This window comes from Leptomonas pyrrhocoris, assembly GCF_001293395.1.
Source record: "Leptomonas pyrrhocoris isolate H10 chromosome Unknown, whole genome shotgun sequence".
Taxonomy (NCBI): domain Eukaryota; phylum Euglenozoa; class Kinetoplastea; order Trypanosomatida; family Trypanosomatidae; genus Leptomonas; species Leptomonas pyrrhocoris.
Genome location: NW_015438368.1, coordinates 563,530 through 817,777, shown reverse-complemented (window position 1 = coordinate 817,777; position 254,248 = coordinate 563,530). Strand labels below are relative to the sequence as shown.

The 254,248-nt window shown below is 57.2% G+C and overlaps 76 protein-coding genes and 2 non-coding genes across 78 annotated transcripts; 1 reads left to right on the top strand and 77 right to left on the bottom strand.

Annotated features, from left to right (window-relative positions):
- Window positions 1–1,174: 1,174 nt before the first annotated feature.
- On the bottom strand, window positions 1,175–2,155 carry ABB37_06050 (lipase precursor-like protein; the record flags this gene model as incomplete). The annotated part of the gene is made up of 1 exon (XM_015804291.1): window positions 1,175–2,155. One exon carries the CDS (start codon window positions 2,153–2,155, stop codon window positions 1,175–1,177), a length of 981 nt encoding a protein of 326 aa, XP_015657425.1.
- A 1,455-nt stretch (window positions 2,156–3,610) lies between these two features.
- ABB37_06049 (lipase precursor-like protein) lies at window positions 3,611–4,591 on the bottom strand (the record flags this gene model as incomplete). Its single annotated transcript, XM_015804290.1, has 1 exon — window positions 3,611–4,591. The coding sequence occupies one exon, from the start codon at window positions 4,589–4,591 to the stop codon at window positions 3,611–3,613; it is 981 nt and encodes a 326-aa protein (XP_015657424.1).
- A 1,455-nt stretch (window positions 4,592–6,046) lies between these two features.
- Window positions 6,047–7,027, bottom strand: ABB37_06048 (lipase precursor-like protein; the record flags this gene model as incomplete). The annotated part of the gene is made up of 1 exon (XM_015804289.1): window positions 6,047–7,027. One exon carries the CDS (start codon window positions 7,025–7,027, stop codon window positions 6,047–6,049), a length of 981 nt encoding a protein of 326 aa, XP_015657423.1.
- A 1,455-nt stretch (window positions 7,028–8,482) lies between these two features.
- ABB37_06047 (lipase precursor-like protein) lies at window positions 8,483–9,466 on the bottom strand (the record flags this gene model as incomplete). Its single annotated transcript, XM_015804288.1, has 1 exon — window positions 8,483–9,466. The coding sequence occupies one exon, from the start codon at window positions 9,464–9,466 to the stop codon at window positions 8,483–8,485; it is 984 nt and encodes a 327-aa protein (XP_015657422.1).
- A 3,027-nt stretch (window positions 9,467–12,493) lies between these two features.
- Window positions 12,494–13,030, bottom strand: ABB37_06046 (hypothetical protein; the record flags this gene model as incomplete). Its single annotated transcript, XM_015804287.1, has 1 exon — window positions 12,494–13,030. One exon carries the CDS (start codon window positions 13,028–13,030, stop codon window positions 12,494–12,496), a length of 537 nt encoding a protein of 178 aa, XP_015657421.1.
- Window positions 13,031–13,898: 868 nt separating this feature from the next.
- ABB37_06045 (hypothetical protein) lies at window positions 13,899–14,498 on the bottom strand (the record flags this gene model as incomplete). The annotated part of the gene is made up of 1 exon (XM_015804286.1): window positions 13,899–14,498. The coding sequence occupies one exon, from the start codon at window positions 14,496–14,498 to the stop codon at window positions 13,899–13,901; it is 600 nt and encodes a 199-aa protein (XP_015657420.1).
- A 614-nt stretch (window positions 14,499–15,112) lies between these two features.
- ABB37_06044 (hypothetical protein) lies at window positions 15,113–15,535 on the bottom strand (the record flags this gene model as incomplete). The annotated part of the gene is made up of 1 exon (XM_015804285.1): window positions 15,113–15,535. The coding sequence occupies one exon, from the start codon at window positions 15,533–15,535 to the stop codon at window positions 15,113–15,115; it is 423 nt and encodes a 140-aa protein (XP_015657419.1).
- A 731-nt stretch (window positions 15,536–16,266) lies between these two features.
- Window positions 16,267–16,641, bottom strand: ABB37_06043 (hypothetical protein; the record flags this gene model as incomplete). Its single annotated transcript, XM_015804284.1, has 1 exon — window positions 16,267–16,641. One exon carries the CDS (start codon window positions 16,639–16,641, stop codon window positions 16,267–16,269), a length of 375 nt encoding a protein of 124 aa, XP_015657418.1.
- Window positions 16,642–17,445: 804 nt separating this feature from the next.
- ABB37_06042 (putative ras-like small GTPase) lies at window positions 17,446–19,215 on the bottom strand (the record flags this gene model as incomplete). Its single annotated transcript, XM_015804283.1, has 1 exon — window positions 17,446–19,215. One exon carries the CDS (start codon window positions 19,213–19,215, stop codon window positions 17,446–17,448), a length of 1,770 nt encoding a protein of 589 aa, XP_015657417.1.
- Window positions 19,216–19,909: 694 nt separating this feature from the next.
- On the bottom strand, window positions 19,910–20,755 carry ABB37_06041 (putative NAD dependent deacetylasemidazole (cobb) protein; the record flags this gene model as incomplete). The annotated part of the gene is made up of 1 exon (XM_015804282.1): window positions 19,910–20,755. One exon carries the CDS (start codon window positions 20,753–20,755, stop codon window positions 19,910–19,912), a length of 846 nt encoding a protein of 281 aa, XP_015657416.1.
- A 1,428-nt stretch (window positions 20,756–22,183) lies between these two features.
- Window positions 22,184–23,626, bottom strand: ABB37_06040 (amino acid permease 3 (AAP3); the record flags this gene model as incomplete). The annotated part of the gene is made up of 1 exon (XM_015804281.1): window positions 22,184–23,626. The coding sequence occupies one exon, from the start codon at window positions 23,624–23,626 to the stop codon at window positions 22,184–22,186; it is 1,443 nt and encodes a 480-aa protein (XP_015657415.1).
- A 2,213-nt stretch (window positions 23,627–25,839) lies between these two features.
- Window positions 25,840–27,336, bottom strand: ABB37_06039 (amino acid permease 3 (AAP3); the record flags this gene model as incomplete). The annotated part of the gene is made up of 1 exon (XM_015804280.1): window positions 25,840–27,336. The coding sequence occupies one exon, from the start codon at window positions 27,334–27,336 to the stop codon at window positions 25,840–25,842; it is 1,497 nt and encodes a 498-aa protein (XP_015657414.1).
- A 2,616-nt stretch (window positions 27,337–29,952) lies between these two features.
- ABB37_06038 (amino acid permease 3 (AAP3)) lies at window positions 29,953–31,395 on the bottom strand (the record flags this gene model as incomplete). The annotated part of the gene is made up of 1 exon (XM_015804279.1): window positions 29,953–31,395. One exon carries the CDS (start codon window positions 31,393–31,395, stop codon window positions 29,953–29,955), a length of 1,443 nt encoding a protein of 480 aa, XP_015657413.1.
- Window positions 31,396–33,608: 2,213 nt separating this feature from the next.
- ABB37_06037 (amino acid permease 3 (AAP3)) lies at window positions 33,609–35,105 on the bottom strand (the record flags this gene model as incomplete). Its single annotated transcript, XM_015804278.1, has 1 exon — window positions 33,609–35,105. The coding sequence occupies one exon, from the start codon at window positions 35,103–35,105 to the stop codon at window positions 33,609–33,611; it is 1,497 nt and encodes a 498-aa protein (XP_015657412.1).
- A 2,616-nt stretch (window positions 35,106–37,721) lies between these two features.
- ABB37_06036 (amino acid permease 3 (AAP3)) lies at window positions 37,722–39,224 on the bottom strand (the record flags this gene model as incomplete). The annotated part of the gene is made up of 1 exon (XM_015804277.1): window positions 37,722–39,224. One exon carries the CDS (start codon window positions 39,222–39,224, stop codon window positions 37,722–37,724), a length of 1,503 nt encoding a protein of 500 aa, XP_015657411.1.
- An 848-nt stretch (window positions 39,225–40,072) lies between these two features.
- Window positions 40,073–40,549, bottom strand: ABB37_06035 (hypothetical protein; the record flags this gene model as incomplete). The annotated part of the gene is made up of 1 exon (XM_015804276.1): window positions 40,073–40,549. The coding sequence occupies one exon, from the start codon at window positions 40,547–40,549 to the stop codon at window positions 40,073–40,075; it is 477 nt and encodes a 158-aa protein (XP_015657410.1).
- A 1,224-nt stretch (window positions 40,550–41,773) lies between these two features.
- Window positions 41,774–43,486, bottom strand: ABB37_06034 (putative sodium stibogluconate resistance protein; the record flags this gene model as incomplete). The annotated part of the gene is made up of 1 exon (XM_015804275.1): window positions 41,774–43,486. The coding sequence occupies one exon, from the start codon at window positions 43,484–43,486 to the stop codon at window positions 41,774–41,776; it is 1,713 nt and encodes a 570-aa protein (XP_015657409.1).
- Window positions 43,487–45,356: 1,870 nt separating this feature from the next.
- On the bottom strand, window positions 45,357–45,833 carry ABB37_06033 (hypothetical protein; the record flags this gene model as incomplete). The annotated part of the gene is made up of 1 exon (XM_015804274.1): window positions 45,357–45,833. One exon carries the CDS (start codon window positions 45,831–45,833, stop codon window positions 45,357–45,359), a length of 477 nt encoding a protein of 158 aa, XP_015657408.1.
- A 1,223-nt stretch (window positions 45,834–47,056) lies between these two features.
- On the bottom strand, window positions 47,057–48,769 carry ABB37_06032 (unspecified product; the record flags this gene model as incomplete). Its single annotated transcript, XM_015804273.1, has 1 exon — window positions 47,057–48,769. One exon carries the CDS (start codon window positions 48,767–48,769, stop codon window positions 47,057–47,059), a length of 1,713 nt encoding a protein of 570 aa, XP_015657407.1.
- A 1,870-nt stretch (window positions 48,770–50,639) lies between these two features.
- Window positions 50,640–51,116, bottom strand: ABB37_06031 (hypothetical protein; the record flags this gene model as incomplete). Its single annotated transcript, XM_015804272.1, has 1 exon — window positions 50,640–51,116. One exon carries the CDS (start codon window positions 51,114–51,116, stop codon window positions 50,640–50,642), a length of 477 nt encoding a protein of 158 aa, XP_015657406.1.
- Window positions 51,117–52,827: 1,711 nt separating this feature from the next.
- On the bottom strand, window positions 52,828–54,540 carry ABB37_06030 (unspecified product; the record flags this gene model as incomplete). Its single annotated transcript, XM_015804271.1, has 1 exon — window positions 52,828–54,540. One exon carries the CDS (start codon window positions 54,538–54,540, stop codon window positions 52,828–52,830), a length of 1,713 nt encoding a protein of 570 aa, XP_015657405.1.
- Window positions 54,541–56,410: 1,870 nt separating this feature from the next.
- ABB37_06029 (hypothetical protein) lies at window positions 56,411–56,887 on the bottom strand (the record flags this gene model as incomplete). Its single annotated transcript, XM_015804270.1, has 1 exon — window positions 56,411–56,887. One exon carries the CDS (start codon window positions 56,885–56,887, stop codon window positions 56,411–56,413), a length of 477 nt encoding a protein of 158 aa, XP_015657404.1.
- A 1,223-nt stretch (window positions 56,888–58,110) lies between these two features.
- Window positions 58,111–59,823, bottom strand: ABB37_06028 (unspecified product; the record flags this gene model as incomplete). The annotated part of the gene is made up of 1 exon (XM_015804269.1): window positions 58,111–59,823. The coding sequence occupies one exon, from the start codon at window positions 59,821–59,823 to the stop codon at window positions 58,111–58,113; it is 1,713 nt and encodes a 570-aa protein (XP_015657403.1).
- A 1,870-nt stretch (window positions 59,824–61,693) lies between these two features.
- ABB37_06027 (hypothetical protein) lies at window positions 61,694–62,170 on the bottom strand (the record flags this gene model as incomplete). Its single annotated transcript, XM_015804268.1, has 1 exon — window positions 61,694–62,170. One exon carries the CDS (start codon window positions 62,168–62,170, stop codon window positions 61,694–61,696), a length of 477 nt encoding a protein of 158 aa, XP_015657402.1.
- Window positions 62,171–63,881: 1,711 nt separating this feature from the next.
- Window positions 63,882–65,594, bottom strand: ABB37_06026 (unspecified product; the record flags this gene model as incomplete). Its single annotated transcript, XM_015804267.1, has 1 exon — window positions 63,882–65,594. One exon carries the CDS (start codon window positions 65,592–65,594, stop codon window positions 63,882–63,884), a length of 1,713 nt encoding a protein of 570 aa, XP_015657401.1.
- A 1,870-nt stretch (window positions 65,595–67,464) lies between these two features.
- ABB37_06025 (hypothetical protein) lies at window positions 67,465–67,941 on the bottom strand (the record flags this gene model as incomplete). Its single annotated transcript, XM_015804266.1, has 1 exon — window positions 67,465–67,941. One exon carries the CDS (start codon window positions 67,939–67,941, stop codon window positions 67,465–67,467), a length of 477 nt encoding a protein of 158 aa, XP_015657400.1.
- A 1,311-nt stretch (window positions 67,942–69,252) lies between these two features.
- Window positions 69,253–70,965, bottom strand: ABB37_06024 (unspecified product; the record flags this gene model as incomplete). Its single annotated transcript, XM_015804265.1, has 1 exon — window positions 69,253–70,965. One exon carries the CDS (start codon window positions 70,963–70,965, stop codon window positions 69,253–69,255), a length of 1,713 nt encoding a protein of 570 aa, XP_015657399.1.
- Window positions 70,966–72,333: 1,368 nt separating this feature from the next.
- On the bottom strand, window positions 72,334–72,570 carry ABB37_06023 (hypothetical protein; the record flags this gene model as incomplete). Its single annotated transcript, XM_015804264.1, has 1 exon — window positions 72,334–72,570. One exon carries the CDS (start codon window positions 72,568–72,570, stop codon window positions 72,334–72,336), a length of 237 nt encoding a protein of 78 aa, XP_015657398.1.
- A 1,586-nt stretch (window positions 72,571–74,156) lies between these two features.
- Window positions 74,157–74,393, bottom strand: ABB37_06022 (hypothetical protein; the record flags this gene model as incomplete). Its single annotated transcript, XM_015804263.1, has 1 exon — window positions 74,157–74,393. One exon carries the CDS (start codon window positions 74,391–74,393, stop codon window positions 74,157–74,159), a length of 237 nt encoding a protein of 78 aa, XP_015657397.1.
- A 621-nt stretch (window positions 74,394–75,014) lies between these two features.
- Window positions 75,015–76,946, bottom strand: ABB37_06021 (hypothetical protein; the record flags this gene model as incomplete). The annotated part of the gene is made up of 1 exon (XM_015804262.1): window positions 75,015–76,946. The coding sequence occupies one exon, from the start codon at window positions 76,944–76,946 to the stop codon at window positions 75,015–75,017; it is 1,932 nt and encodes a 643-aa protein (XP_015657396.1).
- A 1,177-nt stretch (window positions 76,947–78,123) lies between these two features.
- ABB37_06020 (putative mitochondrial hypothetical protein) lies at window positions 78,124–80,646 on the bottom strand (the record flags this gene model as incomplete). The annotated part of the gene is made up of 1 exon (XM_015804261.1): window positions 78,124–80,646. One exon carries the CDS (start codon window positions 80,644–80,646, stop codon window positions 78,124–78,126), a length of 2,523 nt encoding a protein of 840 aa, XP_015657395.1.
- A 726-nt stretch (window positions 80,647–81,372) lies between these two features.
- Window positions 81,373–82,608, bottom strand: ABB37_06019 (hypothetical protein; the record flags this gene model as incomplete). The annotated part of the gene is made up of 1 exon (XM_015804260.1): window positions 81,373–82,608. One exon carries the CDS (start codon window positions 82,606–82,608, stop codon window positions 81,373–81,375), a length of 1,236 nt encoding a protein of 411 aa, XP_015657394.1.
- Window positions 82,609–83,565: 957 nt separating this feature from the next.
- Window positions 83,566–86,904, bottom strand: ABB37_06018 (putative mitochondrial hypothetical protein; the record flags this gene model as incomplete). The annotated part of the gene is made up of 1 exon (XM_015804259.1): window positions 83,566–86,904. The coding sequence occupies one exon, from the start codon at window positions 86,902–86,904 to the stop codon at window positions 83,566–83,568; it is 3,339 nt and encodes a 1,112-aa protein (XP_015657393.1).
- Window positions 86,905–87,776: 872 nt separating this feature from the next.
- Window positions 87,777–89,996, bottom strand: ABB37_06017 (hypothetical protein; the record flags this gene model as incomplete). Its single annotated transcript, XM_015804258.1, has 1 exon — window positions 87,777–89,996. One exon carries the CDS (start codon window positions 89,994–89,996, stop codon window positions 87,777–87,779), a length of 2,220 nt encoding a protein of 739 aa, XP_015657392.1.
- A 2,770-nt stretch (window positions 89,997–92,766) lies between these two features.
- On the bottom strand, window positions 92,767–95,754 carry ABB37_06016 (hypothetical protein; the record flags this gene model as incomplete). Its single annotated transcript, XM_015804257.1, has 1 exon — window positions 92,767–95,754. The coding sequence occupies one exon, from the start codon at window positions 95,752–95,754 to the stop codon at window positions 92,767–92,769; it is 2,988 nt and encodes a 995-aa protein (XP_015657391.1).
- A 1,627-nt stretch (window positions 95,755–97,381) lies between these two features.
- Window positions 97,382–98,662, bottom strand: ABB37_06015 (hypothetical protein; the record flags this gene model as incomplete). Its single annotated transcript, XM_015804256.1, has 1 exon — window positions 97,382–98,662. One exon carries the CDS (start codon window positions 98,660–98,662, stop codon window positions 97,382–97,384), a length of 1,281 nt encoding a protein of 426 aa, XP_015657390.1.
- Window positions 98,663–103,021: 4,359 nt separating this feature from the next.
- On the bottom strand, window positions 103,022–105,823 carry ABB37_06014 (hypothetical protein; the record flags this gene model as incomplete). Its single annotated transcript, XM_015804255.1, has 1 exon — window positions 103,022–105,823. One exon carries the CDS (start codon window positions 105,821–105,823, stop codon window positions 103,022–103,024), a length of 2,802 nt encoding a protein of 933 aa, XP_015657389.1.
- A 4,307-nt stretch (window positions 105,824–110,130) lies between these two features.
- Window positions 110,131–112,437, bottom strand: ABB37_06013 (hypothetical protein; the record flags this gene model as incomplete). The annotated part of the gene is made up of 1 exon (XM_015804254.1): window positions 110,131–112,437. One exon carries the CDS (start codon window positions 112,435–112,437, stop codon window positions 110,131–110,133), a length of 2,307 nt encoding a protein of 768 aa, XP_015657388.1.
- A 3,245-nt stretch (window positions 112,438–115,682) lies between these two features.
- ABB37_06012 (hypothetical protein) lies at window positions 115,683–116,948 on the bottom strand (the record flags this gene model as incomplete). The annotated part of the gene is made up of 1 exon (XM_015804253.1): window positions 115,683–116,948. One exon carries the CDS (start codon window positions 116,946–116,948, stop codon window positions 115,683–115,685), a length of 1,266 nt encoding a protein of 421 aa, XP_015657387.1.
- A 977-nt stretch (window positions 116,949–117,925) lies between these two features.
- On the bottom strand, window positions 117,926–120,184 carry ABB37_06011 (putative mitochondrial hypothetical protein; the record flags this gene model as incomplete). Its single annotated transcript, XM_015804252.1, has 1 exon — window positions 117,926–120,184. The coding sequence occupies one exon, from the start codon at window positions 120,182–120,184 to the stop codon at window positions 117,926–117,928; it is 2,259 nt and encodes a 752-aa protein (XP_015657386.1).
- Window positions 120,185–121,222: 1,038 nt separating this feature from the next.
- Window positions 121,223–122,014, bottom strand: ABB37_06010 (biotin/lipoate protein ligase-like protein; the record flags this gene model as incomplete). The annotated part of the gene is made up of 1 exon (XM_015804251.1): window positions 121,223–122,014. One exon carries the CDS (start codon window positions 122,012–122,014, stop codon window positions 121,223–121,225), a length of 792 nt encoding a protein of 263 aa, XP_015657385.1.
- A 951-nt stretch (window positions 122,015–122,965) lies between these two features.
- Window positions 122,966–125,617, bottom strand: ABB37_06009 (hypothetical protein; the record flags this gene model as incomplete). Its single annotated transcript, XM_015804250.1, has 1 exon — window positions 122,966–125,617. One exon carries the CDS (start codon window positions 125,615–125,617, stop codon window positions 122,966–122,968), a length of 2,652 nt encoding a protein of 883 aa, XP_015657384.1.
- A 2,810-nt stretch (window positions 125,618–128,427) lies between these two features.
- ABB37_06008 (hypothetical protein) lies at window positions 128,428–130,302 on the bottom strand (the record flags this gene model as incomplete). The annotated part of the gene is made up of 1 exon (XM_015804249.1): window positions 128,428–130,302. The coding sequence occupies one exon, from the start codon at window positions 130,300–130,302 to the stop codon at window positions 128,428–128,430; it is 1,875 nt and encodes a 624-aa protein (XP_015657383.1).
- A 2,444-nt stretch (window positions 130,303–132,746) lies between these two features.
- ABB37_06007 (putative arrestin domain-containing protein) lies at window positions 132,747–134,348 on the bottom strand (the record flags this gene model as incomplete). Its single annotated transcript, XM_015804248.1, has 1 exon — window positions 132,747–134,348. One exon carries the CDS (start codon window positions 134,346–134,348, stop codon window positions 132,747–132,749), a length of 1,602 nt encoding a protein of 533 aa, XP_015657382.1.
- Window positions 134,349–135,055: 707 nt separating this feature from the next.
- ABB37_06006 (hypothetical protein) lies at window positions 135,056–136,264 on the bottom strand (the record flags this gene model as incomplete). Its single annotated transcript, XM_015804247.1, has 1 exon — window positions 135,056–136,264. The coding sequence occupies one exon, from the start codon at window positions 136,262–136,264 to the stop codon at window positions 135,056–135,058; it is 1,209 nt and encodes a 402-aa protein (XP_015657381.1).
- Window positions 136,265–137,031: 767 nt separating this feature from the next.
- On the bottom strand, window positions 137,032–137,691 carry ABB37_06005 (hypothetical protein; the record flags this gene model as incomplete). Its single annotated transcript, XM_015804246.1, has 1 exon — window positions 137,032–137,691. One exon carries the CDS (start codon window positions 137,689–137,691, stop codon window positions 137,032–137,034), a length of 660 nt encoding a protein of 219 aa, XP_015657380.1.
- A 493-nt stretch (window positions 137,692–138,184) lies between these two features.
- ABB37_06004 (hypothetical protein) lies at window positions 138,185–138,760 on the bottom strand (the record flags this gene model as incomplete). The annotated part of the gene is made up of 1 exon (XM_015804245.1): window positions 138,185–138,760. The coding sequence occupies one exon, from the start codon at window positions 138,758–138,760 to the stop codon at window positions 138,185–138,187; it is 576 nt and encodes a 191-aa protein (XP_015657379.1).
- Window positions 138,761–139,584: 824 nt separating this feature from the next.
- ABB37_06003 (hypothetical protein) lies at window positions 139,585–140,196 on the bottom strand (the record flags this gene model as incomplete). Its single annotated transcript, XM_015804244.1, has 1 exon — window positions 139,585–140,196. One exon carries the CDS (start codon window positions 140,194–140,196, stop codon window positions 139,585–139,587), a length of 612 nt encoding a protein of 203 aa, XP_015657378.1.
- A 1,206-nt stretch (window positions 140,197–141,402) lies between these two features.
- Window positions 141,403–142,620, bottom strand: ABB37_06002 (putative N-acyl-L-amino acid amidohydrolase; the record flags this gene model as incomplete). The annotated part of the gene is made up of 1 exon (XM_015804243.1): window positions 141,403–142,620. One exon carries the CDS (start codon window positions 142,618–142,620, stop codon window positions 141,403–141,405), a length of 1,218 nt encoding a protein of 405 aa, XP_015657377.1.
- A 1,020-nt stretch (window positions 142,621–143,640) lies between these two features.
- ABB37_06001 (putative N-acyl-L-amino acid amidohydrolase) lies at window positions 143,641–144,855 on the bottom strand (the record flags this gene model as incomplete). The annotated part of the gene is made up of 1 exon (XM_015804242.1): window positions 143,641–144,855. The coding sequence occupies one exon, from the start codon at window positions 144,853–144,855 to the stop codon at window positions 143,641–143,643; it is 1,215 nt and encodes a 404-aa protein (XP_015657376.1).
- Window positions 144,856–145,970: 1,115 nt separating this feature from the next.
- Window positions 145,971–146,909, bottom strand: ABB37_06000 (putative monoglyceride lipase; the record flags this gene model as incomplete). Its single annotated transcript, XM_015804241.1, has 1 exon — window positions 145,971–146,909. The coding sequence occupies one exon, from the start codon at window positions 146,907–146,909 to the stop codon at window positions 145,971–145,973; it is 939 nt and encodes a 312-aa protein (XP_015657375.1).
- Window positions 146,910–147,461: 552 nt separating this feature from the next.
- ABB37_05999 (hypothetical protein) lies at window positions 147,462–150,950 on the bottom strand (the record flags this gene model as incomplete). The annotated part of the gene is made up of 1 exon (XM_015804240.1): window positions 147,462–150,950. One exon carries the CDS (start codon window positions 150,948–150,950, stop codon window positions 147,462–147,464), a length of 3,489 nt encoding a protein of 1,162 aa, XP_015657374.1.
- Window positions 150,951–152,459: 1,509 nt separating this feature from the next.
- Window positions 152,460–154,238, bottom strand: ABB37_05998 (hypothetical protein; the record flags this gene model as incomplete). Its single annotated transcript, XM_015804239.1, has 1 exon — window positions 152,460–154,238. The coding sequence occupies one exon, from the start codon at window positions 154,236–154,238 to the stop codon at window positions 152,460–152,462; it is 1,779 nt and encodes a 592-aa protein (XP_015657373.1).
- A 1,433-nt stretch (window positions 154,239–155,671) lies between these two features.
- ABB37_05997 (hypothetical protein) lies at window positions 155,672–156,103 on the bottom strand (the record flags this gene model as incomplete). Its single annotated transcript, XM_015804238.1, has 1 exon — window positions 155,672–156,103. The coding sequence occupies one exon, from the start codon at window positions 156,101–156,103 to the stop codon at window positions 155,672–155,674; it is 432 nt and encodes a 143-aa protein (XP_015657372.1).
- Window positions 156,104–156,944: 841 nt separating this feature from the next.
- ABB37_05996 (putative mitochondrial 2-hydroxy-3-oxopropionate reductase) lies at window positions 156,945–157,907 on the bottom strand (the record flags this gene model as incomplete). The annotated part of the gene is made up of 1 exon (XM_015804237.1): window positions 156,945–157,907. The coding sequence occupies one exon, from the start codon at window positions 157,905–157,907 to the stop codon at window positions 156,945–156,947; it is 963 nt and encodes a 320-aa protein (XP_015657371.1).
- Window positions 157,908–159,030: 1,123 nt separating this feature from the next.
- ABB37_05995 (hypothetical protein) lies at window positions 159,031–159,369 on the bottom strand (the record flags this gene model as incomplete). The annotated part of the gene is made up of 1 exon (XM_015804236.1): window positions 159,031–159,369. The coding sequence occupies one exon, from the start codon at window positions 159,367–159,369 to the stop codon at window positions 159,031–159,033; it is 339 nt and encodes a 112-aa protein (XP_015657370.1).
- A 1,001-nt stretch (window positions 159,370–160,370) lies between these two features.
- Window positions 160,371–160,883, bottom strand: ABB37_05994 (hypothetical protein; the record flags this gene model as incomplete). Its single annotated transcript, XM_015804235.1, has 1 exon — window positions 160,371–160,883. One exon carries the CDS (start codon window positions 160,881–160,883, stop codon window positions 160,371–160,373), a length of 513 nt encoding a protein of 170 aa, XP_015657369.1.
- A 1,050-nt stretch (window positions 160,884–161,933) lies between these two features.
- ABB37_05993 (hypothetical protein) lies at window positions 161,934–162,314 on the bottom strand (the record flags this gene model as incomplete). Its single annotated transcript, XM_015804234.1, has 1 exon — window positions 161,934–162,314. One exon carries the CDS (start codon window positions 162,312–162,314, stop codon window positions 161,934–161,936), a length of 381 nt encoding a protein of 126 aa, XP_015657368.1.
- An 850-nt stretch (window positions 162,315–163,164) lies between these two features.
- On the bottom strand, window positions 163,165–163,566 carry ABB37_05992 (hypothetical protein; the record flags this gene model as incomplete). The annotated part of the gene is made up of 1 exon (XM_015804233.1): window positions 163,165–163,566. One exon carries the CDS (start codon window positions 163,564–163,566, stop codon window positions 163,165–163,167), a length of 402 nt encoding a protein of 133 aa, XP_015657367.1.
- A 1,009-nt stretch (window positions 163,567–164,575) lies between these two features.
- On the bottom strand, window positions 164,576–164,977 carry ABB37_05991 (hypothetical protein; the record flags this gene model as incomplete). The annotated part of the gene is made up of 1 exon (XM_015804232.1): window positions 164,576–164,977. One exon carries the CDS (start codon window positions 164,975–164,977, stop codon window positions 164,576–164,578), a length of 402 nt encoding a protein of 133 aa, XP_015657366.1.
- An 881-nt stretch (window positions 164,978–165,858) lies between these two features.
- On the bottom strand, window positions 165,859–180,942 carry ABB37_05990 (hypothetical protein; the record flags this gene model as incomplete). Its single annotated transcript, XM_015804231.1, has 1 exon — window positions 165,859–180,942. One exon carries the CDS (start codon window positions 180,940–180,942, stop codon window positions 165,859–165,861), a length of 15,084 nt encoding a protein of 5,027 aa, XP_015657365.1.
- A 2,265-nt stretch (window positions 180,943–183,207) lies between these two features.
- On the bottom strand, window positions 183,208–185,610 carry ABB37_05989 (putative mitochondrial vacuolar-type proton translocating pyrophosphatase 1; the record flags this gene model as incomplete). Its single annotated transcript, XM_015804230.1, has 1 exon — window positions 183,208–185,610. One exon carries the CDS (start codon window positions 185,608–185,610, stop codon window positions 183,208–183,210), a length of 2,403 nt encoding a protein of 800 aa, XP_015657364.1.
- A 621-nt stretch (window positions 185,611–186,231) lies between these two features.
- Window positions 186,232–188,907, bottom strand: ABB37_05988 (hypothetical protein; the record flags this gene model as incomplete). The annotated part of the gene is made up of 1 exon (XM_015804229.1): window positions 186,232–188,907. One exon carries the CDS (start codon window positions 188,905–188,907, stop codon window positions 186,232–186,234), a length of 2,676 nt encoding a protein of 891 aa, XP_015657363.1.
- Window positions 188,908–189,503: 596 nt separating this feature from the next.
- ABB37_06053 lies at window positions 189,504–189,574 on the top strand. The gene has a single exon. It is a non-coding gene; the product is annotated as a tRNA-Gly (tRNA).
- Window positions 189,575–189,623: 49 nt separating this feature from the next.
- Window positions 189,624–189,695, bottom strand: ABB37_06051. Its single transcript has one exon. It is a non-coding gene; the product is annotated as a tRNA-Glu (tRNA).
- Window positions 189,696–192,047: 2,352 nt separating this feature from the next.
- On the bottom strand, window positions 192,048–195,917 carry ABB37_05987 (hypothetical protein; the record flags this gene model as incomplete). The annotated part of the gene is made up of 1 exon (XM_015804228.1): window positions 192,048–195,917. One exon carries the CDS (start codon window positions 195,915–195,917, stop codon window positions 192,048–192,050), a length of 3,870 nt encoding a protein of 1,289 aa, XP_015657362.1.
- Window positions 195,918–197,135: 1,218 nt separating this feature from the next.
- ABB37_05986 (hypothetical protein) lies at window positions 197,136–200,345 on the bottom strand (the record flags this gene model as incomplete). The annotated part of the gene is made up of 1 exon (XM_015804227.1): window positions 197,136–200,345. One exon carries the CDS (start codon window positions 200,343–200,345, stop codon window positions 197,136–197,138), a length of 3,210 nt encoding a protein of 1,069 aa, XP_015657361.1.
- A 1,380-nt stretch (window positions 200,346–201,725) lies between these two features.
- Window positions 201,726–203,588, bottom strand: ABB37_05985 (hypothetical protein; the record flags this gene model as incomplete). The annotated part of the gene is made up of 1 exon (XM_015804226.1): window positions 201,726–203,588. One exon carries the CDS (start codon window positions 203,586–203,588, stop codon window positions 201,726–201,728), a length of 1,863 nt encoding a protein of 620 aa, XP_015657360.1.
- An 890-nt stretch (window positions 203,589–204,478) lies between these two features.
- ABB37_05984 (putative mitochondrial p-glycoprotein e) lies at window positions 204,479–209,392 on the bottom strand (the record flags this gene model as incomplete). The annotated part of the gene is made up of 1 exon (XM_015804225.1): window positions 204,479–209,392. One exon carries the CDS (start codon window positions 209,390–209,392, stop codon window positions 204,479–204,481), a length of 4,914 nt encoding a protein of 1,637 aa, XP_015657359.1.
- Window positions 209,393–210,798: 1,406 nt separating this feature from the next.
- Window positions 210,799–211,353, bottom strand: ABB37_05983 (putative Multidrug resistance protein; the record flags this gene model as incomplete). Its single annotated transcript, XM_015804224.1, has 1 exon — window positions 210,799–211,353. One exon carries the CDS (start codon window positions 211,351–211,353, stop codon window positions 210,799–210,801), a length of 555 nt encoding a protein of 184 aa, XP_015657358.1.
- Window positions 211,354–211,372: 19 nt separating this feature from the next.
- Window positions 211,373–215,701, bottom strand: ABB37_05982 (putative mitochondrial multidrug resistance protein E; the record flags this gene model as incomplete). The annotated part of the gene is made up of 1 exon (XM_015804223.1): window positions 211,373–215,701. The coding sequence occupies one exon, from the start codon at window positions 215,699–215,701 to the stop codon at window positions 211,373–211,375; it is 4,329 nt and encodes a 1,442-aa protein (XP_015657357.1).
- A 2,237-nt stretch (window positions 215,702–217,938) lies between these two features.
- ABB37_05981 (putative mitochondrial p-glycoprotein e) lies at window positions 217,939–222,774 on the bottom strand (the record flags this gene model as incomplete). Its single annotated transcript, XM_015804222.1, has 1 exon — window positions 217,939–222,774. One exon carries the CDS (start codon window positions 222,772–222,774, stop codon window positions 217,939–217,941), a length of 4,836 nt encoding a protein of 1,611 aa, XP_015657356.1.
- A 1,202-nt stretch (window positions 222,775–223,976) lies between these two features.
- ABB37_05980 (putative mitochondrial ATP-binding cassette protein subfamily C, member 5, putative (ABCC5)) lies at window positions 223,977–228,809 on the bottom strand (the record flags this gene model as incomplete). The annotated part of the gene is made up of 1 exon (XM_015804221.1): window positions 223,977–228,809. The coding sequence occupies one exon, from the start codon at window positions 228,807–228,809 to the stop codon at window positions 223,977–223,979; it is 4,833 nt and encodes a 1,610-aa protein (XP_015657355.1).
- A 1,134-nt stretch (window positions 228,810–229,943) lies between these two features.
- On the bottom strand, window positions 229,944–234,647 carry ABB37_05979 (putative mitochondrial ATP-binding cassette protein subfamily C, member 5, putative (ABCC5); the record flags this gene model as incomplete). The annotated part of the gene is made up of 1 exon (XM_015804220.1): window positions 229,944–234,647. One exon carries the CDS (start codon window positions 234,645–234,647, stop codon window positions 229,944–229,946), a length of 4,704 nt encoding a protein of 1,567 aa, XP_015657354.1.
- A 2,015-nt stretch (window positions 234,648–236,662) lies between these two features.
- Window positions 236,663–239,704, bottom strand: ABB37_05978 (ATP-binding cassette protein subfamily C member 5 putative (ABCC5); the record flags this gene model as incomplete). Its single annotated transcript, XM_015804219.1, has 1 exon — window positions 236,663–239,704. The coding sequence occupies one exon, from the start codon at window positions 239,702–239,704 to the stop codon at window positions 236,663–236,665; it is 3,042 nt and encodes a 1,013-aa protein (XP_015657353.1).
- A 691-nt stretch (window positions 239,705–240,395) lies between these two features.
- Window positions 240,396–241,331, bottom strand: ABB37_05977 (putative ATP-binding cassette protein subfamily C member 5; the record flags this gene model as incomplete). The annotated part of the gene is made up of 1 exon (XM_015804218.1): window positions 240,396–241,331. The coding sequence occupies one exon, from the start codon at window positions 241,329–241,331 to the stop codon at window positions 240,396–240,398; it is 936 nt and encodes a 311-aa protein (XP_015657352.1).
- Window positions 241,332–242,399: 1,068 nt separating this feature from the next.
- ABB37_05976 (hypothetical protein) lies at window positions 242,400–245,090 on the bottom strand (the record flags this gene model as incomplete). The annotated part of the gene is made up of 1 exon (XM_015804217.1): window positions 242,400–245,090. One exon carries the CDS (start codon window positions 245,088–245,090, stop codon window positions 242,400–242,402), a length of 2,691 nt encoding a protein of 896 aa, XP_015657351.1.
- Window positions 245,091–246,273: 1,183 nt separating this feature from the next.
- ABB37_05975 (hypothetical protein) lies at window positions 246,274–251,829 on the bottom strand (the record flags this gene model as incomplete). Its single annotated transcript, XM_015804216.1, has 1 exon — window positions 246,274–251,829. One exon carries the CDS (start codon window positions 251,827–251,829, stop codon window positions 246,274–246,276), a length of 5,556 nt encoding a protein of 1,851 aa, XP_015657350.1.
- Between the last annotated feature and the right edge of the window lie 2,419 nt (window positions 251,830–254,248).

The window sequence follows — 254,248 nt, the reverse complement described above, 5'->3', positions numbered from 1 at the left end:
CACACACACACACGGGCCACCGCACACCGTCGCAGCGGTGGCCGAGGGCAGCACCGCGTGGCGCCACGCACTCACGACCGCACGGCGCACACACGCACGCCGGCGCCACCCAGGCGGGCTCCACACCGCGGTTCACTTGGTCAGGTTTGCCTCACAAAGCCATCAAAGGTAAACCTCCGCAAGGTGCGAGGAAACAAAAATGGAAAAGGCTTGGCAGTAGAGGCTCTCGGGAGAGAACGCGTAACGCTCACAAGAAAAGAAAGTAGTCAATTTACCTGTAGTCAGGAGGGAAGGAAACAAAGGAAAGAAAACAACCGAAGCGTGAACACATATCAATAACCCCGTTTATCATTTTCTACTTTTCCATTACGGATCAACATCGTCTATACACTGTGTTAACACATCAAAGACTCTACGAAAGGGAGGTTAGTGCGGTCGCCGAGCGTTCGAATTCGCACCTCGTGGAACGGGGAAAGAAGCGTGACGGCGAGCACACACTACATAGCCTTTGCTGAGCGGCCGACGAGAGGCAAGGTAAGAGAACGGGAGAGGATACACCATTTAGCGTTCGATGCATATCCCGGTGTTTTGATGCCTGTCGCAAGCTTTCAGGGAAACGAGATGAACAAAGAAGAAAAAAAGAGAGACGAAAAGTTCAGAAGGTAGCAGAAACGCTCTCGGCTTCACTCCTCGTCGAGGAAAATAGGCCACGTTCGCGTGGGGACATTACCAAAAAATACACATACAGAGAAGAGCTGCGCGTCGTGGCGTCGGGACAGGCACGCTGGACATACGAAGGCTGGTGCCGTCGTGTTCGTTGCGAGAGCTACGCGGCAGCTGCGAGAAAAACAATAGAAGTCATAATAAAAAAGGAAGAAAGGAGAAGAGATTGGACGGTGGCCCTGCACCGCATCATTCGCGGGCGCCACATCAACGCTGCCCACGCAGGCACGAGGGGGTGTGGCCGCCACACGAAAAGCAATAGAGAGCACACCGCCAAGCACAGCACATTTTACGTCGAAAGAAAGGAACATACATGGATTGAAAAACAAATGCGCTGCAACCGTTTAATGAGTCGTGTAACAACTCTCTCTACAACGGCGCGCAGGACACAACGCTGAGAGAACAGCGAAGGTCGAGAAACAAAACAAAATACATGGAAAATCATCGCCACTTAAAATATGTACTTGACGTACTCCCACAAGATGAGCAAGTACAGCCTCTTGGGGAGAGCGGGCACAGGCGCCCTGGCTTGAAGGGAATCGCTGTCACACCCCGTGTACTCGCCCATGTAGTTCAGGTGGTCCGAAACAATAACAGAGAACATGCCGATGCTGCACTTCTTGTCCGGCTGGGTCACCGTGTCGACGCACATCACGCGGCTGCTGACTGCATCGTGTCTGTAGAAGACCTCGCCGGGGAGGTGGGCGTAGCCCCAGCTGATGGGGGGCAGGCGCACCACAGGGTCGCGCTCGTGCGTGACGCGGTAGCTCGCGCCGTTGGACAGCAGGTCCGTCACCCACTGCACAAAGGCCGCGTTGCCCACGCGAGGCGAGCCGTAGGTGTACAGCGTGACGGGCTGCGGAGCCGGCGTGAAGTTGCCCTCGTTCAGCACCTCCTGCAGGCCCGCAGCAGCCAGCGTCGCCATCGCACCTCCCAGCGAGTGACCCGTGACGACGATGCCGTAGTTCGGGTAGGTGCCCAGCAGCGTCTGCACCGCGTGGTGCATTTCGGAGCAGACAGAGAGGTAGCTCAGCATGAAGCCCGTGTGGACTTCACACGCGCTTCCGCAGCTGGTGGGTTTGTACGCAATCGACTTTGCCAGCAGGTCCATCAGCCAGTTCGCCAGGTCGCTGCTGCCGCGGAAGGCGACAACGATTTGCGAGTTGTTGTGGTCGACGCCGACGAAGCCTTGCGTGCCAAAGTCGTCGTTGTCCAGCACCGCAAAGGTTTGGAAGCCCGGGACATGCGAGCAAACACGCCCACACGTCCACGCTTCCACCGCGGAGGCGCCGCAGTAGGAAGCAGCCTCGTAGTAGTGGTACCGCATCGCGTCCGCCTCGCTGAACTCCCTCCTCGCCGCGCAGCCGCAAAGGCAGCAGGCGAGGAGGACAGCAGCACACAGCAGCAGCCGCGTGGCGCAGCGGCGGCCCATCCTGGCGTGCAGCGTGTACATCACGCGGGGTCGCGACAAGCTGGTGAAGGAGGTGAGGGAGGTGGGTAACACGAGTATGGAACGAAGAGGAGAAAGAGCTGTGGGTGCGGGTGCTGGCTTCTCGAGGACGTGCGGTGGCGGGGTGCTTAGCGGTTGTTAGTGGTCTGTCGGGGGAAAGTGGAGAGGCGGGAGAGAAGAGAGGAGGTGGAGAGACGAGGAGCGCGAGGGGAGCACTTGCCGGCTTCCCGCCGGGGTAGGGAACACTCCTCCTCGTTGTGGTCCACACACACACACGGGCCACCGCACACCGTCGCAGCGGTGGCCGAGGGCAGCACCGCGTGGCGCCACGCACTCACGACCGCACGGCGCACACACGCACGCCGGCGCCACCCAGGCGGGCTCCACACCGCGGTTCACTTGGTCAGGTTTGCCTCACAAAGCCATCAAAGGTAAACCTCCGCAAGGTGCGAGGAAACAAAAATGGAAAAGGCTTGGCAGTAGAGGCTCTCGGGAGAGAACGCGTAACGCTCACAAGAAAAGAAAGTAGTCAATTTACCTGTAGTCAGGAGGGAAGGAAACAAAGGAAAGAAAACAACCGAAGCGTGAACACATATCAATAACCCCGTTTATCATTTTCTACTTTTCCATTACGGATCAACATCGTCTATACACTGTGTTAACACATCAAAGACTCTACGAAAGGGAGGTTAGTGCGGTCGCCGAGCGTTCGAATTCGCACCTCGTGGAACGGGGAAAGAAGCGTGACGGCGAGCACACACTACATAGCCTTTGCTGAGCGGCCGACGAGAGGCAAGGTAAGAGAACGGGAGAGGATACACCATTTAGCGTTCGATGCATATCCCGGTGTTTTGATGCCTGTCGCAAGCTTTCAGGGAAACGAGATGAACAAAGAAGAAAAAAAGAGAGACGAAAAGTTCAGAAGGTAGCAGAAACGCTCTCGGCTTCACTCCTCGTCGAGGAAAATAGGCCACGTTCGCGTGGGGACATTACCAAAAAATACACATACAGAGAAGAGCTGCGCGTCGTGGCGTCGGGACAGGCACGCTGGACATACGAAGGCTGGTGCCGTCGTGTTCGTTGCGAGAGCTACGCGGCAGCTGCGAGAAAAACAATAGAAGTCATAATAAAAAAGGAAGAAAGGAGAAGAGATTGGACGGTGGCCCTGCACCGCATCATTCGCGGGCGCCACATCAACGCTGCCCACGCAGGCACGAGGGGGTGTGGCCGCCACACGAAAAGCAATAGAGAGCACACCGCCAAGCACAGCACATTTTACGTCGAAAGAAAGGAACATACATGGATTGAAAAACAAATGCGCTGCAACCGTTTAATGAGTCGTGTAACAACTCTCTCTACAACGGCGCGCAGGACACAACGCTGAGAGAACAGCGAAGGTCGAGAAACAAAACAAAATACATGGAAAATCATCGCCACTTAAAATATGTACTTGACGTACTCCCACAAGATGAGCAAGTACAGCCTCTTGGGGAGAGCGGGCACAGGCGCCCTGGCTTGAAGGGAATCGCTGTCACACCCCGTGTACTCGCCCATGTAGTTCAGGTGGTCCGAAACAATAACAGAGAACATGCCGATGCTGCACTTCTTGTCCGGCTGGGTCACCGTGTCGACGCACATCACGCGGCTGCTGACTGCATCGTGTCTGTAGAAGACCTCGCCGGGGAGGTGGGCGTAGCCCCAGCTGATGGGGGGCAGGCGCACCACAGGGTCGCGCTCGTGCGTGACGCGGTAGCTCGCGCCGTTGGACAGCAGGTCCGTCACCCACTGCACAAAGGCCGCGTTGCCCACGCGAGGCGAGCCGTAGGTGTACAGCGTGACGGGCTGCGGAGCCGGCGTGAAGTTGCCCTCGTTCAGCACCTCCTGCAGGCCCGCAGCAGCCAGCGTCGCCATCGCACCTCCCAGCGAGTGACCCGTGACGACGATGCCGTAGTTCGGGTAGGTGCCCAGCAGCGTCTGCACCGCGTGGTGCATTTCGGAGCAGACAGAGAGGTAGCTCAGCATGAAGCCCGTGTGGACTTCACACGCGCTTCCGCAGCTGGTGGGTTTGTACGCAATCGACTTTGCCAGCAGGTCCATCAGCCAGTTCGCCAGGTCGCTGCTGCCGCGGAAGGCGACAACGATTTGCGAGTTGTTGTGGTCGACGCCGACGAAGCCTTGCGTGCCAAAGTCGTCGTTGTCCAGCACCGCAAAGGTTTGGAAGCCCGGGACATGCGAGCAAACACGCCCACACGTCCACGCTTCCACCGCGGAGGCGCCGCAGTAGGAAGCAGCCTCGTAGTAGTGGTACCGCATCGCGTCCGCCTCGCTGAACTCCCTCCTCGCCGCGCAGCCGCAAAGGCAGCAGGCGAGGAGGACAGCAGCACACAGCAGCAGCCGCGTGGCGCAGCGGCGGCCCATCCTGGCGTGCAGCGTGTACATCACGCGGGGTCGCGACAAGCTGGTGAAGGAGGTGAGGGAGGTGGGTAACACGAGTATGGAACGAAGAGGAGAAAGAGCTGTGGGTGCGGGTGCTGGCTTCTCGAGGACGTGCGGTGGCGGGGTGCTTAGCGGTTGTTAGTGGTCTGTCGGGGGAAAGTGGAGAGGCGGGAGAGAAGAGAGGAGGTGGAGAGACGAGGAGCGCGAGGGGAGCACTTGCCGGCTTCCCGCCGGGGTAGGGAACACTCCTCCTCGTTGTGGTCCACACACACACACGGGCCACCGCACACCGTCGCAGCGGTGGCCGAGGGCAGCACCGCGTGGCGCCACGCACTCACGACCGCACGGCGCACACACGCACGCCGGCGCCACCCAGGCGGGCTCCACACCGCGGTTCACTTGGTCAGGTTTGCCTCACAAAGCCATCAAAGGTAAACCTCCGCAAGGTGCGAGGAAACAAAAATGGAAAAGGCTTGGCAGTAGAGGCTCTCGGGAGAGAACGCGTAACGCTCACAAGAAAAGAAAGTAGTCAATTTACCTGTAGTCAGGAGGGAAGGAAACAAAGGAAAGAAAACAACCGAAGCGTGAACACATATCAATAACCCCGTTTATCATTTTCTACTTTTCCATTACGGATCAACATCGTCTATACACTGTGTTAACACATCAAAGACTCTACGAAAGGGAGGTTAGTGCGGTCGCCGAGCGTTCGAATTCGCACCTCGTGGAACGGGGAAAGAAGCGTGACGGCGAGCACACACTACATAGCCTTTGCTGAGCGGCCGACGAGAGGCAAGGTAAGAGAACGGGAGAGGATACACCATTTAGCGTTCGATGCATATCCCGGTGTTTTGATGCCTGTCGCAAGCTTTCAGGGAAACGAGATGAACAAAGAAGAAAAAAAGAGAGACGAAAAGTTCAGAAGGTAGCAGAAACGCTCTCGGCTTCACTCCTCGTCGAGGAAAATAGGCCACGTTCGCGTGGGGACATTACCAAAAAATACACATACAGAGAAGAGCTGCGCGTCGTGGCGTCGGGACAGGCACGCTGGACATACGAAGGCTGGTGCCGTCGTGTTCGTTGCGAGAGCTACGCGGCAGCTGCGAGAAAAACAATAGAAGTCATAATAAAAAAGGAAGAAAGGAGAAGAGATTGGACGGTGGCCCTGCACCGCATCATTCGCGGGCGCCACATCAACGCTGCCCACGCAGGCACGAGGGGGTGTGGCCGCCACACGAAAAGCAATAGAGAGCACACCGCCAAGCACAGCACATTTTACGTCGAAAGAAAGGAACATACATGGATTGAAAAACAAATGCGCTGCAACCGTTTAATGAGTCGTGTAACAACTCTCTCTACAACGGCGCGCAGGACACAACGCTGAGAGAACAGCGAAGGTCGAGAAACAAAACAAAATACATGGAAAATCATCGCCACTTAAAATATGTACTTGACGTACTCCCACAAGATGAGCAAGTACAGCCTCTTGGGGAGAGCGGGCACAGGCGCCCTGGCTTGAAGGGAATCGCTGTCACACCCCGTGTACTCGCCCATGTAGTTCAGGTGGTCCGAAACAATAACAGAGAACATGCCGATGCTGCACTTCTTGTCCGGCTGGGTCACCGTGTCGACGCACATCACGCGGCTGCTGACTGCATCGTGTCTGTAGAAGACCTCGCCGGGGAGGTGGGCGTAGCCCCAGCTGATGGGGGGCAGGCGCACCACAGGGTCGCGCTCGTGCGTGACGCGGTAGCTCGCGCCGTTGGACAGCAGGTCCGTCACCCACTGCACAAAGGCCGCGTTGCCCACGCGAGGCGAGCCGTAGGTGTACAGCGTGACGGGCTGCGGAGCCGGCGTGAAGTTGCCCTCGTTCAGCACCTCCTGCAGGCCCGCAGCAGCCAGCGTCGCCATCGCACCTCCCAGCGAGTGACCCGTGACGACGATGCCGTAGTTCGGGTAGGTGCCCAGCAGCGTCTGCACCGCGTGGTGCATTTCGGAGCAGACAGAGAGGTAGCTCAGCATGAAGCCCGTGTGGACTTCACACGCGCTTCCGCAGCTGGTGGGTTTGTACGCAATCGACTTTGCCAGCAGGTCCATCAGCCAGTTCGCCAGGTCGCTGCTGCCGCGGAAGGCGACAACGATTTGCGAGTTGTTGTGGTCGACGCCGACGAAGCCTTGCGTGCCAAAGTCGTCGTTGTCCAGCACCGCAAAGGTTTGGAAGCCCGGGACATGCGAGCAAACACGCCCACACGTCCACGCTTCCACCGCGGAGGCGCCGCAGTAGGAAGCAGCCTCGTAGTAGTGGTACCGCATCGCGTCCGCCTCGCTGAACTCCCTCCTCGCCGCGCAGCCGCAAAGGCAGCAGGCGAGGAGGACAGCAGCACACAGCAGCAGCCGCGTGGCGCAGCGGCGGCCCATCCTGGCGTGCAGCGTGTACATCACGCGGGGTCGCGACAAGCTGGTGAAGGAGGTGAGGGAGGTGGGTAACACGAGTATGGAACGAAGAGGAGAAAGAGCTGTGGGTGCGGGTGCTGGCTTCTCGAGGACGTGCGGTGGCGGGGTGCTTAGCGGTTGTTAGTGGTCTGTCGGGGGAAAGTGGAGAGGCGGGAGAGAAGAGAGGAGGTGGAGAGACGAGGAGCGCGAGGGGAGCACTTGCCGGCTTCCCGCCGGGGTAGGGAACACTCCTCCTCGTTGTGGTCCACACACACACACGGGCCACCGCACACCGTCGCAGCGGTGGCCGAGGGCAGCACCGCGTGGCGCCACGCACTCACGACCGCACGGCGCACACACGCACGCCGGCGCCACCCAGGCGGGCTCCACACCGCGGTTCACTTGGTCAGGTTTGCCTCACAAAGCCATCAAAGGTAAACCTCCGCAAGGTGCGAGGAAACAAAAATGGAAAAGGCTTGGCAGTAGAGGCTCTCGGGAGAGAACGCGTAACGCTCACAAGAAAAGAAAGTAGTCAATTTACCTGTAGTCAGGAGGGAAGGAAACAAAGGAAAGAAAACAACCGAAGCGTGAACACATATCAATAACCCCGTTTATCATTTTCTACTTTTCCATTACGGATCAACATCGTCTATACACTGTGTTAACACATCAAAGACTCTACGAAAGGGAGGTTAGTGCGGTCGCCGAGCGTTCGAATTCGCACCTCGTGGAACGGGGAAAGAAGCGTGACGGCGAGCACACACTACATAGCCTTTGCTGAGCGGCCGACGAGAGGCAAGGTAAGAGAACGGGAGAGGATACACCATTTAGCGTTCGATGCATATCCCGGTGTTTTGATGCCTGTCGCAAGCTTTCAGGGAAACGAGATGAACAAAGAAGAAAAAAAGAGAGACGAAAAGTTCAGAAGGTAGCAGAAACGCTCTCGGCTTCACTCCTCGTCGAGGAAAATAGGCCACGTTCGCGTGGGGACATTACCAAAAAATACACATACAGAGAAGAGCTGCGCGTCGTGGCGTCGGGACAGGCACGCTGGACATACGAAGGCTGGTGCCGTCGTGTTCGTTGCGAGAGCTACGCGGCAGCTGCGAGAAAAACAATAGAAGTCATAATAAAAAAGGAAGAAAGGAGAAGAGATTGGACGGTGGCCCTGCACCGCATCATTCGCGGGCGCCACATCAACGCTGCCCACGCAGGCACGAGGGGGTGTGGCCGCCACACGAAAAGCAATAGAGAGCACACCGCCAAGCACAGCACATTTTACGTCGAAAGAAAGGAACATACATGGATTGAAAAACAAATGCGCTGCAACCGTTTAATGAGTCGTGTAACAACTCTCTCTACAACGGCGCGCAGGACACAACGCTGAGAGAACAGCGAAGGTCGAGAAACAAAACAAAATACATGGAAAATCATCGCCACTTAAAATATGTACTTGACGTACTCCCACAAGATGAGCAAGTACAGCCTCTTGGGGAGAGCGGGCACAGGCGCCCTGGCTTGAAGGGAATCGCTGTCACACCCCGTGTACTCGCCCATGTAGTTCAGGTGGTCCGAAACAATAACAGAGAACATGCCGATGCTGCACTTCTTGTCCGGCTGGGTCACCGTGTCGACGCACATCACGCGGCTGCTGACTGCATCGTGTCTGTAGAAGACCTCGCCGGGGAGGTGGGCGTAGCCCCAGCTGATGGGGGGCAGGCGCACCACAGGGTCGCGCTCGTGCGTGACGCGGTAGCTCGCGCCGTTGGACAGCAGGTCCGTCACCCACTGCACAAAGGCCGCGTTGCCCACGCGAGGCGAGCCGTAGGTGTACAGCGTGACGGGCTGCGGAGCCGGCGTGAAGTTGCCCTCGTTCAGCACCTCCTGCAGGCCCGCAGCAGCCAGCGTCGCCATCGCACCTCCCAGCGAGTGACCCGTGACGACGATGCCGTAGTTCGGGTAGGTGCCCAGCAGCGTCTGCACCGCGTGGTGCATTTCGGTGCGTAGGGAGTCGTAGCTCCGCATGAAGCCCATGTGCACCTCGCACGCGTCTCCGCAGCTCCATTCGTTGTCGTACGGTGTAGGTAGCGCCAGCAGGTCCATCAGCCAGTTTTCCAGGTCGCTGCTGCCGCGGTAGGCGACAACGATTTGCGAGTTGTTGTGGTCGACGCCGACGAACCCTTGCGTACCATAGTCATCGTTGTCCAGCACCGCATAGGTTTCGAAGCCGGGAACATTAGAGCAGACACGCGCGCATGTCCAGCGGTTTACCTCGGAGGCGCCGCAGTAGGAAGCAGCCTCGTAGTAGTGGTACCGCATCGCTTCGACCTCGCTGAACTCCCTCCTCGCCGCGCAGCCGCAAAGGCAGCAGGCGAGGAGGACAGCAGTACACAGCAGCAGCCGCGTGGCGGAGCGGCGGCCCATCCTGGAGTCGTATTTATACATGGGGAGAAAAAGGAGGCAGTCCTCAATGGGAGCACAAACTATCAGGAATAAAATAGAAGATTAAAGAAAGTGTTTAACGCGTACTCAGAAGGGAACGGTGAGAAAGTGTGTCTGTAGAGGGCTGAAATGGCGGAGCACGGAGGAGGTATTACTGTGGAGTGCGGTGGCGAAGTTGACGGGAGAGTGAGACGTACGAGAGTGTTGAGGTGCAAAGAGTAGGGCGGAGGAAAGAGAGCCGCTTCACTACTGGTTCTGAATGCGACAGCCTGCAGACTGACGGCTGTGCGAAAGTCTGGGGTGTGCGCGGCCACGTGACGTGGCATGCTCCACTGCTGCTAAGCAGAACAGTGTAAATACCCAAGAAATTTGCATCACCGTCTGTACGCAGGAAGGCGGAGAGAGCAACACTCTCGTTTAGACAGTAGGACGCACTCGTAGTGGCGTGCAGGTGGTGTCGTCACGTGTAGCCTTGGACTCAGAGAGACGGCGATCGAAAACCTCAACATCAAAAAAGTGTTTAACGAAAAAAGAGATGTGTATGAAAAGTAAAGTAGATTTGTTGAAGCGAGGTAAAAGCAATAAGAGCTGCCGTTTTGATGGCACGCAAGAGAGCGAGCGCCGCAAGATGCACAAGAAAGAGGAAGCCGGAACACGCTCACACCACTGAGACGAAAACAAGAAAGCGGTCCGAACAACATCGTGACGTCCCTCCCTCCGCGACCGTGAGGCGATGGCGCGTTTACGTTTTGTGGCCCTCGCCTTCTGCTTGCCGCCGTGCGGACACACACGAGAGGCGCCGCGGCACGCGCGTCCCCCTTCCGTAAAGCCATCGTCGGTGAAGCAACAAGAAACGGGACACAACCACGCCGTTGCAACAGCAGCCAAACCGTGCGAGGTATCGACACCCCCTCGTCCTTCTCGTTCTTCGCAATTACCTTCGAGGGATCACCGCGGAGAATCACAACACGACTTGGAGCTGGGGAAAAAAGGTTACCGCAAGCCAGTGAAGCTACGTGCTTTTCAAAGCGCACGTCGCATCCCATAGGAGAAGAGGGAGTGAGGGAGCCGTACACAACGCGTCGTCGCACGCACTGGACTCGCCCGTGGTGCCGGCGTGGGGACGCCCTCCGCTTGTGGCGCGCAGCAGACGTGCGTGCTCATCGCTGCGGCGGCTGCTGGATAGGGTGCTGTGGAGCACCGCGGTGGTCATGCGGGGGCTGCTTTGTGACCGGCGGTGGCGGCACTCCCTTGTGCTCATTTACGCGGGGGGACTTGGGCGGCATCGCCGTTGTGGGGGCTGCTGGTGGTGGAATAATAGATACGTTTTATGTGGATCGGGGTGAGGCTTTCCTCGGGTCGGAGGAGAAGGGGGGGGGAGGCTGAATCGTTTTCTTTTTTTTTCCAGAAACTGAAGAGCAAGGATTTCTGGCAGAGGGAACTGCTTTGTGGGAAGGGGACGGGTATGCAGTTTTAGGGTGATGATCCGGACACAAACGCGGCGATGGCAGCGGGGGACATCATCGGTCGACACGCGCGAAAGGGAGAAGCGGACGGGACCAAAAGGGGATATGAAGAGAGAGAAGAGCGTTGAAAGGGTGGATTGAGGGAAGCTCGGAGCGCATCTCGTACGCCTCGTGAAGACGGTTGCAGTCTGCGCTCCTGTGACCGGCGTCACCACTCCGGCGGCTTGACGCTCTACCGCCTCCGCCCAGCAGCGGTGTAGGAGGTCTTCAAAAGAACGCACTATCCTGGCAGGAAGAAGCGATGCAGGTGAAAAGTCTGAAAACGAGGAACAACCCGTTGTCTCACAGAAGTCTGGGCGAATGACACAAAAATGCACACATACTTCTCGGGACGAAGAAGACATCATACAACACGCTACTTCACTCAAGCATTCAAGCCGCGCAGTTGTTGGGAGGGATAGAGAGAGTACTGCGCAGTGCCTTCACTAGCCAGCGAGGGAAGGAGTCAATGGAGAGGAAACCCGCCAGAGGAATCGAAAGACACAACGAAGAGAGAGGGAGGGGGGAACGAGGAAACACTTTCAGCGGTAGCAAGCAACCGGCCAACCACGAGCGAATAACAGACTCATCGGTGCGAGTTTTTACCCTTCAAGAGTAGCGACACCAAGTGGTAGGCGATGCTACAATTCTTTTCCTGCTGGTAAGTGCGTAGAGCAGCGTTCGTCATGGACACACTTTCTACTGCGATGACTTCACACACCCCTCAAAAGAAAAGGAAAAAGACAAACGGAAGCAATGAAGCTACACTCGCACTTTCATCGACGCGGTCTTCGTCTGTGAGGGACTGCCTTTGGCGGCCGGATCATAGCCTCCTGGATGTGCCGTGGAGGGGCGGCAGACTCGATGGTGGCGTGTTCCTCCAAGTTGTGGTACAACCGCGGGTCAACGAGATGTTGAAGAGTGGAAAGGCACCTTGATCTTCACGGCGCAGAGGAAGGCAGCGTATCCCTTCCTCTGCAAACACTGGTAAAGAGATGCGACAACAAACATGACACACCGTAGTAGATCCAGGTAAAGTTCAAAAACAAAAAGCCAAGCTAAAAAGCGGAGAGAGAGAGAGAGACAGACAGTAACGTGTCGAAAGCAGAAAGCCACGGTCATTAAAAGAAGAAAGAACAACAAAACAATAACAGTGCGCGGCGAGAAGGGATTGTTTCAGAAGCACCGAAATTGACGTTTAACGGGTGACAGATGAGTTCCTACTAGGAATTGTGTCCTCTTGATAGAAAACGTATGTCAAAGTACTTCTCTTGTTCCTATTCGTGTTCCTCGACGACGCGGAACAGAAGAAGCTCGGTGCGAGGCAAGTCGCTATTTCTATTGTCACAAAAAGATGCGTGCGTTGCGCATTCCACGCCACAAACCGTACAGTGTTGACTTGAGTCACGTGACGTGAGCATGTGAAGTGGCGCACCGCCTCAACTCAAAGCGCACATGTCATGGGTGAACAGAAGAACCAACAAGAAAACAGAGCACGAGTACGCTAAGCGCGTAAGCCCCTGCGAGAGGTGTGCGGACGTGTATGAAGATAAAGAAGAAGACAAAGGGTAAAAATAGAAAAAAAACGTTTCGCATCAGATAAAAAGCAGAAAAACGAAATTTGGACGCCTAGAAGGAGCGTGGCATCGTCCACTATCTCAGTCACGGTGCTTTTCCTCGATGGTCGGGATGGATAGCGTGTGGTGGAGGTGGAGCAATCTCTGTTACCTCGTGCAGCTCCGCGGATTGTTGGGCGGTGATACCGTGCTCGTGATGGGGGTGGTGCGCACGGCGCTCGTATTCCTGGAGTGGGTGCGGTGACTTGGGCGGCATTGTGCAGTACGTGTGGAGGAGTTTTGATCCACGAACACGTATATATGCGTATGTGTGTGTGTGTGTGTATGTGAGGGTGTTTAAGCGGAGTGCGCGAAGGGTAAGAGTTTAACCAACTATAGTTGCCGTACTTCGACGAGACACAGCTAAGGCGGTAGAACCGTGTTGAGTTGCTCGGCCTGTTTTGATAGTCGCGAGATGGAGACATACAAACGAAGAGAAATCGATGATATGCAGCGACGGCGAGACCACAGTAAATTACCTTTCGCGTCGGGGGAGTTTGTGGGACACCAGTTTGCTGTTCACGTACGAAAATAACAGTGACAAACACCGTAGCCGGTAAATAGACCACGAACAGGATACACAACGCCAGGCTCTGCTAAGAAACACGAAGGCTTAACGAGCACCTGTTGCTGCAACTAAAAGACAATTTACGAAAAGACACATTAGCTTCGCAGCAGATCCATCAACGACATGATACAGAGCCGATCAGCGTCTTGGCCGCATTTCCAACTATCGTTTCTTTTCGAATGCTTTCTTTTTCGTTTGCTTGGTGTAGATCTTGACTCGTGCGGATCTTCTGCGGCACGCCGTGGCGGAGTTGACAAGAATACACGCTAGTTTCTCTTGTATCCACGAAAGAGAGAAACAAAAATAGCAAGACGAGGCAGAGAGGTCGTTGAAAGCTGAGGTGTACACAAATCACCGCCACGACGGTGGTACGTGAGGAGCTGAAGACCACAGCCACCAACAGCAGCGGTGGGTGCGAACGCAGCGCTGAACAACAGCCACAAAAGAAATCGCATAGGAGCGAGTTGCTCCTCGCAAGCAGAGAGAAGCAGCGGGAATGGAAAAAAGGAGACGCCGCTAAAGAGTGCTACGACAAGCCATCATCGTCAGCAGAAGCAGAGGGAATTACAGCATCCATTGATTATTTGCCGTGTGGCTGGAAAAGCCCTCGCTGTTTCACTGCGGTGGAGCTGGAAGCAGGTGGTGCGGTGGAGTAGCGGCAGCGTACGGGCATACAATTAGAGACCGTACTGCCCCCAGGGTACAAACTGCGGCTACGAGGTCGCTTAAGACCGTCCGCGCGGCGTAGCCGAATCAGCACCATTGCTGAACGAATACACAGGTGCACCTGGCGCCGTTGCAGCGCCGTAAAACACAGGTGGTGGGGCAGCCGGCGGACCCGCATACTGAATAATCCCCACCACCGGCGCTGCCGGCGTGGTCGGCGGGGGTCGGTAGTGATGTTGCATGTACGAGGCTGGATTGTCAGAGCTGGCGTGGCCGTAGTGGACCACCTGGGCCGGTCTCTTCTGTTGGGGGAGAGGGAGGGCGGTACTTGGCGCGGCGGGTGCGGGGCGGGGCGGCTTCACGCTTTCGTCGCACCCTGAAGATGGGGGGAAGGTGGAGACGTTTGTGGGGTCTGGTCCCTCGACATGGCCGTACTCTGCTCCCTCTCCGTAGACTTCACTGGGTGGCCTTTGCGTGTCTTGCTGCAGCACGTGGCCAGGCACCCCGTTCAGAGGGTTTGAAGGAGCGCCGTTGCCGTTGTACGGGATGGCTGCTGCGGTGGCAACAGCTCCCGATCGCGGTGGGGACCGCGGTCGTTGCCGCTGTGCTGGCTGTGGCTGTGAAGCGTCGCAGCTGGGGGTGCAGTCGTCGGACCACATAGAGGAGACCAGCTGGAGAGAAAGGCGTATTTTTGTATACGTTGCGGACCTGTTTCTATTGCCAATAATAATAATAATAATAATAATAATAATAATAATAATAATAATAAATCATGAGAAGTAGAGGCAAAGAAAGGAGATATGAGCTCACCCTCAGTGGTGGGGCTTGCGCGTTAAATGACGCTCGCCACACATACACGCATAGACACAAAAAGGGACGCCATGACGAGGAGCATGCATCATCACCATACGAATACGTACACCATATAACACGGGTAGGGTTGGCAGCTCATCCGCTCAGACGCGAGCGCCATACACACGCATACACACATCTACACAAAAGGATACGCCAGTTAGGAGCTTTCCCGAAACAGAAAGACAGCAACAGGAAGAATTAATTAAATGACGAATGAATAAGCCAAAAGTCGGACTCCATTTCATACGAGCCGCCGAAATAGGAAAACCGTTTTGCGATAAACAAAAGAAAGAAGATGAAAAACGCACTGCTTTTAGACAACAATGGAGACACTTTAGTACGCCGCGTACGCTACTAGCGTGGTTTAATAATAATAATAATAATAAAGCACCAACACAAAGAATCCATCGGTCAATCACTACTGCGCACCGCAGCCGCTATTCGCGTACGGGCAATACCGCTCCCGATGGTACGCCCGGCAGCGTCGACAGTAGTAGCGGCTAGAATCGCAACCGCCTTGGACGATGATAGTAGGATTCGACGGCTGGACTGCCGGTGCGGGTTGCTGGACGTAGATCACCTGTGGTTGCGGTGGTGGGGGTGCGGGGCCACCGTATGGACCGCCATAGGGACCGCCGTACGGGCCGCCGTACGGACCCCCGTACGCGCCGGGAGGCGCACCGCCGAAGGGACTGCCGTAGCCGGGTTGCGGCGGCATTCCGTATGCCGGCCCCGGCGGCCGCGGTGGGCCGTACCCTGCGAACTGCGGGTTTGGGTACGACGCTGGAGGGTAAGGGTCATAGCCTCCAACCCCACACGCAGACGCTGCAGGAAATGCCATGACTAACTGTGAAACGGAAAGAAATAGGAAGGCGGTGACAGTGACGTAATATCGATAGTTCGGTAGTAGCCGAGTGATAAGGATACTTAGAAATCGTTCCTGCGCATTTACGAAAAGGAGAGAACATAGAAGAAGACATGAGCAGCAACATATACAAGAAAAAGCTGAGGTTTTTAACCACCACGCATCGCAGGCGCGACAAGGATGCGCTGGAAAGCACGCACGATTACAGTAGAAAGAATAGAAGGTGAAATGTGCAGAGACGGAAGTCTCAACACGCAGCAGATACAAACAGGCCGTCATCTTCATTTTGTTGTTGCTGCATACGTCAATGACACACGGCACACAACAGATCCAGCGTTAAAGAGTGATCCGGGTGCGATAAAGCAGCGTTTTTCGGGTTGTTGTTTTAAGCCTTCAACACTCGGTGATGAGCAGTGAAGAACGCTTCCGTGAGCGGTGCATCAAAACCACAACCAAAAGAGGGAAAGAGAGATGAGCACCCGCGCACGCACACCAGCGGATCCAGTTTCGCAACAATTGCGTCTTGAGGAACAGAAAGTACCGGGGAGTCATTAGTGTGGAAAGAAAAGTGAAACAAGAACAAAACAAAACAGTTATATATAGCACATATGATGTAAAGGCGTGTGGTTGAGCTCGCGCACACAACGTGGCGCACTACAGCATACCCTCAGTTACCGTTATCTACAAGGGATTCTTTTCTTCTTTGCTTACCACCGACCGCCTGGACCTCCTTGGGGACCGCCCCATCCCGCCGGACCGCCTGGAGGACCGCCGTGGTGCTGTGGATGGGGTCCTGATCCACCGGAAGAACCAAGCAAGACACCCATGAGTCCCGGGCGTGACGGCGGCGGCGGGGGCTGAGGGTAACCGTAGCCGTAGCCGGGGCCCCCGCCACCTCCTATCATAGCGGAGGCGCTCTGCGAAGGCAGCGCAGGGCCCTGCGGATACATCGCCGAGGTGGCCGACGGTGCAGCGTAGCCGCCGTAGCCGGGGTAGCCGCCGTAGGTTCCAGTGGGGACGCTAGGTTGCGACGGGTAGCCGCCGTAGTTGGCGTTCTGGCTCGGGTAGGGGTAGCCGGCCATGATGGGTGAAGAAAGAAAGATGGGCTTAAATATATATATATACAGAAAAGGAAGGGAAACGAGGAGCAATGGCGATAGACGGCGCGACTGGGAAAACGCGGTTCTATCGGATAGGAAAGAAGAGGAACGCAAAGCAGAAGACGCAAGAAATACTCAAGAAGAAACACCGGTGAACTGTTTGGCAATACTGAATGAGCAAAAAGAAACGTCACGCATTTTTCTTTCTCATGGCAAAATGACCCTTTTACGTATTGGCGCGAAGAGCAGTCGCTCTCTCTCCCCATTACGGCTGTTAGCGACGCCGGTGCAGCAGCGTAGCTTCTCTCCATTAGCCGTATCACAGTAAAAGAGCCTGAACCGAAGTGAAGGGATCTTTATTCGTCATTCCCAGCTATGAGTACAACTTTTCCTTACATTTTTGATATATATCTGGAGGCGGCGAGGAGGTCGCCGAGTGCAACTTCAGTCGTGGTTCCAGGCGTCTGAAAAGTGTTTCGTCATGAGAAAATACGCAAGCGGAAAGATAGAGAGGTGTGTTAACGAAGAAAGGAACGTGTCATCTAACGATCACAACGAAGCCAAGGGGAAAAAGAAAATGCAAAGAAACACGCAGAGACACAGGACTCATAAGTCCACGGGAAACAACACAGAACAAAACCCACTACACCGGTGACGCGACCCGCGCCACGAAAAGGTATCGATATTGCGTACGTGTAGCCTTGAGCAGTGGAATTTCTTCTTGACGAAAGAAAGAACAAGGAGCAGACCAAACCACAAAACTGGAGAGAACTTTAAAGCTCCGTTTTACATGAGAACACACTTGCACTTCCCCTTTGTCTTTTTCTCCTTCTTGGCCCGTTCCTTTGCCACGGCGTTGTCTTGTCGAATGTCATGCTCAATCTGCGCAAAGCGATCGTTCAAGCGCGCATGCATCTGCCCTCCATCTTCATCGTCATCGTCGTCGGCGCCAGCAGCGGCGCGGCCCCCTGCCTTGTTCTTGTCGTCCTGCATGCCTAACGAGTCCAGGATAGACGGTGCGGATTGACGCGCCGCGTTGTCGTTGACCCGCTCACGCCCCGACGCCACGTCATCTTCCATTTTGTCCGCATCGTTCCGCAGCGCATCCGACGCCACCGTCGTCACCGCTGCGGCCCCACTCGGCTGCCCGCCCTTCCGCTGACCGGCACGGCCCAACAACGCGTTCATCTCCGCCTGCTCGCGCGCTTTTCGAGCTTGCGGGGTTTCGTTCGGGTCCGGCGGGGCGGCCCGCGCCGTCTTCCTCCTCGCGCTCACCTCCACCTGCACCTCGTCCAACCTCAGCGCGGAGATGGAAGAGTTTGATACGGATGGCGGGGCTGCCACTGTGGCCGCACCCGGCGAGGGGATATCCGGCGAGCGAATAGAATTGCGTAGGCTGCCGCCGCTGCGGGCGTGTGGCTCGTCTGGCCCTTCAATCGGAGTGAAGACGGCGGTGGAGGCCAGCTGCGAGGCGGCCATGTCAAACTGAAAAGCCCCGGTAGTACGCCAGCTGGCGGCCGGTTGCATTGGTGGTGGCGGTGGTGGTGGTGGAGGTGCTAGTGCGGGTGGTGGTAGGCCGGCAGCGGTGATCGGTGCATCCGCCGTGAGTGGTGCACCCTTGCGGGTGGGCGAGCTCCCAGGTCTCTGCATCGGCAGCACCGTGCGCGCAAAGACGTCGTAGGTGGAGGGCATCACCGGGACGTCCGCCCTCTCGCTCGCCTCTGGCGTGTTGCGCAGCAGGGCGAAGGCGAGCGTCTGCAGCATCGACCGCACATTCTGCCGCGTCTTGGCGCTCACCTCCGCGTAGTGCACCTCGCTGAAGAGGTCAAACACCTCCGCCTGCACCTTCTTGGCCGTCACAATCGCGTCCCTGTCGATGCCGTCGACCGCCGTGTAAAACTCCGTGTTCGTGGCCGTGTCATCGTCCTCGCTGCCCGCGGCGAAGGCCATCTCGGGGGATCGGGCCCGCTTTCGCGCGTCCCGCAGCGCCGCCGTGTTGTCCTCCATGTCGTGCAGCACGTCGATTTTGTTTGCCACGACCATGATGTTGCTCTGGTCCAGCTCCGGGATGTGCTCCGCTGCGATCGACAGGTGCCGGTCCACCACGTCGTGCAGGCTGCTCGCACTCGTGACGTCAAAGACGCACACGACGAAGGAGGCGTTGCGGAAGGTGTTCTCGTACTTCGCGGCGTACTTTGTCAGACCCGCAGTGTCCCACAGCTGCAGTCGGAGGGAGATGCCGGGGAGCACATGGGGGAGGGCGAGGGAGTAGAAGTCCGTCCCCACGGTGGGGGTGACGGCACCGAGGTGGTCATCGTCATCGCTGCTCTCCGCGTACTCGGAATCCTCGTACGGCGGCGTAGACGGTGCTAGCGAGTGCACGGCCAGCATGCGTTTGATGAGGCAGGTCTTGCCGACGCTGTAGTCCCCCAACACCACCACCTTGAAGACGAATTCTTTTTCCACCGCGACTTTCGTCTGCGCCCCCGACGCGTCCTCGGTGTAGGTGAAGTCGTCGTCGTCGTCCGCCGTGCCCTCAACACCACCGACCTGCATGGTGGAGTCCTTCCAATGAGACGAGGGGGAAAAGAAGAGGAAAAGGGAAAAAAGAGCAGCGGAGCGAAACGTGGGTGCGACTACTCTATGAAGAAGCTAAGCGAAACTCACCTCGTCAACGATAACTTCTTACCGTGCTTTTTTGCGAAGGCAGTTTAAGAAGAAGAAAAGAGGTAGAGAGCAACAGAATACGCGAAGAAAAGGTGTGGCGCAAAGTGGGAGGAGGAGGTTTCGAGGGGCCGCTCTGGTGCCATGTGCAGCAAGGCAGCCAGGCTGCTCCTATCGCATACAGAGAACCCGTCGACGTTCCTCTCGCCAGTGGAGTTGAAGACACTGTCAGAAAATTATAAAACCTCAAGGAGAACGCTGCGCTGTTATCATCAATTTCTTTTTGGAACTCGCTCTTCTTCACAAGAATAGCTTATGCGAGCTAGGAACGTGATTGTAGATCGCGGGGGAGAAGAGGGAGCGCGTCCATCACGAGACGAGAACACAACAGAGGTGCGACGTACACATGCATATATATCGAACACGATAGTGAAAAGCAGGAGCTTTGTAAAACAAAACGGAAGCAGCCAGAAAGAGGAAGAAAAGAAAATAACGTAAGACTAAAGCACAGAGGGAAAGGCATGAAGCTAAGAAACGGCATAGCTTGTCACATACGCAGAAAAGCACCGTACAACGACTCGCTTAACTAGGTTGGGTCCCGCCCTTCTTTGGCTAGCTGCAGCAACAGCGGGAGAGCTATCGAACTAGACTGGCGAATACACACGTTCATCCCCTTGCTGTGAGCCGTGTGCTCGATGTTGACCTCAATCTTCACCACTCCAGGAGCGCACAGCTCCGGAAGTGACGCACCGGGCTGCACCACGCCGCTGGTGCCCACGACCAACAGCACGTCTCCGGCGCGAAGACCGCAGACTGCCACTTCCGATTTCAGCCACGCGTCCTCCGGCAAGCTTTCGGTGAAGAGGACCACATCGGGACGAGCTGGACTACCGCAAATCGCACACCGCGGCTGTGCTTCCGGGAGCTTTCCCTCCACGAGAAGGTCCATTGGGTGGCCATTCTTTATGCAGCGGTGCCGCCAGACAGAACCGTGCACCTCATACACAAACTCTGTTGGGGAGCCGGCACGTTGGTGCAGGGCATCGACATTCTGCGTGATCACCTGCACCGCATCCGCGTCGGCTAAGTGAAGCTCATCACGCAGCCGAGCAACGGTACGGTGGCCTTCGTTTGGCTGTGCAGCGGCGATGGGAGTGTGGAACTTCTTGTATCCCCACCACGCCATGGTCGGCATCCAACGCCAGCCAAACGGAACTGCAAAGAGGGCCAGGGCAATCTTGTTTTTCCACACACCCACTTCGGGATCGCGAAAGGTGTTAATACCGCTCTCGGCGCATATCCCGGCTCCGCTGAACACGACGATGCGTCTCGCGTGCGCGAGGGCCGCTTCGGCCAACTGCGCCGCGTGCGTGGAAGACGACGAACGCTCCGCCGACGCGATCAATACAGACACTTCAGCACCCGAGTCCATTAGGGAAGGGGAGGGTGGACGACGGACGTGCAGCAAACATCGCCTCGGAACGTCTCCCACGATTACTTTCATGAGAGCGACGGATAAAAGAAAAACTTCTTGTGTTTCGCTTCGGCTCCGCAGACAAGAAAGTACGAAAGAAAGGTCCGTACATTCGTGGTGCCACCGTCGCAAGGGACAGTCCGCAAATGAGGTACCACCAAAGGGGAAGTAGAAAAACAGCAGAAGCTCGGAAAGAGAAGGGGGAGAGAAAAGAAGAAATGACTCTGCAAGTGATGCCCACGTTTTGCATCCAAGATTGACAACACAGCAAAGCACGCAAATAGCAAACATAAACTCTGCGCTCCCTCCCCCCCCCCCCACCCACCACACACAACAAGCGCAAGGGCAGATATCGTTTCAAAAGCAATCAATGCAAGCAAAGATGCAGTACGTGGCTCTATTGGCAACCACTCGAGTCGCAAGGAGGCAGACGAGCAAAGACTACGTACTTGCGCATTGTATGTAGTCCTGCTTCTATCTTCGAGAACTTCTCATCCCCATAAAACATCTCATGAAAGAATATATAGTCAAGGAAAGAAACAAGAGGGCTCCAAGAAGGAGCCACCGAGTTTCAACGCCAACAAACAATATATATGTGAGAAAAACCGTCAATCGGCACGGTAGCGAGAACACCCCAGCATACACACTCAACAAGACGAAATGAGAGCTAGGACACAGTAAAAGAAGAGGATATATGTTAGATGTGTATGCAAAGGTGTGCGTGAGGAACTGCCACTACACTACTCCAGCACCTGTTTAGCGCAGCGCAATCGAAAGCCTGACATTAAAGGAGCCGAATACGGCTATTTGTTTTTCAAGTCCTCCACGACGCAACTCCGCTAGAGCAGCGTCACAATGAGAAGCCCTTCATCTGAAAGAAAAAACCTCAACGCATAAATCAGAGAGAACGGCCATGGTGACAAACAGAGCCGTCTCAGGAAGAAAGAGATAAAAGAAAGCAAAAAAAGTAAGACAGAGAAAAGCAATCATAGAGAAGAGAAAAATGAGAAGCGTCCCGCCCAGAGTCCCCACAGAGGACGTGTCGAGGACCTTCGAAACCTGAAACTGTTAAGGTAGCGAGAAAGAAACAAATTTGTGTTTACCGAAGGAGATAAAACAAGAAAGAGATGTATTGGAGAAACAGAACTCGAAAAAGAATCCGTCGTAAAGGAAACAACCCGCAAGACAGACCGAATTGAAAAAGCAACGAAGCAAACAAAAGGGGAGGGGATACAATTTCACCCTGGCGAAAAATAGGGCGTACAAAAGCGTAAACAACGAAATCAAACAGCAAACATATCCGACCGAAGAGAGAGAAAGAGAACACACGCAATTCACGGTGAAGACAACAACGAGGATACCAAAAAGAGAGGTTGGTCGCTTCCGTTAGACCACAAAGCTGAAGTACACCGTCGCAATCGCGCCGAACACAATCGCAATCACGCCGCACACGACCAGGAAGTACGTGGCCAGCCAGTGCCAGATGCCCACAGACTTGATGCTCCAGTCACCGCAGTACATCCAGTAGTACGCAGGGAACAGAAACCCAATGAAGCCGCCACACAGCGAACCCACAAGCCCGAGGGCAGTGTTGATGCTCGGAATGAACAGTCCGCAGATCAGGATCACCACGGACATCGCCAGCACCACGAGGATGTGCTTCCAGTAGGGGAGTGTCTCAATGTTCCAGCTCAGGCAGTGGTAGATGAAGTTGCGGCACGGCACCATGTTCATGGCGTACGCAGCGCACAGCTTCACCAGCATGCCGATGTACGCCACCATCATGTAGGGCTGGTGCACCGGGTCGAAGTTGAACAGGATCGAGTCCTGCGTGTCGTCCGCGAAGTCGAAGTAGCCGAAGACACCGGCAAGGATGTAGAACATCATGCACACCGTCATCGCGATGGCGCTCGCCACCGTCAGTTGCTTCACCGAGGGACGCGGCCTCTGCTCATGGTACACATTGCCGGCCACCACTTGACACAGATACGCAAAGATGAAGATGGACAGGCCGTAGATGGCCTTGTTGCCGACGGTGAAGCACTGCATGTCGCCGCGCATGCCATCCTTCATGCCGTTCGTGCTGGAGTGCACCACAATCGTGACCACGAAGTACAGCACCATCACCACGCCAAACGCGGAGACGTAGCGGATGCTGTTCACGTGCTTGGGGATGATCACGGGCATCATCAGCACCAGCCACACCAGCGACGTCACGAGGCGGTTGCCGCTCGTCGTCAACAGATACGCCGGTGTGCCGGGGGACTTCCGCAGAATGGGATCGATCAGACTGCTCACTGCGCTGATGTACGCCACTGCAGTGCCGAAGCACGACAGCCACAGCACAAAGCCCGCGAAGTAGTCCCAGCCGCGGCCAAACAGCACATGAGCCAGTTCCTCGTAGGTGTACACGCCCGTCTTCTCCATCGCGTAGCCCATCAGCGTCATCGAGTACACAGTCACGGCCGTGATCACCACCAGGTAGATGATGGACATTACGATGCCGGACATGGCGAAGGAGGAGGGCATGGAGATGATGCCGCCGCCAAGCGTCACGGAGCCCAGGCTGAAGCAGTTCGACACGAGGCCGCCGTATGGAATCAGCCACTCCGAGAAGCGCTTGAACACGTTTTTCGTCCGCCGGGGACGCTCCTCCGCTGCGTTGCCCGCTTCATCATACATCAAATTACTCGCAACGTTGGCGTCGATGTGGGGATCACGCTTCCGGTCAAGCTGCACCTCCGGCGACGTTGGCGACTCCCTGTCGAGGTGGTCGAGCAGTGTGCCGGAGAGCTCATCGTGGTGGATCGGTTCGCCTTTGCCACGCATCGTGTCGTGTGCCGGGTAGGAGTCTCGAAGGGGGGAAAGAAAGCGCGGTGGCGATACGTGCTGCACGTGCGGTGGAGAAACCTCAGCTGAGACAAGGAGGCGGAAGTGGTGTAGGGCACCTTAAACTTAAATTATTCACTGGGGTATAGGCACCAGAGAGCAAAAGATGAAATAGCAGAGCACAGCGGGGGAGGGGGAAGGGAGGAGGTGTGCATTAGGGGAGTGCAGAGGTGGAGGTGTAAAGCGCACCCTTTGTCTCCGCGTTGGGTCCAAAGAGAACCCGGTGCACCGCTGTCACCGCCAATGAACACACTACAGAGAGCTGCAAGAGATACCGAAAGAGTTGCAAACCGCTCTCCTCACTGCGATCAAGCCGCCTATCGTGCCGAGCGGCGAAACCCTGAAGAGAGGACCTTCCCGGGAATTATCCTTGTGCGTCGTGGCGGCTCAAAGCTGAGAACCCGAAAGTGTTATCTTTCTCTTTTTGCTGTCGAACCGCAGCACCGTTCGTAGCGCCAAAAGAAAGGAAAAGTAAAGCAATTATCTTCAACAATGTCAAGGCGCAAACGAACGATCGAATTGGAAGTATTGACGAGAGCTAAGCCCAATGCAAGTACATCATTGTCTGGCCACGCCGCACATATGAGGACAACGTTGAGCAGAAAAAAGGCAGCGTTTCAGCTAGTTTTCGTTGTTTTAGTGTAGAACGAGAGAGAGGGACGGGATGAAAAGCGGCAGCGTAAACGGCGGTGAGGTCGCTGTCTCAGCACTCAAAAACAATATATTTTGAATCTCATATAATGAAAAGAAAGCAAAATGGGAGAAGAGAGGAGAGCGAGCCACCTAGGAGCCCCTCGTACTGATCGCTTCGGGAGAGGGAAAAAGAAAACGTAGTGGCTCGCTTCTGTGGGGAGACAGCGTGTCTCGCCCACAATACTTCAAAGTCGAGACGGCGCGTCCCGCGCTCCATGCATCGGTGAGACGGGTAAACGATGCGCAGCGGGACACCTCGACGCACAACCACAATCGAACAGCACTCTTTCCTTCAAAAAAAGATAGTAAAATAAGAAAACAAGAAACAACGGTCAGTAGCAAAATTAAGAAAAACGCATAGGTGTTTTCGGGGAGATAATCTACCGCTCATACATATATATATGGGTGGTTGCCTAAATGAATGCCTGTAAATGTTCAGCACGTGGGACTCTGCACGAGCACAGCGGAGGCACACGAAGGAACAGAGCGCAACCCCGAAACACTTTCGTTGGCGCTACTAAGAAAAACATCTTTAAAAAAAGACCAACTTACTCTGCACACGATGGACGCTCAGCAGCTCTTTCACAGGAGGCATAATACTTGGCAGTTGCGGGAAGGAAAAGAAACAGAGGAGTAAAAGCAGAAATAAGAGCTGATACCACACACACACAAAAAGCTTCCAACGTGCAGACCGGGAGGGTTGTATTTTCAAAAGCGGACAGCACTGGCTCGTCGTTCAAAAAATAATACGAGGACCACGTTCAAGCACAGTTTGCACCGAATCACTCTGCGGTTGTGACAGGAAAGGGCAGCGGTTAGCGCGTGCTTAAATACCCCGTAACTTCAAGGTAGTGATTAGAAAAAGGTAAAAAAAAGTGGTGAATTACAACAGAACGGAGAAGTAACGGGACTGAGAGAGAAGGAGAAAAAAAGAGTTTAAAGGAATGCATCGCTAGCATGCCGTCTGTAATAGAGATCACGAATCGGCGAAAAACAGAATGTACGGCTATAATCTATAAAAGCCACATAAACGATGGTGCGGATTTCTCTTGTCCAGGACCCAACTACTTGTGATGGATCCAGACGAAGCGACGACACCTAACGAAGCGGGAAGAGCGTTCAGCCGGTAGCAAAAAAGGAAACGCTATCAGCGCAATCTAAAAGAAAAGAGAGAAACAAATCAAAAGAGAACGTTCCAGTAAAGCACTTTCCATGCCGCGAGAGGTGAACGAAGAAGAGAAATACGCAATTCACGGTAAAGAAAACATCGAGGGAGGCAGCGGATGCGTTTGTGCCACCGCCGTCAACGAACACTATAAGCGTAGCACGCACCAAATACACGGTAGCACGGCCCACTATACCAGTAGCGCCCGCACATACACACAAAAAGAAGCGAAGAGCACAACACGATGTCATTGATAAGGACACCAGATACACCCTCGAAACCAAAAATGGAAAAGTCATTGCAAAAGAGGGAAAGAACAGCCTACGGTGGCACTCTCGTTGCACAATGAACTATACCACAAAGCTGAAGTACACCGTCGCAATCGTGCCAACACAATCGCAATCACGCCGCACACGACCAGGAAGTACGTGGCCAGCCAGTGCCAGATGCCCACAGACTTGATGCTCCAGTCACCGCAGTACATCCAGTAGTACGCAGGGAACAGAAACCCAATGAAGCCGCCACACAGCGAACCCACAAGCCCGAGGGCAGTGTTGATGCTCGGAATGAACAGTCCGCAGATCAGGATCACCACGGACATCGCCAGCACCACGAGGATGTGCTTCCAGTAGGGGAGTGTCTCAATGTTCCAGCTCAGGCAGTGGTAGATGAAGTTGCGGCACGGCACCATGTTCATGGCGTACGCAGCGCACAGCTTCACCAGCATGCCGATGTACGCCACCATCATGTAGGGCTGGTGCACCGGGTCGAAGTTGAACAGGATCGAGTCCTGCGTGTCGTCCGCGAAGTCGAAGTAGCCGAAGACACCGGCAAGGATGTAGAACATCATGCACACCGTCATCGCGATGGCGCTCGCCACCGTCAGTTGCTTCACCGAGGGACGCGGCCTCTGCTCATGGTACACATTGCCGGCCACCACTTGACACAGATACGCAAAGATGAAGATGGACAGGCCGTAGATGGCCTTGTTGCCGACGGTGAAGCACTGCATGTCGCCGCGCATGCCATCCTTCATGCCGTTCGTGCTGGAGTGCACCACAATCGTGACCACGAAGTACAGCACCATCACCACGCCAAACGCGGAGACGTAGCGGATGCTGTTCACGTGCTTGGGGATGATCACGGGCATCATCAGCACCAGCCACACCAGCGACGTCACGAGGCGGTTGCCGCTCGTCGTCAACAGATACGCCGGTGTGCCGGGGGACTTCCGCAGAATGGGATCGATCAGACTGCTCACTGCGCTGATGTACGCCACTGCAGTGCCGAAGCACGACAGCCACAGCACAAAGCCCGCGAAGTAGTCCCAGCCGCGGCCAAACAGCACATGAGCCAGTTCCTCGTAGGTGTACACGCCCGTCTTCTCCATCGCGTAGCCCATCAGCGTCATCGAGTACACAGTCACGGCCGTGATCACCACCAGGTAGATGATGGACATTACGATGCCGGACATGGCGAAGGAGGAGGGCATGGAGATGATGCCGCCGCCAAGCGTCACGGAGCCCAGGCTGAAGCAGTTCGACACGAGGCCGCCGTATGGAATCAGCCACTCCGAGAAGCGCTTGAACACGTTTTTCGTCCGCCGGGGACGCTCCTCCGCTGCGTTGCCCGCTTCATCATACATCAAATTACTCGCAACGTTGGCGTCGATGTGGGGATCACGCTTCCGGTCAAGCTGCACCTCCGGCGACGTTGGCGACTCCCTGTCGAGGTGGTCGAGCAGTGTGCCGGAGAGCTCATCGTGGTGGATCGGTTCGCCTTTGCCACGCATCGTGTCGTGTGCCGGGTAGGAGTCTCGAAGGGGGGAAAGAAAGCGCGGTGGCGATACGTGCTGCACGTGCGGTGGAGAAACCTCAGCTGAGACAAGGAGGCGGAAGTGGTGTAGGGCACCTTAAACTTAAATTATTCACTGGGGTATAGGCACCAGAGAGCAAAAGATGAAATAGCAGAGCACAGCGGGGGAGGGGGAAGGGAGGAGGTGTGCATTAGGGGAGTGCAGAGGTGGAGGTGTAAAGCGCACCCTTTGTCTCCGCGTTGGGTCCAAAGAGAACCCGGTGCACCGCTGTCACCGCCAATGAACACACTACAGAGAGCTGCAAGAGATACCGAAAGAGTTGCAAACCGCTCTCCTCACTGCGATCAAGCCGCCTATCGTGCCGAGCGGCGAAACCCTGAAGAGAGGACCGCCCGGGAGTTGTCCTGGTGCGGCGCGGCGTGAGTGGTGCAGCACAAAGCTGCATACTCGAAAATGAGATGTTTCTCTTTTTGCTGTCGAATCACAGCATCGTTGGTAGCGCGAAAGGAAAGTAGAAGTACAGAGGGGGTCATCTGCCGTTGGAGTGGTTAAGGAGTGCGATAAGGTAAAAAAATAACATTTAAAAAAAGCCATGTACGGAGAGGATAATAAGCGTAGGCGACGGAGGAGGGTCCCTACCGGTGAAGGCATTGCAAGAAAGGGGGAGTGAACAGTGGCCGCACGAGGCCGAGACCGCAGCGTAGTGGCTCACCATGTTCACTTCAGCCGCGATTGAGGTGCGCTTTACGGGGGACAACGAAAGATCGAGTCACGTGTGTGGGTAGCGAAGCGTATCGCACCCGAACCGCAGATGCCTGGAGCTCTCTCTCGCTCGCTCGCTCTACACTCCTACAAGGCGGCCCCGTGCCCTCATCGTCATCTATCAGAGGTACGCGCCGGCAAATAATGAAAAGGCGGCATCCAGCTTTCTATCATCGTGACTTGACACGAACGTGCAGAGCCGCCGCAGTAGATGTTCCACGAAAGCAGCATACAAAACAAATAAAAGAAAAGGCTCACACGCCTTGCGGGTAAGAGTTATTGTTGGTCTTCTACCTTCTCAAACGGCACATAAGGTATATATCGGGGCGGAGATGAGTATGAAATGCGGTCTGCCCGCAAAGACGAAAAACAAAAAGGATACACCCGTGAAAACGCGCAAACTCGTTGGTGTTGTTAAGCGAGAGAGCAACTAATCCACAGCGGAGCACCGCCGCCACACACACGTACGCGTGCACACGAAATCACCAAAAAAAAACTCCAGCCGGCTATCAACGATTAAAAACAAAGCAAACTCGCCACACCAAAATAAACACAGCAAACGTGTGTGTTTGCGTGTGTGTGTGTGTGTGTGTGTGTTCGTCAACGGCTGAAGCTACTCCAAAGCAGCAAATGAGATGACGATCGCGCTGACAATGAAAAGGACAAAGAAGGGCCATCATAGCGCCTCCTGCGAGAGGAGTCACCTACGTGCATACGTGCCACATCTTCGCTGCTTCATGCGGAAGATGACGAGCGAAAGAGAAAGCAAGAAAACACTCTGATGGAGGTGAGCCACAGGGGAGAAAGAAATGAACGTACGGATGTTTGCGTCGCGCGCAGAGAGAGAGAGAGAGAACCAGATACAAAGAAGAAGAAACGGAGCAAACAAAGTTGATGACGGCAGCTCATAAAGCAGAAGACCGTCTCTGCGCTGTGCGCAGTAAAGACAGGAGACGATGCAGGAAACCGAGGAAGCGGAAACCGACAAAACAAACAACAGAAACAGGAAAAACAGGAAAGAAGGTAAACCGGATCGAAGAGTTAAACAAATTGTCGCGTCTCGTCTCCATCCTCGGTCTCACCACGTGTCCTCGTAACAGTAGCGGCAAATGGTCAAAAACACTAGAACTAGAGAACTCTGAAAAATACATTTCCCCGATGTTTATATATTGTGCTACTTGCGAAAGCCCGGAGGTGAACTCCTTCAGGAGAAAAGAGCGCCATTGAAACCATCAGAGTCATTGTTAGAGAAAGAAAATAAAAACACAAAAGAAGATGTACGCACATCAAACGGAGGCGCGCAGAAGAGAAAAAGGCAGCCTCTTTTGGTAAACAACAACCGACTAGAAAACATTTCTCTGGATTCAAAAACAAACCGCGACGACGGACAACTTCAATTTAAAAGAAAAACAGGAACGAAACGAGGGGATCAAAAACGATAGTAGAAAAAAACATTTGTATTGCAACCGCAGTCGCAGCTCCACCAAGTCCAGTTGCGCTATAGGGCAACCGCACAGATACAAAGCGCCCGTGTGTGGTGAGAGTCACATTGCCTAGACGACACAACATAGTTGTGAACCAATCACAGCATCTTTACCCACAAAAACCACAAAACGCAGGCGCAGAGCAGAACGTGACCATGAGAAAACCAGCGAGCCGCGTGCAAGACAATTGGCGTCCTCTCTATCTATCGTTCATCCACTGATTGGCGGATCTCACTTTCGAGCCAGTCATCGCGCCATTCGCCCTCACGGAACGAAAACCGAAGCACACACATAAGCAAGTTAAACGTCAGCCTATGAACACCGCCACCGCATCTCCTCCCTTCCGTTAGACCACAAAGCTGAAGTACACCGTCGCAATCGCGCCGAACACAATCGCAATCACGCCGCACACGACCAGGAAGTACGTGGCCAGCCAGTGCCAGATGCCCACAGACTTGATGCTCCAGTCACCGCAGTACATCCAGTAGTACGCAGGGAACAGAAACCCAATGAAGCCGCCACACAGCGAACCCACAAGCCCGAGGGCAGTGTTGATGCTCGGAATGAACAGTCCGCAGATCAGGATCACCACGGACATCGCCAGCACCACGAGGATGTGCTTCCAGTAGGGGAGTGTCTCAATGTTCCAGCTCAGGCAGTGGTAGATGAAGTTGCGGCACGGCACCATGTTCATGGCGTACGCAGCGCACAGCTTCACCAGCATGCCGATGTACGCCACCATCATGTAGGGCTGGTGCACCGGGTCGAAGTTGAACAGGATCGAGTCCTGCGTGTCGTCCGCGAAGTCGAAGTAGCCGAAGACACCGGCAAGGATGTAGAACATCATGCACACCGTCATCGCGATGGCGCTCGCCACCGTCAGTTGCTTCACCGAGGGACGCGGCCTCTGCTCATGGTACACATTGCCGGCCACCACTTGACACAGATACGCAAAGATGAAGATGGACAGGCCGTAGATGGCCTTGTTGCCGACGGTGAAGCACTGCATGTCGCCGCGCATGCCATCCTTCATGCCGTTCGTGCTGGAGTGCACCACAATCGTGACCACGAAGTACAGCACCATCACCACGCCAAACGCGGAGACGTAGCGGATGCTGTTCACGTGCTTGGGGATGATCACGGGCATCATCAGCACCAGCCACACCAGCGACGTCACGAGGCGGTTGCCGCTCGTCGTCAACAGATACGCCGGTGTGCCGGGGGACTTCCGCAGAATGGGATCGATCAGACTGCTCACTGCGCTGATGTACGCCACTGCAGTGCCGAAGCACGACAGCCACAGCACAAAGCCCGCGAAGTAGTCCCAGCCGCGGCCAAACAGCACATGAGCCAGTTCCTCGTAGGTGTACACGCCCGTCTTCTCCATCGCGTAGCCCATCAGCGTCATCGAGTACACAGTCACGGCCGTGATCACCACCAGGTAGATGATGGACATTACGATGCCGGACATGGCGAAGGAGGAGGGCATGGAGATGATGCCGCCGCCAAGCGTCACGGAGCCCAGGCTGAAGCAGTTCGACACGAGGCCGCCGTATGGAATCAGCCACTCCGAGAAGCGCTTGAACACGTTTTTCGTCCGCCGGGGACGCTCCTCCGCTGCGTTGCCCGCTTCATCATACATCAAATTACTCGCAACGTTGGCGTCGATGTGGGGATCACGCTTCCGGTCAAGCTGCACCTCCGGCGACGTTGGCGACTCCCTGTCGAGGTGGTCGAGCAGTGTGCCGGAGAGCTCATCGTGGTGGATCGGTTCGCCTTTGCCACGCATCGTGTCGTGTGCCGGGTAGGAGTCTCGAAGGGGGGAAAGAAAGCGCGGTGGCGATACGTGCTGCACGTGCGGTGGAGAAACCTCAGCTGAGACAAGGAGGCGGAAGTGGTGTAGGGCACCTTAAACTTAAATTATTCACTGGGGTATAGGCACCAGAGAGCAAAAGATGAAATAGCAGAGCACAGCGGGGGAGGGGGAAGGGAGGAGGTGTGCATTAGGGGAGTGCAGAGGTGGAGGTGTAAAGCGCACCCTTTGTCTCCGCGTTGGGTCCAAAGAGAACCCGGTGCACCGCTGTCACCGCCAATGAACACACTACAGAGAGCTGCAAGAGATACCGAAAGAGTTGCAAACCGCTCTCCTCACTGCGATCAAGCCGCCTATCGTGCCGAGCGGCGAAACCCTGAAGAGAGGACCTTCCCGGGAATTATCCTTGTGCGTCGTGGCGGCTCAAAGCTGAGAACCCGAAAGTGTTATCTTTCTCTTTTTGCTGTCGAACCGCAGCACCGTTCGTAGCGCCAAAAGAAAGGAAAAGTAAAGCAATTATCTTCAACAATGTCAAGGCGCAAACGAACGATCGAATTGGAAGTATTGACGAGAGCTAAGCCCAATGCAAGTACATCATTGTCTGGCCACGCCGCACATATGAGGACAACGTTGAGCAGAAAAAAGGCAGCGTTTCAGCTAGTTTTCGTTGTTTTAGTGTAGAACGAGAGAGAGGGACGGGATGAAAAGCGGCAGCGTAAACGGCGGTGAGGTCGCTGTCTCAGCACTCAAAAACAATATATTTTGAATCTCATATAATGAAAAGAAAGCAAAATGGGAGAAGAGAGGAGAGCGAGCCACCTAGGAGCCCCTCGTACTGATCGCTTCGGGAGAGGGAAAAAGAAAACGTAGTGGCTCGCTTCTGTGGGGAGACAGCGTGTCTCGCCCACAATACTTCAAAGTCGAGACGGCGCGTCCCGCGCTCCATGCATCGGTGAGACGGGTAAACGATGCGCAGCGGGACACCTCGACGCACAACCACAATCGAACAGCACTCTTTCCTTCAAAAAAAGATAGTAAAATAAGAAAACAAGAAACAACGGTCAGTAGCAAAATTAAGAAAAACGCATAGGTGTTTTCGGGGAGATAATCTACCGCTCATACATATATATATGGGTGGTTGCCTAAATGAATGCCTGTAAATGTTCAGCACGTGGGACTCTGCACGAGCACAGCGGAGGCACACGAAGGAACAGAGCGCAACCCCGAAACACTTTCGTTGGCGCTACTAAGAAAAACATCTTTAAAAAAAGACCAACTTACTCTGCACACGATGGACGCTCAGCAGCTCTTTCACAGGAGGCATAATACTTGGCAGTTGCGGGAAGGAAAAGAAACAGAGGAGTAAAAGCAGAAATAAGAGCTGATACCACACACACACAAAAAGCTTCCAACGTGCAGACCGGGAGGGTTGTATTTTCAAAAGCGGACAGCACTGGCTCGTCGTTCAAAAAATAATACGAGGACCACGTTCAAGCACAGTTTGCACCGAATCACTCTGCGGTTGTGACAGGAAAGGGCAGCGGTTAGCGCGTGCTTAAATACCCCGTAACTTCAAGGTAGTGATTAGAAAAAGGTAAAAAAAAGTGGTGAATTACAACAGAACGGAGAAGTAACGGGACTGAGAGAGAAGGAGAAAAAAAGAGTTTAAAGGAATGCATCGCTAGCATGCCGTCTGTAATAGAGATCACGAATCGGCGAAAAACAGAATGTACGGCTATAATCTATAAAAGCCACATAAACGATGGTGCGGATTTCTCTTGTCCAGGACCCAACTACTTGTGATGGATCCAGACGAAGCGACGACACCTAACGAAGCGGGAAGAGCGTTCAGCCGGTAGCAAAAAAGGAAACGCTATCAGCGCAATCTAAAAGAAAAGAGAGAAACAAATCAAAAGAGAACGTTCCAGTAAAGCACTTTCCATGCCGCGAGAGGTGAACGAAGAAGAGAAATACGCAATTCACGGTAAAGAAAACATCGAGGGAGGCAGCGGATGCGTTTGTGCCACCGCCGTCAACGAACACTATAAGCGTAGCACGCACCAAATACACGGTAGCACGGCCCACTATACCAGTAGCGCCCGCACATACACACAAAAAGAAGCGAAGAGCACAACACGATGTCATTGATAAGGACACCAGATACACCCTCGAAACCAAAAATGGAAAAGTCATTGCAAAAGAGGGAAAGAACAGCCTACGGTGGCACTCTCGTTGCACAATGAACTATACCACAAAGCTGAAGTACACCGTCGCAATCGTGCCAACACAATCGCAATCACGCCGCACACGACCAGGAAGTACGTGGCCAGCCAGTGCCAGATGCCCACAGACTTGATGCTCCAGTCACCGCAGTACATCCAGTAGTACGCAGGGAACAGAAACCCAATGAAGCCGCCACACAGCGAACCCACAAGCCCGAGGGCAGTGTTGATGCTCGGAATGAACAGTCCGCAGATCAGGATCACCACGGACATCGCCAGCACCACGAGGATGTGCTTCCAGTAGGGGAGTGTCTCAATGTTCCAGCTCAGGCAGTGGTAGATGAAGTTGCGGCACGGCACCATGTTCATGGCGTACGCAGCGCACAGCTTCACCAGCATGCCGATGTACGCCACCATCATGTAGGGCTGGTGCACCGGGTCGAAGTTGAACAGGATCGAGTCCTGCGTGTCGTCCGCGAAGTCGAAGTAGCCGAAGACACCGGCAAGGATGTAGAACATCATGCACACCGTCATCGCGATGGCGCTCGCCACCGTCAGTTGCTTCACCGAGGGACGCGGCCTCTGCTCATGGTACACATTGCCGGCCACCACTTGACACAGATACGCAAAGATGAAGATGGACAGGCCGTAGATGGCCTTGTTGCCGACGGTGAAGCACTGCATGTCGCCGCGCATGCCATCCTTCATGCCGTTCGTGCTGGAGTGCACCACAATCGTGACCACGAAGTACAGCACCATCACCACGCCAAACGCGGAGACGTAGCGGATGCTGTTCACGTGCTTGGGGATGATCACGGGCATCATCAGCACCAGCCACACCAGCGACGTCACGAGGCGGTTGCCGCTCGTCGTCAACAGATACGCCGGTGTGCCGGGGGACTTCCGCAGAATGGGATCGATCAGACTGCTCACTGCGCTGATGTACGCCACTGCAGTGCCGAAGCACGACAGCCACAGCACAAAGCCCGCGAAGTAGTCCCAGCCGCGGCCAAACAGCACATGAGCCAGTTCCTCGTAGGTGTACACGCCCGTCTTCTCCATCGCGTAGCCCATCAGCGTCATCGAGTACACAGTCACGGCCGTGATCACCACCAGGTAGATGATGGACATTACGATGCCGGACATGGCGAAGGAGGAGGGCATGGAGATGATGCCGCCGCCAAGCGTCACGGAGCCCAGGCTGAAGCAGTTCGACACGAGGCCGCCGTATGGAATCAGCCACTCCGAGAAGCGCTTGAACACGTTTTTCGTCCGCCGGGGACGCTCCTCCGCTGCGTTGCCCGCTTCATCATACATCAAATTACTCGCAACGTTGGCGTCGATGTGGGGATCACGCTTCCGGTCAAGCTGCACCTCCGGCGACGTTGGCGACTCCCTGTCGAGGTGGTCGAGCAGTGTGCCGGAGAGCTCATCGTGGTGGATCGGTTCGCCTTTGCCACGCATCGTGTCGTGTGCCGGGTAGGAGTCTCGAAGGGGGGAAAGAAAGCGCGGTGGCGATACGTGCTGCACGTGCGGTGGAGAAACCTCAGCTGAGACAAGGAGGCGGAAGTGGTGTAGGGCACCTTAAACTTAAATTATTCACTGGGGTATAGGCACCAGAGAGCAAAAGATGAAATAGCAGAGCACAGCGGGGGAGGGGGAAGGGAGGAGGTGTGCATTAGGGGAGTGCAGAGGTGGAGGTGTAAAGCGCACCCTTTGTCTCCGCGTTGGGTCCAAAGAGAACCCGGTGCACCGCTGTCACCGCCAATGAACACACTACAGAGAGCTGCAAGAGATACCGAAAGAGTTGCAAACCGCTCTCCTCACTGCGATCAAGCCGCCTATCGTGCCGAGCGGCGAAACCCTGAAGAGAGGACCGCCCGGGAGTTGTCCTGGTGCGGCGCGGCGTGAGTGGTGCAGCACAAAGCTGCATACTCGAAAATGAGATGTTTCTCTTTTTGCTGTCGAATCACAGCATCGTTGGTAGCGCGAAAGGAAAGTAGAAGTACAGAGGGGGTCATCTGCCGTTGGAGTGGTTAAGGAGTGCGATAAGGTAAAAAAATAACATTTAAAAAAAGCCATGTACGGAGAGGATAATAAGCGTAGGCGACGGAGGAGGGTCCCTACCGGTGAAGGCATTGCAAGAAAGGGGGAGTGAACAGTGGCCGCACGAGGCCGAGACCGCAGCGTAGTGGCTCACCATGTTCACTTCAGCCGCGATTGAGGTGCGCTTTACGGGGGACAACGAAAGATCGAGTCACGTGTGTGGGTAGCGAAGCGTATCGCACCCGAACCGCAGATGCCTGGAGCTCTCTCTCGCTCGCTCGCTCTACACTCCTACAAGGCGGCCCCGTGCCCTCATCGTCATCTATCAGAGGTACGCGCCGGCAAATAATGAAAAGGCGGCATCCAGCTTTCTATCATCGTGACTTGACACGAACGTGCAGAGCCGCCGCAGTAGATGTTCCACGAAAGCAGCATACAAAACAAATAAAAGAAAAGGCTCACACGCCTTGCGGGTAAGAGTTATTGTTGGTCTTCTACCTTCTCAAACGGCACATAAGGTATATATCGGGGCGGAGATGAGTATGAAATGCGGTCTGCCCGCAAAGACGAAAAACAAAAAGGATACACCCGTGAAAACGCGCAAACTCGTTGGTGTTGTTAAGCGAGAGAGCAACTAATCCACAGCGGAGCACCGCCGCCACACACACGTACGCGTGCACACGAAATCACCAAAAAAAAACTCCAGCCGGCTATCAACGATTAAAAACAAAGCAAACTCGCCACACCAAAATAAACACAGCAAACGTGTGTGTTTGCGTGTGTGTGTGTGTGTGTGTGTGTTCGTCAACGGCTGAAGCTACTCCAAAGCAGCAAATGAGATGACGATCGCGCTGACAATGAAAAGGACAAAGAAGGGCCATCATAGCGCCTCCTGCGAGAGGAGTCACCTACGTGCATACGTGCCACATCTTCGCTGCTTCATGCGGAAGATGACGAGCGAAAGAGAAAGCAAGAAAACACTCTGATGGAGGTGAGCCACAGGGGAGAAAGAAATGAACGTACGGATGTTTGCGTCGCGCGCAGAGAGAGAGAGAGAGAACCAGATACAAAGAAGAAGAAACGGAGCAAACAAAGTTGATGACGGCAGCTCATAAAGCAGAAGACCGTCTCTGCGCTGTGCGCAGTAAAGACAGGAGACGATGCAGGAAACCGAGGAAGCGGAAACCGACAAAACAAACAACAGAAACAGGAAAAACAGGAAAGAAGGTAAACCGGATCGAAGAGTTAAACAAATTGTCGCGTCTCGTCTCCATCCTCGGTCTCACCACGTGTCCTCGTAACAGTAGCGGCAAATGGTCAAAAACACTAGAACTAGAGAACTCTGAAAAATACATTTCCCCGATGTTTATATATTGTGCTACTTGCGAAAGCCCGGAGGTGAACTCCTTCAGGAGAAAAGAGCGCCATTGAAACCATCAGAGTCATTGTTAGAGAAAGAAAATAAAAACACAAAAGAAGATGTACGCACATCAAACGGAGGCGCGCAGAAGAGAAAAAGGCAGCCTCTTTTGGTAAACAACAACCGACTAGAAAACATTTCTCTGGATTCAAAAACAAACCGCGACGACGGACAACTTCAATTTAAAAGAAAAACAGGAACGAAACGAGGGGATCAAAAACGATAGTAGAAAAAAACATTTGTATTGCAACCGCAGTCGCAGCTCCACCAAGTCCAGTTGCGCTATAGGGCAACCGCACAGATACAAAGCGCCCGTGTGTGGTGAGAGTCACATTGCCTAGACGACACAACATAGTTGTGAACCAATCACAGCATCTTTACCCACAAAAACCACAAAACGCAGGCGCAGAGCAGAACGTGACCATGAGAAAACCAGCGAGCCGCGTGCAAGACAATTGGCGTCCTCTCTATCTATCGTTCATCCACTGATTGGCGGATCTCACTTTCGAGCCAGTCATCGCGCCATTCGCCCTCACGGAACGAAAACCGAAGCACACACATAAGCAAGTTAAACGTCAGCCTATGAACACCGCCACCGCATCTCCTCCCTTCCGTTAGACCACAAAGCTGAAGTACACCGTCGCAATCGCGCCGAACACAATCGCAATCACGCCGCACACGACCAGGAAGTACGTGGCCAGCCAGTGCCAGATGCCCACAGACTTGATGCTCCAGTCACCGCAGTACATCCAGTAGTACGCAGGGAACAGAAACCCAATGAAGCCGCCACACAGCGAACCCACAAGCCCGAGGGCAGTGTTGATGCTCGGAATGAACAGTCCGCAGATCAGGATCACCACGGACATCGCCAGCACCACGAGGATGTGCTTCCAGTAGGGGAGTGTCTCAATGTTCCAGCTCAGGCAGTGGTAGATGAAGTTGCGGCACGGCACCATGTTCATGGCGTACGCAGCGCACAGCTTCACCAGCATGCCGATGTACGCCACCATCATGTAGGGCTGGTGCACCGGGTCGAAGTTGAACAGGATCGAGTCCTGCGTGTCGTCCGCGAAGTCGAAGTAGCCGAAGACACCGGCAAGGATGTAGAACATCATGCACACCGTCATCGCGATGGCGCTCGCCACCGTCAGTTGCTTCACCGAGGGACGCGGCCTCTGCTCATGGTACACATTGCCGGCCACCACTTGACACAGATACGCAAAGATGAAGATGGACAGGCCGTAGATGGCCTTGTTGCCGACGGTGAAGCACTGCATGTCGCCGCGCATGCCATCCTTCATGCCGTTCGTGCTGGAGTGCACCACAATCGTGACCACGAAGTACAGCACCATCACCACGCCAAACGCGGAGACGTAGCGGATGCTGTTCACGTGCTTGGGGATGATCACGGGCATCATCAGCACCAGCCACACCAGCGACGTCACGAGGCGGTTGCCGCTCGTCGTCAACAGATACGCCGGTGTGCCGGGGGACTTCCGCAGAATGGGATCGATCAGACTGCTCACTGCGCTGATGTACGCCACTGCAGTGCCGAAGCACGACAGCCACAGCACAAAGCCCGCGAAGTAGTCCCAGCCGCGGCCAAACAGCACATGAGCCAGTTCCTCGTAGGTGTACACGCCCGTCTTCTCCATCGCGTAGCCCATCAGCGTCATCGAGTACACAGTCACGGCCGTGATCACCACCAGGTAGATGATGGACATTACGATGCCGGACATGGCGAAGGAGGAGGGCATGGAGATGATGCCGCCGCCAAGCGCCACGGAGCCCAGGCTGAAGCAGTTCGACACGAGGCCGCCGTAGGGGAGCAGCCGCTGGGCAAACACCCCAAAGCCGCTCCGCGCCGGGGACCGCCCCACCGCACGCTCCGTACCGTCCCTTGAGACAGCATCGTCGCACACAGCAACGGCGCACAACGCCTCTCGGGGCGACAGGGGGGCTTGCGGAGGGGTGAGTCGCCGTCGATGCTGTCCGCACCAAACACACCACGCACGTCGCAGTCCCCGCACTCGCCGCTCACGCACGCGCACCTTCCGCTCGTGTTGCTGGCAGTGGGGAGCGGGGGGCGGTGCAGGAGAGCAGGCGGCAAAACCCATTCGGAAGGCGCAGGCGCGGCAGCGGAGAGAGGGAGAGGCGGACGGAAACGGGGTACGCGGGGAGCACCGAGGAAGGAGCGGAACGGCTGTGAAACGCAGGCGGAGCGCGGACCGCGGAAAAACACAGCAGCCAGGAGGAGCGCCTGCAGAGGGGAGAAGTAAGACGGAGTGGAGAAGCAGCGTGGGACACCGAGAGCCAGCGAGCGCAAAGGAAAGGACGCTCAGCACGTGCGCAGCAGCGGCGCTTCACGGCTCACGAGCAGAGGAGGGCAAAGGGAGGAGGAGCAGAGCGGCGTTGAAGTGCAGTGGTGGAGCACACAAGGAGAGGGGGCGAGCAGCTTCATCGCACAGAGGGGCGGCGCTCGCAGGCACACACGCCGCGCCGACCACGGCCCACGCACCGGTGCAGCAGCGATGGACGGCGCGTGGGGCGGCACCGAGCAGCGCACCCCAGCGCCGCCAGAGAGGGAGAGAGAAAGAGAGGCGCGCCCGGCGGAGACGCGTGAGGAGGCACGGTCGAGACATCATCTCCGTCGCCGGCGGCCGTGCACGTCGCGCATGCAGCCGGGGAAAGGGGGTCGACGCACAACGGGAGAAATCAGCACAGACGCAGTCAGGCGGCGCCAACTCACACAAACGGATATCCATACTGTACATCACGCACACACCACAGCGATGCCGGGAAGCGGCACTTCGGCAGCGCAGCCACAGCAGGCGGCCCTCGGAGCCAAGCGCGCAACGGGGAGGGCACAGCACGACGCGCCAACAGCTGCAGGCGGGCAGCGACAACACGCAGCGTCGGCACCACCGGCTCTCCGCGCAGAGGCACAGCGCGCACCGCCCGCCCGCTAGGAGCCCGCCTTGTCCATCGGACGGTACGGGTACCGGCTCGCACGCGCAGCGAACTCCTCGTTGCGGCGACGATCGGCCGCAAACTTGTCCGCGCGGTACGTCGGCGCCGCCCTCTCCAGTCGCTCCAGCATCCTCGCGTTCTCCTCCGCAACAACAGCCTGCCGCTGCTGCCGCGTGCGCTGCGAGTTCACCGCACGGTTGTGGTCACGCCACGGCTCACTCGTGTCCACGCCGCCCTTCGTGTTCATTATGTGCACCATCTTCTCCACAAGCTTCGCGTTGTCGCGGTCGATCTGCGCGGCGCGGGCAGGGTTCGTGCGCACAGCGCCGGGCTTGCGTGCGTAGGCGCAGCTCGCCGGCGTGTCGTTGTCGATGCGGCGGCGCTGGCTGGCCACGCGCTCCCGGTGCTGCACGTACGCCCGCTCGCGGTCGCGCTCCACACCCACCATCGTGCCGTTCATCTTGGGCTGCATCGGCGGCGACGGGGCTCGCGGTGGCGGCAAAAGGGCAGTGTGTCTCGGGGGAGAGAGGGAGAGCTGCGGGTCGGCTTTGGGGACTGTGTTAGGGGAATGGGCCAGCTGCTGGCGTCGTACGCGCCGCGACGTCATCCGGCGGCGGCAGAACAAAAAGAGAGAGGAAGAAGAAGGCGTGAGAGGAGGAGCGGCAGGTGGCGGAGAAGGGCAGGCAGCGCAGACGGCGAGGAGCAGCAGGCTCGGGAGCACACATCAGCACCACGGTCGCACAGCAAGAGAAGAGCACCAAACAAATGCGCCTGGTTCTGGTCGCATCGCAGCGCCGTCGTTAAGCAGCGACTCGTCTAGCCAACGCTCACCGTTCGGGGAACGCAGCCGTCAAGGTGGCGTAGCGACCTTCCTCTCGCAAGAGAAGTACGAGTGGCACGGTGCTACAGAGAAAGTATCGAGTAGGGTTCTGAAGCCTCGTGGGCACATTGACCTGAGATATAAAACAAACCAGCAAATGAAAATGAAAAGAAGAGGCTCTAGCTCTTTGACTCTCTATGATAAGCTACAAGTGGGTAAAGGAGGAAATGAAATAACAATAATAATAAGTTAACCAAAAAGAAGACACCTCTGGACAGAAGAATAAAACAAACGATTCGAAACACGGGCTTACTCGACCAGCATAGACACGAGAAAGCAGCATGCTTGGCGGGTGCCTCCACAACAAGGGTCTCCTCATGTTACATCGGATATAAACAAGCAAAAGAGAACAAGAAATACAAAGCGCAGAACAGAGGAAATGGCCACTGTGGATGTCGCAGCTCGAGGAAAATCCAAAATAAGAAGAGAACAAATTATCACGGACGCTAGCTCAGGAAATTTTGATGGAAAAAGCGATTTTACATACAACGGGAATAAAGCATCGAGCTTCCGGTCCAGCGGGTTTTACGAGACAGTTCAAGCAGAAAAAGCTGCTCAAGTCACTCTACCTAACAAGGCTGCCTCAAACTCCATCTCCGCTAGTAATTAAAAGAAAAACAATACACGGGGTTAAAAGATTACAAAGCGAGCTAAAAACTGCGTCACACGCATCGCTTTACTACGCATCCGTTGGAGACAAGAATCACTAACATGCAATGCCTCAGCGTAGCGGAAGAATTAATATACAAAAAAAATAGAACCAGAGAAAACGATTAGTCAGAAGGCAGTTATCAAACAAAGAGCCATTCCATGGCCTTACACAGACGCCTCATCTGTCATCTGCTGAAACTGTGCGTCCAAGAGATCAGAAATAGATGTGCGGCACCCGTACATGTTCAACGCAAATTGAACGGAGGTGGTGCGGAGCTCCTGCCACTCTTTCGTCTTGCCTCGTGCGTGCAGAAGGGCGCCAGTGATCACCGCCATGCGAAACAGTCCAATGCTCATCTCCTCCAGTCCGGCGGCAGTGAACAGATGCCAGTCCCGCATCGTGGCATCGTCAGGCACACCGCACATCTTCAAGAGGTACGCGCTGCAGCCAGGGAAGGCAGTGCCCGGTTCAAAGTGGCGGCTAGCGTCGACTCCCAAGTACCAGGGGAAGCTCCGCTCCATGGGCGTCATCAGTTTGATTGAACGTCTACCGCGACGGTCACACTGAATGCCCATTTCGGCTGAGACAAACCTTGACAAGTCAAGAAGCGGGACAGACAGCGCCGTGAAGTACTCGGCCTGGCGGAAGAAGTTCGCTTGATCGTCCGCGAAGCTCGGCGACGAGCCCAGACGGAGATACGCCGCCTTCCCTTCTCGGGGTGCGCGCGACTTTGGATGCACGGCGGCGTTTTGAGCAGCCGAGGCGGCCGGACCGGCGTCAGCCGCAGCACATTCCTTGATGCTGTTCCCCAAGAACGCAATGAATCCACCCATCAGGTTGCCAAGGTAGATGTGCGAGTTCGCCTCCGCAACAGGCGCCAGCTGAGCTCGCACAGCCTCTAAGCACTGGTACGCTAAGTCGAACATCGTCCTGAGGGTGTCAAGCGGCACGTTCCTGCCGGACGAGCGCACCATCCGAAGCGTCGACGTAAGGCACGACAGCACATTCGACATCCACAGGAACTGCACCGACTCCCAAAACACGCAGAGAGCGTCGTCCTGTCCAACGGATCCAGTCGTGTAGTTGCTCAGGCTCCCGTTCATTGCACTTCGGTTGATGCTGGAGTTCGCCTTCGACCGGCAAAACGACGATTGGGGCTGTGCGGCGATCCTCCCGTAAAGACCGAACATGTCCTCGCCCTGCACGTCGCCCGTCGCGTTGTGCTCGGCAAAGTGCGTCTGCAGGAGGTGCAGCATCGCCTGCAGGCGCACAGCGGTGTAGGAGTTGTACATCATGCTCAGCTTCAGGGCCATATCGCAGCTGTCACCTCCGGAAGCATCGACCTTACGGCGGTATATGCGAGCGATGTCGCTCAGCATGCGCACGTAGTCCTGCAAGTCCACAAGGCGCCGGTCCACCGGGAAAATCAGCGCCGGGACTCGCGCAGCAGCCTCGGCAGCCACCGAGTCCGCATCCTCGTCGTCGGCGAGACTGGGGATCGTCTGCGCAGCCTGCCGCGGCGAGTCCGCCGAGACGCCGTCGGTACGGCGGCTGCTCTCGTTGCCGTCGTGCAGGGAGAGGCCCAGCGGGGGCGAGGAGGTTGAATTCCGTGGCGCGGCAACGAATGCACCATCGACGTCGCGCCGCTCGCCGCCGTGGTCGAAGGGGTCCTCCGCATCGCTGCCCCGGTCGCCCTTCGGCACCGTCACCTCCATCACGTCCGTCCAGAACGCGTGGCCGGGGTGGTTTCGGATGGCCTGGTTGAAGTAGATCTCGGCCACCGTGTAGCAGCCCTCCTGCACCTTCGCGCAGCCGTCGTAGAAGCGCGCAGGGTGGTTGTCGCCAACGTTCTCGATCTTGGTTTGCTTGGCACCCATCGTGGCGAGGGCAGGGAAGAAAGCGGGTGCTGAGCTCAACAGGCGGGTCGGGGTGACGGAGTACGCACACTCGCTCGCAGAGGAAAGCGGTGAAGCTGTGTCTTCGTTTGGTTAAGGCGGACCACTGCGCAGTCGGTGGAGCGTCGGTGGATGGGGAGCGGGGAGGAGAGGGCAGACACCAGGGGAGAGAGAGAGGAAAGTGAGCAGCCGTCGGGACACATTCCGTCATCGCGAGACAACCAGCGCAGGTTGCGCCGCGGCGGGCGTCGGCCGCTTCAAGGGAAAGAGGTCCGCCAGCGTCCGCCTACAAAGCGGCTCGCCTCAGCACAGCACCACGCAACACGACACGCACAGCACGCCGTCACGAATTCGGCGCGACACCGCATCGGTGCAGCAGCGCTCAATTCATGCGTTGGGGCACAGCTCGTACAGCACCGGCACCAGCTGCAGCGGGCGGCGCAGTACACGGAGCAGAGGGACGCCGCTCCCGCCCAGCGTGGAGTGCACAGGCACCAAGAAGAAAAACAAAGACGGCCCGCATGTCTTTCGCTGGGGGGCGTGGACAGGCAGGGAGACGCGTCGTGTGTGCGCACCCGAGCAACGCGCTCCTCCGTCGCACAGCAGCAACGCGGCTCGGAAGCGGCAGTACCAGACATCACCGCGGGCCGCCGCGTCGCACAGCATCCACAACGAGCACCAACCCGCGGCGGCACAGGGCAGCTTCGAAAAGAGAGAAAACAAGCACTTACGCGTGAGGCCGCAGCACACAGCTTTAAGGCGGCCACCGCAGCGGAGAAGGGGGGGGGGAGCAGAGCAGAGGAGGGCCACCACTACCGCGTCCCACCGCTAGGCAAGTGCACAACGCTCTCTCTACACCAACAGCACCACGCGCGCCGGGAACGCAGAGCAGCAACCAGAAGGCAGCAGTCCCGCAGCTCGCCGCTCACGCACACGCCCCTTCCGCTCCTGTTCCCGGCACGGGGAGCGGGGGGCGGTGCAGGAGAGCAGGCGGCAAAACCCATTCGGAAGGCGCAGGCGCGGCAGCGGAGAGAGGGAGAGGCGGACGGAAACGGGGTACGCGGGGAGCACCGAGGAAGGAGCGGAACGGCTGTGAAACGCAGGCGGAGCGCGGACCGCGGAAAAACACAGCAGCCAGGAGGAGCGCCTGCAGAGGGGAGAAGTAAGACGGAGTGGAGAAGCAGCGTGGGACACCGAGAGCCAGCGAGCGCAAAGGAAAGGACGCTCAGCACGTGCGCAGCAGCGGCGCTTCACGGCTCACGAGCAGAGGAGGGCAAAGGGAGGAGGAGCAGAGCGGCGTTGAAGTGCAGTGGTGGAGCACACAAGGAGAGGGGGCGAGCAGCTTCATCGCACAGAGGGGCGGCGCTCGCAGGCACACACGCCGCGCCGACCACGGCCCACGCACCGGTGCAGCAGCGATGGACGGCGCGTGGGGCGGCACCGAGCAGCGCACCCCAGCGCCGCCAGAGAGGGAGAGAGAAAGAGAGGCGCGCCCGGCGGAGACGCGTGAGGAGGCACGGTCGAGACATCATCTCCGTCGCCGGCGGCCGTGCACGTCGCGCATGCAGCCGGGGAAAGGGGGTCGACGCACAACGGGAGAAATCAGCACAGACGCAGTCAGGCGGCGCCAACTCACACAAACGGATATCCATACTGTACATCACGCACACACCACAGCGATGCCGGGAAGCGGCACTTCGGCAGCGCAGCCACAGCAGGCGGCCCTCGGAGCCAAGCGCGCAACGGGGAGGGCACAGCACGACGCGCCAACAGCTGCAGGCGGGCAGCGACAACACGCAGCGTCGGCACCACCGGCTCTCCGCGCAGAGGCACAGCGCGCACCGCCCGCCCGCTAGGAGCCCGCCTTGTCCATCGGACGGTACGGGTACCGGCTCGCACGCGCAGCGAACTCCTCGTTGCGGCGACGATCGGCCGCAAACTTGTCCGCGCGGTACGTCGGCGCCGCCCTCTCCAGTCGCTCCAGCATCCTCGCGTTCTCCTCCGCAACAACAGCCTGCCGCTGCTGCCGCGTGCGCTGCGAGTTCACCGCACGGTTGTGGTCACGCCACGGCTCACTCGTGTCCACGCCGCCCTTCGTGTTCATTATGTGCACCATCTTCTCCACAAGCTTCGCGTTGTCGCGGTCGATCTGCGCGGCGCGGGCAGGGTTCGTGCGCACAGCGCCGGGCTTGCGTGCGTAGGCGCAGCTCGCCGGCGTGTCGTTGTCGATGCGGCGGCGCTGGCTGGCCACGCGCTCCCGGTGCTGCACGTACGCCCGCTCGCGGTCGCGCTCCACACCCACCATCGTGCCGTTCATCTTGGGCTGCATCGGCGGCGACGGGGCTCGCGGTGGCGGCAAAAGGGCAGTGTGTCTCGGGGGAGAGAGGGAGAGCTGCGGGTCGGCTTTGGGGACTGTGTTAGGGGAATGGGCCAGCTGCTGGCGTCGTACGCGCCGCGACGTCATCCGGCGGCGGCAGAACAAAAAGAGAGAGGAAGAAGAAGGCGTGAGAGGAGGAGCGGCAGGTGGCGGAGAAGGGCAGGCAGCGCAGACGGCGAGGAGCAGCAGGCTCGGGAGCACACATCAGCACCACGGTCGCACAGCAAGAGAAGAGCACCAAACAAATGCGCCTGGTTCTGGTCGCATCGCAGCGCCGTCGTTAAGCAGCGACTCGTCTAGCCAACGCTCACCGTTCGGGGAACGCAGCCGTCAAGGTGGCGTAGCGACCTTCCTCTCGCAAGAGAAGTACGAGTGGCACGGTGCTACAGAGAAGGTATTGAGTAGGGTTCTGAAGCCTCGTGGGCACATTTTCCTGAGATATAAAACCTCAAACAAAGGCTGAGGTCGTGGTTTTTACATGGCCGAAAAAAGTAAAAAAAAGAAAAACAATTGAAAGCATTAAAATTAAGACAGGGTTTACAAAATGAAGAATAAACGAAGAAAAAGGTTTCCATACAAGTTAATTCGACCGGCTCACAGCAGCAAAATGAGTAGTGTTTTGTTGGATCCAGAAACTGGGTCCGTGTGTCTATAAATAAACTACTCGAAGGGGAAGGTGTCTCTGGGAGCTTTGTATAGGTCAATACTAATAATAGTAATAATAATAATAATAATAATAATAAATGACGCCTCGCACAACGTAGGTACTTTGGAGTTTTGATGCAGTTAAGGATACTTAAAATAAATGCAATAGTATCATGGATACAAGACACACGCTTTTCATCCGCAAGCTTCAGTTTAACGCTGAAGTTGATGAGGATGACCAAGACCGCTCTATTAAACAGCAGTGGATCTGTGTTAGTACTTTTGAACTGGTACACGAAAGAACTCAATGAACACGAATGGAGAAAACAAAAACCAATAGTGATTACAAGCTTCGTAGATAAAATAAATATCGGATGTACCCTTTAGAGAACTGCAAAATCATTTAAATGTCCAGGCCGAGAAGTGAAAGAAAACAAATTACTGGAGTTAACGCAAAAAAGGAAAGGAAAAACCAGCGAGGTGACAAGCGCCTCCATGCGAGACAAGAAAAGAAAAAACTGCAGTTTTCCTTACACCGAAGCTTCGCTTGTGACCTGCTGAAACTGCGCTTCAACGAGATCCGAGATGGGCGTACGGCACCCGTACATGTTCAACGCAAATTGAACCGTGGCGTTGCAGAGCTCCTGCGACTGACTCGTCTTGCCTCGTGCGTGCAAAACAAACCCGGTCATCGAGGCCATGCGAAACAGTCCAATGCTCATTTCCTCCAGTCCAACAGCAGCGAAGAGACGCCAGTCCCGCATCGTGGCATCGTCAGGCACACCGCACATCTTCAAGAGGTACGCGCTGCAGCCAGGGGTGCCAGCACGCCGTTCAAACCCTCCGCTAACGTCCACCCCCATGTACCACCCAAAACTCCTCTCCATTGGCGTCATCAGTTTGATTGAGCGCTTACTGTAACTGTCTCGCTGCATCATCAACTTCACTGAAGCAAACAGCTGCACGTCTAGGAGAGGAAGCGACAGCGCATCCCACTGCTTGGCCTCTCGAAAGAAGTTCAGCTGGTCATCCGAGAAGCTTCGTGACGTGCCCAAACGCAGGAACGTGGTCTTCGCTTTCCTCGGTGTGCGAGAACTCTGATCCGCTAGGGTGCTCCGATGAGCCCAGGTAGCCGGATCCTCGTCAAGCGCGCAGCACTCGCTGATGCTGTTCCCCAAGAACGCAATGAATCCACCCATCAGGTTGCCAAGGTAGATGTGCGAGTTCGCCTCCGCAACACGCGCCAGCTGAGCTCGCACAGCCTCCAAGCACGTGAGCGACAGGTCGAACATGTCTTTGAAGGCCGACGGCCGCACCTTGCTGTGCGAGCAGTGTATCAGCCGCAGCACCCTGGTCACGTACGACAGCACATTCGATATCCACAGGAACTGCACCGACTCCCAAAACACGCAGAGAGCGTCGTCCTGTCCATCCTGCGAGGAAGTGTCGTTGCTCACGCTCCCGTTCAGAACCCCTCTTCTACGATTCACGTTCGCCCTCAATCGAGAGAACGATGACGGGGATTGCGCGCAGCTCTTGCCGTAAAGACCGAACATGTCCTCGCCCTGCACGTCGCCCGTCGCGTTGTGCTCGGCAAAGTGCGTCTGCAGGAGGTGCAGCATCGCCTGCAGGCGCACAGCGGTGTAGGAGTTGTACATCATGCTCAGCTTCAGGGCCATATCGCAGCTGTCACCTCCGGAAGCGTCGGCCTTGCGGCGGTACATGCGAGCGATGTCGCTCAGCATGCGCACGTAGTCCTGCAAGTCCACAAGGCGCCGGTCCACCGGGAAAATCAGCGCCGGGACTCGCGCAGCAGCCTCGGGAGCCACCGAGTCCGCATCCTCGTCGTCGGCGAGACTGGGGATCGTCTGCGCAGCCTGCCGCGGCGAGTCCGCCGAGACGGCCCTCTCCCTGCACGACGGCAACGAGAGCAGCCGCCGTACCGACCCCTTGGTATCGTCGCACGACGCACTCGGGGAGACCGGACAGAAGCACCATTCGACGTCGCGCCGCTCGCCGCCGTGGTCGAAGGGGTCCTCCGCATCGCTGCCCCGGTCGCCCTTCGGCACCGTCACCTCCATCACGTCCGTCCAGAACGCGTGGCCGGGGTGGTTTCGGATGGCCTGGTTGAAGTAGATCTCGGCCACCGTGTAGCAGCCCTCCTGCACCTTCGCGCAGCCGTCGTAGAAGCGCGCAGGGTGGTTGTCGCCAACGTTCTCGATCTTGGTTTGCTTGGCACCCATCGTGGCGAGGGCAGGGAAGAAAGCGGGTGCTGAGCTCAACAGGCGGGTCGGGGTGACGGAGTACGCACACTCGCTCGCAGAGGAAAGCGGTGAAGCTGTGTCTTCGTTTGGTTAAGGCGGACCACTGCGCAGTCGGTGGAGCGTCGGTGGATGGGGAGCGGGGAGGAGAGGGCAGACACCAGGGGAGAGAGAGAGGAAAGTGAGCAGCCGTCGGGACACATTCCGTCATCGCGAGACAACCAGCGCAGGTTGCGCCGCGGCGGGCGTCGGCCGCTTCAAGGGAAAGAGGTCCGCCAGCGTCCGCCTACAAAGCGGCTCGCCTCAGCACAGCACCACGCAACACGACACGCACAGCACGCCGTCACGAATTCGGCGCGACACCGCATCGGTGCAGCAGCGCTCAATTCATGCGTTGGGGCACAGCTCGTACAGCACCGGCACCAGCTGCAGCGGGCGGCGCAGTACACGGAGCAGAGGGACGCCGCTCCCGCCCAGCGTGGAGTGCACAGGCACCAAGAAGAAAAACAAAGACGGCCCGCATGTCTTTCGCTGGGGGGCGTGGACAGGCAGGGAGACGCGTCGTGTGTGCGCACCCGAGCAACGCGCTCCTCCGTCGCACAGCAGCAACGCGGCTCGGAAGCGGCAGTACCAGACATCACCGCGGGCCGCCGCGTCGCACAGCATCCACAACGAGCACCAACCCGCGGCGGCACAGGGCAGCTTCGAAAAGAGAGAAAACAAGCACTTACGCGTGAGGCCGCAGCACACAGCTTTAAGGCGGCCACCGCAGCGGAGAAGGGGGGGGGGAGCAGAGCAGAGGAGGGCCACCACTACCGCGTCCCACCGCTAGGCAAGTGCACAACGCTCTCTCTACACCAACAGCACCACGCGCGCCGGGAACGCAGAGCAGCAACCAGAAGGCAGCAGTCCCGCAGCTCGCCGCTCACGCACACGCCCCTTCCGCTCCTGTTCCCGGCACGGGGAGCGGGGGGCGGTGCAGGAGAGCAGGCGGCAAAACCCATTCGGAAGGCGCAGGCGCGGCAGCGGAGAGAGGGAGAGGCGGACGGAAACGGGGTACGCGGGGAGCACCGAGGAAGGAGCGGAACGGCTGTGAAACGCAGGCGGAGCGCGGACCGCGGAAAAACACAGCAGCCAGGAGGAGCGCCTGCAGAGGGGAGAAGTAAGACGGAGTGGAGAAGCAGCGTGGGACACCGAGAGCCAGCGAGCGCAAAGGAAAGGACGCTCAGCACGTGCGCAGCAGCGGCGCTTCACGGCTCACGAGCAGAGGAGGGCAAAGGGAGGAGGAGCAGAGCGGCGTTGAAGTGCAGTGGTGGAGCACACAAGGAGAGGGGGCGAGCAGCTTCATCGCACAGAGGGGCGGCGCTCGCAGGCACACACGCCGCGCCGACCACGGCCCACGCACCGGTGCAGCAGCGATGGACGGCGCGTGGGGCGGCACCGAGCAGCGCACCCCAGCGCCGCCAGAGAGGGAGAGAGAAAGAGAGGCGCGCCCGGCGGAGACGCGTGAGGAGGCACGGTCGAGACATCATCTCCGTCGCCGGCGGCCGTGCACGTCGCGCATGCAGCCGGGGAAAGGGGGTCGACGCACAACGGGAGAAATCAGCACAGACGCAGTCAGGCGGCGCCAACTCACACAAACGGATATCCATACTGTACATCACGCACACACCACAGCGATGCCGGGAAGCGGCACTTCGGCAGCGCAGCCACAGCAGGCGGCCCTCGGAGCCAAGCGCGCAACGGGGAGGGCACAGCACGACGCGCCAACAGCTGCAGGCGGGCAGCGACAACACGCAGCGTCGGCACCACCGGCTCTCCGCGCAGAGGCACAGCGCGCACCGCCCGCCCGCTAGGAGCCCGCCTTGTCCATCGGACGGTACGGGTACCGGCTCGCACGCGCAGCGAACTCCTCGTTGCGGCGACGATCGGCCGCAAACTTGTCCGCGCGGTACGTCGGCGCCGCCCTCTCCAGTCGCTCCAGCATCCTCGCGTTCTCCTCCGCAACAACAGCCTGCCGCTGCTGCCGCGTGCGCTGCGAGTTCACCGCACGGTTGTGGTCACGCCACGGCTCACTCGTGTCCACGCCGCCCTTCGTGTTCATTATGTGCACCATCTTCTCCACAAGCTTCGCGTTGTCGCGGTCGATCTGCGCGGCGCGGGCAGGGTTCGTGCGCACAGCGCCGGGCTTGCGTGCGTAGGCGCAGCTCGCCGGCGTGTCGTTGTCGATGCGGCGGCGCTGGCTGGCCACGCGCTCCCGGTGCTGCACGTACGCCCGCTCGCGGTCGCGCTCCACACCCACCATCGTGCCGTTCATCTTGGGCTGCATCGGCGGCGACGGGGCTCGCGGTGGCGGCAAAAGGGCAGTGTGTCTCGGGGGAGAGAGGGAGAGCTGCGGGTCGGCTTTGGGGACTGTGTTAGGGGAATGGGCCAGCTGCTGGCGTCGTACGCGCCGCGACGTCATCCGGCGGCGGCAGAACAAAAAGAGAGAGGAAGAAGAAGGCGTGAGAGGAGGAGCGGCAGGTGGCGGAGAAGGGCAGGCAGCGCAGACGGCGAGGAGCAGCAGGCTCGGGAGCACACATCAGCACCACGGTCGCACAGCAAGAGAAGAGCACCAAACAAATGCGCCTGGTTCTGGTCGCATCGCAGCGCCGTCGTTAAGCAGCGACTCGTCTAGCCAACGCTCACCGTTCGGGGAACGCAGCCGTCAAGGTGGCGTAGCGACCTTCCTCTCGCAAGAGAATACGAGTGGCACGCGACTTACAGAGAAAGTATCGATTAGGGTCCTGAAGCCTCGTGAGAACAATTTTTGACTCCGTAAAAAAGCTAAAGAACAAATGCGGTTTTACTCCTTAATGGCGGAGTAATAGAAAAAGGATAGGAAAAAGAAAAGCGTTTACAGTGAGAGAGAGAGAGGCTTCTTTTGAGGCGCGTAAGTCAAAACCGACGTTGTCGAGTAGAATCGTAAAAGCTTACGGAGGTACCAAATATGTTATGTTGGTGACTCCACAAACGGGATCCGAATAGATAAGTGTATAAGTGTATAGGAAGAGAAAGCAGCGGAGATGATCATGGAGGACGTGTCCATTCTTAGATTTGGAAAATAGTAATAATAATAGATGTTCTTATTATCTTTTAGAAGGAAAAAAAGCACTAGACGTTACAGTTAATCAACTGAGGTTTTTTAAATGAAAGGAAGAGAAAAGGGAAACAGTTCATGCATATGAGAGCATCTCGCGCGTTTCCCCGGCTGCTTATTTTAACGAGTTCAAGTTGAACAGTAGCGCTTACGGAGCTCGAGAAACAAGAAAGCAGTACAAGTCTCTCCGGTGGTGAAACAAAAGAGAGCCAATTAAGACCGAGTCCGACGCGTTGAAGAAGACAAACAAAAAAGAGGAAGAAATGAAGTGAAACAGGAAACACAACAAAACAGAAGAACATCATCAAAAAAGAGAAAGGGTAGAAGATGAGCCGCCTTGCAGCTGCATCGGAAGCTCTAGCCTGGTACAGCAAATCACCAGCCTCTTAAATACTGGCGAGTACACGTGGACGATGATCACCACTGTGTTTTACTACAGTTTTCACGGTTTCGCAAAAAAACTTAAAAAGTGGAAGACATCTTTTCGAACGCGCCTCTCACGCTGAGCGAGGCGGGCTGAGGCAGCTGGGATCGGAAAAGAGGAGAGGTTAGAACACGAAAAAGCTATCGAAAGAAAACAACAGAAATCTACGGAAACTGAGAAAAACACAATCATGGTTAAGCCCAGCCAGCTGAGCCATGCCACCACCCAATCATTTTGCGCCCCCACTCTAAACAAAACGATCGAGAAGAAGAAAAAAACTTGTACCGAAAAACGCCGAAGACTGATTGCAAGCCTCTCGGCTCCAACCTCCCTCGCATCTGCACCTTAGAGAGGTGACAAAATAACTGGTGAGCAGTGCAAGTAATAAACACTAAACAAGATGAGAAGCCAACAAAACAAAACCGCGAAAAACCAAGAGTGTCAGCAAAGAAAAGCAAACTAATTTCACCGTCTTCCTCACACCGACGCTTCGCTCATGACCTGCTGAAACTGCGCTTCAACGAGATCCGAGATGGGCGTACGGCACCCGTACATGTTCAACGCAAATTGAACCGTGGCGTTGCAGAGCTCCTGCGATTGACCCGTCTTGCCTCGTGCGTGCAAAATGAAACACGTCATCATTGCCACTCGCAAGATTCCCACGCTCATTTCCTCCAGTCCAACAGCAGCGAAGAGACGCCAGTCCCGCATCGTGGCATCGTCAGGCACACCGCACATCTTCAAGAGGTACGCGCTGCAGCCAGGGGTGCCAGCACGCCGTTCAAACCCTCCGCTAACGTCCACCCCCATGTACCACCCAAAACTCCTCTCCATTGGCGTCATCAGTTTGATTGAGCGCTTACTGTAACTGTCTCGCTGCATCATCAACTTCACTGAAGCAAACAGCTGCACGTCTAGGAGAGGAAGCGACAGCGCATCCCACTGCTTGGCCTCTCGAAAGAAGTTCAGCTGGTCATCCGAGAAGCTTCGTGACGTGCCCAAACGCAGGAACGTGGTCTTCGCTTTCCTCGGTGTGCGAGAACTCTGATCCGCTAGGGTGCTCCGATGAGCCCAGGTAGCCGGATCCTCGTCAAGCGCGCAGCACTCGCTGATGCTGTTCCCCAAGAACGCAATGAATCCACCCATCAGGTTGCCAAGGTAGATGTGCGAGTTCGCCTCCGCAACACGCGCCAGCTGAGCTCGCACAGCCTCCAAGCACGTGAGCGACAGGTCGAACATGTCTTTGAAGGCCGACGGCCGCACCTTGCTGTGCGAGCAGTGTATCAGCCGCAGCACCCTGGTCACGTACGACAGCACATTCGATATCCACAGGAACTGCACCGACTCCCAAAACACGCAGAGAGCGTCGTCCTGTCCATCCTGCGAGGAAGTGTCGTTGCTCACGCTCCCGTTCAGAACCCCTCTTCTACGATTCACGTTCGCCCTCAATCGAGAGAACGATGACGGGGATTGCGCGCAGCTCTTGCCGTAAAGACCGAACATGTCCTCGCCCTGCACGTCGCCCGTCGCGTTGTGCTCGGCAAAGTGCGTCTGCAGGAGGTGCAGCATCGCCTGCAGGCGCACAGCGGTGTAGGAGTTGTACATCATGCTCAGCTTCAGGGCCATATCGCAGCTGTCACCTCCGGAAGCGTCGGCCTTGCGGCGGTACATGCGAGCGATGTCGCTCAGCATGCGCACGTAGTCCTGCAAGTCCACAAGGCGCCGGTCCACCGGGAAAATCAGCGCCGGGACTCGCGCAGCAGCCTCGGGAGCCACCGAGTCCGCATCCTCGTCGTCGGCGAGACTGGGGATCGTCTGCGCAGCCTGCCGCGGCGAGTCCGCCGAGACGGCCCTCTCCCTGCACGACGGCAACGAGAGCAGCCGCCGTACCGACCCCAGCGGGGGCGAGGAGGTTGAATTCCGTGGCGCGGCAACGAATGCACCATCGACGTCGCGCCGCTCGCCGCCGTGGTCGAAGGGGTCCTCCGCATCGCTGCCCCGGTCGCCCTTCGGCACCGTCACCTCCATCACGTCCGTCCAGAACGCGTGGCCGGGGTGGTTTCGGATGGCCTGGTTGAAGTAGATCTCGGCCACCGTGTAGCAGCCCTCCTGCACCTTCGCGCAGCCGTCGTAGAAGCGCGCAGGGTGGTTGTCGCCAACGTTCTCGATCTTGGTTTGCTTGGCACCCATCGTGGCGAGGGCAGGGAAGAAAGCGGGTGCTGAGCTCAACAGGCGGGTCGGGGTGACGGAGTACGCACACTCGCTCGCAGAGGAAAGCGGTGAAGCTGTGTCTTCGTTTGGTTAAGGCGGACCACTGCGCAGTCGGTGGAGCGTCGGTGGATGGGGAGCGGGGAGGAGAGGGCAGACACCAGGGGAGAGAGAGAGGAAAGTGAGCAGCCGTCGGGACACATTCCGTCATCGCGAGACAACCAGCGCAGGTTGCGCCGCGGCGGGCGTCGGCCGCTTCAAGGGAAAGAGGTCCGCCAGCGTCCGCCTACAAAGCGGCTCGCCTCAGCACAGCACCACGCAACACGACACGCACAGCACGCCGTCACGAATTCGGCGCGACACCGCATCGGTGCAGCAGCGCTCAATTCATGCGTTGGGGCACAGCTCGTACAGCACCGGCACCAGCTGCAGCGGGCGGCGCAGTACACGGAGCAGAGGGACGCCGCTCCCGCCCAGCGTGGAGTGCACAGGCACCAAGAAGAAAAACAAAGACGGCCCGCATGTCTTTCGCTGGGGGGCGTGGACAGGCAGGGAGACGCGTCGTGTGTGCGCACCCGAGCAACGCGCTCCTCCGTCGCACAGCAGCAACGCGGCTCGGAAGCGGCAGTACCAGACATCACCGCGGGCCGCCGCGTCGCACAGCATCCACAACGAGCACCAACCCGCGGCGGCACAGGGCAGCTTCGAAAAGAGAGAAAACAAGCACTTACGCGTGAGGCCGCAGCACACAGCTTTAAGGCGGCCACCGCAGCGGAGAAGGGGGGGGGGAGCAGAGCAGAGGAGGGCCACCACTACCGCGTCCCACCGCTAGGCAAGTGCACAACGCTCTCTCTACACCAACAGCACCACGCGCGCCGGGAACGCAGAGCAGCAACCAGAAGGCAGCAGTCCCGCAGCTCGCCGCTCACGCACACGCCCCTTCCGCTCCTGTTCCCGGCACGGGGAGCGGGGGGCGGTGCAGGAGAGCAGGCGGCAAAACCCATTCGGAAGGCGCAGGCGCGGCAGCGGAGAGAGGGAGAGGCGGACGGAAACGGGGTACGCGGGGAGCACCGAGGAAGGAGCGGAACGGCTGTGAAACGCAGGCGGAGCGCGGACCGCGGAAAAACACAGCAGCCAGGAGGAGCGCCTGCAGAGGGGAGAAGTAAGACGGAGTGGAGAAGCAGCGTGGGACACCGAGAGCCAGCGAGCGCAAAGGAAAGGACGCTCAGCACGTGCGCAGCAGCGGCGCTTCACGGCTCACGAGCAGAGGAGGGCAAAGGGAGGAGGAGCAGAGCGGCGTTGAAGTGCAGTGGTGGAGCACACAAGGAGAGGGGGCGAGCAGCTTCATCGCACAGAGGGGCGGCGCTCGCAGGCACACACGCCGCGCCGACCACGGCCCACGCACCGGTGCAGCAGCGATGGACGGCGCGTGGGGCGGCACCGAGCAGCGCACCCCAGCGCCGCCAGAGAGGGAGAGAGAAAGAGAGGCGCGCCCGGCGGAGACGCGTGAGGAGGCACGGTCGAGACATCATCTCCGTCGCCGGCGGCCGTGCACGTCGCGCATGCAGCCGGGGAAAGGGGGTCGACGCACAACGGGAGAAATCAGCACAGACGCAGTCAGGCGGCGCCAACTCACACAAACGGATATCCATACTGTACATCACGCACACACCACAGCGATGCCGGGAAGCGGCACTTCGGCAGCGCAGCCACAGCAGGCGGCCCTCGGAGCCAAGCGCGCAACGGGGAGGGCACAGCACGACGCGCCAACAGCTGCAGGCGGGCAGCGACAACACGCAGCGTCGGCACCACCGGCTCTCCGCGCAGAGGCACAGCGCGCACCGCCCGCCCGCTAGGAGCCCGCCTTGTCCATCGGACGGTACGGGTACCGGCTCGCACGCGCAGCGAACTCCTCGTTGCGGCGACGATCGGCCGCAAACTTGTCCGCGCGGTACGTCGGCGCCGCCCTCTCCAGTCGCTCCAGCATCCTCGCGTTCTCCTCCGCAACAACAGCCTGCCGCTGCTGCCGCGTGCGCTGCGAGTTCACCGCACGGTTGTGGTCACGCCACGGCTCACTCGTGTCCACGCCGCCCTTCGTGTTCATTATGTGCACCATCTTCTCCACAAGCTTCGCGTTGTCGCGGTCGATCTGCGCGGCGCGGGCAGGGTTCGTGCGCACAGCGCCGGGCTTGCGTGCGTAGGCGCAGCTCGCCGGCGTGTCGTTGTCGATGCGGCGGCGCTGGCTGGCCACGCGCTCCCGGTGCTGCACGTACGCCCGCTCGCGGTCGCGCTCCACACCCACCATCGTGCCGTTCATCTTGGGCTGCATCGGCGGCGACGGGGCTCGCGGTGGCGGCAAAAGGGCAGTGTGTCTCGGGGGAGAGAGGGAGAGCTGCGGGTCGGCTTTGGGGACTGTGTTAGGGGAATGGGCCAGCTGCTGGCGTCGTACGCGCCGCGACGTCATCCGGCGGCGGCAGAACAAAAAGAGAGAGGAAGAAGAAGGCGTGAGAGGAGGAGCGGCAGGTGGCGGAGAAGGGCAGGCAGCGCAGACGGCGAGGAGCAGCAGGCTCGGGAGCACACATCAGCACCACGGTCGCACAGCAAGAGAAGAGCACCAAACAAATGCGCCTGGTTCTGGTCGCATCGCAGCGCCGTCGTTAAGCAGCGACTCGTCTAGCCAACGCTCACCGTTCGGGGAACGCAGCCGTCAAGGTGGCGTAGCGACCTTCCTCTCGCAAGAGAAGTACGAGTGGCACGGTGCTACAGAGAAGGTATTGAGTAGGGTTCTGAAGCCTCGTGGGCACATTTTCCTGAGATATAAAACCTCAAACAAAGGCTGAGGTCGTGGTTTTTACATGGCCGAAAAAAGTAAAAAAAAGAAAAACAATTGAAAGCATTAAAATTAAGACAGGGTTTACAAAATGAAGAATAAACGAAGAAAAAGGTTTCCATACAAGTTAATTCGACCGGCTCACAGCAGCAAAATGAGTAGTGTTTTGTTGGATCCAGAAACTGGGTCCGTGTGTCTATAAATAAACTACTCGAAGGGGAAGGTGTCTCTGGGAGCTTTGTATAGGTCAATACTAATAATAGTAATAATAATAATAATAATAATAATAAATGACGCCTCGCACAACGTAGGTACTTTGGAGTTTTGATGCAGTTAAGGATACTTAAAATAAATGCAATAGTATCATGGATACAAGACACACGCTTTTCATCCGCAAGCTTCAGTTTAACGCTGAAGTTGATGAGGATGACCAAGACCGCTCTATTAAACAGCAGTGGATCTGTGTTAGTACTTTTGAACTGGTACACGAAAGAACTCAATGAACACGAATGGAGAAAACAAAAACCAATAGTGATTACAAGCTTCGTAGATAAAATAAATATCGGATGTACCCTTTAGAGAACTGCAAAATCATTTAAATGTCCAGGCCGAGAAGTGAAAGAAAACAAATTACTGGAGTTAACGCAAAAAAGGAAAGGAAAAACCAGCGAGGTGACAAGCGCCTCCATGCGAGACAAGAAAAGAAAAAACTGCAGTTTTCCTTACACCGAAGCTTCGCTTGTGACCTGCTGAAACTGCGCTTCAACGAGATCCGAGATGGGCGTACGGCACCCGTACATGTTCAACGCAAATTGAACCGTGGCGTTGCAGAGCTCCTGCGACTGACTCGTCTTGCCTCGTGCGTGCAAAACAAACCCGGTCATCGAGGCCATGCGAAACAGTCCAATGCTCATTTCCTCCAGTCCAACAGCAGCGAAGAGACGCCAGTCCCGCATCGTGGCATCGTCAGGCACACCGCACATCTTCAAGAGGTACGCGCTGCAGCCAGGGGTGCCAGCACGCCGTTCAAACCCTCCGCTAACGTCCACCCCCATGTACCACCCAAAACTCCTCTCCATTGGCGTCATCAGTTTGATTGAGCGCTTACTGTAACTGTCTCGCTGCATCATCAACTTCACTGAAGCAAACAGCTGCACGTCTAGGAGAGGAAGCGACAGCGCATCCCACTGCTTGGCCTCTCGAAAGAAGTTCAGCTGGTCATCCGAGAAGCTTCGTGACGTGCCCAAACGCAGGAACGTGGTCTTCGCTTTCCTCGGTGTGCGAGAACTCTGATCCGCTAGGGTGCTCCGATGAGCCCAGGTAGCCGGATCCTCGTCAAGCGCGCAGCACTCGCTGATGCTGTTCCCCAAGAACGCAATGAATCCACCCATCAGGTTGCCAAGGTAGATGTGCGAGTTCGCCTCCGCAACACGCGCCAGCTGAGCTCGCACAGCCTCCAAGCACGTGAGCGACAGGTCGAACATGTCTTTGAAGGCCGACGGCCGCACCTTGCTGTGCGAGCAGTGTATCAGCCGCAGCACCCTGGTCACGTACGACAGCACATTCGATATCCACAGGAACTGCACCGACTCCCAAAACACGCAGAGAGCGTCGTCCTGTCCATCCTGCGAGGAAGTGTCGTTGCTCACGCTCCCGTTCAGAACCCCTCTTCTACGATTCACGTTCGCCCTCAATCGAGAGAACGATGACGGGGATTGCGCGCAGCTCTTGCCGTAAAGACCGAACATGTCCTCGCCCTGCACGTCGCCCGTCGCGTTGTGCTCGGCAAAGTGCGTCTGCAGGAGGTGCAGCATCGCCTGCAGGCGCACAGCGGTGTAGGAGTTGTACATCATGCTCAGCTTCAGGGCCATATCGCAGCTGTCACCTCCGGAAGCGTCGGCCTTGCGGCGGTACATGCGAGCGATGTCGCTCAGCATGCGCACGTAGTCCTGCAAGTCCACAAGGCGCCGGTCCACCGGGAAAATCAGCGCCGGGACTCGCGCAGCAGCCTCGGGAGCCACCGAGTCCGCATCCTCGTCGTCGGCGAGACTGGGGATCGTCTGCGCAGCCTGCCGCGGCGAGTCCGCCGAGACGGCCCTCTCCCTGCACGACGGCAACGAGAGCAGCCGCCGTACCGACCCCTTGGTATCGTCGCACGACGCACTCGGGGAGACCGGACAGAAGCACCATTCGACGTCGCGCCGCTCGCCGCCGTGGTCGAAGGGGTCCTCCGCATCGCTGCCCCGGTCGCCCTTCGGCACCGTCACCTCCATCACGTCCGTCCAGAACGCGTGGCCGGGGTGGTTTCGGATGGCCTGGTTGAAGTAGATCTCGGCCACCGTGTAGCAGCCCTCCTGCACCTTCGCGCAGCCGTCGTAGAAGCGCGCAGGGTGGTTGTCGCCAACGTTCTCGATCTTGGTTTGCTTGGCACCCATCGTGGCGAGGGCAGGGAAGAAAGCGGGTGCTGAGCTCAACAGGCGGGTCGGGGTGACGGAGTACGCACACTCGCTCGCAGAGGAAAGCGGTGAAGCTGTGTCTTCGTTTGGTTAAGGCGGACCACTGCGCAGTCGGTGGAGCGTCGGTGGATGGGGAGCGGGGAGGAGAGGGCAGACACCAGGGGAGAGAGAGAGGAAAGTGAGCAGCCGTCGGGACACATTCCGTCATCGCGAGACAACCAGCGCAGGTTGCGCCGCGGCGGGCGTCGGCCGCTTCAAGGGAAAGAGGTCCGCCAGCGTCCGCCTACAAAGCGGCTCGCCTCAGCACAGCACCACGCAACACGACACGCACAGCACGCCGTCACGAATTCGGCGCGACACCGCATCGGTGCAGCAGCGCTCAATTCATGCGTTGGGGCACAGCTCGTACAGCACCGGCACCAGCTGCAGCGGGCGGCGCAGTACACGGAGCAGAGGGACGCCGCTCCCGCCCAGCGTGGAGTGCACAGGCACCAAGAAGAAAAACAAAGACGGCCCGCATGTCTTTCGCTGGGGGGCGTGGACAGGCAGGGAGACGCGTCGTGTGTGCGCACCCGAGCAACGCGCTCCTCCGTCGCACAGCAGCAACGCGGCTCGGAAGCGGCAGTACCAGACATCACCGCGGGCCGCCGCGTCGCACAGCATCCACAACGAGCACCAACCCGCGGCGGCACAGGGCAGCTTCGAAAAGAGAGAAAACAAGCACTTACGCGTGAGGCCGCAGCACACAGCTTTAAGGCGGCCACCGCAGCGGAGAAGGGGGGGGGGAGCAGAGCAGAGGAGGGCCACCACTACCGCGTCCCACCGCTAGGCAAGTGCACAACGCTCTCTCTACACCAACAGCACCACGCGCGCCGGGAACGCAGAGCAGCAACCAGAAGGCAGCAGTCCCGCAGCTCGCCGCTCACGCACACGCCCCTTCCGCTCCTGTTCCCGGCACGGGGAGCGGGGGGCGGTGCAGGAGAGCAGGCGGCAAAACCCATTCGGAAGGCGCAGGCGCGGCAGCGGAGAGAGGGAGAGGCGGACGGAAACGGGGTACGCGGGGAGCACCGAGGAAGGAGCGGAACGGCTGTGAAACGCAGGCGGAGCGCGGACCGCGGAAAAACACAGCAGCCAGGAGGAGCGCCTGCAGAGGGGAGAAGTAAGACGGAGTGGAGAAGCAGCGTGGGACACCGAGAGCCAGCGAGCGCAAAGGAAAGGACGCTCAGCACGTGCGCAGCAGCGGCGCTTCACGGCTCACGAGCAGAGGAGGGCAAAGGGAGGAGGAGCAGAGCGGCGTTGAAGTGCAGTGGTGGAGCACACAAGGAGAGGGGGCGAGCAGCTTCATCGCACAGAGGGGCGGCGCTCGCAGGCACACACGCCGCGCCGACCACGGCCCACGCACCGGTGCAGCAGCGATGGACGGCGCGTGGGGCGGCACCGAGCAGCGCACCCCAGCGCCGCCAGAGAGGGAGAGAGAAAGAGAGGCGCGCCCGGCGGAGACGCGTGAGGAGGCACGGTCGAGACATCATCTCCGTCGCCGGCGGCCGTGCACGTCGCGCATGCAGCCGGGGAAAGGGGGTCGACGCACAACGGGAGAAATCAGCACAGACGCAGTCAGGCGGCGCCAACTCACACAAACGGATATCCATACTGTACATCACGCACACACCACAGCGATGCCGGGAAGCGGCACTTCGGCAGCGCAGCCACAGCAGGCGGCCCTCGGAGCCAAGCGCGCAACGGGGAGGGCACAGCACGACGCGCCAACAGCTGCAGGCGGGCAGCGACAACACGCAGCGTCGGCACCACCGGCTCTCCGCGCAGAGGCACAGCGCGCACCGCCCGCCCGCTAGGAGCCCGCCTTGTCCATCGGACGGTACGGGTACCGGCTCGCACGCGCAGCGAACTCCTCGTTGCGGCGACGATCGGCCGCAAACTTGTCCGCGCGGTACGTCGGCGCCGCCCTCTCCAGTCGCTCCAGCATCCTCGCGTTCTCCTCCGCAACAACAGCCTGCCGCTGCTGCCGCGTGCGCTGCGAGTTCACCGCACGGTTGTGGTCACGCCACGGCTCACTCGTGTCCACGCCGCCCTTCGTGTTCATTATGTGCACCATCTTCTCCACAAGCTTCGCGTTGTCGCGGTCGATCTGCGCGGCGCGGGCAGGGTTCGTGCGCACAGCGCCGGGCTTGCGTGCGTAGGCGCAGCTCGCCGGCGTGTCGTTGTCGATGCGGCGGCGCTGGCTGGCCACGCGCTCCCGGTGCTGCACGTACGCCCGCTCGCGGTCGCGCTCCACACCCACCATCGTGCCGTTCATCTTGGGCTGCATCGGCGGCGACGGGGCTCGCGGTGGCGGCAAAAGGGCAGTGTGTCTCGGGGGAGAGAGGGAGAGCTGCGGGTCGGCTTTGGGGACTGTGTTAGGGGAATGGGCCAGCTGCTGGCGTCGTACGCGCCGCGACGTCATCCGGCGGCGGCAGAACAAAAAGAGAGAGGAAGAAGAAGGCGTGAGAGGAGGAGCGGCAGGTGGCGGAGAAGGGCAGGCAGCGCAGACGGCGAGGAGCAGCAGGCTCGGGAGCACACATCAGCACCACGGTCGCACAGCAAGAGAAGAGCACCAAACAAATGCGCCTGGTTCTGGTCGCATCGCAGCGCCGTCGTTAAGCAGCGACTCGTCTAGCCAACGCTCACCGTTCGGGGAACGCAGCCGTCAAGGTGGCGTAGCGACCTTCCTCTCGCAAGAGAATACGAGTGGCACGCGACTTACAGAGAAAGTATCGATTAGGGTCCTGAAGCCTCGTGAGAACAATTTTTGACTCCGTAAAAAAGCTAAAGAACAAATGCGGTTTTACTCCTTAATGGCGGAGTAATAGAAAAAGGATAGGAAAAAGAAAAGCGTTTACAGTGAGAGAGAGAGAGGCTTCTTTTGAGGCGCGTAAGTCAAAACCGACGTTGTCGAGTAGAATCGTAAAAGCTTACGGAGGTACCAAATATGTTATGTTGGTGACTCCACAAACGGGATCCGAATAGATAAGTGTATAAGTGTATAGGAAGAGAAAGCAGCGGAGATGATCATGGAGGACGTGTCCATTCTTAGATTTGGAAAATAGTAATAATAATAGATGTTCTTATTATCTTTTAGAAGGAAAAAAAGCACTAGACGTTACAGTTAATCAACTGAGGTTTTTTAAATGAAAGGAAGAGAAAAGGGAAACAGTTCATGCATATGAGAGCATCTCGCGCGTTTCCCCGGCTGCTTATTTTAACGAGTTCAAGTTGAACAGTAGCGCTTACGGAGCTCGAGAAACAAGAAAGCAGTACAAGTCTCTCCGGTGGTGAAACAAAAGAGAGCCAATTAAGACCGAGTCCGACGCGTTGAAGAAGACAAACAAAAAAGAGGAAGAAATGAAGTGAAACAGGAAACACAACAAAACAGAAGAACATCATCAAAAAAGAGAAAGGGTAGAAGATGAGCCGCCTTGCAGCTGCATCGGAAGCTCTAGCCTGGTACAGCAAATCACCAGCCTCTTAAATACTGGCGAGTACACGTGGACGATGATCACCACTGTGTTTTACTACAGTTTTCACGGTTTCGCAAAAAAACTTAAAAAGTGGAAGACATCTTTTCGAACGCGCCTCTCACGCTGAGCGAGGCGGGCTGAGGCAGCTGGGATCGGAAAAGAGGAGAGGTTAGAACACGAAAAAGCTATCGAAAGAAAACAACAGAAATCTACGGAAACTGAGAAAAACACAATCATGGTTAAGCCCAGCCAGCTGAGCCATGCCACCACCCAATCATTTTGCGCCCCCACTCTAAACAAAACGATCGAGAAGAAGAAAAAAACTTGTACCGAAAAACGCCGAAGACTGATTGCAAGCCTCTCGGCTCCAACCTCCCTCGCATCTGCACCTTAGAGAGGTGACAAAATAACTGGTGAGCAGTGCAAGTAATAAACACTAAACAAGATGAGAAGCCAACAAAACAAAACCGCGAAAAACCAAGAGTGTCAGCAAAGAAAAGCAAACTAATTTCACCGTCTTCCTCACACCGACGCTTCGCTCATGACCTGCTGAAACTGCGCTTCAACGAGATCCGAGATGGGCGTACGGCACCCGTACATGTTCAACGCAAATTGAACCGTGGCGTTGCAGAGCTCCTGCGATTGACCCGTCTTGCCTCGTGCGTGCAAAATGAAACACGTCATCATTGCCACTCGCAAGATTCCCACGCTCATTTCCTCCAGTCCAACAGCAGCGAAGAGACGCCAGTCCCGCATCGTGGCATCGTCAGGCACACCGCACATCTTCAAGAGGTACGCGCTGCAGCCAGGGGTGCCAGCACGCCGTTCAAACCCTCCGCTAACGTCCACCCCCATGTACCACCCAAAACTCCTCTCCATTGGCGTCATCAGTTTGATTGAGCGCTTACTGTAACTGTCTCGCTGCATCATCAACTTCACTGAAGCAAACAGCTGCACGTCTAGGAGAGGAAGCGACAGCGCATCCCACTGCTTGGCCTCTCGAAAGAAGTTCAGCTGGTCATCCGAGAAGCTTCGTGACGTGCCCAAACGCAGGAACGTGGTCTTCGCTTTCCTCGGTGTGCGAGAACTCTGATCCGCTAGGGTGCTCCGATGAGCCCAGGTAGCCGGATCCTCGTCAAGCGCGCAGCACTCGCTGATGCTGTTCCCCAAGAACGCAATGAATCCACCCATCAGGTTGCCAAGGTAGATGTGCGAGTTCGCCTCCGCAACACGCGCCAGCTGAGCTCGCACAGCCTCCAAGCACGTGAGCGACAGGTCGAACATGTCTTTGAAGGCCGACGGCCGCACCTTGCTGTGCGAGCAGTGTATCAGCCGCAGCACCCTGGTCACGTACGACAGCACATTCGATATCCACAGGAACTGCACCGACTCCCAAAACACGCAGAGAGCGTCGTCCTGTCCATCCTGCGAGGAAGTGTCGTTGCTCACGCTCCCGTTCAGAACCCCTCTTCTACGATTCACGTTCGCCCTCAATCGAGAGAACGATGACGGGGATTGCGCGCAGCTCTTGCCGTAAAGACCGAACATGTCCTCGCCCTGCACGTCGCCCGTCGCGTTGTGCTCGGCAAAGTGCGTCTGCAGGAGGTGCAGCATCGCCTGCAGGCGCACAGCGGTGTAGGAGTTGTACATCATGCTCAGCTTCAGGGCCATATCGCAGCTGTCACCTCCGGAAGCGTCGGCCTTGCGGCGGTACATGCGAGCGATGTCGCTCAGCATGCGCACGTAGTCCTGCAAGTCCACAAGGCGCCGGTCCACCGGGAAAATCAGCGCCGGGACTCGCGCAGCAGCCTCGGGAGCCACCGAGTCCGCATCCTCGTCGTCGGCGAGACTGGGGATCGTCTGCGCAGCCTGCCGCGGCGAGTCCGCCGAGACGGCCCTCTCCCTGCACGACGGCAACGAGAGCAGCCGCCGTACCGACCCCAGCGGGGGCGAGGAGGTTGAATTCCGTGGCGCGGCAACGAATGCACCATCGACGTCGCGCCGCTCGCCGCCGTGGTCGAAGGGGTCCTCCGCATCGCTGCCCCGGTCGCCCTTCGGCACCGTCACCTCCATCACGTCCGTCCAGAACGCGTGGCCGGGGTGGTTTCGGATGGCCTGGTTGAAGTAGATCTCGGCCACCGTGTAGCAGCCCTCCTGCACCTTCGCGCAGCCGTCGTAGAAGCGCGCAGGGTGGTTGTCGCCAACGTTCTCGATCTTGGTTTGCTTGGCACCCATCGTGGCGAGGGCAGGGAAGAAAGCGGGTGCTGAGCTCAACAGGCGGGTCGGGGTGACGGAGTACGCACACTCGCTCGCAGAGGAAAGCGGTGAAGCTGTGTCTTCGTTTGGTTAAGGCGGACCACTGCGCAGTCGGTGGAGCGTCGGTGGATGGGGAGCGGGGAGGAGAGGGCAGACACCAGGGGAGAGAGAGAGGAAAGTGAGCAGCCGTCGGGACACATTCCGTCATCGCGAGACAACCAGCGCAGGTTGCGCCGCGGCGGGCGTCGGCCGCTTCAAGGGAAAGAGGTCCGCCAGCGTCCGCCTACAAAGCGGCTCGCCTCAGCACAGCACCACGCAACACGACACGCACAGCACGCCGTCACGAATTCGGCGCGACACCGCATCGGTGCAGCAGCGCTCAATTCATGCGTTGGGGCACAGCTCGTACAGCACCGGCACCAGCTGCAGCGGGCGGCGCAGTACACGGAGCAGAGGGACGCCGCTCCCGCCCAGCGTGGAGTGCACAGGCACCAAGAAGAAAAACAAAGACGGCCCGCATGTCTTTCGCTGGGGGGCGTGGACAGGCAGGGAGACGCGTCGTGTGTGCGCACCCGAGCAACGCGCTCCTCCGTCGCACAGCAGCAACGCGGCTCGGAAGCGGCAGTACCAGACATCACCGCGGGCCGCCGCGTCGCACAGCATCCACAACGAGCACCAACCCGCGGCGGCACAGGGCAGCTTCGAAAAGAGAGAAAACAAGCACTTACGCGTGAGGCCGCAGCACACAGCTTTAAGGCGGCCACCGCAGCGGAGAAGGGGGGGGGGAGCAGAGCAGAGGAGGGCCACCACTACCGCGTCCCACCGCTAGGCAAGTGCACAACGCTCTCTCTACACCAACAGCACCACGCGCGCCGGGAACGCAGAGCAGCAACCAGAAGGCAGCAGTCCCGCAGCTCGCCGCTCACGCACACGCCCCTTCCGCTCCTGTTCCCGGCACGGGGAGCGGGGGGCGGTGCAGGAGAGCAGGCGGCAAAACCCATTCGGAAGGCGCAGGCGCGGCAGCGGAGAGAGGGAGAGGCGGACGGAAACGGGGTACGCGGGGAGCACCGAGGAAGGAGCGGAACGGCTGTGAAACGCAGGCGGAGCGCGGACCGCGGAAAAACACAGCAGCCAGGAGGAGCGCCTGCAGAGGGGAGAAGTAAGACGGAGTGGAGAAGCAGCGTGGGACACCGAGAGCCAGCGAGCGCAAAGGAAAGGACGCTCAGCACGTGCGCAGCAGCGGCGCTTCACGGCTCACGAGCAGAGGAGGGCAAAGGGAGGAGGAGCAGAGCGGCGTTGAAGTGCAGTGGTGGAGCACACAAGGAGAGGGGGCGAGCAGCTTCATCGCACAGAGGGGCGGCGCTCGCAGGCACACACGCCGCGCCGACCACGGCCCACGCACCGGTGCAGCAGCGATGGACGGCGCGTGGGGCGGCACCGAGCAGCGCACCCCAGCGCCGCCAGAGAGGGAGAGAGAAAGAGAGGCGCGCCCGGCGGAGACGCGTGAGGAGGCACGGTCGAGACATCATCTCCGTCGCCGGCGGCCGTGCACGTCGCGCATGCAGCCGGGGAAAGGGGGTCGACGCACAACGGGAGAAATCAGCACAGACGCAGTCAGGCGGCGCCAACTCACACAAACGGATATCCATACTGTACATCACGCACACACCACAGCGATGCCGGGAAGCGGCACTTCGGCAGCGCAGCCACAGCAGGCGGCCCTCGGAGCCAAGCGCGCAACGGGGAGGGCACAGCACGACGCGCCAACAGCTGCAGGCGGGCAGCGACAACACGCAGCGTCGGCACCACCGGCTCTCCGCGCAGAGGCACAGCGCGCACCGCCCGCCCGCTAGGAGCCCGCCTTGTCCATCGGACGGTACGGGTACCGGCTCGCACGCGCAGCGAACTCCTCGTTGCGGCGACGATCGGCCGCAAACTTGTCCGCGCGGTACGTCGGCGCCGCCCTCTCCAGTCGCTCCAGCATCCTCGCGTTCTCCTCCGCAACAACAGCCTGCCGCTGCTGCCGCGTGCGCTGCGAGTTCACCGCACGGTTGTGGTCACGCCACGGCTCACTCGTGTCCACGCCGCCCTTCGTGTTCATTATGTGCACCATCTTCTCCACAAGCTTCGCGTTGTCGCGGTCGATCTGCGCGGCGCGGGCAGGGTTCGTGCGCACAGCGCCGGGCTTGCGTGCGTAGGCGCAGCTCGCCGGCGTGTCGTTGTCGATGCGGCGGCGCTGGCTGGCCACGCGCTCCCGGTGCTGCACGTACGCCCGCTCGCGGTCGCGCTCCACACCCACCATCGTGCCGTTCATCTTGGGCTGCATCGGCGGCGACGGGGCTCGCGGTGGCGGCAAAAGGGCAGTGTGTCTCGGGGGAGAGAGGGAGAGCTGCGGGTCGGCTTTGGGGACTGTGTTAGGGGAATGGGCCAGCTGCTGGCGTCGTACGCGCCGCGACGTCATCCGGCGGCGGCAGAACAAAAAGAGAGAGGAAGAAGAAGGCGTGAGAGGAGGAGCGGCAGGTGGCGGAGAAGGGCAGGCAGCGCAGACGGCGAGGAGCAGCAGGCTCGGGAGCACACATCAGCACCACGGTCGCACAGCAAGAGAAGAGCACCAAACAAATTCGCCTGGCTCCGGTGGTCGCGCAGCGTCATCATGGTAACGCCTCAACGCGTGGAGTCAACGCTCACCGTTCGGGGAACGCAGCCGTCAAGATTGCGTAGTGACCTTCCTCTCGCAAGAGAGTACGAGTGGCACGCGGAGAAAAAAGCGGTAGCAACGGGGGAACATGAAGCCTCGTGGGCACCGGTTCCGACTTGACTCAATTCCAGGTTTTGGATTTGTCTCGAAAGAACAACACGAAGTTTATGAAATGAACTAAAAATTTTAAAGAACGAAAAAGACTGCTTAAAGAGGAAGCGCAAGTTTAAAGCTGCGTAAAACACGAGCAGTCCAAAATCTTACGCAAAGCGATCCCGTGCCGTCTGCTGTGTGTTTCTTTGCGTGTGTGTGGATCGCACAGGCACCGGGCTTCAAGATACATCACGGAACGAAGAACGAACGAAAAAAAGGTAATGAATGAAAGGAACAGAGAGGAACAGAGAGGAGTTGACCTCTCTTTTTTGGTTTTCCAAAAAAGAAAAACCTAAGAAACAACAATTCATAACTTGTTTTGGAGTATTACCTTCGTCGCTTTTGATGCGCGAATCGCAAATGAAAAGGGCAATTGGCAGAATAATTCGAAAGGAGGAGAACATCGAGTTTACGGTTCAGCAGCTGCATCAACACAAATTGAAGATGAAGAAGCATGCGCACATCACGCTACCTGACAGAACACTATGGCATGCTTCTCACGCGGGGAAAACAAGGGAAAGGACCGAATGAACGCGGTCAAGAAGGAGAAAGCAAAAATTGGAACTGTTAGTTTCACGAATAGAAAGGTCTCTCAGATATATAGCGTTTCCAGGAAAAAGTAGATTTAAAAAGAAGAGATGATACATCGAAGAGGAGCGAGGATAAACATCAGATTTATAATAATAGTGAAGAAAAACAAAGAAGACAAAAAAACAGCACAATACTCAGAAATCGCGGGCGTCGAGTCACCTGTATGTATACATTATGTATTGAGCCCCCCGGTCATCACATGGTGGCATTATCTGTAAGCTGCTTAAACTGTGCGTCCACGAGATCCGAAATGGGCGTGCGGCAGCCGTACATGTTCAACGCGAACGGCGTGCTTGCATTGAACAGCGCCTGCGACTGTGCGAATTTGCCTCGTAAGTGTAATATGAGACCAGTGATCACCGCCATACGGAACAAGATGATACACATCTCCTCCAGTCCAGTGGCAGCGAACAGACGCCAGTCCCGCATTGTGGCATCGTCAGGCACACCGCACATCTTCAAGAGGTACGCGCTACAGCCAGGGAAGGCGGCGTGCCTTTCAAAGTAGTTCCTTACATCCACATTCATGTACCACGGGAAACACCGATCCATCGGCGTCATCAGCACTATCGCCCGTTTGCTGTGCGTGTCGAACTCCATCGCCAGCTCCACGGTCGTAAGATTCCCCACATCGAGAAGAGGAATCGACGGTGCCGCGAAGTGCTTGGCACGTCGGAAGAAGTTCACTTGATCATCCGCGAAGCTCGGCGACGAGCCCAGACGGAGATACGCGGCTTTCGCGTCTCGTGGTGCGCGCGTGTTAGCGTGGCCGCGGCCGTTCCGCTGAGCCCAGGAAGCCGGACCTTCGTCAGATTCAGTGCATTCCTTGATACTGTTCCCCAAGAACGTAATGAATCCACTCATCAGGTTTCCAATGTAGATGTGCGAGTTCGCCTCCGCGGTTGACGCCAGCTGAGTTCGCACAGCCTCCAAGCACGTGAGCGACAGGTCGAACACCGCCTTGAAGGTAGCAGATGGCGCCGATGTGCCCGATGAGCGCATGAGGCGAAGGGCCGTCGTCACGTACGATACCACGTTGGACATCCAGAAGAACTGCACCGACTCCCAGAACAAACAAACCGCGTCGTCCTGTCCATCCTGCGAGGCCACGTCGTTGTTGACGGTCCCGTTCACAGCAGTTTTTTTAATGTTCATGTTCATCTTGTTTCTGGGAGGTAGTGACTGGGGCTGAGCACCGCTCTTGCCGTAGAGACCGAACATGTCCTCGCCCTGCGCGTCGCCCGCCGTGTTGTGTGCAGCAAAGTGTGTCTGCAGGAGGTGCAGCATCGTTTGCAGGCGCACAGCGGTGTAGGAGTTGTACATCATGCTCAGCTTCAGGGCCATATCGCAGCTGGCACCCTCCGAAGCGTCAGCCTTGTGGCTGTACATGCGAGCGATGTCGCTCAACATGCGCACGTAGTCCTGCAAGTCCACAAGGCGCCGGTCCACCGGGAACACCAGCGCCGGGGCTCGCGCAGCTTCCTCGGGCGTCACCGAGTCTGTTTCCTCGTCACCGGCGAGACTGGGGATCCTCTGCGCAGCCTGCCGCGGCGAGTCCGCGGAGACGCCGTCGATACGGCGGCTTCCCTCGTTCCCCTCCTGTACGGACGTACCGCGGGTGCGAGCGGCTGCTCTAGTTTGTGCCGAGGCACCGAAGGCCCTGTCGAACTCGCGCCGCTCACCGTCGTTATTAGGGGATTCCTCCTGATCGCTGCTTCGGTCGCCCTTCGGCACCGTCACCTCCATCAAGTCCGTCCAGAACGCGTGGCCGGGGTGGTTTTCGATGGCCTGGTTGAAGTAGATCTCGGCCACCGTGTAGCAGCCCTCCTGCACCTTCGCGCAGCCGTCGTAGAAGCGCGCAGGGTGGTTGTCGCCCGCGTCCTCAATTTTGCTTTGTGTGGAGCCCATTGGAAAGGGAGCAGAAGAAGAAAAAAGTGGGTGGTTAGCTGAAGAGGCGTGTTGGTGATACGGAGCACACGTGTACACTTACTCGCAAAGGAAAGCACTGAATCCGTTGCAGCGTCTTCGTTTAGTTACAAGGGATGACTGTACAGTCTGTGGAGCGTCATCAGGAGGAAGAGCGAGAAGGCGAGGACGGACAGCGGGAGAGAAGGATAGACGAAAGAGAGACAGGTCGCTGCAGGCACACACAGTTACAAGACGCGCAGGCAATAGGGAGTTAAAAGTCCACCAGCACTACGAAGAGTAAGGGTGAGCTCCGAAACTATCCAGTACAAACCGCTTTCGCAGCGAGCGGGAGCCCATTGAAAGCGCATTGAGTCAGAACGCTTCCGGCGTACTCTCTAGTTCGAAAAAAAAAAAAGAGAACAGCGGGACCCAAAGGGAATCCCCCGTCCCCTTGGACCGGGAAGCTACCGTCTCTGCCCAACAAGCCACGCTGAGCACATAGTTGAAGAAACGTTCCCGAGTCTTACCTTCTGCTCATGGCAACGGCATTTGTGCTGTTAGGCTTTCTTTTCTGGTGGCTGAAGAGCTTGCCCTGAATAGTTATATACGCTGTCAATGAAAGAAGGGAGAAAAGGAAGCGGGTATTGCGCTCGTGTCACGACTTGGAGGAGGGGTAGGTCAACGCGCTTTGTTAGAACGAAAGAAAGATAGATCTTCGGATTTAAGCACTCTGGTTTTTTTTCGTTACAACATAATTGATGCTTCCTTTGACGGAGAAGATGGCACCGGTGTATCTTGAAGATTTAAAAAACTACCAGAACAATTTAAAAAAAAAAACAATATTAACAGATCAACAAGCCTTCTTTGACTTCCACGTGACTCTTCCACGTATATTCTGTGTTCTTGTTGCGGCTTTCTGGGTACACACCGCAAGCGGCGGCGCAATCCGGATCGATGGCGGCTTCTGTACATTCTATTCTTGGTGTGCTTTGATCGTCCACACCATCCCGGCAGCACGTACGCCACTTGCACTCTCACGCGCACACACAGAAGAGGCCGTTCACGCTTCACACGACAGCTTTCAGAACAAAGAAGGTTTTTCGAAGCATATATAATACGAGCAATAGAGTACGAAAGAAAAATAACGCATCGCATCCATACGATTTATCCAGACAACGAAAAGAGAAAGCATTTTTTGTTTGTTTACAAACTCCTTCTGGCAACTATATATGCTGTGGTGGGAACGGGAAAAGGAGCGGCCGCGCACGGAGCACATCATTTCTTCTTCAGCGTCACTCACACAAATAATTTTATTCGCTGTTGAGGGACGTTAGCGACTCTCAGAGGGCTTCATATTCAAGTCGCTGCTCAGATGGGCTCCTCAGTAAACTTGCCGCCAGCAGGCTCGCTCTCCACCGCCGTCATCACAACGGAGCCGGGCAGGTGCAGCTCAGCGGGGCGCTTGTACGCCACAAACAGAGCCACGATCACGCCGGCAACGGTGATGCCCAGGCACACCCACACGAGCGGGAACTCCTCCTTGCTGGCAGAGACGAGCGACAGGCACGCCGCGAGGGCGACAAGCAGCAGCTGGTAGGCGGACATGATGGTGATAGGGACGGTGAGGGTGAAGTTAAACCGGTGAGAGGTTTGTGACGGAGACGACGCTAGAGGAAGCTGAAGGTAGTTAGAAGGCGGTTATAGATCTTTGTCGAGCGCACAAAACAGAACCTGAATGGGATGGGGCCACGACGGCAAGTGCAGAGAGAGATGAAGTTGAAGTGCAGGAGGAAGCCATGAAAGCGTTGACTGCAGTTGATGAAGGTGAAACATGGGGAAGCATACGAGAAAAGCGGCTGCATTTCTACAGCGAAACGAAATAAAGCAGCTCCCCAGACATGGAGAGTTGCACCACCAGATCGTCCTCCTCCAACACTCCTAGATGTTCTCTAGAACCGGGAATGAAAAGCGTTCTGGCATGACGAGGAACGACGGCATTTCTCCCGTTCATCACCCAACACTTAGACAGCGTAGAGGCGCATTCGAAGGCGCGTATCTCCTTTTTGTTGCTGTTGCCACAGATACCGTGTTCTTCGTTCATTACTCTTGCTTCTTGGAGTGTATATATATATATATATGAAAGAAACGAATTGGACTGCTTATGAGCTCAAACAGAAATAATTAAAAAGGAGAAAGGTATACAACAGAAGTTAGTCTTGAAGGTACTATTGAATCACCGTCACAGCAGGCCGTTATAACTGGAAAGAAGTACATCGCACAAACACACACGGACAAACATAGAACACACAAAAAAAGCCGTTCGATTCTTGCGAAACATGAAGCGCGTATTTGAAGGGATAAAAACAAAAAATCGAGCGATGTCATTGCTGGCTTGTGGCGCCTTACAACGCAGAACTACAGCAGCCACTCCTCTATTTTGTGGCCCAGACGAAACGAATGACAGAGCACAACGCATTTCTTTGCTATTTTTGTCTTCAAAATTTGAAAGAAAGAGACAGGAGAGGTGGAGTTTACGCGCGTCTGTGTGCGTGGGGGGAACCCAGCAGCGGTGAGGTCCTTTAAAAGATAGTACCAAGATGAACGAAAAGGTAGGAGTTCATCTGAATCAACTTACGAAAAAAAACTGAAAAAGAAATACTTCAGGTAAGAGAACGAGAAAGCTCAAGGTTGCAGCGTAGTCACCCTCTAAAGAGCCACAGACGCTTGACTTGGATCCGCATTGAGGCTTCTCTGCCGAGAAGCTTCCGGGGCGTTGTACAGAAATCCTCCAATGATCCGATGTGTGCTCACCGCACGCGAACAGATACATCGCATTCATTCGCGACCTCTCCCCGGCCGCCATACAAGACGAGGACCTCAACGAGAACCCTCAGTTGTTCTACTTGGGGTGGACGCTTCTTCATCAGGAAAAAAAACAGCAAAGAGAGAGACCATCAGGGCTGTCTGAAAAAGGAAGAAAAACAAAGAAGGCACGGAATACGACGATTGTGGGCATCGTACTGGAAGAGCGCAGGCCCGCGAGAAGACTAACCTGGTGTGTGCTATTTATCATCTACCCTCTTTACCATTCCCCTCTACTCTTCTCTCGTTTACAAAGAGCAGCAGAATAGCGAAAGATGAAGACAGCAGCGGCTACGTCTCCTTCCACATATATATATAGATATATACGCTTAGATGGGCTCCTCAGTAAACTTGCCGCCAGCAGGCTCGCTCTCCACCGCCGTCATCACAACGGAGCCGGGCAGGTGCAGCTCAGCGGGGCGCTTGTACGCCACAAACAGAGCCACGATCACGCCGGCAACGGTGATGCCCAGGCACACCCACACGAGCGGGAACTCCTCCTTGCTGGCAGAGACGAGCGACAGGCACGCCGCGAGGGCGACAAGCAGCAGCTGGTAGGCGGACATGATGGTGATAGGGACGGTGAGGGTGAAGAAGCGTGGAAAATATGGAAAGAGAAAAGAGTCGCTTTCAACTAATAAATAAACAATACGCGGTGTGGAAAGATGACGACGAGTCGTTTGGTGCTTTGAGAAGGCAAGGAGAAGCAGGTAAAGCTGGAAGTGCGCTCTTGGTTCTGGTGGCATCGATAACAAAAAGCGGGCAGGGAAGAGAGGCGATCGACGACAGCCGGGAGAGACAAGAGAGAGAAGCGGGAAAAGTAAAAAGAGGTGCACAAGTGATTCAAATGAAAGCGATGAACAACCACATTCAGCAGACCGTAAAGAGACACATATGCCGCCGGATGCTCACCGGAACGGAGCACTTGCGGTACGTCGATGCTGCCTCAACCGATGGAACAACAAAGAAAGAAACGAAGCAACACAGAGCCGCCAAAGCCACCTCCCTTTCTTTTCTGAATTGTCTACCGTGTCTCGGACCTGTTGAACTTTCATTTCTGGCGCTTTCATCAAAAATGTGAAAAGCAGAGTCCTTCAAGAGCTGCGACATACACGTACTAATAATAATAATATGAAGACAGTGCACAGAACATAGAACACTTTAGGGAGACGCAACGTACCCTCAAACTATCTCGTTTTTCGCTCCGGCGTCTTGTGCCTCCACTGTGAAGACCCCCGATTCTTGGCGGCGTGGCGAGTCTCACTTGGTAGCGAAGAAACAACCGCTTGCAGAAAAGCCTCGTCATCGGCAGAAAGGTGCGTTGTTTTGCCCGTGCTGTTCGCTCGTTGATCTACGCTTTTGCGGGGATTCACGCGAGTCGCGTGCAACCCTCCCCCCTGCAACTCACCACTGCCAATGTCCGGCGCTTTCTTTTCTGCCGTCTCAACCTGCGCAGGAGCGCCGCCCTTCTCCGGCAAGGTGTGTCGTGGATCGCCCTCCAGTGCTCGAATAAAGGCGGTAAAGAGCCCTTGCACGGTTGAAAAGCAACGTGCTTCTTCCTGTAGGCGCGAACCAGAAGTCGATGCACCGTTGCTCGCCACATCGTCCTCCCCAAACGTGGCAGGACTGCCGTTGCTGTCCTCTGCCGCCTCCGAAGCGGCATATTGTATTTTGTGCTTCGACAGAAACCGTAGGCTGTGATGACGGCGCTGCAGCTGCATGTGGAGCTGTATTTCAAGGAAGTGGAAGACTTCGCCAACGTAGCGGGCGTCGTGCGCCGCCTGTGCATCAGCGGTGGAGAGGCCTTGGCGCGTCACGCCCTTTCCATCCGATGCCGTGTGCTCACCCGGGGACACTTCAGCGGCACAGCGCATCTTGTAGAGGAACGCTTCCAGATGCAGAAGGTACCCCACCAAGATGCGCAGGCGCGACATCTCACTGAGCAGCAACCACAGCTGATCTTGCGTGGTGCGAGTCTTGTGCATTGGCGCGCCTTGGTTGGCCATTTTTGTCACCTCTGTGAAGGCTTTGGATGGCATGAAGATGTCCGTGTGGGGTCGCTCCGAGAAAATGCGCATCACGTCGCGGTCGGAGGAGCTAAAGTGAAACCAATGCGACGATCGCAGAGGCTGCACAACGACTTTGCCTTTATTTCCCGCCGCTCCTGCGAAGACGTCCGCAGACGGCACCACCGAGAAGTGAATGTGGGCTGGGAAGGCGAACAGCTGCCGCTTCACCTCCTCCAGAGGAACCTGGAACGCCGTGGAAGCAGCTCGCGAGTCGTCCACTGCAATAAAAGATTTCCTTCCCCCTTCTTGGCGAGTTCCGCGTGCAAGGGAGTCGAGGTCCTGAAGTATGTCACGGTGATAGCACTGCGCAGCCGTCCACAGCCGCTGTCGCAGGTCCTGCTGAATGCACGAGTGCTGGAGGACGGAAATGAGAAAGTGCGCCGCCTCCGCACGGTCCCACTGCTGACTCGTCACGTCCTCCAGCGTCAGTCGCGGACAGCCAGAGAAGGCGAAGGCTGAGTTGCGCTCTGGAACACGACGCTTCGGGTAGAGGTGCGGGCCGCCGCGCCACGCGTGCCGAACCGCGTGCTCTGCGATGCGGGAAAGCACAGAAACGGTGTAGAAGGCGAGCAGCGACGGTGTAGCGGCGTACGCATCGGACGTGGTGAACAGCGAATTCGATGATGCCGTCGCGGTCTTCTTTACCGGGGAGATCTCCCACAGGTACGTCCGAGTCATGGTGTGGCGCTCGATTTCGCGGGTGAGCTGCAGGAGCGAAGGCCAGCGAGGCGGCTTTGCCTGCATCGGCAGGGAAACAGAAGAGGCGGAAGACTGTGCGTCTGGTGCCCTCACCGCAGCAGTCCTGTGCGCCGTCATGGGTGGCTGCTTTGCGTCCTTGCCACGCAGCTCGTGTGTTCCTCCTTCCCTGGCCTCGGTTGCCAGTACAAAGTCGCCATTTGAAAGTCCACGAAGCCTCCACTCGTCCGCGGGTGTCGTTTGCCGGCCCAAGACGCGTGCGTAAGAAAATGGATAAGCGCCAAGACCCTTCACGATGGCGCGTCGAGCCGCTTCATACTCCTCCTGCAGAACGGCAGCTGCCGTCGGTGACATAACGCGAGAGGTGTCCTCGACATCTTCGCTCAGTAGCCTCGTTGCTTGGGTGTCGCCTTTCGATGCAGGAAGGGGAAATGGTGAAGGAGCCGCTCCTGCTCTGTCAAGGTAGTCCGCCACCCACGACTGCACGGGAGCGAAGCAGCGATGCAGTCTGCCCCGTCGCATGCAGTGAGCTGCCGATGAAACAAGCAAAGAAAGAGAGGTGTGGAGAAGTGTGCTTCCGGTTGTTCTTTTACTGTTTCTTGAAGCTTCGAATACGCAGTGAAAACGATCGATGGATCCTTCTCACACACCTCGGGCTTTCTTCACGCAGTAGCTAGCTGGAGTCCTCAACACCACCACTTCAACTGTGAGTGTAGTGCCTCAAAAGGAAAGAAAGATAAGTGAAGAAAACAACGAGACGACACAAGACGCTAGCGTGGTGCAGAGAGAAGGATACGCATGGCGCTTGCTACGTAACCGCTAGCACAGCACTCTCGCTTCCCGTGGACGCTGTATGCAACCACATTGCCTTCCAATACATCAAGCATGACAGTGTATCATCCTCCAACACTTGACGCTAGGCGGACGTCGGACAGCTTCCATCAACGCTCCCGTAGAGATCTCGACCTAGATAGCAGACAAGCTATAAAAAAAAAAAGGGCGAAAGCGAGGGTATTGAATTCCCTGGGAAGGCCTTCCTTTGATGTGTTCCATATACTCGATAGACCGCCTCCTGAAACGGCACTTCATAAAACAAAAAGAAAACGCAGTACTCTATGATACGTCAACACATCGCCGTTTTGTCGCCACACATTTTCGTTCCTCTTCAATGTCACAGACGCAGAGAGGGCAGACCTGCGATTCGCAATAACACGCCGCAAATATATATGAAGAAAATGGCGAACTCTATGTACAGACAATCCAGACTACCGAAAGAATCCTCTCTCAAGTTGAAGACAAACGACGTACAGCGGTGTTTCTTGCACCCGGTTAAGCACACAACAAACAGCAAAATGAAGCTTACCTTCGCCGCCGTGAGGAGGGGGGGGGGAGGGGAGAAGAAAGAGCTGTTTGTTGCCTTCGGAGAATGATGAGCGTTCGGACCATCTCTATCGTCACCGAATCACCTTCAACGGAGCTCTCTCTCTCTATGTGTATACGTTTGTTGTACTCTGTACGCTACAATAAAATCTTACTTACGAAGAAATCGCAGCGTCATGCGGGTGAGCTTCGCGACGGACTTCAACGTCGCCTCTGCGTTGGCGGCCGGTTTGCCGTTCACCTCCGCAATGAACCAGGTCGTCGGGTCCTTCTTGAACTGCGTCACAAAAGGATGTGTCCTGGCCGCGGCGGACTTGGCTGGTGGCAGACTCATCAGCCGCAGCGGCAGCTGTTGGGGTGCCTCCGCTGCGTCCGCAATGCGTCCAATCGGCAGCCCCCACGGCATATCGACGGAGGGGCGCTCCAGCACCATCTCCTCGTCCGTCAAGCGCAGCAGCCGTACCGTGTTGTCGAACACACACGCTGCCTCTTCCCCCTTCTTCCCATCTGTCGTCATCAGCGCGTCTTCACTCGGAAGGTTCGCTTTCGCTTTGCGTGGTCTTACAGGGACATCGTCATCGGCGAAGGTGGCAAGAATCTTCTGCACCGCCGTGTCGTTTACATCGATGGAGCCGCGGCGGGGAGCGGCGGCAGTCACCGCTGCAATCTCAGCGCCTGTCCCATCCATCAAGGTGTTCTTGCAGGGCCGCCCCCTCCGCGGCTTGGCCTTAACCTCCTCCCCTTCCGCGTTTGTCGAGCTCGGCAACTCGTTCGGGTCGGCGATGTCTTCAGCAGCAGGAGCAGTGTCTAGGTCGGCAGCCACCACCTTCTTACTGCTCACGTCTTGTTCATCCGCCACCACCACCGTCTTGCACGGACGTCCACGCTTGCGCTTCGTCTCTTCTTTCTCTGCCGCAGCAGCAGCCGCAGCCGCCACCGTAGGCGAGGGACGCGCCATCACCGCATCCACCAACGGCGTCTCCATGGCGACCGCCGCCTCGCCCCCGGTGCTGACGGTGGCAGCGGTGCGACGCTGCAGAAACTTTGCCACCGTCGCCTCCATCTGGGCATCGTCTTCCGCACGGCCGGCGCCGACGTGCCGCGTCCCCTTCGACACCTTCGGCCCTTCCTTGTCCTTCACCTTTCCGCCTTCGCCCTCAAACACTTCCACTGCTGCCTCTCCTTCCGTTGCGGGTGTCAGCGCGGCTGCTGGCCCACGCGACGCGGCCCGTCGATCCCTCTCAAACGTCGGCATCACCAGCAGCTCCAGCACCACCGTCTCGGCCGAACGCAGGAGCAGCTCCACCTGCGTCGTGTGCAGCGCCTCTACCCCGTTCACAGCGAGCAGGCGGAGATGTCTGCCGTAGTCCTTCACGAAATTCTTGGCGGCGTCGGAGAGGGTGCGAGTGGGCGGTGGGTGCCAGTAGAGCCGCTCGTCTACCGTGAAGCCCCAGTCCGCCGCCGTGCTCTGCCGTCGCAGCACAAGGGTGACGCGCTGCCCGGACGTACCCTCGCCGCCCTGCGGAGGCGCGACAAAGGCCACCTCCATCGGCAACGTCCGCGCCGCAGCTTTAAAGGCGGTGGACTGCAGGGAGAGCTGCACGTTTTTGCGCGCCGCCGTGGCAGCCTGCAGCGTCTCCACGACCTTCTGCGCGTAGGCCGCGTGGTTGCCCTGTCGCACCGGTGGAATCGGCTGCTCGTTAATTTTGGTGATGAGCGCACCTTGCGGGGCGGCCTGCAGGAGGTGGTGCAGCTGCTTTGCCTTTTCAAACACACGCAGGCTGACATCGATGTCGACGAGGCAGCCCTGCTCGTTCAACAGCAGCCCCCACGCGGTCTGCGGCGTAGGGCGGTGGAGGTCCACGACGACGGTGCCCCGCTGCTCATCCACGGAGAGCCGCTTCACCTGGGTGTAGGACATCACCGGTCCTTTCATGGTGGACTCCAGCACAAGCACCCAATCGCACAGTTGATAGAAGTACTGCAGAAACACAGGCACCAGACGCTCCGCCGCGGCGGTCGCAGCAGCCCCGTCGCCCTCGCTGCCGCCGGCTGCCGTCGCCTTCGTTATCGGCAGCGTCAGCACGATGTTGTTGTAGATCGCCATGAAGTCTTCTAAAAGAGTCTCCGTCACGACGAGGGCCGCCACGCTGCCTTCGGAGGCCTGCGTGTCTTTCTTCGTCAACTCTTCGCGGATGCGTCGGTGCAGCTGGAGAGCCACTAACTCCACCCGCAGCTTCACGCTGACGTAGGAGACAGCGTAGAGGCCTTCTGCGGCGGCCCCCAGCGGCACCTGCCGGGTCGACGCGTACGTATTGAACAGCCGCACGACACCAGCTTTATCCGTCGGCGGCACATCTTGCTGCATCGACGGAGGCAGCGATGCGTACAGGGCCTGGCGTACGACATCCATCAGCTCGCACAGGACCATGCGAGGCGTTAAGACGACTTGCGAGGCAGGGCTAGCGAGGTCGTTAAGGCGCGCCACCATCGTCCCGATGCGGCGGGCTACGATAACGGAGAACTCATCGCGACTGGCAGCAGCAGCGGCAGTGTTGGGAAGCGATGAGGTGTTCGACAGTGTCTGCGCAGCGTCCTTTCCGTAGATTATGTCAGCCGCCTCATGGCAGCTGTTGAGCCGGCTGAGTGCTGCCGCGAGCGAGTCTCCACTCATTGCTGTCTGTGGAAAAAAAAAGAGGAAGCTGGTGAAGAGATGTGCTTGTGTGTGCGCGTGTTTGGAGTGGAACCGAAGATGGATTTCCGACAGGATTCGTGAAGGTCCCGCTTCAGCTTCTATGTCGCAGAGTCAGACGTCACCTTGAAGCTGAGGCACGAAGGCGAATTTAGACGAGTAGAGAATAGAAGAGATACGTCTTCTAACGTTGAGAAGAAACGCATACATGAGGCATCAGGTACAACTAAAAAAAGAGAGCATCCCGATGCGCCTTCTTGCGCACTGCTCTGATTCGGTCCTTGGGATCGTATAGCAAAAAGAAACCCATAATAATAATAATCTCGGACACTAGCCTTCCATTATGTTCAACGCTATGGTTTGCGGCAGCAAACGCTGCTCCGCAGAGCACATCGATTTATGAGGAAACTTAAATGGGAGCAAAAATTGTATTGGATGTGCTTTCCACTCGACGACGGAGGATGCCGCACGTAGACGTCCGTGTACTGAAAGAAAGAAGCGGAAAAGTGAAAGAATACAGAAGAGAAAACACTATCGATTTCCTCTGTGAGGAAGACCGCAGAGATCGTAGCGCCGGTGAGGTGGCGTAGATTGAACAGGAGAGACGGGGGGAAATGATCGATTACGTGCACTTCTATAGCACAGCAACAAAGCACAAGGCTCCTTTGACAAAAGCAGCGACCGCACAAACTGTATACACGCGTTGGATTAGAAATCCATCTCTTCCGCGTCGACATCCTCCTCCTCGACCGCTTCTCCGGCGTTCGGCATCTCTGCTGCCTTCACATCCGCCTCCTCCGGCTCTCCGACGTCAGTCGACGTCGTTGCCTTTCGCGACCGGCGAGGTTTCGTCGCCTTCTTGGCGGCCTTTGGCGTCCTTCCCTGTCTCTTCTTCTTCATCGGTGCAGCTGTCTGCGTACTGTCGGCTTCCGCCTCGGCAACTGCTTTCTTGCCGCTCCGACGGCCGCGTCGCCGTGGCGCAGTCGGGGGCTCCTGCGCCGCTTCGCTGTCCGCCCTCTGCTCACGTCGAAACCAAATCTCATCGACGTCCTCTCGCCTGTCGCCAACCTCTACGCCCTCAGGCTTCACTGCAGCCGTCTCCTTTACGGCTGCCATTTGAAGGCGTGCGGCGGCCATCTCCGCCTTGGTGCGGCGGTGTCGCTTCGGCTTCGAGGGCGGCGGGGGTGCTCCACTCTGCATGGACTGCAGTGCCTCCATCACCTCCTCCGTCACGTGAGCAGCCTTGGCAGAGGCGAGATCGCCCACCGCACCCGCCGCCGCCTCTTCCTCAAACTCTGTTCCCTCCACTGCGTCTACCACCGCCTCCATCTCTTCATCCTCGTTGTGTGGCATGGTAGCACGACTGCCCTTGTTTTGAGCGTGCTTCAACACTCGGCGAATCCCAGCCCGTATGGGAGGACGATGCGTACGCCGCCGCCGCTTCTGCGTACGTACGATTTCCGCCTCACTTTTCGCCTTCTTCTCCTCCCCCTTGCCACCAGCCTGGTCCGCGTCAGCCGCCGCATCTGCCCCGCCCTCCACAGGTGCTGCCACCGCACACTGGAACACCACATCCCGCCCTCTTTCCATCAGCTCCTTCAGCCGCTCCTCCGTTGGGCTCACTTCACCGTTGACGCTCAGCACGCGGAGGGCCTCCTCGCTCACCGCCTTGCCTCCGCGACGCAGCACCCCCGACAGCACGGATGAGCCAGCGACAAGCGCAGGCGTAATGGACCGCACAAAGCACACATCGTTGAAGTCACCCAACACACCAAAGGCGCAGGCAATGCCATACGACTCTGCGGCGTTGGATCGGTGCAGGTGGAAGACGAGCGTCGCGCGGTATGCCAACGCACCCTTGTTTGCTGCGTTGAGGGGCAGCGACTCCATCAACGCCGCAGAGAGCACCTTTACTACATAGCGCGCCCGGCAGCAGGAAAACATTGGTGACGGCTTTACTGAAAAGTTCTTTATCTATCTATATATATATATATATATATGTTTGTTTGTTAATGCGCTGTTTGGGCATCGACTTAATGGTGCTGAAACCAATTCACATGCGCAAACGCATCGAATATAATGCTTCGGTATTACGGTATGGATCTAGGTGGACCGTGCGTAGCGTTGGAGTGTATTACTGTCTATGAGCTGTAGGGCCTCGAAAGCGGCGTGTTGATTCCGCTGCGGTGCCCACCCGAGCAACTTCCCTCGATAGCAAAAGAGATTTGACATTGAAGACGAGGACTCAGGAGAGGGGAAGAGAAGTGGGTTGGGGAGGAGGACGCTCTTCTGGTTCATCCAGCCCTCCGAGACATTGGGGGGAGGGGGAAGAGGGAGGGGAACCCGTCGACACGTACTCGGAGTGGAAACCGACATACAGCAAATAACGATGTGAGAGCGCATCACGACCCTTCATCCGCGATTTCGCGACTAGAAATGCTGCTGCTCCTCGTATTGTTTTTCACATTAGCCAACGAAGCATGCCTCGGTGGATAAGTGGAGCTAGCTTGTTTGGTCGCTGTTTGCTTAGTAATGGTAGTCGTAGTAGTAACTCGCATGCAAACCCCCATGTCGATAAATCGCACCCGCCCATCAATAAAAGCCGCCACAGAGAAGAAGAGAGCCACAAGCCGGCGGGAAGGGCAAAAGCACCCCTCATCGGGACACAGCAGCGCCGGCACCAACGGTTCGATGAAAGCGAAAAACACCAACAACTTGTGCGATGGTTTCCTTTACGTCTAACACAGCAATGGAGTAAGGGGCGAAGAAAACAGAGCTCATCAATTCTCCCTCATCGCCATTCTCCTTCAAAATAACAACAACGAAAAAACCCTGTTCCATTCAAGTGAAACGGTACCTCTATACGTGTAGCCTTCGCTCCAGCACTTCAAGCGCCGCGAGCTACTTCCGCAGCGCCTTCAAGACAAAGGTAAGTTTCGTAGAACCCTTGATGGCATCCAGCGCCTTGGTCTTGAGGGTCTTGCTCATCATCGAGAGGTCCTGGCCATTCAGTCCCTCCACGACCCACTTCACCTCGCCCTGTGCGCCGGCGCCGAGAGAGCGCAAAAACGGATGCTGCCGCTGCGCCGCAGGGATGGGCGGCAGTTTCGTCATGATAATGTCGTCGCCTGCAAACGCCACCTTGATGTTCCACGGGCTCGCCACGCTGGTCCGCTCCAACTCCAAGGTGGAACCGTCAAACTTGTCCAGCTTCACGTTGTTCTCGAAGGTAAGAGGGGCGGCGTGGACTAATTCGTTGAGGGACACACGCGTAGACGACGGCGAGACGTCGTCCTCTGGAATAGCAGTAGCGTCTGCCTTGCTGTCCAGTGAAGACGCAGGTATTTCTTGGGCAGTTTCTGCGCTTTCTTCGTTCTCGGCCTCCTCTTCTCCCTCCTTCGCTTTCGACTTACCACCTCGCTTATTCCTCTCCGCGTTCTTCTTGCCCACCTCCATCGCGACCTCCGCCGCCGTGGGAGGCAAATCGACGAGGGGGACATCCCCAGCCGTCTGTGCCACCGCCGCCGCTGCTGCCGTGTCATCGGCTCCGTCCTCGCCAGGGGCAGCGTCTTCTGAGTCCGTCACCTCCGCCGCGTCTGTCGCATCTTCTGCCTCCACAGAGGCGTCTTCCGCCGCTGCATCCTTCGGCTTTTCCGCGGTAGAGGTTTTCTTCTTGCGGCCCCGCGTCTTCTTTTCCTTTCCGCCTTGCTTCTTCTTCTCAGGCTCCGCCTTCTCCCCCTTCGCCTTCCTGCCCTTGCGTGGTTTCTTCGCCGGGGCATCTTCCTCGAGTGCCTTCAACGCCGCCTCCTCCTCGACCACCTTCGTTTCATCATCTGTCACACCGTCTTCTGCCAGCGCAGCATCGGCACTCTCCCCCATCACCGCATCGTCGCCCGTCTCGGCGTGGCCCTCGTCGCCGGACTCGCCCTCCTGCAGTAGATGATGCTCTTTCAACAGTGCGCGCTCCGCGGCGTGCTCGTCAGCCCCCGCCGCACCGGGCTCCTCCCCTTCCTCTTCCGTGTCGCCGAGCTCCCTCGTTGCGTCCGCCTCGTCGCCGCCGCCGTCGTCGAGGTCCTCCTCGCCTGAGGCACCAAACGTCGTCGTCGGCTTTGCCCAATCGAGTTCCTCGAAAGCCTCCCCGCCGTTGACGGCGCCCTTCTTTTCTTTCTTTGATAACTTCGCCGCCGGCTCCGTCGCGTTGGGGCTCGCTGCGTCGTCGGCGACGTCGTGCTGGAGGAGAAACTCGTCCGCGATCGCGGCGGCAACGTCATCGAGCTCCGCCTGCGCCGCCGATGGCACTGTGGTGGCGGCCGCCGCCTCCAGCGCCTCCTCCTCCGCCATGGGCTCAACTTCGGTGCTCTTTTCATCGGCCTTCACCTGTATTTCGTCGTCCGCAGCCGTGGCGGCTGCCTGCACCCCTACATCTTCGGCCTCGTCCAACTCCGCTATCGTCTCAGGCGGCCTCTCCTCCGCTCCGTCCTCCGCCGCCGCTGTCGCGTCCGCCGCTCCTTCCGGGACTTCGCCATCCGCGTCCGTCACCTGCAAGTTCAAGGTGAGAACCAACGCCCCGGACACCAGCGTCTTCATCTCCGCTGCCGTCAGCTTCGACAGATCCTTGCTGTTCATTCGCAGCACACGGACACGGCCGCGGGTGTCGAACAAAAAGTTCTTCGCCGCTGCCGAGAAGCGAATATTTGGGGAGAAGTCGGACAAGACGGCCGGGGTGCCTTTGGCGTACTTCAACTTCAAGCCCCACGGAATGGAGGCAGACGCGCGCTCGAGCATGAGCAGGCAGCGCTGTCCGACGCTGTTCTCGCCGCCCTGGTAGGACACCTCATAGAGCACCTCGTGGGGCGAGGTCAGGTCTGCCTGCTTCCGCTTCTCAATCGACAGGTGGAGGAGTTTCGTTGGCTGCGAGAGGCTCTTCCGCAGTTTCTGCAGCATGTCCGCCTGGCTCGCTGTCAGCTCATCATCGGTCAGGTGCACTGGCCGAATGCGGCGACGGTTCACTTCGTAGATGGCGAGCCCACCCGCCTCCTTCGACTGCTGCTGCACCGCGTCGTACAGACGCTCGCCCGCCTCGCTCGAGTTACGCAGTTCATTTTCGAGCCCCACGAGTAGACCCTTCGCGTTGAGCAGCAGTCCCCACCGCTGCCCTTCCGCAGCCCGCTCGAGGGTGGCCTGGCCGGTGAAGGGGTCGTAGTCCACCACCTTTGCAAAGCCCTGCGTGCTGGCAGCAGCCACGGCGGCCGGTGCAGAGATCGCGGCGTCACTGGCCGACACCGCCGATGCCACTGCTGCTGCAACGGCAGAGACCTCCTTCCACCGTTGCCGCTGCTGCTGTGTCTGCCCACCAGCGCCCCCGCCGTGTCCACTGGCCATCGATGCGGCGGCCTTCAACGCACGACGATCGGTGTCCACGGCCATCACCCACCGCAGCACCTTGTAGAAGGCCTCGTCAAGCATCCGCGCCGGGACCGCGTTCGCAGCGGGGCTGCGGGCGACATCGACCTGGGTGGGGTCGCTCTGCGGCTGGCGTCGCTGCATCTGCGACGGCGTGTCGATGCTGTGGTAGGTCGTCGCCACGTCCCGCAGGAGCTGGGCGATGTCGTGGATGTTGTTCTTGGTGGCCCGCAGCGCCTTGTGCTCGTCCTCGGTGCGCTTGCGGTCGATGGCCGGGTCGAGACTCCCCTCCACGCGCTGCTGCACCATTGAGATAAAGGATGTGAGGACCTCGTGGGAGGTGCCTTCGGTGAGGCAGTAGGCGAGGGCCACGGTGGTTTTCGCCGGCGCGCTGTGGTGCGCCAGGAAGGACTCCAGCTGCGGCATCACCGCATCGGCTTCGGCGTCGCTCGTCAAATACTTCAGTCCGTCCGCGTTCGAGGTGACAGCGGCCGAGGCGCAGATGTAGAAGAGGGCCGCCTCGAGTTCGTAGAGGAGCTCTTTCGGGGTGTAGGACGCATTCGCCTGCATCGGGGCACGCAGCTTTGTGAGGGTGATGCTCTGCAGACGACGCACCTCCCTCAGCAACGTGCGGTTGTACGCCGGGTTCGGCACGATGCGGCGGGCCTGCGCGTCGTAAATCATAAAGGGGGCGGTGAGGGCCTCCTTCATGGTAACGGCGTCGTGTTGGGGAGCTGCATCGGGAGCAGTGACAGAAACAGCTGTGGGTGCGGCGTCATTCTGCATGGAAGAACTGTCGGCCGCCGCCTGTTGGGAGCGACCTTTGCCACGTGCCATTCTATGAACACGTAAAGGAAACCGGAAAGTGCCTCAAAATTTTATTGAATACCTTTGGTGTGAAAAGATCTCTTTTGTGAAAATAAAAAGGAAGAAGTTTTATGTGGTTCGCTGAAAGGCGGAAAGCGGTGTCTTTTCTCGTTTCAATTTACACCAGAGAAAATCAGTGGGGAGCTCTATGGTTGGTACGTTCTATGTACGGTGAAGAAATCTTCTAGCTCTCTTGCTCTGCTTACAGAGTAAAAGGCGCAAATGAACGGAAACGAGATAAATACAAATGACTGTGAAGTGGCGATGCAAAGGCGCCAGCATCAATGAAGCCCTTCCATCAAGGGCCGACAACTCAGCCGCGTGCATACTTATGATTTCAGGCAAAGAACGACGGTATTCCCGTAATGAGCACGAGCGGTTTAAAAAAAAAAATAACACTGCTGATCATGCTCGACAGACAGGGGTAGAAGGTGCAGCGGCGGCGTTGCCTCCGCGGGTGCTCTTGATGGCCGAAACTCACATCACCGCACGCTCTATCCTTTCCTCTTCGCTTTACTCACCTCCGAAAGAAAAAACAACACAGGCAAATTATGAAAACGGAGCACCTCGCACGCGCAACACACAAGGGACGCTGCGGTCCACCACAGCACCTTCGAATACAGCTGCGTGTGCATGATACTCAACCACAACCCGAAGAATACCAATAATTACCTGTTTAATCGATCCGACTTAGAAGCGCGGTCTTCCACTGTCGCATTCATGCCACGTTAACATTTAAGCTGTTACTTACAACCTTGGGAAAAAAAGGAGAACAAAAAACACAAATCAACGGCATCAAATCACACACACATACACACACCTGCGTCGCTTCCTTTCTTCCTCTACTCCGCATCGGCAACGTGCGGCTCTGGCTCCTCGCCAATAATGTTGTCCTGCGCGAACCTCTTGTACACACGCCGTTCCGCCTCCTGCTTCTGGCGGGCGGCCCTGAAGTAATCCTCCTTGGGCCGGAACACCGTGTCCTTCAGTCGAAGATCCAGCAGAGGCAGCTCAGTGTACCCGAACTCCTCCGCCACCTTCTCCAGCGCCACCTTGGTCTCGTCGTACACGTCACGGGGGCCGATGGTGCTGTAGACGCGCATCGTCGCCTTATAGGCGCCGTAGGCGGCGTTCTGAATCGCGAAAAGCTTCTTATTGAGCGACTTGAGCTTCTCGCCAATGAAGAGGTAGCGGCCACCGGTTTTGTTCGGCAGCTCGTGGTAGTCCAGTCGATAGCGGACGGCTGCGTCGTTGCGGAGGCGTCCAAGAGCCCCACGCACCTCATTCGGGCGGAGGAGAAGAAGGATGTGCGTGTAGTTCACCGGAGTGGCGGCGGTGGTGGAGGACGTCTTCTCCGCGGCCGCCGCGCCTTTTTGCGTGGGGGTGTCTGCGGCGGTGCTTCCTGTAAAGTCGGCCACCGGCGGCGGTGAGACACTGCGCTTGCGCTGCCGCGTTGTCTTTTCTCGATGTACGTCCAGCGTACCGGCTTTTCCCCCAGCAGCAGCAGCGGTCGAGGAAGCGGATAGCGCCGCCGCGGGTGTCAGCACCTCGGCCACGAACTGTGGGTAGTTCACCAGATCGGGAATGATATCGTACTGCAGAAACACGCATCCCTTACGCGGGACAAGACCGTGGCAGGAGATGAGCACCGCCGCCGTCTTGCCTCCTTGGCCACCCGCCTGCACCACCGTGTCGAAGACGGCACACATCCGCTGACGGTCGGCGCTGGTGTGCATGCTTGTGAACGAACTCGCCCCCTCGTAGTCACTGAAGATCTGCACATACGATGGCAGCTCATCCAGGAAAGAGTAGAGGGTGTCGTAGAGGAAGGTCGCACACTCACGCGTGGCGACGTGCACGACAAGACCGCGGTGCGGCACCAAAGCCTTTAACAGGCTGAAGAGGAACTGGAAGCGCTGCGTGCCCTCGGCGACGGTGTAGTGCACCGTGACAGGACGGCGAGAGGAGGCCACAACGTTTGCCGCGGCGGAAACAGATTGGTCACCGTCTTCAGCACCAGCAGCAGCATCAGCAGCAGCCGAGACGAGGTCGCCGCCCGTGACACTTAATGTGGTGAGGAGATCCACTGCAGGGGCGGAGAGCCACGCCTGCTCTTGTGCCATCACCGCAATGTTCGACACGTGTCCGAGGCAGGCCCAGCGCTGCGCGTTGAGGGCTTGTGGAGTGGCAGACGAAGTCGGCTCCGATCCCGCCAGGACAGAAAGCAGAGAGCCGGATTGAGTAGCGGGGAGACACAACAGGACGGCGAAGCCACCGATCAGCTTCCAAATGGCGCTGCGACGGTTCACGGCGAGAAACCCAGCAGGAGAGGCAACAACGACCACCACGGATGCAGCAGTGCTGGCCGCAGAAGCCTCCGTCGACATGGCCACCGCTTTCGCCTTCTTCGCCCTCGCCGCAGCAGACTTCGACGTCTTGGAGCCACCGCCTTTGGGAGAAGGAAATGTTGGGTAGCGTGGCGCCTCTGAGTCGTCAAGACGGAGCACTGTCAGACCGTACCGGCCCTCCAGCTGCTGAGCGACTTCCGCGACCTTCGCGGCGTCCTCCGTCAGCACGAAGAGTGACGACATCTCAAAGGGGGGAGTAGGAAGAGACGCGTTAACGCTGAGGGAGGCGCTTTGTGCGCTGGCTGTACGTGCCGCCAGTTCCAGTGCAGACAGGGCAACTGTGTCCACCATCTCTGACAAAATCGACGCTCTCCCGCGAGTGACCGAGAGAGGCGCTGTTGTGCTGGCTTGGGAGCCGCTTTTCACTCCCTTTGGAGCCGCGAGGGCCTCCACCAGGAGCATCTGCGTGCGGGAGAGCTTGTACGTGGCGCCAGCGGAGAGACGGCTCTCTAAATACTCCATGACCGAAGGAGAGAGGGGAGGCGATGCGGTGGTATTTGCGAGGCCCTTGTCAGACCTCGAAGCCGTAGCTGAGGACGCCGACCGACGAGCCGCCAGCACGGGCACGACGTCCACCGCCCGCTTCGCCCTCGCCTTCTTGGCGCTGTCATCGCCGAGGTACGCCTTCAGGTGACGCAGACCGCGGGTGTCCATGTTTGTGTGTATTATCTTCCTCCAAGACGTAAGCTGGGACAGCACTCCTTCCAAATAAGAGCCCTCCGTGCGTCCAGATGTGAAGAGAAGCGGCGTGTTGCTACTGCGATTTGCTCCCTTGAGAATTGTGTTCCAGCGAAGAGCAACGGAAGAAGAATACACGTCGCCACCGATTATGCGCGGCATTCGATGAAGAAAGATTGCAGGAAACGAAAGCGGAAAGACGGAGAAGCGATATGGAAAGAAAAGAAAAACCGAAGCATAATACGTCCTTGCCTGAGTACAGCGTGGAGGCCGCGAATGCGGTGCAGTCACATAGCTCGGTGCGGCTAAGATGACCCGCTATAAGAGCAACAGATGGCAGAAGCTGCTGACACGCAACCGTCGCTCGTCAAACACTCACGACAAAGCGAGAAACAAAAAAAAAACAGGACGTGCACGCAGCAAGAGATGCCAACGTGCCAGAGGATAAGGGTCTCAAAAGACAACTCCCAGAAATGCAAAGCAACGCTGTAGGAAAGAGGAGGGCCTGACGTTGCGCCTACGAGTTCTTTTTGTTATTGTCTTTTCTCCTCCATTAAGTATCCCGAAAAGAACGAAACATAAAGCCGGCACGTGCAGCCCACAGTCGAAAAGTAATTAAGTGAGCACACCGTAAGAGTGGACTGGGTAGATTAAAAAATAAGATTTCCTAAGTTTTTATCTTTTCTCCCTATTGTATATAAGAAAAAGAGAAAACGAAAAGAAAAGGGTTGACTACTTAAGTAGCTGTAATGATGGAGAGCGGCTGTGGCTCGTCCCTTTAGAGCACAACAGACAGTGCGTGTCGATGACGAAGAAATCTGATCTTTTTAGGCCAAATAGACCTCCGCTTCCACTTCCCTTTATTGCTCCTTTTAGGGAGTACAGCGGCAAACAAACAAACAACCACATCAACGAAACTAATTCGAAAAACAAGACCTTCGATGCTCTGCTCGCTAGTAATTAGCATGGACGCACACACTAAGAAAAGCAGCAGCAGCAGCAGCAGCAAGACGAGCAGGCAAAGCAAAAGAGCGCGAAAGAGCGCAAAAGAGCCAGAGAACAGCAGACCAGAAATACAAAGACCCTTTCCATTCTGCGAGTACGGCCACATCGCCACTTGCGTTACCATCACGATCGTACATACTCTGTGTTGAGATGAGTAAAGAGAGAAAGAGAGCGGTATAATAATAAACAATAAACAATAAATTCGCTTTGTCGGCGTCACACAACTGCTCTTCGGGTGCACGATGGAAGAAAAAACAACAGAGGAGCTGCGCGTTGATTTGGTATCGCAATTTATTCCTCTTTCACCGCGTACACACATCAGCACGTCGCTGCTTAACTCAACCAAAAAAAAAGGAAAGGAAAGGAAAGAAATAAAACATCAGCAGCAGCGGCAGCGCACAAAAACACCCGGAAAGAGAAAGGAAGGAAATACTCGCGTTTTGATGGATCAGAGAAAAAAAAATTGCACACGGTTGTGAGAAACACGTAGGTGTAAAAAGGCAAAGAAAAGACCAAGAGAAGAAGAGAGAGACAAACAAACAACAGGCGAACGAAAGCTCGCTCACACGTAGGTGCGGCGGACATGCGTGCCATCCATTCACACTCACAACTCAGATAAACAGAGAAAGAAAACAAACCTTCGGTCAAACTCATGGGAAACGGTTGAAAACAAAGATGTTAACAAAACAAAAGGGAAAAGAAAAGCATTGCAAATAAACAAGCGGGAATAAAACGTTGGCAGCACAGCATTCTTTCCGCTTCCTTTGTACACGACGAGCCGTTACATGGCATCTATCACGCGCAACACGGAGAAGGAACCGTAAAGAACCAGACCAAAAAACAACAACAAAAAAGAACAATATGCGAACCGCCTTTACGGCATGTTTTGACAATGAACAGCAGAGCAGCAAGACTGTTTCTACTTTAAAAAAAGAAATGGCATAGTTCGCCTTTTTGTCCTTTCAACTTCTATGGCTGTGCGCGGCTGACGCCAACGTCGCTGCACAAAAAAAAAACCAAAAGGATAAAGTATCACCACAGATAACTACCGTTTATTAGTTTCCTCCGAGAAAGGAGAACGAGAAAAGAAACAGAAAAGAAAAGAAAAGAAAGAAGAAGACAGACTGCAGGGGAGGAAACCGTCGTAAGTGAGGAAATCGCGGAGACCGCCTTCGTTCAGTACAAACAGAAAACAGAGAAGAAAACAAAAACGCAAATACTCGTTAGAACCGCAGAGGTTTTCCGTCCTCGGTTTTAGGGCATTCGAAGGCGGCCCGCTGTTCCCTTTCGGGGTTGCTCTCGTGTAGCGCTACAGCACCAAGAACAAGGTGATACAAGTTAAACGCAGAACGAGAAGGCGAGCAAGAGAAAGAAGAAACATAAAAACGGGACTTACGAAACAACAACGCGGAACAACGGGAAAACAGCGAACGATCGAAGAAGAAAAGAAATATGTGAGACTCGCTTCCTGTACATTTCTAAAAGAAAAAACACTCAGCACTGGCGCAGAAGATGAAGAAATGTAAGTTTTACTAGGACTTAAAATAAACACACGAACAAAGCAACAAAATAGTTTACGGAAACGAGAGAGAAGTAATAATAATAACTTACAAAGCGGAGAAATAGAAAATACCCGAACAAAACTGGAGAGGGCACACCGGCCCCCAACGCACTGTCTCTCAGCAGCGTAACGTACATGGGCTGAGGTGCGTGACTTAAAAACAAAAACGAAGAATTATACCTAGAAAATAAATGAAGAAAAACGATCGAAGGAGGAAAAGAAGGACCAGCCAAAGCACCCCGCATTCACCGTCTGGTAGGAGTCGAGGTTAACGCTGTCCTCCTCTTCGAAGTCGTCGACGCTCATCACGATGAACCCATTTTTTTCGTGCTCGGCGAATCCGTCCGGACTCGCAAATATGGGGCTGACTTGGACGACGCGCAGCTGTGACGCTTCCACCTCCTCTGCAAAGAGACGCGGGAGAGAGGATGCGACGTGCGGCGGCTCCACCTCCGCACACCGGAGAACACAAACGTCATCAACCGCCTCGACGCACGACTCCGCCTCTGCCGTGAAGGAGTTCGACGCCGACTCGGCCCTGCTAGTAAACGTGCTCTCTGTCTTTTCTGGCTCCGCAATGCTGCTGCTGTCGCCCTGCACTGCAAGAGTGGCAGCTGCGTCGGATGTGGCCGCTGTCTTTGGGGGTTCAACTGGTGTGTTCGCCGCAGCCCGCGACTGAACTTCGCGCATGGCCTTGTCCAGCACCTCCAGCTTCAACGCCCGACGGTAGCCCAGTACCTCCTCCCGCCTCGCCGTCTCACAGGCGCGGCTCCACACCATCGGCAGGTACTCCCGCTCCAGCGGGTGCGGCGGCACGGGTGCCGAAGCGGGGGTGGGAAGGAGGCTGAGCACCAGCGCACTTCGCGCCCCCGGCATTGTCGCTGCCCGCACCTGCGGCGTGAAGTAGTAGTAGTACCACGCCAGCCAGTCCTCTGCGTCGCGGATGGCCATCTGGGTGTGCCGCTGCCGCTCATAGAGCTCCATGGAGTGCAGGATGGTGGCCGCCACGCACACGGTGCCTTTGCCCGACGCCGCGTTGTCGGCCGCGTCGCTGAAGGAGTACGTCGAGAGGGTTGCCACGCTCACATCCTCGCGCGCCTGCATCCCCAGGAAGGCTTTGATCTCGTGGAAGAGCTCCCGCCACGGGTTCTCAAACCGGTACTGCGCCACCTGGTAATCGACCGGTTGCGCCTGGGTGAGGTTCGTAGGGACAAAGGTGCCGTGCATGTAGTCGTACATGCTCGATACCTGCACCATCTTGCAGAAGTCAGCGTGAAAGACACGCAGGGAGCCGCTACCGCATTGCAAAAGCGAATCCACGAGCCCCTCCACCTCCGCCGGGGCCTGGTACTGCGCGAGGATGGGGAGGATGTAGTAGTAGTACACCTGTGAGAGACGGAGGTGGGCGGCGCGGGCCTGGCGATGCGCCTCCGTCAAGAGGGTAAAGAGCGCGCACTCCTGCTGACGGCGCTGTGCGAAGATCACGTGCTCCACATAGCCACGCGAGCCGAGGGCGTACTTGCCCTGTGGAACGCGCTGTAGGCTGTCCGCGTCCGTCTGCGAGTCCATCGAAGAGGTGTCCTTTTGCAATGCCCGGTTGCTGTTGTGACAGATCCGCGCCGCAGCAGCAGCTGCAGACGAGCCCTTTTCCTCAGCTTCGCTGCATCGCAGCATCGTCCCGCATATCGCCGGCAGCGGCGTTTCCATGTGACGGCCCTCGTCATCGAGAACCAAGACGCTGGTACTGTTGTTGTCGCTACTACTGATGCTATGGCGGTCGCCGTCGGAGCTGGTTTGCTCCCCGGCCTCTGCGGTTTCGCCGCGGCAATTCTTCTCCTTCATCTTCTCTGCTTTGGACGTGGAGTCGTTGAAGCGGCCGATGCGGACGAGGAGGTCAGCGGGCAGTTCGTACGACGGGGCCTCGACGTGCTCGCGATGGGACTCGAGAGCTTCGACGGTGAGGGGCACCGCCACCACTGCCACATCCTCTGCCTTCTCTGCTCCCGCGTTGGACACTGAAGTATCCGTGCCGTCAGTCTTCCTGGAAAGCGTGGCGTCTCCCTGAGCAGCAGCCGCTGCAGCCGAACAACCGGAATCGCGGCCTTTCTGCGAAGCCACCAGGTCTGCCCAGGCCGCCTTGTACTCCCGCAGCCGCAGCCCCGCCTCCTTCATTTGCTGCCGACGCTGGCTGCGCCGGATGGCGAGTTCCTCTCGCGAGATCAGCCGCTCCGCCGTTCGGGACGAGCGGCTTGTTGTCGTTTCGACGCCGCCGCTGCTGCTGTCAGGCAGGCAGGACGTGGCGAAGCTCGTGTTCGCCGTGGAGGTCGAATCGGCAAGCATGACCGCACGGGAAAAAGGGCAGCGGGACTTGCGGGTGTCGGTAACACGGAAGGCGCGGCGCGGCTTCGTGGCCGGCACGTCGTCCGTCGTGAATGCCGACAGCGCCGGTGGTGCGTCGTCGAGGGGCTCCTCCTCGCCGACCTCCTCCACCGCGATCGGGAAGTCGTCCACGGGGTTCACCGGCGAGCTCGGGTCCTGCGAGAGGGAGTCCGATGAAGACGACGACGACGACGCTTCGGAATCGTTCCCGCAGGTCGCATCGTCCACCACAGCGGGTGCTGCGGCAGCCTTCAACCCCACCGGCTCGATCTGCAGCTCCGACGCGGCGAGGGTCGGCAGCACAACGAGAACATCGTCGTCATCGCCCTCCTGTCCTCCTTCACCGTTGGCACATGCGTGAGAAGAAATCGCACGACTCCGCTGCTCGGCCAGCGGCGACGAGAAGACGGCGGTCGGGGCGTGCACCTCCCGCAGGTACGCCATCGGCGACGCCTCCACGTGCGGGTCGAACACCTCCGGCTGGCACATCAGCCGGCTCCAGAGAGAGAGGCGGTCACGGCGCGGTGCCTGGGAGCGGCTGCGACGGCGCGGGCGGTGACCACCGCTGCTGTTACCGCTGCCGCAGCGGTCGAGGTGCACTACGGGCACCTGGCCGATTGGCGTGTCGGCGGTCACGAGGGAGCCGGTGTCGCCGGCCGACTCGTCTGCGAACTGGGTCGAGGGGGCTGCGGTGTCGCCCTTCGCGCCGTCAAGCCGATTTTGCCGGTCACGCCGGCGCCGGTCGGTCAGCCGCGGTTCATTGCCGAGGAGAAGACCGAAAAGGTACATGAAAAGAGAGAGTTCCCTCGAGCTGTCGTTCTCTGGTTGAGGGGAGAGGGACGAGATGCGAGACGAAGCGCAACTGAAAGAAACGAAAACAGATTCCTTAGCAAGGCAGAAGTCAAACGAGAATTAAAACAATATATATATATATATATATATTAAAAACCCACCTCGAAGGGCACCCAGCGAGCAATGAAACAGATATAAGAAATAAATATATATATGGAAAAATAGCGTTTTGAGAGACAAAAAAGGCTCCTCTATTTTGGCGTCACACACAACGCAAAAGAAAGAAAAAAAACCCTTACGTCCGTCTCACCTGTGCCGAAAGACGACGAGCAAAGAGGGGCCTTAAAAGAACAAAAAGAACCTGTGGGGTGACGCAGGACGAAAAGGGGGAGAACCTTTTGAAAGCAACACAATTGCTAAAGAATTACGTGGAAACACAAGAAATAATATTACGAGAAGAAAAAAAAAAGAAGAGTTCCTCAGAAGAAGCAAGCAAGCCAAGAAAGGAAAACAAAAATACCAAGTTAAGCTGGAAACTACAGCGTAAGTTCAACGTCCCGCACACAGGTGTATAGCAGCGTGCGCAGCGTAAGCAAACAAACAAAGCCAGTGTATATGAATGAAGGCGAACCTTACAAGAGTGAATTTTGCTGGTTGAAGGAGGTTAAGTGCTGTCGTGTTCCGTTGATTAGTTTAGATGCACAGGAGCCGAGCAACTTTTTGATAGCTACTGTTGCGACGCATGCAGGTAGGGACACACGATTGAGAAAGGAGGAGGAGGTGAAAAAAGCGCTGACACTTCGCTGTATCGTCGCGTCAGCGCCAGTGGAGCCCCGGAGAAATAAACCCGCAAAAAGGAGCACGACACTCGAGTTGATAAGAGTCACTAACGATTAATAGCAATTAATCTGCAAGTGTGTGTGTGTGTGTGAGAGAGTCGTTGATGATGAGAGAAAAGAGTGGCGTGAGAGGAGAAACCAAAGAAAAAGAAAGAAAGGTTGATACTTGTGCTTCTTGTAGCCTTCCGGAAATGTGGTGCAGGGGGTGGCGTTGCGCACGGTTGACGCTGAAGGTGCACCGGGCTTTGACACCGTTCGCTAGAGGGTACAACTGTGCTTGAGCAGATGCATCGACCATTTGCGCAACAGCCAATCAAACATGTAGCGTTAACAGAAGACGTGACTTCCTTGGAGAAAACCGGCGGTACCGCGAGTGGGTGCTTCTTGGAGACTCCATCTTCGCTTTAAGATATTTTGTAGTAGTTGTTGTTGTTACTATTAGCATTGAATTCTTCACTTTGGCGTACCTTCATGTGAACAGCACAGACAGCCTGTAAACGGATCGTTGGTTTTTTTTAAAGCGCATCGACGAGTTCTCCATGCAACGTATTCGCGAGGCATTTTGAACTCCACACATACATACACACGTACACATACACGTACAGACGGCACGCATCCCAACCACGAAAATCACTTGTTCACTCCGTGCCCCACCGCACCGCAGCAGCCACTCTTCCATTCCCTTTGCAATTCGAGTGTGACCCGTCTCACGTACACCATTCTTGCAACATAAGAAAGCAGAAGGGGTGGGGCAACATGGACTGGGCGCTCACATTGCTGCTCACCTACTGGTGTTTTTTCAGATGACCACTGTTGGACGGAGGACGGTCCGTTGCGTGTGGACCCGCTTTTACTGCCCTCAGAGAAGGGCGAGGCCGATGGCAGAGGAACACCGCCGCCAGCACCACCAGCAGCACGGCCGCTAGGCAGACAGAATACACCACCACAAAGGGCACGTAGGCCTGCACGTGAAAGCGCACATCGGAATCTGCCATCAGTGATAGCCCACGCAACCAGAACCCGACCGAGAGCACCTCCGTGGTGTTGAGGGAGTTCTTCAGCTGACGCCATGTCTCTCGCTGAAACACGCGGTGCAGCGTGGCCATTAGCGATTCGTCCTCACCACTTGGTCCCTCGTTGCTCGTCGACTTCTTTGGTGGTGCTTCCTTTTGGTTAGGTGGGTTGCGCTGAGCGGCTTTCGGGCCCGTCGTGCTCTTCTTCTGTTTCCCAGAGTTGTCCCGCGTGGTGGGGGGTGGGTCGCTGGCATCCAGCCTAATGGAAGCGGCTTCTTGCGCCTCCCGCGCCCGACGGCGCACATCCGCATCGGAGGTGATGTGGTAGTGCACGTACGGAGAGCACAGGCCAACCTCCTCGCAGAAGGTGCCCGCCGCAGGGAGCCGATACGCAGGCGGCGTCGATCCCGGCTTCTTAGAGGATACGTCATGCGCTTTCTCTTGTTCTTTGGTATTGGAAGAGGGAGCGTGTTTTCCTTCCCCGGGAAGTAAGTGCTTAAAGGCGGTGTCAGTCAGGGCCTCGTTCATCTCCTCCAGTGCCATGGGGCAGGCAATGATCACGCCGTCATGCAGATCCTTCGAGGAGACGAGCGGGTTCAGCAGCTGTTGGGCCGCCGCATCGTTTGCGGCCACCGTTGCTGCCGCCGCCACGCTCTGGCGCTGGATACTCTTTTCGAGTGCGTCACACAACGCGTCAATGGCGTCGTGCACCTCCACGATCATCTGCTCACGCTGCCGATGGCTCGCCTTCGGTGCCGCACGCGGCGGTGCAGAAGAAGGGGGAGACGACGACGAGGAACCACCTGAAGTTGCGACGGTGCTGAGTCGGTAGCGATCGGCGAGAGGGGGGAGCACCTCGTCAAAAAAGACCTCACCGAGACCGACACACGCGCGGCACAGGAAGTCCTCCTTGACACTTTCATACTCGCGGCTCCCCTTCACCTCTACGCGTGACGCCGCAGGAGACGGAACGACAAGAAGGAAGCTGCAAACGAGAAGAGCGACAAGTAGCGCGGCCCCAGCTAAACGAGGTGGTGAAGTCGGTGGAGGCATCGCAAAGGACTTCAACCTGTAGTGAATGCGGAACCAATGATACTTGTGCGCAAAAGGAAAAAAAGAACGTTGCGGCGGAAACAAGAAGGACATACATGAAAAGGTGATGTGTGTGTGTGAACGAAATGGAGTGAGAAAAGGAGAAGCGATAAGAAGATCCAACGGTGCAGTTTTCGTTGCTTCCTGCGGCACTTTTTGGTGGATCCGCTTCCCATAGCACTCAACGCTGCAGGAAGCCTACAGCGAGGAGGAGACCGCCCAAAAGAATATATCTGCTCGTCTGGTCGACCTCCCGACACACCATGTGGGCAGAAATCATCCTTTTGGAAAAGGAAGCGATCCGTTCTGTGGTGCCGAAGACACGTCCATCACGCACCGAAGCACACTCTTGGGTCGATCGTTGAGCGTCCCTGCCTCCCTGCGCTGGTCGTCCCTCCCGCATGAATAGGTTTGCGTCGCCTGCGGTAGCATAAATGGAGCCGAATGCAGTGAAGGGCCATCCAGTGTCTCCCACACACTCTGCTCTACGCATTTTCTTTCTCTTTTCGTTTCATTTCCTCACAGTTTATTAACTCCACCTCAATAATAATAATAGCCAAAGGGCATACGGGAATGCCCACAAAACCAAACAAAAACGGCCACCGAAAAAATAATACTGAGAATAAATAGACGTTAAACCATACAGCGATGAACGTTTCTCACACACACACACACACACTCACACACACGCGCGCATCGCTACGCAGCGCCAACTTCCTTCATTTCATTTTCTTTTACGTGGTTGTTGCTCGCCACGTCACGCAGCCATCAACTCGCGGCTGCTAAGACACGTTCTTCCCCTCCACCTTCGAAACGGTAGCGATACAACAACGAAAGAAAGCACAGCGTAGCGCACGCACTGTGTATAATGAGTTGAATAATACTAATAATAATAAAGAAGAGAGTCAAACAGAAAACAAAGAGAGGCAACTTGAACCAGTAACTTAGACGGCGAACCGCCAAATGATTATTTTTTTTTAGAAACTTCTGCTTGCTATCACTTAGCAACAAAAACCTCTTGTTTTTCCCAATAATTAGGCGACGGAAAGATCACTCCTGTAGAGATATCCTGTACTGTTTCGTGAGAAGAAATAGGAATCTTATTATTTCCTGACTTCTTCAAAAACAAAAACTGTCTGTCTCGTACCTTTTTAATGTTGTTTCTGTTATATTTCTTTTTTAAGTTGCCTTGCCTCGCCGCTCGCGAAGGTGTCCTCCGTTTCCTTTGTGTGTTTGACCTCCTCGCTAGTTGTCGGTAGAGTTGTTTTTAGTAGACAGTTGGGAAAGTAAAAGAGAAAGAAGAAAAAAAAGCGACGGAAAAAAGTAGCAACAGAAGTGCTCAGGGACGTAAGTCCACAAAACAAATGGACCACAAGAGAAGCTCAAGCGTTCAGAATAGAAAGGGTTCCGGAAAAAAATGAAAGGGAAAGGGGGTTGCTGTATGCGACTGTCACACACACACACATTCACACACCCACAAATTCACACCGAAGAAGACGCAGTAGTAAACAAATAAAATAGTGGTGCGAACTAACATCCCGGATTTTCAATACCAGTCATGGACAATGTGGCATTGAACAGGGAGGACGCTCCTTCTTCACATACACACACACACACCAACGGCTTCTACACCAGGACAGCACATACGAAGTACGCAAAACAGTCTTGCGGGCATCAACTCCAGAAATAGCGATGAGACACTTTATTGAGGGGGGTGAAACAGCCACCATTCATTATTTGCTAGTAAAAACACAAGAAGAGTATATTATCTAAAACTATTGTGATAATGTGTGTTATAGGCCCACACATACAAAAACGGGAAGACGCTCCTCCAACAACAAAAGCAGCAGGTGAATGAAGGAGAAACGAACTGCTCCGTCTGGAGGGCACGACGAGAGAGACAAAAAAAAACGGTGCCGTCAGCATTCGAAGGCTTTAAAGTGGAAATAAATTTAGTGAGTACACGACGGCTTCACGTGCTCTCTTCCTTTCTATTTCTTCTTCTTTCTCTTTAAAGGGGGGTTCAGCCTCCGTTGTGCACATCCCCGAGGACACGTTAAAGAGAAAGGAAAACAAAAGAGAAAGGAACAACACGGAAGGACCGCTGAATTCTTTTTTTTTTTAAATGAGAGGTGTGGGAGTGCATCACAAACAGGAGAGCATTGTGAAGATATTAGAAAGCCAAAGAGAGCGAGAAAAAAAAGTGGACTACATTTACGCAGAAAAACAAAAAATATGGCTAACAATGTTCTCCTACACGTTCATGCACTCTAAAGCAAAACGGAAATTATAAAAACTGTTAACGTATAATTAACTCCCTTTTCTCTTCCTTTTCCTATTGTATTGAAATGAATAGGTGCGCATTCCTCTCTCTCTTTCTCTCTCCCTCCGCTTCATGATGCCGCAGCAAATACCAACACAAAGAAAAAGGCGATTGAGCGCTTTTTTTCTTCTTCTTGTCTCGGCACCTGAGGCGTTTAAAGCGTAGCGATGAGCAACGGAGACAGACGAGAAAGAGAACTTCGCAGCAGCTGAGCACATCTCATAAAATCATAATAATAAGCATTTTACGCCTCCGACGATTTCGCCGTTGGATGTGCTATCGATCACGCCAAAAAATGACCAACAGACGCGACGACGACGAAAGCAGCGCTGAGTTTTTGTGTTGTTGCACAGGTGATTAAACAGGAGCACATAACATACGTCTTATTCTGTGATTGGGTGCTTGTACGTGTGTGTTGTGATCACCACGTGCACATTCGTTACGCCCAAATATATATTTTTTTGAAAGTGAGAAGGGGGAGAATAAAGAAGGGCGTGATGAGAGAGCCGTACCCGGTGAACTCATCACGACCGCAACAATGGAAGGACCGAAAACAAAACGAAGCGAAACTGAAATGAGAGAGAGAAGTGAAAAAATAAATAACGGTGGAAGACGTAGAAGAAAAACTAAAAAAAAAAAAGATACAGAAAACGAAAAGCACTTAAAAGCAAAAATATACGAAGAGAAAAGTTAGCTTAAATCCCGTCGAGGTATAAGCAGTACAGCGCTGTCCAGAGAAGTACGGTAATGAACTACGAATGCTGTCTGCATTTTAGTGAGTTACAGGAAGGTGAGGTTATTTTTTGGGGAGTTTTTTTTTGATGTCAAGGTGCTGTGCCAGTGTTAGTGGACGCATATATGCAGGTACTAATAATAACCTACAGTTGTGGGGTATATACATTACACTGTTTTAAATGATATCCTTACAGTACACAACCACGCTCACCACACGCTGTGCAGCAGACTTCCCCGACGGCGACGACAACAACGCTGCTTCACGCCTACATCCCATTTGCAAGATGAAAGCAGCATCTGCAACCAATCCGAGTCATTATTGGAATACACACGCACGAAGCTCTCTATGTTCTCGTGGTGCTTCCGGTTTCATACGATACTACGACACCCCGCCTACTACTACACCGCACGCGTGTTGCCCCTTCCCTTCTACATGGGCGATACTATGAAGAAGATGCAACCGCAGCTACGTGCTCCTAAAAAAGAAGAGAATAAAAAGGTCACAAACAACGAAGAACAGAAGAAGTTGAATGCGCCGCATCGGTCGAGGGCCTACCAAAACACAACAAACGAAACAATAAAGAAAAAAGAGAAACATGTCCAGACAGAGAGAACAAACGACAACGATGATACATTCACCGATGAAAAGCAAAGGTGTGTTTCTCTAGAAAGAGAGAGATGATGATGATGATGATGATGATGATGATGGTGGTGGTGGTGGTGGTGGTGATGGTGGTGCGTGGTGGTGCGTGGTGGTGCGTGAAGTTTCACTTTAGTAAACCTTAAGTTTAACAGAAAAGCCCAAATAGAGAAACAAAAAGGCACATCCGTGACACGTCATGTCTTTTATCGATCACCGAGGAGTACCGCAAAAGGAAAGAGAAAAGAGTGGCACTCTGATTTTTCTTATTAATATTTTACAAGTAAGCCGCGTGACCGTTACACTAAATGGAAAGGTCGCAACGGAGCAAAGCAATGACAACAAAATAAAAACGAGATCCAAAGAGAGAGACTAAGCAACATATAAAACCTGCGCACACCTTAGCACGCCTTTGCCTCTTGCCACCTGGCTGCCTTTTGTTTTCCATCTGAGTACTTTGGGTGGGTGTGTGTGTGTGTGTGTGTCTCATCCGAAACGCGTTCCTCTGCGTCCGTTTAGAAAAGGGCGGCGGCTGAAAATAAAGAAAGAAAAAGCCAAGAGATGGTTCAGCTGCTCGCCAGCAACACCGATTTGTCCGGCATAAACCAAGAATAGGCTTTCTTTACTCCACGTAGCACTGCACACACTGCTGCGGCGGCAGGGCGTGCCAGAACAGCTCCTTGTCCGCCGTGAACACCACCTTCTGCCGCACCGACTCCGCCGAAGAAAAGAAGAGACGAGGGAAGAAGGTGATGTCGCGCTTGCTGGTTGCGGTCAGCGGCGGGCCGTAGAGGTGATCACTCAGTCGTGGGTTCGCCTCCGCGGGCTGCAGGCATTCGTCCAGGTCCTCGCAGGACACGTTCAACACATCCCGCGCACGACCCGCGGCGAGGGTGTAGGTGCTGCGTGTGATGGCCGGCTGCACCTCCTCCATGGACAGGCCGATCGCCACCAGCACGTTCAGCACGTAGCGATGGAAGGCCTGGTCACGGCGGAGCAACGCCTGCATCTCGGACGACGATGTGCTGACGGTGTCGCCGTTGACGCTGTTCGGACCCGTCGCGCTCTTCCGTCCGTTCTCGTTCGACACCGCCGCCGCCTTCTCCGCCACGCCTTCCTCCTCGTCGCGGAGACTCTCCAGCACGGCCTCAAGGAAGTCCGCCGGGGCACTGAAGCAGTCGTAGCCCTCCGCGTTGTCGGCCGTCTCGTGGAAGGAGTCCCCCACCGCCAGTCCCTGCCATTGCTGCGCCAGCGGTGGGGCGGACGGGGTCGAGTTCTCGCCTCCGCTGCTGCTGCGGCTGCCACTCTTCTGCTGCGGCCGTTGTGGGGAGGCCGACGCCGCCTTCCACAGGCACACCACCGGGATTTCGTTGCAGCTCATCACCACGGCGTGGATGTACGGCAGGGCGTCGCTGAGGTTGCGCCGCATCATGTAAAGCAGCGCCATCATCAAATTGGCAAGTAGGCGGAGCTGCGTGGCTCGCTGCGGGAGGTCGGCGGTGTGATCGCCTGCCCCGGTCGCCGAGGCACCGCCGGTCACCGCCGCGTGGCAGTCCAGCAGCTCAATCAACGAGCGCAGGGTGCCCATCGCGTCGTAGAAGCCCTGCTGCGAGTTGAGGAAGTCGTGGGCCTGCCCAATAGCACGCAGCGCCAGTTCCTGCCCCCGCTCCAGCACCTCCTCGCCATCCGTAGCGGCGCGGCTCAGCATCATGTTCTGCAAGGCAAGGGACAGCTCGCTGCCGGCCACCTCGGACGGCGTCGAGGCACCACCGTGCGCAGCAGCCGCGTTGTGCCGCGACGGCGGCAGCAGCAAGTCTGTCGCTACGCCGCTCGCGCCGCTGTGGACCGAGACAGGTGCGCCGGCACTCAGCGCATCAGGCGAGAGCACGCGATCGCTCTGCGCAGAGGCAAAGCGAGGTGGTGCCAGCGTCGACGCCTTCCCCGCACCAGTACCAGCACCAGCAGCGGCCATCACCAACCCGTCCAACGCCGCGTAGCCCTGCGGAGGGGTGAAGGTGGACGGCGGCGTCGTACCGGAGGAGGACGCGGGAGCAGGACCGTAGTGACGCACCACCGTCGTCGGCTCGACACCGCCAGCGGAGTCGCTGCTGCTGCCGCTGCCGCCGGCATCCGAGTCGGACTTCTGCAGTGCCGCAGCCCGCGACAGCGAAGACGGCGTCCACTGGGAAGACGCATTCGGCGTGCTGATGGTGGCCGCCACCGAGCTTGCGTTGTGCACACCGGGCAGCATCTCCGCCCCAAGCATCGCCGTCGCGGCGGGCTGGAAGGCACGCGCGTGTGGGCTGAGTCGCATCGGCGGCCGCGCTGCCGCTGGAACGACGGTCGGGGAGAGACCGATGGGCGTGGGGGTGTCGCTCAGGTCGGACATCTGGTTCGCCTCCTTCTCCTTCAGGTTGTAGTAGCTCTCCAGGGCGTCGCCGAGGGAGCGCTTGGCGAAGTTGCCGAGGCCGAAGATGCACGGGTTGCCCGTCGCGGGGTCGGCGTCGTGGAAGACGCGATCGACGATCGGCTGCTTCGCGCAGTTGCACTTCAGACGCAGCGGCGGGCGGCCGGGGCCGTTCTTCAGCTCCATCCCGCTGCGCCGCATCAACGCCTCCGCCCCCGCCGTCGTCGCGAACTCGACGAAGCCGTAGATCCAGTTTTGGTTATTCGTCGCGTTGCCGCAGATGCGCACGCGGAGGTACTCCCCACACTCGCTGCAGATCTCCGCCAACTCGCTCTGCCGCATCGTCAGCGGGAGGAAGCGGAGGTGCACCGTGCGGGCCAGCAAGTCCGACGTGGCCGCCTCGCGCTCCACCAGCCGCTGGCGCTCCTCCTTCGGGAGGGCCTTGAAGTCCTGATGGAGACGGTTCTGCTTGCGGCTGCCGTAGTCCGCGTTGGGGCCGCGGTAGGTGTAGGGGTTGCTGCCGGTGCTACTCGGTGTGGTGCTGCTGATGGCGTGGTAGGGATGTGGCTTGAGGCGGCCGTCCATGCCGCTGCTGTGGGTCGGCGGTAGTGGCGGTGGCGGTGGCGGCGGTGTGCGGTGGTACATCGGTGCCCGCTCGTAGCTGTCGTAGCTCGGGGCGTCGGAGACCGGGGAGTGGCCGTAGACGTGGAAGCGGTCGAGCGCCGCCGCGCTGGTTGGGTCCAGCGTCGGGGTCAGCCACTCCTCGCTCTGATGGAACGAAACACGCTGTAAGGCGGCCGCGGCGGCGGCGGTGGAGGAGGCGGAGGAGAAGCGCTTGGAGGTGTACGGGACGCGCGGGTAGTTGCCGTCGCCGGTGCTGCTCATGTCCGTGTTCGGCATGTAGTCGCCGGCGACCACCTCGAAGCCGTTGAAGGCGTCGGTGTTGTTTGGCGTGTTGTCGACGCTCGTCGGCACCTCTGCCTTGGAGTTGGGAGACGTCGTGAAAATCGATGCCATGGCGCAGGTGAGGATGCTCTTCAAAGGTGTCTGCTATTTTAAACAGATGCGCCTTCAACTAAAGGAGTAAAAACAGGAAAGGTGAATCAACGGGGAGTACCGACGTTGCAGAGCGGCACTTGGGAACGGCAGAAATACGGCGGGATGAAAACGAAGCAAGAAAAGAGTTGAGCAGCGAAGATCAAAAGTATATGTCGTGAACAAAAGAAAACGCTGTAAAACAGTTCTTATCAACTCGCTGAGCCAGTCTGTGCAAACGTGAAAAAGAAAAGCAAGAGTTTTCGCTTTCAGGCAGAAGAAAAAGCCAACGGCACAAGAGGCGTACAAGGATGGCGTGAGCGGGTATTGACCTACACGATGCAACCTGGCCGCACAAGTAAGAAAAATATCTGAATTGAGAAAGACAAACAAAGAAACAGCTTCGTGACGCGTGTATAAGAGGATCTGCCGGCACAGAAGAAAATGAATCAAAGAGAGAAGAGAAGAGTTTCGAATGCCGCGGGGCAATGAAACGGAAGAAAGAGCAGGAACGAAACACGGCTTTAGTCGAAGGTCTTTCGCGTGTATAACGAGCGCCGACTGATTGCACTCAAAATAGAAAAAGCGAAACAGAATGAACGGTTACGAAGGCGAACGAACGGGAAGCAAAACACTTTGAGGGAGAATCAAAGAACAGAAAGAGTTTAACCCAACCGCGACAACAATAAAAGACAGATGTCGAATGTAAATGGAAAAAACCTGGCAATCGGGAAGCAAAGAAAGAAAAATGGGGGAATACCTACACCTTGCCCTATCACATAAAGAAAACGCACGGACTTACGTCTACGGAAGAGTCTTTTTTTTTAAGTTGTTAACCTTTTTTTTTGATATCCGAACAACAGGATCTAGTAAAATAGGTGCGAACGGAAAAAAACCTACTACAATAATCATAACAATACTACTTAGGTCAATGCTAACTACAGAAGTTCACACTTTGGCAACGTTGACAGGCGCAAAAAGGAAAAGAGAAAGAGAGCAAGAGAAAGAGAGAGGAAGCAACACTGAATGCGAATCGAAAACCAAGAGAGAGAAAAACAAAACAATCAAAAACGGAGGCAATATGTAATAGTAGAAATGGGAAATGGGAGAAATAGGAATCTCTTCTCGCTCTCTGTGAGATAAAAAAGGAGACACTTGCGGAATTCTCTTCGGTTGTTTGTTTGTTTGTGTTTGGGTTGGCAAATATAAATGGCCGGAGCTTCTCAAAATATTGCTGTGGAGAAGAACAAAGAGAAAAGTTACACGAGGTGGCAAATTGTGAACAGAAGAAAAATGTGAAGAAGACAACAAACACCAAAGGTTAGGAAGAACAAAACCGACACACAACGGAGTAACGCCTGCTGCTTCTCTGATCAGGCTTTTTTATAGTACTTTTTCCTTTCTTATACTATTTATTGAGGAAGCAAAGAGGTTTTTTTCTTTGGTGTGTGTGTGTGTGTGATTCCTTCCGCTTGTAAAAGATATGTGAGAAAAACTGGTTGTTGTGGAAATCGTCGGGGGAAGGAAAATATATAGGGAGAGTCCTTGATATGAAATAGAAACCAGAAACCAATAATAATAATAATAATAATAGAGGAAATCACACAAAGAAGAAAGAAAGAGAGGAGAATTAACTGATAAAAAAGGAGGGTGTGGAACAACGGAAACAAAAACAAAGTGCGCTCTTGTCTGCTAACCAGCTTCGCGTTTCTCGTCTGTGCAGCCGTGGGCTTGACTAATAGCAAAAATATTTGCTTTCTATGTAGCACGGAAAGAGCGTTGTATGTTTAGATAGTAAAAAGAAAAAACGGCGAGAAGCGAAGAATGAGAGGCGCAGGACAAAAAAAAACACAGAAAAAAAAACAGAAGAAGAAGAGAAACAGTTGATCGACGGGAAAAGAAAAAAGAAGAAGATAAATCTCCAGCTCGATGAACTTTACACACACGCGTGTGCGCCAAGGTGCGACGATTCCTTTGTGATTTAAGAACGTGAAATTAAAACACACACAAACAGTTGGAAAGGAGAATAATAATAATAATAAAAGAAGAAGTTAGAAGTAGTACTGACTCGACAAGAGAACGCGAAAACAAAAAAAATTCGCCTCTTCTGTTCGTTTCAGAGTTGGGGCTCCTCGAGTTTCACTTGATGGACGTCGCTAGTTGGTACGCGGTGCAAATTAGGGAAGCACGAATGCACGGTGTAGAATTTCCTGTCAGTTTGATTCCCTACCGATTCTTGCAACTGGCGGCCTAGATGGAAACGCGAGGAGCTAACGTAGTACAAATCGATGAACTCGAAGGATAAAGATATAAAAGATATCCGGAAAAGTAATTGTAATAATAATAATAGAACAAGTTAAACGGAAAAAAAACTTGTAAAGTAACGCACAGATCTGGAAAAAGGAAACAAGAGAGAAGTCAATGAATAATACAACAGCACTCGGATTTCGTTTGCAGGTGTGTGTGTGTGTGTGTGTGTCTCACGGCTTGCTGACGGGACAGTCTAGTCTTACTTCTTCTTTCTTTCCACTTGTGATGACTCCAAACAAGTGTCTTCTACGATGGGCTTGCCTCTCTTTTGCTTTCTTTTAGTGATTCTTTGTTGTGCTTGCTTGGCTGGCAATTTACCTGCAAACGTGCGCAGAGGAAATGCGAAGACCGAGACTGGACAACAACAAAGAAACACAAAAAAAAAACTCTAGCGGTTTTCTTCGCCAATGGCGCCTTCGTGACGTTCACCACAAACAACAGCCACCCGAATACAGGGGAATATACTAGAGGGGGGGAGGGAAGATAATAGCTAGGTCAATAGGATGGATTGCGTATATACCGTACACGGAATGCGTTAGCAAGTGTTAGATGTGTATAGATATAAGCGTGTATGCTGTTGTGTGTGAAGCAAGCGAACCGGCAGCGTGAAGTCGAAAAAGTCAGAACTGAAAAACGAAGAAAGAGCGCGAGAGAAAAAAGCCGTTTCCGATCGTTTGTATCGAAAAGAACGTGTGAAATAAAGAAAAGGGGAGAAACGTCCTGTATTCTCTCTTGTCTATCTCCCATACGCACCCGTCCAGGGCTGTACTAAGAATCCGACGGTAGCAAACGTGTGGACCGATCAGACGACGTTGAAGTAACACGAATGCTGCTCTGAGGTCGACGAGAAGCCCTCACGAAGTCAGCAGAAGCACACCGTGAGAAAAAAAAAGAGGAGCAGAGGAGGGGGAGTAAATGGAAAGGAGAGGCGCTGCACCCAGTAAACGAATTGTGATGTACGGAAAATACGCAATTGACGAGTACAAGAATGAGCGGACGTGCGTGACACAGCGGGTGTGTTGTGTGTGGACTGACGTTCCTTCAAGAACAACGCGGGCTTTAATGGAGACTGTTTTTGTAAAGAGAAAACACAAAAGTGGTTAGAATCTATGTGGCACAGTATTAAACAGACACACGGGTGGGAGATAACGTCGAGTACAGGACGGTGAGGATTGATTGTGGAGGCAGAACAATGTGTAACCATTAAATGAAAAGGGGAAACACAATAGTTGAAAACCCCAGAAACAAACGAAGAAGAGGGAATGCAACAAAGAGTAATGCTGAGGAGACAGAAAAACAGAACACAACAGAACGTCAATAATCATCTTTAACTCCAGCACCATGAAAGATGCCGCATAACAGAGTAGCCAGCTTGCTTTTCAGTTACAAACTGCCGCACTCAAACCATTAAAACCACCTGACAATGTAGTCAAGGAAGCAATGGTCCACAGCCCCACAAAAAAAAAGGTCACTACGCATCATCACGCAGCGATCCACTGGCTCGCTTTTTACGCAGAGCAGCAGCTTGCTCTTGCACATGACTGCCGCTCTCTCCGCGTCACACCCGGTCGACATCTCAGCTTTTTCAATTATTTTCTTTCCGTAACAGCTATTTCGAGATTAAATCTTATTGAAAAAAGAAAACAGAACGCGACAACTTGAATATGAACTGGAGTAGTAATAGTAGTAGTAAAAATGATAATGAGTGAGATCATTAGAGAAGTGAAAGTGCTCCTGTCCTTTCCGAATTTACTGGATCACACGAAAAGTGCAGGAAGCTGAATAAAGAGTGAGAGGAGGAGGAGCGCCTCTTTTTGTTCGTTGAGCGCCGCTCCTCCGTCGCCAGGCAAATCAGCGAGGGCGGAAACTATCTCGGAAAAGAGAGACAATCTGAATGGAGGGGAAACACAGAAAACGGGTAGTGTCATCGAATTAATACTTGTAGTAGTATTAGGCGAGAAAAGGGAGAAATACACTTTTCAAAAGTTAAACAACGGCGCGACGTGATTCGGGGGCAGCTGTCGCCAGAAGCACTCCGTGCCTCTCGTCTCGCGCACTCGCTGTCGGGTCGCGTTCACGCTCTCAAAGAAGCGGTGCGGGAAGAAGGTAATGTCGCGCAGCTTGCCCGTCGCGGCGGCGTCATGAAACAACATCTCGCACAGGCGCGGTGCGGTCGGGGAGGCGGCGAGGCAGGCGGCCACCATCGCACTCGGCTCGCCGAGGACCTCCACCGCACGCGCGTTGGCCAGCGTGTAGGCACTGCGCGCGATCATCGGCTGCACGCTCTCCATCGCAATACCAACCGACACGACCGCGTTCAGCACGTACCGCGTGAAGGTCTCATCGCGGCGGCACAGGTCTGCCATGTCGGCCGAGTTCAGAAAGGCAGTGCTTTCATCGCTGCAGGACGAGAGGGAGCGGCTGCCGTTCAGCAAGAACTGCTCCTCTTCGTCGGTCGACGCCGCCTTGCCGTCGGAGGAGTGCGCCGCCGCCGCGTCCACGTTGCCGCTGCCCGCAGCGGTGCATTGCTTCTCCACGCCATCCTGCTCGTCATCCTCGTCGATGAGGTTCAACACCTCCTCTGCGAAGCCTTCATCCACAGACTCGTTCGGCGGAAGGGACGGCACGTTATGCAACGGCCTTCCACCCGCGCCGTTGTGCCTCGGCGCCGCCACGTTCAAAACAGGACCGGCTGCTGCGTCTGCGGCTGCGGCGGGTGCGCCCCTCGCCGCCCCGACGCCTTTTTCGTGCTGCCGTGCCCGCAGCAGCAGCGACGAGGGCGGGATCTGCGCAAAGGTCACCAGCACCGCCTCAACGTACGGCACCGCATCCGCCACACTGCGGCGCAGCAGGCAGAGCAGCGCCCCGACCAGGTTCGCCAGCAGCCGCAGCTGCGTCACGCGTTGCGGCAGCGTTGCCGTGCAGTCGCCCGAAGCCGTCTGCGCCGCCCCGCCCGTCACGGCGGCGTTCGCGTCGAGAAACGCCAGCAGCTGCGTGAGGTCGTAGCGGATGTCCTGCAGGCGCGTGTCGGAGGAGAGGTGACTCGCGCGGGACAGCGCGTCCAGCGCCATCGTCTCCGCCTTGCGCACGATGCCGGGACCGTCCAGCGGCCCTTCCGCAGAGGTCGCGGTGGCCCGCAGTCCCTGGAAGGCTGCCGCCAGCTGCTGCAGTACGTCCAGCTCCGCCGCGTTGACTGTAGACGGGAGTTTGGACAGCTCCGCGAAGATGTCAGACGTGGGAGCGGGAGCTGCGGTGTGGCTCTGGGTGTCGCCGTCGCCCCCGGCCACGTTGGACGTCGCCGTGGTGAGTCCGGCGTCATCGGATTTGTCTCTTGTGGTCGCCGTCGCCTGCGTGTGGGCGATGCCGCCGCTGCCGCCGCCGTCACAGTCGCAGCACCCCCCGCCCGCGCCACCACTGTCCTTCACCGGCGTCCCACCGCTGTCCGCCTTCTGCGTCTTCTCGCCCTTCCAGCACTGACAGCAACCGCAACAATTCACGCCAGCACACCCGCACCCGCAGCCCGTCGCCGCCACCTTCCGTATCGACGACACCGTCAGCGCCGTCAACGCGCGGTTGGCGGCTGATGTGCGGCCCCGACCGTCACCCGCCGGCGCGCCGTTGTTCACGCTGCCACTCAGACTTGCACCTCCTCCCCCTGCAGCAGCGCCGCCACTGCCCACCACGAGCAGCGCGTCGTTAAGCGAGCACTCCGCGAGATACCCGCGGCCAAACCCGCACGGCGTCCCGGTGATCACGTCCGCGTCGTACGCCATGCAGTCCAAAATCGGCTGCTTCGACGGGCTGCACTTCAGCCGCAGCGGCGGTTTGCCCGCCCCGTTGGCCAGCTCCATCCCGCTGTGCGTCAGCATCGCCGCCGCCGCCTCCTTCGTTGTGAACTCCACAAAGCCGTACACCCACTTCTGATGTGTGGCGGAGTTGCCGCAGATGCGCACCCGCAAATACTCTCCGCACTCATCAAACACGTCGGCGAGATCCTTCTGCTTCATGAAGGGCGGCAGGCAGCGCAGGTGCACCGTGCGGGCCACCACCTCGGCGCGCGACTGCTGCTTCACCGACGCGTGCGAGGAGGCCCCAGACATGGTGCTTACGGTGTGGAAGGGTGAGTAGCTCGTCGTGAAGGGCGACGCGAAGAGCGGGGCGGTGAACCCCGACGAGGGAGCGAAGGGTCCGTTGGGCCCGTTCGGACTTGCGGTGTCGTCGGACGAGGCTTTGGTTCCACTTCCGGGCGGAGATGGCAGCCGTGTCGGCTTGTCGGTGGAGGCCATTGGAAACGGCGGGTGGTGTACGAGTTGCCGAGACACACAACGACTGTCAACCGTTTTTTAGTTTCTGGAACTGCAAAAAAAAAAAAGAGCAACGAAGTAAAAGGCCCGCGTTGCGGGGTAGTACAGGCAGCACAAAACAAAAATAGATAGGTAGAAATACCGAGCTCAGCAGCACGCCACCAACAAACACGTAAAAAAAAACACAAAATGATGAAGTTGAAAGAAGTTCAAAAACGCTGTCACCAGAAAAAAAAAGACTTAGGTTGACGCAGTAGAGTCCCTTCGTGTGCAGTCGCTTGATGCGGCTCGACGGGAGGGAGTCCAAAGGCAACAGTAAAATGCGTGACCCCAAGCAACGAAGCAGTGAATAACAACAACAATAATAATAATAATAGTAGTAGTAATAATTAGAGTGAAAAAGTGGTTGATGGATGTCGGTGGTAAAGCACAAGTAGCTCACAACAACAGGAAGATCAGAAAGTAGTCTGCGCAACAGAGAGCACAACTGCCTCAACAAACCGGTTTGGGAGTGAGAGTGATTGTGAAAGACAGCCGCCAATGAAGAGAAGAAGAAAAAATGAAGAAGATGTTAAAGAAGAAAGCGACGGCAAACAATACTGTGCAGTGGACGTAGTTCACTTCCACCTGAAGGATGAGGAGACGATGCGCAGATCCGAATGGAAAGGCCAAGACAAATCCAAGGGCACCAGAGTCCAACGAGCTAGTCCGAAAACACACTAAAAGAAAATAAAAGAATGTAGTCGAACACGCGTAATGTGATAGGTTGAGCAAAGCGTACTGAACGTGAGAGAAGATCAACAGGAGCCGCGTAACGCTCGTCAACGTTAAATCAATTGCAGGTGCGAAATCAATAAAGATGCAGAAATTGTCTTCTCTATATATCTTCTTTCAACCCAAAAGTAATAGAAGGTAAAGAAGGTAAGAAGCAATGGGTTTGCGAGTTAACGAGTAGAGACACACTGCGTGTTACAGCGGCGATGCTATGCACCGGAAAGGGAAAGGAAAAACAAAAACAGTGAGTGGATGTGATGGTGAAACGGGGTACCTTCGTTAGCGTTGGGGAGAAGTGACGCTTTTGAGGCTCTTTGTTGGAGAAGCAGGTGGGAATCACAGGGGAGGAAGAGTGGAGGAAACGGTGTTGTGAAAAGAGAGACGTCCCACAGCCGTTGCTGTGATGTTGTCAGCATCACGGATCAATAAAACTCATCTACCGCTTTGATTGCGCGTCGCTTGCCCAGGAGGAATAGAAAGCATGTGCGCGCCGTCGCTTCCTCCCAGTACTCAGCACTTTGGCTGTACAGAAGATATACCTTTTTCCCTTACCTGATGGAGCAGCCAGCTGCTGCTCTTCTGCGACGCACATAACGCCCTGTCCTGTCAATATGAGAGATGTATTGTGTCCCCTTTACCTGCTTGTCAACTTAAGAGAGGAGCAAGCTAACACACCGCCTGCACATGCAAAGGTCGGAGCCGTGCCACACACAGAGAAACCCAGCAAAAAGCAAAAGAATACGTAATAAACGAACTGCAGACAAAGCAAGAAAGCGATGGAATACAGAAGCACCAGCTGCGGCGTTTGGCGCCACGATCTTCTTTTGAGGAGTATCGTCTTTTTCCAAAGCACAACAACAGACTGCCCGGTAGAACCTGCCGACGCGTAAAAGGAAAAGGATGGGGGTGGGCAGCTCCTTTGCGGTCCGTACTGTTCTCCTCGAGCCGTATTTCCCTCAAGCGCGGATTTCCACTGCATTGCGTGGGCGACGCATTCAGCAACGCCTATGTCTCGTACAGCCAGAAACTCCCCCTTGCCTACACATGTGCGCCACTGTGAGCAGAGACTCTATTGTCAGTGGCGGCCGCACCGCTCCCATCACCAATCCAGGTAAATACCAAAAGACACACACGCAGTGCGTTTCCGGTGAAGCACGTGTCGTTACAGCAAAACAAAGTCGTCCGGGCTGCGCTATACCAAGGGTGCTCACGCAACTGTCACTGGCACAGTGCCACCAACAGCGCTGTCCGTGGAGCGTTTAGTCCTCAAGGCTCGGTGGAGTCCGACACAGAACAGGGAGAAAGCAGGAGGAGAAATAAGATGCGCGAAAGCACGACAGTTACTACCGGTGCATCGTCGATGGGTCGCTACAGCCCATTTTCATGTCGTTTGAACGTGTTACATTTTTTTGTGAAGAAGCGCAAAGGTCTCATGGTCGCTGGGATACGCAAACGAAAGAAAAAGCGAAGCGCTGCAACGAAAGGAGCGCAGAAAGAAGAAGGAGATGCGGTGATAATAAGAGGTAAAGACGGATCCCATACGGAGTGAGAGGAAGGGAGGGAGGCGGGGGAGGCAACGACACCAAAACTCTTTCCGCAGAGCGCACAGGTGCAACGTGGCATTGTTGTGCTGTCAACAACAAAACCAGGCAAGACAACCATCTTCTTCTGTATTACCTGAGAGCCTTTGCAACCACCTCGCTGCCACGGTGTTCGCCCTACGCATCTGCGCCAAGGTGGTCCATCAAAAAGAAAAAACCCACTGCATTTCATTACCAGCAATGCACTGGCAAGCGAGCCTACCGAAATGCCATTTACGAGTATTTTTTACTTATCCTTTTTTAGACATTTTCCATCACCACACCGCGCTATTTACTAAGAAGAATAAAACTTCAAACAGAACAAAAATTCAGAACACACGACTCCCGGGACACGCCAGCACAGAAACAACAAACCTTTATGAAATCACCACCTTACAGTTGGGAAAGGACAAAAAAACAAAAAGGAACGAGAGACAGCGTCGTGCCGCGCTCCCTCACCGTCACCCGCACTGTCAGTAAATGCGCCATACCATCAGATTTGTTTCATTGAGCGCAAAACAAATATACCGGCAGATGTCAACGGGGGAGAGAAGAGCACTGGAGGCCTTTTCCAGTTTCACAACTCAAAAACAACGATACAAACAAAAACCAAACAAGCTTTTTCCCCCTTCTACTGCCACACCGCTTCGATAAACGCACTTTCATGCGTTCCTCCCACCGCAGCTGCGATCGCACACGTTAAAAGAGAAGAAGAAGAAATCAAAAATACAGTTTTGAAGGAAAAGGATACTTACAAAAGAAAATAACAGAAAAAGACAAAATCACTACAGGATTGGGTTCGCTTGTCTCCATCACCCTCTGAGTTGCCGGCACCGTACCGCGGCTCCTGTTTTTGGCAGCTGCTTACTCGATTCAGAGCTCCGCCTCGGCTTGTTTCTTCGCGCCTTCCGGCGTCGCATCCGCAGGGGAGTCCACCACGTCAACATCCTCTTCAGCGGTGTTGGAAGGCTCGGGAGGGAGGTCGGTGCCAAGGCGGCGTGCATCGCTCTCGCGTTCCTTCTCCTCCTCCTCTTTATTCACTTCTGCCGCAGCCGCTGCCGGGGCCGCCTCCGCCTCAGGATGGACGTCACGCGGGACGGGCTCCTCCGTATCTCCCTCCGGCGCGGGCGTGTCCGCCACCACCACCACGACGGGCTCCGCCTCCGCCGGGGCCTCGGGGGCCTTCTTGGGAGCCTTCTTCACTTTCTTCTTCGCTGCCTTCTTCGCTGCATCGCCCTCCGCGGCAACCGGGGCCTCCTTCGGCTTCGTGGCGAGGTGCCTCCTCTTCGGGGTCGGCTTCGCCTTCACGGCTTCCGGCGACGCAGCAGCGCCAGCATCCGCGGCTTCCGCCTCCGTCGCCTTCTTGCTGGCCTTCTTCTTGAGGATCTTCTTCTTCTTCTCGGCCGGGGCAGCACCCTCCGCCTCTTCATGATGGCCCTTGACGACCTTCTTCACCTTCTTCTTGGGGGCCGCCTCCGCCGCGCCTTCCTCCTTGGGCTGCGGGTCCTCGTGCTTGACTTTCTTCACCGTCACCTTCTTCTTCCGTTCCTTTGCCGGCGCCTCAGCAGCGGCAGCAGCACCATTGGTGTTCTCCCCAGAGTCCTTTGGCTCCGCCGCCGCCGTCGCGGCCTCCTTGCTGTGTGCAGGGGCACTCCTCTTCGCCTTCTTCTTGCTGGTGCGCTTCATGCGTACGACGTCGTCGCCCTCGTAGGGGACCGCGTGCGATTTGGCGGTGGGGGCGGCGCCGTTGTGGTGATGGTCGCCCTTCGGCGGTGTCTGCGTGTTCGGCGAAGGACGACTCGCCACCTGCGTGTGTCGCGCCAGCACCGGCGCACGGAGGACCACCTCCGGCTTCGCGGGCGTCTCCCCGTCGCCTTCGCTGTCGTCGTCCTCACGCGGGATGTCCACACCGCCCTCCGCGTCCGGTGGGTTTTGCGACCCGTCTTCCGGGTGGTCCACCGGCTCGTCTGCGCCGTCACGGTGCGGCGCAGCGGCCACCTCGACTTCGGCGGCGCCGTTGGCGGCCGGATGGGCCTCACGGGAGGCCTCTGCGTCGGGTCCATTCGACGCCGGCACTGCGAGGCGCTCCTCCTCGGCCACCGCCAGGCGGTCTTCGTGGGTCGACTCCACAGCCGTCATGTTGAAGAAGAAAATTTAGCGTTGAAGCGTGTGAAGGAAACGCGAAAAGACCGAAGAAGGGGTGCTCCACGAAAGAAATACAACGCCGAAATAAAAGAGAAGTAAGGTAAGGAGAATAACAGAGACCAACGGCAATTCGACGACTTGCGTACGTACAAGGAAGAGATAACCGGAGAAACGACGAAAGAAAAAGAAAAGAAAAAAGATGCGGTACAGAAACGATACAGAACAGTATATATATATATAGATGTTAGATCCTTTAAAAATAAAAATAAATTGCTTCTGCGGTGAGCGATATGAAGGGGATGCACCACCCTAAATAAATGTATCGGGAGTTTGCTGGGAAATGAATTGCGAAGGTGTGACGGAGATGGCGTATTTTAAAAATTCTTTTTGATAGAACGAATCAAAGGAGCTCTTGATACTTTTATCGATGCTTAATGGCCACTATTGAAGTAGAAGAGAATATCGGTAGTACGAAAAAAAGACTGAAGTGTGGGGAAAAAACTGAAGGAGTTTGAGCTGCACGAGAGAGAGAGAGAAAGAGAGGATAGAGCAGCGAAGGAAAAGGGTTGAGCGCATCACCATAAAAGAAAGTGCACCGTTGCAGCTGAAAAAAACTCTAGCAGGATTACGTTGGACGGCAGGAGTTTGTCGCCGATTTCGCTTTCAATTCTGTGTCCAATATTTGCTGTGGTGGATGTCCATCAGATGCCTGTCCATGTGTCGGAAGAAATCAAAGCAGCGAGCGCCGCTTAACACAACCACCGACTCTTTGTTGCAGCAATTCCAAATCATGTTCGAGATGCTTCCCTTTATGAGGGGGACTGTGACTATGCGGTAACCGGCACGAAACTTAAAATGGAAAAAATCATTGTTGCCTGCCGGATACGGGCGTGTCTTCTCTACCAGCTCTGTTTGTGTCTCACGTGCTCAAACCAGACCAAAACAAAAATAATAACGCCACAAGTTCTCCGTTATCTGCTGATCAACGAAGCCCACCACTTTTGGGTCAGCGGCGCCGCTGTCGCCCTCAAAGCACGTCGCGTTGGCTGGAGCCTCCCATCCATTCCATTCGCCATCAGCAGCGCCGCTGTGTCGTCTTCTCGGCGGCTGAGCGGCAGAAATCCGTAGCGGTACAACGTGTACGCCACACTGTAGCACTTTGTATAGGCCACCGTGAGCTCCTCATCCTCGTCAATGTTCTCCGCAGCTCGTACAACTACTTGAAAAGTTCGACAAGGATGGCTGTCGTCATCCACTGCCGCTGTGCTTGAGGTCGCCTTGTCGAATGCCCCATCGTTGCGAGTACCGCCTTCTTTAACGGGCTGCCGCTGCACTTCTTCTACGCTGTACCGCACGTTCCCCACGCCACTCGGGGGGTGACTCAGCATGTCCAGCAGCGGCACCACCGTCGGAATGGACGACGGATCCACCTCATTTACGTGTAGTCGATCGGCATCCACCGCACGCAGCACGTGCTGATAGAGCGCGTACTTGCACTTCATGAGTGCTCTGCCAAAGCCGTCCAGCTCGTCGCCCTCTGCACTCTCCTGCTGAACACGCTCAAAGGCTTGTCGGTCGACCCGTAAGTGAGGCAGCATTTTTTGCCGGGACAGCACCACGCGAAAGGCCCACTCCACGTCCTCCAACGAAGGCGGCGGCAACAACGAAGGCAACGACGTGTTTGGTATCACGTCCACCGCCGTACGGTGCTCTGGGATGTCGGTGGGTCGGGTCGACACGTCAGCCGCCGTGACAGCCGCCGTCCGTTCAGCACCGACGATGACGACCTTGCTCGAGGTGAGGGGCAGCGTTGCGTTGTAGCCCAAAGACGACGCTGCGCTTGTAGGACTCGTTGCGGCACCCTCGGACACCTGCTGCGTCTGTCCCTGCAGCGCCGTCACGGCGTTCTCGTACGACTTCCACCACGCCTTATGCAGCTCACGCAGATAGTGCTGAAAGCGACTGCGGTGCTCCGTGTACTCCATGTGCGTCGGTGGATCCAGCACACCCAGGTGCAGCTCCTTGATTCGCTCATCATCAAAAAGCTCCTCAGCCGGCAGGAGCTGGATGTAGGGGTGCAGCGGACTCGACGGCCCATCCGCCTTCTCGCAGGCCAGCAGTAGCGCCGCGTGTACCTGATCGATAAACATGGGGTGTGGAATCGGGTCGAAGGAGGAGCGACGCACCGAGAGCACCTGCTTGATCGCCTCATAATCCGGCAGGCCAGGTCGTCTGCGTGCGCCGGTGGAATGGGCAGCAAGCACTTCGCTGTTCAGCGTCAACCACGGGGTGTTCCACGAGGTTTGCCCAAGAGCAGTGGCAGCGGCGGCAGAAGTAGGGGCACTGGATGCCGTGCTCACCGGAATAGTCAGCACCACCTCGCCCTTGGAAAACGTCCTCCTCGCGTACACCCCACGCGCCGTCGCCCTCCGCAGGTCCAGCAGAACGCTCGTGTTCAGCTGCTCCCGCAGCGCAGCACCCGCCGGCAGCACGGTGTCCGTCAGCCACGCCACGAATTTTGCGGTGGTCACCGCGTCGATCGTGCCGCGGGCGTCCTGCGAGGTCCATGTCTCCGGCACCAACCGCACCTTCCCCAGCGACGGCGCCGTCAGGCTGGAGGCCCACATGGGCAGCCTCGCCTTGGGCGTGTTGTTGGGCACCTCGTGGCCGTAGAAGTCACGGCTCGCCCGCTCGCTCGGGTCGGACACGAATGAGAACTTACCCACCCGCTTCTCGGTCAGTCGCCCTTGCGGCAGCGGTGGGAGCTCCGCACCGGGGTGCACCATCGGGAGATTTGTGGTGGCGGTGCTGCTGCGGTTGTCTGCCGCTGAGGCCCCTGCGCCGGTGTCGTCGGCGAAGGTGGTAGCACGCCGCTTGGATGATTGCGTCTGTCGTACACGCTGGCGTGGACTTCTGTGCGGTCCGCCATCTGTGGTGGTGGAGGCAGCCGCCGTGCGCCGCCACTTTGACTGATAGGCGGTGTTGAGGTGCGGGGAGCGTCCTGCCGCCACGCGGTTCGCAATGTCGTCGTTTTCGGCGTGGACGGGGTGCAGCGGCGCCTTTTGGAAGGTGGCGGCATCGGTAGTTTTAGAACTAGACGGTGAAGGGTGGGGGGCAGTGGAAGAGGACGCTGTTGTGCCACTGCGGCTGCTGCTCTTCTCGCTGCTGCTGCAATGGCGCATCTGCGCAGCGACCCATCCCGGTCGTGTCTTCGACGTCAGCTTCCGCATGGCTCTTGTGAACGAAAAAAAAAAATGGAGAGTAGAAGATGGGAGCGGATACAAAGAGCGTACACGCATGGGTGAATAGAGAAAGAATTCCAAAGAGTACACGAAAAGCCCTTTAAAGTCACGCACCGGCAGGAGATTTCTCACCGCCTTATCTTTCAAAGCCCTCGTAAGGAGACTAACAGGAGCACCAGCTTTAAAAAAGAAGGGAGCTTGGCTGCAACAACAAAAAAAACTATCGCACAACACCTGTCGAGGTCGCCGTCGACGAGCAACAAATCGATTCTTTTGCTTTTTCATTGCCATTGCTGCATCTTGAAATACGTGGCATTTCGTTGTTTGTTGTTTTGCGCCACGACGGGCAACGCAGCCCAGAACGAAAAAGAGATGCCGCCCAGAAAGAGGGGGGATGCCGGTCTTCATGAACGCCGTCTCTCCGCTGGCGCTTCACGGAGGCTCTCGATCAACATGGACCTCTTTTGTGTTGTGCGTACCCTGAAAAGGAAGAGCTAAGAACCTCTATGAAAGCCAGCAAACGCAAGCCTCCAGCTGCATTTTACGTAGAGGAACCCCCACACAAGCACCTCAGCTGCATTGGAACGCTCGACACGTTTTGGGGGGACTGCTGTACTGTTTCTAATTAAAATATAATTACTGGAATTTTCTTCTTAGGTGTGAGTGGTATTTTTGTTCTGAGTGTGTATGTGAATACATAAAGCCTGTTAGTGACAAGAGGTAAAATTTGAAGAAAAAGAAGCAAAAACAAGACGTGATGTTACTTGCTCCGCTGCTCGTCGGCGAAGGAGTCGATAGGAAGAGTGGGAGAGGAACGAAAAGCAGCGTAGAACATAAAACGGCGGATACTGAAAAAAAAAACAGAAGGAAAAGACCAGAAAATAAAACAAAAAACGAAGAAGGAAATACAGCGCCCAATAAAGTTTACGTACCTGGTTCCTTCGGCAGTAAAAGGAAGAAATGAAAAAGAAGGAAAAGATCGTTTCCACCGATGAGAGAAAATCCTTGTGTTAGGTTCCATTGAACTTAGAACAGGTACTCCGCAGCGAGGTCCTCGGTGCTTCCGTCAGCGTGGCGCACCGTCAGGTGTCCCCAGCTGTTCAGCGACACCGCCGTCAGCTCCTCCGGATCGCGGCCATCCGGGAGGCGCTTGTGCAGCTTCAGCGATTTGTCGATCACCTTATCAAAGTCGGCCACGATGGACGCACGCGTTACGCCGTCTGCGTTGCAGATATCGAAGAAGTGCACCCAAATGGCGTTGGCCAGGTCCTTCGGGTCCACGTGCTTCACGCCGAACTCATCCGCGATTTCGTTGATGGTTGTCGCCTCACGCCCCGCATCTGTCACCTTCGGCCCGACCGCCACGTTCATGCCCATACCAATCAAGAGATAGCCATCCTCGTTTTCAATCAGGGTGCCGCCGATCTTTTTGTGGCGGAAGATGAGGTCGTTCGGCCACTTGGTGGACACGGCCTTCGCCGCCTCCGCCGCGACGCTCGCGCTGGCCGACGCGGCGTCCAGGTGCAGCACCTCCAGCACCGCACGGCGGCAGGCGAGTCCGCAGACGAGCGGCATCACCGGCACTAACTCCTCCTTAAAGCACGCCGCCTTCTCGTTGTGGGGAACGCAGAGGGTGAAGTACATGTTGCCTTTTGGGGAGGTCCAGGTGCGGCCGCCAGTCCCACGCCCCGCCGTCTGCATCCCAGCCACTACACCGAAGGGTTTGCCGGCGGCGGCAGCGATCATCTCACGCCCTACCTCCATGGTGGAGCCGACCTCCTCGAGGAAGCGGATGTTTACCGGAAAGAGAGAGGGCATTGTTCTTCTTTTTGTCGTTATTGTTGTTGTTTTATGGAAAAGGAGAAGTTGAGGGGAAATACAAGCAGTTTGTATGACTTCGAGAATCTGATTTTGAAGGGAAAAAGAAAGGCGTGTATAGCGGCAAGGTTCTGCAGCAGAGAGAAGGCGAACGCACGTCCGTGAGGACAATCCATGCAAGGCAGCAAAAGGGGCGAGAAAAAAGGGGAAGCCGTTTACGGGATTGCATGTCGGGAAGCAGAAATATGGAAAGGCCTCATCGAATCGCTTCGTTGGTGGGAGCCGATCGTCTTGTGTGCCAGACTAAAAGAATCAAAAACAAGTGCAGGCAAAGCCACCAGCGCCGAGCAGGACACCTGCATTAGGACGACAGCCGCATGCACACCTGCTGTTTCGTCGGCCTTACACTTTCGAACGTCACGAAGCGCATGCGAAAGAGTGCAAAACAGCCAAGATACGTAAACGCAGCACTTCGTTGCATCACGGCTGTTTGTCATTCACTCGTAGTTATCCTATATATATATATTCCTTTCTATACAGTAATTCCACCCGTCAAAGAACGGAAACACCACCAACAAGCTCAAGTGAATGCTCTCATCGCCAACAGCGTGAAGAACTTCATAAACAGAAGCAATGGAACACCACTTACGGGCTCCCTTTCCCTTTCCTCCGAAACATCCATCATTCGACACACACACACAAAGGCTTATGAACCAACAGTCAACTCTACTATGGTTTGCCGCCGCGATGCTCGCTTCTCTCCTTCGACGGAGCGCTTTCCCAAGCAACCTGACCGGCGTACATGTATATACCTCACACTTCGGCATCAACAAAGTCAAAACAGAGCACTATCCCTTACTTTGCGCCGAGGCCGTCTCAACGCTTCAACAGCAATCAAATAACAATAACAAAAAGAAAAAAGAGATCCGCACACAGGAATATACTCAAACCTTAGTAGCGACGTGTCTGCTTGCGTCGAGTAGAGCCGAGCACGTTCGTATGCACCGGCGCACCACCAGCACCTCCTCCGGCCATCACATTACCTCCCATAGCACCCGCAGCACCGTTGCCGAAGCCGGCAGAGGAGCCGGTGGGCTGCGCAAACGCCGGTGGGGCAGCACCGAAGCCACCACCACCACCGCCAGCAGCGGAACCCCCGGAGGTGCCGCCAACGCTGCTGTTGCCACCAAACATCGGCGCTGGACCATTCATCGGTGTCGCACCAAAGGCCGTACCCGCAGCGCCTCCAAAGCCGTTACTATTATTATTACTGCTGCCATTCACACCGAAAGCGCCACCACCGTTGTTGCTGCCTCCGCTCCCTGCTGCGGTACTCGTCGTGCCCCCAAACGGAGAAGCCGCGCTCGTACTCACTCCTGCTGCTGCTCCACCACCTGTCGCAGATGGAAAAGGAAAGCTCGTACCACCGCTGCCCACCATCGAACTCAGCGGTGCGCCAAACGTAGTCGAAGGGGCACTCGCGGGGACTTGTGCGGCGCCAAACTGGCTAGGGGCAGCTGCATTACCGCCAAAGACAGGAGCCGTGCCGGTGGCGTTGCCGGTGGCACTTCCACCACCGTTGCTCGCGACCCCGCTAGGGCTGTTGGTGGCAGCACCGAAAGAAAAAGGGCTCGACGCGGAGGGGCCGGTAGGGGCAGCACTGGAGAAGGCACCGCCACCAATCGGCGCAGGGGCCGACGCGCCAGCGCTGCCGAAAGCGTTGCTGCCACTACCAAACGGCGATGCATTGCTACTGTTGTTAGTATTAGTAGTAGTGGTAGCAGCATTTGGGTTTATCTGTGCCGCAGCGCTGAATGAAAAGCCACCCGATGCAGGGGCAGGTGCAGCGTTGGTCGTGTTGGTATTGTTAAGGGTGCTGCCGCTGCTGACCGTCGTGGTGCCAAACGGGGAGGCGTTCGAAGCACCGAAGGGGGGTGCGGCGGAGGGTGCGGTGGGGGCTGATCCAATCGCTGGGGTCGGGCCGGTGTTTGTTGCGGTGGAAGGAGCTCCGCCGAAGGAGAAAGAAGGCGTGGCAGAGGTTGCGGCAATAGCTGTGGTGGTCGTGTTCGTGGAAGGTGGCGTAGGGGAAGCGCCGCCAAAGGAGAAGGGCGAAGGGCCCGCCGAAGGTGCAGCACCGGTTAATCCATTGGACGCGGTGGGCGGCTGGGCAGCGGCTCCGTTGGCTGCTGCACCAAACGCAGATGGCTTCGACGGCGCACTACCACCACCGTCCGCTGCGGAGGCGCTGGTGGAGAAGCCTCCCGCAGAGCCGAAGGCGCTACTCGACGCCGCCCCCGCTGTGGTGTTGCTGCCGTTGCTGCCACCAAAGGAGAAAGGGTTGCCGCCAGCCGTTTTGGCGCCTTCCGGAGACGCGTTCGCACCAGTGGAGCCGAAGGCGGTGGCACCAAACGCAGGCGCTGGTGCTGAGGCATTCGCCGATGGCTGTGACGCGCTTTCTGTGGAAGAATCTTTCGTCTCGGTTGGTTTCGCGCCAAACGGGTTTGTGTTGCCGACGCTGCCGCCGCCGGTGCTGAAGGAGAAACCAGAGAACCCTTTAGTTGCAGGTGGTGGTGGTGGTGGTGGTGGTGAAGCCGCTGTTGTGGGGGGAGCACCGAAGGGGTTGGACGGTGGCTTCGGCGTGGTCGATGTCGCCGCTTCGCCTTCATTCTCGCTGCTGTTGATCCTCGTGCTGCTACCTCCCATGCCAATACCGCCAAATCCACTGCCACCTCCTCCTCCTCCAGCAGTTGCCTGAAAGGGTGCGGGGGAAGGCACAGCAGTAGAAGGCACTCCCGCTCTCGGGGCGGCCTGCCGCGCGCACAAGTCGGTGATTCGACCATCCAAATTGGCCACATCACGCCGGCACGCCTCGACGCTGTCGCGGCACGACTTCAAGTCACTCTTGTCGCTCCTCACGCTTTCGTTCAACACCCGCAGCTCCGTCTCCAGCCGGCTCACCTCCACGCCTTTCCTTTCCAGTGTATCGTGCATCTTCGCAAACGTGGAGTCAAACTTCGCGCCGTACTGCGTGTTCACGTCGTCCAGCTTCTTCGTCAGCTCCTCAATGCGAGCCTCAAAGCGGCTCTCCATGTGCTCCAGCCGCTCCGTGAAAATCTTGATGAGCTGCTGCTGATGCCGCTCCACCTCCTGCGACTCGGCGAAGCTTCGGCTGACATCGTGCCGATTCGACTCCAGTCGACGCCGAGGACCGTGCACGGCGGGGTCGCGGCTCGCCTCGCCAGACAGCAGCACGTCACTGCCCTGGTGGTCCGACGTGTAGCCGTCGTCGCGGCTGCGACGGCTTTCAGAGTGGTGCAGTGCGAGGTGGCGCTCCAGCACGGCTCTGCGCTGCGTCTCGCGAGAGAGGGAGGCGGTGGAGCCGTCCGTCCTGTCACGTGGGCGGACGCGGTGGCGCACGCCAATTGGGATCGGCACCGCGTCGTCCACGTCGGAGACATTCAGCGCGTCGTGGCGCTCAGTCGCTGCAGCCGCCGCACGAAAAGGGGCGAGCGGTGTGATGCCCGTCAAGACGGTGTGCGGTGGATTCGGGTCCGAGTGACCGAGGAAGTCCTCCAGGTCGATCGAAAGCTGACTCCTCGACATTTGCTCTTCGTGATTTGTATATATATATCCGCGTTTGATGGAGCTGTGCTGACGAGGGGGTGAGCGATGCCGCCGATGTTCCTTTCGATGAGTCGGAAGAGAGTTGACGAACACTCAACGCAGAGAAAGAACAGAAAGTGCGTTGTGCTATCTGCGCGGTTCACGGCTGCCACGGAGGCACACCAGCGAAAGAAAATATGTCTGTAAAGCCAAAGTGAATAGAAAGCCCGATGTCGTATTTCTGCTTTGAAAGCTCTTCCGGGCCTCCGCACAGTTCGTTGGCCTCAGGATGCACAAATGAGCGCCGTAAGTGCAGGGAAGTACAGCACGAGATGGATGAAGAGGAATATCGGCTGTCAAAGAGAACAGAGAAGAGAAAGGCGAAGATGAGAAAAGAGAAAGAGGTCGGAGGAAGTAACTCAGCCTGGCAGGAATGAAGAATTAAAGGTCAGTTTGTGAGGTAAGAAAACGACAGCAGCATCAGAGCTCGAAGCACACAACTTTTAGCCGTGTGTGCCACCGCTTCCGTTGCTTTCCGAAACAGAGTGGTGTCTTTGCCTATCAAAAGGCTGAGAAGAGCGAGTCGTTGATTCGAACTTGAACAAAACGATCTGCCTTTCGTGTATCGACTTAGTGACAACGATGCTACATAAGCGAGCACCCGTGTCGCATCCGTACCTGAAGTTTGATCTGCCCTCGCTCTCTCTCGTCAGCGTCCAAGCGCGTGGTCAGGTCGTCGTCGTCGCTGGGCGACTCTCTTTCATTGTAGAGGCAATGGCTTCCTTTTTTCTTTCTCGTATTCGCCTTTGGCTAAGATCATTCATTATCTTTCCTTTTCTTAAAGCAAGGTCTTTCCTTTTGGATATCCGGTCACCACATCACGTTTTCGCGGTGTGTATATGAAGCAGAAAAGGCGCAAGACGGAGAGAACAAAAATAATGAAAAAAGCAAAGAGAGAGGGCGCCGCTGTCACCTCGATAAACGTGCACACAGAAGTGATGGGTGATGCAAAGAAGATGAAGATGAATGAGTTGACGCTCGACAATAGAGCGTAAGAAAGGCAGAATTAATCAAAAAAAAAAACAAAGGAGAGGGGGATACATCTTAACCAACAACACGCGCATACGTGCAAAGCAACCGCTGCAAAGAATTCGCCTAAAGAATGGCTCCTGTTTCTTCCCTACGCACGAAGAATCATTACGAGACAGAAGACGGTTGGCGCCTTCCACTTACAACGCGACGACAGGCAGCTCTTTTTGTGTGCTGTCGCATGCCCATCACCACACCAATTATATATTTTTTTAGAAATAGAGAAACAAAACTATAAGAGACGCTTTCGCCTACATTTAAAATAATAATACTAATACTAATAAACGAGAGAAGTAAAGCAAAACCCTGATCGAGGGACATGTTTTGTAAACGGACACGAATGGAGGAAACAATGACAGTTGGATCGGAACGTCCTTCACAAAACAGAGAAATTTATTTAAAAAAGAATAAAGCACAGTAGCGATCACTTGCATGTGACACTTCACATAACGCTTCGCGAACAAAAGTCTCTACCATTTGTTAGATCAACAAAAAGCGAGAGAACAATAAGAACCATTAAATAGAGCGCCGGACCGCGAATGAAAACAAAAGAAGACGTTTTCACAAGTCTTACGGCAGGGTAAATAAACGGCTCTGCAGGAGCCGCAGCCAAGAGACGCCAGCCGTGATGTTTGGCTTCAAGCACGCGGGATCAGCTTCGTCGCCTTTCGTAAGGCGCGATAAAGCTTTAAAGGCAGCATCAAAGATACTTGATTTTTAAAAAAGTGAGATAGAAACGCCGATCAAGGAAGAAGCAAAAAAGAAGGAGATGGAACTAATCACCACACCCAACACACACACACACACACACGTGCACGTAACACATTAGTTTCAAAGTTCTGAATAAATAAAAAGAAGCGTCGAGGAAAGCGGAAAGAAGGCCGATATATTAGAGAGAGCCAGACAACGCGCTACCGCTGACAGTACACCTGCACACGAAACCAAACACCCGAAGAGACGCGATAATAATACAACGTCCGACGAAAACAAGGCGCCGCCCTTCACCTCACAAGCATGGAAAGGTGGCCCCATGAAGAAAGTCCAGATGGCAGAGAAAAGAAGCTGCGGAAGATTATCGATACTCGGGATTAACAAAAGCAAGTAAGAAATCCCGAGGCATATGAGCCGACAATTTAACAACATAAGAAAAAAAAATGTGATGGTGAGTCAGACGAGCAGCACGTCGCTTGAAAGGCAGGAAAACATTTTTTGCAAAGATGAAACAGGAAAGCGGAAAAGGAATGTACGAAGCAGACACTTGCAGCACGAGCGAACAACAGAAGATAAGAACTGTAAAACATCAGGTTGAAAGTGAAAAAAAGAAACCTTGTTTGTTGGCATTAGGAGCAAGAGAACTACCTGCGACGCATTCCACATGTGCACATAACTGAGAACCAAAAAAGAAAGGGGACGATATATGTTGAAAGGAAGGTTGAGGTACGCACCACCACAGCCAGAGAGAAAGAGGTACGAGAGCATATAGGAAAAAAAAGAGGGGAAAAAATAAAAGGTAAAAATACGAACAGTCGCGCTAACCGCTCCTGGCGAGAGGCGCATAGGAAACAAAGTCAAGTGAATATAACAGTTTTTCTCTTTGTTTTTGAAAGAGAATCTAGCTAGCCGATCCAAAGCTACAATCCATACTCTGTTGAGCCACGGCAGCGTCCTCTAGCCGCAACGCGCTGCCGCTGAGAGCCTTATAAGCGTAGAAACGATGTTTTTTATATCTTCCCATTGAACATACGACGGAAGCCGTTGGGACGACGATAGCGAAGATGCACTATGGGCATCGCCTCACTAATTTCCGGGGCCCGAGGACGGAAGATCACCCTCGCGCCGTTGCGCTCGCGACGGCTCGTCGTTGATTCGCCGTGCTGCTGTGGTGGCTGCAGCGCGACATCAGCCCGCTGGCGAGTTTGGTTCGGTGCCGCTCCTTTGCAACTCCCCCGCGGCATCGAGGACGACGACGACCCGCTAGACGACTTCGACGAGGAGGAAGAAGAATCGGAGAGGCAATCTGTCGAGTTCGCCGTGCCGTGACTTGAGTTGACAGTGAGGCCCATTTCAGGACTGCGGTGCATTTTCAAGGCGTACATCGCCACCTCTGAACGGGCCGTCGGTTTCTCCCCGGGCAGGGGTGTGCTACGCTCGGTGTGCATCGCCACCGCAAAAGAAGGAGAACTTGCAAACACCACTCCTACCTCCTCATCGTCCTCGTCTTCGCTACTCGAATCGGACGAAGAGCGATCATCATCACCATCTGGCGCAGCAGAGCTGCCATTGTGAGCGTTCTCGCCGCTGCCATCGTGATGACGAGGGTTATCCAGTGCTGCCCAGACGGGCGACCTCACCAGAGGGAAGTCCCGCTGCGGGCACACACCCCACAGTTCCCGCTCCTCTGCGGGTATGGGCTCGGCATCGCTGTCAGACGACGTGGAGCTCGACTCGCTGGAGGCGTTGCTGCTTGTCACCTCCGCCGCGGCCGCCACCGCCAACGCCGGTTTGTGGAAGTTGTCCATCTCCCACGCGTAGTCGACCATTTGACCGGCAAACGGTGGAGCGCCATTGCGCGAGCGAAGGTGGGGCGCGCGGAGTGTAGCGGTCGCAGGCGCGTCTGACGGAGGGTCGGTGCGGTGGGCTTGCTGAGAATCAGGCTTGGCGGTGGAGAGGGAGGCGTATCGTGACCGGTCCGGACGCTGCTGCGGTGACTGCGGTGCGCGTGGCGGGGTGGGCAGCATCACCCTCTTCTTCTCCTTCGGCAGCGGCCGTGCAAACACGGCGGCCAGGGCGGCCGAGAACGCACTTTTCTTGTTGGACAGCACCACCTGTGGCCGGACACGAGCGCGACGCGGTGGCTTCTGCCCGCTTTCTCGCTGCTCCATTAGCCGCACGCGTCGATTGCGGTGCTGCAGGGCCAATCGAAAGAACTGCTGTGTTTTGTTTTCATCCGGCAGCAGCTCATCGTCGTTGTCGCCGCTGAAGTCAACTTCGATGGGGGGCGGGGTCGGGGGGTGAACGGTGCGGATCGGCTTCACTGCGCAGAGCCGCTTCGGAGACTGCGGAACCACCGCAACAGCTTGCACATCAGGCATTGCAGGCATAGCAGGCATGACAGGCAGTGGGACGCTGCTCGTAGCCGTGTACGTCTTTGCCGTTATCGGGGCTCGGCCGGAGTTCTCGAAGTGGTACGCGCCGGACCCCCACCGCCCGCCCCAGGTGGAACCGCCGTTGTACGTCGCGTACGACTGACGACAGCTTGTCAGCCCTCGCGCTGAGGACGCAGAAGAAAGCGTGTCGGCGCTGTCCTCCGACGAGGATGTGGATGTGGAGACATTGACGGCGGAGACGATGGAGAGATGATTCGCGTTGCCCTCCTCTATCACCGAGTCGTGGCGGTAGAAACTGGTGGCAGCGTCGTCGCTGTGGCGGCGGAAGGCGCCATACGGGATGGCAAAGGTGCCGTACGAGTTGTAGTTCAGCAGCCGGCGTTCTTCCGCGGTAGGGGCGACAACCTTGGACCGTCTTTTAGGGGATTGGGACTTGAAATCCATCAAGGAGGTCGCACAGAAGGAGGAGAAATCCTCGTTGGTGGTCATGATGTTTCCGCTGCAGCGGGGCAATGAAAAAGAGGACAGAAACGGACGGCGGAGGTACTGTGGGCCGTACCGGGCAGAGAGCGAGATCAATAAAGTGTTTCTTAAACTTCAACAGGTAATTTAAAAAATACAAATTAAGAAATCACGCAAATTCTCTTTTCTGAGGTGTGCAGACGTTTTATTTTGTCTTTTTTTAGGTAGTGTCACGTGTCACCCTGTACGTCGAAAAGCGAGCTACGAACGCCAAAAGGCGCAGCGTTGCTAGTCAAGGAGAGAGATTAGCAAAGGAGGAGGGGAAGGAAACAATCGGAGTCGATTCCAGACGAAAGGCGGCAACGCGCGCTAGCACAGGAATAAGAGGGAGAAAAACAAAGATGGGTAGGCACGTCTGCAGTGGAATACGACGTGCACTTACCCCATCAACACATAAGAGGAAAAAAGGCGAAGATGACGCAACGACTACCTGAAAGAAAGAAAGCGACAGCAAGTGCAAAGCAAGATACATCAGAGAGAGAGAGATTGTGAATTAGACCGCGTCAAACACCGGAAGAGATGCAGATAGAGCACCTACGTACGCACACAGCAAAACAGAAAAGAAAAGAAAAGAATGGAACAGCTTTGATGCAGCGTGCTCGATTGCAAACAACTTATTTGAGAGTTTCTCTTTTCCGTCCTCCGAAGCACAGCTTTGCTTCTTGTATGAACAGACAAGAGGGAGAGGTTATTTATGGGGAGCTGGATACGGAACAATACGAAGTACGGAGGAGAGAAAAACAGAAATACCAGATGGGCGTTGAGGAAAGCGTAAAGGGCAGCCGACTGCGATGGCAGGATTTTGACGATATATAAAACTACTCTGCGGTCGCAGCTTCGGATTATATAACGTCAATTCTTTTTTATTTTTAATATAAGAAAAGGCTCTAAAAATAGTCGAAAATACAAAGAAGAGAAAGCGAAAGAGCTCGAGGCGGTGCAAGAGGAGCAGGAGCAGCTGATGGGCCAACTCGCACGATCTGCTTACGTTAGCACAAAGCCTCGACAAAAATAGAGGCAGCACTCTGCCCGGCCACCGTGCTTAGTGACAAGCCGCTACTGGAGTAATGACGAGACACGAGGCTGTACTCCAGGAGAGAAAAAAGAAATCTGTACAGTTCCTTGCACAAGAGAAGGCAAATCAGCTGCAATCGCTTCTGAAAGTGGAGGTGATGTATAACGCCAGGGCTCCGGTGACGTGTGCTTAGAAAAGACAAACAATAGAAGTCTATATAGGATGGGGTTAAAGTAAAGCACAAGAAGTTAGAGCAACCAAAACGTTCTGGGTGCAGCCGCTGCTGAAAAAATACCACAGAAAGTAAGAGAATTTTTATATAAAAAGAAAAAGCCAAAGGCCAATTTCAGGTCGTGGGTCCTCGCATGTGCAGAAGTTCAAGGAAATGAAGCCTTTTTATTTACTACGTGCAGAAGAAGAAGAGGGGAGCCAACAACGACAAAATGACGTTATAATTGCATCACCCAGTACGGTCGGGAACGCACGTATTGCTGCGGCACAGTGTAAATGGTAAGAGAGAGAGAGAGAAAGAGAAAGAGGGAAAGAAAAAGATGGGCGAGCATGACATCAGAACAGAAGAAGAAAACGTTTCTACCCGTAGACAACGAAGTCCTTGACATACGTGTGCAGCATGAAATAACTCTCCATTTTTGTTGAACGGTTAAGCAATACCAGGACACCTTCGTTGAGGCTAGTGTAGCGCTCAGAGTATCGGCTTGCGTTCTTGATGTGGTTTTTCTTTTTAATGTTGAAGGGGAGGGGTTGTTTTGAAGGCCTCGTCGCGCCATAAGAAAGATGTTTCTTAAAGACAGAAGGAAATCAACCGAACAAGAAAAAAGGAAAGCAGCGCGCACAGCGAGCAACGCGAAGTCAGCGAATAAAGCGCGCGCACCGTGACCGTGTTTTGTGAAATTCGAAGCCAGAATAATAGCCGTAGTCGTACAAAGTCAAAAAAGAAAAACATGTTCGTCTTGCTTCTTGTAGCTTCATTTAAAGAAAGAAGAGGAATTACGTAAAAAAGCGTTTTTGCTGATGACGATAAGATTGAAGGGCGTGAGTGGGAGTTTTTGTGTCCGAGGAAATGGAAAACAAATAAAACTAAGGAAACACCTTCCCATCACTAAACTTCTTTCTCAGCAGATGTAACGGACAAAACAATGACGTCTACACATGGTTTTTCTGAAACGGATAATAGCGAAACAGAACAACGTACAAGACGAGAACGAAGTAATCGTGAATACTAAAGGCGAAGAAGGACACGAAAAGCATACAGGAGACGAGAATTAAAAACTGTTTCTAGAAAAATAATTCTTCACAGCGCAACCACGCAAGGTGTCGACGCAGCCTTGGGAGTTGGCCATTGCAATGAACTCACCTCCGTCCACCTTCGCTGCCCTCACTTCTGGCGCGGAGTCGGCGCACGGGAGTTCATCCGCGACGTCCGCCGCGACACCGCTCGCGAGCCGCTACGGGACAGTGGTGCGCTCAAATTCGCGATCAGCGGCGTCTCCGCCGGGTTCGTTGGAACGGCGTAGAACGCCTCCCGCTGCGTCAGACGTCCACGCGGCAGGGCGGTGAAGCGCATCGGCCCTACCGGCGGCACCGATCCCGCCATCATTGCCCCCGCCACCTGAATCCCTTCAAACTCGTAGTAGGCCTGATCAATGTGGCTCGCGAGCAGTTCCACCCGCACCACGTAGCCCACCTCCAACCCGGACGTCTTCATGGTCGGCATGAAGTCCTCGCGGCTCTCCAGCATCTTCGTGCTCCCGGCTATTGTCCCGCCCCTTCCGGGCTTTACCGCCTTCAGCACGGATGCCTCGGCGACTGTTTTGCGAATGGTGACGAGCGCGTCTGTCGTCTCAAACTTGAGGATCTGCACGAGCTGGACCTTGAGGCCGCGGATCGCCTTCTTCGACGTGTTCGACGCGATGGCGCAGCTGACGGAGATGGCGTCGCGCTCGATCTGGAAAGACTCCGCCGGAATGGTGAAGGCAACGTGCAGCTTGGCGTCCGTGGCCATGCAGGAGCACATGCCCATAACCGGGAAGACGCACTTCACCGTTTTGCCAGGCACGGCCACCGCCCGCAGCTTCGCACGATTCCCGTCCGCCGCGGACAAGGAGAGATTCGCTGCGTTGCCGCTGGTACCATTACCACCGCTGTTATTACTGATGTTGATCATGCTGTTGTTGCCTGTTGTGTGGCTGCCGCCGTACTCCGGCTGCATCGCACCCATTATAAAGTCCGCGCGCGCGGAGGCGATCTGCACCCGGCTCGGCGACCACACGTACACCTTCACGTAGTAGTGCAGCACCGCCTGGCTGTTGCTGAACTGACTATCCTTCACGCAGATGCCCGTGTCGTAGTTCGGCGGGAGGGAGGCGGACAGGAGGAAGCGAAAGGGGTAGACGTAATGCCCGGCTGGGAAGCGCACCGACACCCCCTCCTCCGCGGCGAGTTGGGAGACGGCGAAGGACCGGTTCTGCTGCGCCACGCCAGGCGGCGCCCAAATACTTTCGTTGTAGCGGAACGAGTTGATGCCGTCCCCGTCCTCCGTTGCCGCCGTCTGATCTTCCCCGGCAGTTGGCTCAGCGTCCGCATCGTCGTCAACATCATCACTGTCGTCGTCCTCATTCCCTTCTCCCTCCTCCCCTGCCACGACCTGACCCCTTCGAGAGCTGTACGGCGGTCTCTTCTTGCCCTTGTTGGTGTCTTTCATCGTCATGAGCGCCCCGGCAATGGTCACGATTTCGCGGTAGTACACGTAGTCCTGTGAACTGATCCCAAACTGCACGTTCTTGATCTTCGACTCCTTCACCTGATCCACCATCGTGTACACCTCCTCCTTGCCCACGATTTTAATGTGCACGTTGAAGACGTCGAAGGCGGCGGCGGCGTCGATGACGACGGCACCCTCCACCGCATCGCCCGGGTAGAAGTGCTTGTGCGTGAGGTGGACCTCGCACTTCACCAACGACGACGACGACATTGACATGGTGCAATGCTGAAGGGAGGGGGCGAGTAGAAATGCGTGAGAAGATGTGTCGTTTGTATGGAGGTGCAAGGAACAGAATCGAACTAAAGCGCCAGGAGACCCGGCAGTGTTACCGTAGTTGGAAAGACAAAAAAGAAAAAGGAAAAGGCTACGAGAGATACTTCCACGCCCCTCGCCAAATGCCGCTAGTAAAATATATATCTGTTCTCAGAAGATGTGGGACTTCAACAGTGGAATGGTTGCCGGTGGGTGTTCACACACGAAAGCTAAAGAAAGAGGGAGTTGAGAGAGAGAGAGAGATGGATTCATGAAGAAAGGAAATGGTGAGGACTGCTTTACGGGCCAGCATTGAGATGCTCTTTTCTGCTGAGTCGAGAACTCAACTGCTTTAAAACAAGTGGAAGACATTGCTTTAGGGATGCGTTTAAACACGCTTCGGCTCATAGTTTCGCATCTGCTGGCGAAGCTGCTGCGCTGAGGATGCCTCCTCTTATTCTTTAGAAAAGAGAAAAGAAAAAAGTCGACATCGTCCGCTTCACCTTGTTCCTGAACATGTTACGCTGATATTAATTGGACCTCGACTCTGTCTCTCTGCATCCGCTCCTTACTCAGCTCATAAAGTACGTCCCCGTTTTTCGCCAGAAATGCGTCAGGAAAGAAGCGCCGGTTCAGAGGTATGCGCCAGCCTCGGCCGCTTCTCCGTCGTTTCAGCAGTGATGGTACCACACACACACGGTCTGCTCCATCGCGCTCACCACCACATAGCAGTAGTTCAGATTACTCGGTGCAACGCCATCGCTCGCCGGAAACAGCCGCAGACCAGGAGCAGAGCTGACTTCGTACACGAGGGCGTCGATCACCGCCTCATACCGCGTGGTGGACGGCGGTTCGTTGGGCGACTCGAGCGCTGCCACATCATCATCGACGCTCTCGCTGTTCCTCCCCAGCACCGCCACTTCCCGAACGTGAAATGAAGTGACGAGCGACCGATAAAGCTGCCGTGCGACGTCGAAATACGCCGCGGCGTCGTCCTCGAACTGGTTCAGCGGGCCACTGCCGGCGATGAGCCGCCACAGCAGGTGGTACAGCAGCTCCCCTCGAGCGCTCTTGTCGAACACTCTCCGTAGCTGGCGTAGAGGGAGCTTCGCACCGGCCATCACACCCCACCCATCATCGTCCTCGTCCGCGTACGAGCCACTCTCCGCCTCTTCGCTTTGCGTGTCGAACGCCGCAGAAGAATGCCCGACGCCGCTGCAGCTCCGTTGATGTGCCTGGAGAAACAACGCACGGAGCTCGTCGCTGATCATCTCGCCGTGCGGCAGCAGCTCCTCCGCGCACTTCACCGTTGGCAATCGAAAACAATCCTCATCACCACCACCACCGTGCGGATTCCTTTCCGATGCGTCTGCGTTATCCATGACGGGGCGAACCTGGCGCACGACCTTGGCATCCACGAGCGCTTGCCGGAGAGGCTGCAGCGTCGTCCAGCTGCACGTTAAAGGTCGGAAGCGGAGAGTGGCGCGTTCGTCCCCCACGGCCCCCTTCAAATGAGACCGAACGAGAGACGACGAAAAAAGGCTGCGGAGAAAGTCCTTCGCCATGCCGTGGTGGAAGCGCAGCGCCGCCGCCGTCACCGGGCTCGGGGAATTGGCAGCGGCTTTGGCCGGAAGGCGAGCGCCGTCGGCAGACGCGGCGGGGACACCACAGCCCGGCATCGTCCCGCCCGCGGCGACTTCATTGGCGAGTGGTGCTCGTTCGGCAAAGGAGTACTGATACCGCTGCAGCGACCACTCCCCTGGTTGCAGGAAGCCCCACTTCGCCAGAAGATCCCGGTACTCCTCTTTGTGGATGAACGCGGGGAACTGCGAGGCGTCGTCTTCCGTGGAAGAGCGAGAAGCGAGATGAAAATCAAACATCCGAGGTGTAATAGAAAGCAAGAGAAATAGGGCTGATGGGGTGTGTACTCGATGTACCTCTCTCTATATGATTCCTTGTGTGGGCGTACGTGTTAGAGGAAATGGTAGCCGTAGGCAAATGGAGAACAAAAAAAATGAAGATGACAAAAAGGATCGTCGAGCAAGCAGAGGACAAACACCAAAAAGCTGAGTCGACACGCGAAGAAGGCCAAGAGCGCTCTTTGTTGGTCGGCTTGTGGTCTGCCGTCGACCACGCCGCACTTGGCAGCAGGGCAACCGCCAAGAGGAATGGGAAGCAGATCGCAAGAGACGGATACGCAGATGCCCTCGACTCTCCCTCCCTTCCCTCTTCTCGAACAACTCGCAGGCGAGCATCACATATTTTTTACAACCTCAACAGGCAAGAAAACCATCACATGCCACACCCGAAGCAAAAAGAAAAGAGCCGCAACCAACACGGGAAAGACTTTTCAAAAACCAAGAGACTGCAGCCCACGCTCACGCCCATCACCATTACATTCATACGAGAAAGCCCAATGAAGAGAACAAAGGGGGGATGGAGGAGGGAAAAGGAATGCTCAAACGCCCTTTTCCCTTCGATTCAGCTGAAGTGCAGAAGATCCAAAACAAACACCACCACAAGCTCACTCAAAGGGAAAGAAGGTGGGTTTAGCAGGCGGCACTCAAACCGCACTTCGACTCCAGCGAAAGCAGTGGAGCCGGTTATAGGAGACCCTTCTGCTCCTTTGGCCCCCCCCCTCTTCGCCTTAGACGTAGGTCCGTTTCTCCAGGAAGCGCTTCAGTAGAAACAGCTGAAACCCTGTCATGGCAATGAAGCACAGTACCTGAAAGATGGACCAGAGGAGCACCCGCTCGTTTGCGTCCTCCACCGTCGCGCGGTGGTTCGTCTGCTGCGTGCGAATGTTCACCTGCAGCGACTTCAGCCGCTGCATCGCACTCGAAAGCACTCGGATCTTCTGCTCGATCGGGTCCAGCTCCATCGCGCTGACCGCGTAGTCGGAGTTCACCGCCGTGCGGAGGTCAAAGTTCACGTTCTTCGACGTAAAATACGTGTCGGAGTTGTCGAAGGAAATCGTAAACACGCGTGTCTTGTCGGTGGCCGGGATGGAGAAGACCCCACGCGCGTTGTCATGCCACCGCTTGAGTTCCTCGTTCGTGCCGCGGTCTACGATGGAGATGGGCAGCACGTAGTCGGCGTGCAGCGCGAACTGAAAGTGCAGCTCCGTGCCCGGAGGCAGCGTCTCCGTGATGACGAACTTCTCTCCCGCGTCTACCGCCGTGGTGAGGGCGGTGGACAGGGTTGCGGCCACGCTGAGGTAGACGAGCAGCACCGTGAGAACGGCCACCGTCAGCAACGGCCCGGTGCGGCGGCGGTTGGGAGTGCAAAATGAAATTCTCGTTCGCATTACTCGCTGTGGCTCCTAAGCACACGCAAGCGTCAGCGCGGGGGGGGAGAGAAAGAAGTGAGTGGAAGAGATCCACCACAAACAGGATAATACAAAAGGCTGAAGCAGTCGAAGCTGAAGGGGAAAAAACAGGAGCGAGTAAAATTATCCGTTCACACGCAGCGGAAGATGTGAACCAGAAAAAAAAAGCTCTGTAACAGCCAACGATTCTTGGCACTTCTGCTTTCTTTTTTGTGTCTAAGGAGATGTACCACAAAAACACATGAAAGTTAGCGCATGAGGTCAGCTGTGGCGTTCTCATCATATTTTGGAGTGAAATGACGTGTAACTCGACTGCTGAGTACGGATTGTCATTGTTGTTGATTCCAAGGATGATGTATGTTGATTTCTGTTGTTGTAGCTTCTGAAAGCACAGACGTACTCGTCCGCTCTCTCTCTCGCTTCTCATGGAAGATCAATGAAAAAAAAGGCACTACCGTATGTATCACCCACATCAAACAGTCCGCTTCCGCTCCAGAAACAGCTTCAGCAAGTACAGCTGCGCACCTGACATCACCATAAACCCAACTACTTGAAGAACGGACCACAGCAGCAAGCGCTCATTCGCGTCCTCGACGGTGGCCCGATGATCTTTTTGTTGGTACCGCAGCGTCTGCAGAAGCATCTTCACCTTCTGGATCTTCTCAAAGAGACCCTGCACCTTGTTCTCGATCGGGTCGAGGTCCTCCGGGCCAACGTTGTAGTTCGGGTCGTCCACTACGCGAATATCGTAATTGACGTAAATAGAGGTCAACATGGAGTCGGCGTTGCTGAAGCTAAACTGCAGCACACGCTTCTTGTCTAAGGGAGGGATGTTGAGAACCCCTGAATAGTCGTCCTTCCACTCTCGCAGCACTGCCCCAGAGTCGCGATCCGTGGCGGAGACCGCGAGAAGGTATTCAGGGTTGAGCTGGAAGGCGAACATGACGATGAGCCCAGACGGCACCGCCTCCGTCACGGTGAACACCTCGCCTGGGCTGACGCTGGTGAGGATGGCGGAAACCGGCGCGATGCGCAGGCATAGCGCCATCAATACACACAGGACAGGAAGTATGATCTGCCGCATCGGCCCGCAAAGTGCGCGATAATGGTCTAGTGCGTTTTTGTGACAATCTAAGAAAACAAGAAAGGACGGCGACAATGCTCTGTAAGTTTGTCTTGTGTTGCTTTTTAAAGAGCACCGTTTCTATTGCCGAACTGCAAGAAGAACAGGTAAAAGAATATAAGAAACCTTCCACCTGCGCTGTGCTCCACCGTACGGATACAGCTGCTCGACGTATTACCATCGTTGAAGAGAACGAACCGAAGACCAGAGTGAACGAAAGCTTCATGAGAGAAACGTGGCCGCTTTTTGGGGGGTAAAGCAGCACGAGGGCTGCAACGAGCACTGACCCGACGCTTTCAATAAGCCAGCGATGATCACGAAACGTGTTAGACAGAGGCTGCTCGGAACACCAAAGTCACAAACGGGCAGCGATCACAGTGCGCAATTCGTGTTTTTTTCTTTTCCTTCCAGCTATGCGCTCACACCAGTTTTAACTCTTACACCCTTCACTTATTTCTCTTCTGCAATGAGAGTTGATTTGAAACCTTGACGTCGTGCTTGCGCCGTTCGGCGTTCTCACCACCGTTGGCCGGGTTATCATGTCCATAATTGACGACACAAAAATTACATGAAGAACAACAAACCTGTCCAAAGTGCTGAACCACTTGTCTTGCTCCCACACGAGTGTGTGGAGTGCTGTGTACAAGCCTTGATGAATGGGCAAAGCGCACTGCTCCTCCGTATCAATGAGCCTGGTGAGAGACGGACAGAACAACAACACCAAAACAGAGCACACGCAAACGGACCTCCTAAATGGTGCGCTTCCTTTCCAGAAACAGCTTCAGCATGTACATCTGCCCCCCACAGGCGGCGAGGAAGCCGACAACCTGCAGAATCGACCACAGCAGCACCCGCTCATTCGCGTCCTCGACGGTCGCCCGGTGACTACTTTGCTGGTACCGCATTGTCTGCTGCAGGCTCTTCATCTTGTGAACCTTCGCCATCAGGGTCCCGATTTTGACCTCGATGGGGTCCACCAGCTCCTTGTCCACATCGTGCTCCGGGTCCTGCACCGCACGAAGCTCGAAGTTCACGTATTTCGACGTAAGCACTGAGTTGGAGTTGTCGAAGACGGCGTGGTAGACCTGCTTCGTGGTGGAGGACGGAATGCTCACCGCTCCGGACACCTCGTCGCGCCACCAATGCAGAACAATTCCCGTGTTGCGGTCCTTCACGGAGACGGTGAAAAGGTAGTCAGGGTCCAGCTGGAAGCTAAACATGAGAATGTAACCGGGTTGTACGACCTCCTCCGCCACAAAGACCTGACCGGGCTCCACGGTGGTGCTCACGGCGTACGCTGAGACGGTGCACAAAAGCAGTGCTGTCAGCACACAGAGAGACAGGTAGCGAAGGCCGGCCATTGCGTGCCCTTTGATGTCCTGATACCGCACAAGTGTGGCACTCCGCGAGAGAAACAACAAAAAAAAGGAAGCTGTTACTTCGGATCTGCCTTAGTAAGGATACTTACAAAAGTCAAAAATGTGTAATACGTGTGCCTGCTGCCGCTAACAGATACGCCCGAAGTGAGTTGCCTGCTGCGCTGCCCTGATGAGGCCGTAAAAGCAGTGGATGTGGGTAAAGGTGGAACCTTCCCAGCAACAACTCCAGAAAGAGAAATGCACGCACGGGCAAATTGGTCGGAACAGAAGGGAAAGAGGCTGCCGGGGGGAGAGGGAGAGGGTGAAGAGAAATAAATAAGAAATAAAGAGAACAGAACAAGTACAGAAGTGCGATGCAGTCGCCGACTGTTGCAGGCCCCTCAACGGGGTGTAGCAAAAGAAGCCGTCAAAATATGCAGTAAAGAGAGAAACGAAGCGGTCCCCCTCCTTGAACTTTGGCGATCTGTTTGGACACCGAGAGCAGGCAGGGCAGTCGAAGTTCCTGCGCCGTGCTTTTTTGGGGGAGCGCTGGACGACAAAACCCACGGTGGTCACAAACCGCGGAAGCACGCAAGAGGTAGTCTCCTTACACGGAGCCCAATCAATAGGAATACTTGAAAACCAAAAATAATTACGGTGTATAGTTTAAAAAAAAAACGTTAACAGAAAACGACACGCGTGCGAGCTTCATTCATCCCTACCAGCCACAGAGAGCATCGCTGATGCATCGTACCGCGGTGGTAAGAAACCCAAAACTGAAGAGACAAGAAAAACAGTAGAAGTCGAAATTAAATAAGCAAAAACGATGTCAAAGTCTGGCAAAACGAATCCACCCCCCATTATCGCACCCATACACGGTGAAGTGTAGCATTCATCACTACCGTGAAGGCGTCCGCCGACGAGCCATCGAGCAGAAGAGGTTTGCTTGATTAGGCGAGGAGCACGTAAACCGCTCCGATTGCGTCGATCGAAACGATAGTGGAGACCGATTGACTAGGCTCTCAAAGTGAAAGCACTGAATGTTTGTGTGAAAGGCGCTCGTTTGAGCGAAAAGAGTGGCGTATTACGAATTAGATGACAAATGACAAATGACAAAGGCGGTTGCAGTATTACAGCGGCTGAAACAACGAAAAGAAAAAACACCTACAGAAACAACCCACGTGGAGCAACAATCGCCTGTCGCTCAGTTTAAGACATCAACAACTCGTGGATGAGCCCCACGTGCACCTTCACGCCGACTTTCATCGCCTGCTCGTCCACCTTGAATTTTGCATTGTGGTTCGCCGCCGTGCACCCCTCCGACTCGTTGTAACAGCCGATTCCGACGTAATTCGCGGGTGCAACCTTCGCAAACGCACTGAAGTCTTCCGAGGCAGCCATGCACTCTGGCAGAACCACTATCATATCCTTGGAGGGCAAAATCTGCTTCAACACACGCATGCCCACATTGTACGCCTCCTCATTGTTCACCGTGACGTCGTAGCCCGGCAGCCACTTGAAATCGCAGCTTGCACCAAAGGACGCCGTCACACCCCTCATCGCCTCCTCGATAGCCACCTTCGCATCCGTGCGAACGTTGCTGTCCACACACCGCAGCGTGCCCTTCAGCGTCACCTTGTCGGGGATCACGTTGTAGCTGTCGGAGCTCGACTGGAACGAGGTTATCGTAAAAATCGGCGACTTCGACGGCGGCATGCGGCGCGACACCACCTGCTGCACAGCCGTCACTACCAGCGCGGCAATCGCAATCGGGTCCACCGCACGCTCCGGTAGCGCCGCGTGGCCGCCGCGGCCGATCACCTCCACGTGCAGCGTGTCCGAGCTGCGCAGTATAGGGCCCCTGCGCACCAGTACACACCCCGTCGGCCCATCCCGCTGCGGCAGAATGTGCTGCCCGAACACCATCGACACGCCCTCCATGCAGCCCTTCGCCACCATCACCTCCGCACCGCCCGGCGGCACCTCCTCCGCAGGCTGGAACAGCAGCCGCACCGTGCCCTTGATCCGCGCAGCGTCCTCCAGCAGCAGCTGCGCCGCACCAAGCAGCATCGCAGCGTGCGTGTCGTGGCCACAGGCGTGCATCACGCCCTTCTTCTTCGACGCAAACGGCACATCCGTCAGCTCCACCACAGGCAGCGCGTCGATGTCCGCACGCAGCGCAATCGTCGGGCCCGCGCCGGCGCCGCCCTTGATGTCCGCCACAACGCAGTTGGGCATCGGCTGTGTGATGTGCAGGTACTTGCCCTCCGAGTCCATCTTCCGCAGCTCACCCAGAATGTAGGCGGCCGTCGGCTCCTCCTCGTACGACAGATCGGGGTTCTCGTGGATGTGGCGACGCCAGGCGACAACCTGCGCGTAGATCTTCTCCACGCGCGCGTCGAGCTCGGCGCGGTCAATGGCAGGCATTTGTAAGGTGGGGAAAGGAAAACAGAAAAGCGTGGTAGCGATGGTGATTGAGTAGTGCTTCTGCTCGTCAGAAGAAATATCCGCATGGAGAAAAGGGGGGGGGGAAGAGGAGAGTGGAAGCCGCGGTGGCCGTGGCACAGAGTGCGCAGTGCAGCGCCACGCCACACACATTCGACAGTCGCCAGCACAAGCAGCACGGCACACGACAAAACCGCAGGAGGAGCGCCTGCCAACGCAGAGCGCATGGGGCGGCACACACAAACGCCACTCAGCAGGCATGACGGGCACGGTCAGCAACAGGACCGAGCTCACCGCAGCAGTGCGAGACATTCCACAGCTCGCGGCAACGCAAGCCCTCATGGGGCAATCGAGCAGCCGCAGTATTCATTAACGCAGGTATGCGTTGGAGGACACCGCGCGACGCCTGTGTTGGCCACGGAAGACGCAGACGTGTCACACATCTTCACTCAGCACACTCTATATAGGCGTGGGTATCACAAAGAAGAAAAGAAAGGGTATTAGATCACTTGCACATGGAGACGAATGTCGCGTTAGTGGCGTGAACCGAACGCACATTCAGAGAGCGCCGTTGCATGGCCGCTCAGCGAGTGGGCGAGCAAATAAACGGTAGAATGGAGAAGCACGATGACTAGCCACAGCACAGGTGTGCCGCTCGAACGCACGCATCTCACCTTTACCGATAGGCGCAGAGCGGACACTACACTAGGCTAGACAGTCATCCTTTCGATTAACAACGAGTAACTCCGCTAGAACTTCAATGCGAAAAGAAAGAGAAGGTTAGATAATCAGTGAAGATAATAGAGGTGCCGCCGGGGTCAAAACAAGAGTTGCGCGTTACCGCACAACACACAGCACAGAGAAGTCAGAAGCAAACCAGGAAAGAGAACCGCTTGCCCTGACAGCGGGTCGATCCGCCTCGCTCACCAGCATAAAGCAACACTTCCATTACGGAAGAAACAGATTTTAGAAAACATTAAAAGAACGCACACAAGCACCCCCTCACTGCATCAGCAGCTCGTGAATCGTGCCGTAGTGCACCTTCACGCCGACCTTCAAGGACGGCTCGTCGACCTTGAACTTCGCGCTGTGGTTCGCCACAGTGCAGTCCTCCGACTCGTTGTAGCAGCCAATCCCAACAAAGTTGCCGGGGCACACGTTGGCGAACTCACTGAAGTCTTCGGAGCCCATCAGGCACTCCATGTTCACGACGTCAGCGGCGGAGGGCAGAACCTGCGCCAGAACACGCTCCGTCACGTCACAGGCGGCATCCGCGTTGATCGTCAACCCGCACCCATTAACCCACTCACACTTGCAGCTCGCGCCGTAGCTCTTCGTGATCCCCTCCACCACCTCCACCACGTAGCGCTGCCCATTCGTCCGCACATCGCGGTCCTGCGTGCGCAGCGTGCCCTTCAGCGTCACCTTGTCGGGGATCACGTTGAAGCTGTCGGAGCTCGACTGAATCGACGCCACCGTCAGCACGGGGCACCGCGTCGGCGGCATGCGGCGCGAGATGATCTGCTGCATCCCCGTCACCACCAGCGCCGCAACCGCCACGGGGTCCACCGCACGCTCCGGCATCGACGCGTGGCCGCCGCGGCCGAGGATCTCGATGTGAAAGTTGTCGCTGCTGCTCGTGATCGCACCGCGCTTGAACCCAACCGTGCCCGTGGGCAGCATCGGCAGCGGGAAAATGTGCTCGCCGAACACCATCGACACGCCCTCCATGCAGCCCTTCGCCACCATCATCTTCGCGCCGCCTGGGGATGCCTCTTCCGCAGGCTGGAACAGCAGCCGCACCGTGCCCTTGATCCGCGCAGCGTCCTCCAGCAGCAGCTGCGCCGCACCAAGCAGCATCGCAGCGTGCGTGTCGTGGCCACAGGCGTGCATCACGCCCTTCTTCTTCGACGCAAACGGCACATCCGTCAGCTCCACCACAGGCAGCGCGTCGATGTCCGCACGCAGCGCAATCGTCGGGCCCGCGCCGGCGCCGCCCTTGATGTCCGCCACAACGCAGTTGGGCATCGGCTGTGTGATGTGCAGGTACTTGCCCTCCGAGTCCATCTTCCGCAGCTCACCCAGAATGTAGGCGGCCGTCGGCTCCTCCTCGTACGACAGATCGGGGTTCTCGTGGATGTGGCGACGCCAGGCGACAACCTGCGCGTAGATCTTCTCCACGCGCGCGTCGAGCTCGGCGCGGTCAATGGCAGGCATTTGTCAGGGAGTGGGGTGGAAGAAAACAAAAAAGATACTTTTCTACACAATAGTAAATAAACAGCCGGCGTAGATCAGTTGATGAACGGAGATCTAGCGATAGACAACGAGAAATTTGGAAGCAGTCACGTGGAAGGGTCAAATGAAGTATGGGCTATCAGACGGGAAAGAACAAAGATTCAAAAACAAAATGCTAAATAATGCCCCATACCAAGCTGTGAACGCAGGTGCATGGAGAGTGCCTTTGCCGGTACTCATGGGCGCTTTGCACATAGGGATTACGCGAGAACAGTCAAAGGACGCCGATAACACCCTCGCAAGGGCGTTCGGCCTGGCTTTCATGCGTGAGCGGTTGAATAGATCGCTGCACAGCAGGCGTGAAGGAACAACGGGGAAGCATCTGTCACTGGACGTGTCTGTACAGTTTTGTATTCGTGTGCGTTGTCACGCGGTATCCTTCACGATATGTTGAAAACACGAAGAAGCACGCAGCGATTCTGATCGGGAAGTGGCGTGTATGAATCGGTAGACATCAAAACATCAAATAAAAATTACGGAAGATAAAAATGAAGAACAAAAACAGGCTCCTAGTGTTGGGACGTACGTAGAGCGTCTTCAAATCGATACTGTGCAGCTGCTGTTGCAGTGACCCCTTTCCGTGTATACTTCTCTTTCGTTTGATCGTTAAAGAACACGATCCCTGGATAACGGTTAAAAGACGTGAAGTAGTCTTTCGAGCAACGCAGAACACATGCGTGTGTTTTCGAATTCTTAAGCTGTGTGTAATTAAGACGCTAAGCCACTCAGACGGGGTTAAATGAGTGGTGATGTTCGGTACGAAAACCGTAATTATCAATGTGTGGGGGAGGGGGCATTTTATGTTCGCTTTTACTGCAGCGAACTGCTGCGAGCGCTGCATCGCCTCCGATGCAGAAAAGATAGATATCACCACCAAATCCAAAAGAAGAAGGCTTCTTTTGCAAAACAAGGATGCGCACACGATCATCGACCGCACAACTGCCGCAATAGATTTCGGAAGAAAAGGGCGTCTCTTGCGCCTAGTATCTCCTTTGAGGTGCCTTGAAAGCCAAAAGTGGCCAAAACGGGAACACACGCTACGTTGCACGTTCGTTTATGAACTTCACCACATCATTCATCACATCGTTGCGGCACACCTCTGTGAGTACTTCATGCGCAGCTCCGGCGTACGACACAAGGTGCTTGTCCTTCGAAGGGGCGTGCTCGTGAAACCACTTTGACTTGCTCAGCGAGCACAGCTGGTCGTCCTCGCCATGCACGATCAAGAACGGAAAGGTGGACTTGTCGATGTCGCTCGCCGCCCTCTCCTGCTCCCGCAGCATCTCCGCCGTAAAGCGGGCAGTCAGCTTCACTCTGGCGTAGAAGGGATCCTGCATGGCAAACTGAAACACAGGAAGATTGTGCGAGATGAGAGAGACATCCACACTGAAGATTGGCAATTTCGGTACCCACTGTGCGAAAAAAGACCCCAGTGGTAGCACAAAGGACGGCGGCGGGTTCGTCAGGCTCAGCGCGGGGCCACTCAGGACAACGCCGCGAAACGGCGAGGGATCACGCTGCGCCACCCGCACGCTGATCAGCCCACCCATCGAGTGGCCCAGCAGGAACGTCGGCAGCCCCTTCAGCGCGGGGTAGCGCTGCTGGACGAACCGCACAAAGGCGCACACGTCGTCCACGAAGTACTCAAACCGCTCCACGTACAGCCGCTCCCCCTCGCTGCCACCCGCGCCTTGGTTGTCCATGGAGAAGGCCACGTAGCCCTCGCGGTTCAGCCGCAGAGCCACGGAGTCGTAGCGGCCGGTGTGCTCGCCCAGCCCAGGCACAACGAACACCACGCCCTTCAGCGCCGCGGGATGCGTCGCGGGGCGCCCGTCCCCGTGCGGCCACCACTCCGTGAAGCGCAGCCACAGGTTCTGTGCGTTTTGCATGTAGTTCGGGAACAGCTCCGGGTCCGGCGGCCGCCGCCCCGCCACCGCGTAGGGCAGCCCGTGCGCTGCCGAGAAGAGAGAGAGCATGGCGCCGGTTGGTGGAACCGGTATATGTATGTATATCAATTAGCAACAACGAGACTGACAGCAGTGTGAGATGTGGATGCACGCTTTCAACGGCCACGGTAAAGCACGCTTCTTTGCTGTGGCGGACGTGAGAGGTGTTAAGATGGGGCAAATGCTGTTGTCTGGTCAACGACTACGACGAGCTCGAACAAGATGAGTAGAAGAGAGACGTGGAAAGAGAAGGCAAGTTGAAGAATAAAGTAGTGACCAGCTCACTTCCGTGCAACGCTTGCGGCGTCGTTGGCGAAGCACTCAGACTGCCAACACAACAGCTGCCAGAAGGCGAGGCCGACAGTCATGAACACTTCCATAGACACACACAAGCAGTGGAAAATGCCGTGTGTTTACTACGCCAGAAATCTAGCGCGGCCGTAGAAAGGCCAGCAAGGCAGAGAACTGTCCTTCACCATTTCTGGCACCAAAGTGCACCGACTCTGACATAGCATGCTTGGTCCTTTCGCGCCTGAGCAGTGGTCCTCTCTCGTACACAAACCAATTATGTTTCTTTTCTTTTCACTCACTGCCGATCTGAGACGCCGCGGAAGACTGTTTCACACGCACCTTTTCCTCCAGCAGTGCGGTAAGCTGCGCCACCTGCGCTCGCGTCTGCTGCCACGCCAGAATGCGCGTTTGCAGGTACCGCTGCCGCTTCCGCAACCCGTCCTCGCCGTGCTCTGTAGCAATACCAAGCTGTCTCGCCAGCTCGATTCGAGAAGAAATGGTCGCCAGTTCCGCCTTCTCTGCAGGAAGCAGCCGCGTCCGTTTATTGTAATCGTCGAGAACGTCGCGTACGGTGGCACGCAGAGCCGCAGCGTCGATCGATTGCGGTAGCAGAGACTCCGGTAACGCAGCTGCAGCGGTGCTGCAAAGCGCATCCGACGACGAGGAAGACGTGGAAGATGAGGTCCCGCTCTCGTGTGGCGCATCGACGGCTGTCGTGTGGCCTCGCAACGGCTGTTTGGCTGCGTTGCTCGCTTCTGGCGCCGTGGCGAAGGGGGCTGGTGTGCGACCTTCCACGATGGGCAGTGGCGCTGGCGACGGCAGAGGCACAACACAGCTGTGAGGACGATGTTGCACGCTCGCCACGACTGGCTTCCTCGCCGATTCCACTAGCCACGCAGTCCGCCTCGCCCTCTTTCTTTTTCGTTTCCATGCACCTTCTGCACCGTACCTCGTCAAGCTGTTGTCCTGAACTTCTGGCGGAGAGGGGGGCAAAGGAGCAAAAGGATCCGCGTGGCGATGGAGGTGAACGCCGTCGTGCGTCCGCGGAGGCGGGGTGAGCGGTGCGCCACCGTTCATTGGCATCGGTGCCAATGGAGGAGCACAGCCCGCGAGATGGGCATCTGCGCGGAGGGGAGGGTAGACCGCATTCCGCGGCCACGCAGGTGGCCTGTGCGGTCCTTCTGTTGGCCGGGCAGTCGTAAAGAGCGGCGTGGCGGGGGCATTCGCTGCTACTGCAGCAGCAGCAGTAGCGGCGCACGTCAGTAAAGGCGCGCCGACTCCCTGAGGGTCCCCTCCATTGACGCTGCTGGCCTGCGAGGCGACTACGCCGCACGGCAGGGCTGGAATGACGGGCCACAACGAAGCGAGTGGTGGATGCAGCGGAGGCCACCAACACGGAGGCGCCGCGGACGAGAGGGAATGCGGAGGGTACGAAGGTGGCACGGAAGGCGCAGCGGGCAGCTCCATCTCCGTCATCGAGAGCGGCTGAGCCAGCGGCGGCGGCGGCGGTGGGGAGGCAGCGGAAGCCCCACCGTCCGCGTTGACGTGCTTATTCCATTTACTCTCGTGAAGCGTGCCACACATAGCTGGGCCGAAAGTTGTGCCTGCCGTCGCCTCGGTGCCCACGCCGACGTCCAGACGTGCAGTTCGCGGCGTTTGGGTTGGTGAGGCGTTTGCATCGGATGTCGTTGCAGGAGTCCGTCGCATCGCCTCTTCGTACGAAGGCGGCGGCAGCGGCGGCGGGGGAGATTTAAATGGAGATGACGCCGCAGGCACCGTTGGCGTCCGTGGAGGCTGTGCAGCAGGAAAGGTGGAAGGTGCCGCTGCCAACGCAATGGTGCGTTGTGCCGGTGATGCATCTGTAGCTGCTCTGCTCTCCTTAGATGCTTCGCCCGTTGGTGTGCCCGCCTCGCGTGGCTTCGCACGTAACGGACAGAGTGGTATGGGAGGCTTCATGGATGCGAGCGCGAGCGAAGGGGCTGCGGGAGAAAGCGATGAGCGTTGTGAAGGACGTTGCTGGAGTTCATTATAATGTACTAGCTTCGTTTGCTGTCCCTCTGAGTCGGGCAGCTCCTTCGAAAGGCAGCCTATTCCATTGCCACTATCGCCTGGCCACAACGCAACATCGGCAGCCACGTCGTCTGGGTCCACGGCCGAACTCAGCACTCCATCGGTGACCCGACGCATGAAGAGGTGCCGCAAGAGCGCTGGCCGTGCGTACGACTCCGCCACTCGCCGCATGCGACGCGTTCGTTCCTGATAGGACCACCGTCGGTGCCACAACTGAAAAAGCCGTTGCGCCGCATGCGGGTTCATCACGGAGCTTGTGAAGGTGTCAGCGAGCTGCATCCTATGGCGCTGCGTGGCGCGGGCATGGCAACGGTCACGCCACTGCTGGAAACAGCGGTGTAGTACACGGGGGTGCAGCACGTCACGGACCCACGCGTTTCCCTTCAGACAGCGCGTCCCCATCGGGCACCACCTTTGGAAGGAACGCACCGCCAGCGTCTTCGCCATCTGCCGGCTCTGTAAACTCGCAAAGGTAGCTTGCAGCCATTTCGTGTAACAGCACCGCAGGTGTGTCTTCGTTGTATGTGCTGATAACACGCGCGTGCAGTCTTCACGGTACTGCAGTCGGGCCGCACGGCGCTGCATGGTGACCCGCAGCCATTGGATCCAGCTATACCGCCACAGCAGCTCCCGCGTAGACACCTCTGTTGACGCTGCCCAGGCTGCTGGTGAGTGCGACGATATCACCTGCACAAGAAGGCGTCTTCGTTTGCGTTCAGACACAACCATGCGCCACCGCTCCACGTAACGTCCTCTTGTCTGCTGAAGAGTCGCCCTCTCCAGCGCCCTTGCCTGTGACCGCCTTACACACCACCGCCTCCATTTTTCAACGTAATCTTCTCGCAGCACCGCCCGGCCTTCGAGCTGCAGCGCCTGCACAAGACGCCGATAGAACTGCTGCCGCTGCCTCCACTCACGCCATGTGTGGAATGCACGCTGGCACAGAGTTCGTCGACGGAGCTCGGCGGCTCGCTGCGTCGCCTCCGCACGTCGTCTGACACTCGCGTATCGCCATTGCCACGCTCGAAACATCAGATAGCGCAGGTTGTGTTGGTAATAGCCCTCTGCGAAGAGCTCACGATGCTGACGCTGGTGTCGATGCCGCTCTTGCTGGGACTGCCATTTTTCGATGCAGCGCCGCAGCAAAGAGGCTCGGTAGAGCGCTTGCGCAATCACATAGGTTGCTGCGTTGGACAACACGTCGCTTTTCGTTTTGATGCTTCCACCCGGAGAAGAAGAAGAACAAGAGCCGACGTGCACTTGACGTGTCCACACATCTCGCGTGTTGAGCAGCGCAGCTTCCACAGCAGCGTTTGCCTCCTCTAAATCCGCAACCTCGTCGACGTGAATCTCCGATGCCGTGGGTGAAGGCGTAGACATCGCTTCATCCTCCATCCTTGGAAAGGAGTCGTCTGCACTGGGCGAAGGCGAGAGTTCGATGGAGGTGGTGGGTCCGTCCCCAAAAGCCGGTGCGTGAACGGTGTTCAATGTCAGGTCTGCAGCATCGCTTGTATGCAGCAGCAGCGTTTCGCCATTGGAAGACGACGGAGCCGTGGTGGACAGAGCAGGGTGCCGCGCGTAGGCGGTCGCCTGCCCTCGCGGCATCGAAGCCGTTCCTTCCCCCGCACTTTTCGTGTGCTGTGGGACATCCGTTGAAGATCCCTCTGCAACGCCTTTCGGCGACGACCATAAGGGAGGCGAAGCATCCATGGAGGTGCCAAGTAGAAATCAACAGCAGCAAAAAAGAGGAAAAGAGAGAGTTAGGCCTTTTTAGCTGTTTGCTTCGAAATATGTCTTCGGCAGCATCGTCTACGGGCTGAGCAGGAAGATCTTTGATTGGGTTACGGCGGGAGAAACTGTGTCTATCCATAAAGGCTCGTTTCTATGTTGGTGTCGTCTGGCCTCGTAAAATACAGTATCTATATGTATATATGGGTGTGTGCTTTTAATAAATATAAGCTTGCGTCTAGCCTGCGCGGTCACCACGGAGTCAGCGTTGCTTGGAGGTCCACGTGCGAGCAGGTGCTAAAACCGACCTAACGCATGCACAAGGATAGAAGTGTAGGCAAATAGTAAAAGCAACGGACGAGAAGAACACAAAGGCAAATGAATGTCGGACGGCACGACACCTTCAAGAAACGTACGCAACGGCACAAACTACGCACGGATGTGCGCGGAAGGGAACAACAGAGAACGGCAAGGGAGTGTGTCGTTTTCTTCTTCGCAAGTCTCACCAACATAAGAGCGGGGCAGCCGCGAAGGTCATGCGTTCCTTCGCGTAACCCATACGACCACTACTTCTCTTCTTTCTTCTTCTATTCAAATCCATGCAGCAGAAACATACGTCACACAGAAACAGAACAAAAAAAGGGTGATACGAAATATATAAATAGAGAAGGGAAAGATAAGCGTTTACTCAACACGAAGGCGCATAAGAGAGGAAACGAAAAGAAAGGAAAAGAAACTGTCTTTATCCTGTAAAACAATCGCACTAATCAGACGCGTGTGTACATTTCTGTTTTCTCTCGGCATCGCACCCACCAACGGTCTTCGTCGTCGTAAGGTGCCGAATGCTGCTGCATTTTCTTCGCATCGCCAATTTAAATCTTAAAAAAAAAAACCGAACGGCTCAAATAAAATAAATAAGTTAAAGCGATGGAATCAGAAGGGGGCAAAAGAGAACTGCGAGTGCACACACGAGTAACATTCATCGAACGAAACCAATAAAAAAAAGAAGGGAAAAGGACGAAGTTTGCGCACAATCGAAGAGAAGTTCGCTGATCATGTGGCTAGGCTTCCACAGCTGCAAGGGAAAAGAGGTATTCTATACCGAACGACACGTGCACGTGGAAGTGCGTCGCGTTTGCTGCGAAGCTGGTGAAGCGGTACCACCACAAGGTTTCCGCGCTACCAAGATCTACTAAAAGCACAACAATTCAAGCTTGAAAGAGAGAGAGACAAGAGAAAGATACACTGTTCATTGAATTAAAAACTATTTCTCTTTAAAAGGAGGAGAAAAAAGAATTACGCCGGTGCAGCGCGGCGCCTTCACGATAAGAGAGAGGGAGAGGTGCGGTTCGGTTCACCGTAATATCTTCAAGAAAAATACCGCTCACTTCCAACGGTCGTTTCTTTCGGTTTTCTGATTTTTCCGAGAATTCAAACTTGAAAAACAAAAAAGATGACGCAGCGGATTATCTCGTGTGCTGCTACTCGGAATCACCACACAGAAGGAGTGCTGCCAGCCACGCTCGTGCGCACGTCATTCAGCGACTGCGACAGCAACGTCGCTGCCTGTTTGCGTGAGATGCAATGCTGCCATAAACCAAAATTGGACCGCTGCATCACCGCCGTGTCAATTTGCGTCTCATCCGCCGCGATGGACCGCAGCGGCGGACTTAGCACCTGCAATTCGCCACGACGGCGCTGCGCTGCTGCGCTCTCGCTACTCACGTGGTCTTTGGGGTCATCGATGCAGACGATACAGTTGTGGTGCAGCACGCTCAGGTCCACCTCACGCAGCGAGCTCACCTTTGCGAGCGGTGCTACGGAGCTCAGCTGCGAGCAGTTTTTCAAGTTCACGTACTCCAGCGAAAAGCTGTCAGAAAGCCCTTTCAGTTCGCTAATGCCGCTGAAGGAAGCGTCAACGGACGTCAGGGACGGAAGGCCACCCAGTGGGCTGAGGCTGTGGAGGTGCTTACACTCCCGCACGGTCAGGTGCTGCAGCCCCGGTGCACGCAGTGTCACGCCGGCAAGGCTGGCCAGACTGCTCTCCCCAACATCCAGCTCCACCAGCTGCCCTAGCATGGGCGTCGATGGCAGCACCGGCGCCGATCTGCTAGCCTCGAAGGCAGAGGAGGACGAGTTGTGCAAGAGGGAGGCGGCCTCTCCACGCATGGACAGGGAAGGGGACGCGAGTGTTGGCGTCGTGGCAGCGGAGGTACTAGTGGTGGTGTCGAACGCCTCCGCAGCGGCTTGGGTGGCAGTCGCACCCTCGGCTGCCGTAAGGTTGACAGAGAACAGCTCGTGAACTGTCTGGCAGCCACGCAGGCTCAGCTGTCGCAGCTCCGCACAGCCCGCCAGGCCGCCCACCTCGCGCAGCCCGCAGTAGCTGCAGTCCAGCTCGCGCAGATGGGGCAGGGTGGCCAGCGCCCCCACGTGCAGCACCTCCCCGCACCACCGCATCGAGAAGGACGTCAGATGCCGACACGCCGCGTAGTCGCCTTCGAGGTCCAGCACACGACAGTTGGCGAGCCGCACCTCCGTCAAGTCCGGCAGCGCCGCCAGCGCAGCGACGGAGCGCAGCTCGCTGCAGCGGCACAGACTCAACTTACGCAGACGTGAGAAGGGGAGCAGCGGAGTGATGCTCGTGAGCGACGTCAAATTGCGCAGCTTCAGGACGTACGCGGACGGGACCGCCGGCAGAGGAAGCGCGAGGGCGTGCGAGAAGCACTCGAGCTTCTCGAGGTGCGTCAGCTGGCCGATGAGGTCCCGCACCGCGGCAGTGACCTCCAATCGATTCGGTGTCAGGATCAGCGAGCGTAGACACGATACGCCGGCGTCTACCTGTTGATACGGCGGCGCCGTCAGGATACGCAATACGGACTCCAATCCGCTCGTGGTTGATTCCGCAGCCGCGGCAGAGAAGCTCGGGGTCTGCTTCTTCACGTTCACCTCCAGGATCATCGGGTCCCCGCTGTCGTGGAAGGGCCGAGTCAGCCACCACGCCATCATCTTCAAATCGGCAGCCATCTCTCCCTCGACGCCGGTGAAGTTGTGGTACTCGCGACTCGTCGTCCGGTCCCAGCACACGTAGAGATTACCGCGGTGGTGCACGATGTGGTCGGCACGGGTGCCGGCGACGGTCTCGCGGGCGTAGCGCAGATGCGGATGCGCGGCCGCGCAGCAGATGGACGGGATGTGAGGCGTGTACTGCAGAATGTCGGTGAGCTGCGCACGTGGGATTCGTCGCCGCGGGCAATTCTTGTTTGACTTCATGGGAGAGAGGCGGGTGATGAAAACGAAGAAGATAGGGGGGAAAGGACAGAGGAGTCCCAGCCGTGGGATTTGGCTCGCAGAGCGCGCTCACAGGGAGAAGAAAAAGGCTTCGTACGCACAGACGGTACGAGGTAGAAGGGGTGCGAGTGCCAAATACTGGCTTGCGAGTGTCACATTCGGTGTGCGTTACGAATGGCTGTTGAGACGCAGGAATGCGCGAGTTAAGGCAGAGACGGCAGATGAGGGGGGAAGGGGAAGAAGTGACGAGTCGGTATGCCGGCGAAAACGGAGAGTCCAAGAGAGAAGAAGAAAGAAGAAAAGGAAAAACACGCATCCACGCATCAGCTTCTCGTGCACAGCTGAGGAGTGAAGAGCAGCACGGCGTAGTCCTCCCTCCCGTTTTGCGGCGCATCACCCCCGGAATGAAGTAACTACGAACTACGGTGTAGCAGGTGAAGTTGCAACGCACCCCTCACTCCACAACAAAGGCGCAGCGGCAACGACACGCGGTGGTGCTCCCTCGCCGCCCTTCTCAGTTTCCTTTAAAGTATTGTTTCTTTTAATGACTTTTTGCTTCCTTTCTCGTTTAGCACCTCAGCTTTTACGCAGAATCGTTGAAAAACATCCGACGGCACGAAAAGTCATGTCAGCCAATACTCATAGTAATAATAATAGAAGTAGTGCAGCGTAGCAGATCTGGACACGGAAATCAGAAATGGAGAAGCGGCAGGTCAGCTGACACGTGCAACGGAAAAAAACAAAAAACACACACCATAATGATAATAATAAAGCAATGAAGTTACAAAGTGGAAGGTTGAAGCACGCCGTGGAAACAAGAAATAAAACATGTTGGTGACTTTAATAGAGAGGGAAAAGAAAGCGCAGCGATCGTGTGTCAGAGCAGAGACGCTTTCCAAGACCGAAGCCAAAAAAAAAAGGCAAGGAAGAAAACAGAAGAGCCATGTGTTCAGATATACGTTGAGAGCGGCGTGCAAATATTCGATTCTTCATCACATTCATTGGACTGTGAAGGCAGTGTTACTGTAAAATGATTCTTTTTTCCTGGTCTGCTCTACCCTTCATACTGGCAGCTTCGTTTTCTGTTTGTTGTTGATGCTTCTGCAGCGAAATTGTTCATATTTTCAGACGCTGTACTTTATCTGATATTTATATTCTTTGCGGAAATAATGGGTAACGGAACACTGCGAAAACTAAAGTTGATTCATTGAAGAGTTGTGAAAGCTATGAGTAAATGGGGTGGGTGAGTGTGGCGCTTTAATGTCTGTTGTCGGTTGTTTTTGTCCGTGTGCCTCGAAGAGAAATGAAAGGAAAGCACGCGTGGGTTTTTCCCTTTTGAAGGAAACCCTTTCACCTTTCAATACCTTTCCTTTCCTTTTCGTGGTCACAGAATTCAAAACAGCAAAAAAAAAGTATTAATAACCTTGAGCGGTTTTTAATTGGCGACACAGGACAGCAGCCATAGTCGTCGCCCCCGCAATGCCGTACACAAGCGCGTCCCACAGCGCACTGGACGGGGCGTGGACGACTTCTGACTCCGTCCAGGCTGCAAACGGAGCGCGCCACCGCGCCGACATGAGCCCACCGTCGCCGTCCGCGACGTCACTTCCTCCCCTTGCGGCGCCGGCACCGTCCGCGGCCACCACGCCCTCCATCCACTGCTCGAGCAGCTGGACTGCCTCGTTGGAGTGCCCCGCCTCCACAAAGGCGCGAGTAATGTCCTGGTTCACGTAAGGCAGGATGAGCTTCGACCCGCCCGGGTGCACGCGCAGGATGAACTCCACAGGGACGAGGTAGTGGCTGTTCTTGTACGTGATGCGCACGCGGGTCTTGTCGGAGAGAGCCATGTGATAGGTGATGGAAGAGACAACAGCAATGGTATAATAACAAAAGAAAGAGTTTGTCACAGCAGTTCTGATGAAGGGAAAGAAAAGAGAGAAGGGATCGCAATTTGGTTGTTAGCGAATAAAATGCGGTGGAGTGCTTCCACGCGAGGCGCTTGTAAAGGCGATGGCGGCACGGTGAAGGTGCAGCTGCGTGGCACAATGACAGAGGTTGGGGGAAGGGGGGGAAGGCGATAAGAAAGAGAAGGAGAAAAAAGATAGAGAGGGAGAGCGCAGAACGGGTTAAAGAAGCTGCAGAGAGAAAAAAGAGGGCATCGGCAGGACTGGAAGAAACCAACACGCAGCAGGAAGGAAGAAGGAGTAACGAAAAACGTTCTTCTGTTGTGTTCTGGAAGAAAAGACGGCTCCACACCAATCCCTCGGCGATTCCTTTCGTCCTACGCAGCGAACGGTGAACCCGCGCTCCGGTGTCCTCCGAACACCTCGCAATACGAAGGAGCAGAGAAGCACACTTCACGGCACAGCGTGACTCCAGCAAACGCACCTTACCTTACTTTGTTTTAATCAAACGCTGGCAAGCGTCGAGCAGCCGCTACTTTTGATGGGCCGCATACGAGTGATGATAATAGAGTAAAGAGAAACCACGTACGAGACGGCCGACGCCTCCAGTCCGCCTGTCTACGTGAGGCGGGTCAGGCTGAGAGGGAGCGGCACACCTTTAAAAGCAGAACAAAGAAAGGAGGACAAACAGATGCCAGATCCACCGTCGGTCTTCGTTGCACGCCATCATTCATCGTGCAGACTTCACGCAAAACAGAAAAGAAAGGAGGCGGGCAAGCGCCACTCACTCGCGCTTCTGCCCGGGTATCGGTGCGGGTGTCGGTGTCAGCCCGGCGTGCTGCTCCGCCACCACCGCCACGGCGGACCAATCCCATTCGCCCATGCCGTTTGCTATTGCATCTAGCAGGTGATCGCGGGCCACGGAGGCGTAGGGCAGCGGCACCCGGGCCTGCTCCCCCGTCCTCAACGCGAGCATCGTGTCCTTCAACCCCACGCCGGTCAACGAGGCACCCGCCGGCAGAAACGCACGGTTGGAAATAATGCTGCCGTAGCCGCGATAGGCCGTGCAGTCAAACAACGTCTCCGACAGGAGGGAGGTAAACTCATGCGACGTCATGCCGTAGCGCTGCACCAGCGCGGACCCTTCCGAAATCGATTCGATCGCCACCATCAACATCATGTTGAAGGAGATCTTCATCACGTTTGCCCGATGCGGCTCGGCGCCGTAGTCGCGGAAAGTCTGCCCCACAGCCGGCACCACAACCGGCTCCAGGCGGGTGCGTACGTCCGGGCTGCCGGCGAAGAGGAGGTGCAGCTTGCCGGCTGCAGCGGCGTCGGGGCGGCCAATCACGGGCATCGCCGCGTAGTCCACCCCGCTGTCCGTGTGCTTCTGCACGATCTCCTGCACGAAGTCCACCGGCAGCGTCGCGCAGCTCACGTGCAGGGGCCGCACCGATCGATTCGGCGCCGCCGCTGCCGCTTTGCTCATCGCCTCCAGCAGACCCCCATCGAATAGTATCTCCTGCAGCGCGTGCGCGTCGTTCGTCATGGTGAATACGATGTCCACATCACCGAGTTCGGCCGGCGTGCGGACTGCCGTGGCACCAAGGGACTCGAGGGACTGCGCCTTGCTGAAGGTGCGGTTGTAAACCTTCAAGGGGTAGCCGGCCTTGGCGAGGTTGGTGGCCATGGCGTGGCCCATCTTGCCAAGTCCGGCGAAGCCAAGAGTAGGCTTTGCAGAGTTCATCGTTCGTCAGCGTAGTGTTGTGTGCGGGTTTTAAAAAATATTTTCGATAGTTGTATGAATGAGAAGACTATTAGCCTTGCAGGCTCGAGGGTCTTTTTGTACGGAGATGGCGCGAAATGAAAAGAGAAGAAGCGCTTTGCTGTGTTCTTTGATCGACCTTCGAAGATCTGCTTTTGTAGTGGATGGGAATTTTTTTATTTCCTTTCGGGGGTCGTAGAGGGAAGAACGGAAACGACGGCACATGAAAAGCTGATATCATCTCTAAAGATGCGGCGAATGCGGGAGAGACGTCACCGCACACGCCGGAGAGGTTCCCGCACGTCAGCGCTCCCCAATCCACCCACGACGACATCACGCCGGCCACGTTCGAATAATTGGTCGTCCCACGCATGATAACAAGACAAGAACAAAAATGATGTCATGTCTATCTTTCCAAGTATCATACAAGACGTAGAGTGCCGTTGCTTCGCTGAAGCAGCGCAAAGGTGAAAGCCTCTTTATGTTTTCTTTCGCATAGCGAGTTCAATTGAAAACGGATTCTCACAAACATAGGTGAATACCAATAATAATTGAGAAAGGCGAGAGGCTTCACGGTTTTTCGCCTCAAACGCTCTGAACTAACAGGTGGAGCAGTAATAGAAGGAAAGGAAAAGAGCCAGATGGGTCCATGATGCGTAACGTGTAGTTGCCGCTCACCAGTAGTTGACTAGTGTGAAACTAAATAATAAAAGTTGATGACAGCTTTACTTTCGCAGAAATATATAATAAAAACAAGCGTCTTTCCTTTCTCTACCCCCCTTCGCCTTTTCTGTCACGGAGTTGGCATCCTTCTCTCAAGTAGCTTTAGTTCGGATAATCATATTAATAACACGAACGAATAAACGCTCTTATAAAGAATGACAATATATCAGAAACGTGCTTTCCTCCGTCTCAACGGCGCTAACAACGTCGTTACCGCGCGATCCTGCTTGCTGCTGTTCGTAGAGGTCACCTGAGCAAAAGAAAGAAGAAGCTGGATGCGTGAAAGAAAAAAAAAACTTTTAAAAATTTGAACTGTTTTGTTGTTGCATCTCTGCCTACGCGCACAGACACAAAAGTTGATTGAATTGTATTGCTTTCCTTATTACGTGCTCTTGCGCATCACCACGGCGGCGACAACGGCGGCCACGCTGAAGGCGATTGCCGTGCTGCGCCAGCGCCACTCCTCCTCCTCGGCCCGGCGAATCTCCGCTCGCTTCTGCAGCTGCGCCTGCTCCGTCGAGGAGACGTCGACGCACCACTCTTCCAACATCTCCCGTGCGTCCTGCGAGTGGTCGGACTCCTCGAACGCCTCGGTGATGTCGCTGTCCGCCAGTGGCAGCAGCACTGCCTTGCCGCCGGGGTGCTCCTTCGTGATAAAGCTGGTCGGGACCATGTAGTTCTTCCCGTGGAAGATGAAGTGGAGGCTCTCCGCAGTGGACATGATGCTGAGGAGAGGTAGAAGGGGTGAAAGCTTGAAAGATGGAAGGTGAGTGTAGTAGTAGTAGTGGTGGTGCGGTTGCGGGCGGCGAGGATGAGAGCCCTTATAAAAACGCGATAATAGTTGCTTAGCAGTCTTCTGTAGTGGCGGAGGAGAGAAAAGGGAAAATACCTTGTTTACGACACTGAAAAGCGGCGGAGAGGTGCGACAAGAAGGGGGGAGAGAGAAGAAAGATCGATGACAGCGCATATGTTGCCCTTTTTTTTTTGGTAGTACGTGTCTCCCTCAGCAAGGCAAATGATACCAGCGATACCCTCCGGGAACGAGAGCACACGCGCCTCCATTCGCCACTGTCCTGCAAATGAAAAAGGAAGGAAGGAGAACAGTGGCAATGAACCGACCTGGCAATTAACTGCACTACTCGCCTCTCACTCTTCTTGAAGCCATACCGTCACGACGAACGCGATGGGAAGACACACACACGTCGTGAGAAGACGGCAATCCGACGGCATCCAAAGTGTACATTTCATAAAACCCGAAGCGCCCTCCGATCAAATTAAAACCTAAAAGATCTCTGCGTTTATCTTACGTTCTCTTCCTAAGCGCCGCGAAGTGAGAAATAGAGAACGAGGAGGAAGGCAAAGACCAAGACGAATACCACCCGGGCCGCGTTGAGGAAGTTGAGAGCTGCAGCGGCCACCGCTCGAAAAGCTGGAAAGAAGCAAAAGGGGGAAAAAAGAAGGTTGTCACCGAGTGCGGTACCGTACTCTGTAGCACGTTAACAGCGGACGAGATCGGTTTTGAGGCAACCCCTTCGATCCACGCTACAATAGAAAAGAAAAGAAAGAGATAACAGTTGCGCCATTCGCACGACGCACTCAAGATGACACGCCGTCGAAGACGCGTTTAGGGTTTGAAAGCCCAACAGCAAACCCTGCGAGAAGGCATCCGCTTACACGGGCATCCAGCACGCGGCATTCGCTGCGACTCCTGGCACGTCCGTATCAACGCCGCCGCCTCACCTTCGACAGCCCAACGGCCACAGACGCCACTACCACCGCAACAGCGACTGCGGTGGAGACGACAACCGGGACAGCAAATGTCTTCCCGTCTGCCTTTACCGCAGGAGAAACAGCAACAGGGGCGGCAGCGGCTATCGGCTCAACTAGTGGAGGATTCTCCTTTCCAGAAGGGGGCGCTACCACCGCAGCCGCAGCCGCGGCCGCCGATGATGCCGCCTCCGCACCTGCGGGTTGCTCCACCGCATCGCTGCTCCCTTCTTCCGTCACTGCTGCCACTGCGTCTTCAGTTGGGTCGTAGTCCTCGTCGAGGTACTCCTCCAACATCTCCAGCGCGTCCAGCGAGTGGTCAGCGTCGTCGAAGGCGTCCGTCATATCCTGGTTCACCCACGGCCATATTTCATCGCCGCCGCCGGGGTGTTCATCATCGATGTAGTCCCTCGGGATAAGGTAGGCCTTGCCTTTGTAGAAGAAACGAAACCGCTCACTGCCGCTCATGGTGGCCCCTCCTCCTTACCTTCCCCGCTAGTCAAGCCGATTTAATAAAGAAGAAGACGACGCGTACATTAACGCAGGGACTAAAGTACTTTCCTTTTATGTGTTTTTTTATATATTATTATTAGCGTGAGTTTGTAGCGTTGTGGATGCAGTTTAGAAAGCGCAGTAGAGCGGCAACAGAGGAAGTTCAGCGAACAGGAGAAGCGGTATCAGAAAGTTAAATTCCGGAGAGAAGGAACGTGAGGAGTTCAACTTAAACAAACACACACGTAAGGTAAACTTCCTTCAAGTGAAAAAGAAATCGCCTTCACCCCCTCTCTCTTCCATGAGCCGCCGCATCGCTTACCTCCCTATCGGGAAAACGCGTGTATTGCCCTGCCCCTCAACGGCTGCTCCCGTTTGAAAAGGAACTTCGCTGAGCCGTCAGAGGCACACAAGGAGTATGCTCGGCTCCTTCCACTGCAACGCGGCTCCCTCACGGCCATGTTTGGTGTGCATTGTTGCCGATGAATAACAGTTTAACGGAAAAGAAAAGGGGGGAATTTGGTCGGAAAAAAAAAACAAGACTCTTTCGCACACAGAGAACAGAAGAAAAAGGTGAATCGGCAGCACATATCGTAAAGGCAGCTCTATACGAAGCACTCTAATCGGCAGGGTTGTGACGCTGTCTCGCGAGGAAGCTCAAGGGGAGGAGAGAGGGAAAGAGTCCACTTACAAGAGGAAAAGCAAAGCATAGAGAATCAAATAGATAAATAGAAAAGGGGCGCTGAATGATGAAAAATGGCAAATAGAAGAAGAAAAAGAAAGTGTTATGGTTGTTCACTGAAACAATCGGTGTTAATAGTTGGAAAGGCAAGATGAAAAACAATTGAAGAGAAGAATAGTAAACGTCTCCATAGCGGATGCCACCGGAAGAAGCGGACGAGTTGAAAGCGTGTGCATATGTTTCCGACAGCAGTCATCGCATGTGCCGTCTGTTGCAGTGTGCGAGTACGCACATGGTTCGTTGCAATGCGTTCGCTTCATTCTGGTAGCTGAGCCCTGACAGCCTTACGCAATGGCACTCACCGGTGACAGCTTTCCACAGCGCACGTACACGGCGCCGAGGGTCGTCGCCACACTCAGCACACTGCCCAGACGCACGCACCAATTCCACGTTCGCTGATCCTGTGCATCGCAGGCCGCTTCACAGAGCCGCAAAACCTCCTCGATGGGTACTGAGGCATCGGCCACCGTCAGCAGCTTCTGCAGAAGTTTCTGAGAAGGGGTGGACTCGTCCATGTTCGTTGGAAACGCTTGAGGGGAGTACGGCGTCGTTACGCGCTCTTCCGCCAGGCGGCGGTACATGAAAGATGTCGGCGCACCGGATGCGCGACTCGCATTTGTTTGCCAGGCATACGTTGTGTTCTTCCTCTGCCCGGTCTTGGTCATCGCGGTGGCCGTGTAGGCAGGGCTGTACGTCTCCGCAATGGAAAGAACAGTGGTATGCGAGGCCTCGCCGGGGAGTAGGGGGAAGAGGGGGAGTTAGTTTTTGAGCTGCTCAACGACTGTGGAGGGAATTGAAGAACTTAAGCGAAGAAGAATGGCGTTGAAGCAGGAGAATGTGTATGTGACCAGAAGTATGTGTGCTGCAGCGTTGGAAAGGGACCGTCAAATGGAGAGGAGAGAAGGGGGCAGAGGAGTTCAGAAGGAAGGAGCACCATTATCTGTTTCGTGCCGTCGCACTACCACACCAATTCATGATGTGCGTCATAGTTGAAGGCAAATAAGCAGACATTTGACTTCTTTGCTGTGTTCCTCGACGTTGTACTGCACCACGAAAAGAAAGCTCCGTCGGATAACGTAGTCTTTCTTTTCACAGCATCTACTTTCTTTCTTCCTTTCCCCCATCATACAGCAACGTGTACCACCAACGCAAGCGAAACGAGAGCCGTTGGGCATTTGATTATTATCATTTTTAACGCCTGCGAACGCATAGGAGAGAGGACGGTGATTGTAAGGTGCATCAATTCACCTGCCCGAACTACTCAACAAAGCGCTAGACTGTACAGCACCCACTCACGGCTTTCCATTTGTCCGGTGGAAGCGTCACAAAGGCGCAGGGAGACCAAAGTACAAAAAGGGCTCGCATCAAAGCAAAAGAAAAAAAACGTGTTGATTAAAACGTGGTTAAAACAGTTGACTAGAAAAGAATACATATATTAAAAAAGAGGATATGTGCTAAGTTGACAACGACGGTTATTGCCCAAGTTGAGCTGAGACTTTTTTCTTCAGCAGTGCTTCACGAATTCTGTTGCCGGCAGCGCACGTACACCGCACCCAGCACCGCTGCCACGCTCAACAAACTGCCCACACGCACACACATATTCCACGCCGCCTGCTCATGCATCGCGCGCTGCGTCGCGTAGATCTTTTCGATTTCTTCCGCGGATCGCGTGGCGTCTGCGTACTTCCGTAGCGTACGCGTAGCCCCCTTCGAGTGGCCGGCGTTGTCGTAGGCCTCCGTCATGTCCTGGTTGGCGTAGGGCAGGATCAGCTCCTTGCCTTTGGGGTGACGGCGTACGAAGGACATCGGTACGCGGTACGTCTGCCCCCCGTAGATGAGCCAGAGGTGCTCCTCTATTTTTTCGTCAACAGGCGATGATGGCATCGCTGCGGGGGAAATCGGACGAGAAGCCTCCATCGCCGCGGTGAAAGATAAAATCAAAGCAGATATAAAACAAAAGAAAAACCTGTGAAGCGGCTTGACGTGAAAAGCACCGATCCCTGTTTCAAAGGTACTTCTCTAAAATTCAATCGGCCCGTTGTTCGTTGGCTACACGTCGCAGCCTTAAGTGGCAGTCGGAGACGCCACCGCAAGAAGAAAGAAAGAGAGAGACACGGGGAGGGGGGGAGAAGAAATGTGGCCTTTCAGTACCGGGGTTTTTTCCTTCCTTCAGTAGGGGCGTAACAGCACCAACTAAAAGCAGTTGCGTCGCCCTACGCAACGAGCGCATCCCAACCGACGAAGTCCTTGAGAAGCACCCGAAGTTTAAATGGAGGGAACGTGGATAGTCGCCCCCAAGGTCATGTATCGGTACGAGGCCGTGTTATGTGCCGCGTGTACCGTCGTCAAACTGAGCTCCTTGATCTTCATGTGAATTGCTTGTTCATGAATACTATTTGTAATGGTAGCGTCGATGACATCTATGCTACCAAATAAATGAAAAAAACAAAACAAACAAACAGAGCATGGTAGTGTTGCACGTACGCAGACACACGCGCTGCAATGAACTTGCGGCGCCTTCGTTTTCACGTTCGATTATGAAAAGAGAAAAACAGAAACACTGCTGCTTTGATAGAACGGCAATAAAAAGAAAGCAAAATAGTAGTTCAAAAAATGGGAGGGAAGGAGACATCGGCGAAAACCCACCGCGACGACGTTTGCAACAGCTGTGTTAGAGGGGAAGAAAAGAAATTCATACACATTGCAAAACATAGTAGGAGAGAAAGGAAGAGAAAGTAGAAACAATTAAACCATGGCAAAGCAGGCAAGTGAGAACGCCAGATAATCAGTTAAAGTGCGAATGAAGGGAAATAAATAAAGGCAACACAGAGATAAGCTTCACTAAAAGGGTTTAAGGGTCAACGCAACTGCGAAGGAGTTTCAAAATAACTCAGAAAATACTGCATGATTTACGTTTGAGATTGGATCACGAACGCTGGAGATGCCGGCGGAAAGCGAAAGCGGCTACACCCATCGCCGCGAGCGTAGTTGCCACCGTCACCAAGAGGCTCCGTTGGCGCCACCGACTCACCTCCGCAAGGCAGCGGTGCTCCTCATTGACGATCGGCGAGTCCTTCAACCACTGCTTGCTTTTCTCCGCGTGGTAGATCTCCTTCCCCTGGTCCTCGGCCTTCTCTTCGAAGGTCTTCAGCAAGGCGCGCGCGCCGGTGGAGTGGTTCATCTCGTCAAAGATACGCGTGATGTTTTGATTCGCGTACTGCAGGATGTACTCCGCGCCGCCGGGGTGTTTGTTCAGCACGAAGGACATGGGCACGAGGATGCTCATGCCTTGATAGAAGAGCCGCACGTAGACTTCGGCGTCAGACATGATGAAGGTAATATATATATCAGCTATGCTAAGTGTATAATTATATTTTGATGGAAGGTGGTGGATGGAAAGTGGTCTTCTCTCTTCTAGTGGTGCCAGAAAGGTTAGCCAGCGTGCACTAGCTTGACTGAAAAAATAAGATTATCACGGAAGCGAATGCGTAGAATCGCGAAGGTTCATAAGGCTTTGTGTTTGTAAAAGCGCTGAATGCAGGTGAGGAGGAAACGAAGTCATGCCGAAAACAAAAAGGGAGTGGCGAATGCGGAGGAGATGAACAGCGAAGAGATGGGCAGCTGTACCTTTAATTCGGTGCGGAATGCGCACCATTACCGCACTGAAGAGCGCATCGACGCAACGAAGAGACTTCGTGGGCTGCGTCGCGTATGCTGCGTCCCATCAGCGATCTTGACACTTCCTGATGCAACGCCATCCAAGACGGCGAGGCAGCCGTGCTTGTCTTTCGCCCTCTTTTATATCCGGAGTGGCGGTCCATCTCCTCCACCGCGCAGCGCACGTGCGAGTTTGTTCGATGTACAACGGGCGAGCTGATGCTCACACACACACACACACACACACACACATGTATTTCCGCAACTCTCGGTGCTTCATCCACAACGAATAATAAGAATGAGAATAAAACACCAATAAAAATAACACTCCCGTTGGCGACATTCAAATCAAAACAAAAACGAAGAAGAGCACTTCATGAAGATCACCGCAAAGAAGAGAACAACTTCCATAACGTGGAAGAAGACAAAAAAGGAGGCTACGAATAAGAGGACGAATAATGAACATCAAGAATCTACAAAGAAGGGCCGTTTGAGACGCTAAACACAGGAGGTGGAACACCATGCAGCGGGCACCACAGTCGGGCAGCCGGTTCAAAAGCGCACACTGGCCAGGTTCGGTCGCGCCTTCTCACACACCTGGCAGTAGAACACCGAGTTGGGGTTGAACTTGCTGCACCCGCCGTGCTCCACCGAGCACACCCAGTACCCCTCCGGGCATTCAAACCCGGTCCCAAACGCGTCCGCACCGCCACCACCGCCGCCGCCGCCACCCGCAACCCTCAGCGGATGCGGATTCGGTGCCATGCAAATTTCACACATCGACTGTGCACGGCTTTCGTTGATGTACGTGCACACCTCACACTGCCACGGTGCATCCACGTCGTCCTCCTCCGCCTCCTCCTCGTTCTCCGCCGCGCCTGCCGCCTCCTCCTCTGGAGCGTGGGCAGCGGCCTCGGCAGCGGCGGCGGCGGCAGCGGCATCCTGCGCGTACTCCTCATCTCGCACCCGTTTCGGTTTGGGCGACATGCACATCTGACACGTGTTGCTCGACGAGGGGTTGTGGAACGTGCAGGTGTCGCAGGTCCACTGACTGGCGTAGGCGGTGCTGCTGGCGCTGCTGGTGGCTCCCTTTGTGTTAGAGGCCTTCGCAGCGGCGGCAGCGGCGGCCGAGGTAGAACGGGATGTCCGCACGGCCTCCGTGCGTGCATGTAGCGTCTCCGCATTCAGGCAGGGGAGAAGCGTGAAGAGCTCCTCGACTGTCACAGATTGGTCCTCGTTCGACACCACAGCGGATGCGTTCGTTGCCTCTTCATTGTCACTGCCGCCTCTGCGGTGTTGGTGGACCAGAAAGAGCAGCGCCCGCTCCGCCTCCTGCACACCGATTCTCTTGAACACCGCGGGGAACGTCTCGGTCAGCATCTCCGCCACCCGCCCCACCGTGAAGACGGGCGTGTGGGTGGAGGAGAGCGCCTGCGAGAGGGCCACCGTAAAGTTGTCGAAGGCCTGCTGCACTGGCTCCGCCTCGCGGCGCACGCGGATGGACACCTTCGGCCGCGCCGCCCGGACCACCACCTCTGCCAGGTCCTCCAAGCCTTGCTGCATGCGCTTGCCGAGGGCGAGCTGCCGCAGGTAGGGCTTGTCGGCCTCCGACACAAACAGGACGGCGATCGGCGCGTCCTCCCACTGGTTGCGGCTGCGGCGGCGCACGCGCAGGCACTCCGTGAAGAACTGCAGACGGTTGGACGGCGTCATCGCCCCGAGCACCTCCTCCAGCACCGTCAGCTGCCTGCCGGAGTAGAACATGTCGCTGTTCAGGAAGCGGTACAGCAGCACCGCCTTATCAGCGGCAGGATCGCACGCACTTGGGTCGTAGTCGCCCGAGGCGGCGCTGGCCGGTCGCACGTGCAGGTGGCGCAGCGCCTGCACGCCTTGACGGTGCACCACGGCGGCGAAAGGAGCCGTGGCGTCCATGTAGGCCCCATTCGAGGCAAACCGCAGCGCCACGCGGAAGTTCTGCTGGACGTAGCGCGAGTGGTGCACCAGCCAGCGGAGGGACTCGCCCTCTGCCAAGGTGACCAGTCCGGAGCACATCTCCTTCTCTCCGACAGAGCTCGCGTTGTTATTAGTCGTGGCGGTGGTGTTGGTGGTAGATCGGTTCGGCACCCACTCGAGGAAGAGGAACACATTCTTCAGCCGTCGCTCACCGACGCCGTGCCAATCCAGCCGGAAGTAGTTGTCGCTCACCATGAACTGCGGGTCCACCTGCAGCTGTGGCTGACTCGCGCGGATCTGAAACGTGTTCATCTGGTAGAAGCAGCAGCCGTGGCTAGGTCGCACCGTGGCGGAGGCCACCGTACCACACGTGTGTAGGGTGTCGACGGCCCAGGCGATCTGGCTCTCGTCGTCACGCGAGAAGGCAGACACGCGCTGCTCCTCCTGCTCCGCCTCCTGCTCCTGCTCCTCCTCAGCCTCCTGCTCGTGAACAATTTCTGCGTTGAGGTCCATCGTCTGGTGCACGCCATCCTCCGCACCGTCCTGTCCACGTGTGTCCGTGTCCTTCTTTGCCGCCGTGTTCGTCGCCGCAGCAGTTGCAGCGGTGGTGGCAGCGGTGGTGGCAGCGTGTGAGGCTTGGATACTGCGCCGCATGCGGTCCATCAGCTGCTCCACCAACTGCAGCGACCCCGTATCGCCCGCAATGAGCTGCGAGGGGCGGGCGGCTAAGATGTCGCTCAGGTGTTCGCTGAACGTTGGAGCCGGCGCGATCTTCGCCGCCACCGGGTACTGGATCACCTCGCGGAACTCCTCGATCGACGCACGCAGCAGCTCCACCGCGGGCAGCGGCGCGTCACCGTGCAGCACCTCTCCTTTCACCGCCCCCTCCTCCTCTTCGTTGGCGTGATGCTGTCCGGCAGAGAAAGACTTGGGACGCTCCAGCTGGAAGCGGCGGCAGCGCTGCCACCCGGTAAAGAGCTCCGCGTGCGCGTTGGCGTAGCTGGAATCGCGCAGCAGGTGCGCAATCGCCTTCTTGCGCCACACGTTCGCCAGCTCCTGTAAGGACAGCTTAAAAAACTGCAGCCCTTCGATCTTCATGGAGTTGAGCAGCAGCCAGGCCGGGACGTCCTTCAGCATGTCGCCGGTGCGGAAGCCGGCCCCCAGTGCCTCGTGAATGCGCGAAACCACTTCGGGAATCAAGTACAGACACAGCCGCTGGCCCTTGCCGATGCCACGCATACGATACGCCCCCTGTGCGTAGTCGCGGAAGACGAGGTCCTTGCCAAACGTAATCACCGCCACCGCCGTCGCAGACTGCTTCACATCGGTGCCGGTGGTGTGCACCTGGTCAAAGAAGGTGAAGCGGCGGGCCAGTGGAACACCGCACTGGGAGACGGGCACGACGAGGCCGTTGTCGCGCTGCAGGATCATCTGACGGTCGCGGCGGTCGAGGAAGACGACGCCGTCGAAGAGCGCGGCAGGGAGGCGGGACAGTAAATACTTCGCCACCTCTTCGTTGTCCATGTTGGTGATGAGCGCGCCCGCGTCGATGAGGGCGGAGTAGGGCGGCTGCGCAGCGGCGATGCGGTCCAGCAGGCGCAGCGGGGTCCAGCTGTCGGGCAGGACTTCCGTGTGGGCGACTTCTGGGTTGGTCAGCACCGACAGCACGCGGCCGTCGCTGCCCGGCTCGTAAAAGCACTCGCCCAGGTCCAACGGCAGCAGGTTGCTCGGTGTCCCGCTGAAGCCGATCCGCTTCGTGAAGAGCATCGACGAGCCCAGCTCGTGACCGCAGGCGCTGATCTTCAGTTGCTGGAAGTTCATCGTCCGAGGGAAGATGGTGGAGCACAGGTAATAGTGAATCACCTCTGGCACGCGGTGCAGAAGGTGGTAGAGGGACTGCATCTGCGCCTTGTCGGTGACCTGCAGCTGCGACAGCGGCACGCCCGCCCGCTCAAAGGACCGCAACACGTCCTCCTCGGATTCGGCGTCCCGCCCCATCCGCGCCGCACTCGCCGACATCGCCTCTGCTGCCTTCTTGGAGGCTATCACCCGATCCGATGTGCTCAGCCGCAGCCAGTGCTTGTACAGCTTCGCCGCTGGACGGTGCTCCTTTGGCCCGGCCTGTCGTGCAAAGTCCTGCTTCAGCTGCGTCACCAACTCCTTCACATCCTGCACCCGCAGGCCTTCGTAGCGGAAGGCCAGAATGGTCAGCCCCAGCACCACGTCGGGGTGGGCGAACTCCGAGCTGCGGCTCGGAACATCCTTCGCGACAAAAGGCACCGCCATCATCTTGCGGCTGTACGGCATGCGCGCCGCATCGCCGCTGAGCGCCAGGTCGTTTGGCTGCAGGACACCAAAGCTGACGCGGTCGATCTTCGCCAGCACGTGCGGCAGCAGACGGTGTAGCCAGTCGTGGGCGAGGTTCAGCAGCTGGAGGCCGTAATGGGGCATGTGCGCGTTCAGCTCTCGTGACACCTCGCTATCCGCGTCGCCCTGCTTCGTGGGGGAGAGCAGAAAAGGCTTCGTCGCGACTATAAAAGCATCCAGCGAGGCGTAGGCCCAGTGCTGACGCTCCTGCTCGGGCAGATGGTCCGCCATGTGGGCGTGCAGCCACAGCTGCAGCCACGGCACCAGCGCCGGCAGCAGCTGCTCCACATAGTAGTGGCCGGGGTCGAGTAGGACGAGGTGCGGCTCACGCTGGAGCGCGCGAAGGCGGAAGCCGTTCATGATGGCGCTTCGAATCACACTCAGCGAACGACGACGTTGCTCCTCAGCCACATCGTAGTACACTTCTGTTGAGTCACCCTTGGCAGCGCTGGCACTACCTGCCCCTCCGCCGCCGCCGCTCGTCATCGTCACCGTTGCGGCTGCGCTGGAGGCACCAAACTTCAGCTGCTGCTGTGCGTCCTCGCAGGCGCGTCCTTGCTGATAGGCGAAAATGCCATCCAGTAGGTGGATCGGCAGCAGCCATCGTGGGCCGCTCATGTCGATCGGGTGCTTCAGCCCAATCGGGAAGTTCAACTCGGAGCGCAGGGGGTGCAGCAGCACGTCCACCTCGTCCATAATCAGTACCCCACGCTTCCACAGCTCCAAGATCGGCGTGATCGCGTCCGCCAGAGCAGAGCGCTCTACCATCTTGCGTCGCAACGCCTTCACGTGCGTCGCGTAGCGGTCATCGGCGGTCTCGTCCAGCTCCATGTCCGCCGTCGGCACGCTCTCAATCATGTGCAGCTGCTCAATGCTCTTCAGAAAGAGCGACTTCACGCACTCCGGCGCGGCGATCACGACGGAGCGGTCCTCCTCGGCGGACTTCAGCTTCTGGTAGAGCAGCTCGACGCCGTCGCTGGTGCCGTCCTCGTTGCTGCGGTCAAACTGGACGGTGTAGATGTGCTTCGTCACGACGACGCCGAAGCAGCGGCGTAGGATGCCACGCGTCTGCTCCAGCAGCGCCGTCGGCATCACCTGTGTCACGAGCTGCTGCCCGTCGGCGAGGATGAGGGCGAGCAGCGGGCCGACGACGGTCGTCTTGCCCTGCCCCATGATCATCTGCTGCACACGGGACTGCCCCTCGCAGATGTTCCGCACGAACCACTCCACCATCTCCACCTGGCGAGCGCGCAGGAGGATGTTGAAGAGGAACTCGAAGACGAGGAAGCGGGGGTCGAGGGTGGCAGTGAACGCTTCTGCTTCTGCGGCGGCAGCGACGGTTGTGGTGTTGTTGCTGCGATTCAGTTGACCATCCGTTGAGGAGGAAGAGTCAGCGGTCTTGTGGATGTGGACGTAGGTGCGACGTGCCATCAGTGTATCGAGCGCAGTGTTGGCGAGCTGCTGGAGACGCCCCGTTACAATGTGGCGTGCCTCCTCGGAGAGCGTGCACAGTACTGTGGGTGCGGCAGCCTCCTCGTTGCAGTTGTGCGAGTCGTTGCCATGGTGGTGATGCTGGTTCTGTGCCGCGATGAGCTGCGTGAGCGTTGTCGGATCAATCTCCAGCGAGAAGTGCTGCACGAGCTCGCGGACACGCGCCTTGCGTGCCACCTGCGTCGCAGCTTTGGTCGAAGTCGCATCCTTCACCGTGTGCACAGGAGGGCTTACCCCACGCAGCTGCCCACACAGCTCCAGGAACAGAAGAAGCTGCTGCACCGCCTGTGCTGCCTGTTCCGCAAAGTACATGCGGTTACTCAGCAGCATCAGCAGCATCAGCTCCGCCTGGATCTGCGCGACGGAGCCGTGGAAATTATTTTGCGCCTTCAGGTCCGACTCCAGCGTGGTGCTGAGCAGACCCGCACACAGCCACTCCAGTGGTACGGCGACACGAGACTGCTCCGCGCGCTGCAGGAAGTGCACCAGACGCCCATGATCCCATCTTTGTGGGTGTCCAGCGGCACCGTGATGACTTCCCTTACCGGGATGCACGGAGTTGGCCAGGCTGAGCAGCGAGGCTCGCAGCCGCATCACGCGGATCGCGTCCTGCTCGCCCAGCGCATGCAGGCGCTGCACGCACTCACCGAGCGTCCGCACCGCTTCCGACAGCGTGGCATTCAGGACGGCCGCCTCGGTAGTGGTCAGCATCTCCCGCACCGCCGCTGTGGACAGGCACTGGAAAAAATAGGGGCGCTGGGCCTGCTGCTGGTCACGGAAGCGCAACGAGTCTTCCTCCAGACGGTCCAGCATGTTCTGCGCCAACGGGGTACGCGAGAGGGGGTGGGTGCGAAGGTCAAACGGCAGCACCGAACCGGTCGCAGACGCCTCTGGCAGCGATGGCGTGTCCCCCTCCTCGATAACGCTGCCCAGCAGATGCAGGGAGCTCAGCGGCTCCGTGCACAACGCCTGCAGAGCCGCACGGCGTGCGACAAGGACGTCCCTCTCCGCAGCGTGGTGCGCCTCGCGGAAGTACTCGCCAGAAATGTCGCCCTCACGCAGTTGCAGCTCTTCTCTTCCGGTGTTCGCTGGTACCACGCGACCGCGCAGGTGGTCGTACATCCCCACCGTGATCATCTGACTCTCCGGCGTGCGCTGCCGACTCTCCTGCCGGGCGGTGCGCACTGCGGCGGTGATGGAGCTTCGCTGGAAGAGCTCCTGCGCCAGGTTGTGGATCCGGTTGAAGATCTCCGGTATAGAGCCACGCCGTCGCCGCGCCGCCGCCGACTCGTCGCCGATCAGCGTCACGTGAAAAGCTTCCGCTGGCTCGTGCTCTTCCGTCAGCGACACACCGCGCGCGAGGATGTAGCGCTCGGAGGTGTCCGCCGGCGCCGGCCAGTCCGCCTCGGGGAACATCTCCATCAGCTGCAGCACCGTCCCACACCACGACGGGGCTGCCTCCGTCTCGCCGCCGTGCTGCGACTCCCGCCCCCACCGCGCGTGGCGGAGCTGAAACCAGCGGCTGAGGAGCTGGGAGAGGGTGACGCCCACCGGCAGCGTGCCTAGCATCGGGGTCACCGCCCCGCGCTTGATGCTGTACAAGAAGTAGAAGCCTTTCTTCGCGTTGGCGCCGCCCTCCTCGTCAGACAGCAGCTCATCGTTCCACAAAAACTCGACCAGCTTCTCGTCCTTCACCAGCTCCGGGCTTTGCAGGCTGTAGGTGACGCGCTTCAATTTCTGCGGAGCAATGCGCTCCCACGGGTACAGCAGCAGTCGCTCCCACGGAAAGCGGCAGCGCTCCATCGCCGGCGTCCGCAACTCCACCGGTACCCGCGACGACAACGGCGGCGTGTCCTCGTGGCGGTGCAGGTTGTGCTTGGGGTCCGCCGCATGCTTGTGCTCCTCCTTCACATATCCGGCGTACAGCTCCAGTTGACTGCGCACCAACGGCACCGCCTGCGCGCACCGCTTGAGCAGATCCAGCACCTCGCCCCGCGAGAGGCGGCAATCTTCCGCCACGTGGTGCTTCGTCGTGAGGTACATGGCCAGCTCCGTCGCCAGCGGCCACTGGTAGGTGTTGGAGCTGTACTGCACGGCGTGGGCCAGCTTCAGCCGCACCGCACAGGCGTCGGGGTAGCGGTCGCCCATAGTCCGCTCCATCAGCGCAAACATAAACGCCTCCTCCGCGGAGAAGCCGCTGTCGGTGTAACAGGACTCGAGGGTGCGCATGGCACCGGCGTAGTGCTGCGTCGCACACTGCATGACGGCGTAGTAGAGCGACGCCGACAGCGACGGGGGCATCACAAAGCTGCTGCTGCTATGCACCACGTAGAGGTAAAACGGCGAGGGGACCGCCTCACGCCAAGTGTAGGAGGAGCGATCAAAGAGCAGCATCAGGTTGAAGGGGTCCTCGTCGATCCGCATGGGGGCGAAGTCGTGGTTCGGGCAGAGGAAGGCGACCTCCTGGGTGCTGTTGCAGAGCAGCAGACACTGTTGGAAGGGCGCCTGCAACGTGCGCAGCTGACGCCAACGGGCCTCGTGGAAGTCATCGCCTTCGGCAAGGCGCCAGCCGGGTTGATCCGCGAGGTAGAGTCGGAGACGGCTGCTAGTGCCGTCGGTGCTCGTGTAGAAGCGGACACGCAGCCGCGGCATCTCAATCAACTCAATATGTACCCAGCCGTCGGCGCTGCTCGGGTCCTGGACACGCAGCGGGTCGGGCACGCGCGATGCACCTTCTTCATCTCGTTCCACTTGCCCTGCGACGCCTTTCGCATCCGGTGCGCACCGCTTACCCCACACCAGAATGTGCGAGCAGTCCTCCACACGGGTCAGCATCTGCAGCAGGTAGGAGAGATGGCGGCACTGCAGCAGGTTCACTAAGACGTAATCGCACGAGCGCACCGCAGCCTCCGTCTTGACGGCACGCGGATCGACGTCCGCCGTCTTGCCGTTCGCCTCACCCGCCTCCGCATCCCGCTGCACCATGGCGAGGAGGGCGTCCGTGTTGGCCGGCGACGAAGCCCAGGTAAGCGCCGCGGCGATGTCGCCGTGGGCCTGCCGCAGCAGCTGCACACATACGGCCTGGGGCAGGTGCGACAGCGCCTCGTGCAGGAGGGCCACATCCGCCGCGGCAACGTGCACGGTGGCTCCCTCAACGCCTTCTTCCTCTCCTTCGCCATTCTCCTCCTCCGCCGCCGCCTCTCCCTCGTTGGTGTGCAGCCCCGCCGTGCTCGTGGCCCGCTGCAGCATGAGCCGGTGTGCTCCCCGTCGTGTGTCGGCCACCGTCTTACTGCGGCCCGCGCTATCCTCGTTGTCCTTCAAGTCGACCATCATCGAGTGCAGCTTGTCGTTGCGGCGCACCACCACGCACGCAGCAGAGGAGACCGACGTCGTGGCTTCGCCGGTGGGCGACCTCGACGTGCGGCCCACGTGGAGGTGAATCTCAATGCTGTAGTTGAACCAGTGATCCATCACCTCCCCGCCGGTCCCTTTGCGTTTTGCGCTCGCGCCTGATAGCGCAGCGTCCTGCAGCACCGAGGCAGACTCGCTCTCCTCCGACAGCGGGTACCCGCGGAGCACATCGTCCTCGCCCTGCCACATGAAGAAGGACTCCAGCAGTACACTCGGGATCAGACCTTGCAACAGCCGCGCAGGGACGTAAACTTCACGGCCGCGGATTGCGGCGTTGTAGCGGTGAATCTCCAGCGTGCTCTCGTTGAAGATACGCCGCTTCAGCTCACCCGCCTGGAAGGCCGTCACGGCCAGCGACTCCCGCGTGCGGATGCCCGTCATGAGGGCCATGCTGTGCAGGCAGTAGTGCTGATTTGTGCTGAAGACGAGCGAGCGGAACAGCTTGCGGGCGTGCGGGACCAGGTTAAACAACTCAATTCGTGGCTGTGGGTAGCGGTAGGCAACGGCCTCCTTCCAGGTCGCACGCTCGATTTCATCCTCGTACTGCGGTGCGTCGCTCATGAGGAAGCGCATCTCATAGCGGTGCAGCGCGGGCACTACCGACGACGCACTGCCGCTGCCTTCTCCCTCCACCGAGTCAACTCCCCCTGCGTGGATCAGCGCGGGGGCGAGGGGGAAGAACTTCATGCCGTTGGGGTAGGCAGCTCGCAGCACATCCCGCAGCATGTTCACGGCCCAGCGCTCCTCCTTGTAGGACCACGGGTTGTCGTCCTCCACGGACACCACGCGGTCGTACGTGACGCCGTCGAAGAGTGCACTCTCCGCCGCTTCTGCGGGCCAGTTGCCGGCCACCACAAAGGGGTGGTGCACCCCCTGGTCCGCCACGCTCGGCGGCGCCGTCCACTCAATCACGTCGTACGGGGTCCCGACCAGGTGCACCCAGTGGCGGTGCTCATGGCGGCTCACGAGACCGCACTGCAGCGCATCCTTGCCGAGTATGTTCTCGAAGTCGGTGAAGTGCGACATGCTGTCGGGGACCGGCTTCAGCTCGTCGTTGCGCCAGAACAGCTCGCACGTCTGCGCGTGGAAGAGAAGACCGCTCGTGATGGGCCCTTTGTACACCCCAGGCGACAAGACGGACCACGCAGGGGATGTGGCGGCCGCTGCTGCGCCCTCCGCGGAGGCGGCTGCAAGCTGTCCTGCGCCACTGCTGCTGTTCGTGTCCTCTTCTCCCATCATGGAATCCAGGTTGGCAGCGCTTGCCCGCGCTGACAAGTTCGTCGAGCGGCTGCGTTGGCGAAGACGCTTGCGCTCTTGCGGCGCTCCCGCTGCTCCGGCGCCGGCGGCGGACAGCTTCTCTCCCCCCTCCCCGTGGTCGCGGAGAACTGACTGGACAACGGAGAGAAGGACGCTGCCGCGCTGCTGTGGAGTGAGACTGTCGAGATACGTCGTGATGAGCTGGTGGTCTTCCACCAGGTCGCTGAAGAGCACATTTTCCGGCACGTCAGCGGGTGGCAGCTTCAGCAACTTCGACTCGGTCGTGCTGCTCGGGTCACTGTGAAGAAGGTTCGGCACGCGAACGGTGTCGTTGTAGTTGCGGCTGCGAATCTGCACAAAGACGGCGCGGCGACGACCGCCACTCATCGTGAGCTGCTTGCCCTGCTCCAGCATCTCCTTCGACACCCGCGACGTGTCGAGCCCTTGGGCCTGCAGGAAGCGCAGCATCTTCTCCTCCGGGCTCAGCAGGTTGTCGCCCTCCTGCGCGGCAAGCTGGCTGCGCTGCATGCCCATGCCAAAGCCGTGTCGTGCCCGCACAAACGCGTAGGATTGCAGCATGTGGATCAGGTGCACGTGGGGGTCCTGCGCGGACTCCTCCTCCGCCGAGGCGCCCGTTCGAAAGCTTAGATGGTGGTGCTCTCCTGCGCTTGCACCAGCGGCGCTTGTCGTCGAGAGAGAGGAGCGGTAGCCTTTCCAGAGCGCACGGTCGACTCGGCTCATGTGGGAGTGAATGACACACTGCGTGGGGGTGTCCGTGTTCTCCTCGCTCTCCTCTAGCCAGGCCCACAGCAGCGGCTGCACAGTGGAGACAAAAAACTGCAAGAAGTAGCGGTGGTACTCACCCATCAGCTGCAAGGCGGCGTCACGCTGTCCCGTGGCGGGCGTGGCGCTGTGGTGCGACGCAATGAAGCGACAAAACGACAGCACGTCGCACATAAGGCCCACAACATAGAGGACATAGGACGCGTTGCTGCTGTACACGGAGCTGGGCCCTAACTCCGTAATGCTCTCCAGAAGACCCCGCAAGGGGCGCAGCACCCCAGTCGGCGCGTGGGTCAGCTCGTTCATCAATACGCCGTAGGTGGTGCCAAGGCAGTCCTCAAAGTTCTGTTGGCTGAAGTCGCCACGAAGACGGCGTAGCTCGATCATCTCCCGCTGATCCTTGCTTAGCCGCATCGGCACGGCGCGGGGATCGGCCTGCGCTAGCATCACCGGAGACGCGTACGCCGCCGGCTCAAACAGCACGGAGCGCAGCAGCTCCTGCACCTCCGCCACGAAGAGATACGTATGGCGGTCCTGCGATGCAAAAAAGTCGAGCACGAGTGGGATGCGCAGGTACGGGGCCGTCAGGCACGACAGCAGCACCTCCGACTCCTCCACGCTCATGGTGCCGCCAAACGTCGGCAGGACCTTCGCGTGCAGCACGTCGTCCTCCGTGGGGTGGTCTACCTCGATCATGCGAGAAACGTCGATCGGGGAGTGCAGGGCCAAGCCCTCGCCGTACATCACCTCTCGATCACCAAAGCCCTTCACCGCGATGTCGGCCACATCCATGTCGCGGCCACGCACCATCAGACACTCCCAACGCGGCGCCGACGGGCGCGTGCGCCACCCTGCACTCATCTGTCGCCCTGGCGCGTCCTCCTCAAACGAGATGCGCCATGAGGCGAGCGGGTCGAGCTCCTTACGGCGGTGCAGCAGCTGCGCATCCCGCATCTCCATCGTCCCCATGAACTTCGCCAGCAATGTCATGTCCCGCATCATGCCAAACGCGGGGTGCTCCTTCGCCAGTGGGGAGCGGGAACTGCAGAGCCACTCCATGAGCTTCTCCATCTCCGACGAGGCACCGCCAAAGAGCCCGCCAGACTGCTCCAACGAGTAGCCGGCGTTCGCCAGCACCGACTTGAGGAAATCGACGGTATGGCTATTCTTGAAGAGCTCCAACTTGTCCGGCATGCGCAGATCGAACAGCTCACGGCCCGAGAAGGCTTTCTGCTGCGCTTCAATGTAGCGCAGCACGGCGGAGCGAATCGGAAGGAGCTGCGGACGGGTGAGCTGCAGCGTGGCCGCCATCTTCGCAAAGTCAAGGTTCTGCTTGCCCTGCGTGGTCGAGAGGTAGTAGCCGCTGCCCTCCCCGCTACTCAGCAGCAGCGACAGCAGTCGACACTTGTTGCTGCCCTTCAGTTGCCGCAGAATCGCATCGAAGACGAGGAGCATGTCCACCGAAATGAGGCAGCGCTCCGCGTCGAAGCTGCGCGTCGGCGTCTCGACGGCCTGCCATGCGTTCGCCAGGGATAGCATGAGGTAGTACACGCTCTCCAGCATCGTCAGCTGCGGGTCCGCGGCGTGCGGGTCCGGCTCCTCCCCTTCTGACGGTGGCGGTGGAGGGGGCAGGCTGTCCTCCGTGTAAAAGCTAGAGACGCACCAGCGCTCCTCTTCGGGGACGGCGTCCATCGCGTAGCTCGCCGGCAGCGGGACGGGCACCAGCGTCGAGAACAGCCACGCGATGAACTCGATAATGTGCAGCTGGACCGCCACACGGGAAGCGGTGCCGCTGTTGCCGGCGCGCTTCCACAGCGTCTCCACAACGACCTGCGCGCGTGAGAGCAGCGTCGACAGCTCCGCGTAGCTGGTGGCCCTGGTCAGGTCGTGGATGCCCGGCAGTGCTGGAATGGAACTCTCGAAGGCCTTGCCGTAGTAGGACGCCACCGACGCCTTGGGGAGCAACTCCGAGTTCTGGAAGACGCCGTCGCGCGTTGGGTCGATGACCTCCTGCATCATCGCGTCCACCGTGCGCTCCTGCGTCGCATCGTCCGCCGTGGCACTCGTGAAGGCACCGGACACGGTCGCGACAGCGCTGGAGCGCACCTGCGTGGTAGAATGAATGAGCTCCTGCACATCGTCGTGCGGCAGCGCCGTCACCACCGCCTCGACAGCGTGAATGAGCTCCACCACACGCTGCACCACCGCGTCCTGCCCGGAGACCGGGGGCTGATGGCGGTCGAGGCGCTTCTTTGTGTGGTGGGCGAGTTGGCTGGCGCCCACGCGCAGCAGCTGCACGTCGGTCGCGGAGAGCGGCACCGCGCCCCTCCACGGACCGTTGGGGAACTGCGCCGCCTCCGGGTCGGTGCGCAGCGCTGCCATGCCCTGCCGATGCAGCAGCTCACCGTCCTTCTGGAAAACCAACAGCTCCGGCATGCTCGTCAGCTCCATCGTATTCACCACGGCAAAGCACGGGTAGGTGGCGCGGGGGAAGTCGAACATCGCGCTGTGCTCGTCGAAGTCCTCCTGCGTCTCGTCGCAGCTGAGAAAGACAACCTCGAGAGCGTCGGGTCCGCACTTCCGCTTCATCGTTGCCACCGCCTCCGCCAACAGCGCGGAGGTCTCCTTGCCGCTTGGCGTCTTGAGGCAGGCAACGTACAACAGCAGCAGCTTCCCCTTCAGTGCCGCCTCGTCTAGGATTTTGTTCTGCTTGTCCTTGATGTAGACGCGGTTGTCCTGGAGGGTAAGCCAGACCGAGTCGAGGGAGAGGTTGGCCGCAGTGTCGTTGACGCCGGCCGCCTTCAGACGCTCCAGTGCACCACGAAGTCTCTTTTCACTCTCGTGTGGCAGCGGTGCATTCGTCGACGTGGCGGCGGCGGCGGCGGACGCGGCCGCAGCGGGAGTGGCCGTCGCAGATGGCATCTCGGAAAGGAAGCGGCGCGAGTAGCGAGATAAGTCCTCGGCAGCGCGCATGAAAAACTCGTACTTGAGCACGTACTTGATGCGCTTCTTGTCATTCGTCGTCAACGCCGGGTAGTAACGCTCCAGCAGGTAGCAGAAGGCGGTGATGAGAGACTTGATCGCGCTAGAGGAGCTGCAGGTCGGGCTCGTGGCGTGGTGCATGATGAACGGCGCAAATGGAGATGACACGACGGAGGAGCTGGCGGCAGCGGTCGACTTGGACGGCCGCTGCGCATCCGCCGAGGAGCTGCCCGTCATGCGCAAAATGAGCTCCGTGGTGAAGCGGGTGGACGTCAAGAAAGAGGTGGGCGACGTGCCGGCGCCATTCGTAGCATCCTCTCCCAACCGCCGACGCTCGTCTGGCATCTTCTCGACCAGCCACGGCAGCAACACGTCGTAAAAGACCTCCGCTCGAATGAACTCGGATCGATTTTCCGGGTCGTTGTGCCGCATCCACAACGACAGCAAAAGCAGCCAAAATGTTCTGTCCTGCAGCTGTGTCGGGGAGACGTCGTCGAACTTCAGAATGGGGCAGCTGACAATCTTCTCCGCGGTCTGCCAGCGGGGGTGGTAGTCCTGCCCTTCATTGCCGCGGTTCACCACGACTAGGTCGTAGACCTCCGCCGCCCTGCGGTGTACCAGAAGGTACATGATGTTGTGCGCCCGCGTGCCGATCCAGCCGGAGGGGATCATCGTCCACTCCCCGGTCGGCAGCCGCGCAATGCGCTGCACGCACCTCTCCACGATCTCGAGCACCGTGGGCGGCTGCACCGCCTTGCTCGCCTCCACGGTGAAGTCGTAGCAGGAGCGCACGGTCCCGTGTGCGCGCTGGAGCGCCGTGCGGAGGTCAGCCGGGATGTCGTGCAAAAACGGGTGCGACACGGTGGCGGCACCCTCCTGGCCCAGCACCTGGAGAAGCTTCGTGCTCGTCGCGGACGCCTTTGGCTTGCTGCCCGCCCCCAGCGTGTTAAGGCGGCACAGGATGACATCGAAGCACAGCAGCGACAGTAAGGTCGTGCCGCCCTCGAGAGGATCGCCGCGGCCGGCGACGTACGGGTCGGCCATGAAGCCACCGTAGGCGGGCAGGCGCCAGAAGCTGTAGGGCAAGTTGCGCAGCCGGCGCTCGCGCTCCTCCTCCTTGTGCTTCTCCTCCCCCGACGGCGCGTTGGCCTTCACCACCTCCGCCGCGGCAGATCCAATCAGCATCAGCTTTGTCTTGTCCTTGATGCCCAGAGCAGGCAATGGTGTGTCGTCCGCCTTTGATTGAAGGTTCGGCTTCCCCAGCAGCTTTTGCAAGGGCGGGAGAACGTTGGTGGCGTCATAGATAGCCGCCTTGAGAGCGCCAAGCGTCGCATCCCCAGCCACCTCGATGTCGTGCTTGGCAGAGCCGTACTTGACTTCAACGTGGATCATTGCGGCGGCTGATGGTAGTTGTCCGACACAGAAAAAGTTAAGAAGTTGATAGTTAGCTCGCTCAAGAAGAGTCGTCGGGCTTCTCAGGACGGGTGCAGCACCGTCAGCAATCGTTGTGTGATCGATAGGGACGATGGCTGCGATGCGAACAAAAAAAAAGAGGCGGCGCGAAGGTGTGCTGAAAATGAAAAAAAAAGGAAACTGTTTTCCTGCTACAAATCAGTGGAGAGAAAGCAACGGCCTTTCCACGCCTTAACCACCACAAAACAGAAGAAGAAGAAAAAGATAAGATCACAGACACAGAGCCACGAAGAGAAATCGAATCCGTTTGGCAGCTGTAGAAGCGAGGTGCGCAGTTTATAGAAGAAGCTTCACCCACCTTGCGTTACTTCACCAACGGTGATGCGCAGCCGCAGGAGAGCAAAAAGAAAAAAAAGAAACGAAATATCAACGGCTTCGCGAAGAAAAAGGCCCCAGTATGGAAGGCGTAGAATATGATGGTACACACAGCTCCTACGGTAGAACAAATACTGTTAGATATATATTTATGCTTGGCAACTTCTTTTGAGCACCAATTGGAAGAAGAAGAAGTGGACAGGAACGCACGAAATGAAGGGACATAAGAGGGGTGGAGGGGGTGTCTCCCGGTGGTACGCACAACCACTAAATTTTTCGAGGGAAAAGCGACCACCATGTCAACCAACGTGATGATACCCAGCACAACCACACGTAGTAGCGCGTCTGCGTCGACTCCTAAACTGTTACGCTGTCTCACCGTCGCACCTCGTAAGTGAAATGACGACCACAAATCCGCTTCGCACAAACAACTCATCTCCGACAGAATAGCAACGCTTGAACATAGACTTCCCGTGGCTTCTTCGGAGAGAAACTACGTTAAGCGCGTGCAGTTTAGTTTGGTAGCAATAGTCGTTTTTTTTTTTCCAGTTTGAGTTTGACATCTCCATATTTAACCAGCGTCTCCGAATCACGGCAGATATCAATAAAATCAGGGGAAAAAAGTTGCCGTTTTGAGAAATGCATCTGCAAGAACAAACAAAAGCACGTTGTGTCCTTCAAGCATCAGCTCCACCGCACCAGGAACGCATTTTCGCCTTTTATGACACCTTTCCAAGACACACTAAATCTCTCAACGTTTCGAATAGTAATGGCGCCGCGATCATGTGTCTTGTCGGTTAACACAAAGCACCCCGGTTTTTAACGTTTTTGATTTTTCTAAATTTCATGATGCGGTCCAAGTAAAAGATACGTTCGTCGTTGAAAAACTGGTGCTTTGCCGAAAGAGAGTATCGGCTACTGGGAGGACGTGCAAGTGTTGGTTATTATTAGTTTCTCGTCCCACGTTACTGTCTTCTCCAACTCTTAGGTGTTAGTGGCTGAGTCCGTGTCTCTCCGTGTGTCTCCCTAGTGATTCGTGCTCACTGCCGCCATACTCCGCTGAGTACGATGCTGCGGTGCATTCGCTAACGAAGAGGACACGAAATGCCGTGCTATCAGGAAAACAGTGTTCCTTTGGTTTTCTTGCCATTTTTGATATATGTGCCTTTTTAGCATATTAAATTACGAAAAAGCGCTGGTACCAACGTACCAACGCATGGATTGCCCTCCACCCCAACGCACTTCGTGTGTGAGAACCCTCCATCATGCTAAACAGGACAATAGAAAAAATAAGGAAGAAAAGTAGCTTTTAAAAAAGGGATTTGTAGAGCGAGGAAAAACCAAAACAACAACAAGACATATAAAATAAGAAGGAAGGAATAATTAAAAAAAGAAAAAGAAGAAGCGTGCGCCTAAGATCAGGAACACGGGAGCTGTTCACCCGTCGGAGGCTTCTTTTCCTGACTACGTAACTTGAGCGTAAGAGCGAGACGCCAAGCCTGATTTTTCGTGTGTGCACGAAGCGTACAACTCTTTGTTTCACAAACCACTCCGCTCTCCACATCTCTGCGCATTCGTGATGCCTCTTCGGTGCAACGCATGAGTGTGCGGCACGTGCGTGCAGCAGTGCCCACGCTTTTCCTCTTCGCCCTGATGAAGAAATGATGTAGAGCGAAGGAAAAAGGGGGAAAACAAAAGGACCTTGAAAGAGCGTTCGTCGCTGCGAAACCACCGGGAGGCAGAAACAAAGAGAACGCTAGCACACAGACGCACGCGCTTGAGCAAACCTGCATGATTAGGAAGAGGCACGCCCACACACACACACACGCGTTCTCACCAGCACGCTTCACTACCAGCATTAGCGTTTCACTACTCGATAAGGTTGAGCACGATACCGCCCATGCGGGACTCAAAAACCGGCGCAAACACGACGGAAATGATGGCCATGAGCTTCACCAGAATGTTCAGGGCTGGGCCAGAGGTATCCTTGAGCGGATCGCCGACAGTGTCACCGATGACAGCGGCGCCGTGCTGCGGGGAGCCCTTGCCCTTGTTCTTGTCACGGAGACCGCCCTGCTCAATGTACTTCTTCGCATTATCCCAGGCACCGCCAGTGTTCGAGGCGGAGATTGCCATTTGCACACCCGACACAATAGCTCCGGGCAGCAGACCGGACAGGGTGTACTTGCCGAACAGGATACCGATCACGATCGGCGTCAGCATCACGAGCGCCGCCGGCGGGATCATCTGCTGCAGCGCGGCCTGCGTCGCGATGGCCACGCAGCTCTCGTAGTCCGGCTCCTTGCGGCCCTCGGCGACCTCGGGGTCCTGGAACTGGCGGCGGATCTCGTTCACCATATCCATGGCGGCAATGCCGACAGACTTCATCGTCATGGCGGAGAACCAGTAAGGCAGCATGGCGCCAAAGAGCAGCCCCGGCATCACGTGCGCGTCGAGGATGTTCACCACCGGGATCGCCACGCGCGAGATGTAGGCGCCGTACAGGGCCAGCGCCACAAAAGCGGCAGAGGCGATGGCGAAGCCCTTGCCAATGGCCGCCGTCGTGTTGCCGGCCGCATCGAGGGCATCCGTAATCTCGCGGATCTCGTGTCCCATGTGCGACATCTCTGCGATGCCGCCGGCGTTGTCGGAAATCGGGCCGTAAGCATCGATCGTCAGTGCGACAGACATGGTGGACAGAATGCCGAGCGCGGCAAGAGCGAAGCCGTACACGTTACACATGCGGTAGGACACGTAGATCGTGACGCACATCGCCATGATCGGCGGCACCACCGACAGGTAGCCGAGCGCCAGTCCGTAGATAATGTTGGTGGCCGCACCCGTCTCGCACGACTCGGCAATCTCCTGCACGGGGCGGTACGCGTTGGACGTGTAGTACTCCGTCGTGTAGCCGATGATGAGGCCGGACCAGAGACCGCAGAGCACGCAGACAAGGGCACCCCAACGCGACGACTCTGTCTCGCCAATGCGGAAGGTCGGCGGCAGCGCCACCTCCGTGAGGAAGAGCAGCACGATAGTCGCGCCGATCGTCGACAGCAGCAGCTGGCGCTTCAGGGCAGGCTCGATGTCCTGCGAGCGGCGCACACCGCTGTTGGTTGCGCCGATGGTGGCCACGATAGTGCAGACAAGCACGCCGACCGCGGTGATCAGCAGCGGGTACATCATCGAGGTGAAGGACGCCGTCAGCTCCGCGGAGCCGGCAGCCACCACGAGAGCAGCGCAGGAAGCCTCGCCGAAGCTGCCGAAAAGGTCCGAACCCATGCCGGCAATATCGCCGACGTTGTCGCCGATGCAGTCCGCGATCACGCCGGGGTTTCGTGGGTCATCCTCAGGAATGTTGTTCTCGACCTTGCCGACAAGATCCGCGCCGACATCGGCCGCCTTGGTGTAGATACCACCACCCACCCGTCCGAAGCAGGCGATGGCCGAACCACCCAGACCGAAGGCCGCAACACACTCGTACAGCTCCGGCATCGTCTCGACCCCGTTGCCAAAGTACGCCGCAATGACCTTCACGGTGACAAAGAGAGCGAAGAGTCCCATCGAGGTGAGACCAAAGCCCATCGTGATGCCGCCGCGGAACGCCGTCTGGAAGCCGAGAGCGTAGCCGTTCGACTGGTCACCCTCGTCGCTGCCGCTGGTCGCCATGATGGCCGTGCGGGCGTTGGTGTAGACGGCGATGCGCATGCCGATCCAGCCAGCAGCCACGGAGGTGATCGCGCCGGCGAAGAACGCGAAGAGTGAGAGCCCGGCATTTGCCCACGGGGATTGCACGGCCTTCTGGCCCACCTGCGGAGCGGACAGAGCGATCCCGAGGAGGAAGAAGATAAGGGAGCCGAAGCCGATCATGAAGACGCCCATGTACTTGTACTCCGACAGGAGAAAAGCGGTGGCGCCCTCAGAGATGCGGGTGTAGATGACGTACACGTTGCGCATCACCTCGTCGGTGAGGTACGCGTTGCGCAGGCCCTGATCCTTGCCGGGGGTGACCTTGATGGCGGAGAGAACATACCACCAGTACATCGCGAAGGCAAAACCAGCCGCAGCCGACACGACGATGACCATGGACGTCGTCTCGGGTGACATCAGAGTGCGCACCGTCGGAGCAATCACGAAGTCACCAGCATTGCGGTTCGGGGCAGTGGTGTTTTGTGTTGCATTGTGTGAAGCCTTTACTGCCTCCTTCTTCGCCGTCACCACAACAGCGAGAAGAAGAACGGTCAGAAGGACCACCAGGCTCTTATGAACCATGTTTAAAAAAACGAAGAAGGGGTGAGAAGAAAATACTATTATTTCCTAAATGTTTGCACTTAAAACAGAAGAAGAAAAAGAAGAGAGCGATATTGAAGAAGCGAAACGGACTGTTTTGTGAGGAATAGCAGAAAACAAACACAGCAGAGGAGGAGAAGAGAAACGAGAAATGAGAGAAAATGTAGCCTACGGTACACAGAGAGAGAAGAGAAACACGTAGGACCTTTTGCTAGGAAAGGAATGCTGTCTGCAGTTAACGGTATGCAGATCGACTATTAATGTGCCTTCTTCAAAGCGTTGTACGCGGGGAGCAAGCATGCAACCTCAGTTGCTCGTGTTTCCGTGGAGTCGGTCTAGAAGTCGCACAGCAGAACTTCATTCCAAAGCAGCATCGATTACTCGAATTATCTGCGTGTTTTGTGTTCTAGACAAAACTGGAAAGGAGAAAGTAAAAGATATATATATATGGCCACTCAGGCTCCAACGCTCTTCATTCGCTTCAACTGAAAGCTCCTGTTCAAATAGGTGCAAAACACTAGTTAACATCCAGAAAGAAGGTGATCTAGAAATCCAAAAAAAAAGATCTTGATTGCTGGGTAGCTCCCTTTACAGCACTGGAATTCAGAAAAGGCGCTGTGCAGTTTTGTTTAAAACGTTCTGCTGCAACTCCTTTACTGCGCCGTAAGGAAGCAGTGTTGCTCTTAGTAACAGAGATTCCAAGCGAGGGAGTTGTTTGCTCAGTTTCTGTAAAGTGACGAGTGCTAAAGAAGAGATCGGATTAAAAGAGAGGTCCAGGTAAACAAGGTTTTCTCCCGCCGGGCCTTCTAGCATCCGGGATATTTGCTCAACCTCCTCGTTCTCAAAGTTGTTATTACACAAAGAGAGCGAGATGAGGTGACTACCGTTGAAATTCAGAAGCGCCAATACCGGCTTCAGACCCTTGACGCCTACGTAGTTGCTAGAGAGATCCAGTGTTGTAATGTAGTTCTCCTTCGCTTGCTTTAACTGACGCACGAGTGCAGAGTTTTCCGTGACACCATAAAAGCGGCACGCATGCTGGTAAACCTCCTCTACTCGTGTCCCTGCAGATGGCACGGGCATCTCGCTACGTGAGACACTGCGCTGCGCCTCTGAGAAAGCCTCCGTGACCGAGGAGCTGCGCTTGGCTCGCTCAGAGAAACTTTGATGTCGCGGTGTTGAAGTGGAAGAGCTGCTGCGGCTCCGCGCCAATTGTCTCTGCGAGCTTTGAGACCACGTCCTCACAACGGGAACGAGCACCACCGCTTGGGGAGGTGCCTCCTTACTCGTCGATCTCCGACTCCGCCTGCGATGAGACTCCGACGCTCCATCAGCGACCACCTGGGAAGGTGGTTTAGCAAACATGTCGTCGCTAGCAGCCAATTTGGAGAAAAAGTGGATGCGCTTCACGATCAACGTTTCGACATTTGCAAGCAGTGCTTGATCAGCAACTTTTCTCTCTGAGCTGGCAGGAAGATGAGAAGCCTGTTGATATATTTGCTTTAATGACTGAAACTGCTTGTCTGCGCGCAGTACCGCATACAAGGAGCCAAGTAGGACTCCATTCGTCCGTATCGGCAGGAAAGGAAGTGCGTTCTGTAGTTCTTTCGACTTGTCTAGCAGCTCTTTCGCGTAACCCTCAAATGCCTCTTTAAAGAGCCGCATGTTCTTAGACGACATTTCGGTGGAAGCGCCGCGAGGGATAAGCTGACGCAGGCTCTCGACAAAAGACATCGTGGCGCGGTCGTTGTTGCGAATATCTAAGTCCACAAGAAAGACTCCAGAATACGGTGACTCATTTTCAAACTTGCATCGCTCACTGATTCGTTGGATTGCCACGTCATCCAAGCCAAGCTTGCGCTGAAGACGCGTCCAAAATACCACCGTCTCCTTGTGGTTGCTTTTGAGCTTTAACGGCGACGCGGATGGCCTCAATATCGACGAACCTGCAGCGGCAGCTGTTACTGCAACCTGTGCCGAAGGCTCTTGCACCTCTACTGAAGACCTCGCCGACAAAACACTGGCCTTAGGAGATCGTTTTGACGAAAGAGAAATACGGACTGCTTCGTGCAGCGTCTTCGCCTCCTTCTGGGTCTGAGTCGCAAGTAAATGTTCCATCATAAGCAACGTATCATCCTCTGGTGGCGCAATTGCGGCCACACGAGACGCCAGACTATCGTTCTCAGGCAGCGCCACCAACGAATACGCCTGGTCAAGTGATACTGACGCGGTGCTAACGCTTAGCATACCGACATCCTGCGTGTTCTTCACGCTGCTTGTCTTTACTTCCAATTGCGTGTCGTCGGCGGACTCACCTTTGCAGGGCAACTCCTTTTCATTTGTCGTTACCGCCTCTAGCTTAGCAACATAAAAGCAACACGACCCACGCACGTCGTCAATGCTGGCAGCCACAAGAGTCCTCGAAAGACGCGTTCTCTGGACTTCGCCGGGATACCTGCGTCCAAATGGTGAGGATCCAGCTATGTACGCGGCAACGCTGTCAAGTCGCTTCGCAACAAGATTTGCGACTGCGTCTGAAACCTCCTCCGGACTTTGGGACGCTGGCTTCGTGAAGAGATGAGTTTTCAAGCAAGCACACGCGCCATCGAGCTGTGTTGCCATGGTGCGCGTCACGATAGCAAAAAGTTGAGCGTCCAGCAGGCGGCAGAGATCACAGACGGCGATGCAGTACATCTGCCGCATCTCCTCCCAGGGGATGTTGTGGTGTGCTTCCGTGAGTTGTTTGTCGGTTAGGCAAAAGGATTTTAGAAACGCAGTTTGAAGTGTGACAAAGAAAGCACGCAACGACAGCAACACGCCGTCAAGAGCTGCCATCCACTCCTTCAGGGTCAACGACAACTGGGGTAGCTTTGGCTGAAGAAGTGCTACGAGCTGGTCGAGAAGCAGGAAAAACGGTATTTTGTTCGCTTCTTTCGATGTGAACACTTGCTGCATATCGCTGTGCTCTTCCAAATACTGTAGGTCGTTCTTCTCGTTGCTGCCTACTACCGCCTCTTTGAGGTAAAAGCTGTCGCATGGTGCTCCGCTCCACTGTGAAGGTAGGAGGAAGCAGAGGACGTCGCGCAGAGCTGCGTCTAGAGTGATGCAGTGCTCCAGCTGCTTCACCCAGAGCGTCACAAAAAAATCACACAACTCATTTTCGCAGTAGCTCGTTTTTGCAGGCTTGAAAGGTTCCTCTTGTGAGTCAGGTGAAGCTGAATTGGACCGCTGCGTCTTAAATCTGATGAGGATAAGGCGGAGAAGGGTTTCCGCATCCATGGCTTTTGGCGTGCACGCTCAGGTGCTCTTAGAGGAGCGAAGAGAGAGTAAGGATAACGAGAGAACGAGAGAAAAAGAAGAAAGTTGAAGGGAGGGAAAAGACTAGCCGAGAACGTTCTCTCCTTTTACAGAAAAGCGCCACATGTTACATGTTTCACTATGGGAACTCCTGCGCATTGCAACACACGCCAAAAAATATCGTCAAATAAATACGCCTTGCTTTTCTCTGTTTTAAGCATTCTTGAAGGATCGAATCTCCTCTAGTTGAACATGGCTCGCTTCGTTGCGCTCGTTTCTAAAAGAATTCTTGTGCTTTTCGCCGCATAAACGGGCACTCTCAAAGGCATCCTTGTCCTTGATTTAAAAATGTTGCGATCGGTTGGTCTACAGCAGTACTTCACTTATCCTTTCTTTTGAGTGGAGGGGGGATTTAAACGCGGCTGATGAGCACCAACGTCTTTGGGCGTTTACAAGATCTTCTTTTTGTGAGAGTCAGCTATTGCTTGTCTTTTCGGTTTTCAGTCGCGGCTTCATTTCTCTGTTGTCATCCAGAACGGGGGAACAACGCTCCTCCGCCTTTCCGCTTTGCCCAACAGGCGCAGTTGGTCTAGTGGTAGAATTCTCGCCTGCCACGCGGGAGGCCCGGGTTCGATTCCCGGACTGCGCAGACTTTTTCCTCCCCCGCCGCCGCCCAGCGCGCGGTGGCGAGAAAAAAATTCCGGTGCCGGGGATCGAACCCGGGTCTAGCGGGTGAGAGCCGCTTGTTCTATCCACTATACCACACCGGAGATGTCAACGAAACGAGCTCGCAAGCGGACAAGAAAAGACAGAGTTTGTGGGACGGGGAGGGGCAGCGCGGCGCCGAGGGATAACGAGGAGCGCAGCTAAAGTATCCTCCGATGCAACGCGCAGCGGTCGTTCCGTATTCGTCGACGGAAGAAGATGAGCACTCGCAGGGTCGCCGCACGTGCAGTTCTGTGAGCAACTCTTCTTCTCTCACCCACTCGCTGCTGCACCGAGGAGCACAGCAATGGGCGTGGACATCGACGGCGTGCTGCGCTGTTACAGCTGCCTCTTAGAGGGAAGCGCGCACCACCAACAGCCCAATGCCCAGCGCATCTGCGGAAGAGAGTTGGTTGTAATTTCGGTGTGCACCCTACTCCACTCGTCAATCTCATCGTGGATACGAGCGGGCTACCACCGAGGCACTTCGATACCTTCCCACTCGTCATCGTTGGAAAGGTGCAGCTGCTTTTAACTCGCTGAATTTTGATGTTCTTTTTGGGGGGTCTTTTTAAGTAGAAGCTAACTAGTGAAAAAGGACACGGAGAGGAGCATGAGATGTGTCGCAGCCGAGGGAAGGAGCTCACACAGCTTGGCTCTGCGAAGTGGAACTTGTGCAGCTGCTAGACAGCCGACGTGACGACACGCTGAGCAGTCAAGATGAAGCTCACGACAGCAAAGACGGCACGACAGTAACACCGGCGTCGAAGCTATCTTTCATTGGACCCGTGTTGACACGACGCTACATTTCAGAGCTTCCCTAATCATGTTGAACGTATAGCTTTCATCCTTGTGTTTTTTTTTTTTTTAGGGGGGGGGGGGGCGTTCACAAAAGAGAACGGACACGCAAGCGCTCACGTACCGCTTCCCATAAGCAAAAAAAAAGGACGAAAGCAGACACCGCTCTCGTCAACACCAAACCAACGCGAAGCCTCAGCAACGACAGAAGAAGAGCTCACCAAACCTGCGCCTTCAAAACAGACAAGCAGGTGAGAAAATAAGATGGAGAAATGAAAAACACGGTTGAGCACGCACACAGAGATACACAAGAAAAAGTACGTACAAGAGAAAAACTGTTGTTATCGCTCACATTGAAAACAAGAGCGACAAGAAGAGAGGGGATAATTCCTTCACGCATGCGTCGACAACGCATGTGTGACATTCTACTGCTTTGTTTGTGTGAGTAGAAGATTAGAAAACAAAAAGATATTGTCGACGAGAGAATATATGTATATACATAATATGCTTCTCAGAATATCTCCATAGCACGAAAAGGCACACGGTTTGCTACGGCTATTCTACTCGGCGTTGTCCACGCGCACCTGACCGTCATTGTCGTCGAAGTAAAAAATCACTTCAAAGAGGGGTCAGATCAGCAGAGGACTGGAGGTCGGTAAGTACATTACCAATCTAAAAACTCGCAATGCATGTGTGGAAAAATATATTTCCATCTTCTCTCTTCCTTTGTCGGAGAGATCGCTAAACTTGGAAGGGGACGAGAAACGAGGGAAAGACGAGGCACACCCAAAGAAGAGAGAAAAAAGGATCAACGACTTCAAAAAAGACACGAGCAAACGAAGAACAGACAGAAGGAAATAATATTAACAATAATAACATGCACACAAAGACGATACATTGATGTGCATTAGAAAGCTACAAAAAAACGGAATACATCACACTTCATGTCATCTCTCTACCGTTTGCGACACCTGATGCAGCGCTGCACAGATGTGTTGCAGCGCTGCGCAGTCTACAACGAAAGTAATCGGAAAGATCCCTGACAAAAAAAAAACCCCAGTACGCTCCTTTTCCAGGAAAGAAAGCAAAGAAGCGCACGCCTTCATTCGAATTATTGTTTGTACATGTATATATAAACCTCCCAGCGGTATGGAGGAGACGAAAGATAGCGTATTGTAAAAGCGGTGACAAGTGTCGGAGGGGCAGCAAAGAGAGGGAAAGCAAAACGTGCTCTGCGTGAAACACGCGATGCATCAGCACGCCCTTGAAACGGCCCCCACATCGTACCTGCTCCTTCTTCGTTCTTTGACGCCAAATGTGGAGAAAACTCGGGTTAGCGCATCGTGTTAAGAAAATGTGCTACTATATAAAATCTAATCAGCAGCAAAAAGGTCAATGCAAACGAGAACGATTCAACGGAGAGCGTCGATTGTTTTCTCCGTGATACTAAAACACAACACAATCAACGCGGTCGTCGCTTTCATGGAGTATGCTTTGTGCGTAAATCACCTCTAGCAGGAGCCTACGGTGCTGAGTGAGCTTCGTGCACTCGTCAACACATCCGTGGTAGTTGGATAACGGGCTGGGTGCATCCCTCGCTTTTTCATCTCGTTCTTCCCTCACACGTACTCATCACCGCGGTGCGGGTCGTCCCCCTCCTCCACCTCCTCCCAGTACCACTCATCGCCGTTCTCGTCCGTGAACACCTCCCCGCACAGATCCTCTTCGTCGTCATCGTCGTCGCTGTCCATGCGGTCGATCCCGGCCTCACTCTCCCACGCCTCGAGGCTGACACCCGCCGCCATCGCCGCCGCCCGCGCACGACGCTGCACGTTCGTGTAGCCGAAGGTGTTGGCGAGGGGGCGGTGCATCTTCTGCGGGTCCGGCGCAAAGCGAGACGTCGTGCCGAGGAAAATGCTGACAGGTACCACCGTGACAGACTTCCTCGACACGGAGCGGGAGGTAGACAGCTTCCTCAGCTGCGCTGCGGCACTGGCGGGCAGCGACGGGCTGCTGCTGTCAGGCTGCACCCCATACGGATCCATCAGGAGGGAGAAGCTCTTACTCGCGCGAGTGTCTACGCGGTTGCCGGCGGAGTTCGTTGTGGGTGGGGCGGGGAGAGTCGAGAGTAGACCGACGCTGCCGAGCGGCACGTACGGCTCCATCGTCACGCGTGGTCGTGCCACGGCCTCTGCGGTCGATGATGCGAACTGCTGTGTCGCCGTGGCGCTGCCCATGTCCTTCGTAGAGACTCCGTCCAGCGTCCCGGACGCGCTTGCCTTCAGCATCGAATAGTCTGACTGCGGTTGCTGCTGCGACGACGGCAGATTTGCCTCTGCTGACGGCAAGATGATCACCTTTGCACCGCCGCACCCGTCAGTCCCCGGCTTGACCACGATGTCCACGCTGCTGAGGCTGTCCTCCTTGTCGAGGTAGAAGAGGATGCTGCTGCCACGGCGTCGATTGCGAGCAGCGTCGAAGATGGCAGGGCGGAAGCCCTCCAACAAGCCCTCTTCATCTTCCTCATCGTCGTCCTCGTCCGACGACGTCAGCTCTGACATCGCCGAGGACGCCGCGACGGCAACGCCGGCGGGCAGCGGCTGCGACACCAGTCGTTTCGCTGGAGCAGCCGTGTGGTTCTCCGTGGGCGTCGCCGACAAGATCCGTGCGGTCGCAGCGGCGGCGGTAACCGCAGCAGCATCCTTCATCGAGCTCCCGCCGCCGAGCTGGTAATCATACCCGGACGTTCCTTTCGTCTTGTCCGTGGAGTCGCTGCCGCTTTCCACGACGTCCCTCGCCATCTGGTAAATATCATCATCCTCCTCAACGTAGGTGTTGACTTGGCGCTGCCGCACAGCTGGTCGCACACGGCGCTTGTGCTCGGACGACGAAGGAGACACCTTGCTCGGTAGCGCTGCCGACTGCTGCTCTGCGGTGGACTTCGGTGACGTGTCAGTTGCTGCCGTCTTCACCGGCCCCGGCGTGGTCGGCGTGTACGCCAGGACATCGCTGAAGCTAGTCATTTCGCTGTTGAGCGAGTTGCTCACGAATGCCGACTTCTTGGCGTCGATGCTCGGTGTGGGCGGGTGGGGAACGGCGTCGACACCGGCCCTTGCGGGAGACTTTGTTGCTGTTTTTTCCGCCGCTGCTGCTGCCGCTGCCGTCGGTGGAGTCGGGGACGTGTGATCGAACTGCGGCGCTGTCATCATGAAAGAGCCGTAGTAGTCGTAGAGCTCCGCGTCACTGGAGGAGGCGGAGGCGTAATTCCCGGTGCGATTTGTTTGATCGCTGCCCGCACGCGCGACCGCCTGTGCAGCGCCGACGAGTCGCGGTGCGTCCGTCTTCTTTGCTGACGGAGGATCTGACGAGATCGACAGCGGCGAGACCAGCTTTTGTAAAAGGTCCTGCCGCTGCCGCTGCTGGGAGGACCGCACCGATGGCGGCCGGGCCATGAGCACCGAAGACGGGGCAGAGGAGGTGGAGGCAGGGCCTGGTGCGGCACCACCCTCTCCTGCCATTGTGGAGGACAGTGCACCAGCTTTCATGTCCGGCGCATTCGTTAAGGACGCGCGCGGCACACGCGAGGCGGGTCGCACCAGCACTGACATGAACGACGACGATGTGGAAGCCACGTTAGCAGCAGCAGAGTCCCTCTCTGGCTTCGGTGAAGGTGAGGATGTCGTGGCAGAGGAGTCTGTGACGTTCCTCTTCGCAGACACGGCAATTCGGTGCCCTTCGCTGCTGGACGGCGGCAACAAACCGCTGAGCAGCACGCTGGAATCGCCCGGGGAAGAGGTGTCCGTCTTGGTGTGACTGGAGCCGGGCGGCGGCGTGTCGGCGGGCAGCTCTTGCGAGAGCGACGAACGGCGCACCCGTCGTAGCTGGACTGACTCGCGGAGCTCTGACGGGGGTGGGGTGTGCACGCGGCTCAGGAAGGACGGCGTCTTCTTGAGGGCCTCTCGTTGCCCGTTCGACAGCGTCGACGCGTGCCGCGTGAGCGGGCGGGGGGTGTCATTGCTAGCGCTGAGACTCATGTTCTGCACCGAACTGGTAGAGTGTGGGGTCTGCATGCGCAGGCTCGACCGCCGAGAGCGGCGTGTGGATGGGGTGTTGCTGACGCTGTCCTGCTCACCTGCGACGCCGCTGCGGTGACGGTTGTGCTTGTGCGGTGAGTCGCAGTGGCGCGGCGCGAGCTCGTCTGCGGACATTGGGGGCGGAAGGGGCACGCTCAATGATCCAGAAGCGGCACCAGATGAGGGAGGCCGCGAGGACTGGTCGGGTATGTTGGCAAACCCGGCCACCGGGGCGCGGCGCCTGTCGTGACTGCTGCCGCCACGGCCGCTTGCCTGGCACTCCTTGCGAGCTGCATCAAAGGCGGATGGCTTCGACGGAGACCCTGACTTCGCCGCTGCTGTGCCGCTTGTCGTTGTGGCGCTGCTGCCGCTGCTGCTGTTGCTCTTTGCGGCGGAGTCTGCAAGTCCGCTCGTGCTGTCAGCAGCGCCCTTGCGCCGCCTCTGCAACCGAGACGAAGAGGAGGCGCCGGCACGCCGCGGCACCGACTCCATCGCGGAGAAGACCGGTGAGGGGGCGCACGTTGAGCCTGCATTCGTGGCCGATGGGGAAGAAGTGAACTCCGCCGCCGGTGTTGCCTTCTGCGCGTCTGGCGAGGCGATGTCCGAGGTGACTGGAAGAGGGAGGGCGAGGGTCACGTGTGCAGTGAGCGTTCGCACCTCCGCTGGGAGGTGTTGTGCGCCGGGTGCGGCGCCGTCACGCCCTGTTTCGGCAGAGCTGCGACGGAAGTCAGCGGAAGACCTGTGCAGCGGCTGCAGCGACGGGGGAGTCGGCTCGGTCGCGGGGTAGCGCCGCATGGGTGAAAGACCGGCGCAGTCTTTGCTGTCGTGGTTCACGTCGCTAGAGGATCGTTTAATAGCTGCGGATGGTGCACTGCTGGCGGTGAAGGTGGGAGAGGATTCCGATGGCGCCGTGGCGGAGTGCAGCGACTGCGTCGAGGTGAGACGTGGCAGCACCACCTTCGACGAAAACCGTCGCCTCGTCGAATCTGCCGTGGCGGTGATGCCACGTCCTACTTGGGTCTCTCCTTCTAGGCCCTTGACAACAGTGAAAGAGGCGATGGCATCGCTGTTGCTGGCGCTGCTGTTGCCTTTGATGAGCGGCATCGGAGTGAGGCTGTTAAGTGGCTGCTCATGAAAGATCTTGTCAGAAGGCGACTGCGGCTGGTCCGTGGAGCCGTCGGTTCCTGACGACTCGCTGAGGGAGTTGCGCTGCCGCGTGCGCCGCGGTGTGATTTGATGCCGGTCATTGCTTCTCGCTTCGCCCTGCTTACATCTGTCGTCTGAGCAGGGGCTTCCGCGCTCAAACGAGGTCGCAGTAGCTTGCACGTTCATCGTTGCCTCCGGGTTGCTCCCGGAACTATGCTTTCGACGAACTGATTCGTTTGAGATCTTTTTCTTGGAGAAGAAGGACGGCATTGCCGCGTCGGCAGAGGTGCAAGTCCCAAGTCGAGAGAGCAGAAACCAACAACGAAGGTCTATCTGTGTGTGTGTATATAGAAGAAATGGAAGAGGAAAAACGATGTGAAGAAGAAAAATTGTGTTGTCAATGGTGGGAACAGAAACAAAAATAACGTATATGTACAGCTCACCAGAAGTTTCAATTAGACAAAGAAAAAAGGTTTGAGTGCAGAAAGAGGCAAGGCTCACATGTGCGTCTCCATTAGTGTAACAGAAGAGCGTAGAAAGAGAAGAGACTTCGCTTTCGCTCTCAAGTAAAGAAGCACAGCGCAACAATGGCTTCTAAAGAAAAAGAGAATTTGCTACATCAATCAAGGGAAACAATATATATGTAGCAGAACGATGAAGCACGTGAAAAGAAGACGAGGGGTGAGCAAGGTGTTTGGAAAACGAGGAGAGAGAATAAAAACTCCGATAAGGGAATCGACAACGCCCTTAGCATGACACAGGTGTTTCATGCATGAGATCGCCGCTGCCCACGGTTGAAGATACGAATGACGTCTTCGCGCGAGTAATATACATACGTGCAAGCAGCGCATCGAGGGCCACTTCGAGTCCTTGGCACTTTTATGATATTGCTCACGAGTTGGCGCGCCACCTGAACAAACGATCACCATTTTCTTTCCTTTTAAACACTGCAATTGCTCTTCCTGCGATGCAATACGATTGCTACCTGTGTACCAACATTTCTAACCGAAGCACATTTATGTATATGAACAACACCCGTGAGAGGTCGGACGCCACAAAGGAGAACAGCAAAATGAGAGAAACCCTTCGTATATAAAAAGAGAAAAAGTAGAATGAAGACGCGAAAAAGAAAAGCAGCAATCGAAAATGGCCCACCAAGGCGGCAGCGGCCACTGCTCTCTCCTTCCCTCAAAGTTGAGAAGAGCAACAGCACCAAAGAAAAAAGGGGAGACTATCGTGTGCACATGTAACTGTGGAGTCCATTAGAAATACTCAAAAAGGGAAAAAAACGAGCAGCTTTTAAAAGCTTGAAGGGATTTGAAACATCGGGAAACAAAAAGGCAGTAGTTCGACAGCATCACCGCTGCATCAATCGCTTCATCGTGAGGGCCTCCGCTTCTGCCCTGCCGCGCTCCAGCAAGGCCGGTATCGCCTCCAGCTCCTGGTTCGACTTCTGAATCACCTCGGTAATGTTGTCCTGCATGCGCGTCAGCATCTGCATCCGCGCCACGCGCGCATCGCGTCGCCGCTTGTGCTCCGCCTTCTGCTTCTCGCGAAGTGTCTGCAGATCCATCGAAAGCCGGAGCTCACCAGATTGGTGTCGCTCCACCTCCTCCCGCAGCCGGTGGACCTCGTGCCGCAGCTCAATTGTACTGAGCTGCTCCACTGGTCGAGACTGCAGAGCAGACGAGGCCCCACGACTGTAGGGCCACCGGGGAGGACAGAGTCGGACGACACCCGAAGGCCGGCGTTGAAGATGGGCAGGACTTCCGCGCTCGTGCTGCGCTGCGGAGCGTCGAAGGAGAGGCGAGAGCCGTTTCCGTTAGCGGTGCCGGTCGCGACGGTCACCACGTCGTCGTTCTGCTGCGACTTCGTCTCGGGGTCACCAGATGAAGGTACGACGAAGCCGTGGAACGCCTCCGACTGGCCTGAGTTGGAGGTGGACGGCACCTGTGGTCGTGGCAGTCCTGGTGGCGCGCCAGGAGCCCCTTGCGGCAAGGAAGAGTGAGAGCCGCCTGTAGTAGACCCAGAGGACGCGGCAACGGTTTGCGGTTGTGCCGGCGCTTGTGGCTGCTGCTGCTGCTGCTGTTGTTGTTGTGGCTGTGAGGAGATGCTCTGCTGTGCCTGCGACATGAGGAAGTGCTGCTCCGTCAGCAAACTCTGCTCCTCCGCACGGGCCTCCGCTGCTTCCAGCTTTTCCCACACCTCCTCCAGCTCACGCTTCTGCGCATCCACCTTGGCTTCCGCTTCGGTGCGGCGATGCAAGGCGCTGTTCAGCTGCTCCTCCAACTGCCTCGTTCCTTGCCGCTGCGTCTCGAGCTCGGCGGAGACGGACTGGAGGCGGGCTTCGAGGGCATCATACAACTCCTTTGCCACAGTGCGGGCGGGTGGTGGGGCCGCGACGGCCTTCAAGGACGCCTCAGATGCCTCTCTCCCGGCAAGAAGCGGCGTCAGCGGTGGTGGAGCGGACTCTGCGGTGTTGGACACCTCCACCGACCCGGAGGGCCGCGCCCGTGACTGACTCGCTTCAATTTGCAACTCCGAGATGCGCTGATGGGCGGCCGTGAGTTGCTCCTCCAGCTCCTCCACAATGCTGCGGTCCACCATCTCCCGTGGCGAGGATTTTTGACGCGAGTAGCGACCAGAGCCTGGCTGCCGCAGCGGTGAAGCCTCCCTGACGCTCCCGCTATCCTCGTTTACGTCCGCGGCGCCTCCGACAGCTTTGCGTCGCGCCGCAGATCCGTAGCTCCCCCACATACTCCTCTCGCGGCGCTCGAGGAGAAGTCGGTCGCGCTCCTCGGTGACCCGTTGCAGGTCCGCCCGCTTCGCGGCCACCTCATCGCGCAGGAGCTGCACCTCGGCCTCTTTCGGATTCTGTTGCAGGGCGGCGGCGAGTCGCCCCTCTAACCTCCGCACTTTTTCCTCCAGCTCCGCCTCCCGGCTGACCGGGCCGGCTTGCTCTCCGTTGAAACTGTTGGATAGGTGTGACGCTGCTGGTGCTGCTGCGTCGTGCACCGCCGGACTCGGTCCTCGTGGCGCGGAAGGCCGAGGCGAGACAACGATGCCGCTGGAGTGGCGTGAGGAGGCGGTGGTGCGTGGCACCCCATTGTGTCCCGAGTTCCGGTCCGCATCCCTCGGCACCTCTCTGGATGCCTCCGAGCCGCTCGGCCTTTGGGCGCCGGGACCGCTGCTCCGTCGGCCACCTGTTGAAGCGGCAGTAGTGGTGGTGGTGGCAGGAGCTGCTGGTGTGGTGGCCGCCCTCACCACCGCCACGAGTTGGTGACTCGCCGGCAGGGAGAAGGCGACGGCGGTGCCTCGCGGCTTGGCGGCGCAGGCCTCCATGTCCGGCGCATCGGACGGGGCAAAGACGCACACAAACCACGACAGCGGCACCGTCAGCGCCGGCACAATTGTCTGACTGCTCTGCAAATCGTCGTGAAAGCTGGTCGTCTTCTCGAGCGCTGCGGGAAGGGAAGCGGATTGCTGCAGGGCGAGCGCGTTGCCCTCCGCGATGAGCGCGTCCAGCGCAGCAATCTCCTCCTCCGCCATTTGCATGTACTCGAGCTGATCCGTGCGCTCCTTACGCAGGGCACTCTCTGCCTCAGGCGTCAGTGCGTCTGCGTTCCGCGCAGTCGGGTCGGGAGACGTGGAAGGAGAAGGTGCGGTAGCCACGCCCTCCGAAGCCGGAGACGCTGTCAGCTGATTCTGCGCCGCCTGCACGTCACGGAGCGCCTGCGAGGTCTTCAACGTGGCGGTCAGCCAGCGGTACAACGCCGCCGCCGTCTTGTGCTCCTTCTCCACCGCCTCCACCGTCGGCCACGCCTGCAGAAACTTCCTCGCCTCCGTGCGATCGTCGTCTGTCACGTCTTTCGGCTTGACGGTAGCCAGGCACTTCCCCAGTGCTGGGCCCAGTTGCACCGCCTCATCGAACTGCGTACCCTGCGGGTCGTGCAGCAGCATGACGCAGGTCTCGATCAGACCCACCAGCGACGCCGCGGAGGTGCGACGGGTGCGGCGTTGCAGGTCAGACCACGCGACGGGCTTGACGGTGCGCAGACCCGCTCGAGAAAGCAGCAGTTCTCGCTCCGTCGCCTCCGCAGCTTTGACGGCGTCTTCGGCTGACTTGGGAGCGGTGGGGGTGGGGCTTGGCGGGGTCGTCACGGGCTGCGACGGCGACACCTGTGGTGGTGGCGGTGGTGCTGGATGGCTGTTGTTTGTTTCCCATTGACGAAGAATCTCGTCGATCTCCTTAACGCGGGCTGCGCTGGTGTCGCGGTCGGCCTGGAGACCGCGCCGCTGCTCCCGCATCTCCTGCAGCTCCTCGGCTGTCATGATGTTGTGCGCCTCCTCATCGCTCGCCGCCCCCACCTCCACCTTGCTTGGGTTGCGAGAAGGGATAGGCGTGGTGATGAGCTGTGCCGCTGCTGGATCGGTGCGGTCGACGAGCTGGCCAGTGAGTTTGACCGTCTTGGCCTTCTTGTTCTGTGGATGGGGAGAGGGCTGGGAGGGCACCAAAATGAGCGGCCGCGGCTGCACGAGCACCGCCGCCGTCCCATCGTGCAGTTGGACGTTCGGAGTGGAGGCGACGACACCGATGAGGCACGTGTTCGCGCCGAGGGAGGTGCGAACGGCAATCACATCACGAGGCTGAACGGTGATGCCGCTGGTTGCCACACCGGCGGCGTGAGAAGAGGGCATTTCTCAGCTGGTATGCGGGTTGTGAAAAAGAAAGGATCAGAGTTACAAAGGATTCTTCGTTTGCTTAGGGTTGTTGTGAAGGCGTGGCACGTTCCGCCAAAGCACACGTTTCCTCACCTGCTTAAAATGACGCCGCAAAGAGGAGATACTCAAATGTGTGAAAGGAGGAGAAGACAACAAAGAAATACAATGGTGACGTGGCGGTTGTGTTTCGTGCGTGGAAGGGAAGCTCCGATTAATAAAATATGAAAGGAAGTTATGAAATGAAGAGAATCTACGTACAGGATTCACTCCGCCTGTGAGCGACGGAAGCTTGAAAATGTTCCCGTTTGTGTGTGTGTGTGTGTGTGTGTGTGTGTGTGTGTGCGGGTGCGTTCAAACGAGAAAGAAAACAATAAATAACCGTTTTAGAATGAACAGACTTTCTGCTAGCTGGACTGCTCTCCGTATTGTCCTCTTCTGGTTTTGGAAGAGGGAGGCGTTTGGGTTGGAGCGAAATAATAATAAAAAGAAAACAGCAAAAAGATTTATTTGTGCTCTTCCCTCAGAGAGCTCGCTTCGGCGTTCCGGATAGTGCGCCCGCTATTTCGAGAGACAGATGCTTCAACGGCACTCCACAGCAGCAACAACATAATTATGAAAAATAAATATATGAAAAAAGAAGCGCAACAAGCGAAGTACAGAGGAGAAGAGAGCAGAAGTGTTTCGGCTTAGCCAGCACGTGGTGCTCCACGGATTCTGCAACATGGTATCAGTGAGTTAACGATGCAGCCAAGATCTGTCAGTCGCACTCACCGTAGGCAGAACGCCAACCTTCGATTCGGCTCAGCGTTGGCGAATCATCAAAAAAAGCTATGAAAAGGCCATTCATGTGCACACCGATCACACAATATCGCACCTTGACGTTGATGAAAGGAAATACGTACGTGACCTCATGGACCTGTGTCTCGTCACTCCCCGCCCCGTCTGCCGCCAAAGTCTGCAAATAACAATTGCTTCACTATTCTATCCGGAGGATCATGAAGTCAAAAGCACCGCACGTGGCCTTCGCAAGTCCAACACGAAAACGGCTCACAGCAACAATAACAGAAAATAACGATGGAAGAAGAGTAAGAAGAAAACTCATATATATAGGTGAAGCTCAATAACGAAGGAAGTTCTAAAAAAAAGAAGAAGCCAAATTGGATTTCCACGCTACGAAGCAAACAAACGAAAGAAGTGAGCCACGTCGTTGCGTCCGTATCGGGAAAGAGCCCACACAACGCAACAGAAACCGCAGCATCAACTCTTCAGGCTTTTTGTCTACCGAAGACACAATGATAGGATGAATGAAAAGGGGAAAACAAAAACAGACAACAATAATGAAGTCCTCTCAGACGACTACGAGTCTTCTTCTAGAAACTTCTTCAGATCAGGCCGCGAGTTAATCGTGCCGTTCACACCCTCCAACACATCGTTGGCAGCAGCCGACTCGCTGCGCAGAATACGAATCTCTTCCTCTAACCGAGCGATCATGTTCGCCAGCTCTCGGTCATCTGCAGCGTGGAACAAATGCGGCACGCTGCCATCCTGCACACCGTCCTGCGCGACGGGCTCCTTCTCCAGTCCAATTTCGGCCGGAGTGCTCTTCACGCTGTTCTTCTTTGCCTTCTCATCCGCCAACGCGGCCTTCAAGTCCTCCACTTCCTTGTCCTTGTCCGCCAGCTCCTTCGCGAGCTCCTCGGACGGCGCAAGAGCAGCCGCCTTCGCTGCCGCTGCCTCCTCCTTGGCGTCGTCGATGTCTCTATCTTTTGCTGCCAGCTGCGCATTGTGCGCCGCCTGCTTCGCCTTCGCATCGGCCAAGGCCCGCAGCGCCTCAGCGAGGTCGCCACGTGTGTCCTGCAGGTCGTCCTCCAAGTTCTTGATCTTGTTGTCCGCCTTCTGCATCTCTGCAAGCGGGGTGGCGCGGGCGGCGAGAGCCTCCTTCAGTTGCTGCAGCTGCGTCGGCGTCAGCGTGACGAGCGTCGCCTCCGGCTTGTCGTAGTTGACGAGAATGCTGCTGAGGAGCACGACCTTGCTGACATCGGTGAAGGTCCAGTCGTTCGCCCCGCCGTGGACATCCTCGTGTAGCGGCGTTGCCCCTGCGCGGCCCTTCACGTCCGGCCCGTCCCTCTTTGCACCAGGCGATGCCGCCGCACCGTTTTGCTTGTCGTAGTCCAGGTGCATCGGCAGGTCACCGAGCGTTGCCCGCAGCTTCGACTCCTCATCCTTGTACGCCTCCACCTCCTTGCGGCGCTCGCGGAGCTGCTCCTCCATCTTGGCGATCTTCTTCCGGTCGCGGGCCCGAGTCTTTTCGAAGTCGGCCATGTCCGCTGTCACCTCATTCGTCGCGAGCTGCGCACTCACCCAGCCCTGGAGAGCGCCGAGGGCATGGCTGCCTTCCATGGCGTCCTCGTGGGTGAAGCGTCGGTTCGACAGGTACTCCTTCCGCAGGAGGCGCCGCGTCGATGGGGAGATGCTGAGGGAGTCGAAGTCCGCCAGCCGCTTCATGAAATCACGCTGCCGGATCACCTTCAGGATGTAGGTCCAATCAGACGGCCGCTCCCCCAGGGTGATGAGGGTGGCATCCATGATGAGCTTCACGATGTCAGGCGGCTTCACGTAGCTGCGAATTTCGCGCCAGTCGGACTCCTTCAGCTGCTTCACCACCTTCTGGGCCTCGTTGGCGTCGGAGATGGCGCGCTCCGCATCGGCCTTGTAGGCGGCACGGCCCTTATCGTAGTGGGCCTGCTCCATGGTGATGGTCTTGTTCAGGTCCTCCATCTCCTCCTCTGCGGTCTGGCGTTTTGCCTGGAGCTCCGCCAGCCGTCGCACCGCCGCCGCACGTTCGGCCTCCGACACCGGCGACGCACCAGGCGGCAACGCCCCACCGCTGCCCGCCCACAGCATGAGCTGCACCAGGCGGGGGGCGGGGATGGAGGCCACCGTGCCAAGGCCCCAGCACCAGCCGTTCGTCTTCTCGTCCACATACTCGTAGGCGACGAGGTCGTTGACGACGACGCGGACGTGCGCCATGCTGCTCACCTTCGAGAGGACATCGTAGTTTGTGTCGTCGGCGTTGGGGACGACGGGAGACGACTCGCTGCGCTTTGGGGCCGACTGCTTGGGCGGGGCAGGCGGTGGCGCCGACGAGGGCGCTTTGCGGGCCGACTGCTTGGGCGGGGCAGGCGGTGGCGCCGACGAGGGCGCTTTGCGGGCCGACATGTGCGTGGCTCAACGGAGAATGGGTTCGATCTCGCACACGCAGCGATACGATAAACTGCTGGCACGCAACAAGGAAAAAGTATCTACGCTTCAAACGGTGAGATGATTGCGACAGAAATCTACGCGGTATTGGTACAAGAAGAAGAAGGTACGAACGGACAACAATAATAGCAACAACTTGGAATGAAGGTGGATACGGCGAACGATGAGAGACAAAAACACGAGGCGGATATTGAGCGTACGGTGCCTGCACCGGCGGTGTCGTAGCACACCGGCAAACACGAAAACTAATAGTTAAACAAGGAAAGAGAAATGATTTCTTCTTCGTTTTCTACAGAGCTAGATCAGGAGACCGAGTCTGCTGACAGCAACGCGGTACCATGCAAGACAACGAAGAAAAACGCTCGACCCAGTGAGCCAAAACCCGACAGTCCACGGTGTAACAGAGAAACACACCTTTGCGGTACGCACCGTCGTTAAAAAAACAACATAGCAAAGAGAATGGAGACGAAAACATCAGAAAGGGGGCAAAAAGAAGCGTTGTTGGTTCAGAAAACGCATGCTGCATGCATCAGAGAAGGAATAGTTTGATGCAGCGGGGGAAGTCGAACAACGCACCTCTCGGGGCGCCGTGTGCGCTACACACCACCCAAAACACGCTGTCGAATCCAATCCGGTTACTCCGGTCGTTGACACACCGTGGCGCATAGAAGCCACAAACCGAATCGGCTCGATTCAGGTAACGCAAAGGTGAAGCTACGTACCTCTCGGCATGAAAAAAAATGCAGATCCGCTAATATGCTCCGTTGTCGCAAAAACGGTAGCCAAAGTCCTTGATTTTCAATCACAACCGCATAATGCTTGGGTAGATACAAAGCAAGTAATAGAATTCACCATCGATTATCCTCCAACAGCGTTCCTTCCCTACCATGGTGCTCCGCCTCCTGAGCCATCGCCTTCATAAACCGAGCTTCCCCATCTTCGCCGAGCGACTTCACCAACGAGGCGAAAAGGGACCCTTCAGTGTTCACCAGCGCACGCGGCGAGCCGAACTCCACAGCGCGGCCGCCGTCCATCACGAGGATCACGTCGTACGCAGCAACCGTGTGCAGCCGGTGCGCGATCGTCACAACCGTGTAGTCGCGGAACGTCTGCTGCACCGTCAGCTGGATCTGCCGGTCCAGCGCGGGGTCCACGTTCGCCGTCGCCTCGTCCATCAGCAGGAACGCGCTGCCACGCTTCAGCAGCGCGCGCGCAAGGCACAGCAGCTGGCGCTGCCCAACGCTGAAGTTCGACCCGCCCTCCTGCACGCGCGCGTCAAGCCCGCCGCCGCCGCTCCGCACCCGCTCCTCCATCCCAACCTGCCGCAGCGCAGCCCACACAGCCGCGTCGCCGCACGCGCCGAACGGGTCCACGTTGCTGCGCACCGTCCCGTCGAACAGCAGCGGGTCCTGCGGGATCATCGAGAACAGCTGGCGCAGCTCACGCACGCCGTAGTCGCGCGCGTCGCGCCCGCACACGCGCATGCACCCGCCGCACACCTCCACAAGCCGCAGCAGCGCAAGCAGCAGCGTCGACTTCCCGCTGCCCGTGCGGCCCACAACGCCCACCTTCTGCCCGGGCAGCACCGCGAAGCTCACGTCGCGCAGCACGAGCGGCAGCCCCGGCCGGTACCGCATGTCCACGTGCTCCAGCACGAGCGACCCCGCCGCACCGGGCACCACACGCCCCACCGTCGGCGACACACCGCCGGCCGACGCGGGCGACAGCGGGCTGAGGGCCGCCGCACCGCCGCCGTCCTCCACGGTCACCTCCACGGCGCGGTCCATGAGGCGGCGGATCTGCGCGGCGTGTGCGTCCACGGCGGCCGCAATGTCCCTCTGCGTGCTCTCGAGGTCGATGTTGTCGATGTAGTGGAGAACGCGTTCGACGCTGCTCATGTCAGCCTCCGCCTGGGCAGCCAGATTGATTGTGTCGTTCAGCAGGAGGCTTACCTTCATCGCCATCGTCATGCTGAGCGATAAAAGTCCAATGCGCGTCTGCGGGACAGTGCCACCACTCTGATTCACCGTCACGACAGCGATGAAGGCCACGGCGGTAATAACGACGTTGCTGAGCAGTTCTACACGGACGGCGAGCCAGTGCTGGCCGGTGTTGCGCATGTAAATGCACGAGAAGAGGTGGTCCAAGCGCTGTAAACCCGATTGCAGGAGCGGGTGGCCGACACCGTAGGCGTGAATCGTCCATCGTCCGCTCAAGATGCTGCCGAGGGTCGATAGGACGGGCGAGTTGGCGATGTTTTCATGCCGACGAATGCTTCGGTTGGCCGCGGTGTAGAACACCATGAGCCTGTAATACAGATAGCTGCACATGACAAGAGGGAGAAGCACCTGCCACTGCGTGTACACCATCACGAGAAGCGAGGACAGCACGGTGCAGCTGCGATTTAAGAAGTAGATCACGTTGACCTCCAGGTCGTCATCGATTCGACTTAGGTCCTGCGAGAAGCGATTTAAAAGGCGACCGTGCGGGGTCGTATCGAAGAAGGCCATCGTCCCAGAGCTGACGGAGCGCAGAACGCTAGAGTGCAGCGTGGCACAGCCCACACGCAGCACTCGATAGGTGCAGTAACGGCGGAGCGGGTGTCCGATAATGGCAACCGCCGTACAGGCCAGGTAGACCTTCAGATTCGTCGTCTCTGACCACCCAACGGCTCCACTGGCCCAGAGGGAGAGCCACAGGGAGGGCAAGACCATGCCCACTTCGGTAGCGGCGTGCAGGCCGAAGATGCCCATCCACGACGCGACCCCACCGCAGGCGATGGCGTAGCGCCGGTAGATGGAAAGCGGTACGGAGCCTTCCGCCATCTCTTCTGCCGTAATCAGTGCGCCGGTTGACGACACATCCGCCTCCGCCGCCGTTCCCGTGTGTCGATCGGCACGTTCCGCTTCTCTTTGAACGCTTACAAAATCCTCGCTGATTCTGTCATCGCTCGCACCATCAGCTATTGCTGTGTGCATCTCGACAGCAGCTGCCTTTGCATCTTCCTTCGATTTGAGTGCGTTCTCCATTGCTGGCAAGTCTATCTGTAGGTCGCAGTACACGCTGTACGCCGCGGCATCCCCCTGGAAGGCGACGGGGCCGCCCGCCGACAGCACCACCACGTAGTCCGCGTACGCAGCGGCGCTCACCTGGTGCGTCGCAAGCACGCGCGTCTTGTGCGCCAGCGCGCCGCACACGCACTCGCGCATCACACGCTCGCCAACGTGCGCGTCCAGCGCGGACAGCGGGTCGTCCAGCACGTACACGTCGCGGTCCGCGTACACAGCACGCGCCAGGCTCACGCGCGCCTTCTGCCCGCCGCTCAGGTTGATGCCCTTCTCGCCGATCTCCGTCGCAGCGCCAGCAGCGAGCAGCGCAAGGTCCGCCGCAAGCTGGCTGCTCGCCACCGCGCGCTCGAACGCAGCGTCGTCCGCAGCGCCGAAGAACACAACGTTGTCGCGCAGCGTCGCGCTCATGATCCACGGCTGCTGCGGCACGTAGGCGACGCAGCGGCTGCACGCAACGCGGCCACGCGTCACCGCGAGCGCGCCGATCAGCGAGTCCAGCAGCGTCGACTTGCCGCACCCCGTCGGCCCCAGCACAACAGTCAGCTTGCCGCGCGGGATGCGCAGGTCCACGTCCTCCAGCAGCGTCTTGACGCGCAGCTCGTATAACGCTTCGCCAGTCGGCGACTCTGCCGAGTCATCCCGTTCCGCCTTTGTTTTGAGATCATCTTCGGCGGAGTTGGTCGACATCTCAGCCGTTGCAGGGCCATTTTGGACATCAGCGGCGCTGGGCAGGCGAACCGGCACAAACGCGGAGAGAGTGGCGAGCTGAAACCGCGCTGCGTAGAGCTTGCGGTACGCGTTGCGTGCCTCGTCGTCCGCGGCCCATTCCACCTGGCATTCTTGCTCCTCCTCCTCCATGAGCTGTACCATGTCCATCACCGCGCTGGTGCTGTCGTCGCACTCCAGAAAGCGGGTGATGCGACGCATGGACACGATGAAGCGGGAGAGGCTTGCCACCATGTACGGAACCTGCACAAATGGGGACTCCAGTACACCAAGGAGCGCAATGACGGGGAAGACGGTGGCCACCGTCAGGGCGTGGCCACCGAGGGTGTACATCACAAACACGGTGGCAATGACAAGGTTCGGTGCGGCCGCATTCAGAAACGAAATGAGAATGGCCAGCATCTGTGTCCGCCGTATCTTCGCAATCTCCTGTGCCCGCAGAGCCTCAATCTTCACAATGAAGGAGGGCTCCCACGACATGAACTTCACCACCCGAATGCCGGAGAGGAACTCGTTCGTCGCCTTCAGCCGTGCGTCCGTCACCGCCGCCTTTTCCTTGAAGGCGGCGTACATTTGCTGCGTCAGGCGGTTCTGCAGCGGTAGCGACAGCAGGAGTCCCAGCACCCCCACAAAGGCGGACCACCCGACCAAGCTGTACAGCAATGCAACACCACCGATGAGCTGCAGCGGAGCCCCGACAAGGGCCCAAATCCAGTACACGAAGTCATTCGCACTCTGCGCGTCGTTGCTGACCATGTTCACCAGCCTCCCGGGGTTCATCGTCGGCAGCGCCGTGGCCTTGCTCGAGATGGTCATGGCCTTCTCAAAGATGACGGCGGCCAACGTGCACTTGCCGGAGGCACCGGTGCGACCGCACATCTGGTAGTACTTGTTGTTCACCAAGCTCTCGCCCAGGGCGAAAGCAAACATGAGCAGCACAAGACCCATGCCGGCCCCCCACGAGGGCAGCGGAGTATCACCGACGGGCTTCCCTGAGGCCTTCGCAGCGTTGTCTCCCTCGCCGGAGCTGAACTTCTCAATGTACTGAATAAAAAGCCGGAGGACGAGCGGGGAGAGCAGCGTGGCGAAGTCGCGACCGATCCGCAAAGGCAGCAGCAGCAGAAAAGGTTTCCAGAAAGCAGTGAAGAAGGCGCGCGAGGCGGACATCCCGCGAGGCTGCATGCGCGCCAGCTGCGGCAACGCGCTGTTCCGTTCTCCCCCGCTCCGTGCACACGGCGAAGCAATGATCTCGACGTCCTCCACGCACTCGCACGTCGCCGTAGCGCGACCGTCACTGGTGCGAAAGAGGTGCTCCCCGCCGACCGTGCCGGCAGTCCATGCGCTGCGGGTTTTATGGCTACTGTTTCTGCCTCTGTGCGGGAGAGATGACTGCGCCGCCGCAACGACGCTGTCGTACCACTCTACACCGGCGTAACGCTGGCCGTTGGTGCCCAGCTGCTGTGCCGGGCCGCACCACCGCAGCACACCCACCGCACCAGGACGCAGACCCGAGGGCAGCAGCTCGATAGCGCCTCCGCTCAAGCCCCAGCCCAGGAGACGGACCACCATTCGCCACGCCCGCCGCACCACGCCGTTCTGCGCCGCTCTGCCCTTTCCGGTGTACCGCACCAGTGCGGTGTCGACCAACGTGTCCCAGGCGTGCTCGACCGTCCGCTGCTGCTGCAGGGCGCGGGAAAGAGCTGTCCCGGAGTTGTAGGACCGAAGGAGGTGGGTGGGTCGTGGCAGCCCGTCCAGTGTGAGTGCTTCATGGGCGGCTCGGTGCATGAAGTCGCCAAGCCACGTGTAGAAGAGCGTGCCGCCGACCCAGTTGGCGCGGTCCTCTGCCTGCGCCGCATACGGTACTTCCTCTCCCCACAAGCGGCACAGACGATCCGCACGCTCTCGCTCTGACTGTTGACGCCTCTCCTCACACGCGCAAAGACGACGACGGTACGTGTGTTCCGCCATCTTCGCAGTTCATTAGCAAAGGAGGGGAGAGGATAAGAAAAAGGAATCGAAGACGACTGGGGGGATGGAGTATTTGATGGGGGCGAGAACAACGGAGGGTCAAGCGAACTCGTTTCTCATTCGATAGTACGGAGCGTATACATTTAAAATCAAAACGAAGAAAGGGAATGATGCAGGATCACGTACAACTTGTGATTTCTACGGATACCAGCGGGAAAGAAATGTATTACTTTTTTTTAATGGTCCAGAGAATTAAAAAAAATGCAGTTGAAAGTTGAACGCGTGCCGGTCCTGCCAAAAGCTTCAGGCACCGCAAAGCGGAGTCAAGGGCAGCTGTCGCAGTGCGACACCGTTGCTAGGCCGCCCCAGAGAACAGTAGAACAAAGTACCTTTTTGAAAACACCGAGAAGCTTCCAGGGGTCTTTGGGAAAACAAATTACGCATAACGAAGTTGATTTGAGGTGTATGTTAGGGAAGAAGGAAAACAATAGCAAAACCAGAGAGGACTACGAAAACCAGTGCTCTTTAGCCGTCCTTTTGGCGGCGCGTAACGCCTAGTGTATATATATTGTTTAAAAACGGTGTTTGTAAACAACAACAAAGGATATCGACTTCCTTCCGACGTCACACCAGCCATAGAGGAGCAATCCCAAGCAGTATTAATAATGAATGTTAAAAGCTCTTGAATCAGCAGTAGTTGACAGAAAAAGAGAAGACTTCGGCGACGGCGCAGCGTGAAAAGAAGAAAACCCCCAAAAAAAAACACCACACAGTTCGTACGAGAACGCGGAATAATCAGAAGAAAAAAGGTTGCGGAGAAGTTCGTTGTGCACCACCGCAGATTTTTTTTTATTTTCTTTCCTTTTGTCACCGTCCTCCAGCGCAGGAAATGGATGCCGAACTTGACGCTGAGGACGTGGAAGAAGACGCAATGCGGTAATGTGCGGACCAGCGCGGTCAAAGAAAACCCCATCAAAACAGACAAGATGCCGTTCAAAGAAGAAACAAAAGACGAAGGGTTTATGCGGAGGAAGAGCGTAATGAGGAGGCTTTCAAGCAGCATCAGAACGAAAGATGACGTTCAACGCCGCCACTGCTGTCCCTACTGCCAACCCATTCGGAAAACATACATTATTGATCAGCGGTGCATCGCAGCACCGTGACAGTTCAAAGAGCCGCCAACAATTTATGCAAGTGCCACTCGTGCACGCATCCTTCACACAACCGGAGACCGCACGACCGCTCTCCCGCTCTTACTCGACCCTTCGAATACAAACGAAGACTTCTTCTTTCACCACTTCAGTGCGTAAAGGCACTCAATCTTTTCTTCAGTTCCTGATCGATACATCGTCGACTTGACTCCACTACCGACATTTTAACGATAACTAAAAGAACACAACTCTTTTTCACCCCGACGAAAAAGTGGGGAAAACTACGCTACCGATGCGAGACTCTGTCTGAAGGAGTTGGCGGCGTCCACGCCTAGTAACTGTACCAGACTGCAGAACACAGACCCCTCCAGTGTTCACCAGCGCACGCGGCGAGCCGAACTCCACCGCGCGGCCGCCGTCCATCACGAGGATCACGTCGTACGCAGCAACCGTGTGCAGCCGGTGCGCGATCGTCACAACCGTGTAGTCGCGGAACGTCTGCTGCACCGTCAGCTGGATCTGCCGGTCCAGCGCGGGGTCCACGTTCGCCGTCGCCTCGTCCATCAGCAGGAACGCGCTGCCACGCTTCAGCAGCGCGCGCGCAAGGCACAGCAGCTGGCGCTGCCCAACGCTGAAGTTCGACCCGCCCTCCTGCACGCGCGCGTCAAGCCCGCCGCCGCCGCTCCGCACCCGCTCCTCCATCCCAACCTGCCGCAGCGCAGCCCACACAGCCGCGTCGCCGCACGCGCCGAACGGGTCCACGTTGCTGCGCACCGTCCCGTCGAACAGCAGCGGGTCCTGCGGGATCATCGAGAACAGCTGGCGCAGCTCACGCACGCCGTAGTCGCGCGCGTCGCGCCCGCACACGCGCATGCACCCGCCGCACACCTCCACAAGCCGCAGCAGCGCAAGCAGCAGCGTCGACTTCCCGCTGCCCGTGCGGCCCACAACGCCCACCTTCTGCCCGGGCAGCACCGCGAAGCTCACGTCGCGCAGCACGAGCGGCAGCCCCGGCCGGTACCGCATGTCCACGTGCTCCAGCACGAGCGACCCCGCCGCACCGGGCACCACACGCCCCACCGTCGGCGACACACCGCCGGCCGACGCGGGCGACAGCGGGCTGAGGGCCGCCGCACCGCCGCCGTCCTCCACGGTCACCTCCACGGCGCGGTCCATGAGGCGGCGGATCTGCGCGGCGTGTGCGTCCACGGCGGCCGCAATGTCCCTCTGCGTGCTCTCGAGGTCGATGCTGTCGATGTAGAAGGCGATGCTCTCCATTCCGTTCATGTTCGCCTCCAACTCGGCTCCCATGAAAACGGCCAGGAAGGGCATGAAGCTGATCTGAGTGGCCAACGTGATGCTCAGCGAGATGAGACCCACCCGCGAAGCTGCCGTCGCACCACTCGTGGTGTTGATGGAGACAACGCCGAAGAAGGCAACGGAGGTGACAATGACGTTCGCGAGCGTGCCCACGCGCACCCCCAGCCACTGCTGCCCCGTCTCTTGAAGAAAAGAGCAGGAGAAGACAAGGTCCATGCGAGCAAAAGCATCTAATCATCTCCTTCGCGCAGCCGTACGCCTCAATCGTCCAGCGCCCAGCCAGCAGCGTCGTCAGGAGGGCCAATACGGGCGCGTTCGACACGTTGGCCCTGCGGCGAATTGCGCGATTGGCCGCCGTGAAAAAGAGGGATAAACGGTAGTACAAGTACGCACAGGGAACCATCGGCACTATCGCCAACAGCTCCGTCACGAGCACCACGCACAGGTACGACACCAAATTGCACGTAAGGTCCAGCACGGCGACAAGGTTCTCCTGCTGGCGGTCGTCGAGGAGGTTGAGGTCCTTGGAGAAGCGGTTCACAATGCGGCCCAGCGGGGTTGTGTCGAAGAAGGCCATCGTGCCCGAGCTGACGGAGCGCAGCAGTTCGTCGTGGATGACGCGACAGCCCCGCCGCAGAACAGGGTACGTGCAGCAGCGCCGAATCGGGTGGGCAACGATACCGGTCATCACCAGCACGAGATACACGTAGAGGTATGTGGCGTCCGACACACCGCTGAAGCGCTTCGCCGTCCAAAAGGACAGCCACACGCGACTGGACACGATCAGCAGCTCTGTGCCGATGTACAGTGCCGCCAGTATCCACCACACACGCATCCGGCAGCACGCCTTCATGTAGCTCACATAAACGTCTCTGGTCACCGCTCCCACGGCCATTTCCTCGTCCTCGATCAACTTCGCAGCGACGTCCACGCCGCCGACGTCACTCCTCGACGCTTTGCGTGAAACTGCCGTGCACACCGACACAGTTGCGGCTCCGTCGCCGTCGCTCTCCTCAACGTCTGCAGCAGCCGCACGGCCACGCGCCTTCGCTGAGCCCTCGTCGATCACGTCATCCGGTTCTTCGACCGCAGCCTGCCGCACTGCGGTGTTCAACGGCAGTTCGGCGTTGATGTCGCAGTACACGCTGTACGCCGCGGCGTCCCCTTGAAAGACGACGCCGCCCGCCGACAGCACCACCACGTAGTCCGCGTCGCGCGCAACGTGCACCTGGTGCGTCGCAAGCACGCGCGTCTTGTGCGCCAGCGCGCCGCACACGCACTCGCGCATCACACGCTCGCCAACGTGCGCGTCCAGCGCGGACAGCGGGTCGTCCAGCACGTACACGTCGCGGTCCGCGTACACAGCACGCGCCAGGCTCACGCGCGCCTTCTGCCCGCCGCTCAGGTTGATGCCCTTCTCGCCGATCTCCGTCGCAGCGCCAGCAGCGAGCAGCGCAAGGTCCGCCGCAAGCTGGCTGCTCGCCACCGCGCGCTCGAACGCAGCGTCGTCCGCAGCGCCGAAGAACACAACGTTGTCGCGCAGCGTCGCGCTCATGATCCACGGCTGCTGCGGCACGTAGGCGACGCAGCGGCTGCACGCAACGCGGCCACGCGTCACCGCGAGCGCGCCGATCAGCGAGTCCAGCAGCGTCGACTTGCCGCACCCCGTCGGCCCCAGCACAACAGTCAGCTTGCCGCGCGGGATGCGCAGGTCCACGTCCTCCAGCAGCGTCTTGACGCGCAGCTCGTACAGCTGGTCTTCGTCTTCGTCTCCGTCTTTTTTCTTTCCGCTCTTGCTAGATTTCTTCTTTTCGTCTTCGCGTTTCCGGTGGGCAGCGCTGTCCATCGCAGGCAGCGGCTCCGCCACAAATGCGGACAGCGTAGCGTTCTTGAGGCGGGCAGCGTACATCCCCACGAAAGCTCGCCGAGCCTCCTCGTACGCCTCCTTGCGGCCTTCCGTCACCATCGCCCGGTGCTCGGCCGCAAAGTCGTCCGCCATGTCCACCACCGCCCTCTCGTTGTCGTCGCATTCGACAAAGCGGCTGACGCGCCTCATCGAAACGAAAAAGTGGGTAAACGCGGAGGCAATCATCGGGACACAGAGGAAGGGCATCTCAATGATGCCCTCCAGCGCAATCGCGGGGAAGACAACGGACGCCTTGAGCGTGTTGCCGGCTAGTGCGTAGCACAGGAGCACAACGGCCAGCACAAGATTCGGGATAGCAGCGCTGAGGAAAGACAGCAAAGTCAGGTAAAGCTGAATGCGTTTGATCTTCTGAATCTCCACTTCGCGGATCTCGTTGATCTTCACAATGAAGGAGGGATCCCACGACATGAACTTCACCACCCGAATGCCCGAGAGGAACTCGTTCGTCGCCTTTAGCCGTGCGTCGGTGATGGCGGACTTCTCAGCGAACATGTCGAACGTTTTGCGAGCCACCATACTCTGCAAAAGAACAGCGGGGAACATCACACCAAATCCCAGGAAAGCCGGCCAGCCCATCATGTGGTACAGGAGCGTGACGCCGGCAATGAGTTGCGCCGCCGACCCAATCGACGCCCAAAACCACATCGTAAACTCCTCCACCGTCGCGACGTCTGTCCCCAGCAGGTTCACGATGTACCCCGTGTTGACGCGAGGGTGGGCGAGGTACTTGCCGGAGATGGTGAGACACTTCTCAAAGATCACCCCGGACAGCGCAGCGCGAAACATGCACGCACACCGAAGCGTGGCGAACCAGTAGTAGCTCTGCGTCACCGCCTGCACCTCAATGAAGACAAAATACACCGCCACGATGGCGATGCCCTTCAGCCAAACACGCGTCTTGTCGTGCACTCCAGCGGAGTCTCCATCTTCTGCTGCGGCCGTTGCTGTCTCGGCCGCCACCTTCTCCAGATATTCGATGTAATACTGCAGCAGCAGCGGCACCAGGATGGTGCAGGCATCGCGCATGACGCGCACGGGGATGACGCGGTTCATGGGTCCCCACAGCGTCGCGAAGATGGCCCTCGTAGCGGACATGCCGCGAGGGCGGGTGTGAACGGCGGGGGGAAGGCCGTCGTCGGCTGCGGACTCCCCATCGCGAGCGGGGCGCCCCGGCACGATAATCGTCACGTCCTCTACGCGCTCGCACGTCGCCGTCGCACGGCCGTCGCTCGTCTCGAAGAGGTGCTCGCCGCAGACCGTTCCGTCGTGCCACGCACACACGCACCCGTCAGGCACCACCGCCGCACCTTCCAGTGCCGCCGCCACCGCATCGGCCTCCCACTCCACGCCGGCGTACCGCTGACCGCCCGCGTCGTACTGCTGGACCTTGCCACACCACCGCAACACGCCGGTCGCACCGACGCGCAGCCCCGAATCGGCCACCGTCACACCGTCTGAGCCGCCCCAGCCCGTCATGCGCGCCAGTGCACGCAACACGCGGCGTGGCAGGCGCTGGCGAGCGGCGCGGCCCACGCCGGTGTAGCGCACCACCGCCGTCCCACACAGCGCGTCCCACCCGTGCTCCACGTTGCGCTGCCGCTGCAGCTCGCGGGAGAGAAGTGTACCGGTGTTGTAGGCACGGCACCCCTGCATGGGTCGTGGCAGCCCCTCCTGCGTCAGCTCCTCTCGCGACGCCTTGTACATGACATCCCCCAGCCAGGTGTACAGCAGGTAGCTCCATGGCCACCGCGCCCTGTCCTCGGCCTGCTCCTCGTACGGCGGTTCCGCGCCCCACAGTTCCGCCAGTTTCTCTTCACGACGGCGGCATGTCTCGTCGTAGCCGCGGAGCTGCTCCGCGATGGCGTTAACGTAGGCGCCTGACTCGCTGTTCGTCGCAGTAAACGCTGACATGTGCGTGGTAGAAACGACGGTAGAGCAGGAGTGTGAGAACAAACGAGAAGAGGGAAAATAGATTTAGTTTGATGTGTATGTGCAGCGGATAAACGTTTTTAAAACACACCGAAGAAGAATAACTGAATTGTCAACACAACACAGAACCTTCAGTGTCAAGCAACCCCTTTGACTATCTCGTGAAGGGTCGAGGTAATCTACAAGTGGTAGCAAAGGGAAGAAAAAGAAGCGTATACTAGTGGCTGTAAAGTTCCAAAGCTGCTTTGCTTCCGAAAGTGTGCGCGCCTGACGTATAGTGTCGCGACGCTCAGAGGAAAGGAAAAAGGCGGAAGCCTTGAAAAGGGAAGAAAAATAAGGAGATACAAAAGAAATGTTTTCAAAACAATTTGGAAACCCTTCCAGAGACAGAAGAGGAGTTAGTTTTTTTCTTAATGTCTACCTGCGAAAGAAACAAACACCTCCGGTCGCTCACAACGACGTATACAACTGCGTGTCCGGCTGACAGTTCGATAGTTACTGTGAGGGAATAAAACAAATGAAAGAAAAAAGTTGTGCTGACGAAGAAACAGCGTTAAACCTTTAAAACAAAGTCAAGAGTGGAACAGATCAATGCAGCTTTTAAACGCCTCAAGGACAACAACAACAGCAAAACAAAAGTGGACACCAAACGACTCCCTAGACTTTCGTTGCTCTTTAGAAAACAAACAAGAGAACGGAAATGGAACGCTTGGGGGAAGAGAAGAGTCGCGCAAAACAGCTCGCTGAAAGCGCTATCGGGCTCCTTCGTATCTTGGGATGCAGGAGATACGCGCGAAAGCTTTCCTCTGCTCAACAGATCCACTCCTGAATTCACAGAACAAAAATCCGTAAGAGCAAGGAGAGTGGCGCCGAAAAAGAAAGGAATGTAACAGAACAGTGGAACGGCGGAGAGAGACGAAAGGCGGCGACGGAGATACAAATGTGGTTCAAACGTGTTGTAGGACAGTCGTCGTTTCGCAGGTGCCAAATAATAATAATGATAATAGTAAAAGACGATAATACTTAATTAGCACGCACACAAAGAGAGTGAATGCGTTAAAGCAAACAAATTACGATGTTTAACGGGAATAAAAATGAGACTCACGTAAGTGTCAGGGGCGAACACAACGATGAAATAAATAAAATAAATGCAAACGCTCACGGGGGCAGAACGATACGGTGAAAAGCGGCTCCTGCAGCTCCTCTTTTTACTATCCCTCTCCCCTCTGCGAACTCCTTTCGACTACTTTGCCGTGGAGAACAGCAACAAACTGAAAAAATAGAGGGAGAGAAAACGAAGGAGCGCGAACGGAATAAATGACAGTCCTCGGAAGAAAGTTGTATGTCAGCAACAGCCTCCGCCTAAAAAAAAAAAAACGAATCGCAACGAACAGAGGAGTTACAGCTGGAAAGGCGAACAGCGGCGGCGATTTATTCCTTCAAATAAAACAAAAAAAGGAGGGGGGCGGTGGGGAGTTCTTCTGCGTGCGGCAAACCGTAGCGGACGGCCTTTCCAGCGTAATATGTCGATTTAAGAAAAGAGACGCACCAATCGACACACACAACAGGGAAGGTTGGACGAAGACTCCAGCAAGGAGTTTTTGATTTCCGCTGTCATGAGAGAGTTGAAACCAAAGTCGGTGAGAGAAGGAAAAAGAAAAGGATAAAGATAGAAATATGAAGAAGCAATAAGAGCAAGGTCACTTTGCTGTGAACATCTAAACTTGAGAGTGGATACTCGCCTTCCGGGAAAAAGACCGCTCATTCGACTGCAAGGGTCCCTTCAACAGAAACGCGCACTTCCGTTCAACGGCGGACTTGGTAATACACTTTGACGCGGATGTTAACGCGAAATAGCGCAGAAGATAACCACAATGTCGACAGCACACGAGCAAGCGTCTACACAGCAAGCCCTTTGCGCCATCTCAAACTCTCTCAGTACGCACGCAAGTTGCAACCAGACGCACGTCTCGTATATCGGCCCCACATCCCTACATCTTATCTACAAGTTTATAGATTCCCACTTCCTATCAAACATATTATATTACGAGACAAGCTACACCTTCACAATATTATATATGTGTACACCTCCGCTGTACGCTGCTGTCGATACGTTCCACCGGGTGTCAGCAAAAAACAAAACAATCGGAGAAAACTTAGAGAACACAATTAACACGATAGTACGAACACCGGCACTTATGCGTCGGCGACTCCTTTGTTTAAACTTGAAATGAAAGACTCACGGGCATCCCGTTCATCGATTGCACCATCGAGGCGAAAAGGGACCCCTCAGTGTTCACCAGCGCACGCGGCGAGCCGAACTCCACCGCGCGGCCGCCGTCCATCACGAGGATCACGTCGTACGCAGCAACCGTGTGCAGCCGGTGCGCGATCGTCACAACCGTGTAGTCGCGGAACGTCTGCTGCACCGTCAGCTGGATCTGCCGGTCCAGCGCGGGGTCCACGTTCGCCGTCGCCTCGTCCATCAGCAGGAACGCGCTGCCACGCTTCAGCAGCGCGCGCGCAAGGCACAGCAGCTGGCGCTGCCCAACGCTGAAGTTCGACCCGCCCTCCTGCACGCGCGCGTCAAGCCCGCCGCCGCCGCTCCGCACCCGCTCCTCCATCCCAACCTGCCGCAGCGCAGCCCACACAGCCGCGTCGCCGCACGCGCCGAACGGGTCCACGTTGCTGCGCACCGTCCCGTCGAACAGCAGCGGGTCCTGCGGGATCATCGAGAACAGCTGGCGCAGCTCACGCACGCCGTAGTCGCGCGCGTCGCGCCCGCACACGCGCATGCACCCGCCGCACACCTCCACAAGCCGCAGCAGCGCAAGCAGCAGCGTCGACTTCCCGCTGCCCGTGCGGCCCACAACGCCCACCTTCTGCCCGGGCAGCACCGCGAAGCTCACGTCGCGCAGCACGAGCGGCAGCCCCGGCCGGTACCGCATGTCCACGTGCTCCAGCACAAGCGACCCGAACTCAGCAGCGCCGCACTCCCGCCGCGCCAGAGGCGAGCTCACACGGGACGCAACAGCCGCCGCGTCGTCCACCGGGGCGGACACCTCCCGCGCACCGCTGCCGGCGTGCATCGCGTCCACCTCCGCCTCCACGGCACCGCGCAGGTCCTCGTGGTCGATGTGGTCCGTCATGTAGAAGATGCGCTCGACGCTGTTCATATCGGCCTCAACGGAGGCTACGACAGAAACAATGCCGTCTAGCAAACTGCTGATCTCCAGCGCAAGCGTGATACTCAGAGATAGCAGGCCGATGTTGGCGGGCAGGAACGACACGTGCACCGCCAGCACCGCACCCAGCGCCACAGCCAGCGTGATGGCCGTGCTCAGCAGCTGGATGCGCACAGACAGCCACAGCTGCGCGCCGAGCTGCAGGTACGAGCACGTGAACACAACGTCCACGCAGCGCATCGCCTTCTGCATCACAGCAGGCGCAACGCCGTAGGCCTGCACCGTCCACCGCCCACCGAAGGCCTCCTCCAGCACCGACAGCACGGGCGAGTTCACCAGGTTCACCAGGCGCTTGATCTCGCGGTTGGCGCGCGCGTAGAATCGCAGCAGGAAGTAGTACACAACCATGCACGGCACCAGCACCACCAGCACGAACACCTGCGTGAACACCATCATCGCCACCGTCGAGCAGAAGGTAGCCACGGTGGTGAGGAGGGAGCTGTAGCTGGTCTGCAGGTCGTTGTCGATGTTGCTGATGTCGTTGGTGAAGCGGTTGATGAGGCGGCCAACGGGCGTCGTGTCGAAGAACTGCAGCGTGGCGCAGGCAACGGAGCGCAGCAGCTCGCCGTGCACCACGTAGCTGGCGCGGCGCATCACCGTCATCGACACCCAGTAGCGCAGCGGGCCGCACAGCGCACCGAGCAGCGACAGCGACACGTAGATGGTGCTGTACTGCGTCGACGTCAGCGGCAGGTAGGCGGTGGACCACAGCGCAAGCCAGATGGACGGCGCCATCACAAGCGCCTCCGTGGCGAGGTAGAGCGCCATCACCGCCACGCACACGCACACACCGCCGCACGCCCGCATGTAGCGCACGTACACAGCAAGCGGCACCGCACCGCGGAAGCGCTCCTCCTCCGTCAGCAGCTTGCCGGCGTCGCCGCCCTTGCCCGCCGCAGCAGCAGCATCCGACACACCCGAGGCACCGGCCCCCGCGTCCTCACCATCGAAGAGGAGGTCGTCTGCCTTCGCCGCGCCGGCGGTGTCCGGGGCAGCGGAAACAGCAGCGGGAGCCGCGGTGTCGTCCGCAGCCACGCTGGCGCTCGTCTCGCGCGACAGGTGGTCATGGTAGTACGCGTCGCGCGTGCCGTGGAAGGCGACGCGGCCGCCCGCCGACAGCACCACCACGTAGTCCGCGTCGCGCGCAACGTGCACCTGGTGCGTCGCAAGCACGCGCGTCTTGTGCGCCAGCGCGCCGCACACGCACTCGCGCATCACACGCTCGCCAACGTGCGCGTCCAGCGCGGACAGCGGGTCGTCCAGCACGTACACGTCGCGGTCCGCGTACACAGCACGCGCCAGGCTCACGCGCGCCTTCTGCCCGCCGCTCAGGTTGATGCCCTTCTCGCCGATCTCCGTCGCAGCGCCAGCAGCGAGCAGCGCAAGGTCCGCCGCAAGCTGGCTGCTCGCCACCGCGCGCTCGAACGCAGCGTCGTCCGCAGCGCCGAAGAACACAACGTTGTCGCGCAGCGTCGCGCTCATGATCCACGGCTGCTGCGGCACGTAGGCGACGCAGCGGCTGCACGCAACGCGGCCACGCGTCACCGCGAGCGCGCCGATCAGCGAGTCCAGCAGCGTCGACTTGCCGCACCCCGTCGGCCCCAGCACAACAGTCAGCTTGCCGCGCGGGATGCGCAGGTCCACGTCCTCCAGCAGCGCCTTCGTCTTGAGGAGGTAGACAGCGTCCTCCTTGAATGATGGCTGCGCGTGCGCCGGCCGGCCCTCCGCCGGAGCAGCAACAGCGGTAGCAGCGGCAGTGTCATCTGTGGGCTGCACCGCGGGCTCCGCACTCGCGGGGGCAGCGTCGTCGGCGGGCTTCGGCAGCTCCTCCGCCACGTAGGTGCTGAGCTCCGCGTGTACGAAGGCGGCGGCGGTGCTCTCCGAGGGCGGGTGCCCGGTGTTCTCAGGGGCGTCACGGCTGCTCTGGTCGTCCTCCCGGAAGTCCTTGATGTCCGCAATGAGGGGGACGAGGTCATCCTCCGTGTCGAAGAACAGGTTCAGCCGACGCAGCGACACGAGGAGTTTGCTCACCATCTGAAACGTGAAGGGCAGCATCGACACAAACGAGGTCAACATGTGGAACAGCGCGAGAGCCGGGAAGACAATAGACGGCGTCAGCGTGTGCCCAAGCATGCCAAAGGTAAAGAACACACTCGCAATGACAAATCCGGGGGCGGCGTTAAACAGGAAAAAGATCATCATGAAGGACTTCTGGATCTTTTTAAGAAAGTGAAGTTCCTCCTTGCGCATGTCCTCGATACGTGCAATGAAGGAAGGCTCCCACGACATGAACTTGATCACACGAATCCCAGAGAACAGCTCCGTCGTGGCCTTCACGCGGTGATCTGTTGCCGACGCACGCTCCCTGAAGTGGGCATACAAGCCTTTCATGGCGAAGCCCTGTAGGGGTGCAAACACAAGCACCATGGCGCCCCCGACAAACACGCTGTTGCCCAACAACAGATACAACTGATAGAAGGCAATCGCAAGTATATACGGAGACGAAAAGAGTGCCCAGAACATTGAGATGAAGCTGCCAATGTTTTCCACATCTGTGCTCAGCATGTTTGCGAGGCGACCGGCGTTGTAAGAGGGGTGATGGGCCGCCTTAGGAGACATGGTGAAGACCTTCTCGAACATCAGCACCGAAATAGCGTTGCGCACCTGCAACGAGCAGCGTCGTCGCACGTGAAACCGTTTGTTTGAGCATACGGTTTCAACGGTCATGGTGACAAACATGCAGAACGCGAGAAGTACACCGCGCTGCCACCCTGCGGCGGCACCGAAGTATCCGTCAAGCAGCGCGCCACTGCTCGACGATGCGTCGCTGCTGCTGTCGCTGCCGCTGCCACTGCCACCGCCACCTCCGCCGTTCAGCACCTCACCGAGGTACGCAACAAACCACTTGAGAAGGAGGGGTTGCAGAAGGCTGCAGGCGTCCCCGAGGAGTCCGAGAAGCACGAGGAGCAAAAGATTCTCACGGAACAGCGTCCATATCGTCCACCACACCTGAATCGACCGGGGCGGCTCGTGGGCGGAGGCAGGCAGCTCGCGGCGTAGGGCACGCTCCGTCGCGGCAGCACCGCGGCCACCCTCCGCAGCGCCAAGGCGGAACACAACGTCCTCCACCAGCTCGCACGTCGCAACCGTGTCGCCGTCCGCGAGGTCGAAGAGGTGCTCACCGCACACCTCGCCGCGGTGGAAGGCGCCGGGGCCGTGTGGAGGGGCGCCACCGCCGCGGCACAGCAGCCACCGGCCCAGCACACCAACGTGGCGCGGCGCAGGCGCCACCAGCCACTCCACTCCGGCGTACAGCTGCCGCGGCGTGCCGTACTGCTGCACGACGCCCACCCAGCGCAGCACGCCGTCGCTCGCAGCGTCGCGCCGCACACCCACGCGCGCGCCGATGTAGCCGTCCCACGCGTGGCGCCGCAGCTGCTGCGACTGCATCTGCACCGACAGCCGCGTGCCGGCGTTGTAGGCGCGGAACGCACGCGTCGGCCGCGGCAGGCCCGCCTCCGTCAGCTCCTCGCGCGCAGCCTGGAAGATGTACCGCCCCATCCAGCTGTAGAAGAGCGAGCCGAGAACGACGCCGCTGCGGTCCTCCGGCTGCGGCTCGTAGGGCGGCTCCGCGCCCCACAGCCCGTGCACGTGCTCCGCCCACGCCGACCGCGCCGTCTGCTGCTCCCCGTCGCGCGCGCGCAGCTCCTCCAGCGCCTCCTCGGCCGACGACGCGGGGAAGACAACCCGCTCCGCATCCACACCGGGCGGGGGAGCGGTGGGCGGGTCGTCCGTGTTGGACTCGCTCATAGGAAACGGAGCGAGAAAATAGGAGGAGTCTGCGAACGATGTATGTCGGTAGTTCGACGCGAGACGGCTCTTTTTTCGTGAAGTTGATCGGAAGAAATAGAGGTATTTGAGTTGTTAGGGAAAGAGAGAGATGTTTTTGATGGTGGATGCGTCAACACCGACAGCAAAAAGAGGCTCGTTAGCGTGGCACCGCTGCTGTGGTCCGTCTGTTTGATCCGGAGCCACCAGAGGAAAGACAGGGAAGAGAGAGCAGCACGAGGCGCACGACGGTGCAATTCGAACGACGAGGAAAGCAATGAGCACGGGAGACGGGAGTAGACGTAAAAGCAGAAAATAGAATAGCTTATCTTTCAATAGGCGGCTTGAGGCTATTGGAGAAACAAGAATACCGCACACCCTCTGCGCAGGCAAATCGGGAGAGCAGGCAACGGGCGACGAGCAATGGAGTTGTTGGGAAAGGTGTGAGAATCAGTGTGCCGGCAGACAGCAGTGCGTATTCACCTGTTCCCAGAAATGAAGAAGAAAAAGGCGGGGAGGAGGAGGAGTAGAAAAAAAGAACATTTTAATTAAAGACAATTACGGTCACAGAAGCGGAGTGCCAGCACCCGAAACCAGCGGATGCTCTTGAACACCGATTGGCGGCCCTTTCCATTGCAGGGCACGACTCGCCTTCAGCATGCGAAGCTCATCAGATCAGGGGAGCCGAGCTACGCGTCCCACCCGTGCCGCACCCTCTTAACGAGAGTGTGCATAGCCGGGCGCTTCACGGAAAGGGACCGCGGCGCAGACGGCTACAAAGTACATAAGTGCGCCCCAGAGCTCCACTACCTGTCTTTTTGTATTTCGCTTTTATTTGAACCCACGACGCGCCACGCTTATCTCGCTCCACACGCGCCATCTCCAGCGCCACCTACACAGCCGCAACAAACCATCCGGCAACACCGCCGCCATCAAGCATAAATGTGCCCCTCATTAAAAACCCTTTTAAAAAAAGCAGCCGCAGCTCGGAAACAATTCAACTAACCCCAAGAGAATAAAATAATAACGCTAAACGATAGTCACTATTAATGAGAAAAAGCAATGGAAGCAAAAACACTATGAGAAAAACTTACATGAGAGAACCCCACATCAAACTGAATGCGTGATCACAAGCCAAACCAGCACGCAGAGCGTACGACATCACTTTCTAGGAAAACCTCCACTTATGTGTCGGCGACTCCTTTGTTTAAACTTGCCATGAAGGACTCACGGGCATCCTCGTTCATCGATTGCACCATCGAGGCGAAAAGGGACCCCTCAGTGTTCACCAGCGCACGCGGCGAGCCGAACTCCACCGCGCGGCCGCCGTCCATCACGAGGATCACGTCGTACGCAGCAACCGTGTGCAGCCGGTGCGCGATCGTCACAACCGTGTAGTCGCGGAACGTCTGCTGCACCGTCAGCTGGATCTGCCGGTCCAGCGCGGGGTCCACGTTCGCCGTCGCCTCGTCCATCAGCAGGAACGCGCTGCCACGCTTCAGCAGCGCGCGCGCAAGGCACAGCAGCTGGCGCTGCCCAACGCTGAAGTTCGACCCGCCCTCCTGCACGCGCGCGTCAAGCCCGCCGCCGCCGCTCCGCACCCGCTCCTCCATCCCAACCTGCCGCAGCGCAGCCCACACAGCCGCGTCGCCGCACGCGCCGAACGGGTCCACGTTGCTGCGCACCGTCCCGTCGAACAGCAGCGGGTCCTGCGGGATCATCGAGAACAGCTGGCGCAGCTCACGCACGCCGTAGTCGCGCGCGTCGCGCCCGCACACGCGCATGCACCCGCCGCACACCTCCACAAGCCGCAGCAGCGCAAGCAGCAGCGTCGACTTCCCGCTGCCCGTGCGGCCCACAACGCCCACCTTCTGCCCGGGCAGCACCGCGAAGCTCACGTCGCGCAGCACGAGCGGCAGCCCCGGCCGGTACCGCATGTCCACGTGCTCCAGCACAAGCGACCCGAACTCCGTGGCAGCGAAGCCGCACGCAGTCGCAGGCACGCACGCCGCACCGCCCGCACCAAGGTCCTCCGCAGGCGCGCTGTCCGTGTAGTACAGCACCCGCTCCACGCAGTTCATCGACGCCTCCACCGACGCACCCACCGTGATGAAGCGCGACAGCACGCTCGTGATGGACGACGCCTTGCTCACGCTCAGCGCCAGGAGGCCGAGGTTGATGTGCATCCAGGAGGCCTGCGTGGACACCACACCCAGCAGCGCCAGGCTGCACACCGCAACGTTCCCCAGCAGCTCCACCCGCACCGTCAGCCAACGCGAGCCCATGGACTGCATGTAACCACTCCCGAAGACACGGTCAAGGCTGCGCAGCACCTCCTGCATCATGGCCTGCTGCCGCTCGTAGGTGCAGATGGTCCAGCGGCCCGTCAGCACCTCGTTGAGCGCGGAGAAGACGGGGGAGTTGGAGATGTTCAGCAGCCGCTGCATCTCCCTGTTGGCGGTGCAGAAGAAACGGAAGATGCGGCCGTAGATCAGCGCACACGGTATGAGGATGACCAAAATGAAGGGCTGCGACACCGTCATGATGATGACATACGAGATGAGGTAACAGAAGAAAAAGAACGACACATCCAGATTCACGGGGAGGTCCCAATCAATCTGCGACATGTCACGCGACATGCGATTCATGAGACGTCCTCGAGGTGTGATATCAAAGAAGGTCAGCCTCGCTTCGGCGAGGGATCGCAATAGGTTCGCGTGCAGACGGTAGGAGGCACGGCGCATATCCGTAAAGCACAGCAGATCGCGGGAGGGGCCAGCAGGAACGGCGAACAGAACCGTTCCCACGTAGACGATCAGTCGACGGTGAGAGCAAATGCTCTCTAGTATACCGCCAGACCACAAGGACAGCCACACGTCACTAGCTCGGAGCAACACCTCTGTGAAGACGAAGAAGATGATCACAAAAGAAAAGGCGGGCCAACCACCACAGGCCTCCATGTATCGGCGGTAGACGAGCCACGGCACAGCACCCACCGCCTTCTCCTCGCCGCTCTCCGTGATCGCAACACGGGCCTCGCCCTCCGTTATGGCATCTCCCGGAGAGTCTTCACGCTCTTCGCCGACACCAAACAGCATCGCAGCACCCTCCTCCACGGTGGTCGGGGAAGCATAGCCTACAGCCTCCCGAGGGGCGGCAGCGCGGCCCGGCGTCGTCAAATCTTCGTGTGGCCCCAGCTCGCTCACCGTGCGCGCCGCGTACAGCGACGTCTTGTCCAGGCCGCTGAGGCTGCGATCGTAGTGCAGGCGAGCGTACTGCCGGTACGCAGCGTACGTGCCCTGGAAGGCGACGCGGCCCTCCTCCAGCAGCACCACGTAGTCCGCGTACGCAGCGGCGCTCACCTGGTGCGTCGCAAGCACGCGCGTCTTGTGCGCCAGCGCGCCGCACACGCACTCGCGCATCACACGCTCGCCAACGTGCGCGTCCAGCGCGGACAGCGGGTCGTCCAGCACGTACACGTCGCGGTCCGCGTACACAGCACGCGCCAGGCTCACGCGCGCCTTCTGCCCGCCGCTCAGGTTGATGCCCTTCTCGCCGATCTCCGTCGCAGCGCCAGCAGCGAGCAGCGCAAGGTCCGCCGCAAGCTGGCTGCTCGCCACCGCGCGCTCGAACGCAGCGTCGTCCGCAGCGCCGAAGAACACAACGTTGTCGCGCAGCGTCGCGCTCATGATCCACGGCTGCTGCGGCACGTAGGCGACGCAGCGGCTGCACGCAACGCGGCCACGCGTCACCGCGAGCGCGCCGATCAGCGAGTCCAGCAGCGTCGACTTGCCGCACCCCGTCGGCCCCAGCACAACAGTCAGCTTGCCGCGCGGGATGCGCAGGTCCACGTCCTCCAGCAGCGCCTTCGTCTTGAGGAGGTAGACAGCGTCCTCCTTGAATGATGGCTGCGCGTGCGCCGGCCGGCCCTCCGCCGGAGCAGCAACAGCGGTAGCAGCGGCAGTGTCATCTGTGGGCTGCACCGCGGGCTCCGCACTCGCGGGGGCAGCGTCGTCGGCGGGCTTCGGCAGCTCCTCCGCCACGTAGGTGCTGAGCTCCGCGTGTACGAAGGCGGCGGCGGTGCTCTCCGAGGGCGGGTGCCCGGTGTTCTCAGGGGCGTCACGGCTGCTCTGGTCGTCCTCCCGGAAGTCCTTGATGTCCGCAATGAGGGGGACGAGGTCATCCTCCGTGTCGAAGAACAGGTTCAGCCGACGCAGCGACACGAGGAGTTTGCTCACCATCTGAAACGTGAAGGGCAGCATCGACACAAACGAGGTCAACATGTGGAACAGCGCGAGAGCCGGGAAGACAATAGACGGCGTCAGCGTGTGCCCAAGCATGCCAAAGGTAAAGAACACACTCGCAATGACAAATCCGGGGGCGGCGTTAAACAGGAAAAAGATCATCATGAAGGACTTCTGGATCTTTTTAAGAAAGTGAAGTTCCTCCTTGCGCATGTCCTCGATACGTGCAATGAAGGAAGGCTCCCACGACATGAACTTGATCACACGAATCCCAGAGAACAGCTCCGTCGTGGCCTTCACGCGGTGATCTGTTGCCGACGCACGCTCCCTGAAGTGGGCATACAAGCCTTTCATGGCGAAGCCCTGTAGGGGTGCAAACACAAGCACCATGGCGCCCCCGACAAACACGCTGTTGCCCAACAACAGATACAACTGATAGAAGGCAATCGCAAGTATATACGGAGACGAAAAGAGTGCCCAGAACATTGAGATGAAGCTGCCAATGTTTTCCACATCTGTGCTCAGCATGTTTGCGAGGCGACCGGCGTTGTAAGAGGGGTGATGGGCCGCCTTAGGAGACATGGTGAAGACCTTCTCGAACATCAGCACCGAAATAGCGTTGCGCACCTGCAACGAGCAGCGTCGTCGCACGTGAAACCGTTTGTTTGAGCATACGGTTTCAACGGTCATGGTGACAAACATGCAGAACGCGAGAAGTACACCGCGCTGCCACCCTGCGGCGGCACCGAAGTATCCGTCAAGCAGCGCGCCACTGCTCGACGATGCGTCGCTGCTGCTGTCGCTGCCGCTGCCACTGCCACCGCCACCTCCGCCGTTCAGCACCTCACCGAGGTACGCAACAAACCACTTGAGAAGGAGGGGTTGCAGAAGGCTGCAGGCGTCCCCGAGGAGTCCGAGAAGCACGAGGAGCAAAAGATTCTCACGGAACAGCGTCCATATCGTCCACCACACCTGAATCGACCGGGGCGGCTCGTGGGCGGAGGCAGGCAGCTCGCGGCGTAGGGCACGCTCCGTCGCGGCAGCACCGCGGCCACCCTCCGCAGCGCCAAGGCGGAACACAACGTCCTCCACCAGCTCGCACGTCGCAACCGTGTCGCCGTCCGCGAGGTCGAAGAGGTGCTCACCGCACACCTCGCCGCGGTGGAAGGCGCCGGGGCCGTGTGGAGGGGCGCCACCGCCGCGGCACAGCAGCCACCGGCCCAGCACACCAACGTGGCGCGGCGCAGGCGCCACCAGCCACTCCACTCCGGCGTACAGCTGCCGCGGCGTGCCGTACTGCTGCACGACGCCCACCCAGCGCAGCACGCCGTCGCTCGCAGCGTCGCGCCGCACACCCACGCGCGCGCCGATGTAGCCGTCCCACGCGTGGCGCCGCAGCTGCTGCGACTGCATCTGCACCGACAGCCGCGTGCCGGCGTTGTAGGCGCGGAACGCACGCGTCGGCCGCGGCAGGCCCGCCTCCGTCAGCTCCTCGCGCGCAGCCTGGAAGATGTACCGCCCCATCCAGCTGTAGAAGAGCGAGCCGAGAACGACGCCGCTGCGGTCCTCCGGCTGCGGCTCGTAGGGCGGCTCCGCGCCCCACAGCCCGTGCACGTGCTCCGCCCACGCCGACCGCGCCGTCTGCTGCTCCCCGTCGCGCGCGCGCAGCTCCTCCAGCGCCTCCTCGGCCGACGACGCGGGGAAGACAACCCGCTCCGCATCCACACCGGGCGGGGGAGCGGTGGGCATCTGATCTGTAGCACTGTAATGCATGTTGAAGAGAGCAACAGGAGAGGGGGCACTTCTGTCTTTGAATATACGGCAAGAGGCAAAGGGCGCAGCAAGAAGAAAAAGCGCGGTGGAAACCTCTTGGAGCGAGAGCCCAGTGCAAGAAAAACGAGTAAATCGATATGTTGATCACTGAAAGAGATAAACTGAACCTCACGATGCTCCTTCGTATCAACACGACAAAGAGTGGCAGCGGCAAAGAGCAAGAGAAATACACGGAAAGAGACTACCACTTATGCACGTTGTTGACTGGCGTCGTTGTGAACCCAAAAACAACACCGAGAGAACTCCAAATCGCTACAGTTGAAAAACAACACTTTAGAAACAAATAGCCGACGGAAGAGAAAGCAAAACAGCAAACAGCAGTAGATAAGGAAAATCTGTGCTTTAGAAATAAAAGGATAGCACAAAGGATGGAGAAAACAAGTAGATGAAGTTGGAATAACGGAAGTGAATGAAAGGTTAGAGGGCCTTCTATGGTGGCCGATGGAAGGAAATCGCGTGCACGCGTAAAAGACAAAGAAGAAGAGGAGAGCGGACAGAAGAAAGCAATGAGAGGATTAACGATGGCAGCAAACAGAATAAAGATGCAACAATATTAAACAGCATCAAAGAGTCGCGGCGCACGAGATATTCTGTGGCAAGACACACTGCGGATCAGTCTCCTTCACCTTTCATGAGAGTGATAAAGGCGAAAAGCATCCGCGTAACTGGAAAGACAACAACACAGCATGCCAACATTCGGAACACAATAAGACGGTAGTCGGTGGTCAGCTTGCGTCTTTCACCAACAGAGCATAAGATGAGGTGTATTGCTCTCCACCTCAAACCGCTTTGATAGGAGGCTGAAACCCCAGAAGGAGATAGTTGGTGAAGCAACGTCCCTCCCGGCGGAGAACACCCTCTCGTCGGGCACCATTCAACTTGCACTGTTTCCCTCACACTTTTCAGTCGCTGCTCACGGCAGCTACACCACGCAACGCGTGGCGTAAACACTACACAATATCAAAAGAGACATACAGCTGCACCGCTACCGACCACACCTCCATAAAGAAACAGACAAGAAGCTGCAGAAGCATCAGTGGACACGGCAGACGCAGCGCATCTTACTTCGCACCCTCATCCAACGCCATGCGGAACGCCTGCTGAGCACCCTTGCCCAGTGAGTACACCAGCCGTGCAAACACAGACCCTTCCCGCGCCAGCCAGCGCACGCGGCGAGCCGAACTCCACCGCGCGGCCGCCGTCCATCACGAGGATCACGTCGTACGCAGCAACCGTGTGCAGCCGGTGCGCGATCGTCACAACCGTGTAGTCGCGGAACGTCTGCTGCACCGTCAGCTGGATCTGCCGGTCCAGCGCGGGGTCCACGTTCGCCGTCGCCTCGTCCATCAGCAGGAACGCGCTGCCACGCTTCAGCAGCGCGCGCGCAAGGCACAGCAGCTGGCGCTGCCCAACGCTGAAGTTCGACCCGCCCTCCTGCACGCGCGCGTCAAGCCCGCCGCCGCCGCTCCGCACCCGCTCCTCCATCCCAACCTGCCGCAGCGCAGCCCACACAGCCGCGTCGCCGCACGCGCCGAACGGGTCCACGTTGCTGCGCACCGTCCCGTCGAACAGCAGCGGGTCCTGCGGGATCATCGAGAACAGCTGGCGCAGCTCACGCACGCCGTAGTCGCGCGCGTCGCGCCCGCACACGCGCATGCACCCGCCGCACACCTCCACAAGCCGCAGCAGCGCAAGCAGCAGCGTCGACTTCCCGCTGCCCGTGCGGCCCACAACGCCCACCTTCTGCCCGGGCAGCACCGCGAAGCTCACGTCGCGCAGCACGAGCGGCAGCCCCGGCCGGTACCGCATGTCCACGTGCTCCAGCACAAGCGACCCGAACTCCGTGGCAGCGAAGCCGCACGCAGTCGCAGGCACGCACGCCGCACCGCCCGCACCAAGGTCCTCCGCAGGCGCGCTGTCCGTGTAGTACAGCACCCGCTCCACGCAGTTCATCGACGCCTCCACCGACGCACCCACCGTGATGAAGCGCGACAGCACGCTCGTGATGGACGACGCCTTGCTCACGCTCAGCGCCAGGAGGCCGAGGTTGATGTGCATCCAGGAGGCCTGCGTGGACACCACACCCAGCAGCGCCAGGCTGCACACCGCAACGTTCCCCAGCAGCTCCACCCGCACCGTCAGCCAACGCGAGCCCATGGACTGCATGTAACCACTCCCGAAGACACGGTCAAGGCTGCGCAGCACCTCCTGCATCATGGCCTGCTGCCGCTCGTAGGTGCAGATGGTCCAGCGGCCCGTCAGCACCTCGTTGAGCGCGGAGAAGACGGGGGAGTTGGAGATGTTCAGCAGCCGCTGCATCTCCCTGTTGGCGGTGCAGAAGAAACGGAAGATGCGGCCGTAGATCAGCGCACACGGTATGAGGATGACCAAAATGAAGGGCTGCGACACCGTCATGATGATGACATACGAGATGAGGTAACAGAAGAAAAAGAACGACACATCCAGATTCACGGGGAGGTCCCAATCAATCTGCGACATGTCACGCGACATGCGATTCATGAGACGTCCTCGAGGTGTGATATCAAAGAAGGTCAGCCTCGCTTCGGCGAGGGATCGCAATAGGTTCGCGTGCAGACGGTAGGAGGCACGGCGCATATCCGTAAAGCACAGCAGATCGCGGGAGGGGCCAGCAGGAACGGCGAACAGAACCGTTCCCACGTAGACGATCAGTCGACGGTGAGAGCAAATGCTCTCTAGTATACCGCCAGACCACAAGGACAGCCACACGTCACTAGCTCGGAGCAACACCTCTGTGAAGACGAAGAAGATGATCACAAAAGAAAAGGCGGGCCAACCACCACAGGCCTCCATGTATCGGCGGTAGACGAGCCACGGCACAGCACCCACCGCCTTCTCCTCGCCGCTCTCCGTGATCGCAACACGGGCCTCGCCCTCCGTTATGGCATCTCCCGGAGAGTCTTCACGCTCTTCGCCGACACCAAACAGCATCGCAGCACCCTCCTCCACGGTGGTCGGGGAAGCATAGCCTACAGCCTCCCGAGGGGCGGCAGCGCGGCCCGGCGTCGTCAAATCTTCGTGTGGCCCCAGCTCGCTCACCGTGCGCGCCGCGTACAGCGACGTCTTGTCCAGGCCGCTGAGGCTGCGATCGTAGTGCAGGCGAGCGTACTGCCGGTACGCAGCGTACGTGCCCTGGAAGGCGACGCGGCCCTCCTCCAGCAGCACCACGTAGTCCGCGTACGCAGCGGCGCTCACCTGGTGCGTCGCAAGCACGCGCGTCTTGTGCGCCAGCGCGCCGCACACGCACTCGCGCATCACACGCTCGCCAACGTGCGCGTCCAGCGCGGACAGCGGGTCGTCCAGCACGTACACGTCGCGGTCCGCGTACACAGCACGCGCCAGGCTCACGCGCGCCTTCTGCCCGCCGCTCAGGTTGATGCCCTTCTCGCCGATCTCCGTCGCAGCGCCAGCAGCGAGCAGCGCAAGGTCCGCCGCAAGCTGGCTGCTCGCCACCGCGCGCTCGAACGCAGCGTCGTCCGCAGCGCCGAAGAACACAACGTTGTCGCGCAGCGTCGCGCTCATGATCCACGGCTGCTGCGGCACGTAGGCGACGCAGCGGCTGCACGCAACGCGGCCACGCGTCACCGCGAGCGCGCCGATCAGCGAGTCCAGCAGCGTCGACTTGCCGCACCCCGTCGGCCCCAGCACAACAGTCAGCTTGCCGCGCGGGATGCGCAGGTCCACGTCCTCCAGCAGCGTCTTGACGCGCAGCTCGAAGTGCGCCTCGCCGTCGCCGCGCCGCCAGCTCGGCGTGGGCAGCGGCACAGGCCGGTAGGCGCTGACCGTCGCGTGCGAGAGCACAGCCGCGGCGTCGCTGGCCTCGTGGCCCGCCACCATCTCCTCCAGCACCGCCCGCGCCGCCGCATCGTCGGCGGCCAGGAAGGACGTGAGGCGGCGCATCGACACGAAGAACTGCGAGTACACGCCGATGAGCAGTGGAAGGAGGTCAAAAGGCGTGTCCATCAATCCCAAGAGCGAGAGCGCCGGGTAGATGATACTGGGCGACATCGGCTGACCGGTATAGTAGAAGGCGACCATGACCGCAGCGGTGGTGCAGTTCGGCACCGACTGCGTCACGAGGAAGTTCGTGATGGACACAAACTGGAACCGTCGGACGGAGCGCAACTCCGCTGCACGTCTCGAGTTGATCTCCTTCTCAAAGGTGCGCTCCAGAGACATAAACTTAACGGAGCGAATGCCGGACAAAAACTCGTTGACGGACCGCAGCCGTGCATCCGTGCGCTTGTTCATCGCCACGGTGCACTGATAGGTAAGCTTGGTGAGAATCAAAAGAGCAGGGAATGCCACCACCAACATCACAAGGCTGATGGCGGACGCCCACCCCATGCTGCGGTAAAGCAGGTAAATGGCCATGAGCAGCTGCAGCGGAACTGTCACCGTCATCCAGAGCACAAAGAATGTGCCCTCAACGCTGCTCACGTCGGTGGCGAGGAAGTTCACGATGCGGCCCACATTCAGCTCGGGCCGCTGCAACTCCTTCGGGGCGATGCGCAGGCACTTTGCCGCCACACACGCAGACAAGGCGGACCGCGCGGCGTAGGTGTAACGAGTGACGAGCTGTGCGTACTTCTGCAAGGCAATGCTGCGGATGAGCGTCAGCAGAAAGAGCACGAGTACGCTGCAGAGTGCTGTGAGGGCATTCGTGTGCATTCTTGCTTTGTGATTCCCACTGGAAGACGAGGAGGAATAGCCACTCCCTGCAGACGCGAAGGCGGCCTCGTCTACGCTGCTACTACTACCACTACTGCTGTTGCTGCTGGGGTCCGCAGATGGGGCTTGTAGGAGAGAGATGTACCACCCCAGCGCCAGCGGCGTGAGCAGCGCACCGCCGTCCACCACAACTCGCAGTGGGCCGAGCAGCAGCAGCTGCCAACGAAACGCACGAAACAAAGCCGCACCGGTGGAGAAGGGTTTGGGTACCGGTGGCCTTGAAGGCCCGCCATTCACTTCCATACTGCGCCGCTGTTCTGAAGTACCGATCGGAGTATCGCCAGCAAATCGAGTACTCTCTCCTCCTTCGTCTCTTTCGTTACTTTGGTGAAAGAGAATATCTTGTACACGTTCACAGGTCGCCACAGAGCCCTCATCGCACTCCAGCGCAAAGAGAAACTCACCCTCCACCTCGCCGCGGTGGAAGGCGCCGGGGCCGTGGGGAGGGGCGCCACCGCCGCGGCACAGCAGCCACCGGCCCAGCACACCAACGTGGCGCGGCGCAGGCGCCACCAACCACTCCACTCCTGCATACAGCTGATCCGGCGTGCCGTACTGCTGCACAACCCCCACCCAGCGCAGCACGCCGTCGCTCGCAGCGTCGCGCCGCACACCCACGCGCGCGCCGATGTAGCCGTCCCACGCGTGGCGCCGCTCCTGCTGTCGCTGCAGCTCCGCCGACAGCCGCATACCGACGCTGTAGGCGCGGTGGGCACGCATGGGCCGTGGCAAATCCCCCAATGTGAGTTCCTCTCTGGACGCTTTGCGCATTAGGTCACTCACCCACGAGTGAAACAGGGAGCCCCACACCCATCCTGCCTCGTCTTCTGCCTGGGCGACGTACTCTGCTTCCTCCCCGAAGACGCATTGTGCTGCAGATGTGGCCGGCGGGGCAGTTAACACTGGTTTGGTGTAAGGCGCTTTTAAAGACGGATCGGTGGGCGGCACTGGCGATGACAACGAAGGCTGGAACGCCTCGTTCTCACCATCAAGCGCACGTTGACTCATGTTGCTTACAACAGAACCTCCTCGTAAGCAGAAAAGGGAACAAGAACAACAAGGTATTGAATACTTATAGATGTGTGTGTGTTCGCAGCCGAAACAGACCAAACAACAGCAGTCAGCTGTAGACACGGGAAAGAACGAGCTCAAAATCCCCAAAAAAAAAGATGGCAACTGATAAGAAACAGGAAAAGGGAAATCGGCGCAAATACGGCGGCGACTGTGAGAAGAAGACAGCGAACTGTTGGTTTCTATCAGAAGCTCGAATCACGAATGAAAATGAGTTCGTCAGATTTCCACGGCGAAGACTCCTTCCTGGAGGCAGAACGCGTGATGTTTGATGGCTGATAATAGCAAGTTACTGTTGTTATTACGTTTCGCCCTTTTTGTAGAAGAGCTGATGTCCCCCGCACACGATCTCGTTGGAGTAAATGAAGTCCGCAGCAGCAATCGTTGATGTGATAGAGACAGAGAACTAGAAAAGGCAAAGTGTATGACTACAACGGCAGTAACCGGCTGGTGTGTTGTTTAAGCAGAAAACAGCGTTAAGAAAAACGTTAAATCCACAAGGTAAAATTATGGTGTTTAATTAATGAAGTTGAAGGCAAGAGGAAGTTGTGAGGAGAAGAGGAAGGTCACCACTGGGGCTACTACAGAGCAAAAACACGAAGTCGGTTCGAGTAACAATCGAGAAGTGGAGCAAAAACGCCGAAATCAATAAACAAAAACTTCAACTTCAGCAATGGCGAGAGACAGACGAAGAAAACAAAAGGAACATATATATATATATATATATATACTGCACTGAGCAGAGCAGTACGGCAAAGGAAAACAGGTTAAATAATAATAAAAAAGCGCTAATAATCACGATAACGCGTGTGGATGGCCTGAGAGGAATAAAAAGAAGGACGACGGGGTATCTGTGCGTAGCACCCTTGCTGATGGCAGCGGCAGATCAAAAAGGCACAAGTAGCGGAGAGGAGGAGAAGGAGAGAAATAGTAGTAATAATAATAGTAATGGGTAGAACCAGCAGTAGCATCCTTTCTGTGTCGCATTCACTGATGGGTACGTATGATTATCGAGGCACTGTGAAGAAATGCCTGTGGCCTTCCGTGGCACGATTCGGTTGGTACCCACCGCCAAGCAGACTTCACCCAAATTCAGCAGGGAAGGACTGAAGAAGGAGGAGAGTTTTCATTGCCTTTTTTTTTTAACCGCTGTAAGTGCAGTAGAATGAAGTCAATTAAGCTCCACTTCCTCGATTCCGCACACACCACACGACGCCGGAACGAAACCAAGGAGAGGCAATCCGGTGTAGTGCCACACAGCATACCTGTCAACTACCTCATTAACCATAAAGTCCCATCTTCATAGCAAGATATCACTGCACCTCCACAGAAGACGTTACGCCTACCATCCACGCTACTAACATCTTCACATAGACAAAAACGATGTGCTGGAGAGACTTATTGCAGATGATTTAGGTAGAGAATGGTGAAGGGGGAAATAGGTTGAAAGCAAAGGTTCGATAGAAGATTGTTCAAACTGTACAACAGAAACACTACTCTATCTTAAAGAACAGGAAGTTGTAAACTCGTAAACACCGGTGAGGTTGCTGAGAAAATACGATAAATGCTAGTTTTGCCTTTTGGGGGATTACTAACGAAGTGGTAGCTTTCTCCTACAAAGCCGCCTCCAAAGCGGGGCGGAATGGGGTTGGGCGGGCGGGAAGACAAAGAAAGAAGAACTATGACAGCTGAAGACGACCGCTGAGAAACAAGAAAAAGGAAAAATGGCTAGAACAGGGGATCACCGATACTATTCCCTTCTCAATACCATTCATACATCCAAGCATTCCTCGTCCAGGCTTTAAGAACAGCAGAGAAAACAGTGTCGAAAACGGCCATAAGTGTAGTCGTGAAGTCTCTCCTCGTCCTACGGCGCAGCTCCCAGATCCGAAGACGCGGCCCGTCACCATCATCCACTGTCCTCTTGATGAATAGTTCTCCCCTCAAGTGCCCTACAGAACGCCTGCTGAGCACCCTTGCCCAGCGAGCGCACCAGCCGTGCAAACACAGACCCTTCCCACGCCAGCCAGCGCACGCGGCGAGCCGAACTCCACCGCGCGGCCGCCGTCCATCACGAGGATCACGTCGTACGCAGCAACCGTGTGCAGCCGGTGCGCGATCGTCACAACCGTGTAGTCGCGGAACGTCTGCTGCACCGTCAGCTGGATCTGCCGGTCCAGCGCGGGGTCCACGTTCGCCGTCGCCTCGTCCATCAGCAGGAACGCGCTGCCACGCTTCAGCAGCGCGCGCGCAAGGCACAGCAGCTGGCGCTGCCCAACGCTGAAGTTCGACCCGCCCTCCTGCACGCGCGCGTCAAGCCCGCCGCCGCCGCTCCGCACCCGCTCCTCCATCCCAACCTGCCGCAGCGCAGCCCACACAGCCGCGTCGCCGCACGCGCCGAACGGGTCCACGTTGCTGCGCACCGTCCCGTCGAACAGCAGCGGGTCCTGCGGGATCATCGAGAACAGCTGGCGCAGCTCACGCACGCCGTAGTCGCGCGCGTCGCGCCCGCACACGCGCATGCACCCGCCGCACACCTCCACAAGCCGCAGCAGCGCAAGCAGCAGCGTCGACTTCCCGCTGCCCGTGCGGCCCACAACGCCCACCTTCTGCCCGGGCAGCACCGCGAAGCTCACGTCGCGCAGCACGAGCGGCAGCCCCGGCCGGTACCGCATGTCCACGTGCTCCAGCACAAGCGACCCGAACTCCGTGGCAGCGAAGCCGCACGCAGTCGCAGGCACGCACGCCGCACCGCCCGCACCAAGGTCCTCCGCAGGCGCGCTGTCCGTGTAGTACAGCACCCGCTCCACGCAGTTCATCGACGCCTCCACCGACGCACCCACCGTGATGAAGCGCGACAGCACGCTCGTGATGGACGACGCCTTGCTCACGCTCAGCGCCAGGAGGCCGAGGTTGATGTGCATCCAGGAGGCCTGCGTGGACACCACACCCAGCAGCGCCAGGCTGCACACCGCAACGTTCCCCAGCAGCTCCACCCGCACCGTCAGCCAACGCGAGCCCATGGACTGCATGTAACCACTCCCGAAGACACGGTCAAGGCTGCGCAGCACCTCCTGCATCATGGCCTGCTGCCGCTCGTAGGTGCAGATGGTCCAGCGGCCCGTCAGCACCTCGTTGAGCGCGGAGAAGACGGGGGAGTTGGAGATGTTCAGCAGCCGCTGCATCTCCCTGTTGGCGGTGCAGAAGAAACGGAAGATGCGGCCGTAGATCAGCGCACACGGTATGAGGATGACCAAAATGAAGGGCTGCGACACCGTCATGATGATGACATACGAGATGAGGTAACAGAAGAAAAAGAACGACACATCCAGATTCACGGGGAGGTCCCAATCAATCTGCGACATGTCACGCGACATGCGATTCATGAGACGTCCTCGAGGTGTGATATCAAAGAAGGTCAGCCTCGCTTCGGCGAGGGATCGCAATAGGTTCGCGTGCAGACGGTAGGAGGCACGGCGCATATCCGTAAAGCACAGCAGATCGCGGGAGGGGCCAGCAGGAACGGCGAACAGAACCGTTCCCACGTAGACGATCAGTCGACGGTGAGAGCAAATGCTCTCTAGTATACCGCCAGACCACAAGGACAGCCACACGTCACTAGCTCGGAGCAACACCTCTGTGAAGACGAAGAAGATGATCACAAAAGAAAAGGCGGGCCAACCACCACAGGCCTCCATGTATCGGCGGTAGACGAGCCACGGCACAGCACCCACCGCCTTCTCCTCGCCGCTCTCCGTGATCGCAACACGGGCCTCGCCCTCCGTTATGGCATCTCCCGGAGAGTCTTCACGCTCTTCGCCGACACCAAACAGCATCGCAGCACCCTCCTCCACGGTGGTCGGGGAAGCATAGCCTACAGCCTCCCGAGGGGCGGCAGCGCGGCCCGGCGTCGTCAAATCTTCGTGTGGCCCCAGCTCGCTCACCGTGCGCGCCGCGTACAGCGACGTCTTGTCCAGGCCGCTGAGGCTGCGATCGTAGTGCAGGCGAGCGTACTGCCGGTACGCAGCGTACGTGCCCTGGAAGGCGACGCGGCCCTCCTCCAGCAGCACCACGTAGTCCGCGTACGCAGCGGCGCTCACCTGGTGCGTCGCAAGCACGCGCGTCTTGTGCGCCAGCGCGCCGCACACGCACTCGCGCATCACACGCTCGCCAACGTGCGCGTCCAGCGCGGACAGCGGGTCGTCCAGCACGTACACGTCGCGGTCCGCGTACACAGCACGCGCCAGGCTCACGCGCGCCTTCTGCCCGCCGCTCAGGTTGATGCCCTTCTCGCCGATCTCCGTCGCAGCGCCAGCAGCGAGCAGCGCAAGGTCCGCCGCAAGCTGGCTGCTCGCCACCGCGCGCTCGAACGCAGCGTCGTCCGCAGCGCCGAAGAACACAACGTTGTCGCGCAGCGTCGCGCTCATGATCCACGGCTGCTGCGGCACGTAGGCGACGCAGCGGCTGCACGCAACGCGGCCACGCGTCACCGCGAGCGCGCCGATCAGCGAGTCCAGCAGCGTCGACTTGCCGCACCCCGTCGGCCCCAGCACAACAGTCAGCTTGCCGCGCGGGATGCGCAGGTCCACGTCCTCCAGCAGCGTCTTGACGCGCAGCTCGAAGTGCGCCTCGCCGTCGCCGCGCCGCCAGCTCGGCGTGGGCAGCGGCACAGGCCGGTAGGCGCTGACCGTCGCGTGCGAGAGCACAGCCGCGGCGTCGCTGGCCTCGTGGCCCGCCACCATCTCCTCCAGCACCGACCGCGCCGCCGCGTCGTCGGCGGCCAGGAAGGACGTGAGGCGGCGCATCGATACTGCGTATTGAGTGAAGATCGTAATGAGATACGTCACGAGTCGAAATGGGGTTTCCATGAGTCCGAGTAACGCTAGCGCGGGGTAGATGACACTGGGCGACATCGGCTGACCGGTATAGTAGAAGGCGACCATCACCGCAGCGGTGGTGCAGTTCGGCACCGATGCTGCGTGTGAGAAGGGCATTGGCGATGAAGACGAACTGGTAGTTACGCAGTGCCCTCAATTCTGCTGCACGACGCTCGTTGATTTCGCGCACAAACGGGTCCTCGAGTCCCATTAGTTTAATGGAGCGAATGCCGGCGAGAAACTCATTCGCACATCTCAGACGCACATCTGTGGTGTGCGCCAGGTGACGGGTGCACGCATACGTCCACTTGGTCAACACCACCTGCAGCGGCAGCGATACCGCCAGCATCCCTACACAAATGTAAGCCGCGCCGCCCATGCTACGGTACAGCAGGTACACCGCCGCGCACAGCTGCAGCGGAACGGTGATGGTCATCCAGAGGGCGTTGAAGAGACTCTCCACGGTGCTGACGTCGTTCGCGACCAAATTGATGATGCGGCCCACGTTCAGGTCCGGCCGCTGCAGCTCCTTCGGGGCGATGCAGAGACACTTTGCCGCAACGCAGGACGACAGCGCAGAGCGGGCCGCGTAGGCGCAGCGGTGCACGAGCTGGCCGTACTTGTGTTGCGCCAGCGTATGGGCAAGGGACAGCGTAAACAGCAGGGCAACACTCCACAGCCCTTCTACAGTGGCAGAGCTGCATAAAATCCCTATCAAACCATCAACGCTGAACCAACCTGTGGCGGTGAGGGAAGAAGAGACAGCGGTGGGCAGCAGGGTGGAGGTGCTGTTGTCGGTGTGGGGGTCCTACTTGAGAAACGAGACGTACCACCGCAACGCCATCGGTGTAAGGACAGCAGTCGTTTCCACAAGAAATCGAAGAGGTCCTAACAGAAGAAGCTGCCGCCAGAAACAACGTAAGAGCGCCCTGTTAGCCGACATCACTTTTGGGGTGCCGGAAGGTAATGGAGAACATGAGGCACCGCTGAGGGGTGGTGAGGAGCCAACTGAGCCGTACTCTCCGATGCCAATAGTAACGCTTTCACTGTCTGACGCCGATCTGTTTGAGAGGAACACGATGTCCTCCACACGTTCACAGGTCGCAACCGTGTCGCCGTCCGCGAGGTCGAAGAGGTGCTCACCCTCCACCTCGCCGCGGTGCAAGGCGCCGGGGCCGTGGGGAGGGGCGCCACCGCCGCGGCACAGCAGCCACCGGCCCAGCACACCAACGTGACGCGGCGCAGGCGCCACCAACCACTCCACTCCGGCATACAGCTGCCGCGGCGTGCCGTACTGCTGCACGACGCCCACCCAGCGCAGCACGCCGTCGCTCGCAGCGTCGCGCCGCACACCCACGCGCGCGCCGATGTAGCCGTCCCACGCGTGGCGCCGCTCCTGTTGCCGCTGCAGCTCCGCCGACAGCCGCACACCGACGTTGTAGGCGTGGTAGGCACGCATGGGCCGTGGTAAATCCCTCAATGTGAGCTCCTCGCGTGCGGCCCGGCGCATAAAGTCACCCATCCACGAGAAGAACAGCATACCGCCTACATAGCTTGCCTGGTCTTCCACCTGCTTTTGATACGAAGGCTCCGCACCAAATATCTGCAGTACCTTCCCGCCCACGTCTCCGGCGGTGCTCAAAAGGTTCTCCTGCGCCGACGCGGGATGCTGCGCAAGGGAGTCGCGCGATGCGGAGGTAGAGAGAAGAGGTTGTCGTGCGCCATCCTGCGTATGAGAGCTCATCGGGTGCTTTGCATAAGCAGGGAGTAAACAGAAAGCGAAGGAGTTGTTCCCTCAATTCTAGATTTAAAAAGGAGAAAAAACGATAAACACACCCCCTAAAAGATAAAAGGCGGTGTTAGTAGTGGGGCGGGTACCAGAGACTCCTCCGCCGGAAGCATCAGTGCATCACGTAAATTGCACGTGAAGGCGAAAGGCCAGGAAAGAAGCGTTGACGAAAAGAGAGAGAAGACGATAGACAAAAAGAAAGAGGGAATGAGGAGGAAGGAAACTTTTCAGACCCGTTTTCGGGGCATCAAAGAAGGGTTTTAAAGTTCTCTCATCGTACGAAACAGAGTCATTGGGGCGTATTTAAAGACGCTTTAATGAGAAGCCCGCAGACGCAGTAGCTTGGGCATTACACAGGAGAAACGTGCGCTACGCACTCTTTCTTTTTTTCACGTTGAATCCTCCGTGTTTCACTTTCATTCAGTTTTCTCTTTCATTTTGCTGGTGCCGTTGCTCCTCCGCTGGTAACTGTGTAGAAGGCTGACTTGCTCATAACTCATTTCTTCGAGTACTCTACTTGTTGGTGTCCCGTAGCGATGCCGTATCCGACAAATCCGCAATGAGGGCGGCTGGCCGAACGAACACAGCTGCAGTCTTATTGATATGAAGATGGAATAGTTGAGGGAGAAGCAGCGGTCCCTTCGCAAAGTACAAAAAATAAACAGAGGAAACAATGATCATTAGAAACAAAACAAAAAAGCAAACCCAATTACTCTTTTTGCGAGAGTATACAACGCTCAGCAGTGCTTTGCGCTCTATCAACTCTTCTTCTTCTGTGAAGAGTAAAACAAAAGCTCTGCGGACTGCTGCGCTTCGGAAAAAGGGGGGAAAGAAAAGTCGCTCAAAAGCGTATCGCATAGATGTGGCAGCGAAGGTCACACACACACACAAGTCACCAGTGCCTCTACAGAAAAAGAAAAAAATACAAACAGCGGAAGGAAAGAAAAAAAGAGGAGGGTCGACTTTCCATTCAACAAAAAACACGTAGACAAAGCGTAGAAGATACTTCCACACCAGTTGATATCACCATTGTAGATGGCTCGACGAAGGCTCTACATCGTCACCACGCTCGAGAATGGAAGTGCGCTCCTCCAGCAATGTCACACGCTCGCGCAAGCGCCGGATCGCCTCCAGCACGGCCCGCTTCGTCGCGTTGCGCTCCAACTCCGCCGTGCGGCCCTCCAGCCCACCAACGCGGCGCTCCAGTGCCGCAAGCGCATCGTTGACGGAGGTGTCAGCCGGCGGACGGGTGCGGGCGGCGTGTTCCACAGGGCCGCGCGCTGGGGAGTACGGCGAGCTCCGTGCATTTTCTTTTCCAGGTGGACTACGCCGCTGTGGTGCAGATGGAGATTGGGACGCCCTCGCGGAGGACACGAGGCCGGAAGGCACACCGTTTTGGTTGCTATTATCATCTATATTCGGCATCGGTGGGTCTGCAGGGGACCACGACTGAATGCCCACGGCAGCGGCAGACTTGAAAGCTGACGGTGCTCTACTTTCTGCTGTGTCTCCAGCTGAAGCGAGACGTGTCGAAGGTGAGATCTTATCGGGACCATCTGGAATGAAGAGGGAGCTGCGGGGCTGCGTTGGTGGGGTTTGGGATTCGTTCCCTGTTGCAGAGGACTGCACCGGGGTGTGCTTTGCGCCTCCAACGATGTGCGGTGTCTGGCCAGAACCTGCGCGGGCAGTCGATGCAGCGCCGAGAAGACGCCTCGCCGGTGTCGCCATGTCTTTTGGCGCAGTCGCCGTTTTCTCTGGATCCAGTTGCAGGGATGCGTCAGGACCCACGGATTCCCTCTTCGCCGTTACCACGGCGTCTTGACTCGGCACCACGACACGTTCCCCTCTCTTCCTTCGCTCACCCGCCCTGCTTAGCGGATTGGGCTCCGTCGCCGCACGCGGCCCTCCATTACGAACGGACGGGCCGCTCGTGCTGCCAAGGGAGGGCTGCGGGAGCGGCGGGGTGACATTGCTCGGCGGTCGATCTCGGGAATGCTCCAGTGGATCTTCATTGCCCTGTCGCCTGCGAAACCGTGCCAGTGGCGAGTCCGTCGAGTGCGGCTTTGTCGTGTTCGTTTGAGGCGGAGTTACCAGACCTGTGACCGCATTTTGGGGTGTTAACGTCGACGCCTGTGCTGTCGAAGCAGCCGGAACGGACCCATGCGATTGACGCGGGGCAGCTGAACGCGTCGCTGCCGGTGCGGTGGTGAGCAGCGACGTCTCCTCCGCAGTAGCCGTCGCCTTCACTGCTGCGGTGGAGTTTTTCGTGCCCGCGGCGATGGCAGAGGAAGGAGGACGAGAGCGGTCATCTCCTCGCAGGGCCGACTTCGAAGACGGCGCCTCCTCGTTCTTGGTGATACCGACCGGCGCGGTCTGTCGCGGTGGAGGCGACGTGTCCTGCCGTGCTTTGGTATCCGGTGCCTCCGGCGTCAACGCACCGATGCCTGCGGTGCCGCCGGCGTGCGGCACGGCCCCGTTCGACGACCTCCCATTGTCTCGTGACGTGTAGCCGCGCTGAGAGGGCGTGAGACCCGTCTCTTCGAGTGCAAGTGACTCCGCGAAGTTGGACGGGTGTAGAGACCGAGAGCGGCGCCACGCTTCCAACGCGTCGCGTGGGGTTGAGGGACGTGGAGAGGACGGTGGCGGCGGCTGTCGCTCTCTGCCTGCAGCGCCATTCTTCGTTGCACTCGTATGGGTTTTACCCCGAGGGTCGGCCCTTGGGGAGCCAAACGACTCTGCAGCCATCGGCCCATCAGAAAGACGTTGCACGGCACGCCCAGGTGCCGCGGCTCCATCCCTGCCGTTGTGCGGGCCTGTGCGTGTTTCTTCTGCCTCGTCTCGCCTCGCCGAGCGTGCAGGCGGCGTCCCGGATCGTGCGGAGTACAGCGAGTTCATCGAGCTCGAAAACTCCGGACTCGACACGTCCGCCTGCGCCAGCGCCTCTTGAATGCGCTGAATTTCGTGTTCTTGCGCCGACATGCGTCGCGCTCGGGCAGCCGCGGCGGCCTGCCGCTCGTCATCAGAGCTCATCCGCTGCAGTCGCTGCTGGAACTCACGCTGGCACACGTCGCGGAAGCCCAGCAGCTGTTGAAGGCGGATGTAGAGCCGCACCGCATCCTCGTGGGACTCGAAGAAGGTGCGCACCACGCGTTGGCGACGCAGCAGATTGGCGCTGTCCCACTCGAGGTCCGCGTAGGGGTTGCGGAGACACGGCGAGGCCGGGGCGTCGACGTCGTTGACCCCGTTGCGATGGGAAGGGGTTGACCGCCGCACTGACACCGGCGTCCCGACACGTGCAGGGGACGCACGCCGACTAGCGCTGCCGCGACCTCGCGACGGCTCGCGCCACACCGGTGGCGCCATCTTTCCATCCAGCGGAATATCCTTCAGGGAAAACTCCAGAGTCGTGGTGGTGGTCTCACAGACGCTGTCTTTCTCTCTTTCGTCGACAGGCAGCGCGCCGGCCCCGGGAGTTCGGCCACGCGCAGGGCTGTTGCCGAGGATGAGGCGCGTGCGGTGCGACGTCGTGCTCGGTACAGATCCGTTCTTCCCGTGGACCACGCCGTTGTCGGGGTCGGCGTGGCGGAGGTCAGGGGAGTCGCGAGCACGTCTCCTCTTTTCGAGGGACTCGATAGTTCCATCCACGATGGGCGAGAAGGTGACGTTGCGGGCTGCGTGTGCCGCTGAGGTTGGTCGGCGGGGTGTGACGGACATGCCGTAAGGTCCCAATCGGAGGCACGCAGAGGAATGCTGATGAAGGAGAGAAGAAAAGCTGTTCGGTTCAACAAACACGAAAGTGCGGATTTCAAAGGATTTAGAAAAAGAAGAAGAAGAAATGTGCAACGAAGACAGAAGAAGGAAAGGATGCCGTTGTGAAACGATTTGGGGAGCTCAACAGCACCGAAATAAGGAAGAAGGAAGCAATTTAGAAAATCAGGACCGATGACGATAAATGGAAAGGAGTAGTTCGCTATAACTGCGGCTTTCTGCTTTATTTGAAGGCAGGGTGACGTGCCAAATGAAACAGTAAGCGAAGATGCAGTAAGAAGCAAAAGACAATGCGAAATAGATAAGACATGCAAGAAGAAATAAGTTGGACGATGAGGGCCACTGTTGAGGCAATCACGCGCACCAATAGTCTGCATTCGCGTCGTGCCACATCGACTCTGCGTGTCGTGTTGCATTTTTTTTTTTATTAGCCATCCAAATAAGAACATGAGATCAGCTAAAAGACGTGATAACTTGCACCCGGTGCTGTCGAACACCTCCACCTGCTTCGATTCGTCGGAAATCATTCGCGAGTCGTTTCTCTTTTGCGTTGTGTTCTACGCGTGTTGGTGCTTCACGGAGGTACACGGGTGTCGCAAACAATACTCGGCTTTGCAGCAACCAACACACGGAGGAGGCTCGATGAGGGGGGTGAAATGAATAACTCAAACACGCTAAAACAAGGAATCACGCAAGCAGGCCAAAACTGGAAATATAAGAAGAAAATAAAGTCCGTCGAGAGATGAGGCGTGAAAGAAAGCGAAGTACATACACGACTTGTCCACACTGCAGATGGTTCACCGGGGACACACAACTCACGCAACTGAAAATCAAAACGAGGCTCTCAGCGTGTTCAACGCCCCTTCCTTTATATAATTTGAGAGGAAACACGAAACATATCGATGAATCAGCACCCCCATTTACATCGAAGCACGCGTGCATGCATCATTAATATATATCCACAACACGCAACTTGCAGTTGTACAACAACAACAAGAAAAGCGATTATACCAGCAACGTTTTATCTTCTCCGCATCTGCGCATCAGCAACAAAACAAAAACACACGAATTAGAAGAGGCAAACAAACCGCAGACACTCGACCATCTAAACAGCGTTGGTCAAACTGCTTCACAGTCGATAGCTCTTGTCAATAACGATAAAGGCCTCCTGCTCCTCCGCCTGTACCACCCTCCGCTCTCGCTGCTCTTCGCAGTCGAGCAGCACCACCCGCACCCGATTATTTTGCTGCTTCACGCGCACGTCACGCGCCGTGCCCCGTCCACCATCCAGCGCGTCACTGTCGTCCGTGAAAACCACCACACGAGATATACGTTGCGGCGCCTCGTCCACGAATTCATAAACACTGTCCTGCGCCGCTTCCTCGTCCGTTTCAGCTGATGGGGCTGGAGAGGACCCTTTGCGCGCCGCCTCACTCCCGCCGCCGGCGACCGTGGCGGTGGAAAAGAACGCTCTTCGCGAACCCCACACCTTACGTGGGACGGCGAGGCCGGCTGGTGGCTCGGGCGGCTGCTCCTTCATGCGGCGGATGCGATCTCCGACAAAGGGCGAGACATCCGCCACGGACGTAGCGCTTTTGCTCAGAAAAGATGAGCTGAACGAGCCGCCCACTGCGGGGAAGGCCCCCGAGTCGCGCCCGCCCATTGGTGAGCTGCCACATCGGATGCGGTCGTTGTCGGGTGATTCAGAAGAGAAAGAACACAGACCGGCCAGCTGGCGCAAATGCTGGTAGTTCTCCTCGGGCGCCGGCACCGCCGTTGGCAAGGGAATACGATAGGGCTTCAGGTCGTCGTAGTCCCCCGTGGGAAGCTGCAACAGCGTCAGATCTAGCAGCGGCACGCGCATCGTCGGTGTCCTCTCGCTCACCTCGGACTCCTCGCCGCACCACAGCACGGACGCATCCCAGTGTGAGTCCTCGTCATCACACTCGCTGCTGTGGACATGACGACGAGAGAAGGAGCCGCTCATCTCCATCAAGAGTGTTGTGGTGGTGGGGTCTGTGCTGCTCGAATGGTGCGCAGGAGGCGCCGCTGAAACGGCATTTTTCTTCGTTGCCGCGGGCGGGACATGCCGCGGCGGCATCTGACGGAGCAGCACGTCTGCTGCCGTCATCCTGCTTGGTGGGTCACCGCTAACCGGCGCTGATGAATGCGCCGCCGCTGCTGTTGCTGCAGAGGCGGTTGATGATGACTTGCCGTATTTTTTTAGTAAAGCGTTGACGCTCTCTTCTAGTTTGTCGAGCTCGTCCACGTTAATCTCCCCCAACGCCGCCAGGGACGTCGAGGCTGGTTTTGCAAGTGGGGAGCTCCTGATGGTGGACGTCTCGGCGGGTGGAGCAGCGGCAATGGGGATGGAAGCCGATGCTGCTGATGTGATTGCTGGTGGACTCGGTGGAGCAGAAGCAATCTTTGACTCGACGGGTGCAGTGACGGGACGTGCGGCAACGCTGCCTGTAGAGTGTGGCTGGGGCTCTGCTGTTGTTGTTGGACTTCCTGCTACAGAGGTAGATGAAGGCTGCTGGACGGCGCGAGTGTCTGTTGATGCTATGGATGCCTTCTCTTTCATTGCTTTCTTCAGCGGCTCTTTGAGGGTTTCCTTTGACGCTACCTCCTCTGACGGCGCAAGGTCGGGCAGACACGAAGCATCCACCGAGACGCGCTGCTCCGTGGTGTGTGCCGCCTGCTCGACACCGGCCGCCGTAGACACCGATTCCATCGCGGCAGCACACACATCGAAGGCGGGGGGCTGAGGGCTCCTGTCCTTGCTACATGAAGACGGCACCACCGGGTCATCGACAGGAGAAGAGGAGTGATCACCCACGCTGAGCGCCGCTGCTGCCTCCTCGCCTTGCTGTGTCTCCTGCTGAGACGTCTGTGTCGGCCGTTCGTTAGCTGCAGCCGCACTTGTCGGTGTGCGCTCCGTGCTGTGGGAAAGTCGACTAGCAAGAGCCCTGCGGCGTGCCAGCAGCTGTGAAATGCGGCTCTCCTTTCGTTCCTCCTCGGCCGCCACGGTGCAGGCGGTGCTCGCCGTTGAAGACGAAGGCGCCATCGAACCAGACGGCTGTGCGCTCTTCTGCGGAATTGTCGTTGCGGCCGATGCGATGGGCGAATCCACACATACGTCGGCGGGCTCTGCGGCTGCCGACAGCATCGGCGAAGGGGGGATCGTGTTTGTACCACTCGCAGCTGTCTTCGCATCCGTCTCTGCAGCCTCAGGCACAGAGGAAGGAGGACGAAAAGGGAGTGCTCCACTGCCGTCCAGATGGACTTTCCATGACGGGGTGTAACGGGCCGAAGCAATTTTTTCGTGGTCACTGTCATTCCCCAGTTTGTAGGAGCTGCGACTGCCTTCGACAGCGTCAGATGCTGAGACAGCACTGGTGCGACTCGAATTGGGCAGCGCCTGATGCTGGTGGTGTTGCTGTGGCTGCTGAGGTGGTGATGGAGGAGACGGCGGTGGTGGTGGCGGTGGGGAGATGATTTGCAGCTGCGGTGTCTCTCGCTCCGATGTCGTGTGACGCGCAGACTCTTGTTGGCGCTGCAGCAGTCGTTGCTCTCGACGTTCCAGCACGCTGCGGCAGAGCTCGCGTATGTCGTCGGTGCTGGTAGTTACTTCTCTCCTCTTCTCCTTTTCCTCCTTCTCCCTTTTCTCAGAGTCGGAGGTGGGAAGGGTGGTGCTGAGTCGAGACAACACGACATCAGAGGATCGAGTGGACGCAGCGGTAGACGTCGGTTTCGGAGGCGTTGGAACTTCCATTGGCGGGTCCGCAGCGGTGTTTACTTGGTCAGGGGTCGCTTTGACAGATCTGCATACTGGGGTTTGACTCCGATCGAGAACTGGGGATGTCGGTGACACAGCAGCGCGAACTTGATCTTCAGGAATTCCCTCGTCCACCAATTTGTGTTGGATGTCGTCCTCGGTGGCGTAACACCCAAAAGAAGCGGGAGAAGCTTTTCGAACATGTCCGGTGGACTGACGCGGGGATGTGCTTCTGCTGTTCATGGACGGGATGGTTGAGAAGGTGGAGGCGGAGGCAGCGGCAAAATGCGGCGAGACGGCGACTGCTGCCGCTGCTGTTGCTGCTCTGTTTTTCGAGTTGCCTTCTGAAACTCCCTCACACTGGCTCGTCTTCTCGAATGGTGCTGCAGCGCGCCTTGAAGCGGCGGAGTGGAAAGTTGAAGGAGCCGCAGCAGCTGAATCCGCTGTTGGGGGAGGTACAGCCACAGTTTGTTCAGCGATAGCGGCTGCGTGAGGAGTAGTGGTGGCGGTATCCGGCACGCTGCCACTGCGAAGTGCCTCGCTGAGCGAGTACGCACTGTGAAGGGCAGGCGGTACGTTATTTGCGTTGTCTGCTGCGTTGGTGGACATCTTTGGGAGATCAACTTCTTGTCTACGGGAGGGTGGTAGCACCATGACACCTGCAGCAGGCTCTTCGTCCTCCTTCGTTCCCTTCCAAGAGGTGTTCGGGGCCCGCGTCGCCATCCGCGGTTCGGCTTCAGCCGCTGCTGCAGTGAGTGGTGGGGGAGCTGCTGATGTGCCCCGGACGCTTTTAGCAGTCGGAGGTTTCCTTCCTGAAGACTTCGCCGCGGTGGAGAAGGCACTGCGAGAAGCTTTCCTCGCAGCTTCTGCCTCCTTCACCCTCTGTTTCGTTTTCTCTTCTTGCCGTTGGCGCCACTGCATCAGGTACGACTGCGGCGCGGCGTCGAAGTCGGTGGCGGCAGACCCACGTGGGCCTCGCCCATTGCTCTCCTTCAGCCTCTCAACTTGTGCGTGAGATCGACGATCTTGATGTAGGCTTGTGTTCGCTTCGGAAGGCAGTTTTGTGACTTGTCTGTCCGTCTGGATCACACCGGTAAAGGTGGCGGAGCGCGTAAAAGGCACACTGGCGGTGGGATGACGGGTCACCCGCTCGTACGCCTGCGATGCATCTATGCTCCGTCGTTGCGTAGAAGTGGCTTTACCTGCCGAAGTCCGTCTCGCTTGTGCGTCCTCAGCTTCTGCGTTATTGGGTGGAGTGCTGGAAGTCGTCCCCGCTACGGTCGGAGGCGGTGGGGAGTCTCTGTCCCCTGATGCACCGAAGCTTAGCCAGTCCCCACTGGCAGACTTGCTGGTGCTTCCGGCGCGTGTGTAGATGAAGCGCACCGCTGGCTGCTGCGGACTGCTCACGCTTTCTGCATGCGGTACAAGACGCCGTGGTCGGTCCTCCAGAGAGGTGAACGCAAGCCGTGCAGGGAGTTGTACAGATGATCGGGTGCCGTCCGCAGATCCGTTCGTGCCTGCATGCTTCGTCCCGGTGACATCGGCGACGTCGGATGAACGCCGCGGCTCACGCACGGAAGGCCGCCAGTCTGCACGTGCCAACGGCGCTGCCGAAGTGCTCGTGCGCCGCCGCTGCAGCAGCGGATCGCTGGCCCCACTCGGCCTTCGCTCTGCCTTGGCGCAAACAGGATCACGCGGCCCATCCGCGCTGCGTGTGTAGTCCGCGACGAGATGCGACGTGGCAGTAGAATCCGCCTTGTCCGACGATGACCGCCGCGCATTTGTCTTGGCCGATTGGGAAGACGTGGCGGCGGTTCCCGCTGCTGACGGACGTTGCCGCACCGTTTCCTCGTCGTTCGCTTCGTCGTAACGGTGGTGTCTCAGCGGGGCGGCGGGAGAGGAGGAAGACGATCGCTCTTGTAAGTGTTCAGACGACCTGACCTTATCCGAATCGTAGGATGATGCCACGCTGGCGCCGCTCATGCGCACCAGCGCGGACCGTGCAAATTGTGTCACGGTCTGCGCAAGCCTGTTCGCGCTGCGGAGAGCAGTCTCCGCAGGATCAGCGGGCGGGGAGGCACTCTTGGCGGGGGCAGCACCCTCTTTGAATGTAGTCGGCGGAGCCTTCTCATTTGTCGCTGAGTTGCCTTCGGTGCGGTAGTTGGGCGAGCGCTTCGGTGGTATTGACACCGGCATTGCCCCTACTAAAGGCGCTGCATGACTTCCATCATTCCTACTACTGTCCCTCCGCTTCGTCTGCCCACCTTGGTCAGTCGGAGGTCGCCGACTCGACAGCCACGGCGCAGACGGCTGGCCAGCCACGGTACGGGCTCCTTCATAGGGGTAGCCGGACCCCCTTTGCGGAGGAGCGGAAGCGCACGAACCGCCTTCCGAAAACTTCTCAGCTGGCTTCTGCCCATCAAACGCCGTCGCGCCTGCAGTTGTTGCTGCAGGCTCTCGAAACGGGGCTGGATTGCTAAATGCCAGGTGACGCCGCGGTAACTTGCCTGCATGCATCAGCGTACATTCCGAACCGCTCGACAAGGGTTTTATTTGTGTCAGCCGTGACCTGGAGGTATTGGGGTCGACCAGGGGAACTTCTTGCGATTGATTCCCCCCACGCGCCGCAGGACCATTTTCGACTACGGCGGCGGTGGCTGCAGCGAGCGCAGTTTCTTCAGCAACGTCATCGATGCTGCTGCCACCGTTCATCGGCGTACTGACGCTGATGGTGTTGGCTAAGCTGAAAAAGGAGGAGGCCGACGGAACGAGGGCGTGGCGCAATGCAGGGCACTTACCGCCGTTGCTGCTGCTGTTGCTTTTTGTGTGATCGCGATCTCCCACCGCAGCAGGGAGCGCTTTTCTATTGTCGCTCGACCTCTTTGTCGTGTCGCTGCCTTCGTACATCCTCGGCTACACCGCAGAAGTGACGGTCGCTCTAGATTAAAAGGAACGCAGATGACTGCTTCTCCAACAACGCCGCTCCTTTATACCAAGCGTTGTGCACGCTTCCGGCTATAACAGTCAACTACTCGAATGTACACCCCTCGCTCCCGAGGATCGAAAAAGCTTAAAAGGAAATGAGATGGTCACAGAAAAAAGGAGGGTGGTGAAGCTTCAACAAATCACGTAGCGTTGCGAGCAGCAGAAGAAAAAACAAAAAAGGAAATGAAAACGATGATAATTCTCGCAGAGCACGACGGCAACGCGAGCGGGCCACTCTTTTGCTGAAATCTCGACTCTGCAGGCGCACACTCGTGACACTTCCCAACACAAGCAGTTGGGAATCAAACGTCAGATGGAGATCTAAAAGGGGAAAAAAAAGGTGACCAAAGGTAGAAGGTGAATACGTTGTAAACAAGAGTTAGGGAAACAGAGCGCTTGAAGAAGTATACAAAATAAGAGCGTACATGCAGTGAAATAGACAACAGGAATGATACAGAATAACAACACTAAGAAGCCTAAAGAGATGGTGTGTGTGTTAGCGAAAACGAAAGGGAAGCGAAGCAGCGATTCGCATACTCCGGGGAAAACGGCGTGTTTCTCTAGAAAACAAAAAGAGAAAGAGAAAAGATTCAGCGAACGTCAGCCGACGAGCAGGAAAACAAAAGTAATATATATACTTGTTTTTGAAAAATGATAAATCGTAGTTGTGCGTGATAAAGCGAGTTTAAACGTAAGGCAGTAAAAGAAAGTGAGTTACGGCGAGGGAAGAAAAAGAAACACACACGCAGGCTCCCCCAGAAAAGGTAACGGCTGATTCTCCCTGCAATCAGCTGCACACTGAGCTGCCAAACAAGATGTGGTAGAACACACACACACAACACCAAAGCGGCGGAGCGCTTTTATTGGATGTGTGGTCGCAGCTGCGCGGGTGACGACGCAACTATGGGCCGCTCCGCTACCACAACAAGAGAATTAAAAAATGAGCAGAAGCAAAAAAAAAACAGAAATAACCTCCCAAACTAGGCCCCGAGGGGTTCGGTGTGCCGGTGTAGTTTTGTGTGAGCGGAGGTGTGCGCGTGTACAGATGGCGACAACCCGTGATTCTTTTGCTGGTTTGGTAAAGAAGTGCCGTCACAAAACGCCTGCACGCTGCTAAGGGTGTGATCTTGTACCTTCTCTCTAGTACTGAATCGCAAATACACGGAAAGTGAGTGTGTGTGTGTAAGGGAAAGTGGAGAAGCAGAGAGGGATGAGTGCGTAGCAACATGAGATTGAACTTCAGTTATTGTTTCGCGCCCGCTGCCCGGCGGGCATCCAACGAGCAGCCTGAAAAATGCAGCGCAGTGGAAGACTCCAACTCCTCATCGAGGTATGGTTTCTTTTTGCAGAAGCAGTGGCTGTGCCGCAACAGCTACAGCGCACCTCAAAACAAAGGTGAGAAAATGCTTGCTGCGGCGGAAACAAGAAACGAATGAAAACACCTTTCGGTGCCTCTTTAACCCTCCTCGACTTTCTTGCATTTTTCCCCACGTGAAGCAACCACCGCTCCGTTAAGCAACGGAGACAAAATAGAAAAGAGGAGCCAAAGACACTGAAGAAAGGCACGCTGCATTAGAGAGAAAAAATGAATAAATGAGAAAGACCTGCAGTGCACCACAGCAGACGGCATTGCTTTTACATAAATTTATAGTACAGCAAATCAAAAGGCACACGAGAAATCATTCTACGTGCTTGCGTATATATAGAGAGGAGCAAGAAGCACTTGGTAAAAGGGGGAAGAGAGGAGGAGGAGTCACAACAAACACAGAAGACGGGCGTACAGGTCGAGAAATAGAAAACAAATAGAGCGCTCAACAAAGGCAAAGCGGTCAGCTACATCAAACGGCCAACTCCGTTAGCAAACCTAACAATGTGTGTGTGTGAGGAACAGAGAAACACCGTAGATGATCCGCACAGCGAAGGCAGAACAACAAAATAATAAAAGGAACGTAAGAACATAAGAGAACGAGAAAGCAGAACTCTTGTACCAGAAAAAGATCGATGCGTGGAAGACGCATTCAAGGCCAAGAGCAACAGGAAACACTTAAAGAGACAAGAAAGGAGAAGGCACCAGCGTGTCAACAGAGCAGCTGCGAAACGGAAGAATGGGAGGACTCAAATTAGCGCTCGTTCATCTGTCTCGTTGAAACGCAAGAGAGAGAGAGAGAGAGAGAGAGAGAGAGAGAGCTGCGCACGCGTTGTCTCGGCACGCCCTCGCGAAGCTCCTGTACGGGAGGGCTTACTCCTGCACGTTGCGACGCTCGACAAGGATGAGACTGCAGTTGTCCAGACCGACGCCCTCGTCGTTGTCCGCGGGGGCCACGCACTGCGCAAAGACACC